This window comes from Catharus ustulatus, chromosome 2 (assembly GCF_009819885.2).
Source record: "Catharus ustulatus isolate bCatUst1 chromosome 2, bCatUst1.pri.v2, whole genome shotgun sequence".
NCBI classification, from domain to species: domain Eukaryota; kingdom Metazoa; phylum Chordata; class Aves; order Passeriformes; family Turdidae; genus Catharus; species Catharus ustulatus.
In genome coordinates, this window is record NC_046222.1 from 65,617,579 (window position 1) to 65,905,936 (window position 288,358).

Sequence of the window (288,358 nt, forward strand, 5' to 3'; positions counted from 1 at the left end):
CATGGAAATGGTGGAGACCTGTTACAGAGCAGAGCTCCCACAAGTCCTCGTGATGAGGAGGTTCCTTCCAAAACTAACTCCTGTTTCTTTCAGCCATGGTCCTTTGTTTTTGTTTTGGGTTTTGCTGTCACTTTTTTTGTTTTGTTTTGTTTTGTTTTTTGTTTGTGAGGGGGCAAGGGAGGGGATGGTTTTTGCATTGCTGGAGCTAAAAAAAATGAAATCCACAGCTCTCCATTAAACATATTTCAGCATTGGCTATTTGAGGAGGCTGAAGAATGATTTAAAAAGGAAAATAACTAAGTGAAGGGAAAGCCAGGAGAAGGTTGTTCAAGGACTGACCAAAAGGAAACCTCTTATATTTTCTGAAGATGTATTTCTAAAATCTATTTCTCTGGTATTTGAGTGTTTTTATTTGTTTTCTCTCAGCAGGGCTAAAGGTTGATAATTTGATGATCTCTACAGAAGCTTTACCTGTCTTCATCTTCCCCTAAATCCAGACTATTGAAATAATATAATCAGATAGTAGTTTCTTCATATAGTGGTTAGTCAATTGTTACTACAGAACAAATAAATGTAATTAAAGTCAAAGTGAAACAAAGGAAAAGTGAAAGTTGAGTGCTGCATTAACGTGCCATGCTAGCCCAGATCCTGAATCCAATCTTAAAATTAAAAAGTATCATTTATCTGGCTGTAATTATATTTGACTAATAGCAGAAATTTATTCTTGGTCTCATTCATTTTGGATTATCCATATTTGTAAAATAAGCAATTGAAAGGACCTTGATCAAGGAGTATTTTTAAATTGTTTGCTTTTTAATGAGAGAAGAGAGATCAAACAGTAAGCTAGCAGTACCTCAGAGAAATGAATCTGTTAAGGGAATGCAATGATTAGGGAGATTTTTATCTGTGCAGAGGAGAGAAATCTGAAACTGCTCATTCAGATTCGAGTCTACTTCACCTGTGCCACTTAGTGAGACAAAAGCTTGACTTTAAATTTGTACACAGGAGAAAATCTGCATTAATATAAGCTGACTAAAAGTCCACACTGGGGGAATTTTCTGTTTTCTTTATTGTTTATTATAAATTTTTGATTGAGTTAGATCTAATAAATTGTGCCTGTGCAAACAACCAACACATAAGTTCAGACAAAAAGAGCAGACTATTCTGTGTTTCACTGACACATGCAGTTAGGTGGCCCATTAGCATTTTTATCATGTGAATGGCTGCCCCATGGGAGCATCAAATGGTGAAATCTGCATTTTGACCTACCATGGCTCTGAGTCATTCACCCAGAGAAAGAGCTCCGAATTCCCCTCAACCACTCTTGCACATATCTTTAATATCAGTCCTCTCCATAGCACACACATACTGTATGTTATATTTTATGAGTAAATCTTCCACCCATGGGGATTCACATTGAGGACATTTCTGGTACTAGCTCTGTCCCTCACTGTCCTACTTTTTTTTAAGCCTCTTAGATGTGAAACTGAAATTTTAGTTAAATGTGGTAAAACAAGGAAAACCTATTTTTATTCTCAAATGATGAAACTTTCTGGTGCATTGGCTGGGACTAAACTTGAGGGTGGTAAATTTTCTGCATAGTATGTAGGGAGTTAGCTACACGAGTCATTAACATTAATTCCCATCTGTAAATAATTTTGAAATACTTTAACCAGCAGGGGAGCTATTTCATCTTTTATACTTAGCTGATTGTAAAAATGTATGCTGAAACCATCTGGCCTTAGTGCTTTGTTGGACTTCAGGCTTTTAATAGCCAGTCTGATTTCCTTCGCTGTATTGGGGTTTTCCAATCCCTGGCTCAATTCTCCTTCCACACTAGGCAATACCGTGTTGCTATTTGTTTGTCAATCAATCGCTATCTCACCAATTGAGATGAATAACAGAGTTGCTATAAAAACTTAGGAAGGCTTTGAGCCTAATTCTCATTCATGCTAAAGTTACTTTACACTACTCCGGTTGCTCATTTACTGGGTGTAAATGCAATTTACTGCCTGAGCAATACAAAGCGACTGTAACATAAATGAAAATCAGGTCCCCTATGTTCAGAGCAGCTAACAAATTCAAATTGCTGAGTACTATTTTCCCACAGGAGCTAGTGTACTAGAATTTCAATGCATATAAAGAATGCAGCAAGCCAATTAAAAATGAAGATATTAAACAAGGAATTGAATGGTTATTTCTAAGGTCTGTTTAGAGACGCTTGATCCAAACAATGAGACCAACTTAGGCTGGCTGTTTCAAATGTGCCAACTTCATCTAAAGTTCAGCCCTGCGTGCTGTTTGGAGATTTGCCACAGTACATGGAGCAAACTATTCTTATAACATAGAGAAAGAGGACTACATTTCAGAGGTGCATGCAAGGCTCCCTGACTTACCTGATAGCATTTCCCTCCGAGGGACTCTTACTGAGATTCAACAGTTGTTAACTAATGATGCACAACAGTGTGTTTTTGTAATGGTTGAATGAGGGGATAATGGCAGAAGTATCCTGAAACTGTAGCTACGACAAATGCCAAAGCAGACGCTGCTACTTCACTGCTTTTCCCATTTCTGAAGTCATGCTTTTTATTGCCTAAAATCTTAAAAAATGTGTTTCCTTATAGTGCTCTGTAATGATGGTGATGATCTGAGCCTATGATGGTCTACAGGAAGGAAGATATTTTATAGCAAGTAGGCTGTGGAGTGGCCTATTCCAGTTTAGACAGAGGTCAGTCATCCCCATGTTCTCCTTATACCTCTTACCCCTTTCTTACACCTGCATATTCATATCAGCATGAATATCCACTTTGATGTGAAGTTCACATTTCTGTCCCTCTCCTCCTTTTCTTTTGGTCGGCTGAAGACACTTCAATAACCCACAAACTAGTAAGGAGTTGTTGAATTGTGGAAATCACAGGCACAAGAAGACTGATTTGTGATTTGCTAATATATGAATAGCATATATGCTGTAATTGTCCTCTTTGTTCTGTTCACTACTTCAGACCTATCAATCTGTGCCTATTCTTCTCCCACCAGCTGCTTATCAACTGATTTCAATCCTATCTTCACCTTGCCGAAGAGCATAGGCAATGTAGTGTATACATCATCTTATACAAAGATTAATAGCCTTCTGTGGCTGCTAAATAACAGCCTGGCTGTCTAACCTGGGGCTGTGTTAAGGTGTGCACACCACAGTCCAGATCCTTCCTTTGCTTCAGCAGCATTCTCAGATACCATGCTGTCTTTGCAGAACTCCTCATGATGAAGAGCTCCTGAGGCTTCATTCTGTGAAGGAAAACCCATGAAGTTCCTCTCCTGAAGTAACTGGTGTGTTCCTGTTGCACAAATAAACACCAACAGGTTTTGTCCATTTAAAAGTGACTTTTGTACTTTTCTAAGGAAGACCTGTGCCTAAAATTACTTTGCTGATTTTTAAATGAAATGTAAAATTCAGCCAATGGTTTCTATAAGTAGACAACAGGCTTTGTGCTTAAGGCTGTTTATAAAGAGAAACCTCCTATTCTTTGACATTGAGCATTGTGATTTACACCATTGTAATTGATAGTGGAATATTTTCCCAGTTCTCAGTTCAGATAAATCAGTGTAAGAAGTAAAATATTTTTGAGATGTTGCTGCTTCTATCGTAACTTTCCATTTTGTTGTGAGAAAAATAATCTATGTAAGTGTTCAAGAGCTAAGTTGATCATCATATATTACTTAGGCCATTATGATTAGTTTGGCAAATATTAAAATGCTATAACATTATTTAATGTTGTCGTGAATGTAGGAATTTGTAGTGCCATGTATTTTTGCAAGATGCAGACTTGCAAAAGTTGATTTGCATATTCTGTGGTAAAGAGCATTAAAAATTCAGCGTTTTACTGAGTTTTATTGCAAAATGAAACAGTTTCTGTAATTGTGTATTTGGAATGTTTGTACTTTGCATTCTTTGAAATTTGTCAGTCTTCACAAAGAATATCTCAGTGTTTTATTTTCATTACTATCTTGCATTTGAAACCAAACTTTATTTCAGGTTTAGACACTGAGTAAAAGCTTGTAGTGATTTATTGTACAATAGGAAAGAAACAAAAATTTTGCTTGTTGGATACAGTTAATTTTGATTAGAAGATTCTTCAAAAGTGCTCAGTAATTCCAGGCTGAGTGTTGTCATTCCTACGCAATGCTGTGATCTGTTCCACTGATTGAGAAACATACGTCCACTCTCAGGCTCTTTCCTTCACATCTTTGTGGTGTTTGAAAAGTGGAGTCCCAGCCTTTACTTACAGCAGAGTGAAGTGAGATATGCAAGATGTCTGTGCCGGATGGGGTAAGGGGCTCCAAACAGACCTCAGAACATCTAAATGTCATGCCTACCTTACACCATTGATGCAAATGTAAACCTCCGATAAGCAAAGCTAAAAGAGCAGATGTAAAGAGACAGGGATTTTCTCACTCTCAGCATGCTTGGGAGCTGCCTTGGGAGTTGCAGAGGTAATTTTTCCTGAGAGAAAGGTGAGAGCTGTTTCCTACCACTGTCAGAAGCCCTGAAGAATAGCTACAGCATATCTAGAGCTCTGACTGCCACAACAGGGGATATTTGTCTTGGTGACATTTGAATGATGATTTCTCAGTGTTATTTTCCTGTATTGCAACTATTTGCTCCATTGCCACACTCCATAGGAAAAATCATTGTCAAAACTGGGCCAGTTTTACTCCAGGAGTGTTAATCTGCCTTGGAAATGCCTCTAAGCCACACACTTCATCTACCTGGCTTTTGGGGGCACTCCTGCTTTTTGGCTGCTGTTACTGTACAGCAAATAGCAAAAAGATTTTATCTGTGGGAAGAAAGCAGTGACTATCGACATCAATAGGTACATTTGTAGGATGCTGACATGATCAGAAAGAATGCAATATAGCTAAACCCTTTTAAAATGAGGTTAAAATTCAGCTATGTTGCCCACAGCTGTCCATTCACTCTAATTCGGTGGTAGTGAATTCCTGCCTGTCACTTCATCGTCCACTGCAATCCCCATATAGGCAGGCATTCCTTTGACTCAACCCAAATCCCCTCAATATGCCCTGATCTTCAGACACATTCACATCATGATTTATGCACCATTGTGTAGCTCAGCATACAGGGACCATGTGGAAAAGCAGAGAAGCAAAGCCTAAATAAAGATTTGTGGATAAAGGAATCACCCAAGAGGGAAGAGAGCACCGACTTCCACACAAGACTTCTCGAACCAGAACACTTTACATTAAACTATATTTGTTTAAAAATACCACCAACCTTCAGAGCAAGGACCAAAGCTTCCTCCCCATGTCGTAGCAGAATGCCCAGAACACTTCCTGTTTTAGCATAAGGAGATTGGACAGTTTTTGTTTTTTTCTTTTTGAATATGTTGTCTTCACAAAAACAGAAATGTAAACTTCGAAAAGTTGTTCTATTCCTTTACTACTGACAAGATCATTTTTAACAGTTAAAAATAATAATGTTAGAAGAAATAGCTATATCACAGAATGATCAAAATAACTATAACTGAAAAATATTCCATTTCTGTATGGCAAAATGGCTTTCTTATAACAAATCAGCATTGTTGTTTTGCTTGGGTGAGTCACTTCACAAGAAAAAATATAACATTTAAATACAGAATGATTTACTTTTAAATTACAAACCGTATGTTTTAGCTTTAAATGAATGTGCAATAATCCTTCATTGCCTCACAAATATATTTTTGTTTTTCCTTTAGTTTGTAACTCACAAACTAGAACATTTTGGAAAAAACACCCGTCTTTTCTCTTACAGGTCTATAATAAGAAGAATAGCAAGACACAATTCCACAGAGATATAGCTTGAGAAGTTAAGCAGTTTGAGACCTTTCAGACTGTTTTATTTTCCTCTGAAATTGACTTTGCAATCAGATATGTCTTTGTTGTAATCTTGTTTATTTTTGAAAAATGTACATGGAATCCTATTTTCCTGAATATGGTAGAAAATAAGAAACAGGAGACACATCTTTCATCTGATAACATTTTACTCTGAATTCTCTTCTTTGGATTGCTCTCTGACTTAATTCTCTTGCTGTTTCCTGTGTTTTCTTTCTGGTATACGCACATGCACACATAGTAGTTTCAACTTTGGTCATCTATTAACACTTAATCTGAATTTAGAACACAAGTCCTATGAGGAGCAGCTGAGGACTTTGGATTTGTCTGGTTTGGAATGAAGGAGGCTGAGAGGTGACCTCATTGCTCTCTGGGGTAGCTTCCTGAGGAGGGGAAGTGGAGATGGATCTTCTGATGGCTTCTCACTCAGACCCAGGGATAGGACAGAAGGGAATAGTTTCAGCCTGCACCATAGGAGGTTCAGACTGGATTAGGAAGCGTTTCATAACTGGGTGGTCAAACACTGGAACAGGCTTCCTAGATAAGTGGTCAATGCCCCAAGCCTGTCAGTTTGGATACCCTTAATAACATGCTTTAACTTTTGATGAATCCTGAACTGGTCAGTCAGCTGGACTGGATGATTGTCTTACAGGTCCCCTCCACTGAACTATCCTACTCCTAAGGTTCCATTGCGCTCTGCCATTAGTAAAACAGTCAGAAATTGCACTTCTTTCTTGTTTGGCTTAGATGAAATATCTGGCCTTGCTAACCACATCAGCTTCCTAAAATCTGTGGTCCTTTATCAGTTAAAGACCTAAAAATTATAAGCCATTCAGCTTCCCACATAACATCTGAGTTGTGACAAAATTAAATTTAAGCTTTTCAGCTGAGATATTTGCCTTCCTTATGTTTTTATGGCACTTGGGACAACTGACAATATCAAGACTTGAGTGTACAATATAGATCAATAACATGTTATGTCATGCCAAGTTTCAGAAAGAGGAGACTCTCACAGGCAAAAATTAGTTATTAAACATGAAATAAAAAGACATGGTAGTACTCTAACCCCAAATTCAGAATTCTTTTGAAGAAGCTCAGCTACAAACTTTAATTCCATTTTTAGCATTATGTTGAAATTTTGGCTTTCGTTTGTAGCAATAGATGAGCCACTGTCACAAATATAGAGCAACTGCTTTAAAAAAAATAAATCTTATAAACAGTCACAGGCAGTTTAAGAAGTATAATTCCCAACTGTTTTGATAAAAAACATCTTAGCAGATTTTCAGTTGCCATTTTTTTTCAATGCCATTCTGAAATTGAGTTGATTCTTCACTCAGGATAAAATTACAAATATATTAAGCACATTTTAGATCTGCTAGCTCAAATAGTCTTCACAAGGGAAGACTCAGGTCAGTGAGGAATCTGAGTTTCATGGATTAGATGTGTTCATAACCTCTACAGGGGCAATCCACTTGACTGAATACTGCAAGATCCATTAGAAACACTTCCATATTTTGGAATGTTTAAAGGTACATAATATAGATGTTGAAGTGTCTAATACCATTTGCAGCATTCCTTGTATTATTTGGATACAGTTTATACTGGTTGCAAAGTTCAACCATACCACCTCTTACATACTGATTTCCAGATTTCAGAGCACTGTCAATATTGTCAATATCGGATGTCTTGAATTGTCAGAACACCAGCTGAAGCCACATATGTAATAATGCTTGATTGGAGGAGATAATGGCAGAGAGCCTGAGCTGGAGAAAGTAACAGGAAGGTACAGAAGATGGCCTTGGCTCTGCTTGGCAAGTATGAGCCCCAGCAGTGTTTATCCAGCAGGGAATTCTGGATAAGACATTAACGTCATTATGGTTATGTATTCGCATCTTGACAAATGCTACTTTGTGCATACATCTTACAGATTGAACATGTAGGAAGAATAGGAATTAGTTTTCAAAAGTTATTCAGGTAATTTGAATTAATCCCCCCCCTCTGTAATTAAAAAAATTAAGAGAGATTAAGAGAATTTAAGAGAAATTAAGAGAGAAATTGAGAAATTAAGAAAACTACTAAGGATAACAGTTGAGAAATTAAAAAATTATAAGGCGTATATACGTGTCTTTTGCTGGAATGTCCAGTTTTACCCACAAAGTGGCAAGTGAAATCTTTCATATGTTTAGCTTGAGAACATGAAATTACATGCACATATTTTTTCTAGAACTATGACTTTTTGAATACTCTCATTTGATACAAATCAAATTAGAGATGCTACAGAGATGATACACTGGTATGGTAGATTAGCTATGGCTACCAATCTCCTACCCAGCAGCTCTCTCCCTGCTCTTCCTCAGTGGGACAGGATAAAAAAATAAGAAAACAACTCATGGGTTAAGATGAGGGCAAGGAGATTGCTCACCAATTACTGTTGTGGGTAAAACAGACTTGACTGGGACAAAATTAATTAATAATAAGAGTTAAAATAGAGTAAGATGATAAGACAAAGAAACAAAGACTGAAGCACTTTCCCACCACCCTCAACCCCCTCTTTTCCCAGAATCCACATCATTCTTTCATTACCAACTCGCTTCTGCCCCAAGCCTGGTGCAGAAATAAAATGAGGATTGCAACCAGTCCATAAGAGCTCCTCTTTCTCACTCCTTCATCCACTTACTTTTCCTCTGCTCCAGCACGTGCCCTTCCACGGACTGCAGTCCTTCAGGATAAATCTGCCTCGGCATGAACTCTTCAGGGGCTGCAGAGTCTAATGGGAATGAGATCTGAGGCTAACACTTCTGCAAGGGTTTGAAGACAAAAACTCTGATACAACTTATGTGAGCAAAGATGCAGATGATGGTGCCATTTTGTGGCCATGTGTGTGGGTCTAGTAGTCAAGAGGGTTGTAAATGAATGGGGGTGGCAGAATTTTAACACATTGACTCACTGGTATAGTTGGCATTCCTTATGGTGCTATGATTTTATTTGCACACATGAAGTTAGTTAGTTAGTTAGTTAGTTAGTTAGTTAGTTAGTTAGTTAGTTAGTTAGTTAGTTAGATTTAAGTAAATGAAGAAAAAAATGGGCAATGAAAGACTGTCTAACTCTAGTCTTGGGTAGACCTATAACAAAGAAGGGTATTATGGAAACCCAGGAGGAAAGACGCTTCAGTCTCTGAGAAAAGAAAAAATGTTGAAAATTGGAAAAGGAGATGCTTATCAGCTGAAGGACTTACAAAAATGCCCATGAGTAAACAATTATTCAGAGTCTCTGATGATGGCCAAAGTCAGAGGTCTGGAAGCACACATTGTTCATTGGAACACGATGTTTCTGCAAGATCAGGAATGGCTATTTGTTCAGTCTGTTGTGATGGTTGTGATTATGCTGCTATTTTGTCTACTGGCTTAGAAAAAGTCAGTTTGGAAAAGTATTTTAACCAGTAATATGGTGCGGCACATAAGTGCCTAACGATCAGAATCAGACTGAGATTTCTTTAGCTACAAGAAGAGATTGTCTTTGTTGCTTGCCCATTCATTTCTCATTAAATTCATGAAATGGATGAAATTCATGCAATGGCCCTTGTGGAATATCAGTGTTATCCTCCCTTTTCTGTTTTCTGTTGCCCTCACTGGGCACATGGAAAAAGGATATCTGCTGTAGTCATATTCTACAAAAGAGAGGATAAGATGATTTTGCAAGCTATCTGCCAGGTTGTAGAATTTAATTTGCAAGACCAAACTTCCACAATATTGTGTTTATATTGCAGTGCCATTTTCTGTTTAATAGAAACATTCAGAATGCTCTAGTTCCATCTGTTATAAATAGTGAAAGCTGATAAACACTCTGCAAACACAAGATGCAGATTTGTGGCAAATTATGTTTAGTACAGCCCACAAACATAAAGCAAGATTTATAATTTTTGCATTGCTCTTTTTTTTTTTTTTTCAATTTACTCTACAGTGATTACTCCAGAGCTTTAAGTAGATACATAAATAACACTCAAAATTTTACATTAAGTTTTGGTGTGAGAAGACAGGGACAAGTATATGCACACACACATACACACATTTAACACCTTCAGTTGTAATGCAATTACAATTCTTGTTATGGCTGCAGAATCTTCGATAAAACTACAGTAATTTCACGATTATAAGCCGCACTGACTGTAAGCCGCACTTCCGGGTGCCAGCAACTTTTAGTTCTTTGTCCATATCTAAGCCGCACCTGATTATAAGCTGCATGTTACAATACAGAGTGTGATAAAAAGGTATCTATTCTATCACCATCTGTTGAGGGTGGGGGCAGTGATCCTTATCTCAACGGGAGATACTCTGCTAATGAGCCATCCATTGAAACCAGGCAGGGCATTGTTCTTTATCTTTTCACAACCCATCCTTCCTCCAGCGAGTCATTTTCTGCTAATGGCCCATTGAGTCCCACTGTGCGACTGATAAAATTACTTCATCCCATTGGAAGTTGCTCCAGCCAAGGGGAAGAGCCCAACATTTCTTACCAAAATAAAAACAGAGGTTTTGGGACACTAAGGGAGCCCCTTTCTCCACTGGACTCCAGAGGAAAACTGGATTTCTCCACATCACCACTGGACCTCCGGAGGGAAACTGCACCTTGTACAGGAGCACTGCTTCAACTGAATCACATCTGTCACTGCAGGAGGATGCAGCCACCATTTAATGGGACTGCTACTAACACCCTGCCTGACGGGGTGTCAGGTTGTACTCTGACTTTGTCAGGGTTTGGAGTTTGTTTCTTTGTAGTACTGTATTTCTATTTTAATTTCCCTAGAAAAGAACTGTTATTCCTAATTCCCATATTTTTGCCTGAAAGCCCCTTGATTTCAAAATTATGATAATTTGGAGGGAGGGGGTTTACATTCTCCATTTCAAAGAGAAGGTCCTGACTTTCTCAGCAGACACCTGTCCTCCAAACTAAAATAGCAACTTTTCATTCTCTGTCTATATATAAGCTGCACCTGATTATAAGCCGCACTTTGGGTTCGGACTAAAATTTTAGTCAAAATGGTGCAGCTTATAATCGTGAAATTACTGTACTTGCAAATACATTTCTTATCATATCAATCGATTTAAAAGGCAAGCCCACATCCTGTTATGCATTGTATGGAAAAAAATCTCAGTTTTCAATTAAGAAAACGGAGATGAACCAGATGAATAAGAATAGAATTGCAAAGGGTTCTGAGACAAACAGCCAAAAATGAAACTTTGACTATGAACTGCTGTTCCCTGCTCTCAGGAAAAAGGAAGAGGTTGTGCAGCAACAGAGTGAGTGAGTCACTGAACTAGACTGTTAGAACATGTGGGTGAGCTGTCATAGCAAAAGAAGGTTCTTGGTAATGCTGTTTAGGTGTGATCACTTTATGACCCTCCAAGAATGAAAACCAAACCATTATACACAGTTAAAAAAAACCTAACTTACAATGTGGAACACCTCACACAGTCTACAAAGACACTTGGAAAGGCAGAGTTTAAGTACAGTAATTTCACAACCATAAGGCGCACCGGACTATAAGGCGCACCCGCCGGGAGTTGGCAAAATTCGCAACTTTGTAGATCAGATAAGGCGCACCGGACTATAGGGCGCACTTTTTTTTTGCAGCGAGGCTCCGCCCCCAGCTCCCTCCGCGCGGTTGCTGGTCGAGGCCCCGCCTCAACCCGGCAGTCATTGGCCCCCGGGCCCGCCTGTACCTGGCAGGGGCGGTGCCGCGGGGCCCCAGGCCCGCCTGCATCCGGCGGGGCCGGGGCATGGCCGCCACCCCTCCGTGCTGCCTGCACGGGGCCGGGCTATGGCCGCCACCCCTCCGTGCTGCCTGCACGGGGCCGGGCTATGGCCGCCGCCCCTCCGCGCTGCCTCTCCGGGGCCGGGCTATGGCCGCCGCCCCTCCGCGCTGCCTCTCCGGGGCCGGGCTATGGCCGCCGCCCCTCCGTGCTGCCTGCACGGGGCCGGTGGGTGCCTGTGGAGGGGCGGCTCCGCCTCCACGGGGCCAGGGGGTGCGTGTGGAGGGGCGGCTCTGCCTGCACGGGGCCGGGGGGTGCCTCTGGACGCGCAGCTTCGCCTGCACGGGGCCCGGGCGTGCCTCTGGAGGGGCCGTCCCGCTTGCACGGGGCTGGAGGTTGCCTCTGGAGGGACGGCTCCGCCTGCACGGGGCCGGGGCGTGCCTGTGTAGGGGCGGCTCCGCCTCCACGGGGCCCGGGTGTGCCTGTGGAGGGGCGGCTCCGCCTCCACGGGGCTGGAGGGTGCCTGTGGAGGGGCGGCTCTGCCTCCACGAGGCCCGGGCGTGCCTCTGTAGGGGCCGTGCCGCCTCCACGGGGCCAGGGGGTGCCTGTGGAGGGGCGGCTCCACCTCCACGGGGCCGGGGGCTGCTTGTGGGGGGCCATCCCGCTTGCACGGGGCCGGGGGGTGCCTCTAGAGGGGCCGTCCCGCTTGCACGGGGCTGGGGGGTGCCTCTGGAGGGACGGCTCCGCCTGCACGGGGCCGGTGGGTGCCTGTGGAGGGGCGGCTCCGCCTCCACGGGGCTGGAGGGTGCCTGTGGAGGGACGGCTCCACCTCCACGGGGCCGGGGGGTGCCTGTGGAGGGGCGGCTCCACCTCCACGGGGCCGGGGGGTGCTTGTGGAGGGGCCGTCCCGCTTGCACGGGGCCGGGGGGTCCCTCTAGAGGGGCCGTCCCGCTTATATGGGGCCGGTGGGTGCCTGTGGAGGGGCGGCTCCACCTCCACGGGGCCGGGGGCTGCTTGTGGGGGGCCATCCCGCTTGCACGGGGCCGGGGGGTGCCTCTAGAGGGGCCGTCCCGCTTGCACGGGGCTGGGGGGTGCCTCTGGAGGGACAGCTCCGCCTCCAGGGGCCGGTGGGTGCCTGTGGAGGGGCGGCTCCGCCTCCACAGGGCTGGAGGGTGCTTGTGGAGGGGCGGCTCCGCCTCCACAGGGCTGGAGGGTGCCTGTGGAGGGGCGGCTCTGCCTCCACGGGGCCGGGGGGTGCCTGTGGAGGGGCGGCTCTGCCTCCACGAGGCCGGTGGGTGCTTCTAGAGGGGCCATCCCGCCTGCACGGGGCCGGGGTGTGCCTGTGTAGGGGCGGCTCCGCCTGCACGGGGCCGGGGCGTGCCTCTGGAGGGGCGGCTCCGCCTCCACAGGGCCGGGGCGTGCCCGCCCCTGCTCCGCCCCACCTCCACCTGGCAGCCATGGCCCTGCCGGCTCCCCCCGTGGCTCGCAGCTCGCACTTCCGGGTAGGCAATTTTTTTGAACTTTGTAGATCAGATAAGGCGCACCGGACTATAAGGCGCACTTCCGGGTTCCAGGGAAAGTTTTAGTCAAAAGGGTGCGCCTTATAGTCATGAAATTACTGTAAGTTTATGTGTTCCTTTGCTCAGGCTGGATTCCAGCAGGTGACTGATGCATCCACTAAAAAGATGGAAGAAAGAATTTTTGCCTGTTTTATATTTTAAAGAAATTAACTGGACAAACCTCACTGCAGCCACTACTAGTCATTAAGACTAGTGAATATTTCATCTGCTACAGAAAATGTTTTCTTTTCCAGTCAAATTGCTCAACTTTGACTTAGCTGCCCTTTCCAGGACATATTCATACCACTTTAAATTTATGTCTGTGTGAGCAGATGATCCTATAGACTGGACTTTTTAACAGCTGAGGTAAAACAGTTTCTTTTGGAAAGAGCAGTAAGAAGTTCTGAGATGAGTTTTTCACATCCATCTCCTCAGTTATAATTTATCTTGGAGTAATTAGAAGGAGACAATTCTTTAAGGCAAAAAGTGTATTTCAGAAAACAACGTTTTCCCAAGGTGTCATGCCTGTGCAAGACATTTCTTCAATATCCACAGTCTTAGCTGTGCAACCCACACTGCACATACACGCAGAGTTTCATATTCTGCCTTCCCTGTTGTTTGAAGTACTGACTTCTCCTGTCAATACAGGGACACAGCTTTGATGTGATCCTCAAACTGGAGAGGAAAACAGCAAAGAAAATGTACATATTTACAACCTACTAGCCAATGTAGCTGTTATTTAAACCATTAACACGTTTATTTCTCATTTTTTGATGCAATAGAGTATGCTTGGTTTCTGCAATAAAAGTTCAGCATTTTAGGAGTCACATGAAAAGGCACGATTTCCTTAACCCTTAGTGTTTGATTTGTCTGTCAGTGATTCAGGAGAGGTGAGGCCCTTGTGCCCAGCCAGTCTGTCAGCATCCTGTTATGGCAACCCTTCACTGAGCAATCCTGCAGGATTGGAGGGTGGTTTGACTGACTTATTCAGGAACACACACAGACACCATAACAGACACTCCTCAGTGAGTCTTTCACTCTATTCCAGTATTTCTCCTCTGCCAGTGATTGCCAGCACCCACAAAGGATCCACGCCAACAGTTCACAGAATAACACTCTTTGTTAATATAAAATCGCGTCAGGTTAAGGTTCAAGGACTGTTAGTGATGGCATTTGACTGCAAAAAGGTATTCAGAGCAATGCACAAACTCTAATCCCCAGTAAAAGTGTTCAGTACGCACATGGTGTGGTTCTTGCCTGTCCCTGTGAGTGTGAGGACATTCAGTCCATTGACTGATCCCAGTAGTTACCATGGAGTCTTCCCTAACTTTTCCCCATTCTCAATGTATTTTTCTAGTATTTCTTTCTGTTTAGGCGGAGCTTGAATAACTCTAGTCATACATTTGTTGCTGATTGGCGCCAAATTCTCTTGCTTCACTCATAAAGGTACAGTCAATAAAATTTAGACACTTGCCCAGTAAGGCATGTTCATACCTCAGGGACAGGTAACTTTGGGATGGAGGTGTGTGTTCTATTATAATTAGGCTGTAACGAACCAACTTCATCCAAGTAGAGTGATTTCACCAGAGTTGCTGGCTTGGCAGCAAGACACCTTCTCCTATCTCCTGCATTTTACCCAATAATTTCCCTACCATTATAACTTCTGTTAGGATGTGCATATAACTTCTCTGTTGCCTCTAATTTTACCCCAGACATCTTTCCACATAAGGCATATCAAATTAGAACATATCATTAGAAAGTGTCCTTAATCTGGAATACAGTAAAGTGTCGAGGAAAAAAGATTTCTTTCGAACAGACAGAAACCTACAAAAAAAGCAGGCCACTTATCCTTCTGGCCACTATTTCTTTGAATTCTGGTTTTAAGTGTGCATTGTTCTTATTCTTTCTTTGTGACCTTTCTCATAAGGACAGGCATTTTCTTATCTTTTCCTTCCTGGAGTTAAGTTAATTTAATTTACTGATTGTATCAAAAGGCCTTATTCTTATGTATGTGTATTTCACTGGATTAGTTTAACAAAGTGTAAAAGAATGTTAAGTAAAGATAATAGGATGATTCTTTTGAACACAACAGGTACAAATTAGGTTGTTAACTATATTATATACCTTATATTGCTTATCATGTCTGATAAGCAAGCTCAATAACATTTAGCTTTGGCACAGCATGTAGCTTCATCAAGAACATAACTCTTTGGACAAATTTTTAGTTTCAATGAAAACAAAAAAGAAGCCTGCCAATTCAGAAATTGGTTTTGCCCATGGTTCTGTTTCCTCTCAATCATTTGCTCTCCACCTGCCTTGGGGGAAAGTCAGCACTTTATGCAGGAGCTACTAGTACATTGCTGGAAATTATGGCATGGTCTAGTATGGGGAATTAAAACTTGTCTATTATGTAGAACTGGAATTTATGCTGGTTTATCATATCAGGTTGTGGTGTTAAGTGATGTAGTTTAGTTCATGCAGGAGAGACAGGGATGGCCAAAACAAGCATGATGGATGGTTGGATGAGGTGAACATTCAGTTGTTGTCTGCTGAACAGCCTTTTGCACCCTGATAAAAATCCTTGTTCCTGTCAAATATCATGTAAGGTCTTGTACAAAAAAAGGTCTGCATTTCAAGCCTAAATTACAGCACAGCTTCAGTTACACCACTGAGTTAGGCCAGTAGACCTAATTAATTAGTCATAGAGTCAGAGTCATGTCAACTGGAAAGAAACTTTCTCTGAAACAGAACTGCTCTGATCCACCCTTCAGAGTAGGTCTGGCAGGTTGATCGGATCACTTGGTTGAGCTTTGAGTATTTTCAAGGGTGGTGGTTCCTAACAGTGAAGATACCTATGGCTGCCTACTCTCAGTAGAAGTTTTTTTTTTTTTTCTCCTCTTAATATTTTACCAGAAATTCCTTTGTAGCAGCTAGCTCTCACTCTGCCCCACACTTTCACTCTGCACCTTTAAGGAGAGTTCTGATTCATCTTCCCTACACTCCCCAATGGGCATTTGTAGACAATGACTTCCCAAGCCTGTTCCAGGCTAAGCAAACTCAGTTATTTTAAGCTTCTCCTCATAAATCATGTACTTCAGGTTTCAACCACTCAGAGTAGATAAATGGTTTATTCAGACTTGTGTGTTGAACATCATATAGAGTTCAGCTCTTAGAATTCAAGTCCTAGACATACAGCAAATTTATCCTTGTGTTCAGGAGACAGGAGCCAAAACAAATTACAAGATTTATGTTAGATGCATGTAAATTGGCAGGATAACCTAATATCTAAAGTGTCTGAATTAATTGCGGTGATCCTTAGATAAATTAACAAAGGCACATTTCTATGCTTATATATGGCATTATTTCAGAGATGAATAGGGAATAAGATTATTTTCTTATGTTTAGTCTTTAAAAATATACATAAAATATTTTTTGTTTCTTCAGAAACTTTTTCAATTTGGTAGGGTTTGGAAATCCATGCCTTAAAGCCAAAAGTTAATGAGTTTCATTTAATAAGTTTAGGCAACAGGAAAGTCAGTGGTTATTTCATTTGTTTGTACACAGGGATGAGACAGATCAGAGAACTGTGGAATCAGTAAGACAACAAAAAATTTCTGTAGTTGGAAGACAAATATATCAATTCAAGCTAATATAATGTGCATCATTTTACCATGATGGCAATTTACAATCAAAACAACTTACCTTGGGAATTCAGGAATTTATCACAATGTGAAGCCTTTAAATTACGACTTTGTGTTCTTCTAAGAGATGTCCTCCAACCCAGTCAGAAATTATGGGTCAAGAATTACCAGGTGAAGTATTGAGACCTCTATTATGCAAAGCTCAGAGTAAACTGTCTGCATAATTATTTCAAGTTTTAAGACTGTGGATCTATAAAATGGAATCAAAGTGATGTGCTACAAGGTCAATCCCCAATGGCATCCTAGACTGGAAGACACACTTTTCTTCTGTGTTAGATACTGCCATCCTCTCAATTTTACAAATTTCTTATCACCTGCATTTATTATTGCAACATCTGTTTCAAAAGATGGATGTCTTCTTTTGGTATTTCAACTCGGCTTGTATCTCCTATTGTAATTAAGTAGATTTATTTTAGGGCAGTTTCTGACCACTATGCCTAATGAAAATGAAACCCATTAAACAATCTAGGTGGATTAGAATCCTTAATAACATTTCACTTTCAGATCCTTTGAACTTACATGTTATTTCTTGAATCTACTGTATATGAAAATCTACAAAAGAAACAAAACCAATCTATATAACTTCATAAGAGCAGCATTCCAAATCTAGGAAATAATTTGTCTCTCTATTTTCTGAGACTTTTGGAAGCAGAAATCACCCATAGAAAGCTCTAAGGGCAATTATGAGCTAAAATTTCTGCACTTCATCTTTCGGTTCCTAGTCAGAAAAACATTAGATTTCAATTTGCCATGGTTTTCTCTAGAACGTCCTCTCTTCTCCAGTGGAACTCCTCCTGTTTTGCAGGACTGGGTTCTTTGTTGCTGGAGCTGTTCCTTCACTGCTGGAGCACTGTACCATGTGCATTCTTCTACCTCCTTACACAACAAGTTGCAGCAAATCTCCAATCTATTATCCTAAACCCTTTTTTAAAATGAAGCATAGAAATAAGCTTTCCTTCAGTAAGTGATCCTTCCTCAGCTTTCCAAAAGCAACAACTTGAGAAACCTAAAACAAATTGTGTGCATGTTCCGTAGAAATGCTCTAAACAAATAAAACTGAGAGACACTTTATAGCAGTAATAATTTCTTACTTGCAAGTGTTTCAGAAGACTCCCACAGCAGCAGGTGTTAAGGAAGTATCCATCTGTTCTTGTTTCTCTGCACAGAAGTACACTGAATAGATAAGAGTTTCTAAATGTTCAGGGTTGTCATTAAAATGGGTTAGCTGTGATCGTCACTTAAGGCATTCCTGATATTGAAATTAAAATGAAGACAATCTCTGGCTCTGTTGCAATTTGAAAATGCGATCAATGGTTCCCTGAAGAAACATCCTGTCAACTGAGTGCTTTTTAAATTATCTTCTGAAAACCACTTCAGTATTCCTGTGACTGAACTGGAAATGCTGTATCAGCAACATTACTGTTCTCTGAAAATACGGATCAAACCCCAGCTGTTGCAGATATGTTAATTGATGAATAAAGTTAAGAGATCTGAAGCCTTTATACTACACTTGAAACTTATGTTTCTATTTAAATATTGAAGGCTTTTCAGCTTTCTCCTCCAAATGCAAAAAATTACTTGAGTCACTTCTAAGGAAGGCTTCAGAATCTCTAAACTTGAATAAAGACCAGAGGACTGGAGCTTCATCAACACAGCAGGGAAATCAGCATGAGAAAGGGGAGATGGCAAACAAGCTGTGAAAAACAACACGTCAGGTTTTTTGGAGATGAGACAGAAAATATACTGGGCACTAGTATGAATGAATCTACAAAACAGTTATAAAACTTCTACATAGTCCAAGGTGTTTTTATACCTCAAGTATTATATAAGCTACTACACTATCCTGTATTCAGATCAGAAAATGGATCTTGGCAAGCAGTGTGAAAGTATTAAGAAGGAAAACTTCCTCTCTGTTATTTTAGCATTGTACCCCACTCAACAGAATGAAACAAACAGAAATTATTGCATTAGCATCTGTAACAATTATAATATCTTCATAATTAAAGCTAAAACAATACCAGCTGAACTATTAAGGTTTTGTATTAGTTTGTGATTTGCAAAGTCTAGGAGCTTCCACCTAAGAAAATGCTAGCAGTACCTTGCTTGCCAAAGTTTGATCTGCCCATTATGTTTTCACTTTCTGTATTTCTCTAATACTTTCTCTCTCAAGAAGCCACATTGCTTCAAGTCATTTTGCTATTTGAATGTGAATTACTTGGTCTGAATACTTGGTAGGCAAATATTCTCATAACTCAATGGAGCAGTTCTGGTAGTATCAACCAAAACTGTTTATAGCTGAATCTGTCTCCAAAGCTACTGGACCTCAGCTTTGAAATAATCAGTTAAAAACAAACAAACAAACAAACAAACAAACAAACAAACAAACAAACAAACAAACAAGCAAACAAACAAACAAACAAATTTAAAAAACAAAAAAAACCCCAAAACCCCCAAAAAACCAAAAACCAAAACCAAAACAAAACAAAAACCAACAACACCCCAGACTTTGCATCTCCCAAAGAATCCCCTCAAACTAGTAATAGCTGGCCAGCCTTCAGCTGGTACGGGATCTTTCCAGATTTTAAGTCCAACCCTAAACATAATTATAAATATAAACTTCACATTGAATTTTTGTGGTTTATGCAATCTGTTTTTATTCATTGGTTGTTATCTTTACTGAGACTGTTGGATCTACAAAACTGTGAGTAGAGGAAACAGAGTGTTTCTTTTAGGAAATAGTTTGCAGTGTTATAGCTGAGATGTGGTAAAATTTTGAGAACAGCATTGTTATCCAGGAAAAAAAAAACAAAACGCAAACAAGAAACAACCCACTCTACCATGATAGGGACAACAGAGCATGTGATATACTAATTTGTTTGATGGAAAAGTATAGATTGCGTGCTAGGATTGCTTTGGCACTCGGCATTTTGCTAAGCCACCTGCCAGGTTAAGCCACTCTAATCATGTAACCATGGCAATGCTGCTGTCGTCAGCATGAAGAACTGATTTGTGCAGCCAGTAAGGACTGGGCACCTTAATGCACTAACTGGTGCTGATAGGAACCGTTTGGAAATAAATATGTAAAACAGGAATAAAAGGTTCTTTTAGATTGTTCAGTGTTTTGCTTCAGGCAGTATTTGTTAACAGCAGGCCACCCTGTTTATCGGGCTAAGAGAACATGGTTGTGAGCACTGAAATAGATAACAAACTGCTGGTAAATAACTGCTGGTTGATTCTCCTATGCTGCTTTGTTTTTTGTGCTTTGATGGGAAACAACTGTTTCATTTTTAGCAGGAAGTGTTAGCCCATGCTTGTGCTCTGCTGAGGTAAACTGGCAACTTACAGCAGTAACTGCAGAAAATCTGAAAATAAGAGAAACCCAACAAAATTTGAAAGTTTTAATTAGGTTCTATAAAGATGGTCAGAGAGTTGGTCGAATTGTTGCTCTTCTTCCTATCTCTCGGTTGTTTTCCAAATGCTTTTCCCACACATGCATTTCCTGTCCCTCTCCCATTGGCCTCTCATGTGCCCCTCAGTTGTGTGTTTTCCTCACACCTTTAATTTGCAACTACACTGCAAAGTACTACTCCACAAGTAATGGGTTTTTTTTTTTCCAGACAAGCAATGATCTGATGATATACTGTCTCCAGTATCAGTGCTGACTTAATTAATTTCTACCCCATGTCAGCAAGGTGCGGGACTCTAATGTGAATCAAACTAGTAAAGGGATCCACTTCAAAGTAAAAACTTTAGCATCCCTTCTCTCCAATTTCCCTTTTTTCAGCCAGGTGCCTGGTTCACACAGCAGCCCCACAAGCATTAGCATCTGTAAACATAATTAAAGAAATGCCTCAGTGAATTTTATAGAGGGTGCAACAGAGTACTGATTATTTCTGATTTTGTGGCCAGATGAGGGAAAAAAGAAAAACTCATAAAATCTGTATTCACTCTCCATGCCAAAAGCCTCATCTGCATTAGAAGAAAAAGGGAGTCCTTAGTGACCTCTTGATAAATTTTGATGCTGTGTCTACTTTGGTTTGCTTACTAGCAGCATTACTCGATGCATTATTTTCAAGATATATTACAGTAATTTCACGACTATAAGGCGCACACTTTTGACTAAAATTTTGGTCCGAACCCGGAAGTGCGCCTTATAGTCCGGTGCACCTTATGTAATGGACAAAGTCGTGAAATTTGCCAACCCAGAAGTGCGAGCCGTGAGTCGAGCTGCGAGGGGGGGTGGAAGCGGGCGGCTGCAGGCAGCCCCCGGCCAGCAGGAGCCGCACGGGGAGGGAGGGAGCGGGCAGCCCCACGCTGCCCTGAGCCGCAGGCAGCCCCGAGCTGCCACAAGCCGTGGGCGGCCCTGAGCCGCCCTGAACCGCAGCAACCCTGAAGTGTGAGCTGTGGCCGCCCCGAGCCGTGGCCGCCCTGAGTCGCCCTGAACTGCGGCAGCCGCGAGCTGCGGCCGCCCCGAGCCCCACCTTGCCAGACGGGGGTGGGTGGGAGTGCCAGGGCCCACACACAGGGAGGGTGCTTGGGGCTGCGTTTAAAGGCTACGCCAATCTGTGAAAAATGTTTACAAATTCAGCACCTGCCAGTAAACTCCACGATGGCAGGATTCCGTTACTAATTCGTTACTTTGTTGCGCGCGGCACAGATCTTTGCTGGAAAAAAAAGTGCACCTTATAGTCCGGTGCACCTTATATAATGTACAAAGTTGCAAAATTTGCCGACTCCCGGAGGTGCGCCTTATAATCTGGTGCACCTTATGGTCGTGAAATTACTGTATTTTCATTCATGGCATCTTATTTTACTGGTCTGAATTGCAGTTGACACAGGTAACCCAAATTGTTGCTCTGTGCTGTGGCTCAGTTGTTGCCATTTTTTCTTCATTCTCTCAATTTTTTATGCTTTTCTCCAACTTTTTCTTCTAATCTCTCATTCCTCCATTTTTTCCTCTTCCAGTAGTTTTTCATGGTGAGTGCCAGTTTTCAGTGGTTTGCTAATTTGCCAAACAGCACTGTGCTTTCTGGAGCATATTTGTGTCTCTCAGACTGGCAACTGTTGGACTCTGTACAGGACAGTTGCTGCATTAACACATATTCACTTTTGTACTAAATTAAGTTTTTTTGTAGGCTGTGAAAACAGTGAAATTATGATTTTGTACTGAAATCAAATGAAAACTTTTAAAACAACTGTGCCAAACAGGAGCTCACTTGATGATGTGGGGCTATTAATCTTTTTTTAGTCCCTGAAGGGCTTCACTTTGCTCTTGTGGCCCTGTTGCTGTATGGACTCCATTTGAAATGTCTTAGCTAGTTAGGATGAATATCCAAGCCATGGAAGTTCCAAATACATCCTTGCGAACAGTGAGAAATTGTTCAGGGCTCCAGCATTTCTTTTTCTTTTCATCCTTCATCTTTGAGAACAGCAAAATTTAATAAAAAAGTTAGTTCAGTTTAAACTGAAACATAGTTGGAAAAAGAATGTTTTGCTTTTAGTAACTTAAAATATGTAAGTTTGCTTTAAGAATGATTCTGTAATTTTGTAATTCCCTTCATAATACTGCAGTTAACTCAGAAAATAGCGCCCAGTTCTCTCTTGAAAGAAGATTAGAAACCTACCATGAAGATCAGATGAGTCACATTCTCTTGGTTTGTTGTGTTTTGCTAATAGGCAGGAAAGAAGGAGCACAAAAGACAGAACAACTAAAATCAACAGAGACAGAAGAGATACATAAATAAAAGCAGAATTAGAAAATAAAGGAACTGAACCACTCATAACTGAAGCATGCCCAGTAATTGCACTTGATTGTTAGAAGCATTGATTTTGCTGCTTCCTGAAAGTTTTTAAGAAATTTAGTTATTTTTCCAAACTGTACTGCTTTGGGCCTGCAGACTACAGGGGAAGAGCAATGGTAGACAAAAGCTGCCACATCTGAATAGGAAAGATGCCTAACACAGTATATTTTCACTGCCAGGAAATAACAAGGAAGCCTGTTTAGTGGGTATTAAATCATGGATAGAAAGTCAACTGCTTATCTGGAGCCTGGCATAGATTTCCAATAACTTGCTTTTCCTCAAGCACAAACATATGACAGCACTTGAGGAAAACCACAGAGTGAATCTTTTATAATCCAAAAGTAATCTTTTTAGATTTCCATGAGAAAACAGCACTTTATTCAGTCTTTTTCTCTCACCTTGCAATTAAGTCAAGTATTGACACAGATTATTCGGTTGTTTATGCCCCAAACTGTTCAACAGAGATAATGTCTTCTAGTATTGTGGATATACAAAATAAAACCTTTATGACTTTTAATAGTAATAATAGAAAACCCAATATACAGAATTCCTACACAGCCACATACACATGGTGTATAGGTAATAAGTAGTGTGTATAATAGGTGGTCACTGTAGACAGTTTTGCTGCCCAGCTGTGCTTTCCAATCTAATCAGTGTTTATAGTTAAGGACATATCCTGTTCATGTACTATGCAGGATGATGGTGTCTGTGCCTGTGTGGCTCTGACAGGCTGATCTACAGGCTTCTGTTACCTTGGTGCTTGGGGTGTTGCTGTCCTACCCTAGAGAATTTGGCTTAGTTTTAACAGGGATGTCCATGTGGCTGGACAGGCAACCCTACAATGTTCCATCTATCCCCACCCTGCAGGTTCTTCACACCCCACTGAAAGCTCCTTGACACTGTGTGAGGTGTCCTCTTGTAGGGCACTTACTCCACAAGGCCTTTAGCCTCCACAGTAAAAGTGCTGCCCGTAACTCTTCTGCTCACATATAGGCCACAATTTCTCAGCATGCAGCCAGCCCCTCACAAGCAGCTCTGCCCAGTAGTGCTCATAAGTATTGACCTTAATTTTACTGAGACAAGTTTCAACTTGAAAGCTGGGGAAGCATGAGGGAACCAGAAGCCTGCAAAGAGGACCAGGCATTCCCTACCTGCTCTCCTATTTGAGGGCACTGTTCTGTCCTGTACACTGAGGAACAGTATGGCCAGCAGCAGGCCCCAGCTGTGTATCCACTGTCACTGAGCTTTGCACTTTTGCATTATGCGTACTGATTTCACACACCAGGTGACAGCCAATGGGCCACTAACAACTTCATGTAACACCATGGCCCTGGGATAGGAGCTCTGAGGAAGCAGCAAGAATGGGCTGCCCCACAAGAGGAGGAAGCCAGGAGCTGAGGGCAATAGCAAGGCAGGTAGGGCAATGATCCCACCCAGGAGGGCACAGTCCCACAGAACCTGAGTAGGTGCCACTCTGGGGTGAAGAGTGAGGCAGTATTCAAGGTTACCAGACATGTCTGCAGTGATGAAGCAGGTGTGAGGTCAAGTCAGCAAATCAAACCAGTAGTTCAGGATCAGCAAGGCACATGGACAGGCACAGGTAGACCTAAGACAAGTCTCAAGGATGGAAGTCTGAGCTTCATTGCAGCTCCCAAGCAAAGGAGGACGATGGAGGTCCCCATGAGGCTCCCCATAGCTCCTCATCACACAGCTCTGTCCCCAGCACCTGATCCAAGGCTACCATATCAGCGCTGCAATGGAGGATGGGCAACCAAGCCCCAAGGAGCAGGGAAGAGGCTGCAGAGCCTCTTGGTGCACTCAAAGCCTTGACAACAACATGCTTACTTCCAGATTTTCATCCAGTCCAGAAGGTATCAGTCTCTTAAAAGTGATCTTGTTAGAGACAAGGCACAGCTGTTCAGGGCTGGGATGTTTACTGCAGCCCAGTAAAGTCTGCAAAGCCATATGCTGTTTGATCCTCTGCTCCCTGGCTATTTACCAAGTTGGTATCCAGAGGGGCAATAGGTTGAGCTGTGCCAGAATGGCTGACAAACACCAGCCCTTCTGCTGGCCCACAAGGGGCCCTGAAAGCATCATAATTATATAGAATTACATTCTGCAGTACTCAGTGATCCATCATCCCCTAGTGATCATTGCAGCAGTTCATCTGCACTTTTAGGTCTGAACTGCTAAGATTTTGATAAGCAGCTATGCACAGAGCTAACAACAGCATCATTGTGCCATATAGAAATGCCCTCATCTAAAAAGCCACAGCGCCTTACTGAATGTGATGTTGTCCTTGACTGACATAATGCCAGTGTGATGCCATGGCCTGACATACACTTAGTGATTTGCAGGAGAAAGTGGGGAGTGTGATTAAACTGAAGGGTTCCAGAAGAGGACAGTCAGGTGACAAAATCAATTAGACCAGCCTGAAAAAAATGTTAGCCTTGGCCTTTAGTGGAAACTGTCTCTCTTTGCAACACCACCTTAACTAGTTTGTGTCTACAGGGGGTAGTATTATGTCCAAGGCTTCAAAATCCTTTACCATTCCCATGTAGAATATGTACTTGCTGTTTGTCTTTCCTTCATCCTGCTCCTTTCCAAGCCTCTTCCCTTCTACTCCACCATGAAGGAAATCTCTACTTCTGTAATTTTCTTTTGTTCTCTTTAGTCTGTGAAAAGGCAATCCCTTCTCCAGTTGCCGTATAAGAATGACAGTGCTGAGTACAGTCCTTCTCTTTCAGATACAACATACACAGTATTTTGGCTGACATGCTACAACACATGTAGAAAAGCTAATCCTCCTGACTGCAGTCAAATCAGTTCAGGACCGAGTCCATCACAGGACATACAGAGATAACTACTTTTGTTGAAACTCCAGCACACTCCTAGAACTATAATGACCAGAAGGAAAGGCCCTTTACATTCGGTGCACAGTAACTTTCAGCGTGGATCCAGGATAAGGACCATCTGCTTTTATGTTCAGTAAGCAGATCTGCTCCCTTCAGAAAACGTAACAAAGAAAGCATATTCTACAGAAGACAACATAAAAACTGAGACCAAAGCAGCATTTCTACTGTCATGGAGACCTCTTATTGGACCTGGTGTTCAGAGTCTTCATCCCACTGTTGCTTTCAGCACATCAGGTTGGGGTGAATGATGCCATAACTCACAATGAGAGTTATAGGTTTCTGCTCTTGCCCGTTTCTGGAAAGCACGGTCAAAATTTTCAGGTCCCCAGCTTTGTGAACCTACTGCTAACCAAGAGGATTGGGCCTGGAAGTGGCAGGAGATGAAGGGAGTATGGACTGATCAATCTAATGAATCAAGAAGCCTGCAGGGCTGCTTCAAAAACTGGCTCTTGCTGTCTTGTGCTGTATACTAGTTCTGTCTGTTAGAGCTCTGTCTCACTAGAGGTGCTTGAGTAGACCAACCCTTTCAGGTATTAACAATTACAGAACATTGTGAAATAACCTCTTTGGCATAGATTAAGTTGTCCCATGGATGCTGCCCATGTCAAACAAAACTACATTTTAGGCAGTTTGGACAGAAGAAATCCATGTGAATTTTGCAGACACTGATGCACTGATTCATCTAGAGCAACAAATATTTTTCACAGAAAGCTCTGAACGCACAGAGCTATTTACAGGCATGCAGGGGTTTAGGTCAGTCCTCTACAGCCCCAGGTACTCCAGTGCACATTACCTTCAGCAGTGTCATTTATTCTAAAGGTGATTGATACAGAGAATATGCTCTAAGGATGTTTTATCACAAACAGTTGGTACAGAAGGTCTTATCTGCAGGTTTCTGACTGCCTGGCAGGCATGCATCACCTTCTGTTTTACAGTGGAACTAATTGTTCACCTCAGTGCAGCCCAGTCAACATCAGCTACAAAATGCAAAGCTCAGGCAGTGCCCTCCATGAGCAGAGAAGCACCCACTAATGGGGACTGCTGTATAGAAGGAGGCACGTGTGAATATATATATATACACACGCATCTCAGCTTGCATATAATGAATTTCTTAGATGCCTGCACACCTTTAAGAAGGACAGCATCTACATTTTCTTTATAGGAGATGGTATTTAGTGCCATGAGGTGAAACAGCTAGCCCTATGCTGGCATAAACTGTTGGTATAATTGCCTGGTGATTTCAACGAAGATTTAAGTAAGCAAAACCCTCCATGTCTTAAACTAACACTAGGCAACGTGTAAGGTCTGTAATTCTCATTATCTTCTCCTAGGTAATATTCCATCCCTTACTAATTGGCTCTACGGGTATCCTATTTTGAGTTACAATGTTTACAAGCTTTTCTTGATAATCTAATGTGCAGACAGGTTAGACTCCAAATGCAAGGTGTTTTTATTCCCATTTCTTTCACATAATAAGTTCTGAACTGGAACCACACTTCTACCTACCTGCTAGTGCTTTTCCATGTCAGTGGCTGCTACTGTCGCAACACGGGTGTGACTCGGCCACTGACAATTCAGTGTGACTGTTCTGCTTTACAGTATCCCTCATCACTAATTCAAAAGTTTCTTTGGTACAGACATACAGTAGGTTTGTTTCAAGGCTCTTGGGTTAGTTAGTTAGTTCTCCTTAACATTATTCCTTTGGCAGATCATGGTCACCTGGAACCTTGGTCATGACATAGGATTGCACAACCTCTGAAAATCCACTTTCCCAATTAAAAATGCTCCCTCTGCTAATATTTTTTGTTGTTGTTTAATGACCACCACAAGGATTATCACTTTCCTATGGCTATATTCATTATTTTGAGATTTTGTTGGCAGAAGTCACAGGTTAGCCTTCCATTTTTAAGCTACCTTTTTTAATACAGGTTTTGTTTCCTTCATCTGTGTCAAGCTTTTAATAATTATCAACTTAGATACTTGTGCCTTCTTAAAAACAGCAGCCACACAGAATACCATACCTACTCGTGACAAAATCTTTGTCGTAGAGTCTATGAACTACAGACAAAAAAGATAATACCATGAATGAGCAGCAGAGTTTTGTGTGCAAAAATCCTTCGTGATTTATACTCGGTATAGCAAAGAGAGGTTTTCAGGTGGAACAAAATAACCAAATCAAACAAAAAACCCAACCCTCCCCCCCCCAACAAAAGCAAAATTGTATGCTTTGAACTGAAGATGCTGCATAAAAACGGTAAGATCTTAAGGATGAAAATGACCCATGAAGAAAAGTCCACCTTTAATAGACAAGCATAGCTGGTAGACAAGTTTCAGAACCTCAGTGCCGAAAAAAACATTTGGCATTGATGGGTTACAGAAGTACCTGGACATGATGCACTAATGCAAATGGTCAGTGTTTTCTGCAGAGTAGCTGACCTCACCTGCAGGCAGAAACTCTGAGTGCCAAGGCCTTGATAAGCATTTTCTTAACTCCCGATCTGCTCATGTTCGTGTTTTTCCCGACATCCCATCTAAACCTCCTGTGGCACAACTTGAGGCGGTTTCCTGGCCATTGGCACTCGTCCTACCATTTATTACTTGGTACAAGAGGCAGACTCCCACCTGGCCACAAGCTCCTTTGAGAGAGCTGTCGAGAACGGGAAGGTCCTTCCCAAGCCTCATCTTCTCCCGGCTGAACAGCCCCAGCTCCCGCAGGTGTTCCAGACCCTTCCAAAAATCCCTCCTCACCCGCAACACGCGTTTTAAGAGCACGGAGGAGAGCCTTTTCCAGCACAACGCTACCGTCAATAACATGATTTATAGGTGAAACACGCCTATAAACAAACCCTGCACTGCAGCCGGTAGGCCCCGAGCAGCAGGACCAGGGCCGGCGCTCCCCCGCTGCGCTGCCCTCACTCCTTCCCTTCCTCGCCATGGCGCCGACAGCTTCCAGGCACCCGCTAGTCGCGGGCTTTGTTCGTATCTGCCTGCGCCGCCTCCGCCCCTTCCTTCCTCCTTCCTTCCCTCCACTCCCTCCCTCCCCCCTTCCCTCCCTCCCCTGGCCGGCCCAAGCGCCCGGAGAGGCCTGCGGGGCGGGGGAACGAGCGGGCCCCGCGTCCCTCCTCCCGCTCCGAGCGAGTGCCGCAGGTCCCCCCAGCGCCCGCCGGCCCCGAGTGCTGCGGGCGAGCGGCGGGGGAGGCGCCATGGCCGAGCGGGCGCGGGCGGCGCTCTCCGAGTCGGGCTGGTAAGTGGGGCCGAGCTCGGCCGCGCCGCCGCCTCCGCCTCCGGGGGTGACTCTGAGCGGCGGGGCGGGGTGGGCAGTGCCCCGTGTTTGAGGCGTGCGGTGCGGGGGGGCGTCCCCGGCCCAGCTCCGCTCGGAGCCCGTCGGTGGCAGGCAGGGGCTTGTGCAGCCCCCGGTGCGCTCGGGGCCTGGCGCTGGCTCGCCCTGGAGAGGAGCTGCGGGCCCGTCCCGCCGGCCCTGCCGGGAGAGCCGGCAGCCCTGTCCTGGAGCCACCCCCGAGGCCCCTCGGGTCGGCGGGGGCCTCCCCGCCTGCCCAGGACAGGCCTCGCCCGGAGGCCTAGAGCCTGCCCATAGTGCTGGGGCTGTTAATGGCACTGTGCACCCCTTCAGTACGGAAGGCAAGGTGAAAAAGTGGGGTTAAGATAGGGTAAATGAGGCACATGTGAGGCTTGAACTCAGGTACTTGTATTTTCTGCTTAGTCCCAGTCGTTGGGCACTCAATATCCATTTTGGAGCAACGTGTTTCAACAAGTTGTGCTTTTCAAATACCTACTGCAAACGCTTATTTGCTAGCCTAGAGGTGAGTTTGCATTGTAGGAAGCTTTTGTTTTGGTTTGGGGCTTGTTTATTTGTTTGTTTGTTTTGTTGAAGTGATTCACTTTTAGTCAACACTGACTATTTTCAATAACTGCTTGGAAAGTCTTTCACGAAACCTTACGTTCAGTGCTAACTGCTGAAGCACAAAGCAACATATGCAAAGTTATTTCCAGTGGCGTTTTGAGGAGATTTCTGTTTTACTGTTTCCATTAGTGGTTGTCCTGGATTGTGGTTTCATGTATGTCTAAGATGGAAAAGGTTAAAATGGGTATCATGTGATTTGGAATAAAACAGAATAATTTACTTGAAATGGACATATGACAGTCATCTAGTCAAGTTCTTTGATGATTTCGGGACTGACCAAATCTTGGTATGTTATTAAGGGTGCTGGCCAAATGCCTCTTAAACATTTGACTGGCTTTGGATATTGACCACTGCCCTAGGGAACCTCTTGCCGTGTTTGACTATACCCTCAGTAAAGAAATGCTTCCTTATGTCCAGTTTGAACCCTCCCTGACACAGCTTTGAACCATCCCTGTTCATCCCAGCGCTGGATCCCGGGTAGAAAGGCTCAGCACCTCCCTCTCCACTTCCCCCACTCTAGAGGCTGTAGAAAGAGAGCAATGAGGTTTGCCCCTCAGCCTCCTGTTCTCTAGTCGAGACGAGCTAAAGTCTTTAGCTGCTCCTCACAGGAAACACTATCAGCTTTGTTGCCCTCCTCCCTATTTTAGGACCTTCCGGTTTTCCAATTGTGTGCACAGTTGTCCAGTAAGGCCACCCCAGTGCTGAATACAGTGGGATAATCACCTGCTTTACCCCCCTGATAATGCTGTGTTTGTTGGGCCAGCTTTTGCAGCACTACTTTGTGATAATAGTAACCACATAGTGTAATTACGTGTCCTTTGGTATGCTTCTTGGATAAGTGTTTCGAGATCCAAAAATACCGTTCTGAGTGGTACTAGAGTGTACAGTCCTATGCTTCGTGGCTATTGCTGAATTGAAATAACCATAACAATTTCTGCCACTTTTTATAATATTAGCATATTTAATGGGACTTTTGGACTGTGACTTGAAACTTACCCCTCTCCTCTTGTGTACTTAGAGCTCTCTGAAATTTTTTCATGAAAGTTTTCCATAAAAGTAGTTCTGTTTTCTTAGTTTGCTTTTATTGCTTTCTATTGCCTAGTCAATTTTTTTTTCAGTTTTCAGCTCTTGAGTTGTCTCACTGCCTTTTCAGCTGAATGAGTGCCATTGGTAAATGGCTTTCAGGTTTTGGCAGTACAAATATGAGATGCCTGTGAAACAATCTGTCCCTCTGCAGTGTTTGCTGCCCTCCTTGGGAATGCAGACTCTTGAATGACTGTAAACTTGTCATTCTTGAAGTCCTGTAGGGTGGGAGCCAGAGGCTGAAAGTTGATCGGGCAAGTAATGGGTTGATTATCAGGTCCACTGGAATTATGCCTTGACCTAGTTGCATTTGGAAGGGTAGTATAGAAGAGGGAGGAATTAATGGAAATACTTTTGAGGATTGTGAGGTGAAGTGGAAAAATAAATAATGATTTGGAAATCTTGCTTAGCTGTGTTCATGCGCTTTAAAAAAGTATAGTAACCCAAACATCCATGTTTCTAACCGCTTTGCTATTGCTCTTATGATTTTTCCTCATATTATTAGATCTTAGAGTTATTTAACACATCTGTGAGTGAGCCTTCAGGGGTGTTTAATATGTAGTGTTTTTTGTCTAACTACATATAATTGATTAAATTTTGTTTGGTACCAATTTGGTTGTTACTGTTGCTGTCACCTGATGTCAGAATGATAAATTTTCTAGTACAAAACCAAAACTGAGTTTATATATTAAAATCCATCCCCACTTAAACTGCAGAAGCACGGCATGACACATCAAGTAAAAAAAAAAGTTGTCTTTGCTTAGCTGAAAATCTGCTATCTTGTGAAATACTGCCTGTACTGTTTGGATTTTACAGTAAGTTTCTTGAATCTTGCAAGGTTAGAAGAGTTAAGGTAGACACTTGTTTATGTCAATTTTTGCAGCTAACGTTTACCTTTTACGATTCTGAATTAAAAATAAAGTTATTTTTTCAAGTAAAACAGTAATAAAGTGTAGTTAATACTGAACAGTAATTTTATATCTATTCCCCTCCCCCCAACCAGATATTGTCAGAGTAATCTGTTATAAAATTGCCTGGGAATTTGTAGTGTTTGCTTTCAGTATATCAATTACATTTTTGTCAGCTTCTGAAAGGTAAAGTAGCCCTACCTAGTAAAGATAACAGTGGTATGTAAAGCTGGGAGCTTTTCTTCTTTTGTTGATGATGGTGTTTTATGACAATGAGTAAAAGGCCCCTGTAGTTTGTGCAGGATTGTAGTTTTTCTGAAGACAGAACCCCGCAGCTCTCATTGAAAGCCTGCATTTCTTGGTACTAGTTCTTTTTGTTCCATACTACACTGTTCCTTGGAATGAGATATTGACTCCAGCTAGGGGAGAGATAAGGTGTTTCTATTACATGTCAGTGAAAAAGATATTCTGTCTTGGAAGAGAAGTTCTGTATTAACTTTTATTTAATTATCAAACATGAGGAGGATGGCCAAGTGGCAGAATTACCTTTTTGTATTGTTTTAGTTGCATTAATGAATTTCAGAACCAGTTTTCCAGTGTTCTTATTAAAATATGGACACCTTAATGGAGCATGAATTAATGAATCCAGTTTTATTACTAGAAGTGAAGTCCAGAAGAACTGCAGAATACATCCTCCTATGTAAACAGTGAGTTGCAAAGCACTTCTTACTGGCTTGCAACAGAATTTTTTGTGGTGTGTTTTTTGGTTTTTTTTCTTTTTTTTTAAAATTTCCTGGGTGGCATTTCACAAGAGAATGTGACAAGCTAAGACCTCTACAGTGGTCCTAGATCTTTGTAGAGCTTGGGGATTTATTACATAGAAATGCCAACGTATTGGCAAAAATTAATAATAGACCATGGCCTACAGCAGGTTTAGCCTATGGTTCACAGATCTCAGGTCTGGTGATTGATCTCTGTGGGAAAGCAAGAGGTGCAAACTGGGTAGGTAAAGATTTTCGTAGTACAGCTAAATGTATTTGCAAGTTCTTTGTCAACCAGTACAGTTTTTTTTTTTTTACTGCAGTGTGTATTGCCATAAAAATTAGTAACTTTATGGCAAAAAATAGTATTGTAAAACAAAATATATTTTGAAAATTATGTAAAGAATGTTATGACTATGAAAAGTTACTCCCAGAGATAAAGAGAAAATGGAATTGTACTAGTTGTTTGGAAACAAAAGAATACTGCTTTACAGTCCCTGAGAAAACCTTTATATCAATGTCATCGTGGCTGTATATTCTTTGTAAGTGAAAAATACTGAGTTGATGTACAACAGACTTTTAAATGGAGCTTTTGGTATTTCAGCAAGTGACGTGCTGCATACTGGGTAACTGAGTTTAAGATTGGTTTGTTTGCATGTGTCCTTTTGTAGGACTAATCATCTGATATGATCCAAGCTCTAAAGCAAAAGTAGGTGTATGCCTGGAAACACATGGAAGTTTGCAAAGGGAGGAATCTAACACCACTTTCTAAGAGCACAGCAGGCATTTGGCCAAGTAATCAGTTCCAGAATTCTGCAAGATGATCTGCTTTTTCTCTCTTGTTTTTTTTTTGCTATTCCAATAAAATGTTTTTGGAAATCACAGCTGAAATTGGCTCTTGCATATTGAGCAAGCTCAGGCAGGAGACAAGATTTCCTTAGATGCAAGCATAACACGCATCTCTTTCACAGGAGAGATGCATTTGTTTTGAGATTCTTGAGACTTCTTTTGTGATGTGCAAAATCTTGAGAAGTTTGCTTGGTACAAAATGCTAGTACAAAACAAAATGCCGCAATATTGCATTTTTTATTTGTTTAGATGTATCCATTACTGACTGATCTGATCAGTTTGTATTCCTGCTGGGTCACAAGTAGTGGGTAGTTAGAACCTGAATTCTTCATGCCATTTTCACTCTGGAGGAGTGCAAAAGGTCCAGCATTTTGCTTTCTGTTAAAGGAAGCAACCCCAAGAAACTAATTCAGATGCTGTTTTTTTCTTCTTTTCAAAGAAGATACTAGGTGTTTGAAAAATAACTGTTACTTGCTGGAATTGTTACAACTACAATAAACAAATTTAGGGTTATAATGAAAAGGGGAAAAAAAAAGAAAAAAAGGGTGGGTAAAATAAGGAGATGGAAGGAGGTAGGGGGCTAACATGTTTGAAACACCTCAGTTTGCAGAAGAGAAAACTGAAGGGGTGAACTTGGTGAGGTTTATATAATCTGCAGGCAGGACATAAAATGAAAGTAGATCTCTTACCAAATTCTACACAGTTATTGCTCACTGAATGCTGAAACTCTAGAATTGGAAAGCACTTACAGTGCTTATTGGAAGTCCGTAGCAGATTGGTTTAAAAGTGGGTAAAATGTTTGACTGAGTACCTCAACCAAAGCTTATTTGCCAAAGACCGATGGTAGTCCTGTGAGTAATTATGACTAGTTAAAAGATGAGAAACTAGATAGATAAATGATGGCTTCATGTTGGAACAATGTTAGTAGTAGGTATCTGCTAGGATTAAGGGGTTCATTATATTAAAAAATATTCTTAAGGAGTGACAGTACTACGGTACCATAGCAGCTTGTTGATCTTTGGGTATTGGTAAAATCTGAACTACAGTAATTTAATGATTATAAGCCTCACCATTTTGACTAAAGTTTTGGTCCCTACCCGGAAGTGCGGCTTGTATTCCGGAGCAGTTTATATATGAACGATGTTCAGAAATTTTCAAATCAGGAAGTGAGAGCCTGCAGCAGCCCCGAGCCAAGCCGGAGCCCGCACGGCCCTGGCGACGGGGTGGCGCTGCTGATCTGAGTCTGTGATATTTCTCTGTATTTTTTTCGGTGTTTTCAGTCTTGTGCAGCTGAGCGGCTGCCCTGCTCCCCGCCCACCCAAGCGACTGCGCGGCTGTTCAAAGGCAACGCGGATCCGTTGGAAATGCTTTCAAAATGACCACACTGTTTTTCGTATCTTTTTTCGCTCGTAAATAAAACTTGCAGGGTACGCTGCTGCAGCTATTGTTTGTATCTTTTTTCGCTTGGAAATAATGTTTCCAGGGTCAGCACCTGCCAGGTAAACCTCAGGATCCCGTGATTCTGTTACTAATTGGCAACTTTGTGAAAGTTCGCTGCAAACAAAGTGCGGCTTACAATCAGGTGTGGCTTATAATTGTGAAATTACTGTAATTGGGTACTTGCAGCAAACTCTTCCAAACCCGTTGTCCAGTTCTTTCACATGCAGGTTCAGTTCTGGTGAATTCCAAATAATGCACATAGGGGGAAAATATGCAAACCTATCAACACAGTGATGAGCTGTAAATTTGCTCCTGGTACATACATATGTGAGAAGGGCAGTGGTCAACTGTTGGGAATTGTTCACAAATAATTAAATCATTGTTAGGTAATAATGTTATCAGTGGTGTGCTGAAATCATTAACAGTGTGCGTTAGTGTAATCATCCCAGCACAACCAGGATTTCATAGGCACTGAAAAAGTGGGTGAGAGGTGTAGAAGATCTTTACTCTGAGAAACAGAGCAATAGGGGGAGAGGTGATGGAGATCTATAAAATCCATAGATCATAAAGAAATGATGAACAGAAAGGAAGAGTAGGTGTTTTTTTCTTAGGACAAGAATTGGGCCACATAGTGAATCAAACTTGCTCTCTGATGAAAATTACAGTAGCTTGTCAAGCAATGTGTAATTAAATCGTGGAACTTATTTACCACATGATATTGTGGAGCAGAAAACGTGTGAGTGAGTTAAAATTGTAATTAGGAAAAGCCAGGTAGGGATAGTTGCACTGAATACTGAACTCTACAATGAAGTTGGACTACCAGCTCTAAAATGGCTGATAGCCAGGAATTACTCTGGACCTTTTGCTGTGGTTTGCGTTCTTGACCTGGATCATCTGCCTCTGGCTACTGTTGACAGAAATGGAACTGTTTATGGCTGTGTTAGACAGCCCTTGACTGCATAAGTTAAAACACCATTTATGTTCTTATTTTTACATTGTTAAGTAAGTGTCATCACACCATATTTCTGATAAAAGGATTTTCTCCTCTTTATTGAAGATGAGGAAAGAGGGAGGGAGGATTTGGAGAGAAATGAACCAAATTGTTGAAAACAGAGGGAAAAGGCAAAGCAAGTGTGACAGTCCCCTATGTACTCCATCTCAGCTGTGATTTCCAGTGCCTTACTGCAGCTCACCCTTCTGGTTTTCATCAGTTGCTGGGAAAGACTCTCCCTGCATCTTTTTATGTGAAATCTTGAATTGATTTATGCACAGTCTTGGGGGACACAGACTTTGCCTGCAGGTTTCTCTTTAGCTAGGAAGCTAAAGCACTAATGTAAGATGTCTTTGATTTATAGAATTGTTGCAACTTAAAATGAAGCTGTTGCTGCTGTGAAAAAAAAAAAAAAGAGGAAAGGAAAATGCTTACTCTACTTGCTACGCATCTTAAGTTAAAGACCTTTAAATTGCTGCAGATCTCTTTTTAACACTTACCTTTTCAGTGTGCTGACTTTTCTTGGTATAGTGTGTCTCACATTGATTCTTTCCAATCAGTGAGTTCCCTGGAAATGTGTAGGTTTCCCATAGCTAGTCTCCTTTTCAGAGTCCGTGGAATTTTGAATGTATTGAGTCTTGTTTTAGAAGTTATTTACTTAGCAATGTAATTCTTTGACTTAGCCTTCTTTATGGGATGCAAATACTTAGGACAAGTGTTACTTAATGGGTTTGACTCAGTAACATTGTAATTTCCTTCTTTCTACCTTTTTTTCTAATCTTTGAAGAACTCATATTAAACAATGCACATTATGTCCTGTCTGCTGAGTTTCATAAGACTTTCTATCATTTTTTCTGTTGTTAGACTAATTTGTATCATCACATAAGCAAAGTGATGGGGTGGAGCTTGTTTCAGAATTTAAATTTACTGTACTGGCTTGATTTACCTCTTCCCTCAGAGAAATTTTGTTTCTCAGTGTAATGTAAATGGTATTTTTGTAGGGATTTGAGGAAAGGATAGAATAGCATCATGCTTGATTATTATTTGCCTTTTACAGCAAACCCAAATTAACTTCCCAATGGAAGAGTGAATTAATAAAGCAGCAGTGTGTTTAAGAAGTCTAAAGTTTTCTGAAGGTCAATATCTTACTGTGTGAACAAAAGTAGGTTCTTTTAAACTTACATGTTCCTGGTAATTTAAATTGTTAGTCAGAAAGCCTGTGTCTATTAGAAAGCCCAGAATGTGGAAATTTAAGGCATTTACAGTAGATGTGGCCTATAGATGTACCAAGCCTCAAGAGAAAGACCTTTGCAAAGACTTTGCATTCTGAAATTATGTTATAAGACTCTTGAGACAATTTTTTTCCTCACTTCAATTTTTGTGTGCACACCTTCCCCAGATGCTGAGTACTTTTGCAGTAAGCTGGTGGGTGGATAGCTGGTGATTTTGGAGTAAGGTACTGTTATCTTTTGTACTGATAACCGAGCGATATTCATTAGGATTTTTTATGTGTATGTTTTGTGTGTCACTGCTGGTTAAAATACAGCTTTATGTAAATAATACATGTAGGAGTACATAGGAGCAAGAAGCTGTCCTGAAGTTTTAGTTGAGAGAGAATTACACTTGGAAACATTAGATATTAAATATTCTATAAATTTAAGACTGATTGTTCAAGCTGTGCATATTCTTCATACTTTCAGGGATAGTATATTTTCTACTTCTTTAGAGAAAAAGGAGCATATTTAATTCTAGTAAGAGTAATTCTAATAGACCTGACAGGAAGAAGGAAAGGCTCTCTAGGGGAATAGTATATGCATGTTTCTTACCACTTTTTATGTACTTAATGTAATGCATAGTCATGAGGTGTCAGATTTTAGGAGGACTGGACAGCTCTAGGACTGATGTACACCCTTTGAGCTTCTTTGCACATTTAAGGAAAAAGTGATTTAAATAATCTTTGTACCACTGGTAAGTAATTCAAGCATGATGGGCATTCTTGTATTGGCATCGTTTTGAACCCTTCACTTTGGGAAATGTAGCCTAGGTTTTGGAAATGAGAGTGATGGCATTAACTGACAGCAAGTGAAGACTTACTGGAGAACAGACTGCTGAACTTGCTTCGTTGTGAGGGAGTGCTGTCTGGGGGCAGTGGTCAAGACTGGCTTTTTCTTTCTTGTTGTTTGTCTCCTAGTGCTCCAGGAACAGCTCAGGCTTCTAGTGTTGTGTCATATCTGAAAAAAAGCTGTTGAAGAAAGCCAGAGAAGAAAAAGCCATGTGTGTTAAGACAGCTTCAAGATACTCTCAGTGGCGTGTGTTAAGACAGCTTCAAGATACTCTCAGTGGCGTGTGTTAAGACAGCTTCAAGATACTCTCAGTGGCATGGCAACTGTGTCTTTGGCACGGCCCCAGCCTTATATTTGTGTTCAATTTAATGTGCCAGCATTTTCTTAGGAAAATGTGAATTAGAAAGAGTTAGAAATGCTTGTGTCTGAGAAGAAAAAAAAAATAAAAGAATTTTAAGAATTTTAGAATTTTGTTACATGAACAAAGTAAACCCTCCACTGTTTTGTGACTTTATGTCAAATTGCTGTGGCCTGTTGGCCTGTTATGAATCATAGAGTAGCAAATCTTCTCAAGGAGAAGAAAGCTTGCATGAGCTATTGTCCAGCAGTTTCTGACTGCAGGGGCTGTTTCTAACATCTGCTGTTTTACAGCAGCACTGCTTGCTGGAAGCTTATCTTATCAAAGTTTGGAGTTAGTGGGGTTATCTTGGGCATATCTTTGTGTGTTACCTGGAAAAGTTTGACATTTTTGCATCGCAGCTATTACTGCTAGATAACAGTGTGTCTGTGTTATCACTTAATCTCTTCTATTAAGTAGTTGTTAGAGACTCATGTTCACTTGTTTTTTTTCATTCTGCTGAAGTTTCACTGTGTTATATTCTTCTACTGTTGTAAAATACAATATGTGTGATCTCAGTGTTTAAATACTTACAGATGTAAATCGAGATACAGCATTACATCACAGGCTAGAAGTGTGCATTTTCCAGTACCCTTATGAAAGGCATTAATAATATTATTCTCATATTTAATGAGGGTATGAAATGACTTAGCTCTGATATTGATGACAGTGTACTGAATAGGTAAAATACATCTTTCAACAGCTGGATTATCTTGTTTCGTGGTATTGTTTGTTAGATCGATAGAATGGAAATTGCCATTTATTATGGAATCACATTTCCACTTCTTTTGGTTGATGTTGCCATGATTTCTATTAGGTTCGCTTACAGTGGGAGCATGGGAGAGTTTAAAAGGTCTCAGGACAGTTAAGTTTACTCAGAGTTTCCAAGTACATAGTATTTTTTTTTACTTTTGTAACTGTGATACTGTGTCCAAGACAGTTTAAAATACAAAGCAGAGGTGAACTTTAAACTACTTTTTAGAATTGTAATGCTGATGGACATTACATTTTTCATCTTGGCACATTTCCTGTTATACGGTTGAAAGTATTAGTGAGTGTGAAGTTTTCCATTTAACTGTTATTTGTAGAAGAGCATGAGGGGGGGAAAGCAGTGAAAGAGCTGAAGAGAGGGTGGGTGATTTTCAAGGATCTGATTCTGACTGTGCAGAGTCCTGATTTCTGAATGAGGCACACTTTGTGTTGAAGTAATGAGCTGTTAAAGGAATGCTGAGAGGATCCTTATGTAAAAATATGATCCATCAAGCTGCTTTTCATTGAAAACTGAATGTATAATGAGCACAGTCATGATTCTTGGTTTTAAAAACTTATTTAAAGTTGTGTTTTCAAATTCAGATGTAAGGTATAATACATAGTCATGTGTGTGGTACACAGGTAGGTTTTGATAGATTAGAGAATTGCAGCTCAGCTAGTGTAAGAAACAGCCTGGAATTCTGCCATTTGCCAAATACCTCTGCAACTTTTCACTTGAGTACTATTTTTTACAATTCTTTATACAAAATAGCCTCAGATTTGTCAGAGAAAATCAGAGTAAATGAAGGAAGTGGATCTATCATTGCTTATACTTACTATTTTAAGATAAACAGGTTTGGGTTTGTTTAATAGTTAAATCATTCTCAAATATGTAGTATAAAATTATTTTAATAAATTTTTGTGTCATTAAATAATAAGTAACAGTTTGTGGTAAACTCTTTCTTAATGGCCAAGGAAATCTCCACTCTGAGTTTGGTCTGGAAAAATTTCTGGCATAGGTTTAAGAATTTCATTTTGAAGAATGGTCTAAAATAGAGAGAATTGCTATGGAATAAGCAAATTAGGAAACAAGAACTTGAATGTGTTCTTATGCTTGAGGTGTTAAGTTTTGTAAATCCACTGAGTTTTAGCCTTGATCAAACAACTACTCCAGAAATTTGCGGCTGATGCTCATTTATGATTTTGGACACTTAGGCAAAAAGATTCTCTATTCGTGGTTTTGAGATGGAAAACGTTTCCTTGGAGAATGCTGCTGAGGGTTTACCAGTGTGCAATTTTCCCTGGGTTTGGGCATGGGGAGGAGAAGTTAAGAGAATGTCTTTCTGAACACTACAGTAGTCTCTGTTCTGTTTTCTTAATTTATGTTTTAGTTCCTAACTAAACCATGCCACCATATGAGAATAACATGAGGAAATGGAAAAAACTTAATTTAGTCTAGAAGAGTAATTGCTGTTAGGCTTTAGATGTGTCGTATTTTCCTCATGCTGTTGCACTAGAGATGAACTTAGTACTTTGTAACTGCATAATTCTACTCTTCAATGTCTTCCAGTATTTTTTTCTTTATTCAGAATAATTACTGTGTGTCTATGTTGTTTGATTCTTAAAATAATAACATAATTTTTATCTTTTAATAACGTAATAACTGATTATCCCTCCCCTGTCATATGAAACGTTTCTGTGACTGACTTGGGAAGGGAAGGGAAGGAAGTGAAAGCTTGAATTAAAGGGTCATTCATAAAAGCAGGAGAATAAAGAACATATGTTGTTCTCTGGTTACACATCATCTGGCTGGGAGGTTAGATGAATCTTGAGTGTTAGAGACCTTAATTTAAATCCTCTCTCTTCTTGAGCCTGCAGTGCCAAAATACCAAGTTGAAAGTATTAATTAAAGCAAAGAATATAAAAATAAATATTGATAGTGAGCTGCTTCAGCACCTCATTTTTACCTGTTACTTCAAAGAACATTTAGGTAAACAGTATGAAAAGGAACATAATTTGGTCATGCCATGGCAGATTTTTTTGCACTCTATTTTTAGCAGTAGTAGTGAAGGACAATGCATATTTTCTCTTGTGCAAAGTGGTCTTTAAATTTTTGCTGACTTTGAAAAAATGTTTTCTCTATTACAACTCTGTGGGTATAACTGTAAACATTTTAATGAAAGAGTCCTACCAGTTAGGAAAAGTATGTTCCTGATAGAATGTTTAGACTGCATTTATGGATGCTTAACTTGTTTTGCGGTAGTTTGGATGATCATCTTCACTTTTTTTTACAGATCTGTACTTGGATTTAGGATGAAAATACTATTGATAGCATGCTGATGTTTTAGTTGCTGCCAAGCAGTGTTTGTATTGTGAAGGACTTTTCAGCTTCTCACTGCACCCTACTCACAAGTAGGCTGGTGTTCACAAGGAGTTGAGATGGGACACAGTCAGTGACAACTTACCCCAGTTTTCCCAAGGGATATTCCATATGGCATATATATACATTGACCATCATATGGCAGGATGGCCAGTGTATATACTAGGGGGAAAGCTGATCAGGGTCTGCTGCTTGATAACTGGCTGAGCCTTAGCTTATAAGTGCTGAGCAACTGCATTGTGCATCATTTATTATGATTATAATTTTTATTATTTTATCTTTCTTTTATGTCCTATTAATCTATATTTATTTCAACACACAAATGTTACTGTTTTTTTTACCCCGGCTCTCTTCCCTCTTCCACTGTGGATGAAGGAACGAGCAACTATCTGGGTGGTCTTCAGCTACCTGCTGGTTAAATCACAGCAATCCTTTTTTGGAACCCAGTATGGAACATAAAGATTTGAAACAGTGGAAGATCTGACTGGAGCATGTTGAAACAAATTTGTTGTAATTGTGGAGTTATAGAATGGCTTGGGTTGGAAGGGACCCTAATGATTACCTAGTTCCATCCATCCCCCTTGCCATGGGCAGGGACACATTCCACTAGACTGGATCACCACATCCATCCTGGCCTTGAACACTTCCAAGGATGAAGCCTCCACAGCTTCTCTGTGCAGTCTCTTCCAGTGTCTTACCACAGTAAAATATTTTTTCTAGTATTTCATCTTCATCTACCCTCTTTCAGTTTACAACATAGATTTGTGTGGGCAGAGCTGTGTTGTAGATCGACTTGCTTTAAATGTCTGAATGTGCGTATGTATAAGTGTATATATGTTGTATAACTGGCAATACGTGCTGTGTATATTCCCTGTTGTGCTGTTCATCACCTCCGGGGGCTGGGTTGAGGTTTTCATTGTGTTGAATTTTGTTGCGCTGAGTCCCGGTAAGGCTGTGATTGTGGGACTGCGGTGGTGCTTGTGCTCGCACTGACGCCGTCTCCGAGCTTCGGGAGCCATCTACTGGAACCAGTAATCATTGCACTGTGCCCCTTTCCTCCTCAGACAGTCTTGACTGCAGGGGAGACACTCCTCCATCTTCCTGCTCTCCTCCAGGCCAATTATAGTAGCTCTGGAGGAACTTGTAATATCCTCGGCATGTTCGTACCAGCATGTTCCTATTGCTGTCTCCTGAATGTGTTTCGGGTCTTGTTCAGGATGAAACAACTATTTAATAATATGACACAGGCATTTGCCCTCGGGTCTGGGTAGCAATGAGTGGTGGTAGGGTATGTGGGATGGTACAGCCAAGTGCCTGGTGCAATGGTCACCTCTAAATTTTGCGATTTCATCTCAGACAAGGGCACAGAGTGAGTGTTTGATTTTTTGGTGAGTGTTTATCTACCTGCTGGATGAAGCCACAACATTGATGAACTGCAACTTGGATATAATAATTGGAAGCCCTTTGGAATGCCGCATAGGTGCAGTAGTATTTTTTAGTTTTAGGATTATATGAATCTCTGTTACTTTAGAGTTTTCCAAGTTGATTGTAAACAAGTCTTCGTGTGTGTTCTTTTATGTTGCAAGAGTGCATGCCTTCATGCTGCTTACTTTTGAGTCATATTTTGTAAATGTGCTATAAATCTAGTTTTAATGGTCTGTAGAAATGGTTATTTTAGACAAAGTAGAATAAAAGTAAACAGGACACCTTTGCAGGGTTGAAAATAACTGCTCTGTATCCAGAAAAAATTTCTGTGATGAGTTAAAATTATACAATAATAGTAATAGTGATGTTTGTGTTTTAAGCATTGATGACCACACCTGTAAAAGAAATTCCTTTCTGCCTGGCATTTCAGTTTTAATGTACTTCATTGTTTCAGTAGTGATCCTTATCTTCGATCCTTTTCTTCTGAGCAGATTATAACTTCTTTTTTTTTGTTTGTGCCAGTTTTTATATGTAGGAGGGTTGTGCCTTGGGTGTTTTGGAAAGCTAAGGTTTTTTTAGTTAGAATACTTGAATTGATTCTCTAAGAGCAGTACCCACTATAGCAGCTATTCTTGGCATCTTTGTGTTGGTCATAAAATTTTGTTTTGAATATTTCAAATAAGACTAAAGGTATTTTTTTAGCATCTTGTTTTTCCATGCCAAACAATGGGCATGTTAAGCTTTTATTATTTCTGAAATTAATATGAAATGTCTTGAAGCAGAAGTAGTCCAGGTTTTTGATACTGGTATGGAAGACATGCTTTAATAACAAAATAGCAATTAATAATGTTTCCAAGTTCCATTTTGTAGCTTTATGGTTCAGTGCTGCTTTTGTGTGGTAATAAAGTAAGATTTCACAGCTTGAATTAAGAAATATTAATAACCTCATTCACGAGTCCAATTGATAAGCTAAATAAGGTGATTAAAAATGATCAAATTTATACTTGGTCTACTAAAGATTAAACCTTTTGTTATTGTATGTAAGAATATTATGTTACATATTCCAGTCTCAGTAAGCCAACTTTTAAGTATCCTTGCTGAGAAAAAACATGGAAAAGGTTCCCTTTAGAAATTATTTTTGGGAATTAATTCTTACAAAGATGCCAGGTTTTGCTTTTTTTGCTCAATATATAATTTAAAAAAAGTTTACTTGGCCAGATTCTGAAAAGGCCATCCTAGTCCCAGCCCTTGCTCAGAGCAGGGATAACTCAAGCTGGGTTACCTTGTTCAAGGTCTTGTCTAGTTGAGCTTTGATATCTCTAAGGTAGCCTGCTTCAGTGCTTAGCCACTCTTGGGGAAAATTTTTCTCTCTATGTCCATTTGAGATTTCCTGTGTTTCACCCCATGTTTCTTGTACTTTCTCATTTCACTTCACAGCATTTAGAACTGGCTTTGTCTCCTTAAGCCATGTTCAGATGGTGGGCAGGGCAGCAACTTCCTTCTTTGGTCTGTTCTTTGGGATGAACAATGGTGCTCTCAGTGTCTCCTATGAACGTGGGCTCCAGCCCCCAAAACACCTCAAAGGATTGTCTTGAGTTTGGGGCTGTTCTCTCATAATGCGGATCCCTGATGCTGGACACAATACATTAGACATGGCACTGTGCTATGGGGAGAAAAATAATGAAATTTTTTGATTTGCTGACTAGAGTCTTGCTGTTGCAGCCCAGCATGTCCTTAGGCTTTACCGCTGTACAGGGACACTGGCTTGTGTTCAAATTGTTCTACACCATGAACCCACAGAGCTGCTTTCTGTTCATCTACTTCCTAGTCTCAGTGGTTGGAAGGAGGAGTATGGCTTGACTCTAATTGTTGAGCTCTGTGATGTTCATTTTTGCCAAGGAATTACTATGGTGGTACATCTTGCATTATTTAATTTTTAGTATGTCATCCTCTACATTCTCCCACAATCCAAAAAAAAAGCTGTTACTTTTTTAAAATTAAAAGTTATACATCCATTTTAAATTTTAATGTGGGCATGTTAATAAAATCTTGACATGCTAATGCCAGCAGAAGCTATGCTGAAGTGAAGAAAAAATATATAATGTACTTCTTCATTATAGAACATGTATTACAGGGAAAGTAAGTACTTTATTATAACCATTACTAGAATGACTTTTTTTGGTCTGGCTGCTACCTAAATTTCTGATTTCTCTAATTTCTGAACTGGAGTGTGTGGAGGCCAGCACAAAAGATCTCTTCATTTTAAGTGGAAGTAGTATTTTGAGTTGGCTTTGCTACAGGTCTAAGAAGCTTAAATCATTCTGTTCATGCACATCTTTCCTTGTTTAGCCTCTACGGGGGATGATCTTCGGCTGTCTTTTACTGCGTCAATCAAAGTTTCTGTCCCAGAACTGTCTCTAATCAATAACTTGTGCAATAACTTGTTTGTAGAGAAGCCTGGGAGTGTGACAAATGTGCGGAGATGATGTCTCAGAATGTTTCCCCAGCTTTTAACTATTGGGTTTTTTCCCAGCAATTTCCTCAGCTAGATGTTTTCTTTCTAGTAAACATTTGATGACCTTCTTTTTCATGGATCTGTGCAGTTCTTTCTTAAACCTCTGTTAAATTTTAGCAGCCACAGAATAGTGAATAACACCTTCATATGCTTTCTGAAGCATCCTTTTCCTAATTTTGTCCAATTTCCCACCCGCTATCTTAGGGGTGGTGAGTAGCCAATCCCTTGTTATTTCCTTAATGTCACTTGCAACCATATGGATGTGTTAAATACCCTCTTTGGTGTTTTTCGTGGTGAAGAAATCCGGTCTTTCTAGTTAGTCTTCAAAAGATAGGTGTTCTGTATTTTTGATCTGCTTTGTTACCGTCAAGTAGAGAAGGGCAGACAGGAGGGAGAGTTTAGGAAAAACAAATGAGGAAAAGGAGAAAGAAGATGAAGGGGGATAGATATTAGATCTCTGTCATAGAGAAGAGTACCACTTGACTGAGAAAATGTGTTGTGAGCAGTTGTGGTATTAAACTTCCTGTCCCTCAAAAAAAGTTAATTAAGCTAAATATAGTGCATGGTAAATTACATTAAAGTTTTGAAATTGCAAGTGTGTGGCTTTTGTGTGGTGTCTTTTAGCCTGTCATGTACTTGTGATTTTGGGTAGAGAAGTTGAGTGTAAGAGTGACAACAGTTATTTGCTGTTACAAGAGGTAGGACTCGGCTTGCACAGTTCTGTGAGAATTGGTGACTGGATGTGGGTATGTTCCTATGCAGAATGAAAAAGGTTAGCGTTATCATGCTATCTTTCTGTGAAGATATACCTGTTTTACTATTTGACAGATAGAGGGTGTCACCAGTTCCTACTTCTCAGCTGAAAGGTGGTTATTGCTTGAGATGTCTTATCTGTGCTGGTTCTTGCTTGCCTGCCTGCTCCCATCATATACTGGGAATTTATTTTTCTACGGATGCAGATGTGTATTTCACTGTGTACTTTTCAGCTTAATATTGCTTCCTAAATGTTGTGGCACAGACTTGATTTCATTATTTCTTAAGCAGAATATTAGAGCACAAGCTTTGAAACTCTTATAAAGAAAGTAAATAGTCCAGTTCCGAGTCATAGCATCATATGATTACTTCGCTCCACTGATTAAATGAAAAGCAAGTTGAAAATAAGCTTTTCAGAGCTATGGAAATCTGAGAGTGTGGTTATCTTCAAATTCCTAGTAGTAAACTAATTATTGCAAACTTTCCCCTTTGACTCCTGTGATGGGGCTGCTGCACTGCCCTTGGTACTCCCCAGCACCTGTGTACTATCATGCCTTCATTTCCTTCATGTGGCCTGCCCTACCCCAGAAAACATTTGGCTTCCTCTCACGTCTCTCTGCATTTGGCAAGCACCAGCCTGTGTTATGGCTGGTTTGGAGCTAGGCGAGTGCTTCAATTGACCAGTTGATTGCTCCTGCTGGAGATGGATGACAGCCAAGTTCTGTTTCCTTTTTCCACAATGCAACTGCTAATTTGTATGTCTTGCTCCTAGCAGGCCGCTGATTTCTGGGAAACTTAGGGGAAACTTAGGTGTCTTTGAGACCTCTGTTTCTTTGTCAAATTTGGCTAAAATTGGCTTGCGTGATTAGAATTCATCTGTGTCATGGCTGCTGGACAAACTGCATGATATATAATCATTGTTTTTTTAAGACTAATTTTAACTGCATTTAAAAAAAAAATTGCATTTGGTCACCAAAACAAAAATGAATAAACTAGACTTCATGTGAAATGGTTTATCTATTTAATCTTTGAAGTGTTTGCTTTTTCCAAATACTGAATACAAAAGGAGGGGAGATAAATTTGGCAAAAGTGCCTGTCTCTGCCTTATGCTCGTTACTTTAGCAGCTGGAGTATTTCAGTCTAGGTAAAATGGATACCAGCTTATGCCCTGGGGATTTGAGACGTGTATTCTGCCTCTTGTGCTTTCTGAATCCGTAATATCCACTGTTGTGAATAGTCATTCTTCTTTGATGCCGTTCCCCAATTTATATGTAATCAACTTTCTTTGGAATTGCCTCAGGATCTCAGGCAAATTACCCCTTAGGCTTAGCGAGTCAGACTGTGGGTTTGTTTGATTGTTTGATTTTTTTTTCCCCCCTTTGTGTGTATTTTACCATTTAGAGCAAGTTCAACAGAAGGAAGTGACAAAGGGTCAGATACCTAGCCCTGAAATTGTGGGGAGATGCTATGTTTATGCAGTGCTTTAAGATGAATTCTAATTTTTGTGTACGATGTTATTTGGTGTTACAATTATCCACTTCAGTTATTCTTTGCTAGGACAATGTGCAGCTGCAGTAAAATGTTTTTTAATCCCTTCATGCTTTCAGAAGCAGGAGCTAAGCTCTTCATTCAAGACAGGTTGAAAGTTACCATTTCTTGAAATATTGAGGTAGATAAAATTTCAGCAGGTGCAGGAAGGGTTTTATCAGAATTTGTCTAAAATGAAAATGGCTGATAGGGATGATGTTCTCTTATGATTTATTTTATAGAACATATCTGGTTATTGGCAGATAATTATCCTGCAGAACAGGAGAGAATAATTTTTGATGGGGGCTATCTTCATAGATTCAGCTGAACTTATCTTGATTTATTCAAAATAAGGAAGATGATGGTCCTGAGTCTTATTTTTAAAATTTTACTTCTTCCTAACTCTCATGATGAGGCACCATAACTTGTCCTAACTCCAAGTTAGTTGTATTCTACTCTCCCTGGAAATCAGAATGTAGCAGTTGTGAATTTTACTTCTCTATTTATTCTAAAGCATTATTTTTTCTCTAGCACCTCCCTCAGTGGTCAGAGATCAAGAGCAGATGTATACTAAGGTGTTTAGCTCTTAACACTTCAGATGGAAGTAGACTGGAATTTAACTACCTGTAAAACTTCTAAGGAAAACACAGAACCAGAAGTAGTTGAGCAGGGGTGGGTGTGTATTAATGAAGAATGGAAGAATTGCTAGTAATTAGGACTTTAAGTTAATCAGCAGTACATTGAAGAGATAACAAGAACATGAGTCTTGTCTTACAATGTTTTCACATGTGCTAACATATCATATTATATTAAATTAGAAATAACCCTAAAGCAAAAAGAGAAAAAGGAAAAGCACTTTGAAAAAGCAGCTAGTTATCTGACAAAATGGCTGTCATACTAGTTACCTGTTCATGACAATAAAGACATGCCTCATATTGCCCATTTTTTCTGCATATCCTTTCAGGACTCTGCTGAAAGAACATCAGAGTGCAGAAAATGGTATTAGTTGAAGTAATGTTAAAAAAAAAAAAAAAACAAAATAGAGACAAGTTTACTTATTTTGTCATTTTCTTCTACCTTTGTTCTTCACCCTTATTTCTCCTCTGTCACTATTTTTATCAGTGTCCTTTGCATTTGTGTGTACCAAAGCTTGTAGTTTTCAGTTGTATGAGGAGTTTAAAGAGTTGTTTTTGGTCACAGGAAAGTTGGAATGTGTAAATGCTGATCATGGCTGGAGGTGAACATTTCAAGCCTTAGTGCCTGTAGAACACCACTCTGTATCCCAAGGCTTGCTGACAAATTACCCTATCTCACTCCCCTGATAAAACTGGTGGAGCTATGAATACACTTGTAGTTAGTTATATAAGTTTTGATATATATTATGATATATTGGATGGAACTGGAGTTAATTCAGACGCATTAAAATTTTCAGAATTAGGAGCAGAATGTATGAATTTAATTCACGTCAGGAGTACTTAGATATGTGCTATAGTGCATTTTTGTGAGATGGGACTCTTCACAGTAAATTTTGTGATTGCTGTTGTTAGCACAGAGATCAGGAATAGCATCTACCCATTAACCAAACTTCAGAGGAGATACAGGTGTATGTGGAGATAAGCAAAATGCATAGCAAAGGCTGGTGAAGAACCAGGTGGTGCCTTGTTGAGGAAGAAGCTGTGAGTAAAGAGGGAGTTCTCTGATCAAATTTGTATGGGCAAAGCAACTTTGAGATCAGCACTGTGACTCATGGCTATTTGACCAGTCTGCATGAAAGCCAGATTTTCTGTTGTCAAACCATTAACTTCTCACTAGTAAACAGAGTAATACCTTGCCAAAGTGTAGGCAGTGACTTGATCTTTCAAAGAGTTATGAGTAATATCAAAGAAAAGGGATCAAATCGTGTTTGTGGAGAGGGATGTGAAAATGGTCTCCTGAGAAGCATTTTTTAAATTTTTATTTTTGAGCAGACAATGTCTAGATCCTTAAATCAATAAAGACAAAATAAATAGTGGGCCATAAAGGGTAAGCATAGACTGGGTGTGCAGCAAGACAGAAGCCCTTACTGAGTTGTTTAGTTAGGCATTCGTAGTTTGTCAGTGGAATACAGAGAGGGAGTGGAGTGCCTTCTGTTGAATCTCTTTGTGGATTATATTAAAAGTGTTTTCCTGTGTTCAGTGTGAACTGAAGAGCTGTGGTGTATGAAAAATATTTCTGAGGCTTTAAGGTCACAGACAAAATTTTTAGTATGCATATCCAACTTCATGCCATTAATGAAATAATTGAATAGTTTTGGTCAGAAGGGACGTTTAAAGGATATCTAGTCCAGCCCTCCCCCACTATGGACAGGGACATCTTCAACTAGATCAGGTTGCTCAGAGCCTCATTCATGATGCTGAATGTTTCCAGGGATGGGGCATCTACCAACCTGTGAGCAACCTGTTTCAGTGTTTCCTCATCCTCATTGTAAAAAAACCTGCTTCCTTATATCTAGTTGTAATCCCACCCTCGTTTAGTTTAAAACCATTACCCCTTGTCCTGTCACAATATGGCCTGCTTAAAAGCTTGTCCCCATCCTTTTTATAAACCCTTTCACATATTAAAAGGCTTCAATAAGGTCACCCTGGAACCTTCTCTTCTCCATTCTGAACAACCCCAGGTCTCTCAGCCAGCCTTTCCTCACAGGTGAGATTCCATCCCTCTGATCATTTTTGTCCCTCCTCTGGAATTGCTCCAGCAGGTCCAGATCCTTCCAGTGCTTGGGACCCCATAGCTGGATACCACATTCCAGGTGGGATCTCACCAGAGCAGAAGGACACAGTCACCTACTTCAACCTGCTGGTCCTGCTTCGTTGGTGCAGGCTGGGATACCATTGGCTCTCTGGCTCTGAACACATGTTGCCAACTCATGTCCAACTTTTCATCCACTAGCATCCCCAAGGGCTACTCTCAATCCCTTCATCCCCCTCCGTATATTGTTACTGAGGGTTGCTCCAACCCAGGTGCAGGACCATGCACTAGGCTTTGTTGAACTTCATGAGATTCCCATGGGCTCCTTTCTTGACCTTTTCCCTCTGGATGGCATCCTGTCCCTCAGCTGTGTCGACTGCGCTGCTCAGTTTGGTGTTGCTAAATGAGAAAAACAGTAAGCCAGATGCCAAGGTGCTTTGCCTGAGCACACTCAGTGAAGTGTTCTTCGTTTGCCTCCCTGTACGCAGTTCACTGATGCTCTCCTTATTTTCAGAAAGTGTCTGAGAAAAGACTGTTTTTTGTCAGATAGGGAAGGTTAAGAAGTGAAAGGGTGGGAATTCTGAGCAGGAATTAAAGTAGAGCGATGAAGGAAACTGGAGTCAGGATTTTCAGAAGTGTGGGTTGCACATTCAGTGCTCATCTCTAAATTCTTATCAGAATTATAACTACTCAGGCCAAAAAAATCTGTAGGTGTTTCAAGCAGGGCATTCAAAGTTAAAGCTTGTCCTTTTGATACTTTAAACTAAAATCTAACTGTCCTTAATTTCATTTTGTGAAATGTAATGCCATCTTACCTTATGGAAGCCCTTGAAGGCATGTTTAATTATTTCATATTGTTCAATGGGATCCTGGGATCACAATATCTTCACAAAAAACAGTAGCAAAAAAAAGAGCAAAAGGAAAAAAAATCTTAAGGGTGGCATAATATTGTATTTAGTGTGGACAGCAAATAGTAGCTGTTGAAGATAAGAGTTACAGCATATTATGGTATTACCTATGCCTGAAATGGTGAGAATATATATACATAAAAATACTGTTTATGTAACCTGTCTGACATTTAATATTTGCATTTTCTTTCTCTTCTGATATTGTCTGTGTTTTTAATGTAGTTTTTGTGGAGTAATTCATAGGTTTTGAAAACAACATGTAGTTTTTCAGTCTAAACTATTAGATACATTATTGAGAGCTTTATTTTCTTATTCCTGAACTTTCTATATATATAAGAAACTACTTATAAAATCAACTTCAGAAACTGCTAGAGGCAGTGCAAGATGGAAGAATTTTGGTGTTGCACATAGGGTGAAATAGGTAAGGTTTGTAAGGTAATGCATTTTTCTTACTGTGAACTGTCTGCATACCATTTGTTGCAACAAAACAGAAATTTATGGGTGTGTCTGTTCAATGAGGAAGTTAAAATCAATTTTCTTTTTAAGTAGATACCTGTATTTGCAGACATTAAGAGTTTTACCGTTACACGCGTTATTTGCTTGTCAGGGGTTTCTTTCTTTAATGTTGAGGCAGTCATTTACTTTTTGCTGTAAAAATGTTCTATGCTGGACTGTGCAAGCAGTGCTGTGGTGTTGGCTGTTGTGATTCTGCACATGCTGAGAGACTCTCAGAAGGATATCATTCAGTCATCCTGATGTACACTTTCTCACTTCTGCCTATTTCTGGAATCTATGGCAGCCGTTGGTGCTCTACATGTAAAAGTAATTCAGTGTTGGAGGTAGCTGTTTCCCTGAGCTTATCCAGATCAATTTGTGTCATATCCCTGAGTCAAGAAGTTCAGACAATGGTGAAGGGGGGATAAAATGGTGGGTTAACTTCTTGGGCAAGTCCTCTACAAAACTAACTGCAGTAGTTGTTTCTGTCTTCCTGTTAGAGGAAACAGGAGGAGGCACAAATTTAGTTCCTCCTAAGGACGTTTTCTTTATGAAACTGGGGAATTTCTTAGGATTCTAGGAAGAGTTTGAGTGTGTTCATACATCTTTTTAATCACTGTTTATAAGGACAGAATTTTGTTTTCCTAATGTTATGATTCTGCCTATTTTGCAGAAGCTTTATCTTTTCTGACAATATGAAAACTCTTCTTACAATTGGATTCAAACAGTAGGTAAATATTAGCCTGTGCATTTCAAATTGTAGCTTTTGTGCTCTTGTCTTGATGCCGGTTGTCAGGAATGTGTAGTCTTGGAGTTATGGTCTATCAGTAGACACAAGTTTAATTCTCTGTCCAAATTTAATTGCCTAAAATTTAGATGCCTGTGTTGAGCTGGTTACTCTTATATCTCCATTAAATATACAGAAATAATTACCTCCAAAAGGCCGTTTGTCTCTTTCTAAGCTAGGTGTCCAAGATAAGAAAGATAAATTGCTGTGGTGATTGCAAATGGGGCAGGACTCATTCTGATTCAAATATCCAGCCTACCCTTTGCAGCGAGGGTCACTGAATCTCATCAGAACTGTTCAAATGGTACTGGCTAGTTGCAAAGTGCTTTTTCCTGTTTTTAACTGTGTAGATTTTATTTTTTCTCTGTATGTATTTTGTTTCTATTTTCATATTTATGTATACATGCTGGAGGTGTCCAAACAGGAGGAAAGAAGGACTGGGTGAAGGATCTGGGCTAAAAGTCTTAAGAGTAGCTGAGAGAGCTGGGGTTGCTTACACTGGAGAAGAGGAGACTCAGGGGAGATCTCGTCGCTCTCTAAAACTGCCTGAAAGGAGGTTGTAACAAGGAGGGAGCCAGTCTCTTGCAAGTAATGAGTTGTAGGACAGGAGGAAGGACCACAGTTTTTTCCCAGCGGAAGTTTAGGATATTAGGAAAAATTTCTTCACAGAAAGGGTGATTAAGACTTAGAGTAGGCTGCCAAGGAAGGAGGTTGAGTCTCCATCTGGAGGTTTTTAAAAGATATGTAGATGTGGTACTCAGGGACATGTTTTAGTAGTGGACTTAGCAGTGTTTCATTGATAGTGGGACTTGATGATCTTAAAAGTCTTTTCCAACTGAAACTATTCTAAAAACTTTTATTTGTTTTTGGAGTGTAAGGCCTCTCTTTATGCGTTTTAAGCTCTGGAGTTTTGGATCCTGTAATTTGCTTCTCCTTTTGGTTCTTGAGGCTCAGTTCAGGGGACAGTGGTAGTTCATAAAATGTTCCTTTTCATCTGAGCCATTTTTAAGGTAGTATTTGTTTTCTAGGTTGGTTATCCATAGTTAAAATGGATGTATTATACAGTCCAATGATTTAATTTTTTTAGCCATAGTGGATAACATTAATTGGTTTTGCTTTTTAATTATGTTTTAAATTACAGCATCAAATGCCATATATCACTATACATAAAATAAATGTGCTTTTCTGTGTGACATTTCCTTGGAAGATGTGGAGGAAGATAACAGAGGGAGGACTGTGGTTTTGTGTATGTGATCTTAGCAGTATTTTTGGATGCAAGGTATGATAACTATGTTGCTCCAAATGTTTAGTTGTTGATTAAAGACACTCCAAATTTGCTCATAAAAATCTACTTTTTGTCTCTGAATGCTTCCCACCTCAAATTCAATTTTCCCTGCAGTACTTTTGTGAGGCAGAGATGTTGTTATCGCTCTTTTATGGGTAGCAGCTGTGGCAGAGGCTTTGCTTTTCCATTGTGAGCGGAGTGGGCAGTGTGCCCATGTGAGCCGAGTGCCAGGTCCTGCCGGTGCGAGGGCTGTGCCCTGCTCCCTGGCAGGCAGGTGCCTAATGCTGGATGAGGCAGAGGGCTGCCAGGTGTCACACAGCACCCTGGCCTGCTGTAAACTGGGGCTGTCTCACATGCTTCTGCTAGATACCTCCATAGACAGCTCTTTGACTTGAGCACATGAAAATTTCAAGGTCCTTGTTCCTGGAGTACCTTAATTTTTTGACATGTTTCTGTAATTTCTGAATACTCCAGTTCCCCTGGGAAAGCTAAAATCTTCAGTCTGAACTGCAATTTTTTGCACTACTTATTGATTACTATGAGCTGGGAAATAAATTTATTTTTAAAGTAGAAAACTTTGAAAGCTACAGCTATTTATACAAAGAAAACAACATTTTTTGCAAACATAGGCTCTTTTCATTTGTAAAAAGCATGTTAGCATTCTTTTGTGTTTAGACTTAAAGCATGACAGCTTACTTATTGGGTTTTGTGTGGCAAGGTTTTGATAGCAGGGGGCTACAGGGGTGGCTTCTGTAAGAAGCTGCCAGAAGCTTCCCCCATGTCAGCCAGGACGGACCTGCTGCTGGCCAAGGCTGAGCCCTGCTGTGGCAGTGGCAGCACCAGCATTATCAGAGTTAAGTAGGGAGGAAGATTACTGGACCAGAACGAATACCAGCCAGAGAGAGGAGTGAGAATGTCTGACAGAAACATGTCTCTAAGGTAGATGCACATCAACACAGATGTGATTATTCTCGATCAGTGGCTAAACTTTTAAACTTAAGATCTGTTGGGTGGGAGAGTGAGAGGTATCAGGAAAGGGAATTTAGTATCCAGTAGACAAAGGGAAGAGCTGGAAGCAGAAACACTCTTTCCTTGAAGATTGTGACTGAGATTTTGCAGGTGTATTATTTGATTTATGAAAAAGATTTTTCTTGGTGTCTGGTAATTGTGCTTATTTTTTGTTTGAATTCTTTCTGTGGTGTACTAACTTAGTTTTGTCTAAGTTTTTCTCTATACATTGAACCTCTCAGATGTGACTACTCCTGTGCCTAGTGTTTCTTGACTTTATGGATTGATAAATCTTCATGAATGCTGCATCTTTGGGTAAAATTGGGATATTCTGCTTTGCCATAGCATGATGTTATTTTCTACTTAGCAGAAGGAGATTAATATTAGTACACAACTGCATATCTCCAGCAATGCAAAGCTGTTGAAGTATGCTGAAAATGAATTTGAGTTTAGTTTATACCCTTGCTGGATTAGTAGGATGAGAATTGAAACAGACCTTTGCTCTGACACAGCTTGGACTAACAAGTGAGCGTTTTTCTTTGTGGGTTGCAACAGGGTGGGTTAGAACCAGGATATTTTGTAAATCTTGATTAAAAAGCTGGACAAATGTATTTAAGAAGGTTGTGAAGCCTCTGTACTTCCAGTTAAAAGCAGGTGCCTCCTGGAAGTTTGCAGGGACTAGGACTGGGGAAATGGTGCTGAATTGCCTAACAAGCTTAGTGTTTGTACAAGCTAAAGTATCTTTGTCGCAGAAATATATTACTTTGTTCAATGAAGGAAAGAAATGGATTTACCTTTTGTAGCTAAAGGTAGTTGTAGCTGCTTGAACTACCTGCAAGCTGCTCTTTTGATGGCAAAAGCATGCCATGTCTCTATAGAAAGGATTGTGACTGCCATTGAGAGGTTCCAGATAATCTTTGCCCTGAATTTCACTACTACAGGTAGACAGGTTTTTTTTTTCCCTGGGAAAGAAAGACATATTCATTCTTCTCTATTGTACTGCTACAGTCGCCTGAATTAGTCACAGCAAAATTTTTGCTGTAAGATGCTGCCAGCAGCTACTTGGCTGCCATCCCACAACAAGAACAGACCGCATCCAAGTTCTGATGCCAAATCATGTGTAGGTTAACCTTTGTAACCCATCTCAAATCAACACGTGCTGTCTCTGGGGAATAAATCAGGTCTATTTATAGGAATATTCTGCCTGTATTCGATAGCTTGCATGCAAACTGTGCAATTAAAGCCTCTAGCAGTTGTTGCTGAGAGGCTTCCCCACTGTGAGGCAATGTCTGTGAGAAACTACCCTTGTAGAAAGTAAATCCTTTTTTCACCTTTAGATTCTGCATGATCGAGTAATTGAATATGGAAGTATCAGTAAGGTGTCTGTCGCTGAAGTAGTGTCATGTGCAGGAACAAGTTATGGTTCCTGTCTGTTCACTTTCATTTGGCATGTGATATGAAGGGTAACACCTGAGTGAAAGATGTTGTGACCTGTGGTCTGGGATGGCATGCGAGGAGAGGACTGTGAACACTGGCACTGTAAGCTGACATCAGTGAAACTTGAGATGCCATGCTTGAATGCCAGCACTTCACACAGAGGAAAGCTCCAGCTATTAGCAATTAGCACAGAGGGAAAGTTTAAATGACCGCTGTTCTCCAAAATATTGAACAGTAGGACAAATATTTTGAGGCAAAGCTTGGTGAATATTTTGTATTGTGATTTTGTTTTTTTCCTTCCTGTAAACTTACATTAATTGCAGCAGAGAAATATGCCTTTTTGTTTCCCAAAAGATAATTCTTTATGTCTCCTTATATTAAAGAAACATCACAGGGAACAGGTTAAGACAGGGGTCTTAGTCTATGAAGTACTCTTCCTTTTTCATTTTGTGTCTTTCATCTATTCATCTGCATTCTCTCCATCCAGGATAAGGTTAAAATTATGTGCCTGTAGTTGGGTAACAAGATTACTTCCAAAATGCTTGCTTTTTAATTTATGTAAAATTGAATGATTCACACTTCACACTTCTGTAAATGTGGCAGCAGAACACTGTGAGAAAAGATTAGTGGGCTTCAGCTATTGTTACTGCTCCTTTAGTTTTTTTCATCTAAAAATGGGAATCTTAAAACACGCAGACTAACATGGTGTTCTGTAAACAGTTTAATAATTTTCAGTGTTTTTGTTATAGACAAACATAATAGGATGACAAGCAACCACAAACAGAAGTTTAAGGAGCAAGGCATGACAAGTTTTGACAAGGAAAAAAACAATGCTGTCTTGTTTATTTAATGAAGCTTTGGGGTTTTTTTTTAGGTACTTAAGAGAGAATGTAGTTTGTATACAGGAGACACGATTGTGAGATGGGGGATTACTTACAGTATGAGACAATGTCTAACCTGAAGGGTTGCATGCATTTCAGCAGTCTTTGGAATTTAAAATTAACTTTGAAAAGAGTCTGGTATAGAAGAGAAACAAATGTATTTCAGTAGGCTTAATGCAGATTTTTTTGTGGGTGTAGGTAGGAGTAGTCACCTGCATATCATAAGGGTTCATGAGAAGCAGTTCTGCGGGAAAATAAGCAGCTGTCCTGGTGGTTAATTATGGTGTTTGTAAGATACCTGAGAAGATTCTTTCAACTTGGTCAGTGCTGTAAGACATTTGCTGGAGTTGGTGTCCAGTTTGGGTACAGCGCTGCATGAAAGCTGTGTGGATGGGGAGAAGAGGAGAAAAATAAGTCTAAGTAGAGAACTAGAAAACAACATGACTTTATAGAGAAAGGCTAAAAGATCTGGATGGTTTAGTCAAAAAAGAGAAACCTAAGAAATTCAAGTCTTCAAATATTTAAAAACTATAATCACTTCTCATAGATGTGTGTAATACTTGTAATGCAGTAATACTTGAGGTGTGGCCCAGGAATGTACACCTGATTTCTGCATCATCTTCTACAAAGTACCTTTGTATAAATTTATTTTGCTTGTATGATTAATGTGTCCAATTCTGAAAATAAATATAGCATTGAGTAGATCAATTGCCTTATGACGTAAAGGTTAGAATATAAATTCTGTATCTAAGAGTGTAATAATACTGCAGTGAGATGGAGAATGATCTACTTTCAGGGAAATTTTTTTTATGTTGTGGATCTTCTCTCTGAGAATATTGTGATCTACTCGCTTGAAAGCTGTCATGTCATATCTTGGTCATAAAGCCCTGGTATCTTACATGCCTTCTTGCATATTATTATATAAGCTCGGCTTGTTTTTTTGCTGCAGTGTTGCAGTTTAAGAATAAGAGCTGTGTAGACCCATGGGGAAGAGGAAGATAGAAAAGGGAAAGAAATGGAAATGAAAAACAGTGATTAACTCATGGATGGGTTTATGTTGGAGCTACTTTTCTTTTGTCTGAATTTTGATTTGATTAATGGAATTTGCTTTTTCCTGCCATGCTTTCATATTTCAAAATTTTAAATGTTTCCTTTTGTTTTGGCAGAGAACTAATTGTTGTCTTGTGGTAGACTTTGTTTTTCCATGCAGTGGAATGCCAGAAGCATCACAGCCTCACTTTTTACCTTGTAATAATAATTTAGCATAAACACTATAATTGCTGTATTTACCTTCATTTTATAAGCTGAAAAAATGTAGTTATAAATTACATGAATTTAGAAGGCAGTAACGTCAGCTTGAGTGCAGGAGGAAAAGAAAAACAGTACTAAATTCATTAAAAAATGGAATAACCAAGGTGGTTCTGGAACTATGTATTGGCAAATCTGTGCTTATGAAGATGCAGCCCAGAATCTGACAGTAAGATAATGACTTAACCGTATGGTTTTATGCCCAATCAAGAGGATTTTTTGGTAATTTATATGTCATCAGGCTGGTAATACTTAATTACTCAATAGCCTTACTATCATTTTTCTCTGCATCCTGATTCTAGTCTTGCCTTTTCTTGTGCCTCTTGAGTAAGAGAATGGTGGATGACAGACTTCTATCTGGTCAAGTTTTTCAGTGCTGACATCTAATTAGAGACATCAGAGATGGTGTTGCTCGAAATGTGTGTTTCATCCAACTACAGACTTCTATCATTTGGTTAATTAAGTGGTAGTGGGAATTTAACTTGGGATGACTGATGGTGTTGGTAGATTGCAATGAATTGCTGTGTTCCTGCCAGGGACTGAGCAAAATCACCTTAAAATATTCAACCATCTGAAATCTCCAAATATCAATTGCAAAATTGCATTCAGATTGTATAAAAAGTGGTTTTGATAACACTTAGAACTTGCAAATGGTACTCTTGAGGGAGAAGAGAACAAATCAATATTGGTGACAGAAAGACTCAATTTCCTACATTTATCTATGTGATAGTTTCTTACGGATCTGCTTTAGTGTTGGAGGCATTATGGATTCTCAACGCCTTCCCAATTCATTCATTAGTTGATCAAAATGTGTGCTAAGTTGCTGTACAGTAAATCACCACTTCATTGTTTCTGTTGTGTATGCTGAGAGCTGGTCTTGGTTAATTCTTTTCTGTTTTTTTATAAGAAGCTGAGGACTCTAATCTCTTGTATAATCAGCTTGGTTACAGAGAGGCCACACAGGTATCAGCTGTCTGCTGTATGTCTTATAAAGATTAGTGAGCTGGGACATTGCACTAGAAAAGAATTGTAACATTTGAAAGCATATGCAGTGAACCTATGCTGAAGCAGTAGTGCAAACAACACTACTCCATGCTCTCAGAAGGATTGAAAGCCTACCTCACAGAGTGTTAAATGTATTCTGAACTGGGATTTGGTATCTTTGTCTCTCTTTACCAGTATTAGCAACAAACTTTACGTTTCTCTTGCAATTAAATATAGAATGTATATGTTAATTAGGTTATTTGCTAAAGGATCACCAATTCAATTTAGAGAAGCTGAACAGCTTTTGATCTAGGGCATGAAAAAGCATACAATAGAACACTGACCTGAAGGGCCAACAACGTAATGTATGAAATTGTGCCATAATTCCAGTTGATTTTAAACCAGTGGAAATAAAAATAAATGTATGCATATAAAGCCAGCATGGAAGAATTTTGTTAACCAAGAACATCATAACTTATGGTTTTTTAAAACTAAACCTATGTTTTTACATCTTAAAATGTAATATGTTAATATATAATATGTTCAAGAGTTGCAAATTGCTTTGAGTTCTTGAAATAACAGAAGTTTTGATTCTGAGAAATCTCTGGGAGTTGTCCTAACTAAAGCTTGTGCTCCAAGAAGAACTCTAGATTACATCAGCTGTAACTTTGCTTAGCTGTATTTTGGAAGAAGTCTATGGATGGACGTTCTGCACCTAGTCAGGATAGTCTGTGCTGCACAGTGTGACCTGAGGTGGAAGTCTGTGTTAAAAATTAAGCAACTTGAAATTTTTTAATAGAAAGTTACATGCAGCAACACTGTTCACTATTACTTAGTAATTATTTCATTTGCTTGGTTTTATAATGTTTTGTCTTGTATTATTTTCAAAACAGATCCTAGTATTCTTTGTGATTTGGACTGCTACTGACCCATGACTTACTGTCCAGAATGACTACATGTTTTTCATTAATGATAATTAAATTGGAGCTCAGGACTGTGCACAATGCGTTAAGTTTTTTTCCTTCTCATTGTGCAGTGCTTTGTGTTTGTAAATGCTGAAATTCACCTGATGGCTTGTTTTATGGTCACAGAGAGCGGTAAGCTATAGGTTTTAGGTGTAATCTAGACCTGTATAATCGTCACCAATTACCGCCTTGCTATCCAGTCCTTTGCCATAAAATTTGTGGTATTCTGTGCAAACCAGAGGAATATCTGCTATGTTAACTAATCCTCTAGAAGAGTGACCACTGTGTTCATACCCTTCCTTTCCCATGTTTTTGTAAGTGAAAAAGGTTTCTTCTTTCTTCTCGTGCCTTAATTAATTTTCTTTAAGAAGCTTTGGTGTAGGGTCTTGCCAAAGCTATTTTAACAAGTCTTTCTACCTTCTCCTTGCAGCCTTCTGCTCTCCATTCATTTTCTTCATCTTTCAGAGAAATCTAATAGCTGTGGGTGGCACATCTTCCATCTGCCCGAAATATTGTCTTCCCCTTAAAGTTCACAAGGTTCTTAGGAGGCTACAAATTCTAATCTTTGTTATAGCTTATGTGGGTTTGTTCATGTGGGTCTATATAAATCCTAGGATTTCACGTGATCACCATGTCTGATGTTTCATTGTTTTCTATTCTTCTGGTAGAGGTGTTCATTTAAAAATGTAATCAGTTCTGGATTTTGGCCCTTTCAGAGCTATTGGGTAAATATTTGCTGATCCCAGTAGGGTTTGCTACCACTGCTGTATATATTCTAAGACCTTCTATATTTTAATATCAATTTGAGAAACTTGCTTAGATGTGTATTTGAACCAGAACTTTAGTTTGGAGAACTTACAAATCTCTGTAGAGTTTTACTTTAGAAAGAATGAAAAGAAAAGAAAAACAAAACAACCAAAAACCCAAAGAAAACCAACTTAAACCCAAAGAAAACCAACTTACGTAGTATAACTTTTTTTTCAGTCCTTTTGGCACTCATTCATTTGTCATCCTTGTCACCTGTCAGGTTTCTTCTATCTGCTTTGAAGTGTCATTATTAGCTTTTATCAAATTAATCCTCCAGAATATCTTGTTCAGTCTTTCTTTTGACTTCTTTTTTGTTTGGTTGATATAATTAACCTCACTTTTTCCTTTGAAAAATGTCCTTTAATGTTTTGGTTTTAAACATAAAATTCACTACCTCTCAACTGTTTTGTCTAAGCCATCGGTAATAATGACCTTTAAATAAAGTTCTCTGAGAAGTCACAAAAAACCTGAAACCATGTTTATTTCATTATGAAATAATAATTCCTTACTGTTTAAATATAATTTTTTATTATTATCAAAGTTTCTGATTTGTCTTGGGGTTTTGATGGGTTTTTTTTTTTGACTTGTTTAACCTAATTATTTGCTCAAAAATTCTATATATATGACTGTATGGTGAAGTGAGAACTGTATACCTTTTTAATCTTCACCATAAAAAGAGTGTGTAGCCACCGGAGCAGAATAGCAATCTCAGTTTAACTCAGGCACTCCTTGTCTTACATACATGGTGGTGAAATAAGTAACTCCTGTGCTTGCATTCCGATATGATTGATGATTATGGCTGCATTATGGAACTTGGTTGGTTACTTCCAGCAGAGAAAGTTATGCTCTGTGTCTCTTGTGTTAATGCAGGGCTCAAGAAGTGGAAATAAAGTAATGAGTGAGGTGGGCAGAAGTTCCTTCTGGACTGATGCAAAGCAGCTGGTGATTTCATCTTTTATTTGGGGGAAGATCTGTTTACTTTCTTCCTTTCAATCTCCTTCATTCCCCACTTCCTAACTAGTACTTTGGATTTTGCTATCTTTAGTATGAAAAAAATTGAATTTTATTACCTATCAAAGTATCAGTAGCTTTTTAAAAAAAAGTTGTTTTAAGGTGGAAAATTTATTGGCTCTTTACTTATGTAGTAGTTACTTTTGCATATACTCACAGTGCTGCTTGTGCAGTTTAAAACTATATTTAAATGTCACAAATAAGACCTAAAATTGCAGCAGTACAGTTTTTAAAAACCTATCACATGTAGATTTGAGGTCTTAATTTGTAGCTTTTTTCCTGACCTTCAGTGATTTCTCACCCTGTTTAGGGATGCCACTGAAGAGATGAACATTGCATCACTCAGTGAAGTCCATCTAATTTGAGCCTTTTGAAAGCATAAGGAAGTAAATTCAAAGTCTGTGCAGCCCTTTCAGAGAGCACCCTGCTTAGTAGTTTCTTGTCAGCTTGAGACAGGCTTTTCCATGTGCATTTCTCTCTTACCCTGCTGTCTGCTTGTAGAAAAACTGTAGGTGTCTTGAAACCAACTTCTTGTAGACCTGTGTGATGAGACATTCTCCAGTTTCTAGGATTTCTGACTTTGGGTCAGGGCTTTGAAAGTGATTGTTTTGAATTCTTCTATTGGGAACTGAATTATAAAGGAAGGTTGATTCTGGTTTTTAGTTTTGTGTACATGGCTTAGGTAAAACACTTGGTGAATGAAGTATACTGCATTTGCAGAACAGCAAGCGGAGAGTGTGAGGTTTTTGATGGTGCTGTTATTAGAGATGTGTAATGTGGTTGTAAAGGTAAACAAGCCTCACCTTTTGTTCAAGGAACCAAGCTTTTCCTTTTTTTTGTTGTGAAATACTTGTTAAAGATGTGCTGCCAGTCTCATACTCTAAGTATTCCCAGCAGTAGGAGTTTTATAGAAGAAAATAGACTTAAAAAGAGCACACATCACACTATGGGAGGTGTGACTGTAAAGACTTCACTAATATAGCTGTTAAAATGTCTTAGAATTTGTGTTCTGTGTGCAAGAACTTGATGAAGAATATGTCGAAAATTTGCTTTTGATACTTCATGTTTGCAACAGAGTAATTTCAGAGAGGCTGGTGGGGAACCCCAAAATAATACAAGTTCTAGTAATTGAAAAGAGAAGAGTGATGTGTGGGTCTAGAGAGATGTGAGAATAACTGACAAACCAGTCAGGCTAACCCAATAACAAGACTTGGAATGCATTGCATTGGATTCCATGCATGTCAAACATATTAAAGATTAATTCTAAAACTATCACTGCTTACTCCAGCTTTTGCATGCCAATAGTCCTCGTCCTTTGGAAATGGATAAGAGGTTGGTTTGATACAGGTGACTAAAAAATCATAATAGAAATATGACTTGGAAGCCCTTGAGGGATTGCTGGGGTGCCCTCTGCCTCTGACACCAAGCAGAAACCTCCTTACCACCAAATTCTGTCTCAGGACTTACTGACCCAGGGATAAGGCAGCTCTCCTCTCCAGAGTTACTGTAGGAGACATGGAAGAAGCTCCTTGTTAGGGAGAGCAGTTCCATCTGGGCTCTTCGCCTCTCTAGTGTTGGTAGGAGGGCAAGGAAGTGGCTTCACATCAAGATGGGGTAGGCTGGCTAAGGAGCTGGAGGTTCCTGAAGGAGAAGCACAGTGGGTGTTTGTATTGGACCTCACTGTCAGCTGCTGCACTACGGTTGCTTATGCAGTGAAATAATATTTATAGTGCTTGATATTGCATATGTTTAGAGCTGTAGTGCTCCTAAATTACTGGTCTTTATCCCATTCCTACTGAAAGTTTCAGGTAGGAGTAAGCCAGGAAGAAACTAGTGCATTAGTGTTGTTTAAGTACTGTCCTTTTGTTTTTTCTCATTTTTCTTGGCACTGAGCATTTCCTTAGGTCAGGATTTTACTGTCAAAATAGTTTTTAGTGCTAATTATCTTGGATTTGCTTTCTCACATTAAAAAAAAAAAAGGTGAGGGCAGTAATGATAGTCATTCTGCTTTTATTATGTAATGTAAAAAAACCCCAACTTTTTTTGTTTCTTCTAAAAATACATTAACTTTCTTAGTTCATGTTTTTATTGAAAGTCAAGTGTCATAGACTTCTGAGAGAGGTCTAGACCTTAAGTTTTGTCAGCTAAACATCTGAGAACATGAGCTTGTGAATGTATATTTTATGAATTCCTTTCTGGGGTTTCAGCTTGGCTTGGGTTGGAGACTGCACTTAAGGAAGTAGTGTATTCCCAGGAGTGAAAAATTAGGTAACTGAGATGCAAGTTTAACTGCCTGGGGAACTGAGATGATGTAGTGGCTGTGCGCTAGTTTTAGAAATGTCAGTAATATTTTAAAGACAGACTTAAATACCTTGGTGTCTCTTCATCTAAATGCTTACTGAGTTGCAACCAAAATTCTGTATTTCTGGGTGTGCTTTCTGGATGACTCAAACTGACTTTTGCGTAAGTGTGTGCTTAAAACTTAGTGGATTTTTAATGGTGATACAATACAGTCCATTCTGTTATTTTAACATTATGGGTTTGCATCTTTAAGGATTGAAATAGAGAAACAGTTCAGATTAAGTTCTTATAAGGCAATTATAAAAGTAGACTTCCTAGACTGTGCTAGGAAGAATGGTTACAGATGGTTCACTGTCAAAAACTTGAGGCTACATGAAGACATTTTCTAGGTCATGCTTGTTTTGATACTACCATTAAAAATCTGGGCAAAGTACTAAACTCAAACACGAGATAAAGCTCCTTAAAACTGCAAAGCGGTGAGTGCTCAGATCAGAGTTTATAAATTGAAAAAGTGATAGGAAAACAAAAATATAGTTTATAGCAATAATCATTGGGTATGTGCAAAATACAGAGGAAGATACACCAAATGTACAAGACAGGAACAAGATGGGGGAAGTAAATCTTTAAATGCAATTGCAAAACAAAAAGACATTTCTTTATGTGAGGATATTAACAGTAAAATTGCCAAGAATGCCACTTAATCTAGATTTGTCATTCCTTGCAGATGTTGCCTTGTGGATAAAGGAACTATTGACCCTAATTTTGCCCATTTAGTTCTTTAAACTAAAAGCTCAGAACCTGAAGGGAAGAATAGTGTCAGTTGCTTCCCAGTAATAGTTACACAGGTGAAAGGATATGGAAAAACTTTCTTGAAAAACGGATTTTTGTATTTGGATAATAATGTCTTAAATGTAGTTTATTTTTCTTTTTTAAGCAGCTGTAATGGATGGTCTCTCAGTGAAATTTCTAACATGTTATGTAATTTCTTTACACAACTGAAATTCAGCAAAACATTTTGAAGCCCTATTATGGGAACTCCCGAGTTTTTGAAGTAGTTGGTATGGAGATAGTTTTTCTGTTATGGAACAACACTGACACCTAGTGGTGATGTTGTACTACTGCGGTCTTTTGAGATTCTCCGCTTAATTGCTTCAAGTGTTCTGTCTTCTGTTGAGGTGTTATCAAAGTAAGGAAAATTTGAAAGCTATCTGCGATTTTTTTTCCTTTGAAAACCTTACCGTTTTAAGGCACGGTTATATAAATCTGCTTCTGTAGCAAAGATATGTAAGTGGAAATAGCTATATGAAATTTACTGTAAAACTCAAATTTTGATTTGTGTGGCTGCATTGAATTAGAAGTGGTAGTGCAGTTTGTGTTTGATGCTGATATCACAGTGATTTTTTAAGAGCTGTGAATCTGAAATGGATAAATTTTATAGAACATATTTATTAATATTGATTTTCCTTATTTACAGTAATTTTACGACTATAAGGCGCACCCTTTTGACTAAAATTTTTTCCCGAACCCGGAAGTGTGCCTTATAGTCCGGTGCGCCTTATCTGATGTACAAGGTTGCAACATTTGCCACCCCGGAAGTGTGAGCTGCAAGCAGGGGGCGGTGCTGTGGGGTAACAGCACTGCGGCAGCATGGAGCTGCAGGGGGGAGGCGACCCCGCGGCTGTGCCGAGCCTCGCCTGCCGGCACTGGGGGCAGGAGGGAGTGCCAGGGCCCACTGCATAGGAGGGCGCCTGCGACTGCCTTTGAAAGCCTACGCTGATCTGTGAAAAATGTTTCCGAATTGAGCCCCTGCCAGTAAACTCCACGATCGCGGGTTTCCATTACTAATTCGTTACTTTGTTGTGCGCGGCACGGATCTTTGCGGCAAAAAAAAAGTGCACCTTATAGTCCGGTGCACCTTATATGATCTACAAAGTTGCGAATTTTGCCGAATCCCGGGGGGTGCGCCTTATAGTCCAGTGCGCTTTATGGTCGTGAAATTACTGTACTTCTTTCCTTAAAGAAAGCTTATATTTAATAAGATGTTAATTCTAGAGATGGTAGAAGAAAATTACAGAGGATTTATAGAAAATTATCTGATAGAAAAAGGATGGAAGATGAAAAATTTGTGTGTGAACTGCTAATTACAAAGAAAACATGCTTTTCAGGAAAGCTGCTCATGAAATATAGATATTATTAGGAGAGTTGTTTACCTGGTGGATTTAAAAAAAATTATAGAATAAGACTCTCTCTTTTGCGTGTTTGTCTGCAGATGAAGTGTTTGGTCCAATAGTATAGAGCAGACAAAAAATGCATCTTGCTTTGATACTGCCAATCTCTTCAGTGTTTCAGACATAGGTAATATAGTAGCAGTACAGAAATCTGTCTATTCAGGCCACATCAGGTGTAATTTGTTCTTTATGAAGTAAAGCAGAACATAAAGCGAGAAAAGTAGAGGCATAGGTAAGATTGCTACTATGGTTATATCCCATAGCAGTGGGAAATTTCAAAAAGGAGAATGCACACCTATAATATACAAAAGTAGGTTATTAAATTGATGTTGTATTTGATATGAAGGAGCAGTGGGAAAACAGCTCTGCCTGTCACTGATGTAGTACCTTTTTTGTGTATTGCAAAGGAAGAATTACTGAAATCTGTTTTTCATAGAAGCTTGTTGAGAACATTTTGACAGAAAAATTGCAGATTTGGATTTATATATGAATGATTCATGTAGAAAATGCTGATTCACTACTAATGGTTTTGTTTTAATGTCTCAGTTGAAGGTGGGAATGCGGGTATTTTCTAGGAGATTTTTTTGTGATAAAAGCTGTTGCTAAGAGTATTGTACTGCTTCGTGTCAGATGAATGGAGCTGGAGTGGGGGGAGGAATAGGTGAGCTATCCCTCAGGTTTCAGCAAGCGTAATGCAAAAGAATTGCAGTAGAAACATTTATTTTTCCTTTCTCTTCTGATCTCCTTTCTCTCGAGAATACTTCACAAATAGCTATCTCAACTATTTGTGGAAGCTTTATGACCATTCAGTTGTAAACTGTTGTGTTTTTTTTTTTTTTTAAATTTTCTTCTAATTTGTATCAATGTTCCAAGGCTACTGAATCCCTGTGTGACTCCTGCAGAACTACTTACTAAAACTCCCTTGAAATCAAGGTAGTTGTTTTCAAAACTTCAATATGTAACTTTTAAGGTTATTTTAAAACATGTAAGAAAGAAGTGTAGCGAGTGCTTTATTTCTTGGAAATTAAAGGTACTTTTAGTGTATCTTAGTCTGGTTACCAGTCCTCATAGTGGGAGGTTATGTTGTGGGGTGTGTGTTGTTGGTGTTTTTTTGGTGTCATTGTAAAATGTCAGTGGTCAGTCACTGGCTTACTTTGGACTTCTTGGAGAGCTTTGTAGAGCTTGGCTGCTGCTCACTCTATGCTTCTCATCCATTTATTTTATTTACTTGCTGCTTCGTGTTAAGCAAAAGTGCTTGTTTACAGAAGGAAAAAAGGGAAGTTTGTTGATGGTGGCAGCAGCATTTCTGTGCCAGGTTATTCCCAGTGTCTCCTTGATTTATAAAGGAAGGTTGGGGGAGACAGCTTGGGATGCAGGTGTGGAGAGCAAGAATTGACAGACACTGCTTGTACAACATAGCCAGGTAAATCTTGGGAATTGGGGGACTTATGTGCACGTCCAGCAGTGTGATCTAGTTCATGGGTGGTTTGGGATTGCTTCCTACCACTTGGCAATAGGAAATGTGTTGGATTAATGTAATAGGATCACACTGTAGGTCACCTTTTGTTATCCAAAGTCATGGTATTTTGCAAAATGGGCAGAACAGGTAATGCAGATGATGTGAGACGCTTGAGTGACTATAATAGAGACACAGAGCTGCAGGGCTGTTGTCTGACTCCAGAACAGGTTTTTACTGTCTTTGGTTCTGTTCAGGGTCAGATTTTTTTTGTTCTTCCTTGATCTAATACAGAGAACAAAGAATTGAGTGGCCTTATGCTATAAATGTCCTACGTTCAGCATATCACATGCCCTCATTAAGAACAGATAGAAAAAAAATTCTTCAGAGTCAGGAAGAAGCTCAGGCTTAATAATCCTTATGTTGTGGGGGATAGGATTATGCCATCTGAAGAGGTAGCTTTGTCTATTGTAACTTCCTTTCATACTTGAGCAAGGTAGATGTATTTTTCTGTATAAATGCATTTATTTTAAAATTAATTTAATAAAAATACTTATTTTCATTTTATTACATACTTTGTGGGCCTGTAGCCAGAAATACTCGAAGCTAAAACGTATATAGTTCTTATAGGAGACCATACAAACAGGAGAAAATAAACTTAATTAAAATAAATAGGTTTGTTAAGAAAATTTGTTTGTAAGTTTGATAAGAAAATATAATCATGTTTGAAGTACTCGTTGCTATATGAAGTAGTCTAGATAAGAATGTTATTATGGCAAAATGGAAAAGGATGGCTTGATATACACTGGTTTCAAGCTTCTATTAAAGCAGTAGAAATCTGTACTTTGGCTGAGTCTGATGTAAAATGTCTCCTGGTTGCAATTTGCTTCCTGGCCAAATCTAAATCTATAGCTTTGCATCCTATTGCATAGCAGCACCACCTGACACATTACTGGAAAGCTCTTTTTTCTCTGTTGAAGTTCTTTAGCAAAATTCTGCTGACAGAATTGTTGATTTGATCTTTTTCTTGAAAACACTTTTGATCCTGATCTTTTGCTTTTACCTATTTTATACTGTTATGTAATAAGCATCTATAAAAACCAAAACTAAACAACCCCAAACTATAAAATATCCCTCCTACATTGATATTCACAGATTTTGGTTTTTTGAAAACTCTTAAAATAACCAAGTCAATCAGGTTTTTGCTAAAAAGCTTTGATGTTTGCTTAATTCAACCTGACAGATGTCCCCAGTGGTATTTCATGATTGGGGTCTCTGTGAGGTTGGCAGATATTTTGATCAGATAGACAATGTTTTTGCTAAGTGTGGTTGCTTAAATTAGCACAAGTCAAAAATTAGTGGTCTTCTCCTGTGAGTTTCTCTTTATTCTTCTGCCTCAAAAGCTTTCCTAAATAACGAGACAAACTGAACAGAAAATTTGTATAGAAACTTATATAAAAAAAGTTGTAAACTGAAAATTTTGACTAAACCAGAGTGCTATTTTGACAGCAGTGATTCAGTCTTCACTTTGAGATGTGAAAATAAAATATGACTCAGCAGTGAATTTTGTAATAGCAGAATTAATCTTGTCCTATATAAAGAAAGTTTAATTTTAGGTCAGATTCTTGTTTACTAATTCTTTGAAAACAGTTTTTTTCTTGCTGGAAGATGGTAACGCTTATGTTGAAGTACTCGGCTTAAATACAGTAGTTTCACGAATACAAGCCGCACGGAGTATAAGCCGCACTTCCGGTGCCTCGACAATGTTGCTGTCTTTGTCAATAGATAAGCCGCACCCCGAATATTAGCCACACTTTCGTTCGTAGCGAGAATCCGTGTGCAGCTTTCACAAATTGGCCAATTAGTAACAGGATCGCGGCATAGCGGGGTTTAGTGGCTCGGGGCAGGGCCAGGAAGGCTCGGCCCGCTCATGGTTGCTGACGGGGCCGGCCGGGTGGTGCTGCAGCCGCCGCCGGGCTCACTGGCCCCCCCTCTCCCGTCAGCAACGCCTCGCTGCCGCGTTTGCTCGCCCTGCCAGCGGGCCAGCCGCCGCCGCCGCTGCCAGGCACGCCGGCCGCCCCGCTGCTGCGTTTACTCGCCCTGCCGGCGGGCCAGCCACTGCCGCCGCTGCCAGGCACGCCGGCCGCCCCGCTGCTGCGTTTACTCACCCTGCTGGCGGGCCAGCCGCCGCCGCCAGGCTCGCCGGCCGCCCCCTCCCGTCTGCACCGCCGCCGCGTTTGCTCGCCCTGGCCGGCACTGCAGGCCCCCGCACCGCCGGGCTCCCCCACGCTGCTGGCCCCGATTCTGCTGGGCTTCCCCCGCTGCCAGGCAGCCCCACCCGCCGGGCTTCCTGCTTCTGCCATGCTCCCCTGCACTGCTAGCCCCAGTTCTCCCAGGCTCCCCCGCCCTGCTGGCCCGGGCTCTGCCGCCCCCCCTGCCCCGCCCTGCTGGCCCAGGCTCTGCCGTCCGCCCCCCACACTGCTGGCCCGGCCTCTGCCAGGCTTTCCCACCTCTGCCGGGGCCGGCCGGGCTCCAGCTTGGCTTGGGGCTGCCGCGGGCTCTCACTTCCGTGTTGGCAGCTTTTAGAATATTGTTCATGTATTAGCCGCCCTCGAATATTGGCCGCACTTCCGGGTTTCCACCAAACTTTTGGTCAAATTGGTGCGGCTTGTATTCGTGAAATTACTGTAACTCTGTAAGAAAAATGCAGTCCCTCCAGCTTTAGTAGAGTGAAGAATGACTTCATATGCATTTGGAGCAGAAAAGAAGAATCCTTCCATGACTTAACCAACAGTCAAAAACTCACCTTATGGATTTTGTACTCCCCCAGCCCCTACTGTTCAACTTATGTGCAGTTTTATGCTGGAGATGGCAGAAGGTAAACTTGTAGAGTTTATGATACTGCTCTTTCTAGGAAGTCTTTTGGTGTAATTAAGCTGCAGCTGAAGCCTCGAGAGCGGGATAGTCTGTTGGATGTCTCTGTTTCCCCTGGCACAGAGTGGGAATGATGTTCTGCTTTACCTTCTGACTACAACTAATGAGATTTGCTATTGCACAGGAGTTTCATAAATCTTCTCATATCATAGTACTGAAGCTTAGAATTACTCAGCTGGAAAATCCTGTATTCCCATGCAAGCCAAAACATCTTGCTACCTTATTCTTCTCAAGCATCTGCCTTTTCAAAAAAAAATAGGTTTGTTTCTTCTTATGCTTATATATATCTATATCTGTATATACACACACGTATGTATATATATATATATATACACACGCGCACACACATGTATGTATATATATATATGCATTTTTTTGCCATCTGTATTGTTTCATTATTGGCTTTTCATCTTTTTGGTGATGATGGGCTAGAGACTTGGGATTTGCTAGATCCCCGTGTCTGACGGGAACAGATAAGTCCCATCAGGTGTCTGGGTTAGAATACAGCTGTGACCAGTAATTAGTCTGGGAACACTGGCAGGACTGGAAAGAGCAATGTTAAATTTACCAGGGCTGGAATCAAAAAGGTCTGTCAAGTGTACTTCCCTTCAAGTATTTTGCCTTGTGTTTATATGTTACACTGTACATGTTATTTTCTGCAAAAAGTATTTTTTGAAGCACCCAGGAATATTTTTTATTAGTATTTTTTAGTGTTTATTACTCTTTGTTTCTTAAATCATTCTTTTATTACAGTAGTTTCACGAATACAAGCCGCACGGAGTATAGGCCGCACTTCTGGTGCGTCGACAATGTTGATGTCTTTGTCAATAAATAAGCCGCACCCCGAATATTAGCCGCACTTTCATTCATAGCGAGAATCCGTGTGCAGCTTTCACAAATTTGCCAATTAGTAACAGGATCGCGGCATAGTGGGGTTTACTGGCTCGGGGCGGGGCCAGGCAGGCTCGGCCCGCTCATGGTTGCCGACGGGGCTGGGTGGCCCAGCTCCGCGCTACGGCTTGGCTGGGCCGGCCGGGCGGTGCTGCCGCCGCCAGGCTCGCTGGCCCCCTGCTCCCGTCTGCACCACCGCTGCTGCGTTTGCTGGCCCTGGCCAGCACTGCAGCCCTCGCACCACCGGGCTCCCCCATGCTGCTGGCCCCGGTTCTCCTGGGCTCCAGTGGACTGCTAGCCCCGCTTCTGCTGGGCTTCTCCCCGCCGCTGGGCAGCCCCGCCCGCTGGGCTTCCTGCTTCTGCTATCCTCCCCTACGCAGCCAGGCTCCCGTGCACTGCCAGCCCCGCTTCTGCTGGGCTCCTCCGCCCTGCTGGCCCAGGCTCTGCCGCCCCCCCTGCCCCACCCTGCTGGCCCGGGCTCAGCCGCCCGCCCCCTGCACTGCTGGTCCCGCCTCTGCCAGGCTTTCCCACCTCTGCTGGGGCCGGCCGGGCTCCAACTTGACTTGGGGCTACCGCGGGCTCTCACTTCCGTGTTGGCAGCTTTTAGAATATTGTTCATATATTAGCCGCCCCCGAATATTAGCCGCACTTCCGGGTTTCCACCAAACTTTTGGTCAAATTGGTGCGGCTTGTATTCGTGAAATTACTGTATTTGGGAAATGGTGATTTCTTGGTTAGTACAGTAATTTCACGACTATAAGGCGCACCGGACTATAAGGTGCACCCCCCAGGAGTCGGCAAATTGCGCAACTTTGTAGATAATATAAGGCGCACCGGACTATAAGGCACACCTTTTTTTTTGCTGCGAAGATCTGTGCTGCGTGCAACAACATAACGAATTAATAACGGAATCCCGCGATCGTGGAGTTTACTGGCATGTGCTCAAATTGGAAACATTTTAACAGATTGGTGTAGCCTTTAAACGCAGCCTCAAGCGCCCTCCCCATGCACGAGGCCCAGCACACCCGCCCACTCCTGGCTGGCGAGGCGGGGCTCACGGCTGCCGTGGTTCAGAGCGGCCACGGCTCACACCTCGGGGTTACTGCGGTTCAGGGCAGCTCAGGACCGTCCGCGGCTCAGGGCAGTGTGGCGCTGCCTGCTCCCTCTCTCCCTGTACGGCTGCCACTGACTGGGGGCTGGGCGGTGCCTCTCAGCCCGCGTGGCCGCTGCTGGCCTGGGGCTGGCCACTCCTACCTCCCCTCGCGGCTGGGCTCACTGCTCGTACTTTTTTTTTTACAACGAGAAGCTGAGCCGCGTGCAACAAAGTAATGAATTACTGGCAGTTTGCAAACATTTTTCACAGACTGGCGTAGCCTTTAAACGCTGCCCCAGGTGCCCTCCTCATGCCGCGGACCTCTGCACTCCTGCCCACCCCTGGCACCGGCTGGTGTGGCTCGCAGCTCCTGGCTACCACCGTGCGGCCGCGGGTCCCGGCTTCCCCTGCCCGGCGGCTGCAGCTGCCGCAGGCCCAGGCACTCCCATGCAGCGCTGGCTGGCACAGCTCCTTCTCTGCACCGCCCGCACCGTGTTGACAGCGGTGACTGCCCTCTGCATCCTTCTCCATACTGCTCACACCGTGTCGGTGGCAATGGCTGCTCTCTCCCTCATTCTCCGCACCGCTGGCACTGTGTCAGCGGCGGTGGCTGCTCTCTCCCTCCTTCTCCGCACCGCCTGCGCCGTGTCGGCAGCGGCAGCTACTCCCTTCCTCCTCCTACGCACTACCTGTGCCGTGCTGGCGGCGGCAGCTCTCTCCTTTCCTGCGCAGTGGCCGGGGCTGGCTCCCTCCTTGGCCGCGCGGCTCCTGCCGGCCGCGCCCACCTGCTCCCCTCGCAACTCGGCACTCCCACAGCACCGCCCACCCACTGCGGCTCCTACTTTGGGGTTGGCAAATGTCACAACTTTGTAGATCATATAATGGGCACCGGACTATAAGACGCACTTCCAGGTTCACGCTGAAATTTTAGTCAAAAGAGTGCGCCTTATAGTCATGAAATTACTGTAGTTATTTAAATGTTGAGGAAGAACTGTGTTTTGACTGGACATCTATCAATTATGTAATGGTTGCTGTGATGTATTTGAATAAAATGAAGAGCTGTGCAGACGGAGACAGGTTGCCAGCTACATAAAATTGAAAACTGGAACTGCAAATGGGTTAGAGTAGGCAAAATGAACAACAAACGTCACAATTTCTAATCATTCAAGTTAAAAGTATCCTATTTTAAAGTATTTTTTGAAGGTTAAATAGGTCAGCCCTTTAAAATGGATTCAGGCAATCAATCCACAACTTAATGTTCTGATGAACAAATTTATTGTATACTTAGATTTTTTGCAGAAAGATACTGATCCTCCTGCATTATCACCATCAATGTCACAGATACTTTTTCTAAATGTGATTGTGGAGGAGAAATTTTATTCTTATTTAATACTTTTCACCATATTTGACTATGGCTACACTGTAATGCACTTTCATTTTTATCAGTTTTTTGTAGCCCAGGCAAGCAAAATACATTTTATACGATGGCAGTGTTGTGTGCCCCAGCCCTTGAAGGATTAGGTATACAGCTTTGCTCTTTACAAATATATGTGGTTGTACTTTGAGCAGGATGGGAGTTGGCTGGTTTGGTTTGGTTTGATTTGGTTTTTTTTCTTGCAAATGCACCAGTGAAAATATGCTTCTTCCGTCAAGTAAAAGTCAAAGGGTTGATTTTGAAACCAGGTTCCTGTAATTTGGAGGGGTGGGCATGAGCAGCACAGTGTTACCCTGTTTGTGATGGCTCTGATTACTTTGTAAGTGCAACTTCTTTTTGGGTTTGCATTTTTAAAAATTTCTTCTGTTTAGAAATTATGAAAGAAGAAATACTTTTCTTAACCACATGTCAGTATAAGGAAACTGATTACATTAAGTAATTTTTCAAGTATTTTTGTATCTATGCTTCACTAATACAAAAGATAGGTACAAAAGACAATCTCAGAGACAGAAGAAATGTTTGTCTCATTGATGCATCATGTGATATTTTAATTTATTTTTTTTTCTTTAACAGGTATCTTTCAGATGAAGGAATTGAAGCTTGCTTAAGTTCGTCTGAAAAAGTTAATACAAATGATATTATCCTAGTTGCCCTTAATGTAAGTTATGGTAGTGAAAATATTTTTTCTGACAAATCATGCTAAAAATGATAGATCTAATGGCTCAAGTACAAGTTTGTATATCTAATCAAGTGTAGTATTGTCTGTGTGATTTATGTAAAGGACAGAGTACTTACCTCTCTCTTTGCCTGTATGAATTGTGAGTTTTATTTGGATAAAACATCTATTCCAAACTGCAAAACCCGTAGGAGAAAAAATGAACAGATTTAGCAGTAGGAAAATATTTTTTTGTTTATGAAATGTAAAACTAAAGTCAAACTATGAACAGTAATACAACCAGAAGTGCTTTGTAATGACATGAGTATGAAATTTTGGTACAAGTTTGGTGGGATGATAAAACAGCCTTACTTTGACTTCTGGACATGATGCTTCTTAGAGTGCATTCAGACTACACATCCAGTGTTATCTACATATTTATGTAACTGAAACCTGGTTTTTTTCTTTACTATAGTAGTCATAATTTTGACAAAAAATTAACAAGGAGTGTACAAGGTAGAGCAACATTGTTGAAGCAATAAACCGTAATATTTTTAAGGATATGGAAAAAATTGCATATGAATTCCTGTTTTAGAATTCTAGTATATACATTGTTGTATAAACATTAATAAGTCTGCTGTCTTCTTTAATTCATGTATTTGTTACTTTAACATATGGTATCAAATCCATACCCAGATGTTTTAAATGGTTTAATATAAACTGTACTTCATATGGTTTAACATAAACTGTGATATAAACATGTAGTTTCAAGGGGGAAGACAATGTAGTCAAGTGCTTAAGAGAAAAGTATTCTTCCTTGACAAAATTATAAATAATAAAATAATGAAATTATTTGAGAGTAGTTGGGGATTATTTTGTCCATCCTCAAGATTCAACCACTAGATGGTATTAGATAATGCTCTGTAAGGGTGTCCCCTGTGCTCCTTTCACTTATTTTTTAAAGCATGTATTCAGTCACTCATGAGTGCAGGCACCAGTTCATGTAAGGAATATGAAAAGAGTTAAAGCAAAATTATAATGCAAAGATGCAAAGAATGTAATACAAAACATGCAGGAAGCAAGCATTTGATTTCTGGACCAGAGCAGCATGCCCATGTATTTGAGAACGCATTGCTGCTTCATGCAAAACCCAAATAAAATACTTGTGTGTTGCTGGGTATTACCTTGCATGTAATCATGTGCTGGAACAAGTACTGACGTGGTCATTTGTGCCTGTGTTGTCATTTCAGGTTTGTTTGATAGATAATAAAAATAAACCAGAAATGTTGCACAAGTACTCTAAAGCCAGAATTAATGGCTTATCAGTTTTTATCATAAAGTCAGTTCCTTTTGTGCCCAGAAGATTAATTTGTCTGTTGAATAAGAGGAGAGTAACAGTGTGTCTTTAATGGCAAGGTAACAGTGAATTTATATTCCACTTGTTACAAATTCTTCCTTGACTGCTAAAGGCACATTTCAGAAATCAGGAAGTCAGCTGACCTTTTTTGCCTTATTTGAGTGCGTGTGTGTGTGAATTGCTTAAATAAGTATGAAGTAGACATAAATGTATCTTCAGTCCTTCAAATGTTTTCCTTTTGTCTAAGAAGTTAAAAAGAATTAGTAAAAGTTGTGTCCCCTTCCTACTGCTCTGATTGCAAAGCTGGAGACTTCAGCAAGGGCAAGTTATTCCTGAGCTACCCACTGGCCTTCTGTGATTGGATGACTGCATCAGTGGATAAGGGAAGGGCTTGATGTCATTTATCTGGTCTTCTGTAAAGACTTTGACAGGGTCCTTGAGAATAGTTGTCTTTCTAAACTGGAGAAAGATGGATTTTATAAATGGACTTTTAGAGGCATAAGGAAGTAGTTGGACAGTCCCAGCCAGAGGCTAGTGGTCAATGGCTCGAAGTCCCAATGGACATTAGTAACAATTGGTGTCCCTCAGAGTTCCCTACTGGGACCAGTGTCACTAAATATCTTCATTAATGACACAGATGAAAGGACCAAGTACACTCTCAGCACATCAGCAGATGACACCAAGCTGAGCAGTGCAGTTTACATACCTGAAGCACAGGATGCCATCCAGGGGGAGCTGGACAAGCTCAAGATGTGAGTGCATGGGAATCTCATGGGGTTTAACAAGGCCAAGTGCAAGGTGCTGCACCTGGTCAGGGCAGTCCCTGGCATCAACATAGGCTGAGGGATGAGCAGATCAGAGCAACCCTGCTGGGAACTTGAGGGTACTGCTGGATGAGGGGCTGAATGACCCAACCATGGGTTCTTAGAGCCCAGAAAGCCAGACCTGTCCTTGGCTGCATCCAAAGCAGTGTCGGTGGCAGGGCCAGGGAGAGAATTCTGCCCCTCTGCTCTGGTGAGACCCCACTTGCAGTGCTGCATCCAGACTGGGGTCCCCAGTGCAGGAAGGACATGGACCTGTTGGAGGAAATCCAGAGGAGGGACACTAAGATGATCAGAGAGAACAGCTCTCCTGTGAGAAAGGCTGCGAGAATTGGGAAGATTCAGCCTGGAAAAGAGAAGGTTTAGGGGTGACCTAATTGTGGCTTTCCAGTGCCTGAATGAAGCTTATGAGAAAGAGGGAGAGAGAAACTTTTTACAGGGACATGTGGTAAAAGGACAAGGGAGAATGGCTTCAATCTGAGAGTAGGTCTAGGCTAGATATTAGGAGGAAATTCTTTACTGTGTGGGTGATGAGGCACTGGAACAGATTCCTCAGAGAATTCATGGGTGCCCCATCCCTGGCAGATGAGTTTCCCCAGAAGTGCTCAGGTTGAAAAACTGAATATGCTTCCTTATGATTACCTGACTGTCTTGTGCAACAGAGGGTGAATTGGGCATTTATTCCCTCTATAGATACTCAGTAAATACACTGAAGGTGCATTCTTATGATTATTTGTACCAGTGTTTCTCACTGAAAACCAGGATGAGTCAATTGTTTACAAAATTTTAGATAAAAAAGGTACAGTGCTGCTCAGTTCTAGCTCAGGGTGCCAAAACAGTAGGCCATTGAGATATGTTAATGACAAAATATTGTTGAAGTTCTTGTAGTAACTACATTCAGCACACTTTCTTTTGAAAGAGTTGTTTATGATCATAATAAGTAAGGTTTTGTGCCTGTAAAAAGGCACAAACTAAAAATACTTTAAGTGCCAGATGGAGAGCAAAGAAAGATGTTTTGCCTTTATTGAACCTCACAGTTATGTTTAACCATTAAACATTGCATAGTCATTTGATTTTGTCTATTTAAAAGAATGTTAATCAACATTGGAAAATGTACTAAAATCAAGAATATAATTTAAAAAGCAAAAGGATTTATTTTGTCAGCTCTTGAGTTGTTGAATTTTTTATCACACACAGGAGTGGATTTCTGTAATAAATAGTTGTCATTATGGAAAAAATGCTATTATTTTTCCTATTTTTTTAAGTGCATATTTTAAGTTAATATTTTCATGTCTTCTGTAATCATTTCAGACAGATTTAAGAACGATTGGCAAGAAATTCCTCCCCAGTGACATCAATGGTGGAAAGGTGGAAAAGGTAAACAATATTTTTACTTCACGGTTCTGTATTCTATGATTTCTGTGTGATGACAACTTTCTATGGTATATTAGTCTGGTTTTGTTATTATGTCACATACAAAAGCCCCTAGTATTTGAATATATTACAGTCTAAATATAAGAACATAAGCTCCATGAAAGAGGAGTTTTTGGTTTTTATTTCACAACTTTGAAATGCTTAAATAAAAATCTGAACAACTATGGCAACTTCATTTGTTGCTGAAAAGTAATTTAACTTGTTTGGTCTTGACGTTGCATCAAAATTCCATCTTTTCCCCTCATTATCCTGAGAGGGCAACAACGCAGGTCAGAAATAAATGGAAGTAGCAGTTTGATTCTAATATACAATGATACATGTTACTTGCTGTTTTACTTGACTGCTGACATCCATGGCTATAGTTATGCCCTTTATGTAATATTCCTATGGCTGTGAATCCTACTGGTTACTTGGATAAAACGTGTGAGATGGTGTAACACCTTATGTACTAGAGAAGACTATTATACTTGAAACGTGGGTTTGCTAGGTTTTAATGCATGTTGTGTGTTTAAGTAAAAATGAAGTTTGTACCCTTCTGTATACCCTTCCTGTTTTGTTCCTTTCATGTGGTTCAGAGAGTGGATAAATGAAGGAATTTAATTTTAATTTTAATATTAATTTTATTTAGCAGTTTTTCTCAGTTCAGTTCTTTATCCCTTACTTCAAATATTGACAGTCTAGTACTGATGTGAAAGTTCTAGGGAAACTTATTTCTTCACTGTTGAAATTCAGCTAGTGGTAAGTTAAGGTGGGTTTGTTTTAAGAAAGCAAGATTGTTTGATGAGAGAGTCTGTTAAGACCTACTTGGATTTGTTTATTCTGTTGTCTAAATCCAATGGTCACTGCTGCAAGCACTGACTTCTACAAGAAAAAAAAGTACAAACATTATTGTCGTTTTTGCAAAGCACATTTGAGAGAGAGTGTCCATGGCAAGATCATAGATTTTAGCTAGGCAGCAGTCTATGCATGCAGCATCTTACTTAGTAAACTAATGTTATGGCAAGAGTTTTATTAACTTAATCTATATTCATAGATCTTTAGAAAACTATTCTGAAAAAACCCATACCAGACACTTGCGAGCCATTTCCAGGAGGATGATAATCCTTCAGATTTTGGAAAGAATTACACAGAAAAAAAACCTGCTTGATTTATTTATCATTTTTAGCTCAAGCTATTAGATAGTATACTGAATCCTTGGTTTCTTAATTATAATTTCCTTTTTTTGAGTAACATAAAGCAAATCTGACTCCTTAAACAGCACTGCTGTTTAGCTTCCAATGTTCGCAAATGCATTGTTATAGAGCTATATGTTTACAAAAAAAGAATATTTACTTTATGGGAGAAGAACAACTTCTTTATATAATCTCTCCATAGAAAGTAGTTTGTTTTTCAGAAATGTTCTAGTGAAAAATAGCAATTATGTGCTACTATTGTTCCTCTCAACCAAGACTAATATCAGTATTATTTATCTATATCATGAGAACCTATTATGTATTTCCATCTTCCATAGGAAATAACTTCAGTTATTTAAAAAAAAAGTTTATGTAATTATTTGCCTGTTATAATAGGCAAATAGTTGCATAAAAGCTGTAAGAGTCCTAATATGAAACATGGGTAATTAACCATTATAGATGGTTATCAACTTCAGTCAATAATACACAGAGCTGTTTCACTCATTTAATATCTATATTTTGAATGGGTTTTTTAAATATCAAAATTACCAGCATTAACCACAAGATGGCCACATTTGCATAGGATTTGGAAAAACTGAGTTTTCCCTTTTCCATCTGGAGGACTATATACTATAAAGATAGGTTAAGTATTTTTAAAGGAATTAAAGTGCAAAGAAGACTATAAAGTTAAATATATAATTTAATATCTGTTACATTTAAGTTGTTACTGATTTTCTCTTGAGAACTTGTATCACTGCAATGCAAACATTAACTGCAGAAGAAGCATTCAGAAAGGATTTAACTTGTGATCTCAGAGTTCCTTTCTGGGTACTGGCAAATTCATGGTAAGCAGTTCAAAACATGAGGTGCCAGCAATTTACTTCCTGTTAAAGGTTACTCGTATGCTTCCCAATTTGTGTTTCATTGTTTTTTTGATTGTGGATTTTTCTTCCTTGCAGCCTTTTTAATTTATTTTTTTTCAAAATGATGATCAGATTTGTTGCTCCATTTAAAACTGATCTGCATTTTAAAAAGCCTCTTTCAGTAAAAGTGATTGCTACATCAGATCTTCTACTGCCATCATAGTAAAGTTACTGTACTCCTATCCTCTTATTTATTAATTTCTTCTATTTATATGTACTTTCTTACTGGTTATCTGCTCTTATTTTGTGTTCTTCTGCCTACCTATTCTGTTTCTTCAAGATTAGAAGCTGGTGAACTATGCACTTCTTCATCTTTTCGCTGTCATTTAGGAGCTAGAGATCAGTTGAGCAGCCACAGACAATGTTTTTTCAGGGAAATTAAAATGACTCGGCTATAGCTGAAATGTGATGAATGGTTTAGGTGGTTGGTTTGGGCTTGGATTTTCAGGTGGGTTTATTTAGCTTTATTTTGGTGTTTTTTGGTGCGCTCATTCTAGGGGAGGTTGTGGCTTTTTTGTTATTTTTTGTTTATTTTTTGGTTTTTTGTTTGGTTGGTTTTTAGTTATTATTTTTGGTTTTTGTAACAGAGATTGTGGTGTGTGTAGTAGGGTATCCATTTTTACATAATCAGTTGACAAGTGATGTCCCTTCAGTTTGTTATGCTTTGGTTGGACCATTGTTCAAAGACACCATACTTCTAGTTGGTTGGTACAAAGCAGTTGTACTTGAAATTTCCTCTTGATTGAAACAGATAGTCTTCTAAGGTGGTTTTTTTGTTCTTTAGAAGACTTTGTAAGTGACACCCTGTAGTGAAGTCTTATCTGGACTCCATGCTATTTTCAAAATGACAGTATCTATGTTTTTGATTGTTTGCCTTCTCAGCTGTTTTCATTCACTTTTATTTTATAATTGATACCTCAGAGATGGTGAAGCATCACAACTGTTTCTCTGAAAAGGCCATCTTTATCATGCTTTAGAACACAGAGTACATGAGTGATAGAAATTCAACGTGACTGCCTGATCAAATTACACTTTTCTTTGCCTGGGGGCATCTGTTGGTGTGTCTAGATATTGCAGTGTGTTTGCTTAACTGTGCTAACACTTTTGTCTTTTCTGTTTGACTTATCTAGCTGGAAGGGCCGTGTGTCCTGCAAATACAGAAAATTCGCAATGTTGCTGCACCAAAGGACAATGAAGAATCTCAGGCTGCTCCCAGAATGTTACGTTTACAGATGACTGATGGACACACAAGCTGCACAGCTATAGAATACAGTAGCATGTCAAAAATAAGGTGAACAACTTTCTTTTCCATTTTTTCATTTGATACGTAAATGTCCTTGAAATAGTGGAAGTGTCCTTGATAATTTATGAAAAAAAACTGCTTGACCAAAGAGGCTTCCTTCTTGGATTTGTACATAAAGGAGAAATTTATATTCAGCATGCAAAGGTATATATGAATGTAATTTACAGTTCTGTTTATGCTGAACCACATAATGGAAGAAAGTGGATTTTTGCAGCCATCTCTTATGAGTTGTAGTTTCACAACACACAGCATTCTGGGGATGTGTGTAAACTTGGGACAAATTCCCAGTTTTAAGTAGTAGCAGACCTGCAGTTTATCTGACCTTTGTAGCAGGAATTTCACAGACTTGACACTCCTAAACCAGTGCAACTAATGCTGCTTAACCATGGGCAGGTCTTTAACTTGGATATTTCTTCAGTTAAAAGTGAAGGGTAGGAGAGCTCATTACTGCTGAGCGTGGGGATGTTTTGTGTGTTGGGTTATGAAGGTGCTAAAACCAGTGTCTGGTGTTTAGTTTGCAAAGTCATGGTGTGCTCTGCACTCTTCTAGTTCAGATAACGTTGGTTTAAAAAAAAAAACAACCCTTCTTATTCTGTCTTTCTCTATTAGCTGCAACAGTTGGATATAGATATTTACAGTAATTTCACGACTATAAGGCACACCCTGTTGACTAAAATTTTCCCCCGAACCTGGAAGTGCGCCTTATAGTCTGGTGCGCTTTATATGATGTACAAAGTTGCGAAATTTGCTACCCTGGAAGTGTGAGCCGTGAGCTGTCAGAACATTTAATGATATTTTAATTTTAGCTTGTGCCATCAGAACTTGGACTATCCTATTCCAGTGCGAATATAAGGAGAGCAATAAAGGAAGGCAAACAGACTCCTGTGTGAGATTCTAAATCACACAATGTGTAAAAAGATGAACACCCAGTACAAGACATAATTTGAAAGCTTTTTGATAATATCTCAAAAATGTTAGAGAACTCACCACTCTAGCAATGTTGTGAGCTCTTCTTTTTATGTAACATTTAAAGATTTAATTCATGTTATATGTAATTGTTTCAGGTTTGATGTTGGACTGTTAAACTGCAATTATATATTGTTTCAGTACATAGTGTTACTTTAAATAAATAAGAATCGCAGTTTCCTTTTCATTACTATGTTTCAATTTACCCCTTTCCCCTTGTCTAATTTTAATTTTTTTCCCCTGTATTTCTTTCATGTCTGTTTTTTTATCTCATTTTCTTTACCTTTATCAGAACAATCCAGAAATTTAACATTGCTAAAGTTAAATGCCACTGGTACTGTAATTGTTGACTCCACTATGAATGTTCCTCACCATGTGGTATGGGCCTGTGGTTGCAACAGTAGCTCCAGCATATTTTAAAGAGATTATTGTCTCTCAATTGAAAGGTTTTAACTGGCTGTGTCCTGTTCTCACAAGAAGAAACAGTTTCCAGATGGCACTGCTTGTCATATCTTTCAGTTGCATGTTGGAAATATATGATTCTTTTATGCTTCTGCTGTTGTTTTTCCTAGGGTAGATTCATATGAGAAGAAGATAAAGTGGGTCCATATGCAAGCTGATGGCAGAAAATATTCATATGTTTTTGAATTTTAGAGTAGTGAGAGAAGAAGCATTACAAGATGTGTGGTTTTTATATTTATTCTAGTGCAGTTCTAGCTCTTAGCAATGTGTAGAAAGGTTCCTTTCTAACCACTCTATGTGTCTGCTAAGTTAAATGTATAAAAAAATTAAATGATTAACTATTTGGAAATCCACTCTTAACTGTAAATATGAGGAACCTACCTTAGTCAGTTGTCTGAGAATATCATCTGATAGCCAAAACAAACCCTATCCTTAGTTTGGTATTATGAAATTCGATATTAAGCAAACAGACAATTTGCTGATATTCATCTCTGTTAGAATCTAATTTGCAGTATGGCATTTTTGTATAATGGGTGGGAAATGTTCCAATCAAACTATTGAAAAGTACTGTGCATTTTGATGCTATTTTTTATCATGGCGTATGAAAATGTTGTAATTATAATGAGAGTAGTTTTTTATATGTTTCTTTGTGGCAGAATTTAATAAATGTAATTGAATTTTTAAATTTTGTTTCTTTGTTTGTACCTCTAGCCTGAACACTCCACCTGGAACAAAAATTAAACTTTCAGGAATTGTTGAAGTGAGAAATGGATTCTTGCTGTTGGATGACAGTAACACAGCAGTTCTTGGAGGTGAAGTGGAGCATCTTATAGAAAAGTGGGAATTACAAAGGGTGAGGTAACACCACTGGAAATGGTCGTCTAACAAGTTGCATGTTAGATTTAAAAATGTGAAGCTTATTCTGTTTACTATGAACTTTCGTATAATAAGCTTTTAGAACTGTATTGTCCAGCCAAATGTATGCAAGTAGGTCTTATGTATAATGTTGCAAATTAAAAAATTACAAGTGATCGTTGCATGGGAACTGATTCCTTTCTGCACAGATTGAAAACATTAATCAAACATCTTACATTTATTTTGGTAGGTAATCATGGGTGGTTGCTTTCTTAAACAGTGAGTGTGTTTAGTACCAAAATACTATGGAATTCTGCCTTTTACAGTGATTGTCTACAGACTGTATCTTTTTGGGGGAAAAAATAATAGAATAACTGTACAGAAAGAATTGAAGTTGGTAACCTCTGGTATGAGCCCTGTATTCCATTTGTTATCAGTACTTAAGATAAATTGTGTTTATGAAGTCAAATTGGAGACTTAAATTTCTCCCAACAAGGCATAATGTAACTCCTTTCCTTTGGTTTCCGTCCCAGTAGAACAAAAGTGGCTGCAGGAATATTTTTTCATATATTTTCTCACAAACAGGTAGAAGTTCCTAGGTCAGGAGTTGTGACCCTGCTACCATTAATCCCAGATACTTTCCAGATTAACTATCACTACTACAACTATGCACATCTCTCTGTTTTTGCATCCACATCTCTGAAACTGAGTAGTTACTTAGGAACATGATGGTTAGTTCTGTATGAAGTACTCATTTTATTGTTACTCCTACTAAGTTGGGCTCAGTAATTTTTGTTAGAACTAACCTTCTTTGGTATTTGGTTGCACTTAATAGATTTTGGCAAACTGGGCCAAAATTAATCTGAATTTTAGTGTTATGCATTCTAGCAAATTCTGTTTGGCATCCTTCAGCTTTTGTAGCTGAAAATAAGGGTTTTTTTAAAACACAAAAGCATTCCTGTTTTTAAATGAAGCTTTCAAAATAAAAAAGGTTCTGGGGCCAACAGCAGAAACATCCCATTTTATGATTTTTATTCTTACTTAGTATTAAGTCTTGTGAGTTCTCAGTTAAAAAACACTGACTTTTAAGGTAGTTGGGGCAGAAGTGAGAACATAGAGCTAACATGTTCTTAAGAATGCCGTGCAATTCACAAGACAAGAATAGAACTGATTTGCTTTCTTGGTGATATTTTAGATAGTCTGTTTTCATATTTCTTCTACCTGGACTTCAACAGGTAAGTTTTGCTTTATACTTAATTGGTTTTTGAAATCTGTATCAAGAAATAACTTGGAACAGACTCTATTTACGTAAATAAAAAAAGCAAAGCATTTAATTATCAAGGGAGTGCTGCTGACCACAACTTTCAGCACTTGTTAGCCAGTTCTCTTGGCTGTATGCAATATGTTTAATAGAGTGGTAACCATCACTGATTTGCTCTGTTAAGATACAGAAAGTTAACTTTTGCTGCTATCCCCTCAGCGCTCTGGTTCTCAAACTTTTGGAGTTTGCCAGAGTATTGTTTTCTTTTTCTTATTGACCAGATCACAGCACATGAATGTGGCAATGTCAGAAAAGCTGTGAGTGACAAGGAATCATCTTGGGCAGGTGAACCATGACCACTGGAAATTGTAGTTCCAGTTCTATATCTAGACTGACAGCTAGACAGATAGGGCTCAAATCTGTAGAAGCCAGATACTACATGGTTAGCAGTTTCCCTATGAACTTGATGCTTTTATCCTGTTCAGAAAGGTTTGTAGGAGAGTACAGCTGACAAATAAGCATAATTGCTAAAATATCTGAGAGGTGATAAGGACATTGCCACTCCTTTTCTAATTTGCCACAGAAACGTAAATAAAATGCTGAGTTGTTTTTGCATAAAAAGACATAAAACTTTTATTTGTGTAACTGTTTCAAATTACTTGTTTTAAAGCTAGTTTTTTATTTTTGAAGGCAGTTTTATCTTTTCTCTCCACTAGAAACTCTGAGATGTGTTAATTTGGCTTCATGTGTAGATGATGAAATAAAGGAGTTTTATACTTAGTATGAAGTTGGTGTTAAGCCAAATAGCATTATGAAACTTCAGAATGAAAGTTGTTTATCCTGTCTTAAGGTATTGCCCTTGCACCTACTTGTCAGCTTCTGCTTGTTCAGTTGTATTACTGTTTTGTTCCATTCAGAACAGTGTTTGAAATTGCTTTCAGGAGGAATCAAGTTTTAGTAATAAAAGATTCATACTACAATGCATCATATGTGGAATGAATGCAGTGTTATCACACTGCATGAGGAATAAATGTGCTCTTCCTTGTAGCATTCAATTTTATCGTAAATTGTTGCCTGGATTTTGAACTCTTTTTAAGTGTCCCTATTTAAGTGATAGTAAATAAGTAAGGAAGGAGTAAATGGGACTGTTACTGTGAAATTTTTTTTTCTAGACTATTTGGAAATATAAGGTAAAGTATTGTGGATGTATTTAGGAAAAAAACATGGTTCCAAATAATTATTTCTTTATGTTCCTTATGTTCTCATGGTGACTGATGTTCCAAAAATGAAGGATTAGTATCTGTAAGATATTGCTGCTGCCCTTCCTATAGGGGAACAGTATTTCGTATTACTATTAAACAAAACATCGGACAATATGTAAGTGAAGTTTGAAGCAAATCTGCTGAGGTAATTGGTGAGACCGTTTGGCAGGCACTTAAATTTTTAACACTTAGAATTACAGATCATCTAAAAATAAAGCTTTGTAGTATACTTAAAGATTTTTCTGTTTTGGTGAAGGTGAGGCTAAATATTGAGATTCTCTCATGGGAAAATGTATACTTCAAAATACATATATAAAGAAAGGTGAGGGTACAATAGTACATAATATCTAGCAATCTCATATTGTAAACTTTAGTTTTTTAAGAGATTCTCTAGGAAATATGGTTTTAGTGTCATGATGCAAATAGAGCAAAATGGATAAAAGATGTACACTAAATGCATTTACAACAAAATTTATTGTAAAATATAGATACTGCTGAGTTATGAGGAAATTTAATTGTAAGTTAAAAAAGATTGTGTGTGTTGCCCCTTTGCTTTTTTATTTGGTGCAATGTGAAGCTTGGTTTCTAAAGCAGTTGCTCTCACTTCTCAGCAGAGAGTACCCCTTGAGAAGAAAGTATCAGGTCTCTTATTTACCATTAGATGATTAGAATTCTTTCATTATGGATAACAGTTTTATGCAATAAATGGTTGTGATTCAAAATTCATGTAGGTAAATGTTGGTAAATAGGCAGTCAGTTTTTAAGGGCTTTTTTTGCCATTTGGCTGATGCCTTAGGTTTTGAGACCTCTATTCTGCGTGGGTGGGCTTTTCTGTTGTGCTCAGGATGATGAAGACAAAATAGTCCAATTTCAACCATGGACTTCAAGGACAATTTCTCCACATCTCAGGCCCTAAGCATAAACAATGTGAAGAGAGAAAGGTGGGCCAGCCAGTAAGCCAGGAGGATGAAACTTCACAATTTGATACTATTAATTGGATGGTTGACTCTTGTATGCAAATGGACTAATATCTATAAAGGTGCAAGTTCATGTGACCAACTCCTCTTTGGCTTCCGTCTTGGAGCCATCCAGGCAGAGGCCATGTCTGTGACATTGAGTTCTGTCAGGGTGTGGCCTTGAAGGCTTTTCAATAAATACCCATTTTATTCCCCTTCACTCTGTGTGACTTCTGTTCTAGCTCCTCTAGGCACCATGGCCAATTGCATATTTGGGCAGTAGATTGTTCCAATCTTTTTATTCTGCCTGATTTCTTGATTCTGATTTGGGAAAGAAAGAAGAAAGTGTAAATTCAGCATGCTCTTCCTGATTAGAGGACATGAGGAATTATTCCGATGCTTGGGTTCTTGTCTAGTGTATAATCATATTTTTTAATTATAATTTGATTCAATGTGGGAGTTCATTCCAAATTTGCCTGCATTTCTCTGTGTACAAACAAACAAGCAAACAAACAGAAGTGCCAGAATAAGGGTTTATTGCACCTGGAGTGCCTGCTCTGGGGAAGTGAAGTGGCTTGGCCATGAAATCACTGTTGTACTATGCTGCTTCAGTTAATAGGTACAGGGAGGTGTGAGCGTGCTGCAGTGATCAGCCCTTGGTTAGCTTATATTTCTAAGGCAGTGTTTTAAGTGAACTGATTGAAACTAAAGCAGAAAAATTTTATGATTTCATAGCTTCTAACTACTTTTTTTGAATAATTTATTGAATATTTTATCAGTGTTTTTTGCTCCGAGGCACGAGCAAAAGGATTATTCTTTTTTTTCAACCTTAAAAGGAATTAATAGCTATAAATTATTTAGAAAATGGTCTTTGGCTCCTGAATGAAAGTAGTTAACTTGAAAGAAGTGGACCAAAAGTTTTAATTTGGGTGTGTGTTAGCTAAATTAATCTGTTGCTTAGTTTAAGAAATTCTGTAATAGCGGCTTAAAGCTTATTCATGTTTATACTCCATTTCTCACATGATGGATTTAAATCAATTCTACATCAGGGTAATAAATATATAGGTAAATGTTATATATAGCCTTAAGTAATTAAGGCTGTCTCTGACAACAGAGAGTTTATGAAATCATGCATGAATGTCCATTGAGCAAAAAGGACAGTAAGAAATGAAGACGAGAAAAGAGATACATTATAGGAAATGCAATTTTGGTGCATTTTAACAGCATTAAGGAACTGTTCATTTTTTTTCCTAGTAGCGCAGCATTTTCTTTCCAAAAGTGGCAAAAATGCATTTTTTTTAGGGAGAGATCACAGTCTGTGTGCTTATGCAGCCTTGGCATACAGAGTTGCTGTATTATATCGGGATACAATTTTGATTAATCCTTTTTGTGTTCGCTTATGCATGGAATGATGAATTTCACAGAATGGTTGAGGATGGAGGTCATCTGGCTCAGTCAAGGCCACCTAGAGCCAATTGTCCAGGACAGTGTCCTGGCAGCTTTTGACTATCTCTAAGGATGGGGACTCCCTAGCCTCCCTTTCTCAATCACCCTCACAGTCAAAAAAGTGTTTTGTGGTGGAGGGAATCTCCTATGTTTCAGTTCTGCCCATCTTATTGGGCACCACTGAAAAGAGCCTGTCTCCATTGTGCAGATTGATTGCTAAGGTCCCCCTGAACTTTCCCATGTCTAGGCTGAATTGGTCCAATCCCTTTTTAAAGGTGCTGTGTGCCTTTACAAATCTCTACTGGCAGCAAGTTCATTGGACATTGTACAAAGAAGCATCTGCTATTTTTGTGCTCTTTTGTTCTATTAGTGTAGATTTTGTTATATAACTGAATTTTCTACATTTGCTCTATGTATTGCCTTAGTGATTATGCAAAATTCCATAGTTTTCTTTGTTTCTCTGCCTCTCCTCCAACCCTCTTCTTAATTTAGGTAACCCAAGTTTTAAAAATAACTATCTTGCAAGTTTCATATATGTTCTGAAATAGAGACATATATCATATAATCTGATTTCTGTTTGCAATTTATTACTTATCAATTTTCTTTTACAGAGTTTGGCAAAACACAATAGGAGTAACATTGGAACAGAAGGTGGCCCTCCTCCTTTTGTACCTTTTGGGCAGGTATAGTGTACTTCCCTTTGTCACTTCATAAAAGTACCTGTGTTATAATATCTAGGTAACTTGTTCCAATTAAGTAAAGGCCATCAAAACACCTTAGATCTTGATAACTTGGATATAAAAATTGTGCCTGTTAAAAAATACCCCAAAACTGTGTTAATCCAGTCTCCTTTTTTGGCCAGTTTCCAGTAACATTTCCTCTCAATTTCAAACTTTGTTTAGTATGTGGAGCCCTTGATTTTGCTGATAAGATCACGTAGGCACTAATGCAATTCCTACTTAAATGCCAAAGAATTTGGCAAGGATCAGCAAATTTCTAAGAATCATTGTGATTACATCATGGTGTCTTAGCTACATGATCATATTTTTTATCTGAGGGTCTGCTACTCCTAAGGAATAAAACTTGAGAGGTATTTTTTTCAAATCAGCAGGCAGAAGAATTAAAAATTAAATAAGAGTTAATTAAAATTTTCTTTTGCATTTTCAGAAATGTGCATCTTATGTGCAAGTGGATAGCAGAGACCTTGATCGCAGAAAGACTCTGCAAATGACAAATACTGTGAAAACTGTTGCGGACAATGATGAATTTGAAAAGCAGAGAACGGCTGCTATTGCTGAAGTAGCAAAGAGCAAAGAGGTTAGAATGCATGTGTTGCAGAATTTTATTTACTGTGGTGGATCTTTTCTTGTTAAGTAATTCTCTCGTAAATGACAAATGCTTTCTGATATTTGCTTGCTTATAATTCTACTCCTGTATCTTTAAAAAGATGAATCAGACTTAGAGTCCTTTTGAATTGATGTTCTTATTTTAATAAAGCTAATAAATGTATCATGATGTTTTATTGTAGATATGATTTTGCTACCACTACTAAAAAATGAGGGGTTTACAATTTTGCTAATAAGATTTAAGTAATAAATGCAGGTTATCCATTTTCATCTGCTGTTAAAATTCTCAAAGCCCCATGATTCCCCGAATGCAGGCTGAAAAGATAGCTAGGAAATTTAGTTCTAATGCATCAGATTTTTATGTTCTCCTTTGGTCTTCTTTTTAGTTTATTTCTCAAATTGCTTAGTAAGTTGTAACACCTAGAATTATATACCCTTTTTACAGCCTCATTTGGGCACAGAGGGAAAAGATTCCTAACTAATAAATGAATCTTTTTCTCTGTGTGTGTGTGTGTGTGTGTGTGTGTAAATTAGTGCTTTATTTGTTGACCCACAGCATAATCAAAAAACACCCAAAAATCACTGCAACAAAATTACTGCACTTTTTCTACTAGCTAAATATTGAGGCTTATTTTCATTATTTCTGTTTGCTGAAATGTTATTTTGTGCTTATCTAAAAGACCAAGACATTTGGAGGAGGTGGTGGTAGTAACAGAAGCAATCTCAGTGTGAGTGCTGGAGGGAATCGAAACAGGGAACTGTTCCAGAAAGAGAAGATAGCAAAACCAGAGGGGAAGAATGAAGGTGTCTACCGAGAGCTGGTAAGATGGAAGACTGTAATGGAGTCTTAAATGTGTAATATTAAAACCAAACCCCAAGTATAACAAGAATAAAATCAAAACACCTTGAGGAATGATGACTTTTCTTTCAATTAATTTTGAGGTCTACTTAGAATATTTATGATGCTTTTGTACCTTACTGAGATAGTTATGAGTTTTGCTGTTATTCTGGGCTAAACATTTATTCAGTAAAATTTAAATACGTATCTCAGAGGTTAGATTCTATTAAGCTTGGGGTTTTGTGGGTTTTTTGTGGGGTTTTCATATGGCTATTTTTGAATCTGTAGACAGAATGTTATATTCATGGAGTTTCAGTTAAAAGAGTTTTTGATTGCAGCTGTTGAAGTAGTTGGGTGACTGGTGTGATTTTGGTGCAGGTCCAGTGTTATTTTTTTTGTACTTAATGCTTTGTAATTCCTGTTTTGACTTTTTGTCATCATGGTCTATATAGTTTGCAATAACAGAGCCTGCATTTCTGCAGAAGTAAATTGTTTGCATTTCTTTGCTTTCTTCTGTAAAACCTCTTGCCAATTATATTTTCTCCATATTTTAAGAAATAACTGGGTGTTGCATTGTCTGCAAAAGTTGTGAAAGGGTTCAAACTGGAACAGATGGCTAGTTTTGATACCCATATTATTTTGAGATATTTCATTTAGTTTTCATATAGACTAGAGAATTTGTGCTTGAAAGCCTGTAGTAGTAGAATTGAAAACTAATGAATTAAAAACCATACTACTAATATAAAAATCCCTTGATTAGCTGGTTCTTTTGAGATTTTATGCATAGATTTTATATAAAACTGAAATATTTATCAGCAAAGAATAAATATTGTTTCAATTAAAAATAAAGAAAAATAATGTAAAATCTAGTGGGTTTATAGAGTGTTGTATTTATTACTTTTGTGTATATCTTTTATTTCAGGTTGATGAAAAGGCTCTAAAACACATAACAGAGATGGGTTTTAGCAAAGAAGCAGCAAGACAGGCACTTATGGATAACAGTAACAGCCTAGAGGCAGCATTAAATTTTCTTCTGAACAACAGTAAACAGAAACCCATTCAGGGACCACCACCTAGAGGTAAAGCTTGCAAAGAGATACTTAATAACAGTTTACAAGCCAAAGAACTTGTGTATGGTGGATTACTAATGTAGTTATAGAAGAGCGTATTTGCATGTTTTTTTCCCTGCAATTTAGAATGCATTGCAAACCTAAAAACATATCCCTAAGAAAGGCTTCTGTGTATTATATTCTTATCAAAAATTTTGAATTGGAAGTCAGATATTTAATTAGCCTTAAATGGGAAATGTGTATCCTAGAATCACAGAAGAATGTGGATTGTAAGGGACTTTAAAGATCATCTTGTTCCACCACACCCACCTCCCAGACAGAGAGGCCACGCACTAGACCAGGTTGCTCGGGGCCCCATCCAACCTGGTCTTGAACACTTCCAAGGCATCCACAGCTTCTATGGACAACCTGTTCTGGTGCCTCATCACCCTCATAGTAAAGAATTTCTTTCTCACATCTAATCTAAATCTCTCCAGTTTTTAGTTTAAAATTGTACTCCCTTGTCCTATCAGTGCCTTTCTGTGACAGAATTTTTTAGAGACATAAAAGACGAACATTTTGTAAATCAAATGAAAGCATGTGTGCACTTTTTTATTTTTTATTGTCCATTCACACAAAGCCTTTAATGTTTACAGGTAAGGGGAAGGGCCGAGGGCGAATAAGACCTGAAGATGAAGAGGAACTAGGAAATGCCAGGCCATCTGCACCAAGCACACTGTTTGATTTCTTGGAATCCAAAATGGGTACTCTAACAGTAGAGGGTGAGTTACTGAAATATGTGTATCTGCAAAAAATGCTGGATAGTATAGGTAAAATGCTTTTTCTTAACTCTGTAATCTAAAAGTTCCTAGAACTTCTTCCAGAGTCAGTTATTAAAAAAAAAGGAGTACTTGGAGAATTATTCTTCTCAAGAAAGGTGAAATAAATTGCTCCATGGTGGTTAGTTGTCTAAAAGTCAGCAATTTGAAATAAGATGACATAAATCACAATTTGTTAATCTAATTGTATTCTTCCTGAATCATGAGTCTTCATTTATGATATCACAAGTCTTCACTGTATTTATCAAAAATCTAAATATTCAAAGAAAATATTTTAACTGCACCAGCATTCTGCATTAGCTGATACAATTTTGTAAACTGGTCAGGTAGTGAATATAACCACATTTTCAGAAAGAAGATATAGGGAATGATGTTTGAGATATTTCTTGGCAAATCATTTTACTTACCAAAGATGCATTAGATTTTTTACAGTGAGAGGAAATGAAAACAGTTGATAATGTTTTTGGCTTACACTGCAAACATTGATTTTTCTTTGGATACACTTTGTGCTTATATTGAGGTATTACAGAAGGCTTTTATGTTTGACTGAAAGACATTTAAAGGAATTTAAAAGAAGTAATCCCTGTGGGTTATATATATTTCTTACTGTCAGTGATTTTGCAGTAAGTAGGTACTTGTAGTTTATCAAGACTCATGAAATGAGTGAATTGCTTTTTAAAAATGATACTACTGATTGCTTAGGGGGACTTGTATGATCTTTTGGATTTAGTACATGTATGTAGACAGTAAAGCATAGTGTTATGTGAGTAAAAAGTAGACGTATTTATTATATTTACTTCAGTTTATAACCCTCAATATTGTGTTTTAAAGATAAATACGCATCACTTTTATGAGGTTTTTTTCCCTCTTAAATAGAAATATAAAGATTCCATAAATGCCATAAGAAAAACATAATTCTATCAAAACTTTTTATAGGTTTTATACTCCTTCAGTTACCAAAGGTTCTGACATATTTCCTAGCATGACACACGAGGTTTTTGCTTTTATGCTTTTTATCACTATGTTGTTTTTTCTCGCTTTATCTGAGTAGTCAGTATGTAATCTAGTGTACTATTCCTGAACCATGCTTTCCTGAAAAAAACCCAAACCCAACTTGTTAGCATTTTTTAAGATCTCAGAAAGTTTTCTGATTATTTTGTAAAATTCTGTGCAATCTTTCTGCCTTTTTATTTCTGAAAAAAGTAGATGTTGTACTTTTTAAGGCTTTGAAGAGGTTGCTTAGTTTCATGTTCTTAGCTTTTATTTTCCTTACTGTGTATAGCCCATAGGATTGCATCTCTGTTTCTATGCCAGGTTTTGCTTTTGCTTGCAGAGTCTTTTAAATGGATATTTTAAGAAATGCATAGGCATATTTTTTTTTTACTTTCAAAAATGTTTTTCTTCCTTGCCAAATTTGAAGAAAACTCTGCGTTCTGATTAATTCAAACATATCCTTAAAATCATATATTGGAAGTTTATTTTCTGCCATTTTATTGCCTCTGCCTTTGAAAATAATTTCAGTTAAATTCTTAATTTGTCTTAAATTCCATTCAAGCTGAGGTGACAGGAGTTTTAAAAGTATTTGCTGAGTGATCTATCTGCAGCGATCATACTTAGCACTGTGAACTCTTCAGTCATGGAGTCTGCATCCAAATGTCTGCAGAAAACAGGATATATAGATATTTTACTAGTACCTCTTAAATTTAATTTGATTCTGTCATCTGTGAGCAGTAGAGACACGTAGTTTCAGTTAGAATTAGAAAAGTATTGGTCAGAAATGAAAGACACATTGGACAAACTGATGGAAACAACTCAAATATGTAACATTATAAAGCCAAGAATGTCTCTTTATTGATTTTCCTGCACAGTAATACACTAAGGAGCACCCAGGCTGGCAGGTTTTTCTCCATTAATATTCACCAAACATTGTGCTATACTACATATAAAGGAAAATAGAATGTTCTGCAATATTTCTGGCACCTGCTGTCCTGTATGGTCTCTAAAATCTCATCTTGTTTTTTAGGTATTCAGAAAGAAAGGGGTTTGTGTAGGGACAGTGGTTTTGAATAAATGAGCACACCCCTACTGTTGCCCCTGTTTGTATATGACCAGGAGCTGATCATTATCTGGAATGACCATATTTATCATTATTGCAAGTATTAAAGTCCTTTACACTTCAGACAGAGTGTAATTCCTTCTAAATGACTAAGATTCGACGTAAAATCCTAAAAACATAAGATGAATTTGCTGAACTGAGCTAAATATTTTTTAATCCTGTACTACACCAAATTTTCTTCAAAATCTTATGTGATCTGGAGAGAGAAAGTGAAAAAATAATTGTTTCTCTTTTCAAGTACACAGTGGATTGATTTGCTTTGTGCATCCCTCTTTGTTTTTCTTATCTAATGTTTCTTATTACACCTGAGACCTTAGTGGTGTGGAGAATTTCCTAAATCCACTTCTGGCTCTGCAGTTCTATTGCTGAACAAGAACTGCAGAACTGTTGTGGTTTTCTTTGGATTTGGTACTTTTTCATACTTGTATTTAGACCAAGCAGAAAAGCATTTATGAATTGATATACCTATATTTTTAGGAGGTACTTATATTATTTTTAAAAGTTAAAACAGCACTTAAAGTTTCTTGTTTGCTGTTTGTTTTTTTAAAGAAACACATATTAGTTACACAAAAGCATGTTAGTGTTTTGCCCCGTAAGTGATATCTTGTGATGGGTTTTTTACGTTTTATCTCCTTTTTCCAGCTAAGGAAATATTGTTTTAAGTAATTACAGCTATCAAAAGTATTAAATACCTGACTCCATGATCTACTAGCTCTGTAATTTTAAAACACAGCATACTTAAAACATACTTTATTTAAATGAAATGCAAGGAGTTAAAGCAAACATATCCTTAGCTTTAAGCAGCATGTTTATTTATTTGTTTATTTATTTATTACTATGAATGGTTGGTGGCACCTACAACAGTATTTCTGTGTGACATTAAGTAGTTTGAATTTTGGCAAGAGAAACCTCCTGACTGCAAGAGATAACACAAATAGTAGACAAAATTGCTTTCAATTAGCTGCCTGTGCTTGCACTTGGTTAATTTCTCCTACTGAACACAAAAGATTTTTTCCATTAATCTCCTTATTGTTTTCTTTTGTTATGAGGAGCAGCTCATCTATCTTTGCCAGCTTAAATAAGTAAACACAAGGATTATCAGAAAGAATAAGATGGTACCAAGACCTCTGGCTATAGTATTAAGAAATAATGAACATTATTCTTTATCTAGTCCCAAATAAATTAAGGGTTTGAAATAAATTGGTGATGCAATACAGTGTAATTAACAAATATTTGTTTAATTTTGTGGTCACACAATTTATTTGAGTATCTGTGAGTGAGGGAGTTTGGAGGGGAAAAAAAGAGTCTGACTTCTTGGAGTTAAAAGAAATTTGTACCATTTGAAATCTTCCATGCAGTAGCCATGTTTTCAACAATTACAAAATGCTATTGACAAGAGATCCAAAGTAAATAATATCATATTTGTTATTCAGCCTTCTAGAAATTGAACTTCAGTAAGAGCTAATTGTGACTATCAAGAAAATCACTTCTATTTATCCTATTGGTATGTTAGCATTGTCAATACATGTTACAAGGCTAGAACTTTTATTTTGTCTTTAAATATAAAAGAGAAAATATAGTAAATTTCATACATTTTAAAGAATAATTTAAAAATTATCAGTTTTTGTTCGAGTCCTTTAATCTAGTTAGTTAAAGTTTGTAGTGAATACAACGCAGAATGTTTCAGATTTTTTTGTCCACTTCTTTATCATCACTCTTCTCAGCTTGTATTTGTTTTGTTTCAACAGAAACATGCTCTCAGGTCCCCTTTCCTCACTGTTGCTACATTTTAGAAAGAATTATATTGATATTTATTTAACTTGACAAAGCTATTGAGTATTGGGAATTTTACATCATGACATGAAGTGTGTGCAAATGTATCACTAATTCTCTCCTAATTTTTTAATCTTTTGGCCGGTACAAGATAAAACATGCGCTGGAGGTAACTGTCTCAAAAATATACTTCCATACAGTTACATAAAAGTGTTATTCAGTTTGAGAGGATAAACCAAAACATTGCCACAAATGTGGGAAGAGCCATGGTCATTGAATTTAGCCACATTATTAAAAATTACTAAATCCACAGGAGAGGACCATGGGAAACCGTACTCTTTAAATACCATTGTGCATTGAGCAGTGCTTTATAAATTGTGTTGACTGGGATTTCCAAGTGCAGCAGGTCCTGCTGGTTTCTTGTAATCAGGGGAACGTGATTGGTCCTGTATGGTCCTCTTGCGTCATCACATACAAAAGCCAAAATTGTGAGGTTTCCAGACTGACAAATACTACTTGTCATCTCAAAAGTTCCAAGTAGATGACAAGAACCCTGTTATTAATTTTTAAATTTATTTTCTCATAAAGAAACTTTAGAATCCCTTCAGTTTTTCGGTGATCAGGCCAGACTGCACAAATACATGAAGAACCAGTACTGTTCTCATCTCCTGGCTTTTTTTATTGACTACTGTTGACAAAGTAACATTTACTATTACTTGGCATTTTCCATTTGTGAGTGATTTATACTTGAATGTCAATCAATCAGTTAATGTGTCCTGCTCATTCAAGGCTGCCATGTATGATGCAGTCACAGGAAAGTTTTTAGCGCAAGAACTGCAACTCTGTAGGTAACAGAAGTTTATTGGATTTTGCCTACCTTAAGGTTAGACTAAAAAATGTCAGGTGTTTCGTAACAGCCTTTGTGTGTCACAGTAAAGACACGTAGGAAAAAAACCCTTGTTCCCTGTTTTGAAATTCTCTAGTCACTTTATCTAGTAGTATTATTTTATCTTGCCACTACTATTTAAAAAAAAAACAAAACTGTAATCAAAGAATGCAACACACTTTCAAATCAGCTTGTTGCTTTTATATTATGATCACTTTATGTTGTGTATACAGTAGCTAAAATTACTCATTACATGCTATGAAATTGAATAGAAATTTCAGTAAACCTTTTTGAATTATAGAAGAATATATCTATGTTTTGCTTTTTCCTTGAGGCTTTAACTAAACTGTAGCTATAACTGCTTTGCATGCATTTTGTTATATATAGTCCTTGTACCTTGTATGTACTAAGTACTGTCACTACCCATCTCAGTTCAGGAGATGATTATTCATTTAGAAAAAGGGCAAAGGACAGCCCTTAAGAGGAAATGTTTTGAATCTAGGTCAAACCTAAAATCCTGCCTCCTAAGAAAGTATTGCCATGCCCAATATAGTAATGAACCTGTTCCTGGTTTTTTTTCTGTTGGAACAGTGACTTTAATTTAATGAACTTAATGTTACAGAATATTGAATAAGATGATTTATGGTGAATTAGGTTAGAGTTCTATCTGCATTTTTCTGTAATGGTGTGTACAAGGGAGTAAAGTGTCATTGAACAGTTCATTCTGTGTGTAATTAACATTAGGAATTTACCTAAGAGCCTAGGTTGGGCATAGAAAGAGTGGAAGCCTGAGCATTTTACTACCAGAAGAGAAGAGGTATAAATTAAAAATGTTGTGAACAGAGGCAGTTAATCAATTAGGAAGTTAAATATTTCTAGATGATATGAATTCTGTAAGATTGGTTTTATACAGAAGTGGAGAAGTGTAATGAGGATATTTAGTGAAAAGTTACAGATATAAAGTAAAGAAAAACAGTATTTTCTTGTGTCATTTGTAAAGAAGAAATAAAGAGATACTTCTAACTTTGAAGGTTTTACTCTAACAAAAACCTAATTATACAAGATTTAAAGTAATCTTTGCATTTTTAAAAAGAAAATGCATATTTATGAAACTCTCCTATCTTTCTGAGTAGTATATATTTACATATTAATGCATTAAAAATGTGATGGGTTTCAAGCTAATAAATTATAGAGTAAAATGTATTTTTACCAAGGTCGTGTTCTAGCTAAGCCTTATGTATGCTTATGTCATGTTAAAAAACAAAAACACTAGGTCATTTTAGTAAAACAAATGTGACTTCTAAAAGTTATGCTACATCAAATACCTGTAAAAATTGAGCTAGATTCTTATTGGGCAATTTAGTAAATTCAATTGATAAAAATTGTATAAGCTACTACTAATAATGTGATACTAAAAAAAATAAACCAGGTAAAATTTACATTTTAATTTTAACTTGCCATCTGTCATGTAGTTACGGAATTTGATGCATTTGCTCTCAAGTATCTGCATTCATTATTTTTAGTAGTAACATTCTTTTCCATGGGAGTGTATGAGAGCCTGAGTGGACAGTCCCACCAGGCCCATGCACACACCAGGTTTATGGACACAAGCAAGAGAACAACACCTTTGCAGCTACCCACATCACACAAAATTGCTCATGTGAACATGAATCCCTTTAATGGGTTTGTTTTCCTTTTCCAGCAGGTTTAAAGTCTGCTAGCAGATGTCATACCCAGCCACCAAAATGCACACACCCATGTGAGTCTCTCTTGACCTCTGGTACCCACCTCAAACACCTCTGGTCCAGCTTATTGGCTGGTACAACCTGGAGCTGGTAGGAGAGTTACATGAATATACTTTATATAGATCTGGCCACTATGTGAGCCCAGACCTGGGGTGTCCCTGGCAGATGGCCTTCAAGACCCATATTCACTCCAGTATTCAGCTACCAGGTCTTCCGTGTCCCAGTTACCAGCTTATCCTACCTCAAATTTGCCAGTAGATTTAAAAACATGTCCCCTCACATACACAACAGAGAATTTAGAAAGAGAATTTAATGAGGAGATGGGACAGGTTACAGTGATCATGCGCAGGACTGTATTGACCAGGAACCTACTTGCAGCTCTCCTGTTTAATCTCATTTCTCCTTTATTTTCCCTTGAGTTCATCTTTAATTCTCTCCTCCTTTTGCTCTTCACCTAAATAACCCATTAAAAATTCCATGTTTGCCTAAAAATCTCATAATTCCATTAAAAGTTCCTTTCCTCTGCAGCAGGGCATAGCATGTTTCCTCTTTTTAGTGATATTCATGATAATCTTGTCTTTATTTTCATCAGTTAAGAGTTCTGGTTGAAGCTCTTAAAGGTGATGCTTGAGCACGTCCTATTATGGCTCACTGATCAGAGTCTCCAGAGCCCTGTGCTTTGCTGCTATTCTTTTTATCTACATTTTACCAGCTGTGTTCATTTTATCACTTCTGTTTCTTGCCTTTTCTGTTTTATCTTGAATAGCTCTTAACAAGGTATTTATACAGAAAGTTTCAATTCAGATTAGAAGTATTCCCTTTTCGTCCTCATTTTCCTCCCTCCTCCTTTCTCCATCTTGGAATTCTTTTTTTCTGTCTTAAATGGCTTTTACTCAAGTGAGTTGTTGGTTTCCATAGGGAGGAACGAGTAATCTGAAATTTATGCCTGACTTTTCTCTTGCTCATAGGTGATTTGGTTCTAAGTACAGCCCAGAGTAGTGTATATTTTCCAATAAATAGGAATTGCAGTTCAAATGTGTCTGCTAAATTCTCTGTGTGTACCATTCCATTTCCATGTCAAAGATGCATACATTTCTAAAGAATACTGTTGCTTTATCAGAGTCTGAAACAGTATTTCTAAAATGTATTTGTGTGAAATATGTTAATTGAAATAATTTTTTTTGTTTGTAGAACCAAAATTGCAATTTCAGCCAACACATCAAGTACAGCACAAAGTTATGAATACAGAACAGAATGGCATCAAAGAGAATCATTCAAGACACGTTTCTCGCAATGACATGAGACAACCAAGGAATGAGAAACCCCCTCGTTTTCAAAAGGATTTTCAGAATTCAAGGCAGGCTTTGGAAAGTGGTGGGTTACCAAGAAACAGAGGTCCTGAAAGGCACAGCTCTTTAGAACACTGGACAGATGAAAAACATAAAAGTGACAGACATTATCCTAGAAATGATAGGTCAAAGGATTTGGGTTATCCTATAACCACTCACCAGAGTGATATTGCTTTCAAAAAAAGGGATAACAACATGCAAAACAGAGTAGGAAAGGGAGTGTCTTTTACAGAATTCAAGGAAAATTCTGCTGCTCAAGATGTGACAGACAACAATAACCTGAAACGTGGGAAAAGGGAAAACCAAACACACAATTCTGAAAATTTTTGTGATAGGAAGGCACGAACAATAAGTAGTGAAGCCTTTATGGTAAAAAGTGAGCAACATTTTGGTGTTAATAATGATTACCAAAATCCCAGTAGGACTGATAATTTTAGTGCTGTACCGAATGGAGATACTGAGCATCATCAGAAAGGAAGACGAGTAGGACCTATCAAATCATCAGGACCCACTGCAATCCCATCTTTTGATGATAAAATGATGTATTACAACACCGGTCCCAAACGGAGAACTGGACCCATCAAACCAGAGAAAATATTGGAACCTTCGAGTCACATGGAGTATGGAAAAAGTTGGAGACCAGGGGATGAATGTTTTGCTCTTTATTGGGAAGACAACAAGGTATGCCTTTGCCAAATGAGAAATGTCTCAAATTGTACCTCTAATGTTTTCTTATGCACGTGTGGGAGATATTTAGCACATTACTACAGAGACATGGCCTTTGTTCATAGGTGTGTAGTGGACTTCTTGCCTACTTGTTTTTTATATTTATGGCGTATGCCACTTATAATCACTGCACGAAACTTTTTAAGTGCTCAAATCAAGGCTTTGTTTCTCTCATGTAGGTGCAGTTTAGGATGACTTAAGTTGCTCACTGAAGCATTTGTCTTAAGTGCTGAAAATTTGAAGGGATGAATATGGGATCTAGGTGCCCCTATTCCTTGCTGAGGAACAAAACCAGGATGCTGTAATGGTAGATGTGTAATACCTTTTTCTGGAAAACTCAGCACGCAACCTTTAACAGCACAAAGGAGGAATAAAGTCTGCAGGAATGGGGCTGTATAAAACCTGCCAATTTTCTTTGAATCATTACAGAACAGAAACAGCAAAAGGCTTAATTTTGATTTGCACTATTAGCTAAAGAACTTGTGGACAAATTATGTAATTATGCTGCATGATAGTTTTGTATTGCTGATTTTTTAAAAGTTTAAGTACTTTATTTTCAGCTCTTTTTTTCATTAATAAGATTTCTCCTACAGCAGGATATTTTGCTTTCTTCTCCTTTGCTAAGGAAGTTTTAGACTGCTTTCTTCAATTTGTCATCATCTGCTCAAGAGTCCTCTGCCACTCTTCATGGGTAGTTTCTTTGGGTTTTCTTTTTTGATAATTTGAGAACTACCTAAATATTGTTGTTCTTTAAGTATGTTTTATTCACACCTTTTTGTACTTTTAAAGAATTTTTTGTTATGTTTACTTTGTTATTTATTATAACCATTTCTGTTATATTTTTTGGTCTGCATTAGCTCAGCAGCATAACTTTATTTTTCTCTTTTTTTGCTGGTATAACTAAAACCAGTGATAAATCATACAGGATTTTTGCTAGTGGCAACATACAGTCAGTTGACTGTCTTAAATAGGAATATGTGGCTTGAGTGGATGGATTAGTGTGAAGTATAATGGCATATTACTGAATTGTTTCCTGTTTTGAGAAGCATACTTGCATTACTGTGAAATGAGATCTTGAAAATTTGGAAAGTAAACACCTTGCAAGATAAATACATGTGAGATAATCCCAGACTGTTATGTGTTCAGCAGATAAGGAGGTGTGTTTTGGGCAGTAATTGGTTTCTTGGTAGTTAAAGTAAATGCTGCTACTCACTTCTAGGACAATTTTGAAATGTGATGATAAAATACAGTACTGAGCTTAACCATGTTAGAAGGCAGTAATTTCTTTGTGTTCAGTCAGATAAAAGAGATTGAATACCATCAAGAAAACTATATTTGCATAAATGTAAAAAACCCAATTTTGTGTTTAGAAAAAGGACTTTATGAAGTGGCAGTTTTATCATCTTTTAATCATATTTTGTCATGTTTTAATATGTGATAAGATAGGTATACAAATGCATCCATGCAAACCATATCAGCATTTACAGATATATATTTTAAGTAAACATTTTACAGTAGCATTTCTCTGTATACAGCAGCATTTTTGTCAGTGATGAATTTGTTCTGCTTTGAGAGACATGAAAACAGTCTTTTAAATGCTCAGTCTACTTAAATAAACTGCGTATTTTTTTAATGAGTACTCTAAATACATTTTGCCATGTCCTTGGAGTCTGCTATGTGGAATTTTAAGATATCTACTTTTGTGTCTGAAATTTATATCAAATTTAAACAAAATATAATACTGACTAAGACTAAGTGTATATACACAGACATAGAGACGTATATGAAAAGGAAATTGTTAAGTATTTGTGGTATTTCTGGTTGTATTTTGTGACCTTTGAAAATTTCTCTTTTAAGTTCTACCGGGCAGAAATTGAAGCTCTTCATTCTTCTGGGACAACTGCAGTTGTTAAGTTCAGTGATTATGGAAATTATGAAGAGGTGCTTCTCAGCAACATCAGGCCTGTTCATGCAGACACATGGGTATGTGATAACAAATTGTATTAAAAAATATAAACTATATAATCTGTACAAAATATGTAACTCTGAGGCAATTAATGCCTATTCATGCAAAGAATGTGTAGCAAAATAGTTGCACAAATACACGAACAAAATCTCAGATTTTAGTTGTCTATTTGAAACCTGATAGACATGTATTACAATGTGGTATTCTTCCTGTATAATAAATTTCAATTGTATTGTTTGAAAATGAATAATTGATCTGTCAGCCAAACAATTTTATGCATGTTTTCTCTCTTAAAAGCTGTTACTTACTTTATTCAACCCAATTTTTTGTTTTATTTCATGTACATTGTATGTTGTTCTGTAAGGGTTAGGAAACAGTCATTTAAAGCATATGTTCTGAAGCTTTTCACTACATGTGTATGTATGACTAAAAATAGACATCTGTATCCCTTTATTTTGTATCATGATTTTATTCTTGTTTCAATGATTTCTTCTTTGCCAAATATTGTAGTGGTCATGTATGCATCAAAATCTGTTTTATAAAGTTTAGAATGTATTAGCCTTATGGAAGTTGGAAATTTCAAAAGGCTCTACTAGTGAATATCATGGAAACAGAGATACATTTTGATTAAAAAATGTCAGGATTGCACAATTCTTTGCTGTTTACTCTTAATATAAAAGACTGCAAAAAATATGCATCTGTATATTGATTCCCTAATGATGAGTTGACTGTACTTATTTTAAGTTCTTATTTTGGGTCATAGAACCATATTGCTACTGCTGCAGAGACTGAGCAGTCAACTCCTGTTACTTCCCAGTGGTCTTTTAGCACATATTGTTGCCTGTAGCTCTCAAATGCCCTGAGATGGCCGTTTCAGATACCTGAAACTTCCCAACTGATGCATTGATGTATGAAAGTTTACCTTTTTTTCCCCCTTCTTTTCATCCTACTAGCTGACCTGTAAGGTGCTAGTTACTTACTGTATGATTGTACTATTTTAACCTTTTTTCTGGGTTGATAACCCGACTTTTCTTCATGTGATCACGGTTTTTTTAGGAGTGGCTTTTATTTTACTTTAAGCCGCTGAATGTTAGCTCTCACGGTCTCTAAGAACTAAGTCTCACAACCCTAGTATTAAGACTAAATTGATCCTGGTAGCGTGGTGCCGTTCCTACTTGATCCTAGTAGTGAGGGGCCTTTTTCCCTGCCCCTTCTGCGTATGTGTGACCATGTGTTCTTCCTCACTGCTCTCCTCCCATGTTCGATTGTCAGTCATATAGACACAGGATGAGTTGAATGAAATGGACCACATTTTTGTTTCCCCAGGTTGGCTCATTTTATTTCAGAGTTAGTTTGTTAAAGCTGACACAAGGGTGGGACAATGTATGGAGAGGTAATTCTGACAGCAAGTACCATAGTCCTGACATCATGCTGCATCCTGATCAAGTCATTGAGGCTTCCTCTATTGTTACTGGAGACAAAGAAATCTTTTCAAGGATTTTCAGTCCATTTCAGAGCTTTCTCAAGGTTCTTTTTTCTCTCAAGGTATCCTAGTTGAATTATATGAATTCAAAGAATGAATTTTCAGATCATTACAGTTACACAAAATAAATGCCAATCTTCACTGTAAACATCATTGAATGGGTTGTTTTATGACAAATTACTCTTTTGTTGCTAGAAGGTCCTTGCAGCTATAGGATTTTTGCAGGAGAAATTTGGTTAGGACCTACCTCTTCACTTCTTTGTGTTTGGATGTTCAGCATAATCCTCATTAAGCATTTACAGTTCTTAATCACCCATTGATACTCAGGTTTGTCTTTTAAGCTGAACACTCTTGGTCATTTTTCTTTGTCTCAATGTTCTTATTGATATATTAATCTAGATAGCATGCATAAATGCAAAATGAAGTTATCATGCTGCTTAGTTCTTTTGACTTAAGATTCAAGTAACTTGGTTGTATTTCCTCTTTACAAGAGAGCAAAATGGGTTTTGAACTGACTTCAATGATTACTTTTCTTTCACTGATCAATGCTATTGGCCCCAAGGAGCATCTATTACTGGAAATATGCTGATTTTTATTTCTGTTGTTCCAGATAATTTCCAGATAGCTAAGTGAAGTCCTTTTGCAGGTGCTTGGGTCCATCAGTGCTGGTCACTTTTTAAACATCACCTCCTACAGGAGCAAGCAATTCCCAAAAGTCAGAAGTCAAGCAGGCAAAGCAGAAGGCTGGCTTGGCTGAACAGCAGTCTTCTCTTAAAAATATAGCAAAAAAGGAGGATATATGCCCAGTGGAAGCAAGGTCAGGTGGCATGGGAAGAATACAGAGGTGCTACTTGCCACTGTAGGGAGAAAATTCGAGCAGCTGCAACTCAATTGGAGTTGAAACTGCCAGAAATTAGGGGGGCAGTAAAAAAGAGGGTTTTCCCAAATACATTACAGGACGAGGATGGTCACCTCACAAACAAGGATAGGGACAAGGCACAGGGGTTTAGCACATTCTTTGCCTCCATCTTCAACATGGATGGTGGACAAAGGGAGTCTCGGTGCCCTTACCTAGAGAGCCATGACTGCGAGAACCATCAACTCCCAGCTGACCCTGGAATTGTGTGGAAACTGCTGGTCCAGCTGGATCCATATGTATCTATGGAGCCTGATAGGATTCATCCAAGAATCCTCAAAGAACTGGCTGATGTAATCATAAAACTTCTCTCAATGATTTTTGAGTGGTCTTGGCAATCTGGAAAGGTCTCAACTGTCTGGAAGCTGGCCAACGCTGTCCTGATGTTCAGGGAGGGCAAGGAAGACCCTGGAAACTACAGACCTTTCAGCCTCACTTCAGTGCCTGGTTAAAAGAATGGAAAAATTATTCTAGGAGGTAATGAAAAACACCTGAAGGACAATGCACTCATCAGTCACAGCCAGCTCAGTTTTGAGTGGGGAAAGTCCAGATTGTCGAACCTGATTTCTTTCTTTGACAGGGTAACTCACCTAGGTGACCTAGGAAAGCCGGTTGATGTACAGTAATGTCACAATTATAAGGTGCACCATTTTGACTAAAATTTGGTCCGAACCCAGAAGTGCGGTTTATAATCCAGAGCAGCCAATATATGGATGAATTTTGCCAACCCGTATGTGTGAGCTGGCAGCAGCCCTGAGCCGAGCCAGAGCCCACCTGGCCCAGCAGCAGGGCAGCGGCAGCGCTCGCCGGCCCTGGCGGTGGGGCAGCAGCAGCACTCCCCGGCTCCACAGGGCCCCTCTGAGCGGCTCCGCCGGGCTCCCAGCCCCCAACACCGACGGGCCCAGGCTCCGCACTCCCACCCGCTGCCGTGCAGTGCTCAGGGCAGGGCACCGGCCCGGCCGGTGAGCAGTGGGGCCACCCCGGCACCGGGGCAGGCCGGCGCGGCGCTCAGGGGTGCTCCGCTACTCGCCAGGAAACTTTCCCGCCTGTGGCCCCGCCGCGTCTGACAACCCAGGGCAGCAGGTCCCCAGCCTGCCCAGCCCCGCTGCCCTTGCCCCCCTGGGCCGCGTCCTCCCCTCACCTGGGCAAGAGCGGAGCTGGCAGGTTTAATAAAAGTGAGTGATTTTTCTCTGTATTTTTTTTTGTTTTTAGGCTGCGTTTAGAGGCTACCCCTATCCGTGAAAAATGTTTGCAAATTGAGCACCTGCCAGTAAACCCCACAATCTTGTGATTGTTACTAATTCCTTACTTTGTTGCACACGGGTCCTCGCTGTGAATGAAAGTACAGTTTATAATCCGCTGCGGCTTATATATGGCCAAAGAATGAAAAGTTGCCGACACCCGGAAGTGTGGCTTATAATCGTGAAATTACTGTAATTGTTTTGGATTTCAATAAAACTTTTGATGCTCTGACAGTATCCTCCTGGACAGAATGTCCAGCCCACAGCCGGATAAACAACCTCATGCAGTGGGTGAGCAGCTGTCTCAGATCAGGTACAAAGGGTTGTAGTGAATAGGGTGACATCACTGTTTTGGTGACTGGTCACAGAGTGGGGTTCTGCAGGCTTCTGTGCTCTGTGCTCTTCAACATCTTCATTAACAACTTAGCAATAGGTCTCAAAGGAATAAGTTTGCTAATAACACCAAATTGGGAAGAACTATTGACTCCCTTGAGGGTAGAGATGCTCTTCAGAGGGACCCAGACAAATCAGAGGGCTGGGCACTCACCAGATGTGTGAGGTTTAACAAGGACAAATGCTGGATTTTCCGCTTGGGGTGGGGCAACCCTGATTTTGTGTATATACTAGGTAATGAGAGGCTGGAAGGCAGTGCTGCAAAAAGGGCCCTGGGGTTCCTGGTCAGTGGCAAGTCATACATTGAGTCACACAGCCAAGAGGGCCAACCATGTCCTGGGGGGCATCGGGTACAGCATCATCAACCACTTAAAGGAGGTGATTATCCCCCTCTGCTCTGCACTGGGGTGACTTCACCTCAAGTACTGTGTGCAGTTTAGGACACCACAATATCGGAAAGACATAAAGCTATTAGAGAGCATCCAGAGGAGGGCAGCAAGCATGACAAAGGACCTTGAGGGAAGTGGCTGAGATCACTTGGTTTGTTCAGCTTGGAGGAGACTAAGGGCAAATATCGTTGAGGTCTTCAACATCTTCACAAGCGGAAGAGGAGGGGGAGGTACCTATCTCTTCACTCCTGGGACCAGTGACATGACTTAAGGAAGTGACATGAAATGGCATGAGTCAGGGGAGGATATCAGGAAAACATTTTACACATAGAGAGTAGCACTAGAATGGGTTCCCCAGGGAAGTGGTCACAGCAGCAAGAGTTCAGAAGAGTTCAAGAAGCATTTGCACAGTGCTCTCATCCACATGGTGTGATTCTTGGGATGTCCTGTACAAGGCCAGGAGTTGGATTCAATGATCATTGTTGGTCCCTTCCATTCAGCACATTCTGTTATTTATGATTCTTAATGTTTCTTAGCTGTCTGTACTGAGAACTTGTAGAAATATGCTGTATATGAGTTCTGATGTCCTAATTCAGACTCCTTTTTGAAATAGTTGCTGGTATTGAGTGAAGATTTAGTGAACTCTATTAAGGCATAAATTTAGTCTATTTCTTAGCACTGTTTGTTTAGTACTCATGTTGAATTTAATTATTTGTCCAACAAATATAAATGGGTGAAAGTATACCACTGGGAGGAAGAAAAGAAAGTAAAGCAAAACATTACTTGGTTAGTCACTTGAAAGAGCAGCCAAAGTACCAGAGTGACCTTATTTTGATGACATTGCATATTATTTAAGCACCTCAGCTTCTGGTCTGCTTTTGGAAACCTTTATAAGTGATTTTTGGTTTGTTTGGTTTTTTTGGTGGGTTTTTTTGCTTTGTTTTGTTTTCTCTTGTCTTAACTGTAGATCAACTTGCTCGTATTCTCAAAATACATTGTGCTTACCACCTTAATGAAAAAAGCATAATAATTGATTGTGTATTGTCCATTATCCAGTTTCCCAGAGTTCTTTTAAGTTTTCAGTCTATCTGACACCTTACATGTTTATCCTTCTGATGGCTAGAAGATAAAGCTGAGTTTTACATTACATAAACCAGAAGGATAGTGGGGAATTTTTTTTCAATAATCACATACAATACAATATAAATACATTCAAGAACACTAGAACTGTTTATTGTTTTTCTTAGTGCCTGAAAAATATGTCCTAGGTATGAAATTCATAAATATTTTAATAAAACTGCATTTGGATTCCACTATTCTGGAGTTCTTATAAGTGTCCTGTATGTAACACTACAATACTGTATTCCACTAGTTCCCTCAATGTAGTAGGAGTCACTTAATCAAAGTATTTTAATCCAAATAAAAAAAAAGTCACTGAAATGCCATTGTAGAAGAACTGCTTGTTTTTTCTTGTAAACGATGTAAAATTATGCTAAAAACTGAAAAGCATTGAAAGGATCTTCCTGAATCACTTAATAATTTGTTCTGTGGAAAAAAGAAAAATAAAGTCAAGATAATACTTTAAACTCTTAAGTCTTAATTTTATTCTCTAATTTGTAGGATTTTTTTCCTTAATAAATTATGAAAATGTGTAGTCTAAGTGTTTATCTTGCGACATTTTTCCCTAAATCCAAGTAAGTCTTTGTTTTCCATCTCTATTTTCTTAGTAATGTCATAGGCCTTTTTCCACCCTATTTACACCACAATTATAATTTTTGTTTTCTTCAACTTTATGAAGGAATTAAAGATCTTAGTGCTCCCTATGTATGTAAGTAGTTTCACTTCTATATGTTATGACCTTAACCGATTGTTCTCCAAATAAGCTGAAATTCTTACAGATTCTTTCTTTACAATTATTCTAATTCCTTAGGAATTCTTAGTATGAAGTAAAGCTTATAGTTTAGCTTATTTTCCCCTTCCTGCAGTATCTTGCACTGTATTTCTGCATGAATATATAAGAAGACAAAAATTATTACTAAGGCGTAAATTTTATACATATTTCTGGTTTTTCTAGAGTTTGTTTTGTTCTGTGGAGACTGAAAATCCACTTTGCAGGTTTTCTCAACTCATTCCTCTGGTAAGGAATGAGCTGAGGAAGGAAAATAACAGGATCTTGGATTGCAGTTAATTCTTGCTGGCAGACAGTTCAGAGTTCAAGTTTGATAACATTGTGTTTTGTCACAGAGCTTTAAGAGCTTCTCTGTGTGTTGAATTGCCTTAAACTGCAATTCAGGACTTGATAATACCTGTGCCATTTCAGGTAAGTGAAGAGATAAAACTCCTATTAGTTTTGTGAAGGTGTTTGAACCTCTCCCCAGCAGTATAAAGAGCAGTGCTGAAAACCACTAAATGATAAAGGGCTACAGCTGCTTCTCTAAGCTGGAGAAGACTTTTGCCTACCTGTTCTATGGAGGTGTTAAACCCATTTGAATGTCTTTATGACAGGCTAATAACTACTTGAAGGATTGGGTGCTGTTTCTTTATGACTCTCAGGTCCGGATGCCCTTGGCATCACGCTGTGGTCTTCTTGTGTTGTGTGTCAAGCCGGAAATCTTTCCCCCTGAATAATTAAGTAGGTGCAGTAGATAAATGAGTCCTGGTTGGATCTCTTCTCTAGCTTCTGTCCTTATTAACTACACAAAAAATCAAGACCAGTAAAAGAAATGGTGCATTCTATTTAATCAGTTCTAAGATTCCGGTAGAAAAAATGTCCCTGTGTATTGCATCAGAGAAGACTTTGATGTCTTTAATTCTTTGGCTTCTGTACCATTAGGAAAAATGCTAGAATATTTTTACAGTTCAAAATAATTCAGTGACTCCATTAAATGAAGGCTGAGTGTTTTGGACTACTCATCTTTCTGAGTGGAGATTTGTTGAAATGAATCTAAAACATTACTAGTGTGGATTTAGTTTCCACAAAAGGCCATCTTCTGGCTTTATGAGAGCACTTGAGATGGAGGTAGTACATCTGTTGGGTACAGGTAGTACATTTGTTGGGATGTGCCTTACTTTCCATCTTGTCAAGATGTGGTGATTTCAGTTACCCCTGTCCTCCTAAGCTGAAAAATTGCTTTTCATAGTCTATCTAAAACTATTTTTTTCTTACCTGAGACTTTTTGTACTTGCTGGAATATTGCCTTAAATTCCATTGCATCTTTTACAGTGTGCCATCATACATGCCCTACACACAGTTAACCTTCAGGTTCCCTCAGGGTAATTCTTTATGTAATTATTTATTTCGCCAACTTTCTTTTAAGGAGAATTATTTAGAGACAAACTTTTTGGAAAACACCTTTCCTGTTCAACTGCTAGTAAATGTTTTTATTTAGCATCTATATCCTCTGAGAATCTACATAGTTTTTCAAACTTTAACTTGTATCCATGTTGGAATATAGACAGACTTAGCTATTCCTCTGAAAGTTACTAGCCCTTAGCTGAAATGTGGTAACTGACATTGAAAGGTGGTTAAAGAACTACATTTTACTTTTTAATAAACTAAAAGGAAGCAAATTTCAATTGAAGAGGCAATTTCTACTAAATGGGCATAAACCAGGGACTTTCCATTTTCTACTTGTATTGTTAGGCATTTTAAAATATATTTGATTCTTCACCTTGAGCATTTTGTATTCATCAGACTATGAAATATTGTTACAAATTATTGCCAACTGCACAAATCAGATTAAGGACATATTCTTCTTGGCGTTTGCAATTATTAAAAATAGTTGTGACAGTTAAAGCAGCACACTTGGAACATTACGCTGTTCTTCTCCTTGTTATTAACTGTAATTGCATGTAATGGCAATTAATTATTTGGAGACTGCATATGGGCTCCATCCTTGGACTGTTTATTTTGAGACTGTTCTCACTAAATATCTTCCTTTAAACCGAATTGCAATTTTGTTTTGAGATAGCATAACTATACCTGATTAAAGGATTGGTTTTGATCTTGCTCTGGTGTGATAAAAGTCCTTCAGAATCTCATTTTGAGAATTCTGAAAGATTTTATGCTTGGATTTCTCTGTATTGCCTGTTTTGAGATTGAATATGTTGAGTAAAAGAAGTTAGTTGTGTAAAAGTATCTGGACTGTTCTTGCCATCACTGCTTCTCTCCTGATTTCCCTGTCTTCTTCACTTTCCTGCGTTCTGAGTTTGTCCACATTTCAAAGATTAATTCAAAGGATTTTAATTAGAGAGGAAATTAGAGGAATTGGTGTAATATTCCTGACTGGTTGCTTTCTAAGGAAGGGAGATGTGATACTGTTGGTTTGGTATTGCAGAATAAAAGTGATGATGAATGTAATCTGTGGCGTACATATGGGATATGTGTGTGTGATTCCAGATCTTATTCATTCTTATGTATACAGCACGTTGAATCGATATGTTACTTAATGTACTGAACTGTCTTTATACAGGGATGGTTAGTATTTGAACATTTTTCTTCCTTGTTTGATGACCTACAGGTGTTACCAGTAATGATATCTAAAAAAAGAAGTCTTTTATAATATAAGAACTAAAAAAAAGTTTACTGTGAAGGCAGTTTTTTTAAACAAGGTGATTAATTTTTCTCCATAGATGTTAGAACATAAGAAATTACTCTTTTGGACTGTTTTTTTGCGGGGGTGGGAAGAGGGAAGGATGGGGGAGTTGGGTTGTTGTATGTTTTTTTGTGGGTTATATTCTTTTAGTGTTGAAGAGATCTTTGCCAAAGGGGAACACATGTTTCTCTAATGAGAGTTAGAGTTAGTTAATAAGAAAGCAATAAATATATGATGGCTATACAGAGGGACTTTTTATCCATGTTTTGTACATTTAATGTGTATGTCATGTGTATTGAACATCAAATATGATAGAATTTTCTAACTTTCCAACCTGGAACATTTGGTTATGCAGATGGATATCAGGAACTATCTCATTGCTCAGTTCAGATTCTCCTATTCTTATGAAGTCCATAGGAAGAAAAGTCCAGTCTTTTTGTGGAGTTGTTTTGTTTTTGGTGGTTTGTTTTGGTTCTTTTTCCTTCGGTACCTAATTGGAAGTGCTACTTCTGACTTAGTGAAAATCTTGAGAGCTTATTTCATGCAGGTTCAAGTTGATAAAATCTTTTGCAGGAAAGGTTTGCATAGTTATGAAATAGTTTCCTATTTGAATTGATTCCTTCTCTTCATCTCTTTTCTGATGTGGTCATTTTTGTTCTTCCTCTAGACTATATGTTCTCATATAGGACATCCACTGTGAGTCACAAGGCATAAAGGGGCAAATTAAAGCAGTGGTGTTATTGCCATACTCTTTACTCCTTTCTTGACAGAGCTCCCCCAGTGTCCTGTTCCAATGTAGGACACTGCTGATGAATGTTCTTGAATGTTCTACAGCTGACAGTAAAATACAAGACACTGGATGCAGACCTGTGGGGTTTCTCTTCTTGCTTGCATTCCTTCCTGGCCCATTCCAGTCTAGCTTTTTTTCCTTGTACAGATAATCATCTTTTTGATGATGTCAGACACTAGGTTACAACATCAATCCTCGCAGCTGGGCATTTTGAGGCCCAGATGGTGGAAATCACATCATAAGTCACAGAGTTTCATCAGTGTCTGGGGAGTCCCCACTGAGAGAGCTGAATCTTCCACAAGTCCAGGTCAGTTAAAGGAGGGAGCTACTCAATGAAGGTCCATCACTCAACCTGGATATCGACTTCCTTCCATATCAAAGTGGGGAGGGAAATAGCTGTGAATGTGAGTTAATTGGTGCTGTGAGGTTATTATGCAGTGGTTTTACACATGGAAAATTTTGTAGTTTTTTTTTTTTTTAACTTTGTTCCTAGCTTACTGTGTAGATGTAAAAATTATTGATGATTGAATATCGCAGTTTTAGGGTAATAGAGTTGCTTAGGTTGGAAAAGGCCTGGGAGATCATCGAGTAAAATCATTAGCCTAGCACTGCCAAGTCCACCACTAAACTGTATCCCTAAATTCCACATCTACAGATCTTTTAAATACTTACAGAGATGGTGTTTCAACCACTTCCCTGGACAGCCTACTCCAAGGCTGGACCAAGACTTCTGTGAAGATTTTTTCCTTATATTCAATCTAAACCTCTCTTGGCACAACTTGAGGTGATTTACTCTTGGCTTGTTACTCGTTACTTGGGAGAGGACCCTGACCCCCACCTTGCTACACCCTCCTTCAAAGTAACTGCGGAGAGTGATAACATCTCCCCTCAGCCTCGTTTTTTCCAGGCTAAGCACACCCCCAGCTTCCTCAGCTGCTCCTCATAGGACTTGTGCTCCAGACCTTTCACCAACCCTGTTGCCCTTCCATGCTCCAGCACCTCAATATATTTCTTGGAATGCAGGGCCCAGAACTGGACAAAGCACTCAATGTGTGCCTCACCAGTGCTGAGTACAGGGGGGATGGTCACTGCCCTGGTCCTGCTGGCCACACTATTGCTCATACAGACCAGGATGCCATTGGCCTTCTTGGCCACCTGGGCGCACACTCGATCATGTGCAGCCCCTATCAACCAGCACCCTGAGGCCTTTTCCACTGAGCAGCTTTCCAACCACTCTGCCCCCAGCCTGTGGAGCTGCCCGGGGGCTGTTGTGACCCAAGTGTAGGACCTGGCACCTGGCCTTACTGAACATCATACAATTGGCCTCAGCTCACTGATCCAACCTGTCCAGATCCTTTGTAGAGTTGTTCGGTCCTCCAGCAGATCAACGCTCCCACCCAACTCAATGTCATCTGCAGTCTGACTGAGGGTGCACTTGATCCCCTCATCCAGATCATTGATCAATATATAAAGCAGAACTGCTCCCAGTACTGAGCCCTGGGAACACCATTTGTGACAAACCACTCAACTGTTCTATCCTGTAGCAATATAGAACGTTCCTAATGTTTTTAAGCTATTTTGCCCATCATCTTTTGAACCTGTTGTAGAACTTGCAGGATGAGATGGTCTATTTTTTAAAGTCATGGTTATTAGCTAAAATATAGGTGCAATTCAGCAAATTTTATTTTAAAATATAAAGCATATAAGGTATAAGTAATGTAGAGGTCCTGACTTTCAAGTTAAGATACTCTCTTTTTTTTATGGGGCTGTTCGGTGTTGTCTCATGGACAGATCCTGTTTCAAGACCTGTATGCAGTTTTGTTTTGATTTTTATCTAGGTGTTGGTTTATATATCTTTCTCTATTTTTCTGTATATTTATGGAAATAAATGTTGCCATATTTTACTTTCTAATTTTTTTGTGTGCAGTCATTCACTAGTAAATTAACATAGGTGTTTGTTTACTAAATATACACCTCGGGGTGAGACTTGGGGGATTCATGTGTCATGGGTGAGATTGTGCACACAGCCTTCTTTTCCACATAAAACGTGATTAAAACTCTCTTATTCCCTGTTAAGATTTTGATAGTGATTTTGTGTCCTAAAGGAAAGCATTAGATAATTTCTCATGGCATCAGTAACTGTTTTTTTTTCTGATCTTTATGTTGACAGGATTTTCTGTTAACGTACTAAACAGGTTCAACAATACAGCAAATACTCCCCCCTACCCTCTGTGGACTTGTGTGGTTTCTCTCACAAGTGCACTTTGTGCAGAGAAACTGAGTGCTGATTTTTTCCCGGTCTATGCAAGTATTCTTTTTTTGCTATAGATTAGGACTGTCTGTATTACCAGCCTGGCAGAACCACTTCCATTTTGTGTCTTTTTTCTGGATCAATGAAGAAAACCTGATGTATCCACTGGTTCTGTGTTAATTTATATAGAATATCTCTCTTCAGTGTATCAACTTTTCCTTTAGAAATTGAAAATAAACCTTTAAATATTTATAGTTTGATACTGATACTGCTCTGTAAAGAAGCTTTTCAGTGGTGAAAGGGATATGGTCTGAATGGCTTAAATATGTAAATTTTAAAAATCCATTACTTTTCCTGTATTGAGAACACAATGCAGGAAAGTACATCTATTTCAACACAAACTGCACACTAAGAGTTGCGCGTTTATTTCCATGTGTGCCAGAGGGAATGACTGCAAGTATGAATGAACTGTGCAATACCCTTAAGGTAGCAATATGTCTGTGGGATAATCATGCCCCAGGCTTACATTATTCTAGTTTAATGGAAATGTAATCTAAAAATTATCTATTTAGAAAATGAATGAGTGCTTTGTTTCCACAGTTGAAACAATGAAGTGTAAAGAAATGTCTGATTCCAAGTTAACTTGTGCTGCTTTTAGTTGTCTCAGATTGTGTAATTCTTTTCCTTGCCCATCCATTTATTTTCCATGTCTTGATTTTTTTCCCTGAAAAATCCACTAATTTTCTGCTGCTTTCTTTCTAATGTTTATTGCTTCACTTGAAACTCAATATGTGTATGTTTTTAGCAGAATCATTTGAAAATTAGCTGGTTTTGAAGCTCAGGTTCTTTATATTTTCAGCAGAGGAAAAATTAGATAATTCTAATTAAAATTAATAGTGTATATTAAATTTTTCAGGATTACCAATTAATTTTATTATAAATCTAGTATCTTTAATTGATGTGTAATAAGGCATTAGTTGGAAAATTGCTGGTCCTAAGAGTACGTTATAGAATTTTACAAAAACTGACCAAGAAAATGTAAAATTTTATAAGGTTTGGTTAATGAAAGTCAGCAGCAAATATATATTATCATTAATTTATTTCAGATGCTAAGGAGAAGACTACTCAGGGAAGAGTCATCTTGTAGTTATTATTTGGAACATGGGAAAGCAACAGTTATTATGGGATAGTTCCATGCCACTTAGTTTTACATACCATTATATATTTGCTTGTGGCCTATCTGTGTTCAGTGGAGAAAAAGATATCCTCAATGAGGATCATTTCTTTTTTCTAAGTGTAAATAAGGGAAAAAATAGGTACATGTTTTATTGTTTTTCTATTTTTTTTTAAATGCCATTACAGCAAGTTTGTTGTAACATAGTGGTCAGTAAGCTGTTGAAATTGACTGCTTCAACATTAGGGAAATATTAACTGATTTTCTCTCTCAGAAAAAAGGCTTTTTACAGAGCTTGAAAGTACAATGTAGAGTTTTATTTGTATAGTACATCAAAATCTCATAGAATTTGGGAACAGTGAAGGAGAAAGATATTATTAGTATAGTGGGTTAAAATATTTAGTAAATGGGTACAGATTATTCTGACTGCAAATAGAATGGCAACAAACAGTAATTGGGTAGTTGAAGTTCAAAATCACAGGGATTTTTAGTAAATCACACAGTACCATACAGCTATATCAAATTTATCTCTTTGAGGGCAATTACATTTCCTAACAGTTACCATAATACATTTGACATTTCGTTTCTGTCACCACTGTTTTACGTAATATACTGTTTTACTGGAGTGAAGCCAGGGCTAAAAACTTCGGCAAAACTATTGATGGTTTAGACATAAAAGTAAAACCAGAGTTACCTATGGAGGGCTATACATGCAGCATATGTGGGTTTATACTCATGTCTCTGTACTAATTACCTAAAGCCTGCAAAATCCTATATGCAGCAAGGTACTTATTGGGTCATGAGGTTCAAGAACTTGTATACCCTATAGATCCTTTACAATTGCTTACCCTGTGTGTTCTTTACAGACAGAAGATAAGGCATTAATAGGGCTAAGAGTTTATGTTAATGATCTGTTGTCGGTGAAGGGTCAGCCATATGCAGATCTAGCAGTATAACCTCAAACCCCACTTGCTCCTCTCATAATGATTTAATGCAGGAATTTGAATGCCATAGGCCCCAGTCTAATGCTGTGTGGTGTTGTGCACTGTGGGGAAAAAAGTGAGCCTCTGCAGGCTTACAAAGATTACTCTGGGAGAAGATTACTCTGTGAAAGGAACTGATATTTAGGTAAGAAGACTGTCTTGCAAAGAAAATTGATGAATAACAGATATGTTGAATTATTCTGTAATAAACACTTCAAAAAAAAAGTCGGTACTTGCTTAATACCCTTGAAAAATCTACATTAGTCACACTTCCTCTTTTATTTAAATTTTTTACACCTCATTTGAGAGTAATTCTTGAAATTATGGCCTAAAATCACTCTAAAGTTGTATAACAAACCTATTTTCACCCCCCCCCCCCACCAAATCCTGCTTCATTCTTAGTTATTACAGAGTTAAAGAATCCATTCAAGTATTCAAATAAAGTAGAAGTTCTAGGGAATACTGTAGACACGTCAGCAATTTGGTTTTTTTTCTTGAAAATACAGAATATATAATGCGATACATATAAAATAATTTTAAAATAATTGCATTTAGCTCTTTCTAGAATATTTGTGAATTTCTCAATGTGGCCATAGTATGAATTTTCTCTACTATCTTTTTTTTATTCGTCTGGATAATCTTGCAGTCTGTTTTTTGATTGATCCAAGCACTAGTCAGTAGAAAATGCAAAAACCAAAACAGGTATTCAAGGAGCTCAACGCTGCATAATTAGGCAAAAGAAGCAAAATCTGAGAAAGGAATTTAACTAAGAAAGAAGCAATCAGTTGGTGTTTTAACAGCAGGAGACAGCTGTTGCCTGCAGAGTGGGCAGTGCAAAAAGGCATCAGATCTGGATCAGGAAATTGAATTTGAAATGCACATGAAAGAAAAAGTGATTTTGCAAGGAAGCAAACGCTGTTTGTACTGAACCAGCAAGTTCCCCATGCATTCAGTGTGTGGGTGAAGTTAAAACTGCAGCTTAACAGAAACAGAGGTTTGACACAACCTAAATGGAAAATATCTCTTGCTTTCTTTGCCTTCTGTCTCCTCTTCATCCCATGATCCCTGGCCCCACACTGCTTCTACATGCTGCTTCTTTATGCCTCCCTGCACAGGCTTGGAAGTTCCTCCCTTAATAGCCCACAGAGAGCTGTAATTGAAAAGCTTCAGCAGTGAATGGAGCAGAATTTTCTGTCTGTAAGCAGTAATAGAGGTAACTGCTTTGTACGTGGCAAAAGTGCAGGAACTGATCAGCTGTGACTTGCAACTACTTCCTAAATATATGTGAGCACAGCATTCAGCAAAGCTTTTGTGTCAATGCGTAAATTCTGTCTGTGTCTTTACTGTAATCCATTAATTCTCACAAGGTAGGCAGTAAGTATTCACTTCAAATGACTGTTTTTAAAAAAAAGTCTCTAAACAGTTCTTTTGAATGCAATGAAAGAGGTCTTGCCATTACAATTCAGAGAGAAAGCTTTTAAAGAAGAATAAATTTATTCTGCTCTAATAGTGTTCATTTGAACAATAAATTGGTTGGTGAAGTATTCTAAATGCTGGATTTATAATTGTATTCTGCATGAAATCCATTGAATTTTTTATGTAAAAGCAGACTGGAAGTCACTTGTCTGGACTGAAGTTACTTGCTGATTCACTAAGCTCAGCTAGTCAAATATGGTGGTGGTACAAGCTTTTCAGAGTATATGGGTCCAAAATATAAGCACTGGGTTCCCATTTTACCCTCTTTTAGTTCTTGCTTTTCTTATGAGATGGGAAAAAACCATCCAAAGTAACAGCAGATTTTTACAGCAAAACATTAAATGGAAGATGAATTTTCAAATTACTTATTCTTCCCTGTTTGTCCTTTTTAAAAATGGCTAAAGAATGCTGGCACGTTCCACCCTCTCTCTCTCTTCATTCTAATCTGTTAGTGCAGATGTTTCTGTGTGCATTTCATTGTTTGCATTGTAAACCTTTCCTTGCTTTTTCCTATGGATCTGTCAGTTTTTCCTGTCTTTTGCAGCTGTGCTTAGTGCTATCATTTAATCTCAGTGTCCATAGGTGGGCATTGTGTAAGTACTAATGGAGTCCTGGATCGTGGAATTTTAGATAAATAATGAAAAGTAAGCTGAAATATGGAGATAATAAAATATGTAAGTTTTTAGAGCAGTGTACTAATATAAAGCCTCTGCTGGTGATAGAAGGAGAATGAAGATGCTCTAAGGGTCACATTTGCTTTATAAAATGTAATCTAGATCTTATATAAGAATAACTTATTCTAAGTCACAAGCAACTGATAAACTGAAAGCAAGCAGTGAGAAAGATTGGAAAAGTAGAGTTGATGGCAAGATATGTGACCTAACTGACTGCAGTTATAATGGAAGGAATATAGACTGATAAAGTTTTTTGGTTGAAGAAAAGAATAAACAAGGAAGTGTACATAAGGTACACATAGTTCTGCCTACAAAGAGTGCATGCTGTTCCAGAAAACAGCAGTTTTTAGTCTAGGGCGTAGAAATTTTAAAATAAAGTGAGACTAAAGTCCATAAAATTGAAGGTAGTAAGAAATTGCCTTGAAATACAAATAAGGATAAATAGGCTATGCCTGTTTTGTTTGAACAAGACTGAGAGTGAAATCTTAACAATGTAGGGAGGATGGAGCCAGGCTCTTCTCAGTGGTCCAGCCAATAGAACAAGAGGCAATGGGCAGAAACTCATGCACAGGAAGTTCCACTTGAATGTGAGGAAGAACTTCATTATTGTGCAGGTGACCACACACTGGGATATATTGTCCAGAGAGCTTGTGGTCTCTCCCTCACTGGAGATATTCAAGAACTGTCTGGACGCAACCATGTGCTCTGTGCTCTGGGATGACACTGCCTGAGCAGGAGGCTGGACCAGATGACCTCTAGCAGTCCCTTCCAACCTTTATCTGTTTTGGGATTCTGTGGAAAAAAAATGGCAATAATTTTTTTTAAAAATAAAGGTATTACCTGGAAAAATGTTATTTTGGAGAACATTAGATCCGTTTAGGATCAAGTCTGAATAGGTAAGAGCCAGAAAATGACAATATGTCATCTGACGAGAAGAATGGCAGAGTTCAACAGGACAGTCAGTAACTGTGTGTGGAGCCACTGTGCATAGAAAGGAATGAGGAGGGGACACCTGAAAGGTGTTCTGTTACTCATTTGTTATTACCATTTGCCGCATTTCTCACATCCACATTATTCAGAGCATCAAGAAAGTAAATGTGATTTCACGTTGCACTCTTGCCTATCGCAGTAAAATTGCTTAATTTGGATTGCATGCATGTGAAGCTTTGCATTCCCTGTGTAAAGACAATTACACTAAAATAGAGGTGTGCGAGACAAATACTGGTTTTAATTTGGCTTTACTGAGTTCAAAGGATCAACAGCATTAAATTTGAGATTTGATGAAGATTTGCTACTGTAAAAATTTGATGTAGAAATTTACTCCTCAGAAAGAGGTTGACTGTTACAGCTGAGATGTTTTACACTGAACTATTTAATTTCTGTGCTATATTCACCTATTCATGTTTCTTAGAGTATACTGAAAGAACTAAAGATATTTAGACGACTTCAGGCATTGGGATTACTTTTTAACATTTTCTGTGGGTGCAGCTTGCACTGTCAGTGATGGGAGATGATCTCATATACGAAGTTGAGTGTTTGTACTAGGGCTAGCAATATTGGACTGTGTGGACTTTTGTGTTAGACATCTAATGCTCTTGATTTTTTTTGGATAATCAGTGTCTCTGAACCTCTTTATATGATGGAACTTACTGTACTTGAGGTGGTAAAATAAGTACACTGAGAAAAGTTTTATAGCAGAACTCTGTTTCTCAGCCTTCAGCTACAGTGAAGCTAAGATATAAATCAATTATGCTGTATTCAGTGCTGAAAATATGTTTTCTTCCACAGTTGTTTCAAGCTCTCTGTAATGCTTAATCTGGAAATATAGCTGTGACCACAGATGTGCCCTGTAAATAGGAGGTCTTACCATGAGGAATGTGGTTGTTTGTAACTGTTACTTTACAAATGCATGTTTATTGATATTCATGCTAATTCAGAAAGAGAGTTTTCTTGAGTAAGATGTCACTTTTCACAGCAGAAAGAAACTTAAGCTGTGGGTTTTCCTTTCTGTTGCTTAAAGTGAAATATTTTACTGCTTTGACTTGCTTAATCTGCTATGTGTATGCTGCACTCTGACAGTTCCTGGGTATTGGAATTGTTGATAAACTTCTAATGAATCATTCAATGCTCTTGCTTTGTGTTGCTTTATGTTCCTGTGTTGTGAATAAAAGGGATTGAGAGTTACATATCCAGTACTTTTTCCCAAAAGCGAATTTCTTCCAGCAAGCTCCCTCTAGACTTGATGTCTGCTACAGTGTAAAGATATTAAAGAAATTAAATCAAACTTGTTTTTCTGAGACAGCATTTGACATTCATATTCATTCTCAGGAGATTTTTTTTTATTTTTCTGCCTATAATTTTTTCTTTGATATAAGCTCTTGCACTCTTATTTTTTTTCTCTCTTCAATGTGTGTCACCTTCAAATATTCCACTAGAAGAATGTTTTTCCATGCAGTATTTCTTGACCAAAACAAACACGCAGTTATTTTAATCTTTTTAAGTCATTCTCCAGTATCTTGATTATTTTAATTTTTTTCTTTTTTCACCTCTGAATTCTATATACTTATGAATATCTTTCTAGTATGGAGATGCATAGGAGTGGCTTAATATTGCAAATACCTTTACCTGCCCTTTCATTATTCAGAGTGTGTACTTATTATTGCTGCAAATAAAAAAGACATCTCTAAATTGTTCACTCTTCTTGTAGGGTTTTTTCATTATTACTGCATCATAGATTTTTATCTAGTGTTTCAGATGTGTGTATTTAGCATGCATATTTCCAGATGCTGTTCCCTGTAATTCTACTTCCTAATTATTTTATTTCATTCCACACACATTTGTAAACTCCTGAAAGCTGATACTTCTCTTGCTCTGGCAGGTCATTGAGGTTACCTTGCTTCTTGAGTTTGTTGACTGTGTGACTCTTGGAAAATAATTTTATTTAATTCTTATGATTTTTTTTCTTCCCTGCAGATATTTAATAGTTTCTGTTGCCACAGGGTTTGAGTTTTGAGATTTTCCAGCTTGACGTTATTAACTTTCCTAGGTTTGAAAAGCCCACTCCCGTACCTCACTTATTTTATTAAGTGATCCTCAGCACAGAAGCAGCAGTTGCTATGTTTGCATGGATTCACCCTTCCATGTTTGTATGTGATGTGTGTATGTATGTGTGCATATACCAACTTACGTACAATGCATTTTCCACCTCTTTCATTTAAAACAATGCTATTTACCTGCAGGACGAGGAAGAAGAAACGTATGAGCAAACTCTAGAATTCCGCAGAGGAGGTGATGGTCAGCCACGACGGTCCACGCGACCCACTCAGCAATTTTATCAGCCCCCCCGAGCTAGAAACTGATTAATACGGAAAGGTAAATATAAGGTATGAGTGCTTTATGTATTGGTTTAGATTTCAAGATAAACAAATCTGGAGTGTTCTGTACTCTTCTTAGGGATATTGGTATATTTATGATAGAAGTTGGATATCTCTGTTTCTCTGAATTTTGTGGCTTAGGAGGACTTTAACATATCTGTGGGAAGAGGAAAAGCAATAAAAACACTTCAACAAATAGCTTTTGACTTTTGCTTTATGTTAAGACTCATTCCATCTCAGCAAGCTTTTTTCTGATGCTTTCTCACCTGAGAGCAGCAGCAAGATTCTCTGATTCACATACATTAGCTTACTTGAAACAAGCGGCTGCACTCCCTGCTGAACTCAGGACTGTGTAGCTCTGTCTAGACAGTCCCCTATTCTACTTTCTATAAATCATTTATGTTAAGAAATATACTTTCTGTTGTTTTACTTGCATGAAAAGGAGAAATATATAATCTGTGAGTTCACCATTAAATAGGGAGGTGCAAATAAAGAAATTAAAGAATATTTATAATACTCAGAATCTTGAGGATATACTTGCGCCTATATTGTATTAGTTACCAGAAATTAAGGAATTATATATCATCCTTAGAGAAGACACTTGCTACATACATTCATAAATTTAAAAAGGCTAGCCAGATAAAACGGTTACAGTAATTTCACTGAACAAATCTGATAAGCTGTGCTGCTTTCATTTCACTGGTTGATCTTCTAAATCCTTAATTTACAAAAGATGGTCAAAAGCCTATCCTGACTAAAGAAATCTTTGGTAAGTCACATAATATTTTATGTATACCCACAGTGTGTCTTTGTCTTGAATGTGATTTATTTTACTAGCCTCTTTATTTTTACCAATCTGGTTTTTGTTCATTACTCCAGTCCTCCACGTTTTGTTGGCTTAACACATGTGGCTGATCTCTTGCCTTTTGATATTTCTGACATGCAATAACACATGATTCTACTTTTTGAAGTATATGTTAAAATGTATTTTCCATTTATGGCAGTACTGGCAGTGTAAGAGAGGTGATAATTGTTCTATTTTTGGCCAATATAATTTGAATTTCTATTTTAAGTACGTGTATCAGTCACGTAAACATGGCCTGAGACAGTTTATGGAGAAATTATTCTGGAATATGCACTGAGCAGAGTTTTAACCAGTACAGTTGGTCCTGAGCAGTGTCATGGTGATCAGTTGGATGAGAGATGTGAAGTGTACACAGTAGTTCAAGCCAGGGCATTTTCTTGTATCTTAGGCAATTTTTTGTTATTTCTCTAATTTTACAGTATAAAACTGGAAAACTCTACTTAGCTTTGGTCAGCTATGAGGCATCAGGGAGAGTGGTAGTAGCTCCTGTATCTCAAGAGCAAGTTACTTGTTCACAGATAAGGAACAGCCTTTCTAAGGCACGGGTGATATTTCCTTGCAGGTGTTCCTATACTTTGTTTTAAAGATTATAATGAGATCCTGATTTAAATGGACAGCAGATCTGGTATCAAAACTTATTTGGGACAGAAAATAAGTCTCCAAATCTTTTCCTTTTTATTGGGCTTTCCCAAAAATAAGTGGTTGGTGTAATGGATTCTTAACTGATTTTAAATGGAGGCATAAAATCAAACACAATCCTTTCCTCAGTTGTCTTCAGCTTGCCTGGACTTTTACAGCAACATAGCTTTAATGTCTTGACATGTAAAAGTTTAGGAATATTAAATGTTGGTTCCTAGAAGTGTATTTCTGTATGAATTTCACTTCCTTTTAATTTCTTAGATCTTTTGAGATCATGGCATACTCTTCTTATTTTGAGTTTTTAATAACCTGCTAAATGAAAACGAGATTTATCGGGGAAGTTTTAAAGGATCCAGTGAGACATAATCTTACCACCACTTTCCACTCTAGGATGGTTTACCTCTTCAACAGATCATTTATTAGTGACACCTTTACTTACTGAAAGGGAGTATCACTCTATTATTTTAAGTAGCTGAATGTCGTTTTCCTGAAGAGATGGAAAGCCATTGATGATGATTATTTTATGTTATAAATTGGTAGATTCCATAGAATTTTAATGTTGTCGTTTGTAATATTTAAAATGCAAGGTATCTTGTTCTCAAAGGCAACTTAAACATTACTAAAACTGGAATTTACTGGCCATATTTGTATTGGGTATGATAGGGATGTATCAAAGATGAAGCATGAGATCAAAGCATCAACTCATACCCAAAACCTTTTAGATCTACCTGTATAATCTTATATCACTTGACAAGGAGGACTTGGTAATGCAGTGGTGCAGCAATACAGAAATGAGTCTGTGCTGCTTCCTGAATTAATGTTCAGCACATGCATTCAGATGTTGAATTTGGTCATATACATCTGAAATTAGTATTATCAAATAATCACTTCAAAATCTCTATCGTACTGCAAGGGGTCTTAAGTGGGAGGAGGTTCAAGATCTTAAAATTCTGAGTTGTTTTTTAAAAGTGGAATTTGGATCAATGGAGCTGTTCAATCTGGGGAAGAAAAGCCTCTAAATTGATATTATTGCAGTATTTCAGTATTTGAAAAGGGTACTTCTAAAAAAGATGGAGAGGGACAAATACTGTGGACTTGAAGGAAGTCTTGACCTGGTAATATTTATGAAGACAAGAGAGATAAAGTAGAAGTATGGGATAGTCAGTATCACTGTGGTTACAGTTGACCTAAAAATTATTATTTATTAATATCCAGCAGTGTGAGGTGGGGAACACTAAGTCAACATTTTTTCATAGGGTATGTTATGTGGGTATGAGTCATGCACTAGGTTTAACAGGTCTGTAAAAATAAGATATTCCTCCTAGTGAGTTGAGATACAAGAATTAGAATCCAACAATAATAAAACTACATCCTGAGATCACATTTTCCGTTTGAATGTCTTAATAGTCTGATATCAAAGAGGAGCAAATAATCAGAAATGAGTGTTTTGGAGGGTCAGACCTTTTGGAGGAGATTGAAAGAACCCACGAGTTGTGAACCTATAAGTGGTTGGTCCTTATGTGCTTTTTGGGTCTTCCTTCACTTCATGACAGAACTAATCTACACCTTGTCACATTTGCTATAAAATCTGTATTGAAGTCCTTAACAATGGAGAATTTGTGGTTTTGTGAGAGAGAAATCTTTACCAGGAAGTGTTCTTTGTCATATGACTTATCATATTTATTGCATTGAAGTGCAGCCTCCTGATTTATTCTTCTTTTAAAGAATTGTGTCTCCGTGAGTACTGAAAAGCAGATATCCACTCTCTTCGAGGAAGAAAATGAAGTGATAGTGAAGCCTATGTTGCACAAAGAACACAGAGATGCAGGGTACTTATGGTTTCTTGAGTGCCAATATTTTTTCCTTACCTGTTGTATTTCAGTTTTTTCATTTAGAAATCTTCTTGGAGTCGGGGGAAATTCACTGGCAGCTCCCAACGTGCTGGACACTTCTAGAAGAAATTCTGGGGTTTTCCAGGCAGCAGGATGGAACAAAGGAAGCTCACGTGTGCAGAAGGAATTTGGACCTGATACCACAAAAGACTTTTTTAAAGTTCTTAGTTAAATGAAGCTGGATACTTTTTACATATGAAAGAGGCAAATTGTCATTGCTGCCATCAATAAAACCACAGTGCACTATTCTATTCTTTGCCTTGTATTCTTTTTACTGAGCCTCCATTGTTAGTTAACATAATAATGTATCATGATTTTTTCTTAATTTTGAGCTGATTTTACTTCTAATATTGCTTCTAGTAAAGTAAAATTAAAACATATTTTCTCAAAAACTGACAGGGTTGGGCATTTAATTTAGATTTTTGGTTAACATTAGTGAAACATGTTAAAAAAGCGAATTGTACAGTAAAATTCTGAATAGGTTTTTCACTGTGTTTTCTGTGTTTGTTTTCCAGAGTTGCTGAGGGACAAATTACAGATTTCCTTACGATGTTTTTTGTGATCTGTGACCAGAGGGTCAGAGGGGAGAAAGAAAGAAAATAATCAGTTTCAATAGACATTTTCTAAATAATTTGAGGCAAATATTTTCTTTATAGGAATATTTATATTAAAGAAATAGAAACATTTATAGAACGTACAGAAAAGTCATTTAAAGAAGAAATACTGAAATATGCACATTGGTATTTTAAGCATAAATATGTGTATACATGCACATGTGTGAGCTGTTGGATAGTAAGTACTTACTTTCTTGTAGTTTTAAACTATGCTTTTATTACTTCATATTACTGGAATTTTTTCAATTGTCATTGGTGTTTGAAAGAATCTTATGTCAAACTACTTTTTATTCTAAGCTGTATCTTTGGATTTTACGTATCTTTGGATTATGACAAATAGTTGAAATTTCACTATTTCTTTAGATGAAAAGCACTCAAAATCTAGATATCATGCAAATCCCTTCTAAGCTTTATGCTGATCATATAAGTCTGAAATAGCGCATGTGTTTTGAGGTAGTTTTGTAAAGATAGAATTATACCTGAGAGAAGTATTGATGGTATAAATTGTACAGTTAATTCTGCTGAATTTCTCTCTGAGTGCTCATACAAAACTGTTTGAATAGAACCTTGTTTATTTGGATGATAAGAAGTTTTATATCGAAGATGTAATTGAATATATCTACAGTACAGAATGTGGATTATTGTCTGAATGCAGTCAAGTCTTACCAATCACATACATTTTTGCAGAACAGTAAGGAACCAAATGGTCCTAAGAAGCTTCTTCATAATTATGATGAACCTTGCTAATAATTCTAAAGAATTTTTGAAGTTTTAGACAGAAGCTGTACAATGTTGAAGTTCTTCACTATCAACTAATACACAACCAATTTTATGAAGTTTGTTAGATTTACATTAGAAACCACTTTCCAAATAGTATGAAACATTCTGGTCAGTTCTGCTAAATTGTACCAGCAAATAAATAAACTGTAGATCTAATACATTGCATGTTGGATGCTTTACTTCCAGAATTATTGCTAGAACCACTAACAGCAGCTATTCAGCTTCATTAAGAAATGCAGCCATAGCATGGTTTTAAAAAGCAGTTTTGACTTTGCAAATAGGATGTGCATTAAAAAAGCCCTACAGTCAGTGTACCAAAGCAACTTTTGAAATTAAAATAACTTTTATGTTCTTTTGAGCTTTCATTCTTGCTGTGAACTAAGTCATAAAATAAAGAAAACTGCAATCTCATTTAGTGAACTTTAAAAAATAATACCTAGTTATGAAATTTTAAGACTCTACAAATACAAAACAGCATTTCTCTGTATTGGCTGGGGCATTCTGAGATTACGGCATGTATGTGCAGCTGTAGGCAAATGAAATACCCTTGAGAATGTTGCTTTTCTTTGTGAAACAGTAAAGACCATTTCCTGGTCTTTTCACTGGGGCCATGGATCTACAAAGCCAGACTAAGCAAACAGCTCCAGAGTCTTCCTGAAAAGTCATGTAGTCTTTTTAGGTTCTATGATTATTTCCTGCTTTGGCTTCAGTTGAAATAATACATGCTAAAAGCTGTGCTTTTCAGGATCTGAAGAACTGTTTGACTAGTTAAAAACTTACTGCATCAACCTGTTCTGAAAAGCAAGAATTCATATATTCATGCTTATTGATTCCTGTATCTGGAAACAACATGGCAATAAACTAGGTAGGTATATAAATTGTATTCTTGATTTGCATAGTCCATCAAAACCAAAAATGCAGTAATTTGCCGGTCATACTATAGTAATGTTTGCATGTACAAGAACAATATTAAGCTATTTAGCTCTTGTGTTCAGAAGAAATTGCTGTGTCGAGATAGGTCTTCAAAACTGATGCGAAAGTTAGCTTCTAGTTTGTCAAAGGCAATAGCAAAAGCAAGCTTCTGAACTTGGTGTGGCCACATCTGTGTGGTTAAAGGGAGAAACATTATAAGGAGCAATGGATCTTGGTCATGCACACAATTTATTTAATAGCTTGATTTGTGGCTCTGTATTGGAGTGTTCTTGGCTATCTGTTGTTAAGACAAACCTGTCACAGAGGAAGTCTGCCCTTTGCAAGGTGGGCATGAGCCAACCTATGCTTCTTGACCTATGAACCAGTAGGTCCCTGGTTCATGGTTTTCCTTTGCTAGGACTATAGATATAGCTTTTGATAATTTCTGTGTTGAAATTAGGAGTGCAATTTGAATGAGGTGGGTTTTTTTACCTTGGACTTGTGTATAAACATTTTTATAGAATTAAAAAAAAAAAATCTGAATTTCTTGTTTAAATTATTCTAAAAGTTCTACACCAAGCTGGTAATACTATCATTTACTAGAATTTTTTTCTCCTTTATATTCTTGAGAGATAAAATAATTTTGAAACAAAAAGTGAAATGTTGTTGTTTTATCTTATGGATTTTCAGAGTTTTGTATTAAAATCTGATTGAAAATGTCATGTTTGCATTTAAAATTCTTCCTTGGTTTAACAACTTCTGATCAATACTCACATGTAAATTTTAATACAGCTTTTCTTTTTGTCACAAGCAGGTAGTTTCTTTTTAAGTCTTTAGCAACAAATGTGCAAAGCATTTTTGAGGATTACTTGTCAAGGTCACTCTTCCAAGAAACGCTGCTGGAATTTTCTCTGCAGAAGCTCTTGGCTTGAGCCTTATGCAAATGAAACTTTTTGAGAATATGGCTTTCCGAGGCAGTATTAACAAAATATATTTTATTGGGATGAAAAATGTTGATATCACAGGAAAGGCAGATCTTATCCATAAGATGTACTTGACATTGGATACATGAAGATTAAGCTTGAGGTGAATCTAAAGGAACATTTGCAAGAGAGCTCCCAAACAGCCAAAGTAGCTAATGAACGTTGGTAGCTGAAATAACCTGGTAGTATAGGGTGTACAGTCCCTTTTTAGCGTTATGGTTAGAAGGAACTTCATACAAAAAAACTCCAATGCTTTTATGCAAACACAGGAATATACAATTTGAAGTGGTTCTCTATAGATGCTTTCTTGAAGAACAATTCTGTTTCAGCTGTCTCTTCATCACACGACTTGATCCAACGCTAGTAAAATGCTGTAACTTTCCTGAGAGGAGTATAAGCCTGAAGAATGACCAATTGCATAATTAAGTTCGGTTTAGCTTTCTACTTACTGTACAATTATTAGGGTATTCTCTTGTTTTATTTTTTTTCTTTATGGAATGTTTTTGAGCAACTTACTGTAGGAGAGCAGCTAAAACATCAAAGGTACGCCAAACTTGTAGGCACTGACCTTCTCATAGCATGGTATGCACATGAAAAGCTTTGTGGTGATATCCTTAAAAACAATGGTAAACACTTATAATTACAGTAATTTCACTACTATAAAGCACACTGGATTATAAGGCGCACTTTTGGGTGTCGGCAAATTTCCCAACTTTTGCCAATACATAAGGCACACTGGACTATAAGGTGCACTTTTTTTTGGCAGTGAGGATCCGCCGCCGGCTCCCCCTGTGCGGTTGCTGGCCAAGGCCCCACCTCAACCCAGCAGCCGTGGCTCCGCAGGTCCCCGAGCTCACCTGTACCCGGCAGAAACGGCGCCGTGGGCCCCGCTGTACCCAGCAGCCACAGGCCCCCGGGCCCGCCTGCACCCGGCAGCCAGGGGTCTCCAGGCCTGCCTTCACCTGACAGCTGTGGGTCCCCGGGCTCACCTTCACCCGGTAGCCTCAGCCCCGCAGCCCCACCTCCACCTGGCAGCCGCGGCCCTGCTGGTTCCCCCCGCGGCTCACAGCTCACACTTCCGGGTTGGCAAATATCTGAACTTTGTCCATATATAAGGTGCACCAGACTATAAGGCGCACTTTGGTTCGGGCCAAAATTTTAGTCAAAAGGGTGCGCCTTATAGTTGTGAAATTACTGTACTCTTATTTTCAGTATTTGCTTCATATCCCTTGCTTATGTTGGCCTGTTCTGGCTTTAAATTGCAATTTTGTTCTGAGAATTATTCAAAATAATGTAAAGGGATAGAAATGATATCAATACCTTTTTTTCCTCACAAGATTGAGAGGCCATAAAAAGTCAGTTTCCATGCAAGCACATGGACTGTTGATGGACATAATTATATCCTGGAAATTGTGATGTTATGAGTGAAACCAAAATCTAGTATATATTGAAAAAAATCTTGCATGTATTCAAATAAGCAGGAACTGTGGGGAGGAAATGATTAGGTGTATAAGACCAACAAAGAATGATAGATTTTCTAAAAAAAATTGGCAGCTACTTCTATGGAAAACTTTTATATTAATTTCATAGTGCCTTGCAATTTTTCATGTAACTGGACTATTTCTATCATAAAATGAGTGCACAGTTAAGTTTTGTGCAGAAGATATAAATGTAATATTCAGTTTAGTCTGTCATGGGATCTTGCATGCTTTGTATTTATACCATGTTTTTCTAAACTGCAGAGGTTAAAGAAAATAAATAATATTTTATTATATTTGTTTTATAGTCAAAATAATCCCAGGCATATTTTGTTAGTCATTTGATGAATGGCTGTGCCTCTGCTAAAACAGCTATAATTTAAATTGACTGTGCACACATTTAAGTCTCAATCTAGCTGTATTTGGGCTGAATATTTTTCTGTAGCTATTTAACAAAGGAACTTGTTCACAGTAATAATAAAGTGAAAACCAGAATAAAGAGGGAATGCTTATCATTTTGATAAACCATGAAGGAAGGCATGGGTTTTTTTCCACTGAGGGACTAAACAGCATGTGCAAAGTCCGTGTTCCATGTGCTATTTGAATGTAAAATAGCTTTTTCAAAATTGATATTTTAATTTTTTTTCTCCAGTCTGCTAATTAAAAAATATTTTAGCCCAGTGTAATATATGGGATAAGACACAAGATCTACTCTGACATTTCACAGCTCTTGCCATATCACTCTTGTAATCAGATGCTCCCAATAATAGATATTCTTGATGGCAAGGTACTAAGTGTGGCTTTTATGCCAATTTATTGCATTAAAATGTTTATCAAAACTAGAATTAACTTTTTACATGGCAAAATTGCGACATGTTATACTGACTTGTATCACAAGTAGAAGCCACAACTCAGTTCCAGTATACTCCAGCTGCAGAAATGACAGTCGAATTCAGTTGTGCTGCTCCATTTTGCTTAGTTGCTTTAACTTTGATCTCTCATTTTCAAAAAGAAAATAAATTCTTACAGCTGTACATAAACCACTGAAAATGGACTGAGTTTAAAACAAGAAACTGATGTCTATTACATCTTTAGAACGAAACAGAAAATTGCAAGAGCTGTGAAATGTGAAAATTTGCAACGGATATCAGCCAAGAGCCTTTATGCTCTGCGTATGTGGAATTGGGCATTTTTTTTCCAAAATAATGACGATCTGAACAATTCCTATGTAGAATAATTTTATTTGAAAACAATTTATTCCTGTGTTACATTCAGTCAGTACCATGGGAGCAACCTGGCTTTAATAGCCTCTGGCACTGTAGCTTTCTCACAGCACTTTGTAAGAAGCTAGACAATGACTGGGAGTATCAAATGAATATTGACCAAGAAGTTAAGATACTGATGTTGGTGCATGAGTTCTTCCAAATATAATGTGAGAAGCTGTGCTCCGGAAGATGTTGCAAAGCTGTGACACTGTGGTTAAATAGCTGTAGAAGGTGAATGCTGTATCATTAATGCATCATTAATGTGTTTCAAAGTGCAGTTGTGCGTTTTGCACATGAACAGTAACAGTGAACAAGGACAAGACAGGTGGAAAAATACCTTTAAATTGTTGGGCTTTCCTGAGATATATTTTCTCTCTTATTTTATATTTGCATATATCTATTTACACAAACAATGGGACGGGAATGCTGGAGGAGCTGTCTCAAAGCTTTATTGCATCACAATCATCAGTCACATTTTACAGAACCAAGCAAGGGAGATCGAACAGCTTAGGCTGCTAGCACAGCCGATGAAGTTCTCTTTGTTACAAAGTCTTTTAACAACTTTCTAGCCAGTAGCATAATATTAAATGCTGACAAATGTTTATTCAGGCCAATTAATAAAGTTGCACGTACATCTTGCTTTTAACAATGCTTGCTTGTAATAACTTAAAATAATGGATAAACCTTCGTTATTAAGCTTATATATTTCTACTATCTTGCTTAACATATTTTCCCGATGCCTATCTACACAGCTCACCGCCCTATTGTTTCTTGTCCTTGCATCTGCAGCATTCTTACATTTCTCCATCCTGAGATTTGCTTTCACACAGCTTTCTGAGAGTTTATACCTTTTCTATTTCCCACATTAAATGATGATACGGCAACAATTTTTTCCAAATAGAGTTTGCCATCTGAAAAGTACTTAGCATTTTGAAATGCAGATACTAATGGGGAGAAGGTACAGTATTTATAGAAAGAATCTCAGATTAAAGATGCTTTGAATTTGTCATCCATATCAGCACCATTTTTTTCACTTCCTTGTTTTACAGTAAGGTGATTCTTTTGAGGCAGGTGTTAAGAAGGTCTTTAACACTGTTTGCCTGAGGTGTAGGTGAGATGCTGTTGCTTTCTAGTAGACCAATAAAAGCAGTCTGCCACTAGATTATGTGTTTTCTCTTTTCATTTGTGGTTAGAGATAGCAGTAGCTATATATTATTCCCTTGATACAATTGGAGGCCACTCTGTTATTAAAGGCAGACCATGTAGTGTCTTTTGGAGGAAGTGGAAGTCTTATGCTGAAGGCCAGACAATCTGTGTAACTGAATTTATGTGCCCATGTGACCAAACCCTTGAAATCGTCTGTAATTTTTGTACTTCCTGCAGTGGAGAAAACATTAATGAATGATGAGTCACCCTGTTTCTTTGTTATGTGCAATTATGGTCTGTTTAGGCAACAAGTTCTCATGCAGTCCATGTATCTCTCAAGAAAATATGTGTTTGAAGTGTTTGGGCCAGAATGTTCACTTGGGCCATTTCTGCTCTGCAATCTGTAAGCTGTTAACCACTGCATTTAGTATTTTGTTTTCTTTTCCTTTAGTAATATAACGCCTACAACTTTAGTCCAATGTAGTACAGAATACTAATGATATTTAGTTTAGATTTTGTATGTTGGTTTTTTTCTTGACAAAACATCTACTGTTTCACAGGGAAAATATTTTGGTTTAGGATGGACTGGGAAGGAGTAATACTACTGTGTATTTTTGTCTCAGATCCTTTCATCAAAGGCTGGTTATCACTGCTACTCTGCATTTTAATTTTGTATTTTTAAAGGCAATTTGACTTTGATCACATAGGATGTAGACTTTTATCCAGATATTTTTTCAGCATAGCAAATAGCACTCTCCTGAGTCCTCGGCATATGAGGTCTTGGTTGACTTTTTTATGGACATTGATTAACTTATCCCTTTGATAAAGTTCCTTAGCTCCTGAAAGCACTTAGCTCTAATTCCCTATTACTTCCATTACCAGATTGTTCCAGAATTTAATTCCCCAGAAGGCTAAAAATCTTCTAATTACTGCCAAAAAATATTCAATTATACACACTTGTGCTTGTGTCAGTGTTGACCTTCACATGATGAGAGCTCTCATTTGACCCTGGAGATATTTTTCTGAATGACAGTGTGGAAGAACAGTGAATCATGCTCAATAGCCATTTGCAGTGTGGTAGCACACTGTGGTGGGAGGTTCTGTGATTCACGTCCTTCATGCTTATAATGTGTGCAACAATTTCTATTCTCTTGTATATATCTTCACTGAATTGTTTAATTCTTTAAACTTAATGTCTTGAGTGCCCTTCTTCTAGTGGGCAGGGAAAAATACTCTGTGGTGTTACAGCAGATTAGATGGGACCTCAAGAAGTGCATGTCTAGGTCAACCTCCTACTCAAAACCATGTCAGCTATAAGATCAAATAGGGCTCACTGCTCATTGCTCAGGGCTTCATCCAGCCAGGCATGTGGAGGAAACATTCAGGTGTGTGGAGGCACTGCTTTCTGTGGAACCTGCTCCAATGTTTCACTTGCTGTCCTCAGGGGAAAGAGTCTTTCCTTTACATACACGAGTCTGTTCTACTTCAGTAGGTGCTGATTGTCTTTTGTCCTCCTGTTGTGCCTGCTGTGGAGATCCTGGCTCTGTCTTGATTAATCTGCCTGTAGGAATAGGTCCCCCAACAGCTGTCTTCTTTAAGCTGAACAGACCCCTGCTCTGACCACTGCTGTAGCCCTCCATTAAACTCTTTCCAAATGATTGATGTCTTCCTTGTATTTCCAAACCCAAAGTTCTGTGTAATATTCTAGTGGGGTCTAATGAGACCTGAGTAAAGGAGGATGATTTCCCTTGATCTAGTGTCTGCTCCTCTTGATACAGCTCAGAATACTGTTAGCTTCCCTTGCTGCCAGAGATACCATTGGCTCATGTTCAACTTATTGTCTACTGATATCCACAGGTCTTTTTCTCACAGAGTCCTCCCCCAGTCTTGTACAATTGAAATTGATTCCTCCTTCCAGGTATTGGATCTCTTATTTGTCCTTCGTTTAGTGAGATTCCTGTCAGCCCATTCCTCCAGCCTGTCTCAGTCCATCCAAATGGTAACCCTGTCTTTGGGCATATTATTTTGTTCTCTCAGCCTTCCTCCAGTTTGGTATTTTGCAAACTTTAACAGCTACCACTTCACTGCCTTTTTCAGGTCACTGATAAAGATGTTGAACAGGGCAGATTCCAGGGCAGTCCCCTGTGGTACTGCTCTTGTTAGTGGCATCCAGGCCAGTAGGTTTGTTGTCCTTCTGCAGACACACAGCATATCAGCTCTCGGTGACCAGAGATCACAAAGCAGCATTGTTAGGACAAAGATTAGCTGATGTACTAACAAGAGATAATCAAGTAGTTGAGGACTTAGTCTGTAATAATCTGCGCTACAGAAGGCAAGTGAAACATTTGCTCAATATGACAGATCTGCAGTAAGACTCTGTGGCAGGCACTACCTGTTACTACAACATACCCTGTGCTATTTTCTATTTTAATTACAGTTTCTATGAGGTTTTTTCCCTATTTTAAAATGTCTTGTCTTCTTGTGAAATATTAGGAGTATCTAAACCCAGGCTATTTAAAAAATTATTCAAAGTAAGAAAAGATAAGGTTGTAATCATTATGGAAAGAATTACTTGGATTGTTCAGTCTCTAAGCCTGACTGATCTTGCTGCTACTGTGAATTTGCTCTGACATGTTTCTAAAAGTATTTTGACTCATACTGCGTGTATTCCAGGTGTCTGTCACTTAACAGAACAAAACCACGCTCTGTTGGAAAATATTCTGTGCCAATCTGCTGCTGTTTCTTGATGAGGTGTTGACCTGAGTGGTGGTTAAACTCCACCTTGAAAGAGTGAGCACTCCTGATGCACAAACTCAGATAGTAGCAACTGAGCCTAGGGTAGAAGAGTTTACTTATTCTGTTGTTGCTGTTGTCCGTACGAGGCAACTTTTTAAATGCTAAATACACTCTTTGGAATGGTTTGAAGTTGGGCAGGGAAGACATCCACTGGTGGGAATATGTAATGTGATATAGTAGGACCCAGAAGCAAAGTGCTGTCAGAATGAAATCTCTCAGCTGGCTACTTGTGTTTCCAATGTGGAATAGAAATGAGTGTCTTGGACAATGTCAGGACCAGGGCTAGCCTTGGGCACAAGTTTAACAAAATCTGATGAGCACTGACTTGGCAGCAGAGAAGCTGGGCTAATGTGTCTATTCCCAGCAGTGGGACCTGAGGAACAGGGAGCTTCAAACTGCCTCCAAAGAAAGTTGAAACTGTACAAATCATGAGGGTAGGCATATCCTGAAGTACACATTTAATGAAAAATAAATGCTTGCTTCTTCCAGGATTTGCTTTCAATGGGTATGTTTTATTGCCGGCAGTTACCAGCAGGCACTGTAACATATATATCTGTTTATCCCGTAAAACTTGGAGTAGACTGTACTGGTCACAGGATAATCTCAAAGATTGGAATATATAATTTTTATTAGTTTACCACATCACTTTAAGTACATCTCTTACTCTACATTTGCCTGTGGCCTGCAGAATTAAAGCATTACCTGAGGATTTATGCGAGAATAAATTTTTAAGAGCCTACATTTATTAAGCGTTTTTTTAGTCCAGCTCCTCCAGCTGCTTATTTGAGTGCTGCAAATGTGAAAGTTGTTAGCATATGTAAAATTTTACTTTGCATGGAGGTTTATACTGTGTGTTCATTTATTGTGAGTTATGATATGCTGTGAAGATAAATAACCCAAAATACTATCTGAAAGTCAACTTCTATATGTGTTTAATTGAAGGAATTATGAAGGAGAGACCTCAGCTGTGCTTGGCAAGTTCAAAAATTACTTCCAGTTTATCTAATGCCACGTAATATGAAATGAACAAGATCAAATTATAATGCTATGGTTCATTGGGTGCATTTGATTAAGATCATTGTTCATTCACCTAAGAGCTGTCATTTAATACTTATATTGTTGGAGAAATGTACAACTTGGAGCCTAGTGCTTACCTTTTCAAAGAAGAGCTATTTCTAGAACATAGTTCTTTATGAATATCTTAGTACAGGTAAACATGAGCTCAGACTACATTGAAATATGTTCTCTGCCTAATAACCTTTTCCTTCCTGAGTAGTTATATTGGTAGAAGTCCTCTTCCTTCAAAGTCTTATCATATTTTCAAGAGTCATTCCCTTTCCCTTATGGAAACAGATTACAGTAATATAAACACTATGACTCTACCAGTGTAGCCAAAGCAGAGTGATTTTTGTTTGTGTCCTTGTGACATGTGTCCATGTCCTCTGTCATATGAGCATCTTGGTCTGCTCTTGAGAGTGTATTGGGTGATGTTTGAAACAGGCTGGCTCACCAGCTTCAGGGAACATTAGAAGATACCCAGTCTCAGGTGGTGGGTGCCTCTGTCCTGTGGGAGGACAAGGCTTTGTGCTACTCTGCCACACAGACAATTCCTTTTGAATACCTGTAACTCTTAAAATACTTTTTTTCATAGTGCAGGAAGCCGCTGTATTAGGCTCTATGGTGTGATAGAAAAAACATACCAATAAAAGAATGTCACAAGTGCAAATAAACATCTGTCTCAAAGATGGTTTATTAACTCTGCAAATATGTTATTGAAATCATCACTTCTTACATGGCAATAAAACTTTTGCTTTCAGAAATAACTTTTACTTAGGATCTTGGGTTTTAGCATCAGTTTTAACACTGGTTATGCTCTGGTTTCATACCTTTGGTTTTGAAGTGTGGCTTCTCTGATACTCTGTTATGGTAATTCTGATGTTCACTATGATTTATAGGATAATTTTCTTCTTCTTAGGGTATAAGATTTCCCTTCCTGCTGATATCCCTAAATTTCAGGCTTAGATCTGTTAAAGGTAGCTGAAATTTAGTTTGTCAAGGATATACAGAAATATGGATTAGAAAGTTTCTAATCTCTAGAGTAAAAAATTCTGAAAGGAGATCTGAATGATACTCCTCAACTTGAGAGGTCAGCTTGAATGACAGGAAGCTCATTGAATTTATATATTGATCTTGACTAGTGCAAAGCTTACCTTTCTATGGTGCAAGATAGATAAGTAGATAAAAGATAGGTAACTTTTTTCTTAAAGCAAGCAAAGAGACAAATTAACCCCTAAAAACCCAAAAGGAAACCACACCAATTTCCTGCAATGTCTTTTTGTGGCTTCTCCTTGCTTTTTTGATTTTAAAATATATGTTCTAATAAAACATTTGAAATTACCTTTCTATTTGTGCTGTGCTCAAAACATAGTAAAAAGGTGTCACTGATTATGAATGTTGATAGATTCACTATATAAGCTTATAAAACCAGAAATATTTTAGATGTGATCTTTTGCTTACGAAACAACTGCTCATATGAGAAGCACTGTATGAGAATTTATTTTTAAATGTTTAATTAGGACGTGCTTAATCTAAAATGATAAAATTCCTTTATTTTTCCCTCAAGATACAGGGAAAATTGACAAAATTTTCCTCATTCTAGTCCATGTTTTGAGGGGCAGAAGAAAGGGGTCATATTCATGTGGATAGAAAGCACTTAAAGCACTTATAGTCAGGCACATATATAGGTTTTGCCTCAAACTTCTCAACACAGTGTGCTTCACTTTTCCATCTTTGAGGAAAAGGGGAATTAATAGACTTTCTGAAGTCAGTAAAAAATGGATCCTAATTCTTCATTGGTATTTGTGTTAAGAATATCTAAGTTGCTGTCTCTGATGTGCGTTCTTCAAAGTGCTTATGTTGATTACTTGGATTTTCAGCACCTCTTCACAGTTTTGTTATCCTCTGGTAATTACTTTGAGAAACACCCAGGCAATCTTTCAAACTGAATCCCTCCAGTTCTAAATGAAAAATGCCTAAATCGAAGTTTCTCAGACTGTGCAGAAATTTAAGAATACAGCTTTTTCATTAGGGATAATTTCAAGCAGATGCTACTTACAGTGATGGAGAGGAATATGTCTGGCAACTGCAATTTCGATTTTGCCTCAGATGATTTGTTTCTGTAATGGCTTTGTAAAGGCATCTCACTTCTAGAAAAAAATTCTTTGAAATAGAAGGTACAAAACCATGAAAAAAAATCAATTGGATTTATTTCCAATTTCAGTTATATTTGCCTTTTTAATGAAATGCAATACATTATGCCTCTGTCCATACTGGCTAAAATTGCATTACATTATGTTTCAACCAGGGGTGCCCATGATTCAATCTGTAGCCTTGGTGTGTTTGTGTCTGTTGCTGTATTAGAAAGCTCCTCCCAAATTCTTGTGTATTCTATGGTTTATGGCTCATCTAAAAATAGTCATTGTTGTCATTGCATAAGTTAAAATACAGTAGTTGCCTTTTTTAATTGGCTTGTATTTCAAGGACATTTTGTGTCCTTTGCTGTCATTAATAAGCAGATTGTTGTTGATTAACAGACCTGGATTTAGGTAGCAAATTTAACAGTTTCTTTGGAAATGTGAGTTGGAAGATCCACAGAGCACAGCAGCAACACTACCTTGAGTGCCATTCCTTCTTCCTCCCTGCCTCCTCTCCCAGGGATAGAAAATTAATAGTGCAAGTCAGAATTTTGGACATTCTGACAACAAAGAAACAATCCTCAAAACATCCATGTGGAGCTTATTTGTTGTAGGGTGTGCAGTGCTGGGGGGAAGACCTTGACTTTTCACAGGGAAGTTTTAGCATAAGTTGGTACTGACTGAGTGAAGCGCTTGAACTTTACTAGAAGAGAGTTCTGTGAATTTCCAGGTGGAAACAACTCTGGCAATGTGGTTGTCATTGGCTGCCCAGCCAGGGACTGTATAAGTGCATGGTGATTTGTGACTCCTGCTGTTAGTACAGCCGTTACCATGGAAATTCAACAGTGGGTTGTGTTTGGAGGCTGCACATTCCCTGGCTGCTCCTGTTGTGGGGCAGGAGGCCCTGGTGGATTGCCACAAGGCAGTTCTTATAAGAGATCTCTGAATTTTCTGCTTTGCACTCTCCATGTTTGTGTCACTGGAGTTCTTGTTAGCCTGAAAGCTCAGAGGAAGCAGTGAAAGTTGACTGGCTTTGCAGAGTGGTTTACCCTCCTAAAGTCATGTGCCTTACTGTGAAAGGCAAGACTGTAGCAGGGGGCAGTGATGGACAAAATGGCATTGCATGAAAAAATACATGTGCTAGAATGTCTTTATGTCCAGCTGACATGTATACTAATGCATTGGGATGTCAGTTTGAGTGGTCAGTATTTTCACAGAACGTTTTATTTTCCTTGCTGTTTGTTGGTTTTTTTTGAACACTGATTCTATTTGTGAAGTGATTTAAGGAAAGTTTAATTGAACGTAATTGCTAATTGCTTTTTCAATCTTGTATTTAGGATTGTTGTATTTTCTAGTAATAGAGCAGTAAGTCTTACTTTGAGTGTGTTTCTTTTGCTTTGATATTATTATTTCCAGGAAACAGATACAGTTTTGATAACTTGCAGGTTTTCTGTTACACAGAATTTTGCCTTTCTCTATATTCCTTCTCTTTCTGTTCTTAGAGAGAAGGTACTTCTTGCAGAACACTGCAAAAGTTTCTGGTTAAATGGATTGCAAGGATGAAATATATTTGTCCTATTTCCATTTATATTGCACTAGGAATCTATTAATCTGTATTTTTATTGGTTTATGAAATAGAGTGAAATTCAACTACAAAGTACTGCTTTTCCCATTGTCTCTCTTGTTTTCATCTAAAAATTGTTTCTTTGTTCCAATTTTCTTTTATATTGCAGGGAAAACCTTACCTTTTGTTTAATATGTCTTTTCTTGTCTGCATTTGAAGGGAGATAATTTAATAAATTTTAGAGTTAGAATCAAGTCACACAAAAGGAATTGAGTAAGAGAAGAGAAGATTTGCTAAGTTGATTGTATTAATGTGACTATCCAAGTTGCTATCAGTTTCCAGACATTTAGTTAGTACCTCTGGCAGCATACTCTTTTCAGCTTTAGGTATCATTTTCTGCTTTTCAAAATATCCATAGTGACTTCAATGGTTAAGAGGTGAATCTCAACTCCAGCTCTTCTCTTTCTCACCAGGGTTCTGCCTTTGCAGATAAATTGATTTCTTTTTGGAAACACAACTTTTTGGGGAGCAGGGCAAACCAGCAGGTATATAAATCTGCACATGGCAATGCTTGTTAGTCTGGGGAACACAGCATACAGTGTTCTGTGGTTAGAACAGAAAATTGAGGTGTACAGTTTCATTTGGATCACCCTGCTGCCAAATGTACCATTGTGTTTCCTCCATGCAGCAATGCTGATTGGAAGCTACCTGGATTCATCCTGTGCTGGTTGCTTCAAGAGTACGTTGTTGTAGGGCTTTTGTGTGTAAGGGTCAAGTGTACACAGTGATAATGAAAAAAAGACACTGATTGTGGAACTTTGATTGAATGGTACATAAATATTGATATCTGTGAGGTTTAGGGTGGCAGGTCAAGATCCAATTCCTAATGTGATACACACAGAGATCACATTAATAATAAATTTGGAGTTTGACACAAAATAAAATACAGTTACATGAATGTAGAAAGAATTTGATCAGATAGGAGTAATATTCTTTGTGAACAAAAATTCCTATGGACAAAACATCCCCTAGAACTGGGAGGTAATACCATTACAATTTAAAGAGCCTTATAGGAGTGATGACTACTAAAGGTCGAAGTTTCTAAGAGCATTAGGAGAAAAACAGGGTGAAATATGTGTCTGAGAGGTAGGATCACTTTCTCATATGAATAAAGTGAGGATTACACATATCCTTAATGTCTGTGAGTGGAATCAAGGTCCCTGGTGCTGGACTTGGACTGGTTGGCTTTCTGTCCTTTCTTCTTTTCTTCTGCTTCTCCCTCTCCTGACCCTGACTTCGTATTTATGTGAAAACTCCCTGATTCTTATGGAGTCTTGTCAGATTTACCCATGCTAAAAAAGGACTCTTAATTTTCAAGCTGTGTTTGGGGCAGTACCAGAAGAGTATAAAAGACAATCCTAGGTTGAATCAGGAGAGTGGCGTATGGCTTCTTCCCTAGTGGGGCAAGGGGAGCGGGAAGGGGAGGTTTTCCCATTATCTGGGAAATGTTCTTCAGAGCTGGATCATCAAGATCTGTTAGCTCTTGCATCTCCGTATACTGGCAGTTGTCCACAGACTGAGACTATAGTATCATGCCTGAAGGGAGAATTGCATGATCCCATTCCATGTCCATCACTGGTATTTCCATTCCTGAGCTAACACAGACAGCACCCAATTGATACAGAAGCTGATGAGATTGACCTCTGATCAAGTCCATGTACTCTTGATTGCTAACAGCTGCTGGCTGAGCATGCCCTTAGGCATGGCTGGGCAGAACCTCAGTGTGTAACCCGTGGATCTGACCTTCAGTTTCAGCCCATGTGGCTGTGAGTAAACTGGGTGCAAGTCAGGAGCTCTGTGTTGTTGCCGGTTGTTTGGGGATTTTTGTTTGGTTTGTTTGTTTGTTTTCTTCCTTTGGATGTACGGGACCTAGTTCTCTTGGAGCAGGACTTAGTTGTCTTCCGGCTATAATTTTCCAGTTTGCCAAGTTTTCCAATTCTAATGGAGAAATGAAAACAGATTGAATGTAATTATGGTAAATAATAATGAAAGGAAATAATATTGAAAAGGAAAGTGCATTCTTGTTAAATCACTCAGAATTTTATTAAGAATAATAAATATATAATAAATAATAATAATAAGGGGAGGAAATTGTTATAGTCTGTTGCTCACAGGGATGACAGAAGGGAATTAGGGTTATGGAAAAGAGTGTACGAATCCATTGTGTGAGTCTCAGAAAGGGGAATGGCTTTGTTGACTGACAAATAGGTACAGCTGATGGCAGTCAGCCCAGAAGAAGTAATTTTCAGTTTAGAAGTTTCAGACTTCTCCACGTTAGGTGATTAAAGCTTTGGATAAAATAAATCCTTGACTCAAGATAAGTTATTAGTCAAGAAAGGGGATCTGCAGGACATTTTATAATTTGAAGAAGAACACTGTGCCCTTGTTGCAGATGCAGCTGGTGGTATCCTGGGCTGCCAGCAGGTCAAGGAAGGTGATCCTGGCCCTGTGCTCAGCACAGATGAGGCCACACCTGGAGTGCTCCATTCTCCTGTGGGCTTCCAAGTACAAGACCTATGTGGATGTACTGGGGAGAGAGGGCAGGCAAGGACAAAGAATCTGATAAAGGAACTGGGATAACTCACATATGAGGAAAGGCTGAGAGAGCTGTGACTGCTGAGCCTGGAATAGAGAAGGCTCAGGAGGATCTTGCCACTGTGTACAAAACACCTGCAGGGAGAATGCAAACAGGATGAAAAGGCCAGGCTCTTTTCAGTGGTGCCCAGTGATAGATCCAGAGGCAATGAAAGCAAACTGAAGCACAGGAGGCTCCCTCTGAATGTCTGGAAATACGAGGGTGACTCATCACTAGCACAGACTGTCCAGGGAAGTTGTGGAGTCTCCATCCTTAGAGATATTCAAAAGCCTCCTGGACCATGTCCTGGGCAGACAGCTCTAGGTGGCCCCGATTGAATAGGGATGTTGGGCCAGATGTCTTCCAGAGGTCCCTTTCAGCCTCAACTACTCTGCAGTTCTGTGATTTTGTGAAAAGAGAGTGATTTTCTTCGAAGATGTAATTGGTAAAAATGCCTTTTTTTTTTCCTTCTTCTTCCCCCCCCCCTTTATTAGAGTGGGAAAAAAAATCCTTGAAACTTTTCTTCTCTAGTGGTTAATATGAAATAGAACCAGTTTACACAGACTAAAATGCAATCAAAGTGGGCAGAGTAATGAATAATGAGTGTGTGATGACAGGAATAGTAGCAGCTCTTGACCTATGTAACAATTATAGCAGCAGTTCTTGTTCTGCCCAACAGCTCCTGGGAAAGGAAGACCTTAAGTGGGTGCAAGGACACAGTAATCTGCAATATATGGGAGAGTGTTCACAGCAGTGGATAAATTAAAATCTTACTGCTGTGATATCTACAACTAGCCCTGAAATAGATTACCCATTTAGGAATACATCATTAACTAATGAGAAGCATGAGATTCCTAAGACTATATAACTATTCTAGTATGGTTTAAATTAAGATAAGAAGCATTTGTGAAAGGTGGAGATGATTAAGCAGAAGGTAACTATGTCTTGGATTTTAGCCCTGCAGGAGTGACTAAGGAGTTACTAAAGAGAGCTCCTGAACCCTGTGTCTGAAGATAGAGGTGAATTTTCTCTGAAAGAGACACAGCAAATGACCTTAGAACAACTGACCTTAGAAAATCCCTCTGGGTGTTCCCAAAGGGAGTCTGGAAATGAGATTGTTACAGTTGGATGCTGGGCCTAAGGATGGCAGCAGTAGTGGTAGAAATTCAGCTGAAATTGTACCTACACAACAGACAACCAGAAGGCTCCAGACTCTAAGGCATTTGACTTGTAGAAAGGGAAATTTTTACACATTTGAGACAGAATCATAGAGATCCTTTAAACATCGAGGAAAATGTCCGGAATTACTGAATAATAAAAATAGGCTTAACTGAAAATAGATTGAGAGTACAGACATCTAAATACTTAGTTGACAAATTTCAATCATCTATTTAGGAAAAAAAAAAAGTTTTCAAGAAGGAATCAGTCTCATGTACAGACTCAAATTCAGCCTCTCATATTTGGGTAAAAACTACATTTATCTTCCAGCTGTTCTGGTCTTTATTTTGTATCCCATTTCTCAGAGAGGTTTTCATTCTCTATGAACGATCCCTGAAGCTGTTCTTGCTTGTGGGTACTCAGCCCTACATTTTTTATTTCATGTGTTGGAATTTAAAAGAACTGAAGAACTGCTTTTTGTGGGTTTGTTTATTTTTAAGAAAGCTCCACTTACCTGAATGATGCCAAAGGAGTTATCTTCTGGGCTAGTAGAAATAGACAGTTGCTGAATCTGGGCTCTCTTTCCTCTTTCTGTTGATATGAAAGTGAAGGGTAATTCATTACTCTTTGCCTGTCTCTGCAGAGTCACGTGTTTTCATCTTCTGTGTTTGTTACCTATGGAATGAAGACAACCAGAGAAGGCAAAGCAGAAGCTGTGCTGCTGGCTGTGGGCTGCTGCCCGCAGCCCTTGGCAGCGACCAGTGAGCTGTTCCCTTGTGCAGAGCCCTTTGGCTCAGCTGCAAAATAACCTTCCCAGGCTGTAAGTAAGGCCCATGCAGACTCTTCATTGGATTTGAAGAGTTCAACAAGGTTTGTGTGAGAAGCTGATTTTAATTGCATAATAATTTGAACACGGACCTAGTGATTTCTGTGTCATCAGATCATTAACTGAATGCAACAACAAATTAATATAAATTGGTTATGAATACATGTAGGCGGAAAATTAGGAGTTACCTAAATTATCTTTGAAACAGCCCAGCAAAATACTTTCTCAAGTTTGTTCTGAACCCTGCAGAATTTACCAAGGACTACCACAGATCCCAAATGTCTTGAAGGCTATGGATACATTTAATCTTGATTCTACAATTTAACACTAGAGTCTATTGGGCCTTTCGTATCTCAGGAGTCTTCTAGCCACTCTTCCTGGCAGTGGCTTTCAGCTTCAAGGTCTGGACAATTCAGTATAACCCCTGCTAGCTATTCTGTCTCCGTCCTTTGTCTTGTTTCAGCTGAACTCCTGGATGTCAGATGAAGACATAGTAACTGTAGCCTTTTTTCTGCCAGGACCTTCTTTCATCCTAGGTCTTGGAGGACCTAAAGTTTTTGTACTCCCCAGGTGTTCAATTCCTAACCCAAATTTTATTTAATTCTAGGTAGACTACTGGTTAGATCACCTTTCCTATTACACAGACCCCTGACTCCTCCCTGGCTCAGATTAACAATGTATGACTTTGTTGCTCCAAACACAAATCCTAGTCACAACTCTGACCATAATCTGAAAATCCTGATTTCATACGTCAGTTTCCTTGAGTACAGTTACTATGACTGAAGAGACTGATCCTGCCCAGAGTTACTTGTCCCTGCTGGTGCTGTGAGTCATCTTAGCTCTTTGTGCTGTGGATGATTGACTAGGAAATGGATTTCCGTCATTCCAGCCTTATAAAAAACAATCTAATCTCTCAGACAATCTTATGTTTTCTTGGTGAGGATCAGGGTAAAACCTGTTCTTTTCAAAAATCAGGTATTCTCTATTCTCTCTGATGTGTATGTCTTACAAATCCATAACAGATCTCCAGTTCCTCATATCTCAAGCCATTAGGGTTTCTGCATAAGGCTAGAGTTAGAATTATGAAGTAGTTATAACGACGAAGGTTATAAGCATCATACAATGGTTTGGGCTAGAAAGGACCTTAAAGATTCTCTAGATCCAACCCCCCTGCCTTGTATGGCGACACCTTCCACTAGACCAGGTTGCTCAAAGCCCTATCCAGCTTGGCCTTGAACACTTCCAGCAATGGGTCAGGGAGAAGGAAAATGTACATGGGCTCCCTCTGGCTACGCTGAAGGTGTGAGTCTATGGACTTAAGAGTTTCAGATCACTCCCCAGACCTTGTTTCTTCACAGCAATATAGCTTCACTTTTGTGTATACGTTCAGATGTGCACACAGCTTCCAGCTCCTTTAGAATATAGATGTATGTGTACACTTCCTTTTTTAAAATTTTTTTTTATTTTGTAAACAGGGAAAGGTGTGAATCTTCTCTGTAGGGTGAAGGAAGGAGGAAACACACCTATTGCATGAAGAGTTGGAAAGGACCTATCCAACTGAGGCGCTCACTCTCACTTGGGATCATGGTGGGCTGGATCTTCTCAGAGTGCCAGAACAGGGGCAAACAACCTTGTCTTGTTATACCTGGGATGGACAACAAGAGTGTAATTGTTTAACAGTCAGGGTTGGGATTAAGTTTAGGGATACCAAGATCTGAAGTGATTGGTTTATTGGTGGATTTTGAGAGTTTTGCAGGGGTAAGGTGGAATTGTGTTCCAGAGGCAGAGTTAACAGTGGGATATTGTTATAAGATGAGGGTTATGTTTGGGTTGGGAACAACATGGCATAAAACCTCATGTCTGCTGAAATACTGAAGTATCCTGAGGGAGAGGGGGGCCTTAAAGAGAGGTGAGCTGAAATCAGATAGGAAACGGAAATTAAATTACAGTAATTTCACGATTATAAGCAGCACCATTTTTACTAAAATTTTGGTCCGAACCCAAAGTGTGGCTTATAATCAGGTGCAGCTTATAGACAGACAAAGAACGAAAAGTTGCTGTTTTAGTTTGGAGGACAGGTGTCTCCTGCGAAAGGCAGGAGCTTCTCTTTGAAATGGAGAATGTAAACCCTCTCCCTCCAAATTATTATAATTTTGAAATCAAGGGGCTTTCAGGTAAAAATATGGGAATTAGGAATAACAGTTCTTTTCTAGGGAAATCAAAATAGAAATACAGTACTACAAAGAAACAAACTCCAAACACTGACAAAGTCAGAGAACAACCTGACACCCCGTCAGGCAGGGTGTTGGTAGCAGTCCCATTAAATGGTGGCTGCATCCTCCTGCAGTGACAGATGTGATTCAGTTGGAGCAGTGCTCCTGTAGAAGGTTTCCCTCCAGAGGTCCAGTGGTGATGTGGGGAAATCCAGTTTTCCTCTGGAGTCCAGTGGAGAAAGGGGCTATCTTAGTGTCCCAAAACCTCTGTTTTTATCTTGGTAAGAAATGTTGGGCTCTTCCCCCTGACTGGAGCAACTTCCAATGGGATGAAGTAATTTTATCAGTCACACAGTGGGACTCAACAGGCCATTAGCAGAAAATGACTGGCTGGAGGAAGGATGGGTTGTGAAAAGATAAAGAACAATGCCCCGCCTGGTTTCAATGGATGGCCCGTTAGCAGAATATCTGCCATTGAGATAAGGATCACTGCCCCCACTGTCAACAGATGGTGATAGAATAGATACCTTTTATCACACTCTGTATTGTAACATGCAGCTTATAATCAGGTGCGGTTTATGTATGGACAAAGAATGAAAAGTTGCTGGCACCCGGAAGTGCAGCTTATACTCAGTGCGGCTTATAATCGTGAAATTACTGTATTTTAGATTTGCATGTGTCACTTCAGTTCAATTTAGATATTTCCTTAAAACTGAATTAGCACTGTAAGTTAAGGGTATTTTCCAATTAACAGCCCTTGTGCACTTTGCCAATCATCTGTAAATGGACACAGAGGTCATATGCAAGCCACACAAAACACACAGAATCTCTCCACTTTTGTTGTGGCAGAAGCTTTAGAATAATGCTTGTTTTGAAAAAAAGCCATAATTTGAGATTTTCTTGCATCCTTTATGCAAGAGAAAAACAAAGACAAGTTTGAAAGAATGAAATAGAAGGCTTAATAAAATCCATGTGGAGACTGAGAAAAAGCTCAGGTAGCTTGCTCCAGGGATGGATTTTGCCTGCTCTGCGATGAACGATATTTTTTCTACCTCTGCTTTGCTTCCTCTGAGATAAAGAACTGTGCAATTTTTTTTTCTTCCCATGCTGTGTAGTGTATGTAGTACAATTACATTTCATCATACAATGAGATTCCACATTGTTATAATTTCACTCTGACATAGTTTGTTTTTTAATCACATCCCTTTACCCTTTCTAAATCAATATCCAACCACTTGCTTCAGGGGAAAAATTAGCAATTCATTAAGACTTGCCTGAAAGAAGAGTATGATCTTTAGTAATGTGCATGACAAAGTTTAATGAATGATTTAAGTATTTTTCATTATTTTCCACTTATTATGTAATGGAAATATCATTTTGGAGTTGACAGAGAGCAAGGTAGCAGGACTAAACCAGAAAACCCATTTATACAACATTTTTTACAGGGCATCCTATCTCAACAGATCATTTTCTCTTTCTTGACAAGGTCAGTCTTACTGATGTTAATTCAGCAATTGCCAACACACGTTTCTTTTTGTGGGTTGAACCAGTCTTTATCAATTCTTGTGTAAAAGAATCTGCTGAACTATTGCAACTGTTGAAACAGTGGTGTTTGCCTTTATCCCCCTCTGTTTTCTGTGCATAAATGGATGTTTTCAGCTATCCAATAAGAGACGGGTTTTCTACTTCTATAGTCAAGGTGGAGCCAGTGTCCTTCAAGCAGTAAACAGGTAAGGGATGGGGGGCAATGGACACAAGCTGCATCAAGGAAAATTTAAATGGCTTTAGGGAAAAAATCATAGGCAATCAGATATTGGAAGATGTTGCCTCAAGAAGGTGTGGAAGATGTTTGAAAGCACTCTGAACTCAATTGGATAAGGCCCTGAGCTACTTTATCGAATGGCAAAGATCCCTTGTTGCATGGTCAGACCAGATGACCTCCTTAGGACCCTTTCAATTTAAATTAGTCTACAATGCTCACCAAAAAGTAATCAAGATGCCTGTGCTGACCAAGAACTGACCTTATCAGGCAGTACTGTCCCTATTTCAGTCAGCAAATTACTTTACCTGATAAAATGTGCAGCATTTCCTAAGTCTAGAGCTCTTACCTGTAGCACATTAAGGCTGTCAAGGTTGATGTAAGTGATCTGCATCTCCTTAGTCATTGCCATTAATGTGCAAACTAGTGTCTTTATCCTACCACATCTGTTTTTTGCAACTTGATGGGGAGGGAACTGATAAGGATGGTAATTTTTTTCAGCTGGATGAATCCAGGTTGTACTGTCACATATTTGTAGGAATAAATAGAGGAGATACAGCCTGAGACTAGTGAAAATCTCAGTCCTTCAGTTTATGAAAATACCAAAGAATTCAGTAAAGCCTCCTCACCATAGTTTGCCTCTGCTTTTGAAATTGCCTTTTTCACATGGCAAATTTTGATCTAGCAGTGGAACCCAGGTTAGCAACAGGGATTATTTATGTCTTTTGGGCATTTTCAGCAAGGTTTAGTTCAATCTTCCAAAAGTCAGGAAAATAAGGAGACTGGACACTTTGACTGTGGCAGTTGAGGCCAATCCACATACATGTTTGCAGAAAAAAAATTATGAGGCTTCAGGGATCAGTCTAACAAAATATAAAATTATGTGCATTGGCCTTAATTTCCATTTAAAACTAGGAATGATTGAAAAAATGAAACTGGGCAGAAATAACATAGTAATGAGTTTATCACTCCACACTGTAAATTCTTGAAGCATAGCCTAATGTGTAAGCAGCCATAACCTTTGGGGAAAAGAAATAGGGCACCCAAGGCTTTCTTGCCCTTGTCTCAGTTTCGTGGCTTGGCAGTGGGAAGAAGCTGTAGGAAGAAAATCTAGTAAGCTGAGTCTACGCATTTATTTTTAGTTTTATATGAGGCATTTACTAATGGCAAAATGTCCTTGAGGTTAGGAAGAGGGGTTTTTTTCCTTGGCACAGACAAGTTTCTGCATTCCAATTGTGTTGTGATATGCTTTTTGCAATTAATAATAAAGCATTTTGAGAGGAAACAAGGGAAAGCAATGAGACTGGGGAGGCCAAGTTATTAACCCAGTGTTATTTCCCCCTTATAAACAACAAATATAGTCTAGAGCACACAGGTACCATTAAGTTTATCCCTTAGACCACAGCCAATTCCTTTCTACTACAGATTTACTCTCATATAAATTCTGTGAGTTCAAATTATTTCAAAATGCAAAAACTTGCAGGAAAGTGGTGCTAGGATGACTGGGGAATGGACAATCACTCTTTCAGAACAAGTTAAAAGAAACAGGCTTGTTCAGGCAGCAAGAGAAGGTCTGATTGCATAGTAAAAATATATCTGGGGTAAAAGCTAGGAATCAAGAGTTAGAAAAGAATGGTAAAAGGTGAGTCAGAGGTATTGATTTTTCCATGGGTAAAGCTAGATTGGACTCGAGAATAAGGTTCCTGACTTTCAGAAGGGCATAGGCTTGGGATGAATTTGCTGAAGGTGAAATAGCTTGGTTGACTCCATTAGAAGACGCTTGATTCAAGAGGTCCCGCTAATCTGTATCCAGGGGAATTACGGAAGGGTATGGAGCAGAGTGTGACTTTTCTTATATCTCTCCAGAATATTCTGCAGTTTAAAGAAGTTTCAGTCACTATGAGAGATTTTTCTTGCCTTTGATACATGGATTTGTTCTGCGGAGAATGTGATTTAAGCAGTAAAATGCCATTCATGGGTGATACAAAATGCAAAATTGTATTTTGTTGTGACAGAAGGCTTTTTGTTTTGACAGAAGACAGGAGGTTCATTTGACTAAATCAGTCATTATTTCTAGACCCAAGATAATTTCCTGTTTTTTTTCCTGAAAATTCCAAATTGCTTTTAAGGTATTTTAACAATACCAATAGAATTCTATGTGTCAGTCTCACTGACACTGAGCTTGTGTAAGCTTCTGAGCTTGTAATTTTTATTATCCTCTTTTCCTTCTTGCCTCCTGGCCTTTCAATAGCAAAATGTTTCCATGGATGTCCTATTAGAATGACTTTTTCTACTTTTGAGCTGGTTTTGAATTGCTGAATGTGGTCATATCACTGCTTATCTTGCAGTAGCTTTTCCCAGACTGTAGCTTGCTACCTTTTGATTAATTTATCTCCTGGGATGCAAATATTCATTTGTGATCTTTGTGTTGAAAACCTGCCATGAACTTGATCTTTCTTCTGCTTTCTAATCCTTAATTAAGTGTATTGATATATTGTTAGTAGGGATGATAGCCTCCTGTGGAATAACCAGCAACAGCACTGATTTTGCTGTTATATTTATTTATGAGACATCATAGTACATGGAATCATCACTTTGTTCACTGAAATCTTTGTAAATTAAGAAGAATTGATCTCTTTCCATGCAGAGAAATTCCCATTTTGATTCAGAGAGAACCTGGCTCAGAAATAGGTAGGAGTGACCTCAAAAGTTTGGAGAAAATTAGTAGGTGAACTTGGTATGTTTTTGAAAGGATTTCAAGAGTAAATGAAACGCACCAGGGCAGATTCTTAGCTGGTGTAAATTACTATCACTCCACTGAAATGGGCATAGCAAAAGGAGTTTAACCAACTGACAGTCCCCCAGGTGTGCATTTCTTTCTTGTTTTGCTGCTGATTTTGAAATGAGAGAACTCCAAGTGAACCTCTGGACCAAATTATTCTGTTGGGGTTGGAACAGGTCACAGATAAAATAAGAGTACAGATGAAATCCAAACTTTTTCCACATGAGTTAAACCCTAATCATGACTTCATGCACTCTCAGAATTTGATTCCCTGCAGCCTTCCTCATGCTTCTGCCTGACCCTGATCTGGAATTAAATTGTTATCAGAATCACTGTAGCATATGTTGTATTACTGTGTATATCAAATAAAAGTTGGAAACTTGGCATATTCAGGACTGGGAATAATCTTGTCTACCACAGAGCACTTTCTGAGAGCAAACAGTTCAGCCAGTAAGAGCACCAGCATCTCCCAAATGCTCCTAAAAACAGGACCTCATCTTAATATTAATAAAGCAGCGAAATATTAAGGCAACATATGCTGCAACTGTGCAGTCTGCAAGTGAGTTAACTCTTTCTAAGAGTCCTTATCAGATTTCCTGATGAGGAAGCAATGCTGTGCTTTGTCAGATGACTGCCTCCTCATTATTCAACCTGGCATTGTGGGGTTTGTGGCACAGTTTGTTATGTTTGAAATATAAAGATGGGTTGGTTTTTTTTCTTAAAAGAGAAACCAACAAAACCAATCAAAATTATTTTTGTCTTTGCTGGAAAACATTTAAAAAATTATGCTGCAAACCATTCAAATTTAAGTCTTAATTATATGAATTCTGGCAAAACTGTTCTATTTGCCAAAAAAAAAGATGACTTATGGATAAATTAAATTAGCTTCTAGAAACATTTTTTTTAAAAGAAAGTTCATTGCTTTTTTCATGTAAACATTTTTTAAAACTTAAATACATACCTGACTTAGTACCCTGTTTCTCCACTTAGTGTGAGAAATGTTTCAGTGAGCATAATTCTGTTTGCAGAAGGGCAGCCTGAGCCCCAAGTGTGTGGTGCTAATTGCATTTTGTAGGGGCAGGGCAGCTTTGTGTACAGACCCCACAACAGGTAACAGCTGATAGGTAAAGCCAAAATATCATTCAGGAGCATATGATGACATGATTTCTCCAGGTCCTACTGAATTTTGGGAGGAAAGATGTTCAAACTCCGAGTTGGTCCTTAAAGGCCCAAACCCCTCAATGCCCCATCTCCCTTCCTTGAGCACATGCACACAACAGGTGTGTTCAGTAGCGTAATGAAGTTAAATGTTTTCAAGTCTTAGTCACAGTTCAGTGATGGGTTTGGCCCCAGGAATACAGAGTCATGTCTGTACCTGCTCATTTTCTGTTGGGTCTGATAGCAGATCAGGGCTTAGTTCCCCTCTCCCTCAAGCAGAGAAGCTACTCTGTAAAATGAATCAGAAAGTTTTTATTGTGAGATTAATGTAAGAATCAACTATTCAGTGTGATCTCCTTTTTAGAAAATGCATATATTTACCTTGATTTCTGTTTTAAATACTCTTCTATTAGAATACAATAATTTATTAGAAGTGCTTATTCTCTAAAGTATTCTTCTATTACAGTGGGTAATGCCTTAAGTTTTAGCTTTCATATTTTTCAAATTCTGTTAGCATGTAACTCTGAACGTATAAAGTTAGCAAGTTCTCTTCACAATTTAGTTGGACAAAACAATCCTTTTCCAGCCTAAGAACTAAGGACACTGTAGCAGCTTCAGGCCCAAAAGTAAAATCAGTGGCAAAGCAATCTTGGAGAGTGGACTTTATAACCTGAAACTGTAATTGGACAATTAACCCAAATATGCAAATGGACCAAAACTTCTTAAAGTGTGAAAACTTGTGACCATCTTGTGTCCATCTTGGGCAGAGCCACAACCAGGCTCTTGTAGTGCCCAAGGTGCATCCTTTGAAGGCCTTTTTATAAATACCTACTTTATTCCTTTAACACTGTCTAGCCTCTGTTCCAGGTAGCCTCTGACAGGCATCATGGGAAGCTATGCAGCATAGCCATCCAATAATAGCTATTAACTATTCTGTAAATTAAAGCTGTGGGTAGGAATGTTGCTGCAGGCACGGGGTGTGAATATGATAAGAAATAGAAACTTCATGTTGCACAGTGAAGTAAGGCTCTTTATTTTCCTCTATTATCTATTTTTAAAAATTTCCTTGGGGTTTGGTTTAGTTTGGAAGATATAATTATATAAATATTATTTTGAATTTATTTATTATATTATATTCAATAATAAATGTTATTATAATTATATAATAAATGTATTATATTATAATTATATTATGAATATATTATATTAAATTTATTTATTAATAAATTGTTATAATACTGCTGTAACCATTCATTTTACACAAGTTAATTTTATTGACATCAGTAAAAGAAAAGCTTCTGTATTCTTTCTCTGTAATTATAGTGATCACACTATTTCATTTTTCCTGTATTGTGAGTGTTTAAGCACCAAACAGCTTGTTTCAACCTTTGAAAATTCAAGCCTTAATGAAATATTTAAGTACAATCAGTTCTAGTTCTTGCTGAAAGGAGAATAATGAAAATGCAGAACAAAACCCTATTTTTCCTCTGACTTCCTAGTGATTAGTCTTTGCCTTCTTTTTGAAACACCAATGTTCTTCCTCTTTGCTCTTAGAATTTAACAACATTTTCAGTATTTTACAAAAAATTGCTACTTGACACAGGTCTAATTTCAGCAGAGTATTTGCATTTTAGAAATACAGCATTAAGGAATAATTTAACATGCTTTTCTACTTTGTAAACCATGGAATTTAAACTACAACAGAGGTTTTCTTCTGTTACCTCTTGAATATACTTTTACTTTATGTTGAAGTCAAGAGGATGTCTGCATGAGGGCTGAGCACTAAAAGTTTTGTAATATATGCTGGTGGAAAGATTTATATTCTCAAGTGAATAAAGAACCTGGAGATCAAACTGAAATCTGTGGAATTATAGGAGAAATTTTTAGGAAAACTGGATGTCGCCAAACACTTGAAAAGCAAACAATCTCAGATTGTTTCTTTGACCTAGTTTGTCCTTGGATATTTAGACACAAATGCCCTTCCCAAAGTCTGCATGAGGCAAAATCAAATTGAGTGGGGACAGATTGAGCAGCCAGAAGTATGAAATTTGCTCTGAGATAAAGTACCCTCATGGGAGCGCTCCTCCCTTGGACTCTGGACACTCTAAGTTTACCTGGTAATGCCAGCTGACTGAAACAGTCCCTGGGTATTTCTTGTAGAGGCTTCCCTTGTTGCTGGAGATCTCTCTTGTGGCTTAGGATCTCAATTTAGGCTTCATTAAGTGCCCTGACAGAAGAAGGATGAGAGCTGATCCATGCTTTGATCAATGCTGATCAATGTTGGCATTAATCCACAGGCACTTCTAACAAAAAAGTTCTATTTTCTCTGACGCTGTTCTGACTCATTACAGTTAATGGCCTTTCCTGAGAAATGCAGCAGTGGTTATTAAGAAATGAGGCGAGGACTCAGGAATGAACCAGAGGGGAGCTGGCTGACTGTGCTTTGAAACTTCTCTAGTATTTACGTAGTTACACATCTATGCAACCCGTCTTCTGCTCTGAGTGAATTTATTTTTAAAAACTCTCCTGACTCAGCTGCTTCTCTGTCCTTCAGCACAGAGCTGAAGGGATGTTCTGGCCTCACTCTGCAGCAGATCACATAGTGATTGGATTAGCCCCATGGCAGACCAAGGGCTTGAACTTGTACTCTTACAGCCTGGAAAAGAGGAGATTGAGAGGAGACCTCATTACTGTCTGCAACCCCCTTGTGAGGAGAAGAGAAGGGGCAGGCACTGATCTCTGCTCTGTGAGAAGAGCAAATAGTCACTGGACTCAAGGGAATGGTGGCCTGAAGCTGTGTCAGGGGAGGTTTGGGTTAGATATTAGTAGAAGGTTCTTCACCGAGATGGTGTTTGGGCACTGGAACATGAAGTGGTCACAGCACCAAGCCTTGACAGAGACAAGCAGCACTTGGTCATTGCTCTCAGGTGCATGGTGTGACACTTGGGGACAGTGCTGTGCAGGGCAGGGAGCTGGACTCGATGATCCTTGTGAGTCCCTTCCAGCTCAACACTTTCTGGGATTCTGTGATCTGTACTTGTACTTTCCTCAAAGTTGGAGCCAGAGGCACTGGAGAAACTGAGAAATCGCTATGATAACTATGTCCCACTGGAGGGCTCCCCAACACTTACAGTAATCCTCTTCAGTGGTTATCTCAGTTCTAGGGCCGTCTCTTCCCTGCAGTGCAGTGCAGTGCATTGCAGAGCTGCTCCCCTGGAGCAGAAGAAATGGGTTTAGAGATGGGTGGAGGTGTGTGTGTGTGTGCACAAGACTCACTCCTGCACTCCTCTGTGGGTATTTTTAATCACTGACCTCAGTATTGCTATCAAGAAACTGATGTGCTAAATCACTCAGAATTTATTATTACTCATATTTTGAATTTTGTGTTGATTCCTCAGTGAGGTTGACTAAATATCTTCACTGCCTCTGAACTGATAGCAACTTGAGAATGATAATGGCAATTATTCTGGAATTATTCCCTTTACTGTACTTCAGTTTTCAATAGAAGCCTTCAGTACAATCTAACAACTTAGAAGTACTCTAAAGGGAAAGTGGTTACACTTGAAGTTGACTGCTTTGCTCTTTCTCAATTGTATTGCTTTTAATTTCATTTAAAGCTAAAATAAAATCATTGTTCAATTTAATTAATGAACAGTTTTTAATTTTCTGTTGAGATTTCATGTGGTTGTTGAGTCTTGAGGAGTCAAGTGCTTTAGAAGGATACTCTTAACTAGAAAGCTTAAGTGATCTCACAGGAAAGTGTATGAAAGGTGAGTTAGTGTCTGTTTTGTGTGTAGCAATGCAATAGCTTTCTACAGTTCTCCATTTCATCTGAAATGAGTAGATGAGGCAGGAAGTTTTGGGAAAAAATCAATAATTATAAATGAACTTTTGTGACTATTTAACAGCTGCTGTTAAAAGTGTTAATTATAGGAAATTTAATTTCTTTACAAATACATTATTTTCAGACTGGATTTAATACTGCCTTACCTCAAAATTTAGCTAGTGTGCCCAGTTGCTTTTGAATTAATTATTTTCCTTTTTCCTGCATCAGTTGCCCAGTGTTTCAAAAGTCTCAAATTTTAAGTTGGTTATAAATATTCACTTCTTCAAGAAGGTCCCTAGGTCATCTTCAATCTTGTCTTTTAGAGATCACCCGAACCTTTTCTTACTGACTGTTAGATGATGGACAAGGACTTCTGGGGCTGTTGACTCTAAATCATGATTCTTTCCTGTAGAAGTTCCCTACTATGGTTTGCCTGTATGTATCCAGAATAAAGCTTTCTAATGCATCTTTCTAATCACAGTGACAATTTCTTCTAAGCCATCTTGCTGGTACATCTTGCTTCTTCCTCCATAAAACAACTTTGTGTAGTCTTTTCCTTTCCCCAGCCCTGCAAACGTTGAGGTTTATTCTGGGATTTAAAAAGAATTACTCTTTTTAAGATATATGTGTATTATTTGAGAGGGTTTTCAAATCATAATTAAAAACATCTCCATTTACACGAAGAATTGTTCATCTGTGAGTAAAATTATTATTGGTGAAACTCCCCTATTCAACCAAGTTCTTAACCAAGGGATATTGTGCTAGTTCATGTGTATGAATTTTTCTTCATCTTTCTTAATGATCTACTGATATTATTTACTTCCAATTTGTTCTGATGAAGGAAAATATGCACAGCAAAGTACAGTAAAGTTGGAGCACTTTTTTGATTTAGATATCCTATGTGATTTGTAATTTCTGTTTTATCTTAGTAGTCCACTTGAATGCAACAGCTCATGTTGACTGTTTACAGTTGGAGAAAAATACCTGGGTTGTGTGGGAACTCTGTTAATATTTTTACGTTGCAATAAATGTACCAAGATTCTTTTCCATTAGAGACACTGTGGTGTCAGTGAAGTGCAACATACAAAACAATATTAAATAGACTGTGCAGTTTACAGTTTCTAAACTGCACAAAATGTTAGGTCCATAAATATATTTCAAAAGGCACACCAGAAAATATTTTAAAATAACTGCAAATTCTTCAGTGATGTACACACATAAATGAAGGAATTTTTCTAAGGCAATTATAGTGTTTCCTGCTGCTCTGCCAAAAGTATTAGCATCATACATGAGACCTCCCAGTGTTTGCAGATCTCTGCAGTAACTGGAGATTTAAGGTTTAGAACTTGGTGTGGGGAAAAGACGTTGTAAATAATGGCCCAGGTTTCAAATCTAACAGGATGAGTGTGGTGCTCTAATACTGCTGCCCTTGTTCCAGGATCATTTGCCACTCTCTATCAAAACTTTGAAATGGCTTGTCTTTATGAGTACTGCAGAAATGTACTGTAATCAAAATATTCAGGTGAATGCTTCTTAATGTGCTTGCTGACTAAAGACATGTACTTTTCAGAGCTTAAACTATTCTATGTATCCCCCCAAGAGCTGATGGTGTCACTTAATTTACAGAGCAAAGTGGGGGATGTCTTTCAATGTTAGAAACTACCCTGGCATCATCTTTTTGTTTTCTCTAAAAGGATGGATTTGTTGCCTGTTCTCTCTGAACATCTCATGATACCATTCTTTAGAGGGACAGTAGGGCATCTTTGGGATCACGCAGCCAGTGACCACACAGCTGGAAACTGGCATTCCTTACTCCCAGCCCTATGTTACATTATTTTTCATCCTGGCAGGCATACCATGTATATACACAACTAAAGAAATCCTGGTAAGGTATTTAAATCCAAATATCTGTGACTTTTATATACAACATACATTTCTCTGAAATTAAGAAGGTATTCAGAAATGTGCATTATTTTATAAAGCTGTTTGTTCTTCATATGTCTAAATTTCTCATTTTTTATTTTTGGATAAAATTGATTCAAATGTTGATTATGTCAAGAAACATTTCTTCATTTTCTAGTTAAGATTCAGATGATGAGAAAATTGGAAGAGTTTCTCTGCAAAAGTGAAAATATGAATTTTCTTTGAAATTTTCTTCAATCGTTATTAAAAATTAAGCAAAACATACATCTGTGTTTATCCGTAGTTTATTAGTCATCTTTAAATGAGAGAGTTAATTAAAAAACATTAGAGAATTATTATCTTAAGATCTACCTAGAGAGAATGCTTGAATCACGCCTCTTTTGTATGGAGTTGCTTCATGGGTTCTTCTGGTTTCATTCATAATGAGTTATGACATGTGAAACAAAGTGTGACCCTATCTGAAGCTTGTGGGTATTTGGATCTCTTTTTACATCTTGGTTCTGTTGATTTTACCTGAAGAAGGTTTTTGCTTCTTCAGAGGACACAGAAACAGATACTTAGATGAGTTCAAAGTGTACTGAATTCAGCCTATGTGTGCAGACAGAATCTGACCATGTGGATACAGATGTCAAAGTACTCTTGCTCCTACCCTGTAATTCTGAGCTGAGGATGAAGGAAAATTACTGTGATGGATGAATGATCATGTTTCTCTGACTAGATTTTGTCTTGCTCACCAACATTTTAGCTCTTAATAGGTTCTGATATTGTAAAAAAAAAAATAATCTTTTTCCTATCAGTTTCATTTTATAGGAAAATGTGGTTACATCTCCATTTATTTTTTGGTGTTGTTAAAACAGAGAGTTGGTCCAACTGTGACTCTATCAGCTGTAAACAATTCTCTTTGCCTTTGGCCAAATTTTAGTCTACTAATGTTTTCACTTTGCCTGGAGTGAGTCACAGTGACAAATAAATCCCTGAAAATAAGAACATATAATGGAAAACTGACAAGACCCTTAACAATAGCAGAGCCATGGGCTTTGGTATAAACAACATAATAACAGAGTGGATTTGATTGTCATCCTGAAATTTCATTCTTTTGTTGCATTTCTTGTCCAATTGCCTGCATGACTATTTCACAGCAATACTTCCTGGCATATTCCAAAAGATATGGTTATTCATTGGCAGGCTCCTGCCATAGCCCAGCAATAAAATGTACATTGGAATGGTAACTGCTCTTTCCTTTAAAACAGAGTAAATATAGAAAACCAAAGCTGGCTATGGGATAAAGTAGTAGTTAAATCAAGCCTAAACAACTAATTCTCTGTGATATGCTGGGATTTTGAGGCTTGTCAGCATGAGGGCTGTGAGAATGCCTAACTGTGTGCTAATGAGTCACAGTGTGAAGCTTAAAGAAAAACACAAACCCCTTTCTCCTCTTCAGCTCAATGTCTCATTTGAAAGGAAAAGATGCTGGAAGAGATGTGTGTGGTACAACTCAAAGACAGTCCCCAAACAGGCATCTGAGATTCTCTCTTATGGCAGGTTGACCTTGACTGGACACCAGGCACTCACCAACTCATTCTGTCATTCCTCTCCTCAGCCGGACAGGAGCAGAAAATAAAATTTAAACAAACCTTGGTTAAGACAAAGGCAGTTTACTAAAACGAAATCAAAGGTCTTGCCCATGCAAGCAAACAAAAAACCCAAAGATTTTATTCTCTACTTCCAGTTGGCAGGTGATGTCTGGCCACTTCCCAGGAAGCAGGTCTTTGGCATGTGTAGTGGTTTTGCCAGAGGGAAAATATAATAAGTGATAAATGAATAACAAATAATGAATGGCCCCTGCTTCCTCCTCTTTTCTCTTAGCTTTTAAGGCTGAGCAGACACCATGTTTTACGGAATATCGTTTATTCAGTTTGGGTCAGCTGCCTTGTGTTGCCTCCCAGGATCTTGCCCACCCTTAGCCTGCTGATGAGTGGAATGTTAGGAGAGTGGAATGTTAGGGAGATATCACTGATTTTGTGCCCACCCTGCTCAGCAGCAACCAAAGCACTTATGTGTGTTATCAACACCTTTTCAGCTACCAATGCAGAGCACAACCCTGTGAGGGTTGCTGTGGGGAAAATGAACTTGTCTCAACCAGACCAAACACACTCTTCAACACTCCTAAGAAGGTTTACAGAAAAAACCAAAGATGTAGAAGAGAGAGAAGTTGTTATTCATTAAGCTGATGACTTCTGGTCTATGAAAAACCTTTATTTTTCTACTTCTTTCTCTCCAGACTAAGTGCTTTGACTCTGGCTTTTCTTTTTAAATGTTTTTAGTAATTCCATGTCTATTGCCTTTCTCCTAGTTGAAATGTGTTAATTAAAGCACTCAGGAAAAGTCCATTGCTATGTAATTAGCTCATGACTATTAAGTTCGGTGTGCCTATGGAACAGCATGGACGTTCCTATTGCCCTTCAAAAGAAAGTAGATCTCTGTTTTGCCCCAGCCCTAAATAAGGATAGCAATGCTGAATAAAGATACAAGGTTTTACTCATGGGCCCCACTTTAGGTATTATACCCAACCAAGCATCCAGGAGTAATTCAGAAAAAATTTGACTGACAAGCTTGTAGGGTAAACTTCAGGTAAACTTCTTCTGGTGCTTTGTGCTACTACTGCAATACAGCCACAAAAGGCAGTTTGAAACCTATAGTGATAACATAATCCCCAACTTTTGTTTATATGCCATAGGCTAAATGATTACATTTTGTTACTAATAATTAATGAATTTTTGAGTCCTTTTTGTGATGTGCGGAGGGAAAACCTCAGTTCCCTGCAGATAGGGATGGGAGAAAATTCCTAGACTGGATTATTTCCATTAATTCTTTCCTTTATTCATGTTCTCAAAGTTACTGTGCTAATAAATTGGAAAGATTAAGATTTCAGACTTGAGGAGATTCAGTAGAGAATATATAACTAGAGAGAAATACACAAAATGTAGATTTATTAATACAATTTCCTGTTTTCGATAACATGCTCTCATACTTCATCTGTCCTTGACTGAGTAAGATACAAAAAAAGCCCCATCTGCAGTTGTTGTGAGGTTACAATTCAATAGATAATCCAATTATATGCCTTTCTGAAGCTAGGTCAGGATCACACACAGAACTGTATTGATTAATTTTAATGCTAGCACTGTCATGCCAGCAGAAGGGCAAAATACCAGTCGGCTACCACAGAGCAGGTGGGTTGCCATGTGATGTATTGCAGTGCTGTGAAGAAACCTCAGGCAGCTTCAGTGGTTGCTGAGTTATGTAGCAACTTAATCACCACTTTAACTTGTTGACACTGTGGTTACCTTTTCTCTGTACTGGTGCCTTGCATTGCTGTGCCTTTTATTGAAGAGTTCTGATGAATATCATGATTTGCTCGTGTTGGGAGAGTCTCAAAGGTTCAGAAGCAGTGAAAAACCTCAATCCTTTATGCTAAAGATGGAGTGAAATTTCAGCCTTGAGGTGCAAGCTTGTAATCCACTAATCTTCTGCCTGATATGAAAGGGTGCGGGTTATTTGACCAGTGCCTAAATTTCAAAAATGCCCTGAAATGTCTTATTCTTAGTTTTCATGATGGTGCCTGCCACTTGCCAAAGAGGAGTAGATTCCAGACACTTAACTTTCTTCTTATGTTTCCCTTTTTAAAAAGTTGCAGAACAGAAGCTGGAGGTGTTAATGATGTGAGAGCATTCACAGTTAACCTGCAAATCCCTCCTGCATTTGATAGGAATCATATCTGCATCTCCCACAAACTGCCTTAGCTATTAGGCAGTAGTCCATCGGAACAGACAGTATTTCCTCTCCTACTGTTGAAGGCTTGCTGATGTGTAGGAAAAAACATCAGGGCTCTTCTAATCTATCTGTCTGTTCCTCTCACTTCAACCTCCCACCTCAAATCACATCTCCTCTTTTTCCTTCTAATGCTTTTTGTCACTCGGTTTTGTGCTCTACCCTCCAAATGACACCGTGCACTTCAGAACATTATGTGAACAGAGTGCCAAGGAAAGAACCATGGTTGGAAGCAGTGATTCTGAAGCTGTAATTCTGGGAGTATCAAAGGTCTCTAAAGGCTTTTCTGAACTGATGTGAACAAGATGTCTTAAGAATTGGAAAAGAATAAAAAGTAGTGACTGAGGATGCGAGGAAGGAACTGTGATTTTCTCTGATTAAGATGTCTGTAGAATGAAATGTTGGCAGATTTGCTGTGCTGAAATAAAAGATTTGTTCCCTTATGCCTTCTCTTCTGGAGTTACAGGGTCATGGTGTACATTGCTAGAAGCTATCATCTGTGGTCTAACAAAGAACGCAGCTCCTCCATGGTTGATATCATCTACCCACAGTATCTGGAAAAGAATATTAAAACAATGAATGTTCCAGATAAGTGTTGTTAGCTGCCTATGGAAATGGCAGTGCTATGTACTGATATATTGCAGATCCATAGAAAACTACAGTATATTAACACTCTTTGTGGCAATGAAAGTGATTTAGCAGTTTTTTTCTGGGAAACAATTAGGGTTTTATTGTTTTAATAGTTAAGGACTCACTTTTAACTTTGAGAAGTTTGCTCGTAACTGAGCTTCATGGAATTCCTGATAGATTCTTTCAATAAGGGAAGATGAAATTACAGATTATATGAACCACGGAGAACCTTGTGTGCATACACACACAGAAATTTGTACGTGTGCGTATATGTGTGTGTATATATCTATATACACCCAGAGAAGTGTGTATTTTATAAATATCTCTCTATGTATCTGTATTTATACATATATTCATACACACACGCTCTTACATATACAAATGTGTGTTTTCCTCTTTCATATTATGGTCAGAGTTGTGCTGAAAGAATATTTTGCAAATATTTCAATGAGATAAATTTAAATTCGTTGACATTGAAGCTGAAAGAATTTAAAACAAAAATGAGAACATATTTACTATCTGAGAAGCGACGTTGCTTTGATAATGTTAGAGACTTGACTTTTTCACATCAAAATAAAGAGATATTTTAACATTTACTGTACATATAAGCAATACAGTATTTGATAGGTTATGTCTGCGGACTGTATGTGAAGTGTTTTGATTTAATCTTTAAATTCTGTTATGAAATAGTTTTCCTTAATGTTGAATTTTAGTAATTAAAATTCTTATTCCCTCTTACTACTTTTTCTACCTATAGTAGATTGTGAAAGATCTTTTGGAATTGTAAGCTATTCAGGATTGAGAACCTAGTATATATTTGATGAATTTCATGTGATGGACCTGAAGAATGAGTTCCTAGGAGAACTCAGATGATGGAATAAAGAACCTTTAATACTCTCTTTAATATTATGCATTATGACCTGTGCTCAGGAAAGTAATTTTTTAGGAAAAGGAAAAAAAAAAGAAAAAAGAAAACTAGAGATTGAGCACTAATTTCTGCTCATTATGCATCTCTTGCTTTCCATTCAAAACCAAATGGCCTCATTTTCTAGAGTGTCCAGCATGAATGGTTCATCAGGCTGTGGCTGTGAAATTCCACTCTGCCTGGTTGTTTTGCAGCATGAAGTTGGGTTATTACCTGTCTAATGTATTCAATCTCATGGGTTAAGGAAAGAGAAAGACGAGGGCTATAAGTTAATCACTGCAATCTCCTCTAGAGAAATAACCTGAGAAGTGTTGGGCTCTGCTACATGTCTGAAAACAGAAACAAATCTATGTGCGGAGATTAAAGGTGAGCGGGTTCAAAAACCCGCAGCTGTTTGCCAGAGAAAGTCCTGATTACAGCAAAGGGGATCCAGGTAAAGACCTTTTGTTACCCTCTGCTGTGGCTGTCAACTGTCTATCGTATCATAACTTGAAGGTAATCACTTAGAGTCTCAAAGATTAAAGTAAAAATCTTACATCAAAATCCAGCAGCTTTACTGAGAAATCAGAACTCTTAGGCACTGAATTCACTCGAACCAGACTGCAGTAGTCTTTATTGTCTGCCTGCAGGTTCAGACTAGCCTTGTTTTTTAAGGCAAATAAAGTTCTATTTGGGAAGACCTCTTTCTGGCAGAAAATCTTGTTCTTGTCCATTCCACCATTTGGATGTAAAGAAGTAGCTCCAGGTAAAACAATCAATTACTCATCTGCTTCAGTTTGGTTTTACTAAACTGTTTAGTTCAGTTTAGTTTAGTTTTTAGCTTAGTTTAGATTATTTTACATAATGTTCATAAGAGAAGGCATAATGATTATTCCAGATTCTCAAGATAAAATATACAAAATGGTAGGAAGAATATGATCTACTACAGACAGTTTATCTGCCAATTTTTCTCTGGCTAATGCAAATCTTTAAACCTCATGGTTGTGTGGCAAAACATCTGAACGTAGCCCTCAGTGGGTAAATTGTTTACCACTTTACATTAGATATTTTAATACATGTATTGGAGCCACTGTCTCATGTATCTCAGAAGGACCAGTAACATTCATTTAATTATTTATGTGTAGACATATCAAAGCTTTTTTAACTTGCTGATACTGGTTACTATGTTATGTTAGGCTTCAGTTTGTTGATTTTTGTTTTTGTTTTTGGGTTCTTTTGGGTTTTTTTTGGGTTGGGGTTTTTTAAATAATTGAATGTATGTCACCTGCACAATGGGAATTTATTTAAGAATTAGGAAATATTGTCCTTTAGAATTTTGTGCAACAGGGCTAATAGGACTCATAATGGAATGCAGATGGAAGAGCATTTTGGTATTTATGTAAAACTTATTATGGATATTTTAAGGGAATTGTTGCAATGTGTGAGGCTTACATATGGATTGGGGAGGACTGCTGTGGGGAAAAGAGAAGAAGGGTTTAAAGGACCCCATTGAGTGTATTCAATTTGCTTGTCAATGGAGCTGTCTGACAGAACCTTGTGCTTAATTAACACAGCTTTCCATATCATGGTTATATGATATATATGATACATAACCTATATCATAGGTTATGTAACCTGTTTTTACTGTCTGTGTGAATGATCTCTCCATCCTAAGTGTGCATGTGTGTGAACATGAATGAATCTAAAACTGGACTAGCCAGTGAGTAGGAAAAGAGATCTCAGTGCCACCAGCTGAAGTGAAACCATGAACCTCCAAGGGCCCACAGGTTTGTGCGTCCACAGCTGGGGAGACCAGAGGATTAGGGACTAGATACTGGATAGATTGAGTTTCTAGGCCAGCTACTGGAGGGATCAATATTGCACATGCACATATAACAGATGTGTTTAAGCGCATGTATGGTCACCCGGGGTCTTCTAGCCTTCATCCTTGATCAGCTGGAGAGGAGGAACAGGGTTCAGGCTGCCTGTTTGCGTTAGTGTCATGTGTTCCCTGCCTGCGCTGATCTGTGTGGTGTGTGAGAGTAAGGATTTATCTCTATCTGTTTGCTGCATAAGATGCTTTTATGCTTACTGGGAATGACTGCTGAACTTCGCTGCTGGCTGGAGATGGGCACATAGAGTGCAGCAAGTTTGCAGCTATCAGGCTGTGGGGTTTGGCAGTTTCTAAGAGAGAACTCCAGTCTGAGCTAGCAAAACCCTTTTTTAATTAAAAAAAAAAAAAAAAGCTTATGTGCTAGGATCTATTACTGCCAAACAGGATTAAACCTCCTGCTTGTAGATGGTGGTTTGTTCATATATCCACTAACATTTCTCTCTAATCCTTAGAGACTTTACTTAAGACTGCCTCACAAGCTATTTTCATAGAATAAGCAGACTTTGAAAAGAGCTGACAAGCAGAAGAATCACAAGTCGTAAACCATAAAGAATAGGAGGACTTATTTTAAGCTACCTTTTTTTTTTAAACAGTAGAAAAAGCAATACTTCTGCTTCTTTATGTTTGATATTATAGCAGTGATCACTTTGCTCTTAAAAATTATTACTGCAGCTGAGGAAATGACTAGCACAGGTTCATTTTTTTGGGAGGGTTTTGGAGGTGGGATGGGAGTCTGCATGCTAAACTCTAGGACCTAATTTACGTGTTTCCTAGGGCTAGAGACAGTTCATGTTCCCATGAAACTGAAAAAAGTTAAATTGCTTTTTGTTTTGAAGTACAGTTGTACTTCTCTTGCTCTACCTTCACCCAGACATTGACATTACTGGGCCCAGAGAGATGGCACATGTTCCAAGGACTGCTGAAGACAACGCCTCTTCTCAACTTAGTAGCAGATTAGTCTGGCTCCTGTAGAGAGGTAAAAGAACCTTGCTGTGTTCACAATGCAGAGGATTCTACTAGCTGTGCCTTTTTGTTTAATGTGGTGCTGTAGAAATTCACTGTAGATTATATGAACTTGTATAATTTTAAAGCTCTTCTAAATCTTACCTACAGTGCTTCAACTCACAGTATGTGTGTACTCATTCGATGTGGTGCTCTCTGGGTTATCTAACCAATGGATCTAGTTTATTAAGCAAAAAAGAAAATGAACCAGGAAAAATATGGTGTTAAAGAAAGCTTTGCTAGATGATACAGAGCAAAAGGAGAACAGCCTTAGCATGGCCTGGAGCCCCTGGTCCTGCTCTCTTCTCAGCACTTCTGTGCCCAGCCCTTTCAAATGCCTTGCCTTGGTCCCCTACAGAATGCCATTGTTGTGTGCCTTGGTTTTTCCTTTTGGCTGATTCTTTGGGACCTACCCAGAGGAACATGCCTTTTCCCTTTTGCACAATCACAGGTCTGAAGGCAACATGCTTTCCAAATGAAATCTCTCTTTGTAGGACTAATTACCTTGCATGAGAAGTCAAAAACATAGTTTCTCAATTTCTCATTCCTGCAGCATACTGGTTCCCACCACTTCAAAGAATAGAAATGTTTATAATGGTTCATGTAAATGTGACAGGTCCTGGGCCAACACAGCCCACCACTTGCTGAAAGTTGGTTAGGCTGTCAAGTGTGATACCATGCTCTGAGCTTCCCAGTCTGTGTACTTTAACTCTGCTGAGTGTTTCCTCTTCCTTCAACCTTGCATTTGTCTAGTCACAGTTTTCTTGCCTAACATCTTCCTGCCCATAAAATTATTAACTAAGAAGTCATGATCTTCTTTTCATTAATCTCCCAGTTTCTCTTCTATCAGGCTCACAATAATATTTTTTTTCTTTTTAATTTTTTGGCACTGATCTAATTCTTTCCCCTCCACTGCCTCCTATAGTTTTCTTAATTTTGTAGTCAAATCAGATGGTTTCCTAGATCATTGAACTTTTCTGCTTTGAGGAGAAACTGGTTGCCTCTGATACTAGAGGTAGACCAGACTCTTTGGTCTTATTTTTTTCTCACCCAGGTAATTCCATAAAGCATCCCTTCAGCAGCTTCCAAGCTGAAAGGGTCAAGGTTTCCATGTGGATGGATAATGTAAGGTCTGTTTGGTCTTAGAAACTCTCTTAAAGTTTTCTCAGTGCTTATAGAGTATTTCATTATTTTAAACATTGAAATTGAAATCACAGCACATAGAAAATTTTAACTGGAATTGTTCTATTTGTTGAAGTAGTAAGTAGCTAAATCCCACATTTTTGTAATAGAAAATGTTGCAAAACTGAATCTTCTGATCTCTTACAGTCTTGCAGGAGCTGTAATTCCATATTTGTTTAATTCTCAGCTGGATTCAAAATTCTAGACTGAAGTAAGTTCTCTGAGGGGCAGGTAACTATTACTCAGCTAAAGTGTCAAGGGAAGACAGGTTGTAACAAACAGGAAAAAAATAAAAACTGAAAAAAATCCAAATCACTGACAGTTGCTGCAAAGGACATCTGTCTTTGAATGGGGGAAAAAGTTGCTAATTTGAGACACAAGCTTACTGTGATCATTTAGGTAATTACATTAAATTACAGTTAATGTAAGTAATTATAGTTATTTAGTTATGACATAATTCAGCACAGTTAGACACAGCCATGAGACGTGTTTGCTGTCTTGCCCACAGAGAGGGAATACACTCACACAAAGTGTTGTCTGCATCTTGTGTGAGCCACTGCATCCAAATCTGGCGCAGTGCTATTCACACAGCTAGGAAGCTCATGGAATGACAAGTGATAGAAATACGAAAAGGAAGTTATGTGCCTTGCCTTCTAGCCAATGAAGGTCTGTCCTGGAAATACTTTCTCTCACATTATATCTGATGGTATTTAAAATTCCTATGTGCTACTCTGCTTTTTCTTCTTTCCTCCAAACTATTATGCCACAGCATAATATTTCCCCTTATCAGGATATTTTTTCTAATACTCATTCAATGTTTTAATTTTCAATAACATAATTATATGGCTTTTTTTTCCTAATTATAGCTGCTGTTTTTCTTATCTGACTAAACCAGAGAGGATTATTTTCTTCTTATTTCTGTGATGTGATGCCTCAGTCAGAATTGCATTGCCTTTTTTGTTTCCCTGCCATATTATATAGTAATCTAATTTATTCCCAATTAAAAGATTCGTGACTCTTTTGGGATCAGTGCCTTTCAGGTGCTTGTCACCCAGAGGCTAATAGTTGAATTATTTTTCCCACATGTATTAAAATCTAACCCTGTAGAGAGACTTTCATAACTGCTTGTTTTTATTCTTTGTGAGTATTCTTATTGGAGCAGATAGGCCTACTCAGAGTGCATAAGAACATACTTGTGATATCAGACTTTTATTAAAATTAATCTTGATTAAAAGTAAAAATGGTGTCATAATATCAGTTTCTTAGTATCTTAATGCTTTGATGAACAGGTGTTCATATTTCGTCTTAGTTAAATATGTTATATCAAGAATTTCTGAATAACACCAAAATGAATTGTTTATTATGTATTGCTTTAGCCTAAGAATGTTTTATGTCTCTCAAGGCATTTTTATTTTCTTGAAATGAGAATGTAAATTTAGAGTTCTAACTAAAATTCTGCTTGTGTTTTTTAAGGAAGTTAAAATAATTTTTTTCCTCTTCATGCATTATTTAAAGCAGCCAGATGCTTTGAGTATTCTGGTTGCCTTTGGAAGGAAACTAACATTTCTAATTTAGGTTTATAATTTAAAATGAAATATCTAGGTCTTTCATAGTTAGTGTACTTTATTGCTTTCTGTCTGATTAAACACATTAGACTGAATTATCATTATAACTCCCCAGTTTGGGTCTCTCTAATGTTCTAGACTACTTTGTTGAGATATATTGTCTTCATTGTCTCTAAGAACTGTCATTTCTCAGCAGCTTGGGAAAGTTTAGTATTTTGGCCCCATTTCTTTTTAAATTCTTTTCTTGCTAAAACCTTTTGGTATGCACTGGCTCTTTCACAGTTATTGGATTCAATATCTGTGGCCCATGTTACACAACAGAATTGAATCTGTTCTAGCAATGGTGACCCTCTTCTCTAAATCTCAGAGTTTATGTAAAATTGGTTTATAAAGAAGTGTGTCTGCTCAAATCCTGATTCACCCATTCATCCTTGCTTTGCAAATCTCTAAAATGTATGTATAGTAGAATGTTTGCTGAATAGACAAAGAAGAAAGGATTTACTTATGTTTTGTTGTGCTGCTTTATAAGAAAATCTAGAATAGCTGAAGGTTAACAAATAAGGGAATCTTGGGAATTTTGCTAGTTCTTTGGAGTGTCTCAGCTTTTACTTCTTGAAACACTTTGGATGACAAGGTGAAGAATATGACAACAGGAAATTGAACAAGTTAGGTAGCAGTGTAAGAGATACAGATTTAATCTCTTTCTTCTGACCTGTTTGCTGGATTTTTCATTCTACCAACTCTGCCTATGGAAGGAAACACATTTTTCATCTTCTGTTCTCTTTGGAATACCTCAATCAAGTGAGATTTCTCTTTCAAACATTCTTGTTTTTCTACCCATGCCTATGTGGGTTCACTCTAGGGAGACTCAGCATTTGGTATTTTCCAGAATATTCTTTCAACTTCCAAATGTCCATGTCAGATGGAGTCACGGATGTCTCTGCATTTAATAGCTCTTGGTGATTTTTTTCCCATTATGTCGTCTTGTTAGTTTTCAGCCTACCTAGATTTTTGGCATTGGTGACCCTAAGTAGCAGCAAAGTCTTCACCATGGGGTAAAACAGAGAAGATAAAGGAAGGTCGTTTATTTCTTCTAACACCTCCAGTTTAAGCAAGCTCTTCTCTTTCTTGAAAAAACTCTTAGTTTCCTCTCTAGGGTGCTAGTACCTCATCTTTTGGTACAATATTAACATTCAGTTCTATTGCCATAGTCTTTACTAGAAACACACCCACACTGTCACACATCACTTCCTCAAGAACTACTCACACAGAACTTGCCATGCTTTGGTGCCCAGAATTCAAATTCAATCAGATCTGTCTGTCCAAATTTTTTCATATCAGATTGAAAACCTTGGTCTATCAGCTGCTGGATGAATTCTCCTGAATTCAGGGCAGCTGAAGGAGAAATGAGAAAGCTGCTGGCCCTCTTAGAGACCAGATTATGTCACTATAAATTCAAATACCATCACTTCCTTCCCAGTTCATAACTGTCTCAGTGAACAGGCAAACTGAAAGTGGAATTTGCTTTTTATTATTCCAAAAATAGCTATATATGGATGTTTTAGGTCCTGCTCGCTTGGGCAGAGCTGCCCAATTTTAGGCACTTAGCCTAGAACTGTTGTCACTGGCCTCTCCTTGGTGTTTCAAGCAGAGTTAGTTAATCTGCTCAAAGAACCTCTTCTATTTAGACTTCTCTTTCAAATTATTCTGTAGAAGCTTGCCTTTTCCTACTGACTTTAAAGAGAGAGTGAGGAAACTGAAAAACTAACTTGAACATTAAAATCTGTTCAGTAAAATCAGGCATAAATAAGTGTAGGCAAAGGAGGACATGAGATGTTGAGCATGGCAGAGTATGGGGAGCTTTCAAATGCATTATTTATCTGATCTAGGTTGCTAGTTATGGGGTGTAAGTCTAGTTGTAAAGTAATGACTAAAGCTGGCTCTGAGATTTTTGTGTCTTAGCTCATGACATGATGTCTGAAGTCCTTCATCTTTTCTGCTGTGCAGTCCAGAAGGGATCTATCTTCTTAGCATACATTTGAAATATTTTAATCATGTATAACTTTGTTCTCTGCTCCCAGCAAAACATCATGTGCTCTTCTTTACTGCACTTGTAGATAAAAACTTCTTTGAAAGCAGAGCCCTCCTTGTTTGCTGCTGTCATACTTTGATATTCTAATCTCAATTCTTCCTCCTTTAGCCTTTTAATAATTCATTATAATGTAATTTATAGGTGGTAGCAAAAAAGTGAGATCATAGCACAATGACAATTTAGAAAGTTAATTACTATTCATTCACTGTACATTAAGTCTACTGAAAGAGCAGTATACTGGATTGATTGTTCTCTCTTAATCTGCATAGGAGAAAAAGTTTAAGCAAGTACATTTGAGCCTTGTTCTGACTTTCAGCATCATAGCATAAATTAACTGTACCACGTGATGCTGTAGATGGTATATGTACTATTTTTATTGACACAGTTTTTTGCTCTTTAGCATTAGTTTTCTTATTGCCCTTTAAAATCACTGGGCAATTGGTATGAAAAAAGTAAAACACTCAAGCACACAGAGAGACATTTTTAATGGGATGTGTTTTTTTCCAAGGACAAGCTGATCAAAGCCACTGAGAAAGAAAACTTTGAAATTAGGTGCATACCTCAAACCAAGAAGGCAATAATTCTGCAGTTGCCTGGTGATGTTGGCAGGAGAAGGCATGGAGCTTATTTCTTTCTTAATTATATCTTTTCTCTAAATAGCTAAAAACTTGATATTGTTCATCTGTGAGTGTCTCAATGAAAAAGCTCTCCTGTCAAGGGAGAGGATAGCTGGTAAATAGAGAAGAACTGCAGTGTAATTTTGTGATATAAGAAAATGTAGTACCTAAAAAATATGACTCAAAAGCTAACAGCAGAAAGATAAGCATTATTTCAGTTTTTTTTATAAAGTTATGCAAACCATTATTTTTGTGTTTATAAGGCCTCTGCACCTTTTACTTTTTGCTGTACTATTGCTATTTGGTGCTTCTGGTCACTGCTATAGCCAGCTGAAAAGCTGCCTGATGGAAAAGACCTGGGGGTGCTGGTTCACAGCCAGGTGAACATGAGCCAGCATGTGACAGGAAAGCCAGCGGCATCTTGGCCTGTATTAGCAATAGTGTGGCCAGCAGGATCAGGGCAGTGATTGCCCCTCTCTGCTGGTCACTGGTGATGCTGCTCTTGAGTCCTGTGTCTAGATCAGCCCACTGCAGGGACACTGAGGTGTTGGAGGGAGTCCTGAGAAGGGCAATGAAACTGATGAAGGGTTTGGAGCACAAGTCTTATCAGGAGTGACTGAGGGAGCTGGGGATGGTTAGCCTGGAGAAAAGGAGCTCAGGGGAGATCACATTTGTTTTGGGCAGAAAATGTGGCATGCTTGTTTTGTGTAAAGGTACACAGAAAGAGAGTGTCCACTCCTTCAAGGATCTAGTTAAGGACTTTTTCAGTGAATAAAAAGGGATAGAAAGAAAAAGAGAAAGTTAGCTACTGGGACCAGTGGGGTCTCATCATTAGGTACTGTAATGAACGTGGGACTTCGAATTCTCCCCACTGGGATGGGAATGGTGTGTGTGTCCTGAGAACCAGATATAGGGATACAGGCATGAGAGAGGTGAGTGGGGGACTCAGTGCCAGCAGCTGGATCAGGACTGCAGGCTACAGCCTTTGTGCTGAGTGTCATCTCCTGGCGCTGTCTGTACCTGCCCCAAACAGTGTGTCTGGGATGTGTGTGTGCATTTCCCCATAAAACCCATGGAGCAGCTGGAAAGCAGAGGGGCCTTGGGTCTGGGCAGAGGTATCAGCTAAATGGAGGGTCTCTGCTGGTATCTGGGAGGTCCTGCCATTGTCAGGGGCCCAGGGGACAAGTGTGTGAGTTCTGTGTGTGTGCCGTGAGCCCCCAGTGACACCAGCCCCTGAGCCAGGGACCCACGGGATGGGTAAGGAGGGCCAGGATCTCGACAGGGCTGTTGGCCAGGCAGAGGGGCCATGCTGGTGCTCAGGCATCTGGCAGTGTGTCTGTGCTTGTGAACTGGGCAGTGTGGGGTGTGTGCTGCACTTGTGACCTTCTGCCTCTGCCTGCTCAGCAGAGGAGGGGACGTGTCCCTGTGTGCCCGTGTCTGGTGTGAGTCCTGAGTGTGGGGGCTGTGCCTCGTCTGTGGCTCTGTGTGTGCCCATCTCTGTTTGTGTCCTCTGTCTTGATTTTATGTGCTCAGCTTCACTCGTGGCTGAACCTACAAAGGGGGACTGCAGAAGACACAATTTTTAGCTTGGCAAGATCCCAAGTCTCTGGGATGCTGGGCTGGGCTCCAGCAGCCAGACAGGAGGGGTCTTGAGCCAGGGTGGCTGGAGGAGGTGACCACTCTTAACTTCCCTTAACACTACAAGGCTTGTGTTTGTACAGGCTAAGCCAAATCTATTGAGCGCAGATCAGCAGAACCTGTATGGAGACACTTGTATTTCCTCCCCCTCTTACTTCAAGTTTTGAGCAGGAGGAAAACTAAGGTGGTCTTTCTCAGGCAGATCTCCACTTCTGGGTTGAGCAGCAACAAAGATAGGAGCTGAGGTTTGGGCCAAGTTTGTTTCTGTCTGAACACTATGATCTTCTGCTTTACATAGGGCCCTCCAGACAACCTCCAGAAGGAAGAGTGCTCTTGTTTTCCAATAGAGATTACTTAAAAACTGTCTGGAATTACTATTCATGAGCTTCATCTCTGGGGTGGTCAGCTGATAGTGTGATCTGATTTGTTGGCCAGCAGCATTGACAGTAAACATCTGGGAAAATGCTTTGTGGGCTGGTCTTGGTCTGCTATCCACACTTCTGTCACCCCTGCTCTGCTACCTTAGGATTAGGAGCTCATATTCAGTAGAGTAACTCAACTCATATATAGTTGAGTATGTCTCAAGTGAGACTATCATGAGGAATGGAACTGTCAAAACATTTTCTTTAAAAATTAAGTTTCTTTTTCATCTTTGAACATCCAATTGCTGCTAGAAAGACATTTCTGCTCTCTTGCCTTATGTACATGTAGTAGTTTTGGCACAGCAAACTTTAGAACACCATATATTTTTCCAAGAAGCTGCATGAAGAACTAAGTTTTCTTTTTTAATTTTTTTTTTTCATAAAATTAATTACCATCTCCTTAAACTGCTTTTTATCCAGCACCTGAGTGAGAACATGCTGCAGCTGGAAATCTGAAAAAGGTCATTTAGCTGAAACATTTGTTGATAGTTGTTTGGGGATATTTTTGTGATACTTAATACTCAATATCTAACAAATAAGATGCAACCTTATCATATGAATCTGCCAGAAGTGAAAGTCCATAGAGAAATAAGAAACAGAGTTGTAGTAAGTGAATCATCTCTTTGTCAGACAGTAAATTAATTGTTAAAATCTTTTACAGACTGCTGGAGGTGTCTAGCACCTGTATCCTTCAGGATGTTTCAAGGAAACTCATTTCTTCAAAACAGCCCTTATAATTGCCCCTTAACTCAAAGATACTTAGAGCATGCTAAATTGTTCTAAAAAGAAAAAAAGAACAGGAGGTAAAGGAAAAAAGAAAGGAAAGAAAAAAGGAGAAATATTATAGGAGAGCAAGCAACTTTGAAGTCTTTGGCTTTCTTTCAAGAAGAGATTAAACTTTCATCAAAGAATTAACACATTGATGGGGCACTCTGTACAGCTGAAGCATAAAGAATATATTAATAGTACAACAATTTGTGATCTGCACAAATAAGGCAACAACATTTTTGCATTTTCTCCTGTGTTGGCAGAGAATGTTGCATGAATTGCTTCATTAGTATGCATTGTTGAGTGAACTGATTCCCTTGTGTAGCTGTAGACTGTCACTGGCAGCCACAGGAGGTCTAGAAAATTATACAAGTATGGGTCACAAAATGATTTTTAATTAAATGTGGCAAAACCCAAGAAATCTAAGTTTTTTAGGTAAGTAATATCATTCTATTGATAATGCAATGGCGCTTCAAATTTCAAAATATTTTGCCTAGAAATTAATGTTTTCAATCTGCTGAAATATCTATTAAAGCAATGTAGATATATTTAGTTCTTTCTGAACTTTCATATTTAGAGGTTCCTTTTCTTGCAAACAAAAAAGCCTTTGATTTCACAATATTTGTGATACTTCTCTATGAACTTTCTTGAGAACTGCATGTCCTGTGCCTGCCCATGTCTATTTATTCTGCTTCTAAAGTTGTCCTTCCTGAGTTAGTCTTTTGATGCATTCCTGTGGCAGTTGCTTTTGAGAATTTGTTAACAAATATAAATATGAGTCATCTAGAAAAGAACAAGAATCCATATGGCATATAAAATTTTGAGTAACAATTCTTCCAGGCATATTTTAGCACTTTATGCTGATATGATGTGCTGACTGTTACTTCTAATCAGTATTTCAGAACTTTTCTAACCTAAGCCAGGGTGAAGTTCATGTTTAAACCCCTGCCCTTAGGACTTTTGTTCAGGTATGTATATATAATTATATGTGTGTGTGTGTGTATATATATATATATGTATATACCTACATGTAAGTATGTGCATATATATATATATTATATATATATACACACACACACATATATATGTGTATCTGTGTATCTTTAGTGAAGGGAAAGATTTTTAAAGGACTGCCTTATTCCTATTCAAATTCACTATGAACTTTTCTTTTGTCATTATATTTCAGCAGGAGAAGGCATAAGGTCTCAGGCTGACTTTGCAATTTAAAATTAATCACGTACTTTTAAGAGCTGAGGTATAATCATACATCTGATTTTTCTTCTTTCATCACATTGATTTTCCAGATAGAAATTGATTATGTAAATCAAGTACTTCAGCTTATTGGTTCATATCAGTATTTTTATTTAATTTCTCCTTGCAGCATTTAAAGGAACATTTTATGAATCTGCAGTGAAAACTGTACCTTCATCACCCTTAATTTTCCACACAATCAGCGTTGCTGAAATACAGTAATGCACCACTTCCTATGACTAATTTTTGCATGGAAATGTGTCCTACTGTGGTCATGCATCTACACTCTTAGACAGATACAACCAATGTCAAGAATTCCACTAGACCGTGCTCTGTCAATTGGTATCTGTCAATCTGTCAGCTGAAGCTTGAAACATGACTGAATGTGCTCTGTGATGTGGATCTGTAAAACACATTAGCAATAGTTTACATTCAGTATTTGCAGCATTCTCAGTCATTACAGTGTGTGTTGTTGAACGCATATTAAGAATAATGTGTTATGCTCAGCTAACTTTTAACATACTGGTTGACATTCCCTCCACTCCAAAAAACTTTCTAAAAGCTGCTGCCTTTTCTTTCTTTGACACGATATAAAATACAAAATGCCACAACCTATCTTCACAAAATGTTACAGGTTTGATTTAGGGTCTCAAAAGCTACACACACTCTGTGTTTCTCAGGAGGTTTGTAAAGAGTACCCAGCCTTTAGGAGGAGGTTGTCACTTTAATTTATTGCTATCTAAAGACTGACTGCATGGTAGTTTATGCAAATTGTGTCGGCTTCAGTCCTGCTCCCAGGGGACAGATACCTGCATCATAAAACTGCCTCAGCAGTAGTTACTGTGCATGTTTGATGAACTTCTTGCATGTACAGAGTGTAGAAAAGCAATATTCTGTGAGCAGTTCTAAAAGCGAGGCTTCAACACCCTCCTGGAAGTGGTTCCCTCAAAATGGATTTGAGACACATTTAAGAAAAAACATGGGAAGCGTTCATTTCCCTGTACTTGTCTGACACCTTTCAGGGGTGGGTAGTCATTTTGTTTTCTGCAGCTGACAATCCACACTTTTAAGTACATCTATTTTGATATGGAATAAGAAGACACTGACAAGGTGCTTGAGTGCTTGGATGCTCATTGTCCATGCTTCCCAACCCCTCACCCTTCAGTGACTCCCTTGGCCACCTTTGTCTGGGTCGAATCTGCTTTTGGGAAGGTGGGGACCTGGGCTAGCCCTGAGCAGAAGGCATATGATCTCTCTGTTACAAACATCTGTGTGACCAGAAATCAAGCTGTAGTGATTAAAAACAAAGAGCCACTGGCACTTCAATGACACTCCTCTAAATGCACCTTTCCTATTTCTCTGTAATCTTTTGCAGAGGCTGCAGCTGCTTTTTGCATGGGTACCGTATTCTAAGCTCCCCAGAGGTTCTAAGATCCCTCAGTCCTCTTAGTGCCAATAAATATGATCATCAACCAGTCTCATAGGATGAAAATATAACAGCAGCTGCCTAATGCTTTGGAGATTTCTTCCCCTTCTCTGCCACCATGCACTTTAGGTCACTAGAGAGCTGGGAGTAAGCTTGACTTCTCTATCCAGTGCTCACAGATTTTGATGTGTTGCTTTAACTCTGAAATTTTCACTGTTCTGCTCGTCTAATTTTAATTTTTCAATTTCCAGCCTCCTGTCATTTGTTTATTTCTGGGCTCTGTTAGTCTAGTTTTCATTCCACCATGGAATTCCACCCCACTGTACGGTTTTTCTGGTGGGCTTAAACATGTCTTGTAGCAGCTTTTTGTCTACATTAAGTCCTCATAATTTCTAGGCAGGTTACAGTTGTTATTAATAAGGGATTTTTTCTGTTGTACCATTTTGATCATCAAATAATCACAGAATTACCGCATCATTGAGAGTTTGGGGTTGAAACATGTTGTAACCCAATACCCTACTGCTTTAAGAATGGTACATCCCTTAACCCTGTAACCCCTGCAAGACCAATGGATTGACCCCTGCGATGGGATTGGCCTGAAGCCAAGGCTGACCCCTCCCCTTTCCTGACCCATAGAAAAACCTGTGCCCAGGTTTGGAACTTCCTCTTTTTATCCTCCTCTCCCGCTCTACTCACATGGAAGCGTAAGAATAAAACAGGATATCAACCCTGGGAGAAAGAGCCTCTAATATCTCTTCTGTTCTACATGAAACAGCATCCCAGGCCAGCTCTGCAGGATATTTGAGGTACAGGGCCAGGCCCCCAGGGTGCTGTTTCAGTTGACGCCCGGCCCGTGGACCTTTTTTAATTAAAATCCACGTGAGAGGCTGTGACCCTTGAAGGGTTAAGAAGCCGACGGGAAACCCAACTACCCTGTGGGCGAAACTTGCTTTCTAGCAGGTCTAGCTTAAGGGGACGGAATCGGTAAATCATCCAACCCAAGGGTGATCGGTTTCAGGAGCAGATTACAAAGTACAGTTTTTCAGCTCCTTGGTACTTTGCAGAGATTGGTAAGTATAAATTTTTCTCCGTGGGGAGGGGGATTTTGAGGTGCTTTCTCTGTAACATCGAGGTGCGGGGTGCTGGGCTGCACAGCGTCCTCCCTGGGGGTTTGGAGCTGTATGCAGGCAGAGACGCTGGTGGGGGTAGCAAGGCCGCCTTGAAACAGTTTCTGCCGTGTGTACAGTATCACGCCTGACAGCTGATTTCAAAGAGAGGCGCCGTTTTTGCTGCAGCCTGTGATTCTCTGTGGGGGGAGGTGCCAGCTTTGCCGGCAGCTAGCAGCCTTCTCTTACTGTGTTTTAACTGTGCTTTGTAGTGAGATATTAGAGTAAATTGCTGTGAAAAATATGGGTACACAGCAATCCACTTTGCAACAGAGCGTGGCTTCACAAATTAGAGAACTTTTAAAGATTGCAAATGTGATTGTTACTAACAGAGAACTAGATAGGTTTGCTAGGTGGCTGTCTGTAGAAAGATCTGATCTTAATTTGGCAGATATGAATTCGGTTTTATTTTGGAATGAAATTGGAGATTTATTAACTTTAAAAGTCGAAAATGGGGATAAAAAAGCCTTAATGTTCATCCCAATATTTTTGCAAATTAGAAAACTGTAACTTCAAACAGAAAATAACAGCCAGCCACAGCAAACTGCTTCAGAGGCAACCAGTTCTTGTATCTGTCCCTCTGCATGTGTTATTCCCTCTTCACCTAAGAAATCTGACTCCTCTGTCTCTCTAACTCATGCTGACAGCCACGTGTCTTTTACTACTGAGGCTGAAAGCAGACCCCAACATGGCTCCAGCCACATGGCATTAAACTCTTCTTCCTCCCATAATACTCCTTCTCCCCTGCTGACACCCTCAAACCCCTCCCCAAACTCATCCTCGCCTCTGGGTATTCAGGACTGTTCTTTATCTGACCGAGTTTCGAAATCCCCTCCCCCAAGCTATCAGGCTAGCACAGAGGGGGGTGGGGGTGGGGGTACTGGTTCTACAGGTTTTACACAACCTCCCTCTGAGATAAGGGCCTCGGCACCGCCCATCGCTCAGGACACTGTCTCTGTGGAGGCACATAATCAACAGATAACACAGCCCAGAGCAGAGGGAGGAATAGAGCCCATCCCTAAAACCCTGGATCTGGAAACCCAGATACCGTCTGTGGCTCCTGTCATTTATATGGGTAGGAAAAATGGCAGGAGGACATATCAGCCACTGACATACCAAGATAAAAAGGAAATTTGTAAGGTTCAAAGAGAATTTGGCAGACACAGTGAAATGTTTAAAGGATTTTTAAGAGCAACATTTAGTTCTAATGAGATGGTACCCAATGATATTAAGGATTTATTCAGATGTTTACTTTCAGCTTCGGAATTCGAATTGTGGGAAAGCATTTGGAAAAGATCTTTAAGAGTACTTTAGCAGGAACTACAACAAAGCCCAGAAAGTGCAAAAGATGAGGATGATAATGATATTACACAGGAACTTCTCTCAGGTGATGGGGAGTACCAAAGCCCTGATAAACAAGCACGTTTATTAACTAAATTTGTTTTGGATAAGATCTCTCTAGCAGCAGAAAAAGCTTTCCATCAATTACCTACTGCTGAAGTTACAGGTAGTTATGTTAATATTAAACAGTTTCCTTCAGAAAGTTTCTTGCAGTTTCTGGATCGCCTCCGTGCACAGGTGGAGAGACAAGTCTCGGACCCAAAGGTGCAGGCAGAGCTACTAAAGGAGATGGCTCAGAAAAACGCTAATGAAGCATGTCGCAGGGTCATACTTAGTCTTCCCCTCGACCCACCACCTAGCTTAGCACAGATGATAGAAGCCTGCACCAGAAAAGCAGAACTGTTCAGTGCACCAGAGAGGAATCCAGGACCAGCACAATCAAGATCTGCAGCAGCTATGACACCAGGACCAAGGAAGCAACCGGTACCACCACAGCAGCTGCAGCACATCACCTGCTTCCAGTACAAGAAAACAGGACACTATGCAAGGGATTGCCCACACAGCCAGAAACAGAAGAAGACCAACAAACGAAAAAACTAGGTGTACAGCGCGTACCCGCCATAAATACCATAACGCGCAAAGATATAAATACTGCGGGTTCCACACGGGAAAAAAACCTCTCTCTTTAAAACTAAGGGGGAGGACGGGACAAATGGTGTGGGGATTAATGATAGCATAAATGTTAAATATTCAATTGGCAAGGGTTGGACGCCTTTTGGTCGTCTCAATCTTAAGACCACTAAAGGTGTTTGTTTTATGTCAACAGAGTGGACAGCGATTACAGTGGATCTGTCTAGCACTTCACTGGACCTGACGCTGTTGCATTTGGAACTGCGCTGTGAGTATTTAGTTATGGGGGACACAGCACACACACCCTTGGAGATGGAATTACTTCCATTATCCAAGAAGGAAAATGTCTCAGGTTTCGTTCTCTTAGCATGCTGCTCACAACCACCTTATTACCTGAATGAGGGGCAAATCCTGGCCCAGGCCATCCCTATTCCAAAGGAAATCACAGCAGAAGGAAAATCACCTGAAGTCTATTGGGCAGAGATGGTGGGTGAGGAAAAACCCTCTGTGGCATGCAATCTGACCCATGGTTCAGACCATCTCCATGTGGAGGGGGTGCTGGACACAGGGGCAGATGTGACGATCATACCCGAAAGTATGTGGCCGTCACAATGGGAATTACAACCCGTGGCAGGCAAAATCCAAGGTATAGGAGGAATCAAATTGGCAAAAATATCAAAAAGCATCGTGCAAATTGAGGGGCCGGATGGAAAAATAGCTAGTGTCCGTCCCTTTGTTACAGACTGTAAGTGCCCCCTGTGGGGAAGAGATACCATGTCTCAGTGGGGAATGAAAATGGTAATCCCCAAAAATTCTCAGGATTTTTTAAAGGTGACCACTGAGGAGCGCCCTGCCCACAAATTGACATGGTTAGATGATTCTCCAATCTGGACAGCTCAGTGGTCGATGAGTAAAGAAAAACTCAAGGTGCTGGAGGAGCTTGTAGCAGAACAATTGGCAAGAGGACACATAGAAAAAACTACAAGTCCTTGGAATTCCCCGGTATTTGTAATTAAGAAACCAGGGAAGGACAAATGGAGATTGTTACATGATCTCCAGGAAATAAACAAAATTTTAGCAGACATGGGGTCACTTCAACCAGGGATGCCCTCTCCAACGATGCTCCCTCAAAATTGGAAATTGGCAGTTTTAGATATTAAGGACTGTTTCTTTCAAATCCCTTTACACCCAGCAGATGCTCCACGGTTTGCCTTCTCTGTTCCTACCATCAACAGAGAAGCCCCAGTGAAGCGCTACCACTGGAAAGTGCTCCCTCAAGGGATGAAGTGTAGTCCTTTCATATGCCAGTGGTATGTGGCCTCATTGCTGTCTCCAGTGCGTGGTCAGAGAAAGGAAGCTATCATCCTACATTATGTAGATGACTTGCTTGTGTGTGCCCCCGATGACTTTATACTCCAACACACGCTTGACCTAGTGGTTAAGGTTTTAACCTCTGCTGGATTTCAATTGCAGGAGGATAAAGTCCAAAGGATGCCACCTTGGAAGTACCTGGGCCTGGAAATCACTGCAAGGACCATTGTTCCTCAGAAATTGGACATTAATTGTAATCCAAAGACCTTAGCAGATCTCCATTCCTTGTGTGGGTCTTTGAATTGGGTTAGACCCTGGCTAGGCCTCACTAATGAGGACCTAGAGCCCCTTTTCAATTTATTGAAGGGGGAGAGAGAGCTGATTTCTCCCAGGGAACTGACCCCAGAGGCAAAAACTGCAATCGAAAAGGTACAGAAAGCTCTAGCAGAAAGGCAGGCTCATCGCTACAAGCCTGAACTGCCTTTCAAATTCATAATTCTGGGAAAACTACCACACTTACACGGTTTGATATTCCAGTGGATCGAGGGGCAGAGAGATTCGCTCTTAATCATAGAGTGGGTCTTCCTCTCCCACCAAAGATCCAAAACCATCACTAAGCCACAAGAACTCATAGCTCAGCTGATTCGTAAGGCAAGGATGAGACTGTATGAGCTGGCAGGTTGTGACTTCACATGCATTCACCTTCCAGTCAAACTCTCTGAGGAAGGAAGGAACTCTCCTGAGAGGCTGACAAAGGAGATGTTCGAGCACTTGCTCCAGAGCAATGCCAGTCTCCAGTTGTCTCTGGACAGCTACAGTGGACAAATATCAGTCCATGCCCCATCTCACAAGCTGTTCAATGAGGAATTCCACCTCATTCCTCGTGAGAAGAGGAGTCGGAGACCACTCAAAGCTCTCACAGTGTTCACAGACGCTTCTGGGGCTTCCCACAAGTCGGTGATGACTTGGAGAAATCCTCAGACTCAGCATTGGGAAGCTGATGTTGAGTTTGTGGAGGGTTCGCCTCAGGTAGCTGAACTGGCTGCAGTGGTAAGAGCTTTTGAGAAGTTCTCAGAGCCAATCAACTTGGTAACAGACTCAGCTTACATAGCAGGGGTAGTGTCCAGGGCGGAGCAGGCAGTAATCAAAGAGGTTGACAATGAGCAACTTTTCAGGTTGCTGTCAAAATTAATCTACCTAATTTCTCATAGAGAACATCCGTTTTATGTGATGCATGTGAGGTCACACACCGATTTGCCAGGTGAGATCGCAGAAGGGAATCGTCAGGCAGACTCCCTTGCCACCCCAGCAGAACAAGCACGCCTCCCAGACATTTTCCAACAGGCAAAGCTGAGCCACCAGCAGTACCATCAGAATGTGCCAGGTCTGATCCGTCAGTTCAAGCTAGCACGGAGTCAGGCTCGAGCCATTGTGGCCACCTGTCCCAGCTGCCAGCTCCAGGCCATGCCATCGCTAGGTGCAGGGGTTAACCCCCGAGGCCTTGGCAGCTGTGAGGTGTGGCAGACAGACATCACACACATTCCCAGTTTTGGTCGCCTCAAATATGTTCATGTAAGCATAGACACATATTCAGGTGCTGTTTATGCCTCTGCCCATGCAGGAGAAAGAGCTGTGCATGCCAAACAACACCTAGTGCAAGCTTTCTCAGTATTGGGGATCCCTAAGGAAATCAAAACAGATAATGGCCCAGCGTATGTGTCCAAGGAATTCCTGGAATTTGTCCAGCAGTGGGGAGTGGAACATAAGACAGGCATCCCCCACTCCCCCACAGACCAAGCTGTGATTGAGCGTGCACATCAGACACTCAAGCATGTTCTGGCTAGACAGAGTAGTTCAACTGTGTGGATGTCTCCACAGCAGAAGCTGTGTAAAGCCCTGTTCACTATCAATTTCTTGAACTGTTCATTTGAAAACATGAATCCTCCTGTGGTTCGTCATTTTAACAGTGGCAAACAGTTCAAGCTGTCTGAGCATCCACCAGTTTTGATTAGGGATCCAGAAACCTGGGAAACCAAAGGTCCCTATGAGCTTGTTACCTGGGGACGTGGTTATGCGTGCGTATCCACTCCCTCAGGCCCTCGGTGGATTCCCCAGAAATGGGTGAAGCCTTATGTCCCTAAACAGCCAGCTCCAGCTGAAGAGGAAGAGAAACAAGTCGCAGTTGCTTCGAAAAGAAGACGCCGCCGGAGAGGAGAGAGAACTGACACAGAAGACGACCTCCCGGCAGACTCAGAGACTTTTAACATGTTTTAAAATGTTTGTTTTCTTTTTAGAGAATACCTCCCTTCCACTCAACTCGTGATGAACCCCATCCAAGTTGTCATCCTGTTAACACTGAACAATCAGGCAGCTGCATGGATCGTCCCTCAGCTGCGTCAAAACGTCTGGGTGACCCTGGCAAAGACACTCCAAGAGGAAAACATATGCCTGTCCTCGGCAGCAGCAGAAAATCCTATGTCCACCTGCCTGGTGGGAGTTCCCTTGAAAGCTGGAGAATATTCATCCAGCTTTGCAATGGAGATGCACAATGAAATTCCCGGGATACACACAATTTCAGTATACAAAACTAATAGGCAGCAAACAGAAGAGAACCCTATGGAGGAACTGCTGCCCAATTTGCCAAAAGCAGCTCAGGAGCCTCAGGAATTAGAGCTGTTAGGTTCCTATCCGGCACAATACTGCATTCAGCTTGTAATTTATCCAAAACCTTCTGACACCAAAGAATTCTACAATGTAATACAATATAGAGAGGAATTCACAGCCAAAAAGTGGTGCGGGGTTTTGAGTCACCTTGCAGCAAACTCCCCATCTCTCACAAGTCCCAAAAGCCTCCCTAAGGGGTTGTTCTTGATTTGTGGAGATCGGGCATGGGCAGGAATTCCCTCTAAGCTTTTAGGAGGACCATGTACCTTTGGGCGGTTGTCCCTGTTGGTACCCAATGAAACCTTAATTAAAGGTTGGACTCATAAAAACAAATCAGTAAATAAAATCCAAAAGAGAAGTGCGGACAATGTGGACAAAGATTGTGACTCTGAAATTTTCCATTGGGCCAAATCCAAAAGAGTTACTGTATCGCTATTTCTTCCATGGGCAGCAGCAGCCAAGGCTCTGGGTGAATTGGGCCACCTAGAGTGTTGGGTAGTCAAACAGGCAAATTTGACATCCACTGCCATCAGCTCCCTCCTAGAAGACGAACAAATTACCAGGCAGGCCACACTCCAAAATTGTGCTGCCATAGATTTTCTCCTGCTGCTACATGGACATGAGTGCCAGGAATTTGAAGGACTTTACTGTATGAACCTGACCTCGAAAGCTCCTAACGTCCATGCTGCCCTCCGAGACATGAAAACCTTGATCGGACAAGTGAAGCAAGAATCTGAAGACTGGTTCAACGAACTGTTCAAGGGCTGGGGATTCATGGGGTGGTGGACTTCAATAGTCAAAACTATTTTTTTACTCTTTGTTATTCTTTTCCTTGTAATACTGGCATTTGGAATCCTTCGTCACTTGGTTCTCAAGGCCATTAGTGGTCTCATGCCTTCTGTTGCCATGGTAAATCACATAGAGATGAAAACCCTGAAACAATCTAAAGCCCCTACTAACCCCAAGTGGTGGGAAAGATCTTAAGTTGTCTCCAGAATAACCTTCTCTCTTCTTTTAAACAAAAAAAGGGTGAGATGTTGTAACCCAATACCCTACTGCTTTAAGAATGGTACATCCCTTAACCTGTAACCCCTGCAAGACCAATGGATTGACCCCTGCGATGGGATTGGCCTGAAGCCAAGGCTGACCCCGCCCCTTTCCTGATCCCTAGAAAAACCTGAGCCCACGTGTGGACTTCCTCTTTTTATCCTCCTCTCCCGCTCTCCTCACATGGAAGCCTAAGAATAAAACAGGATATCAACCCTGGGATAAAGAACCTCTAATATCTCGACCGTTCTACATGAAACAGCATCCCAGGCCAGCTCTGCAGGGTATTTGGGAGCAGGCGAGGCACAGGGTGCTGTTTCAGAAACAAACCTTAAAAACACATCTAGTTCCAGTCCCCAGCCATGGAGCAGGTCTCCTCCCACTAGACCAGGTTGCTCGAAGTCCATCCAACATTACTTTGAATATTTCCAGGAATGAGGAATCCACAACTTCCCTGGGCAACCTATTCCAGTGTTTCACTACCCTCACAGTAAAGGATTTCTTTCTACTGTTTAATATAAATCTATCCCCTTTCAGTTTAAATCCTTTCCTCCTTTCATTAAATGTATTTGTAGAAATATCCTGCTCCCTTGTAGCTCCTTGAGGTAGTGGAAGGAGCTGTATGGTTTTCTCAGGGTCTTCTCACTTCCAAGCTGAGTAACCCCAGCTCTTTCAGCCTGTCTTCATAGGAGACATGTTCCAGTCCTCTGGTTATCTTTGCAGCCCTCCTCTTGGACCCAACGAGTTCATGTCCTTCTTTTGTTGGTGGCTCCAGAGTCCAGATTTCTTGCATCATCATGGTCTATTTGTAACTTTTTGTTGTATAGCTCTACCTTAGATCCAGAAATTAGACATTCCTGTTATGTCTCCAAAAGGGACAGACCTACTTAGGTCTTGAGGACACTTAACACGATTTCTTTTCCTTGATAGGACTTGGAGGTTCTATCTTATTTTGGAAAGCAAAAAAATGTAATCAATCTATCCTATTACAGTCTAGTGATTTCCTCACTCATCCCAGAAATGAGAGAGCTGACTTTTGTTGCTGTGGCTGTCTGAAGAGCCCCCTCACTGGAATAGTTCCTTTCTGCAGGTTTTATGCTCAGTTGCAAGGGGACTTTTCCCCACTTTGTGCTTGATTGGTCTAATTAGGCAAAATAGCGTCCTTGCTTAAGGATTTCCCTGACCTGCAGGACTCCATCTTAATGCTCTGGTTTATATAAAGGTCATTGTGTACTACTTGCTAAATTGTAGTTTAAAATCCAGTGTTCTTTGAAGCACGTTAACTAAACAATCGGAAGACTCCAGTTCGTGGTGACATAGGTGATTGGTTTCGTGTTACGAATCTTCTCCAATTAAATCAACCATGACCAAAGATTGACTACCAAAGTGTGAGTTTTTAGTTTGGTAAATTATCCTCTGAATGAGAAATAGGGATTAATATTGAGTAGCAATGTCCAAAAAGCTGTAGCAGTTGATTATTTTGAAATACATGGTGAATAACCATAACCAGTGAAAGTGTGTGTAGTATTTGTGAACTGTCTTTGACTACTATTTAGTTCAGGGTTATAGCACTGATTTTAAAAAAAGACCATACTCTTATTTTGAACCAACTTAATTTCTACCCTCCAGTCCTAAGGAAAGCAACAATTAATAGCATACATAATTAAAGAAAAATAGCGTTTGGAGTGGTAAGCAGATGGTGGTTGTGGTAACTCTGGTTCTGGATATAATTTATAACACTTCTCTGGCCTCAAGATGAGAAGTGTCCTGTGAAGTCTCTATGGAAATGAGTTGATTACTCTCTTCCTAATTTATTAACTGCAAGAAAAAGATGTTGGAATCTTTGGGGGATCAGTTTGAGATTCAGTAATTAAAGAAATACTTATGTATGCTGTATAGAATTTCACTAGGGCATTGAATCAAGTTAGATCCTGCAGAAAAAAATGTCTGTAAACATATAAAGTGGAGTTTCTTCCTGTGACACTGGAACTGTGTTGTTTCCACTTCTCTTAGTCTTCTAACAGTGATGAGCCATCATCTGTCATGCTGTTCTTGATGTCTACCCAGTGCTCCTCAGTTTTCAATAAAAATGAATGTACAGCTAACCTGAGAGGTGCCTATCAGACTCTAATACTTTTTTTTTTGTTTTGTTTACATGAATTTATTGATATTGGCCTTGGGTCTTTTTCCTGCCTCAGCAGATAGATTGACCATTTGAACACATTCACTCCAAAAATGACCTAATCACCTGGAAAATCTTGAGGCGCAATCACTGCTGTAAGTGGCGTGGGGGGGACAATGGAAAGAGCTCTGCAAGTCCCATGAAAAATGGCAACAAGCCTTGAGAAATACAATATTTTAAAGAAGTTAGAAGTAATGCATTGTCAACAACACAGCTTTATGTAGGAGACTTTCTAAATTTAGCAGGGTAGAGGTGAAATAAGCATGCTCAGGCTTGCAGGAACTTTTGTGTTTATCACTTTGCTACAAGAAAGCATCACATACTTTCTTAAACTTTTTTTTTGTTGTGGGGGGTAACTATATCCCCTCATTTAATGGAGTCACAGAATGACTGAGGTCAGAAGGGGCTTCTGTAAGTCATCTGATTCAACCCATCTGCTCAAGCAGGGCTGCCTAGCACCAGCAGCCCAGGACCATGTCCTCTCTAATGATGGAGACTCCCCGACCTCTGTGGGCAATCTGTTGGAGTGCCTGCCTGTTGCCTTCTCTGAGTTTACTATCTGTAATAACACAACCTGCCTTTCTTTTCCTGCTTGCTGCACTGCACTCTCATTAAGCTATTTCTACTGGAATTTTTAAAAAACTGTCCAAAATCAGACAGTAGTTGGGAGATATCTATGAATATGTGACTTGTAATGACACAGGGAAACTACAGCAGTGAGAGATGATGCATATGAGGACAGATAAAAGTTGAATGTACAGTGTTTACATTTTTGTGGTACTTCTGAGAAATGTCATACCTGACTCTTATTTGGCAATTTCTAAACCACTAGCTCCTTTCTTTGTCTAGTTAGGAGCATATCCTTTCAGTTAACTTCCTTTTTTTTTTTTTTCTCCCACCATTTCTATTCATTATGGTCCACTGCAGTTTGCAGTTTTTAGGAAAGTTCTGTTATTTCTCCCACTGTGGTATTATCAGAGGTTTATTTGTAAAGTCTCTTGCCACATTTTCAATTAAGTAACACCACTTCAGAGTTATCTTAACACTGAGTGCTGGTGGAATTCGATGCACGTACCTTTATGTCCTTAGCTTTTAATTAACAGCCCATTTCAAATTGTTTTGCCTTTCTTACAGGTGAATTGTATTATGGCTTGTTGAGTCAATTATTAAGAGGTTCTGGATTATTAAACTCTTCTTGTTTCTCACTTTATGAGATGTTGGATTTTGTGGCTGGGAGGGCAAATGACTGATGATTTTAACTCAGTATAAATCATAACATCATATAAGTTACTACATATATCCAATATGTTATCTTTTCTGGTTATGTCATTTCCCTGTAAAACATTTTCGTTATCTCATAAGTGTTCAATTTTTTTTTTTCTGACATTGTAAGTTAGCTACCTTTAAGAGCTATATTGATCCATTATGCTAACTAGTTTGAACAAGTCACACTAACCTTAACTATATTGTAATTTTCTTGTGCAGGGTTGATCCATTAGCAGTCTTAGGAGCTCTGTAAACCCTATCCTTAACCTAGATCCATGAAGTGACTTTTTTATGTTTTGAGCAATAGAAAATAATCCCTCCTACAAAACATATGTAAGGAAAAGAAAAAGGTAATCAATTTGTTTTTATACATGCCTCCTAAATGAAGTCAGGTTCTATCTACCTTCTTTATGTCAGTGGATCTCTGCACGTACCATTGTCAGCACTGTGGCACTGTGTTATCAATAGTTATGATTCCCTGTCATAATTAACATTGTTGTAACAACACAGTAACTTCTTCTACACAAAATTTGATAGATTACTAAGAAAAGATATTTTTTCTTCAGACAACTTGCTTTGCCAAAAGAGATTAGTTGGCTTATAAACCTTGTTGAAGCTATAAATATAATATTACTGTATGACTCTGAACTGCATGTTTTCTTAATGAGCAACCAATGTTATTCTTTCACCAAATGCCTCTCTGGAAGTCGCTGTCATCGCTCTTTCCTGTGGCTAGTCTATTGAACTGGAAAAAAGAGAAAGAAAAATGTTAAAAAGATGAAGAGTCTGAAGAATTTTTTATTTTGTAGAATGTTCACAGATGTTATTCCTTTCCTTTCATATAACTGTCTGTAGGCACTGGAGATACGATGCATTCATCCAAACAATAATTGCACTTGGTAGTGCCAAAATTTAAATGGTACCAAATGTATACATGTGAAGAGTGAGAAATGTGAGTTTGTGAGCTATATAGTAGGGTGATAAGGTTTGAATTTGTAACAAGATGCTAGAAAAGCAGAAATCTCCTTCCTGACTCAGTCTGATATGTAGTCAGAGGGGCACTAGCAGGGGTAGGAGCTGCAATGTTACTGAGTAGTAAAAAGATGAAAGAGGAAGGAGGAGCTATGCCTAGGAAAAATCTTACATGAAGATTTTTATTTCAATTATTTAAGTTAGCCATAAGACAAAACACAGGAATTCTGTGAAGTTTTGGTTAGTTTCTATATCAAAACCAGGGTTAAAGTAACATCTGCTTAGACATACACAGTAAGTGTGTAGCTTAGCAGGAAAGTAGTTTATATTTTTGGCCTAAAGCATGTAAAAACAATCAAACACATCAACATGGAATTCAGGAGTGCCTATGGACTAATAATTGAAGATCCACTTGCACAGGAATTTGCAGAATGCATTCATAGTCCAATGGGCAGATGAGCAATAAACAGCCCAGCACCTCACTGCACCCTTCAGGATATTAAGTTTATTTTTAAAACTTCCATTCAGTACACGAGCAAATTCTTCATACTATTCTCTTAGTCATTAAAAAAAAAAAAAAGTTACTGAAACTTATCTGACCTTAATAAATGCATGGATGCATTACATACATGGACCATTTCTTTTTGCCATCTTTCTCATCAACTCACAGAGAAACAAAACTCTGTATGGTGAGTACAGTACTAAAACATGGGCATCTAATGATAATATTGGGGCAATTCTGTTGAATAAACAAATGGGGTCATCTCCATGCTAGAAGGGTAGCACTTACCCACTAATTAAGAGTTTCCATACAGAGGTACCTGCAGAAATATCAGAGGCTTTTGGCTAAAACTGGGAGAAAATCTATGGAAAATGTTAACTTAATCTGGAAACAAATTGCCAGATTTACGTTGGAAGTTTCTGCTTTGAGTAGGATTATCTATGTACTCAACTATCCATGTCCCAGAGGATTTCTCAGAATTTTCCAGCTGTCTGTAGCTTGCATAACTGCCAGCTGCTGCAGAGATCAAAGGTTGGAAAGGAAGGACAAAAAGTAGATGTGTCGTGCTAGACTTTGTGGTTCTCAAATGCACAGCGATGCATCAGTAGATGTTTATAATTTCTTGGAGATGCACCAACTAATTAATGTCTGAGCACCTACATTTTAGAATAAATAAGTACTTCCTAAAACTAATATAATTTATATATGAATTCATATATCACAGAATAGATTATATAAAGTTTTTTTTTTTTAAATCTTAAAAATGGAAACTCTCAGAAACTTTAGATATTTTTTACAATATTGCAAATGCCTAAATTATGTTTTTTTTTCACACAATACAACCTAGGTAATTTATGAAGGTGAAAGATCTGTATAAACCATATCTTTTAAAGTGTAGAAAAATTATTTGTCCTGCTTAACCTGGTGTTCCCATAGACAATGGGGAAGAAATCTGCAGCAATGAAAGACTTCATAGTGCAGTGGGTTTTTCAAAGAGTAAAGCTGATGTTAATGTAAGTACTTACGAGGTTCATGAAATGCATTTTGAGACTCTCTTGCTCTATTGTAACTTGATCTTCTGGCACATCTGCTGCAGACCTGATGTATCCAAATGTAATTGAGTCAAGGTCTGACAAAAATGGATATTGAAGGAGTCAAAAAAATTGCTACAAGTAGTTCTTTATAACTAGTCTACCAGAAACAAATGGATGTACCTGATTCTATGGCTTTGTGGTGAAGTATTTTGGAAAGGCACAATTTAAATGCAAAAGGATTATGTAATAGTAAGGTATGTGCACTTTGAAGGGGGAGGTTTGCAGAGGTATTATTAAAATGCAGACCACACAAACAAGGTTTTTTGAGATGTTTTTGCATGAAGTTGAGTGTTTGCATGGTCAAGTAATGTTTTTTAAAATCAATTGGTGCACCTCAAGGTAGAGATGCTTTTGTGCAGAAGTTCTTCACCCAATGACCTATTTTTTCCATTCTGAATAAAACATGTTGCCTCGCTGTATGAATCTTACCCAGTTCATTACAGCTAGAACAGCTTTAAGCCAAGGAAATATCCATAAAGAGCTGCATTAGCAATACATCTTATAAGTGTTGACTTTCCTTTTTGCTTCCAAGAGATACATGCTGAGAAGAGTATCAGGTTAAACTAGATCTTTGAGTATATTCACAAATTCAGGGGTCTGATATTTGAAACAATTTTTATTGTTTGCGTACTCATCTGTGTTTCTGACCATCATTTAATAAAAATCAAAACCCAAACAACTGAAAAAGAGGTGCCGTCAAGTTTTTTGCTGTGTTTGCTACCAATTGTATGTGTGGAGTTTTTCTCATGTTATGATCACATTTCCTTCAGGAAAACAAGTACCGGTCACTATCCTTCACTGGTGAAGGATGTGACTGATTCTATTATTTCGTTCTACCTGGATAGCTGAGGGGAAGGTTTTGATTGAATATAAATTAGTCACTGGGTTTGTTACAATCACTCTGCTAATTTCTGTCTTACCAGGAAAAAAACCTCTGATGTATTTAGATATCAAAGGGCAGGGACAGAAAAGATTATAATACTGACTTTAAGGGATGGGTAATAATCAGTTTCAATCTAATATATGATGGACAGCTCTGTTACTACAAATACAGTGTCCCCCTTTGCTACCAGTTAGTCTGCTGGCTATTTTAAGCTTGAACATTGCAAACCATTGCTTTTGTTGTAGGGGCTGTTTCACCAAACACGTCTCAATATTGTAGATGTATGGAACTGTTATTCTGCTACTTTTACACTGAAGACTTTTGAGGGAGGAAGAGGAGGTGAGGAAGGAATCAGATTTTTCAGGAAATACAGGTGAGTGTTCTGTAAAATAAGTTACTACTGAAATACCCTCTAAACAAAAAAAATCACTCTTTCCTCTTGAGCAAATTTCACAGAAGAAAAGAAAATCACTTGAAATGGCACATTTAAATTCTGTAATCAAATGGGAAACAATCTGATCAGATGCTTTCTTGAAAGTGTGTTGTAACCCACTGTTTACATAAAAACTGGGGATGGAGCAACCCTGCTTGTTAGGTCATGTCACATTGTTCTAAAAAGACTTTATGAAACCATAGCTCTCAAAAGAAATTTGTTTTGAAGCATACATATTTTGGCATCACAGTTGATCGGATTTTTCATCATGTTTGGAGATTGTTATCTTGCTTTTTAAAATCGTGTACTGTACTAATGTTCCCTCTATTTTTTTCTCTACAAAATCTTTGTCTCATCCCTCAGTGCATTTTTAACTGTTAACAGGACAATAAGCTCCTTATGTTCTCAGACAGATAATCAGGAACCACAGAGTTATGCATCAATCAAATATGCCAATTATACATGCATTTTCCTGGTGACATTTCATCCTTGCTTATAGTTGGGAATAAAAGGAAGAGGATAAGTATAGTTCATTTTGTCCTTAGTCTTTCTCCAACAGAAATGGGTCTGAAAAGCTTTTGTTGACAACTACTGCCAGCTGCTCAGTGAGGAAAATAATAGGAATTTTGAAATATTTAATTATCAAAGGCTTTTGTTGACTAGATTCAACACCTGGTTTATAGAGATTTTCCAAGACAACATCTCTGAGAAGAGCTCTTTGGCTCTGGCTTTCTCACTTCAACCTGAACAATTCTGCCTCCAGAGCCTCGTGTGTCCTTCCTTCTGTTTCTGGAATGTGTATATCACTTGCCTCCTTGTAACTGCAATTCAGCTGCTGTTGTAGGTCTGTATTGCCCTACATCACTTTGCTATCTCCTTTATGCCAGTGATCACAGTCAACAGAGTCCTCTGCTTTATTACAGTGATTCAGAAGTTTCATACTTGTATGGCTTTCCTGAATTAGATGCCCTGTGGGACAAAGTTCCTGATCTGAAGAGTTTAGATATGAAGATGGTGGATGTGTTATGAAATACCTGAGCTAGAGAGCAGGAAAGATCTCAACTGGGTAGATACAATGCAAACAAAAGATAAAGGGAGGGAAGCTGCAGTGGAAGAATGTACAACCAGGGTACACTCTCATCTGCCAAGCCTTTTCTTTTCCAGTTGTACATTTGCAACATATCTGTAGGCTTTTTTATTCAAGTCAACCTCAAGCCCACACCTGCACTTTTTGTATTTAGGCAGTATGTTGATAAAATAAGATATTATGCACTACTATTCAGTAATTTATTTATAGCTCATCTGATCAGAGGGCTATTAGGCTTTTGTTATTTCAAAGTTATAAAAAATAATTCATGAAAAAAGTCTAAAATAAGATTTTAGGCCAATTTAGGTGAAAAAGTTTGAGTGCTTTTGGTACAAATTGGTTTTGTGTAAAAATATCAAATTTTAACTCAGAGATTGATTTTTTTCCCCTCTAAAGAGCTAAAAACATTAAAATCTATTACTTACGTGCACTGACATTCAGTATTAATTTTATGTATTAATTTTATATTGCTTTCTTCATGGAAAAACTAACATCCATTTGTTGATCAAAGATGCACAGTCAGCACAAGGTGCATGGCTGCTGATTAAATAACTGCTGGGTGCTGACAGTAGCTACTGCTACCTGACAGTCACTTAAGGGCAGTTTGCTTGCTGCACTGGTAGACCAGCATTGCTTAGTGTAATGACACTTGCTTTCAGCCCAGAAATTTTTGAAAATTATGAAGAATCACCCTCTTCCTCCATGACTTTCCCCCAGATTTGATATTAAAATCTAAGTTGCACATTTATTCCAGCACACCTAGGCATCTTTGTTAGATAGGCTGAGGAGGAGGAAGGGAGGAAGTGATTCAGAGGTAGAGCTTCAGAAGGCATTCAAGTCTTATGTGTGAGTTGTTTCCTTCAGATGCTTTCTGTCCTCCATGGATCAAAGAGGTTGTGTCCATGTTATCTGGAATGGTTACAGCTCATACTTCATGTGCTTCATGAAGTGAAGTGGGGATAAAGGTTGTTTTTGAGCCTGTGAACCAGAAGGCTCAGGACACAGGTGTTGTGGCAGCATGTCTGCACTGTGTCTTTCTGTGCAACACCTGCATGGCCAAGGCAGCTCCAAGCGCAGGTTAAGACAACTCGCTTTCCAGCTAGGCTGCTGGTTCAGCCACAGCCCTGCACTGCTCTGTTTTCCCATTTTCCACTTCTTGGAGAGCTTTCCTAGGAGCCTGGTACTCCTGTTGGCACATAGTCCATGCTGCCGTAGTGACCTTACAGAGGATTTCTCTCTCACCACCAGAAAGTCAGCTGTGAAAGGTAACTCCTTTTTCTCCTTGACTAAATCCATCTGTACTCAAACACTTTATGGCAGTTTACATTGCTTGTCTCAGTGGCAGCTTGACCTCTCCATGACAACATCCATTTGGCTTAATGCTCTCTTGTGATACGGAGCCTTGATAAAAAACTTCAAAACACTCATTGCATGCTTAGCCAAAAAGCATCCTCACTCACAAAGATGTTTTTCAATGTTTTTGTTTGGTTTTTATTCTTTATGTAGTGGTCATAAGCAGAGAACAGAATGGTTAGTACAAATTAAAAAATCTACAGAAATTCTGGGTAACTGGTTTGCTCAAATCCTTGTTTTAATTGAGCTTGTAAATGTTCAAATGCAGTTTTAAGCCTTTGGAGATAAGGCTGTACCTGATGCAAGCAAATGATTCTTCTGAGGTTTAGGAAGAGAATAGCTCTAGGATACTTCTATTAATGTCACTCCGAAGGGCCATTTTATACCAGAGATTGATGTTTGGTCCAACTTTATACAAGTTAGGTGAAGTACCATATATTCAGGTTTCCATGGCAGATCTGGACTCTCTTTTGGTACCTCAAAAGACCTCTTTAGATGAGGTTTCCTCTCCCAATTTGAAAGACACAATTTTCTTAAAATGGACTCACTTCAGTGAATGGATTTACTTCTGATACTTCATTTTTTAAATGGAGATGACTTCTTTTTTTCAGGAGACATATTTATGCCCTCAAAGAGTACTATTTCAATGTTTGCACGTATCTTTTGTATATTTCATTGCTTCTGTTGGTCAAGAGGAATGATAAACTCTGCATCTCTCATAATATGTATTGATCTTCCAGGAGATGATTTAAACACCTATCGATACTCTTCTGGACTCCATATAAGAAAAAATGCTGTATTTTTCCTCCATTTACAAGTCTTATTGTGGCATAAAATGCTATCACAATTATTTTCATTCTATTTAACAACATTTCAAAAAATCTATTTAAACAGCTAATTCTAATCTAATTAGTTAATCTAATATTAATTTCTAATTAATAGAAAATTACTGCACTGGATTTAGGTTATTTTAGTTGTGGTGTTAACTTCCTTGTTAATGTCCAAGTTCTCTTTTGTTTTGTGCACTTTCCCTATAGCTTATGGGCTTTCCAACAGTAGAACTCAATCCGTCTCTCTGGTACTGATGGTCCAATGAAGAGACCACAATAAATTGTTGATAAAATTTTCTTTTCTGTGACTGGAGTGTCAATTATGATTGACTATGATCTAAATTTTCAATGTAATGATGATCCCTTTTACTGTTTTAAACACCTAACCTTTAATTAGCTCCCAGTTTTCTTTGCTATTTATTCAAAAATCGTGCCTGGATCACTGCATTCATAACTGCATTATGTAAATAGTGTAAACAGCCAAAACAGCTAAGGACTCCTGACCTTCAGCTCTACTCCAGCAGCTCCACGGATACTTAGTTTCCTTCATTGTTCTCTTCAGGATATTGTTCACTTGGATAGGTTTTCACTGTTTTGGAATCTTTTTTAACATAATTGATTAAAGTGCCTCTAGAAATTGAATTTCCCATGTGGACTTTTTAAAGCCTTTGGAACTTGATAAGCTTTTGTAACAAAAGAAGAAATGTTTCATATGGCTTGAAATCCTCCTTGCATAAAGGAGTATTTCATCAGCCACAGTCTGCTCTGCTGAGCTCTGCTGGCACACTGACACCTGAATCCCATAGTCTAACTAGCTTTTTTTTGTCCTTGCCTCAGGGCAAGAGATTCAAGAAAGTTGTTTTGTTGTTCAGCAAGGAAGATACTGCTGAGCCAATGAAGCAAAATAGCATAAAAGTCCCTCTCTTCTTGGAGAGAACTTTGCATAAACGCTAAAGGGTTTGCCACTCTTTGTTTGTGGGGCTCTTTGGAAATAGTTGTTTAAAAAAACTTAAAATAATTAGGAAATCTTTAAGAATCTAAGTTGGTATGAAAAAGTGGGGGGAGACAAAGGAGTGTTAAACACATCTCAAGTTTATTTGAAAGTAAAATTCAGGAAAAAAATAAACTTAAACTTCAAGCTCCAGGGCAAAAAAAGCTGCAGTCTTCTGGGGTTTTGTGTTTCCAGAAACAGTGACAAGCAACAGGTAACGATGAAAGCAAAAGTGTATGGAATGAGAGCATTTTCCACTTTGAAATGTGCCCATTTCTGTGTCTGATCTGCAACCATGAAGTGGAAGGTGTGCATATTTTAAGGCAGCAGGAAGGAATTGTAATTATGTCCTTGCAAGGTCTGTGAACATTATGTTTTCTCTCTCCCCTGGAGTTAGATTTTCTTAAACACTCTCAACTGCTATAGCAAAACTCAATCAAAGAAAAGTCTCCCCTCTCCTTTCTTTAAGACCTGAGACAAGAGAGGAAAAGAAATTGAAAAGTCACTGGTGCAGGTTTATCTCATGTTTCTTTTATTTCAGTAACGTAAGACACACTTGATGATTCTCTAAAATCAGGCTTACCATCCAAAGACTGAGAAGCAATGACAGAGCTGTGTGATGTACAAGTATCACTGATGGATTAACTGGGATCCAAACATATTTTGACCAGTATAAGAAGAGAAACCATAACTTAGGACAGAATGATAAGTTTGAGACTTTTGAAAATTTTCTTAATGTACTTCCACATCTTATACACTACATAGACTTGAATAAGCTCAATACACGATAGGCAGTCACATGGCTGCATGTAGGTTATCACCGCTTGCCAAGAAACACAGCTCTGTCGGTATTAGCCAGTGTGACAGCTGGCTTAGAACACATTTCAGTGCTTGGAGTGTCATGAATAGAGCCATCCATCCATGGAGGACCTGGGAGTGCTGATTGACAGCCAGGTGAACATGAGCCAGCTGTGCCCAGGTGGCCAAGAGGGTCAGTGGCATCCTGCCATATGTCAGCGGTACTGCAGCCAGCAGCACCAGGGCAGTGATCTTCTCATCCCTCTGTACTCTGAAACATTCCCCCACCCTATGTGGCACTGGAGAACCTGCACCTCAAGTCCTCTGTCCAGTTTTTGGCCCTTCACTACCAGAAATGCATCAAGGTGCTGGAGTGTGTTCAGAGAAGGGCAACAGAGGTGGTGAAGGGTCTGGAGCACAAATCCCATGAGGAGCTGCTAAGGGAGCTGAGGGTGTTTAGCCCAAAGGAAAGGAAGCTCACGGGAGATCATGTCATTCTATGGAAGGAAGTAGGTCTCTTTTTCCAACAAGTGACAGGATGATTCTTTACTGTGAGGAGCATGAGACACTGAAGCAGGTTGCCTGAGAAGTTGTGGACCCCTGGAAGTGTCCAAGGCCAGATTGGGTGGGGCTTTGAACAAGGGGAAGATGTCCCTGCATAGGACAGGGGAGTTAGAATTAGATGATCTTTAATGTTCTTTCCAGTCCAAGTCATTCTATGTGTATATGATTATACAACAAGAGGAAATGTCCTCAGGTTGTGCCAGAGGAGATTTAGATCAGATATTAGAAAAAAATTTCTTTGCCAAAAGTGCTATCAAATATTTGAACAGGCTGCCCAGTGAAGTGGTTGAGTCACCGTCTCTGGTGGTATTAAAAGTTGTGTAGACATGGCACTCAGGGTCATGGTTTAGTGATGAACTTGGCAATGGTAGGTTTACATTTGAGCTCAATGATTTTAAGAATCTTTTCTATATAAATGATTGTATGGTTCTTTATGTATGATCATGGATTTATTCACATTTATTGCATACCTGAGATATCAGGAAAAGTTGGAGTGAGTTTTTGTTGCTGATATTTTTCCACCTGCAATAATGAATAGAACTTGGGTTTATTGTCAAGAAGAAAGGGAGCAATATTCCAGTGGTGTACTGAGGAAAAGGACAACAAAACATGCAGGTGCTCCTCTGTTCAATTCATTGAAAGATTGTCAAAGGCTTGGGAAAGGCACTTATTTAAGCTGTCAGCAGAGAGTTTTAGAAGGTTTTCCTGCTTTAGAAGGATGCCTGCATGCCCACACATGAGGGAGAGGGAAAGATCCAGACTAAATATTCACACAGGTATTTGTCTCACCCATTTTGAGATAGAGCTCTTCAAGCTGGTGGCTAAATTGATTCAAATGCTTCATGATGTCAACTTGAGTCTTCATACAGCTGAGTAGTCTTTGCTGTAAGGATTGTAGTGTTGAGAAGTAGACAAGCATGTTTCCTTTGGGCAACTGGCTTCAAATTTTTGTTTTCTAATAATTCAAATCCATTTGTATATTTTATAAAAAAACAAACATAAAACAAAAACAAACAAACAAAACCCCAAACAAAAAACCAAAACCAAATCCAACAAAAATCCCCCAAAAAACTTCAGGGCATAAGCTCAATTTGTTTTAGACAACCCATCCTTGCCTGACCCTGAAATCTACACAAAGCATAACCCAAAACAAAAGCAAGTAGGGTAAATGTTGAAGGCAGGGAGTGCCTTTTTCAGGACAGATGGTATTCAGAGGCATCGTGTTAAGAAGCTCAGGAGAGGATTCAGAGGATAATTTCTCACTAGGCAGCAGGCACACTCAAAGCACAGCAGCCCTATACTTTTCCTATGTTTTAACACAGAGAACAAAAGTAGTTCTTCAGCTCATAGGTCTCACCTTATTGACAATCATTTTAACTGAAACAGACAAAAATGCCTGTTCTGAGAACCAGAGTGGATGCTTCAGGATACTCTAGTTTCTGTTGCTATGATTTAAATGCATGCTTCATGCCATGATTCCACTTCTTTTCACTTGCTATTGTTTTTACCCACTCTGTACAAATTCTTGCGCAGAAAGAGCAGTCAATTATATCCTTGCTCATGAAGCTTCAAAAAGTAAAATCTGTTTTTTCTAGAGCTCATAGTATAGGGAGATGAGAAAAAATAAAAATCATGCACAATATTTTTGTACACAGAATAAATATAAACTGAGAGAAAAATGCACATAAGCCAAAAGAAAAGCATCAACTGTGTTCAGGGAGTGTCTAAATACAGTGCAGAAGAATATTTTCTGCCTGGTCATGCAAGCAGTATGACACTGTATGATGAAGTTCATTCTCCTGGTCTTTCCACCATTCAGCAGCAGTGTATTGTTTCGATGCTTCAGTCAGTGCATTACTCAGCTTTCTTGCAAGAAATGGATTTCATATTTTGTGCATGTTTTGTATATTGCCTTATATAGCCTTCAGTTTGCTTTTGTAAAACTAAATTGTCTCGCCTTTAAGTTCATGTGCCTATTCTATTCTGATAGCAGTGAGTTGCCACCTTACCAGATTTTGTCTCAGGGCATGACTTAACTTTCACCAAACCTTACTTTCATGAACTTTCCCCTGGTGAGAGACATCCCAAGGTGTAAATCAGGACAGTGCTCGCATATCACCAGCCAACTTTAAAAACTACTATCTGGTTTTTTTTTGTTTTTTTTTTTTTCCACAGAGTGAAAGAATAATCCTGTGTAAGCCTGGCAGCTTGAAGCCTGAGGGGAATTGTTGATTTTTTCCTGATCTCCAGCTAGAAGTCTGTGGGAGCTTTCAAGTTCTGCTAGGAAGACAGGCCAAAATGGTCCTATGGGCACTCTGAAAAAAGTTTGATTTATGAGCCTTGAAACATCTGGGGGTGTTTATCTTAAAGTCAATTAGTTTAAAAGTTGGAGAAATTGTGAAATTTATTATTATGCTGGAGAAACCAACCAATTGCTAGCCAGGTATAGTGATAGAAAACAGATACCTTAACTTGATGGCACAGCTTTTGGTTCATAGGTCAGAAATTTTAGGCGAGGAAAGCTTCATAAATTTTTTTCTGAAAGGAAAGGAAAAATTTGCTTGTGACCTCCCTTTACTCCCTTCCTGCTGTTAAGATATAAAAAATTATGAAGGTGGGCAACTAGTTTGATTCATATCCACTGCTGGTGGGGAGACTGGTCATGAGAAGGAGGAGCACAGGAAACATTTGGTTTCAGTGCTGGCAACCAGCCTGGGCAGGGATGTGCTAATCACACATACAGGTGATGTATGACACCCCGGTCCGTGGGCAGTGGCAGGTAACCCAACATGTGATTGAATTGAGCAGACCTGAGCAGGACCTTTTAACCTGATAACGTGAGCCCCAAATATATTGTTTTTCATGTCATTAACACAGTGTCATTTCGGCTTATGAGAGCTGGAGATTCAGCAGAGGTTCATGGTTCGTTGCTAGATCAGTTACAGCCAAAGGAAAAGTGCTTATTTGGGAGTATTCCCCTGTATTCTGGAAGGTAATTTACTTTTCAGATAATATTCATATTGTTCCAACGGTAACATTATCATACTTTCTCTTTTCCTCCTCCTCAAGAAAATCTATTTATTTAAATATTTTGTTAGTTTGTTTTAGATTATATTTTTGCTAAGTACAAAATGCTGTTTAATGGGTGGTCAGACAATGTAGTTGCTGTCTTTGGCTTCTTGTGCAGGGATTAGAGCACTAGTTCTAGAAAACCAGGAAAACTATTCTGTCTGTAAGTGCATGGCAGAAAAGTTGTACTTCTAAGATATATTTACTTTGTGAAAGAATAAAAAAAAAAAAAATAAACCACAAACCCCAAAACAAACAAAAAAACCACCAAAATAAAAGGCATAGTACAGTAATTTCACGACCATAAGGCGCACCAGACTTTAAGGCGCACCCCCCGGGAGTCGGCAAATTTTGCAACTTTGTAGATCATATAAGGCGCACCGGACTATAAGGTGCATTTTTTTTTGCAGCGAGGAGCTGCGCGGCGCGCAACAAAGTAACGAATTAGTAACAGAATCGCGCCATCACGGGTTTACTGGCATGTGCTCAAATTGGAAACATTTTAACAGATTGGTGTGGCCTTTAAATGCAGCCCCAGGTTCCCTCCCCATGCGCAGGCGGGCCCCGGCGTTCCTGCATGCTGCTGACACCGGCTGGTGCGGCTTGGGACTGCCCACGGTTTGGGACAGCTGGGGACTGCCCACGGCCGCCGGATGGGAGCTGGGAGAGAGCCGGGAGAGAGCCGACAGAGAGTGGGGACACAGCTGGGACAGAGTGGGGAGAAAGCGGAGGCAGACAGCCGGCAGAGAACGGGGACACAGCTGGGACCAGCTGGGAGCTGCAGCCGCGGGGAGGGACCCGGACTGCCTGTGGGGAGGGACTGCTCGCTGGCAGCTGGGTGCAGGCCATGTCGAACTCACTCTTGCCATTAACAACCACCCTCAGTAACGCCTTCACCCACGGGTAGGCAAGAAGCTTTTCTCTGGTTTGTTGTGGTCAGAAACGTGGGTCCCAGCTTCCCCCTGGGATTGTTTGGGCATGGAGATTTAGACAAATCCCGCATTTTTGACCACGATAAACCAATCCGAGAAAAGCTTCTTGCCTACACGGGGGCTGAATGCGGTACTGAGGGTGAGTGTTAATGGTGAGCATGAGTTCAGCATGGCTCCACAGAGGAGACTAGCTTACGAGACAGATTTTAAATTAAAAGCAATCAACCATGCAAAACAACATGGAAATAGAGATATGGAGACAGCAAGAGGATGACCTACGTCTTGCAAAGAAGATGAAGAAAAGTTTTCGTGGGCATAAAGCAAGATGACCACAACTAGAAGACAGACTGGAGCGATGGATTTCCGAACAAAGAGCAGCTGGCAGAAGCTTCTCAACTGTCGCCATTTGGATACAAGCAAAAGCCATTGCGAATGAAATGGGTATGCAGGACTTTAAAGTAGGGCCATCTTGGTGCTTTCGTTTCATTAAAAGATGGCAACTTTCCATCCGTACCAGAACAACTGTTTGTCAGAGGCTGCCAGCGGATTACAAGGAAAAGGTAGCCATGTTCTGGAGTTATTGCAAAAGCAAGATCGCTGAAAACAATACACAAGCCAAACACATCATCAATATGGACAAAGTCCCCCTCACTTTTGATATGCCGCTGACCCAAACTGTCGAGAGAACCGGAACACCCACAGTACCAGTTCACACCACAGGGAACGAAAAGTCATAGTTTACTGTAGTTCTCGGTGTTTCGTTGGATGGGCAGAAATTATCCCCAATGGTAATTTTTAAAAGAAAAACGTTCCCTAAAGACAAATTTCCAGATGAAATAGTTGTTGCCATGAATCCAAAAGGGTGGATGGATGAACAGGTGATGAAGACTTGGCTAACGAAAGTTTATACTCGTAGACCGGAGAGGTTCTTTAGTCTCAAATTGCCAGGATTGCTGATTTTCAATTCCATGTGTGCCCACAAAACTGATAGCGTGAAAGCCCTAGTGAAACAGATGAACTCGGAGCTGGATGTAATACTGGGTGGTTTAACCAAAGAAGTGCAACCACTGGACATAAGCGTTATTCGTTCTTTTAAGGCTAAACTGCGACTTCTGTGGGAACACTGGATGGTAGAAAGCGAGCATTCCTACACAACCACCGTCAGGCTGCGCCTGGCAAGTTATGCCACTGTGTACCAGTGGATACTGGATGCCTGGAGTAAAGTAACACCCGCTACTATCATCCGAGGATTCGCAAGGGCTGACATCATTCCAGGATTTAATACCAGCGACGACATGAAGAGTGCTGAAGCTGACGACTCTGAGGATGAAGATACTGGCGATATGGGTTCGGGTTTGCTGGATGCCACCACCGCCCAATTGATGATTTCTGATATGGAGGACAAAGACTTCGAAGTTTCGAAGGTTTCACTGAAGATGAATAGAGGCAACTAAAAAGTGACCCTGTTTAAAGATTAATTTGTTTAAAAATAAAGCTTTTTGAAAGTTTCATAGAAGTGAGTGATTTTTCTCTGTATTTTGTTAGTGTTTTGATTCTTTTAGGCTGCGTTTAAAGGCTACTCCGATATGTTGCAAAGGTTCGCAAATTCCACACCTTTCCTGTAAACCCGCGTGTTGGGGGTTGGGGGAGGTTTTTTTTCTCTTTCCCTTGGTGTAGAAATTTTTTCACATTACCCTGGATGGACAACTCCATTACCCTTTTAATTGCTCAAGATAAAAGGAAGGGGTGGATGGTGGATGGTTGTGGGTTGTTTTGTCATTCTGGGGGACTCTTTCACCAACTCAAATGCAGAGGAGAGAGGTTTCTTCTCTGCGGAGGGATCTGCCCTGCACTGCAACACTCGTGAAGCATCCTAAGTTCTGAGATCAGCACTGACACCCGGGGATGCAAGTGCTGAGGGGAGTTTTTTTGGGAAGTTTTTTTCCCTTCACTCTTCTCTAACCTGGGACGACAGCCCTGGTGGTGCCATCTCACTTCACTGCTCCAGTGACTGCAACATCTGAGGGGACAACCGGGTCCCTTCGTGTAATGAAATGCCCTTTGTTATGTAATCCTGGTAATTAGGTGCTTACAGATGCGTGCAATACTCGTTAGCACGTCCTCCTGTTGAGTAAATGAAGAGCAGTTCCCAGGAGACTACAGAGACAGAACAATACCAGAGGACATGCTGAGAAGGGCGACCACACCAGATCCCAGTCGCGGGCGAGCAGCCCCGAACCATGGCAATCCCAAACCATGGGCAGTCCAGGTCCCTCCCCACGACTGCAGCTCCTGGCTGTGTCCTAGCTGTGTCCCGACTGTGTCCTGGCTCTCTGCCGGCTGTGTCTCCCGACTCCGTCCTGGCACGTCCCAGCTCTCTCCCTGCCCGGCGGCCGCAGCTCCCAGCACATCCCAGCTCTCTCCCCATGGCCGTGGCTTCTGCGAGTCCCGACTCTCTCCCTGCGGCCGCAGCTCCCACGGGTCCCAGCTCAGCTCGCAGCTCGCACTTCCGGGGTGGCAAATGTCGCAACTTTGTACATCATATAAGGTGCACCAGACTATAAGGCGCACTTCTGGGTTCAGGGAGAAATTTTAGTCAAAAGGGTGCACCTTATAGTCATGAAATTACTATAATATGGGGTTCATCTAATCTTGAGTGTTACCTATTTTTTGTAATTAAAATAAGCGATAGATTCTAGCCAGTAGGTGAAAAATTCAGTTATTGCAGGTAAGAAGCTGATGACATGCACATTTCAATTCAATTAAATTCAGTTCTATTTTAGTATTTTTATGAGAAAGTTGTACTTCATTAGGAGGAGGTAAAAAATATGCTGCATTACAAGATTTTTTCCTTGCGAATCTCTTAGAGATGTGTTCGTGTATCCAGAGGAGTTTTTAGCTGATATGTTCAAAACTGCTGATACAAAATATAATCAACATTTCTAGGAAAAGAAGAATGAAATAGAAGTTTTACTGCCTTCTTTTCCAATAGAAAGAATCTGTCATACATATATTATCTTTTTGTTTAGCTGATGGCTTTTAAGATCTGTTTTCTAAACAAGCAAGTATTGTATGTGCTGATTTACTTTATAGTTTTGTAGTCATTCCTGTTTTAGAAATGTGTGGTTTTTTCCCCCTTTCCCCAATGAATCTTCACATCTTTTAAAATGTCACTCACGATCAAAATCAATTCACATGTCTCCACCATTCTCCCCTCTGTATTGTATACCACCAATCTAATTACCAACAATGTGTTACATGAAGATCTTATGATATTTTCCCTGGAAGGTGCTATTTTCAGTTTCCATTATTTTATTACTAAACTTTCTAAGAAATAAGGTTCACTCTTGGGGGTAGGCATGCATGTTAATTGTATAAATATGATGGCTGATTAATTTTTTTTTTAAATAGTATATATATTTTTTATTTTAATTCTGAAATATTTGATACTATCGATATTTTCTGAAGTCATAAGTAGAAACCAGGGTTCATTATTTTAGTTCTCATAGAATTACTTATTTTAAAGCTACTCTGAATTTAACTTTATTTTCAAGGTTGGTCCTCCAGAATCTATGTAACAACTTTCAAATAGTTAAAATTTTGAACTATTTTCTAAGACTGTTCCACATTTTAAAAGTTGGGACATAGCATGACATAGCATTTCAGAGAAATGAGCAAACTTTTCACTTCTGTTCCACTTCACTGTATTTCTGTGGAAACCTGCATTTAATGTGCAACTGCCTGCCTTCAGGGGGACTCTAAGTTAAGCAGGATGCTGGTTTAGGATTTAGATAATTCAATGTTGTGATGGTGAGAATAATGGAGGTGAATAACTTCAGTAGCCGCCAATCTTTCTCTAGAATTTTGGGCTGAAGACTAGAGCACTTAGATAAGGTTGTTAAGCATTTTCCTTAAAATCCCATGGAAGATACTGCAGTAGGTACAGTTAGCAAGAACTGAACTATAGATAGTAACATCTGTGGAAGAAAGAGTTTCATTATCTTAAATAATGGAGTTCAGAGGAAGAAAAATAAAGGCATTCCCCCTTGTTATTTTAAATCCTCTAAGCGTCAGGATCAAAAATAGGAGATACATGTCTCTGTGGTATGAACGAAAAAAAAAAAATTACAAATATGAGATTTTTTTAATACACACAAGGTTCTTGACATTAATTTGTCACTGCAAAAATTTTTCAGCTACAGTACTTGTCTTCTGTAACTGGAAGGCTTGACTGACTTGTTCACGAATGTGAAGGATTTGAGAAAAAAAACCCTAAGTAGAAACAAAGGTGAAGCTTTTTTTTTTTTTCTTTAAGTCAAAAAGGATATGACAGACAGGTAGAAAGTGATTTATAGCAGCTGACACATGGAATTGTTAGTCCTGCTTTTATTCTGTAGGTCTTTTTGCCTCTAGTGTTAACCCTATGTCTATCAGTAGTTTTAATCTGTTGTCCCAACATAAAAGCGAGAATCCAAAGTAACATCAAAAATTGATGTGATTTATCATAGCACAGAGATCTCTACAGGGATGACTGGTGAAAGGCTGTCATTCTGTGACACTCTCAGAAAGATTCTTTTCAAAGTCAGAGGAATTGCAAGGGTCACTTCTGCAAAATCAGTGTTACTCAGTAAAAACTGTAGAAGCTTCTCTCACTTGCTGAAGGTTTTCACTTGCATGGTGACAAAATTCCAGGTGGAAACTGACATTGTCAGACATAAGCTATTAAGAAGCACTGAAGTGCACATTTGTATAAAGATCTAGACAGACAATTTTGTGAATTTGGCCTTAAAGAAATAACACTGAAAGAGTCCACCATTATTTAAAGACAAATTTTTCAAAAATGCTTAAAAGTGAGTCCTAAACAGGTCTGTCTCCTTTGTATAATGAGACTTTGTTGTAGGCAGATGTACCTGTACCTATGATTCCTATTCAACTATATTTAGTGGAAAGAATGCTTAGTTCTCACTCCCACACAAAATCTAAAATAGTTCCTTTTAAAATCAGGTAGCAACCATCAGCAAATTTTGGTATGAGTGGGTCATTTTTCAAATATTTTAAATTCTAAATGAATTTAATTATTTGAAAAGTTTAAGAAGATTGTCAGCGAGAAAATATTGTCTCTGCACCTCTACAGCAATATTGGGGGTTTTGGAGGGCTTGTTATTTGTTTTTTGCCCTCAGAAATTGTTCTTTTGTAGGAATGTAAAATGTACTTGGTGAGTATACTCTGTAGACATAGGTGGAAATGTTACAGCCATGATATGATCGCTGAGGTTTCAAGTTTTTTGTAAATCATGAATTAATCTAGATAAGGCTTTTTCTCTAGCACATGGGCAGAGGATATGTCTGTTCTGCTTGTCTTTAAGATGAATCATAATATGAATATACCTGTCTGTTCCCTATTGCTTAAACGATCTCTTATAACAGATTATACTGTTTAGATAGCAAAGGTTAGCTGAGATAAATCTCTCTGCAAACGGTTGGAGAGAATAGTCAGCAGATAATGAATTCTTCCCTAGTGTAACATTTGTAAAATTAAAGACTTATAGCCTATAGTTTTTAAGAAAAAGTGGAAAAATATGATAAAAAGCAATGATACTGGTCTTGAGGTTTTTTTGTTGGTAACCTAGAGAAATTTTATTAAAGGAAATTAGTGAGGGAAATTAATGATGTTCCTGTGTTGCTTAAGGCCTGCTTTAGTTGCCATGGGGTGCTGCCCTCAGAAATACATGGATAAAAGGACTTTTTTTGATGTAGTGTCCTTTTTATAGGGATATTGTCTCAGTGTCTAGGCAGTCCAATCACTGTTGTCCATTTACTATACACTCTGCCTCAAAGAATTTGAACATCAGTGAGGTACAAAAGCCTTCTTTAAGTGGCTCTTAGGTGACCACGAGGCATTATGACTGTGCTGATTTTCATACAGAAGTTCCATGGGTGAAGTAAGTTCCAAGAATATAGTATGAATTAACAATAAGTTGTGTTGGTCTTGCTAGAAAAGGAAGTAGGTGACATTATGGCATGTATCTTTGTCGTTCACTGAAGAAAGGACTCAGATTCTGTCATTCTGACATTCCTATCATCAGTATTTCAAAATGGCCTTGCAGTCTCTCATATCTGGGGATTCTCTGTCCATGGGAGGTGGCAGACTGTGGGCTTTCAAGATCATCTCCAAAGCTTCACCCAATCATAGGGGTCCTGATTCAGTAGCAGTAATAGAGCAGCAATAGCAAATTGCACCCTAAATCATATTGTCACAGTAACTTCTAGGTTGGAAAGAAACTTTAAGATCATCATGTCCAGCTGTTAATCTTAGTCTTCCACTAAATTGTATCCCTAAGTATCACATGTACACATCTTTTCAATGTCTCCATGGATGGTGACCATCGACGTCAGTCTGTCACAATGCTTGACAACTCTTTTAGAGGAGAAATTTTTCCCAACATCCAATCTAACCCCACCTTGATGCAACTGGAGGCCCTTTCCTTTCCTTTCCTTTCCTTTCCTTTCCTTTCCTTTCCTTTCCTTTCCTTTCCTTTCCTTTCCTTTCCTTTCCTTTCCTTTCCTTTCCTTTCCTTTCCTTTCCTTTCCTTTCCTTTCCTTTCCTTTCCTTTCCTTTCCTTTCCTTTCCTTTCCTTTCCTTTCCTTTCCTTTCCTTTCCTTTCCTTTCCTTTCCTTTCCTTTCCTTTCCTTTCCTTTCCTTTCCTTTCCTTTCCTTTCCTTTCCTTTCCTTTCCTTTCCTTTCCTTTCCTTTCCTTTCCTTTCCTTTCCTTTCCTTTCCTTTCCTTTCCTTTCCTTTCCTTTCCTTTCCTTTCCTTTCCTTTCCTTTCCTTTCCTTTCCTTTCCTTTCCTTTCCTTCCCTTCCCTTCCCTTCCCTTCCCTTCCCTTCCCTTCCCTTCCCTTCCCTTCCCTTCCCTTCCCTTCCCTTCCCTTCCCTTCCCTTCCCTTCCCTTCCCTTCCCTTCCCTTCCCTTCCCTTCCCTTCCCTTCCCTTCCCTTCCCTTCCCTTCCCTTCCCTTCCCTTCCCTTCCCTTCCCTTCCCTTCCCTTCCCTTCCCTTCCCTTCCCTTCCCTTCCCTTCCCTTCCCTTCCCTTCCCTTCCCTTCCCTTCCCTTCCCTTCCCTTCCCTTCCCTTCCCTTCCCTTCCCTTCCCTTCCCTCCCCTCTCCTCCCCTCCCCTCCCCTCCCCTCCCCTCCCCTTCCCCTTCCCCTTCCCCTTCCCCTTCCCCTTCCCCTTCCCCTTCCCCTGTCTGAGGTTACAATACAGAGTCTGATAAAAGGTATTTATTCTATCACCATCCGTTGAGGGTGGTAGCAGTGATGCTTATCTCAAAGATATTCTGCTAATGGGCCATCCATTGAAACCAGGCAGGGCATTGTTCTTTATCTTTTCACAACCCATCCTTCCTCCAGCCAGTCATTTTCTGCTAATGGCCCACTGAGTCCCACTGTGGGACTGAAAATTACTGCATCCCATTGGAAGTTGCTCCAGCCAGGGGGAAGAGCCCAACATTTCTTACCAAAATAAAAACAGAGGTTTTGGGACACTAAGGGAGCCCCTTCTCCACTGGACTCCAGAGGGAAGCTGGATTTCTCCACATCACTGCTGGACCTCCAGAAGGAAACTGCACCTTCTGCAGGAGCTCTGCTTCAACTGAGCCACATCTGTCACTACAAAAGGACTACAGCCACCATTTAATGGGACTGCTACCAACACCCTGCCTGACGGGGTATCAGGTTGTACTCTGACTTTGTCAGGGCTTGGGGTTTGTTTCTTTGTAGTCCTGTATTTCTATTTTAATTTCCCTAGTAAAGAACTGTTATTCCTAATTCCCATATCTTTGCCTGAGAGCCGCTTGATTTAAAAATTATAGTAATTTGAAGGGAGGGGATTTACATTCTCCATTTTCAAACAGAGGCTCCTGTCTTTCTTAGCAGACACCTGTCCTCCAAACTAGGACACTTTGCCTTTCCTTATTGCTTGTTTATTGGGAGAAGAGACTACCCCTCACATTGGTACATCCTCCTTTCAGGTAACTGTAGAGAATGATAATGTCATCCCTGAACCTCCTTTTCTCCAGGTTGAACAACCCCAGCTCCCCCAGCTGTTCCTCACAGGACTCACTCTCTAGATCTTTCAAAGCTTTGTTGCCCTTGCTGGGCTTCCTCCAGAACCTCAATATCCTTGTAGTGAGGAGCCCAGAACTGGACACAGGATTCAAGTGTGATCTCATCAGTGCCCAGTATAGAGGGAAAATTACTGCCTTTGTCCTGCTGGCCACACTATTTCTGATACAGGTCAGGACACCTCCATTTTTTTGTTAATATATTTATAGATATATATAGAAACAATTTTTATTGTCAGTAGCCAGATTAAGTTCTAACCGGTCTTTGTCGTCTAGCTTTCTCCCTGCATAAATTCACATCTCTCTGGTCCTCCATGGTTTCCCTTTCTTACTGAGGTGATAGACTCTAATTTTTTCCCTGAGTTCCAGCCAAAGGTCTCTGTTCACCCAGGCCAGTCTTCCCCTCTGGCTCATCATTCAGGGGGACCACCTGCTCCCGTGTCTTTAAGATTTCCCTCTTGAAAACTATCCAGCCTTCTTCAGCCCCTTTGATCTTCAGGACCTCATCCCAAGGGATTCTCTGTCAGGCTCCTAAACAGGCCAAAGTCTCCTCTGCATGTTCAAGGTGGTAGTTTTGATATGCTTCCTCTTCTCCAAGAACTGAGAACTCCATCTGTTTAATGATCATTCTCTCCAAAATGGCCTGCAATGATTGCATCATCCACCTGCCCTTCTCCTTACAAAGAGCAGGAAACACGTCTCAAATCCTCTGAATGCCCATCAAGTAGTTTTTTCACTGAGAACACAAAGATTCTCCAACTATGACTTAACCAAGATCTTGTCATTTTGACTGTAATTTTAAGGATTTGAACATGGATAATTTGGTGTTTTTGTAACAGGGTGATTTTTTACCATAGTATTGAAATTTCCTAGCCAACACATTTGGTTGCATTCTGAAAAAACTTCTGTCTTTGTTAGAATTAGGAACACAAATTAAAAAGCCCTTACTAGTGAGTGTGCAAGATAAAAGAATTGTCCAAGCCAGTGTAGCAAACAATCAAACCTCTGAGATAAACTCTGGCAAAAAACCAAAACCAGGCAGTTTTGTATAAGGCATTTGAACAGCAAATGCTCTGATCTGTGGTGGGTTTTTTTTTTTTAAATTTTTTTTGTGTTCTGTTTTTTGTTCATTTTTTTTTTCTTTTTGTCTCTTTAAAAAAGAAAAGTTTAAAAAATAATAGTTTTTCAGGACAATTGGGTTACCAACCTGTAATAATAATTTATTTTTTTTCAAAGCATTAAGGCCAAGCTATTTGCATTCATTTATGATGAAGAGAAAATAGGATTTGTCAACAAGTCATAAAAGCAACAACAAATTAGTCTGTCATCACATAATACACAAAATTAAGCCCTGCTGTAACAACTTATGCTTAGATAATACAGAGAAAACAATGCATGAGAAGAACTAAATTGTATGGAATGCTAGCAATAAGAATTTTGATATTAGAATGAGAGTAAACTATTAAAAGGCATATAAAAGAGAGTTTTGAATGTACTAAGTGACATTATGTCAAAAGAACGATCTGTAAGACAAAACTGAATGAAAGAGCTGAGATGTTTACTAAGTATCAACAAAAATGAAAAGCATCCTAAAGAAAGAAGCAATGCAATTTGAGAAGGCAGCTGTGATTAAATGAAAATAAACAAGCTGGAACAAGGAGGAAAGGTCTTTCTATAAATTGCTTTACTTTGGGAATATGTCCTGATCAAATGAGATGGTTACATAAGACAGTCAAAAGGCACCATTACCCGCAGACTGCTCAGCTACCATATAATCAAAGTGAGTTAAAGGAATCTTTTTGATAACACTGGCATTAAAAGATATAATCAGATTCAGCTTTTAATGTCTTTAATAGAACCACAAATAATATGAGGTGAAATGTACTCAGTAAGATAATCATGTTGCTCATCATGTCTGAGGCTTGTTCTGTCGTATTGCTTTTAAACAACCTGTTTATTTCATTTAATATTTATAAAGAAATATCATTCAATGAGAATATTCTGATTTATCCTTCATGCAGCTGATAGAAAAGAGGGTATTAAGTCAGTCTTTCATCTCACAGTTCTATTTTCATCTTTTTTTTTTGCTAACATGTCAGTGAACAAACTAATAAACAAACCAAAATTCAAATGCAGCTCAAATCCATCATAACATGCCTTAGCAAGCTGTCATTTGCTTCCGCTAAGCATACAAAGCACTGCATCGGACTAGTCTGTGCTTACAGTCTCTAGAAGAAAATGAAAGTTAAAAAAAAAAACCCCTCATTGCAAGGTTTCATCTTTCTTTTGAGTCAATTCTGAGAGATGCATCTATAGCAATTAGCAATGAAGCATAAAATAATTGCAAGAATTTCACTGAAATTACCTTTGCAAATAGATTCAAAGTTGAAGATCTTGAAACTGAAACATAACAGTCTTTTGAGTGAATTGGTGCAAATAATGTGTTAATGGGAGGTCTTAGGAGATAAATGACTATCAAGAAAAGTGTTTGATAAGTAATTTATTTTCAAAGAAATTCTTTGCAATCAAAGAATTAGTCTGATTGGAATCAAACAAAGATTCTTCCCTTTTTTTTTACTAAAATGTAAAGGTTAATAGATTTCAGGTAGAATGCATATATTTTTTTAAATTCTTATGTTGTTATATTCTGGATGTATTTTAAAACAATGTAAAGTAAGCGTTGTCTACTTTAATTAGCTCATTACCAAACTACAGGTTCATTTTCTGTATTGGCTATGATTTCCTTTGACATAAATGGGAACCCAATTCCTAGCTTATATGTTGGTATATGTGTTTAGACAGTGAAATGTAGGTGAACTGTATCCTGTCTTTCCATCATACACAGTTAAGTCTACTAGTATGAACAGCATCCCTTTCCTACTTATGGGTGGAATTAATTACTCTGTGGAGGTTTCTCTATTTACTTCTATGGCAAGATGTTAAATGAGATCTCTCAAAAAGTGACTATCAGACTAGAAATTCCCCCGTCAGGATGATATTGGCTCCTGGCTACATGTAATTACCATTGACACAATTTCATGCCACACATGGGAGGAAGTGAACACAGGCCTTTGCAGAATATTCCAAAAAGCAAGAATAAAAGCTTTTATCTGAACAGTGGGCCCAGGCATCAAGAAGCAAGGAAAGATCTTGAACTTAGGTCTTGCATATACTGGATGAATACTTTAGTTCTTGGGTAACTGTGTAAAAAACTGGGATAACCTTGCCAGTATCTTTTAATATATAAACTAGGGACTTTTTTCAGTGAAACCAACTTCCCTCCCCAAAAATTTCTTTATGATCAAGCAGAATGTTTTTGATTTAAACAAATTTAATTATTTTAAAAAATTGTATTTGTTAAAAATATTGCAATACTAAATGAGAATAAACTCCCTATTGGCTCATTTTTCCTTTATGTGATCAAAATTTTGCAGAAGGTAACCTGCCACTCAAATCTTCTGTATTTTAGTAATTTTGAAAAGGATTCCACTATGCATCAGCAAAATATTTAATGAATTCAGCTCACCAAAAAGCATTGCCATTAAATTTTTGCATGATTTTTATTAATCTGATCCTACTGCACATGAACAGATTGATCAGAACTGATGTGAAATGATGTCTGCTTGAAAAGTTGTGAAAATTTGCATAGGCAGAAAATAATTAGCAAAGCTGGTGCTAAAATGAACCTCTTACTTTGAATAAATTCTCAAAAACCAATTTTTGCCTCATATACTGATGACAATTTGCAAGCAGTCACCCCTTTTATTACACTCAGTTGCTTGCTCAAAGAAAATACCATGGTATGAATTGCTAACATCACTTCCCACAGCAGCTATGATCTCCTTGGGGTTCTTTTGGCCAAGTACCAAAGTAGGTCTGCCTGTGACATTTTGTTTGATAACATCATAAAGTGGTAAGGCCATGGAATGTATACATAGCAGTATACACTAATAAAGTGTTTATCCTTTAATGTCTCCCAGATGCTTGCCTATAGCTTTTTCCAGAAGTAAAGAGATTGTGTTGGTTGGATGTGATCTTGTGTTTATATTGTCTGCTGGGTCTACATGATAAGTCACATTCTTTCCTCCTTTGTTTTTGTAGAATCAGTAAAGCAAGCACTGCCTTAAAGGTCTATTCCTCTATGTGTAACAAATGCCAGGTCCATTAAATATCTAGGATCAAATGGTAATAAAACCAGAGTAGAGAAGAACCTCATTGAGGGAAAAGCAGTCAATAATTTCTGTGTTACATGAAATTGCAGAATTGTGTGAGACTCATAATGTTTAACTCCAGGGAGTTTTGGAGTTATTAGAATGAACAGAAAAGTTCCCAAGTTTAGGAGAACATTCAAGATACAATACGTTTATTCTGTCATTTAGTCAGAAAGGGCACGACGCTTGGGATTCTTTATTACTTACCTTTTGACACTGCTGTTTATGGTAATTGAGACAGATGCAGACGGCAAGTGTTGTGACATCCTTTGTACTTACAGTTTGTACAGCTGTAAATCACCAGCAGAATCTGCGAGTGCTGCAGGGTGGTAGAAAAATGAAACCCTGGCTTTTAACCAATTAGGAGTATCTGTTCATGTAAGGCTGAAAATCAATTAAAAAAAAAAAAATAAAGAAAAGAAGCAATTGAAATACTCTTAGTAAAGTCAGTAAAATTAAAATATAGTGTTAAAATTTTCCACTGTTTACTCTCCTGGCTTTGGTTGGCATAGAGTTAAGTGCCTTGAGAGTAGTTGGTATGGAGATATGTTATGGATCTGTGACCAAAACAGTGTCAGTATCACAGGGATGTTTCAGTTACTGCTGAGCAGCCTCCAGGCCTTTTCTCTTTCTCACCCCACCTCAGCAGTGAGGAGGCTGGGTGTGCACAAGAAGATGGGAGACGACACAGCCAGGACAGGTGACTCCCTAGTGACCAAAGGGAAATTCCAGACCATATGACATCATGTTCAGCATATAGAGCTGGGGGTAGAAGAAGGGAGGTGGAGACATTTGGAGTGATGGCATTTGTCTTCCCAAATCACCGTTACACAATGGAGCCCTGCTTTCCTGGGGATGGATGAACACCTGTCTGCTCATGCAGAGTAGTGAATTAATTCCTTGTTTAGTTCGTGCAAAAAACAGAAGCTTTGCTTTACCTATTGAACTGTCTTTATCTTAAACCAATGAGTTCTTTTGCTTTTCTCATTTTCTCTCTCATTTTAATGCACGAGGAGTAGGTGAACAGTTGTGGGGTGCTTAGTTGCCAGTTGGAGTTAAACCAAAACACTTTGTCATGAGATACCAGGTAATATTTTTTGAAAATATTTAAATGCTTTTCAAGCCCAAGTACTCTTTCAACTGCAATACAGACATTTAGACCCAGACTATTTACGCTTGTCAAAGCACTTCACAGTGTATGCAATTTATTCTGTGTCTGTTATAGCAGCATCTGCCAGCACAGTGATCATCATCAAGGATGTGATCTTTGGTTGACAGCAAAAATTTCCATTGTACAAACAGTCGTACCATCAAAACTGAACTTTTGCTGAATTAGCTAATTTCACTTGAAAAGACTGGAAGACAAAATGTTAGTGTAGGCACTGATTTATCAGGATGCCAGCAAATACCTTCAGATCTGAATTTTTCCTAGTCCAAAAATAGTTTTAAATGTGTGTGTCCCTATTTTACAGAAGAGCAAAACTGCAAAGGCTCACTATGCAAGACCCAGGACAGGGTTGTGGGTCTTCAAGTTTACCTGTGGAATGCCTAAGTGCTAGGGACATGATCCTCCAGGGTCCCACATCCCATATTAACACACCTCCCTGTGGACACTCTCTGAAACCCTTCGGAAGAGTCACTAAACACCAAGTACAGGGACAATCCCCAAATGCCGTCTGCTGCATATCCAAATAACAATGCAAGAACATAATTTTGGCTACTGAAGAGCCACAGGTAAACGAGGATGATGCAAAGCTCATAATTTGTATTTAAAACTCCACCTTTTTGGAGCAGCAGAAGCAGTAGCATTCTGATTCACTAACAAACACATATAATGATAACAAATATCAGTTTCATTTGTCTGTAGTACCTGAGGGGGTCACATCAGCTGTTTCTACCTGTCACATGGGAGGCAATAGATACTTTCCACCTGTTGCCCTATAGCTGTGCAAAACATCATGACCCTGTGTTGAAGAATATAGCAACAATCCAATGGTCAGGATTGCCAGCTACAGGCCAGAAAGAAGCATCATGAGTTATATTTTCAGTGCCTCAGATTAAGACTTTTCAAGAAGATATGCCATAGTCATATGCAAACCTTTTGTTCAGTTTTGAAAAGAAGAAGATCAAATATAATCACCATTAATATGCAGACAGTCAGTTTAAATGACCTAACAGGTCCCTTTTGGCCTTTATTTCTGTGGTTCTATATGCCAAAGCATTAATATTAACTGGAAATTATCAAGCAGAGTGAATGAGTTCTGTACGATTTACTTTACATTGGCCTAGATAAAATTAAATAGAGGTGAAACAGATTTAAATATATGAAGAACTAAAAACAGTAAACAATCTAATATTTGCATTATTACTGTGTTCTCCTCAAAACACTTGGTGTCAACTTATTTTAAAAGATATTTAATATTTTAGGAGAACACTGCCTTAACAGTAATAAAAAAAGAGAATATTTTCTGTACAATTATGATTGACTGAGTTTTTTAGAGTCCTGTACAATCATAGAATGGTTTGGGTTAGAAGGGACCTAAAAGGTCATCTAGTTCCAGGCCCCCTGCCATGGTGAGGGTGCATCTTCCACTAGTTCAGGTTGTTCAAAGCCCAATCCAACCTGGCCTTGAACACTTGCAGGGATGGGGCATCCATGAGTTCTCTGGATGGCTCCCATGGCTCACCACCCTCACAGTAAAAAATTTTCTCCTAATATCTAATCTCAACCTACTCTCTTTCAGTTCCTCCTTATCCTGTCGCTACATTCCCTTGTCCAGATTCCCTCTCCAGCTCTCTTGAAAGCCTGTTTTAGGTACTGGAAGTCTACTCTAAGCTCTCACCAGAGTGAGTTCTCTTCTCCACGCTGGTCAAACCCACTTTCTCAGCCTGTCTTCAGAGGAGACCTGCTCCACACCCCTGATCATCTTGGTGCCCCTCCTCTGGTCTCATTCCAAAAGGTCAATGTCCTTCCTTTTCTGAGGACCCTGGAGCTGAATGCAGCATTGAAGGTGGGAGCCTCCTGAGAGCAAGTACAGTAATTTCACAAATACAAGTCGCACCAATTTGACTAAGATTTTGCTCCTAAACCGGAAATGCGACTAATACTCAGGAGCGGCTAATATGTGAATAATTTTCTGACATTTACAACCTCAAAAGTGCCAGCCAGAGTGCTGAGCCGAGCTGCTGCAAAGTCGGCATTTTGCGATTGTTACAAATTGCTACTCTGTTGCACCGTGGGTGGAGCCTGGCTGCCTGCAGGCAGCACGGGGGGCGGGGAGAGAGGAGGGAGAGCTCTTTTCTTCCCTCCTCTGCCGCAGCCCGGAGAAAAGCTGGGGGGGCCCGCGCTACCATTGCGGCGGCCCGGGGAGGCGGCGGGGGCCCCGCGCCGCCATTGCCGCGGCCCGGGGAGGAGGGGGGGGACCTGGACCACCACTGCCGTGGCTCTGGGAGGCGGCAGGGGGCTCCGTCCCCGCCCGCCGCCACCGCCGCAGGAGTGGGGGGGGCTCTGTCCCTGCCTGCCACCACAGGGCAGCGCCAGGCCGTGGTGACCGAGCCCAGTGGCAGCGGTGGCCGGCCCCCAGTGGTCCCGCTGAGCGGCAGCGCCGGGCTGGGCTACCTGGCCCCGTCGGCAGCCCCTAGCGGCCGAGCCTGCACAACCCGAGCCGAGCCAGTAAACCCTGCCCTGCCGCCGTTCTGTTACTATTTGGCAACTTCGTTGCACGCGGATCCTCGCTGCGAACGACAGAGCGGCTTATACTCGGGTGCGGCTTTTTTATGGACAAAGAACGAAATATTTGCCAACACCCAGAGATGCGGCTTATACTCAGTGCGGCTTGTATTCGTGAATTTACTGTAATATCTTTTATGCCTAATCTGGAGAGGGGAGACACATGAATCAAGTGATTAACTTTTTGATGTGTATGCTGAGTCCAATAGAAGAGATGTGTTTTAATAATGCTTGTTTGCGGGATATGGGCAGTCCTTTAAATGGATCAGGATTGGTAACCACAGATAATATATTGGTTTAAAAAAATTACATACATGCAGCTTTTTTTTGTCATTATTATTCAAGACTGTGCTTAAACCAATGACCTTGTGTTCAAAAGTCACTACTATTAAGATCTCCCAAATGGTCACTAGCAATGAGATGGTTGACTTCTTGTATTAAAACTAGTAAGATCTTCTCAGCCTGGGTAGGAATGGGATTTCAGTAGGTGGATATAACACTGTCAAGTTGGTTTACTTCTTGTTTTCCTTCAAAGACACAGCTCTGCCAATAATCTCCACAGCACACAAGTTAATTCAGTCATGAATTCCAGGCAGCAAACCGAGCAGTAGAAATCTGGATATGGAAGAAAGGGTAGTTTGTTGTGGGGGATTGCATTATACAAAGAGCCTTGATATGAGCCAGTTCCCAAACTTGTCCTAGTAACCAAGATTCTATCTGTGCCATCAGTAACAAGGTCAGTATAGATGGACTTCAGGCAGCTAAAAATTCACTCAAAGGGGAATATGTTAACTATATTTAGGCACTGTAGCTGTAATCAGATCTATGATGAAACTGAGTGTAAGACAGAACAATCACATTCATTTAATTTATAAAAATAAAAAATGGCCTTGAACTTCAAATATTTTAAGGTCAGAAGTCACTTTTTGATATCCTGGTTATTATAGGTCGTAGGACTTTCATGAATTAATTAGCATTGACTTCTATGAGACTAAGACCTTTACTGTTTTTGTTTTCCCTGTTACATATAACTGCTGAAATCACCAGATCAGAAAGAAATTTAAGATATTTTTCAGTTCATTCACTTCGAACTTTTCAATGTTATTTGCAGTCCACTGCATCAATGTCATATGCTCCTATACAGGGAGCTCATATGCCCTTTCTCATCTGGGCTCTTGCAAGAGCATAATTCTTATTAGCTCCAGGTAACTATGTGAAAATAAAAATGATAGCAAACTGGTATTTCACAGAGAAAGGGAGGGGGATGAAGAAGAATGAGATAGATCTGGAATGGCATAAGCGTGTTTTCTCTTATCTCTGGATCAGTTTGCAGACAAATGGGATAAGCAGGTGAGAAAGAAAACATCCTTATCTGTTTTAAAATGTCATTGCAATGGACATTTCTGGATTGCTTTAAAAAATTATTCTTTTTTCACATTTTTAAAGGAAACTGAAATCATCAGTATGTGAAAGTGGAAGGAATCTTTTATCCAAATAATTCAAGAGCAGAAACCTTTGTGACAATATATAAATATAGAGATCTATGTGGTAGTTCTTCCCATGCATATTCCCTTTGCCTATGCAGACCTGTAAATATAGGGAAATCTGTATCTGAACAAGTTACAGTTGCATTTACTGACTACTACTGAATTTGTGGTTTTGTTTTGTTTTGGTTTGGTTTTTTTGGGTTTGTTTGTTTGTTTGTTTGTTTGTTTTGTAAACAGATGTAAAGTTTGGAATCCACAGCAACTTTTGTCAAGTGATTTAATATTTTAAATATATACTGTATGAAAGCATTAATCTTTTATTTATTTTGAATTATCTTCTTGATCATTAAACATGATGATCTAGTTCTTATACTGGACCTTTTTTTAATTGGATATGACTGAGCTAGTGATAATTTTTCTCCACAGTAGCATGTATGTTGCTGTGAATTCATAATCTAAACAGAGTTGATAACACAGTGATGATTTAGCTACTGCTGACCAGTTCTTGCAGGGTCAAGGTCTTTTCTGCCTCTCACCCCATCCCAGCAGTGAGGAGGCTGGGTGTGCACAAGAAAATGTGAAAGGACACAGCTGGGACAGCTGATCCCAGCTGACCAAAGGGATATTCCATACATATGGCATCATGCTCAGTGATAAATGCTCAGTGACAAAAGCTTGGGAAAGAATGAGTTCATGGCTATGGAGTTTGTTTTCTCAAGTAACTGTTAAGTGTGCAGAGATTCTGCTTTCCTGAAGATGGCTGAACACCTGTTTGTAGGTGAATTCTTATTTTGTGTGTGCAGCTTTGCTTCACTCATTAAACTATCTTTATCTTGGTCCAGGCTATCTCAGCTTTTGCTGCTCAGATTTTCTTCCTCATCCCACTGGAGGTAGTGGTGCGTGAGTGACCCAGTGGATGCTCAGCTGCTGACAGGGGCAACCTTCCACAACTCTGACAAAATTTTCAACTTTCTTCATGAATTTTCTAGAGTTACTATATTCCTTTCTGAGATGTTGAAATAACTTTTTTGTAATGTGTTATCTCTTCCTTTCCTTATAGTTTTTGTAATTTTGCTTTCCTGTGTGGTAGCTATAGCTAATCTAATTTTCTTAGATTATCCATTGTGGTGCAGAGATAGTTTTTTTCTCCTCTGTGGTAACTAACTAGTTCAGAACTCATTGCGCTTCGTGCAGTTTAAGATTGATTTTCCCCCATGGGCATGATTTTGCATTTATTAAGACAGAATTTCATCTGCTAATTGCAGTATACTTTTAAACCCCCTGTAAAGAGCCAGTGGGCCAAATAGCACCTACAGGGTACTCTTGAGAGATACTGTTCTATACCAATCAAGATGATAAAAAGAAAAAAGAGAAAAAAAAGCTCCAGGAATTTGAACTAGATTTTCCAGAAAGCTATGGCAAGGATCTTTTTGTGCATAATTTTTCTCTTGGAAAAAAATATGTTACAGTGATTTATACTGACAAAAGAGAGTGATCCACTTTATCTTCAAATTATGGGAATATTATCTCAAGTTATTAAAAAAGAAGGTTGGTATTAGACAATCCTTTTTCTACTTTAGTAGTCTAAAAATGAGCAGATAATCTTCTCACATTAATGAGCAATATTACATGTCTTTCACTTGAGACATATGGTCACTTTGAGCTATACTTTTCTGACTGCCGTAGGAGCGGGGGAAGCTTCGTCCCTGCCTGCCACCGCGGGGCAGCGCCAACCCGGGGTGACCGAGCCCAGTGGCAGCGATGGCCGACCCCGAGCGGTAGCACCGGGCTGGGCCACCTGGCCCCGTCAGCGGCCCCTAGCGGGTCGAGCCTGCACAACCTTAGCTCAGCCAGTAAACCTCACCCTCCCGCTGTTCTGTTACTAATTGCACGCGGGTCCTCGCTGCAAACGACAGAGCGGCTTATATTCGTGTGCGGCTTATTTATGGACAAAAACCGAAATATTTGCCAACACCCAGAGATGCGGCTTATGCTCAGTGCGGCTTGTATTCGTGAATTTACTGTAAATATAATGGTATTTGCTGAGGAGACTGCATATTGTTCCTAGGACAATGGCCTAGGAATCTTTCAGATTTAATTTCCTGCTTTTGTTCAAAAGCAAAAGGTCAAAGCAGTTGCACTAGAAGAGGATAAAATGTGCATGGAGTAAGTTTTTAGAGTAGAATATCAGGGGTAGTTATTTTTCCTGTTTCTTTATCAAATGTTTTATTTTTTACTAATCTGTGCCTACTGACACCATTTCAGGTCCCAGAAGTGTTGCTGTTTTGTCAAACAACAAGAAACTCAACAGCCGAAGGGGAGGCGTAAGATGTGGGCTCAAAAATAGCGCTTATTCACAGATCTTCACATTCTCTTCCCAAATGCATATCTTTAGCCCAAATTTTTTTCCTGCTTCTCACAATGCATTAAGTGTTTAAAAACATTGTATTGGATAGGCTCACCCTGTAAAAAGAATCAAAGACATAAAAAGACAAAGACATCAAAGACATGAACGTGGCAAAATACAATTTGATCACATGTGTAGTGGGAGTGCACTTATCTTTGTGCACTTTCTAAGTAAAAAGCATTAAATGTGCATTTGGTGCCATGACTGTCTGCCATGCATGATGAATTGTGGTGGCTTTTCTGTCATGTTTCCTCCATTTAGCTTCCCTACCAAAATCCTGTCTGCAACCAGACACTGCTGGATTAGCCTGAAGTACTCAATACAAGGTGAACATCAAAGATGGAGAAAAAGAAGCAGTTATACTGCATAGGCTGGCAATACTCAGCTGGTGGCAACCTGCTGGGATAGTTTTAAACTTGTTGCCAAAATTGCTTCCAGGCTTTGCTGTCATCCACATTTGTGACTTGGCCCAGGAACAGAGTCAGGATGCTGTGAAGTTTGTCTTTGATGCCCGTTATCAACAGTGCCCACTGCAATGCAGACACAGCTGAAAGTGGGGTCCGGCAGCTTTTGCACATCTAGGCAAATCCCTGATCAGCTTTCCGGATTATATCTTTCTGGCCTCTCCCTGATGGAACTATGCCTGCCTGACACTTGCCTTTCTCTCTACACTGCAGCTTTCAAGGAGACCTTTTCCTCTGTGATTAACCAAAACAAAACAGCTATGGGATTTGGAACGAATTATGTTTTCAGTTGGTGCATTTCCCCCCCACCAGGAGTGGCACATGCAGTTACATGATGCTCAGAGCTGATGACAGACAAGGTGACAGCTCTCACAAAGGTCACTTTTGAGAAAACTTCTGTTAGCCTCCTCAGCAACTCCAAGCTGCTGAGTTGCCTTCATTAAGATCTGTTGACTGTGAGTTTGCTGTGCCCTCTTTCTAGTGTTGTTTTTTTTTGTTTTTTTTTTTTTTAATGGGGGAGAGTATTACCCTTTCCTAGTTAGATTTATGCTCCAAAACTTGAAAATTAAGGGCTTTAGCTTCAAATTGCTTGGCTACTGAACTACAGTGAAAGCTCTTATCAAGGACACAAAACATGTCTAACCATATCTCATTCAATTCTTCATAATACTGCTTCACTTGGTTTATACTTAAGTTCTAGTAGGAAAATCCAGACTTGATGCCACTTTTTCTCCTAAATTAAATCCTCAGGAAGCTGCAGGTTAGCTATGTTCAGCTATGAACCAGACAATGACACCACAATTAGCTCTTTTGCAGGCTGTAAATTGAAGACATACGTTCATTATGTGACCTTGCTCTCATTGCTTCATTTCTTATCAGAGAACAGAGGAATTTTTTACAAGTGTGTCTGTGCCATTTGGTATTTGTGATTGGCAGGCTATAGGTGGTCAGGTTTGAGCTATTTATCCTAAACTCTCATAAACAATGTAAAGAAATAAATACAATTATTCTCATGCTAGAATGTCTCTCAAAAACAGATCAAGGGAATTGTGCTATAAAGAATACTAAGAGAGCCTACAGTGAATCTCTCATCTGTTGACATCTAAGCAGCATAAACTTAAAATTGAAGTGATTGCAACTCTGATCTATTGCTTAAATGTTGACTAGATTCCATATGGTAATATTTTTATGTAGGAGAGAGCCAACAAATTGGAGTTTGGTTCTTGTTAGAAAAAATTAATGAGAGAAGAAAAAATTAGGGTTCAGTTCTAGGTTCAGACTCCGGTCTATAAGGTCTCTGCAGTGAGCTACATATTTTACAGTTAAGGGGGATCGAATTAATAAAGGTAGTGCAGCTGAAGCAGCTTTTCATCTGGGCAGATGATCAGGTTTAGGCTGATCTCTGAGAGTGCTCTTTTCACTGGCCATAATGAAAGCTTGGGCACCACAGAAATAAATAACAGTGATATTTCATCCAGTGATTCAATCTTAGAGGGTGGATGAATGACTGTGCCTTCCACATTTTTACTCATGGTCAGGCTTAGAATTGAGAACACGGGCATGTGCTTTTATCTGTTGTTGGCTTAGTAAATAATGTCACACTCATGCTGGGTCAAATGTGTTATAACCAATTTAGCATTTGAATGCTTGGGAGGTATAAGGACTACACCATATGTTTTTTCTTTGTGTGATATATATATATCACTCTAGGAACAGTTATTCTTTGACATAGGAATTTATATGATTTTCTTTGACTCTTTGGAATGGTCAACTATGATGCAGTTTAGGCAAAATTGCTGTGTGAGAGTTAAAAATATTGGATAATGTAGATATATTATGGGGAATTGATGGATGTAAGGGAAACAATATTAGTTCCCAGCTGGAGACCTTCAAAATTTTTTTCAATAAATGCACATCAGTGAGAAAGGAAAAAACTTGTGCTGGGAGAACATTTATTGTTATTTCCACTATACTGTTGGTTCAGGAATTGCAATAGCTCATACTAACTCTCCATAGAAGAGCTACATGGTTCATAAGTGCACAACCTTTGTGAATTTATAACTCAGTCAAGATCTAGTGATCTTTACAGTTTCAGGGCTGGCTGGCCTTAGAAATATATCAAAGCTTACATCTTATGGAGTTCAGAATAGCGTCTGAAATGTGCATTTGGATTCTAAAATTTCTAAGCTTGAATTTGTATTTTTTCACATATTCACCTGCATATGGAACCTGGGACCTGATTGAGGCCTGGAAAAGCTTGAGAAGTCTTGCAGTTGGATCAGTCAAACACTGGTATCAGTACAGGTTGAGGGATGAATGGACTGAGAGAAGCTCTGCTGAGGACTTGGTGGTACCAGTGGATGAAAGAGGGCATGAACTGGCAATGTGTTTTTGCAACCCAAAAAGCCAATAGGAAGAAGTGTGGCCAGTAGGTCAACAGAGCTGATTCTGGCCATCTACAGTGCTCTGTTGAGACCCAACCTGGAATTCTGCACCCAACTCGGATCCCTGGCACAGAAAGGACATCAACTTTTTGGAGTGAGTCCAAAGGAGGGCCACAAAAATTGTCAGAAGGATGGATTATATGGTCCTCTGCTATGAGACCAGGCTAAGACAGTTGGGATTGTTCAGCCTGGAGAAGAGAAGGCTTTGAGAAGACCTTTTTGTGGCTTTTCAGTACTTGGAGAGTGCTTATGAGAAAGATGGGGACAAGTCTTTTATTGGGGACTCTAGTAATATGACAAATGATAATGGTTTTAAATTAATAGAGAGTAGATTTGGACTAGCTGTAAGGAATCATTTTTTTAGGGTGAGGGTGATGAGACACTGGAACAAGTTGCTCAGAGATGTGATAAATGTCCCATCCCTGGAAATATTCAAGGTCAGATTGGATGGAGCTCTCAGTAACCTGATCCAGTTGTCCCTGCTTATTGCAGGTTGTTAGTCTAGATGATCTTTAAATGTCCTTTCCAACCAAAACTATTCTATGTTTCTATAGCTGCATATTGCACCTGAACTATTTTCCACGTCTCTCTATGCTTCTTAAAATTGTGTATCTCCTTACATGAAGTTTGTCTGCTTAACCATTTTCTTCCAAAGCCCATGATCTAGGTCATGCTAATGGGTACATAGCACAAAGTCATCAATATCCGTGGATATATTCATACCTGGGGATAAAATCATGCCTGTGCCATGGAGGGTCTATTGATTCAAACTCATACTTACTGGTCCATATTTCTACAACCAGATTGGAAAGCTAGTGTTACTGTGTTATTTAGATGCCACTTCCAGTTTAAGGATTTGCGAGAAATTACACCTGAATCTTGAGTCTTGTGAGAAGTGCAAAGGAGAGATAACTCAGAGAGGCCTGAGAGTTTTGGTCATGTGTAAGGTGAGGTAATATACTTTGGGTCTTTTCCTCTAACTGTTTTTTTGTTTTGTTTTGGTTTTTTTTTGTTTTTGTTTTTTTTTTGTGTGTTTTTTTTTCCTCCCTTAAGATCTTGTTTTGGAGGCAGCTAAATTCTTCTTGGATTTTATTTATACAGATATGAAAGTCTGGCAATGATGGCAGTGTACAGTAAATTAATGTTCTCATTTATCAATTTTGATGTTTAATTTCTAACTATGGTACTAAAATTAAGCTGAATTATCCCCTTAAACTTGCTTAAAACCCCATTGCTTTTTAAATAGCACTGAAATTGTACTTCAGAAAGATCTGTTTTCAGATTATGAGCTCTACACCAGACAATGTTGTTTTCAGTTCAAAGCTCTATGTCTAGAAATACCCAGCTCTTTGGTGAGTTTGGGTGGTAATTTGTTTTCTAAGGCAAGTGCAAATCTGCACCTGAGGAGGAGGGGAATAGAATTGTTTTGTAGAAAAAAATCTGAGGGTCCCAATGGGGAGAAAGTTCAAGATAAATCAGTGCTGTGCATTTGCAGCAAAGAGGGACAACCTCATACCGGGCAACAAGAGTGTAGGCAGCAGGTCAAGGCAAGTGATTATTGCCGTGTATTCAACACTTGCAAAACTGCATTTCATTCCAGTTTTGAGCTTTCCAATACAAAAAAAACCCATTGGCATATTGAGATCACCAAGCCAGAGAGGGGACCTGAGCACCTGGATCATAAGGAGGGACTGTGAGGGCTGAGTGTATTCAGCCTTGAGAAGGGCAAGTCATGAGGAGACCTTACTGTTGCCTGTAACTTCCTCATAGCAGGGAGCAGAGTATAGGGCAAGCTCTTCTCAGAGATGTTCAGTAGGGTCACTGGACACCAGCTGGAATACTGAAAAATATTATTAGAGAGAAGGAAAATTTATTATTGTGGGAAATGTGAAATACTGGAGCAGGCTGTGCAGAGGGGTTGTGGATTCTCCATCTATGGAGATACTCAAATCCTCACTGAATATGGCCATTTGCCACCTGCTTAATTTGCCTTGCTTTGAGCAGGAGTGGGATGGCCCCCAGAAATCCCTTCCCTAAAGCATACTTTATGGTTTTGTAATTCAATCAGGTGGGAATATAAAAATGCAGAGGAAGTACAGTAATTTCACGAATACAAACCGCAGCAATTTGACCAAAATTTTGGTGGAAACCCGGAAGTGCGGCTTATACTCGGGGGCGGCTAATATGTGAATAATTTTCTGACATTTACAACCCCAGACGTGCCAGCCAGGGCACTGAGCCAAGCAGCTGCCAGTAAAAGCCGGCATTTCGCGATTGTTACAAAGTGTTACTCTGTTGCCCTGGCTCCCTGCAGGCAGCACGGGGGGCGGGGAGAGAGGCAGGAGAGCTCTCTTCTTCCCTCCTCTGCCGCAGCCCAGGGGAGAGACAGGGGGACCCCGCGCCGCCATTGCCGCGGCTCGGGGAGGAGGGGGGGGAGCCTGCACCGCCATTGCCGCGGCTCGGAGAGGAGGGGGGGGGCTCTGCCCACCGCCCTCCACCGCCGTGGCGGGAGCAGGGGGTGCTCCGTGCCCGGCCGGAGCCGCGGCGGGACCGGGGCTGGGGCGAGCGAACCCAGAGGCGGTGGCCCGCCCCGAGTGGCAGGGCCAGGCTGGGCCACCTGGCCCTGTCAGCAGCCCCTAGCGGGCCGAGCCTGCACAGCCTTAGTTGAGCCAGTAAACCCCCCGCCATGCCACGGTTCTGTTAGTATTTGGCAACTTTGTTGCACACAAGTCCTCGCTGCGAACGACAGAGTGGCTTATATTCAGGTGCGGCTTATTTATGGACAAAGAACGAAATATTTGCCAACACCCAGAGATGCGGCTTATACTCAGTGCGGCTTGTATTCGTGAATTTACTGTATATTCTAAAACTTGTGCTGAACTGAGGAAAACAAATGTTTTATTTGAATGAATTCTATGTTTGTTCCTTGGTTATATAAACCATTTAACCTGTACACAGTGGAGAAATTGGTAGGTGTTATCTTAGCCATGTTAACTTATTGAATTGATTACCCAGTGGGTATGGCCACACAGTTCATGCTGTGTGGTGCAGGGTCATGGGTTGCATGAAGGGGTATCCAAAGCATCCGAAAGGTCAGACCTACATGCAAGATACAGGACAGCTAATCAGCAATTACAAGTTGCTGCAGGTCAACATCTTGTATGTCTGTGTGTTCAGCCTATAGTGAGTACACCAGCGAATGAATGAATGGACTAAAAGTACCCACTATTTGTGGGAGATGTGTTTCTACAGACAGTGGCAGTAAATTAGCTTCTGACTAGCTGAAATGGCAAATCATCACCTTCATATCCCCACCTAGTCTCTTTTTCCTCATTTTCTTCCTGTTTTGTTTTTGTTGCCCCTACGGTTCTCTAGTATTTTTCTGCTATAGTTATTTTTTGTTTATTTGTTTATTTGTCTGTTTGTTTTGTGAGCTTTTTTATTTGCTTCCAGTTCTCTATTAAATCTCAAAATTCTTTCAGGTGTTTGTCTTTATTTTCCAGTGGTTCTTCAGATAATCTGCTACCTAAATTATCACTCTTTATTTGGTTTTTCTCTTGCTTAATCTGATTCTGTGTTCTTTAGGGTAGATATTGGATGAAATATGTTGAATATTATTGAATTTATTAAAAGAAAAAACCTTGTTCAAGGTATTTAAGCATGCGTTTATCAAGTACCATGCAAATGCATAACAATAGCTGTGATTAATAATAATAATATTACTGTTGTCATGGTTAATAATAAGTGTGATCAATACCAATATAAATATAATTTGTCATTAGTGCAGTTGTTCAATGAAGATGGTTTTGATAATAATAAACACTGTCACCAAATATTCTTCTTGATTATAGAGAAGACATCCTAGTAATTTGCCTTGTTCATAATTTACCTGATGTAGGTAAAATATTAGATGGTTCAGTAATTATTAATGTACTTCAAGCTACTCTGTTATTGAGAGGAATAATTACTGCTTGCTTCCATTTGTCACTCATTTTTTAGTGCAGCATGGACATGAACGTATAAGAATGTACATATTGAAGAGGGAATCACTGAACCCTTGAGATTTTATTTTCTAGCGTTTTAATGGCTTAGCTCTGTAAGGTATATTTTTTAAAATTATGCAATTTTTTCTTTAAGAAATCCACAGTCACAAAAGTGAAGGCCCTGACTATGATCTAAAAGGCGGTAAATGACTACATTAATTTTTTAATGTTGAAAATAGTTGGAGCGGGAAATGTGTTAAAGAAAAGCCTTACACACTGTTCGTGTTACTTTCCTCAGAGTATCAGTTCATGCCTAGCATGGCAAGCAGGCTTCTGTGCTAGATAGACTTTTGATCTGACTATGGAGCAGCTTGTATGAGCATGGGGAGCATGAGATCCCTTTGGGTGGACACCCCAGAAATCAGCCAACAGCTGTACATGAGTGGGACATAATGGGAGGGACGGTGGAAAATACCCTAATTCAGAATAGCTCTTGGGCTCATTGTTGAGTTTTCCTTCTGGTGGAATGGAGCAATGATTATGAACATTTTAAAGAAGAAGTAGATTAAGCCTCTACCTCCTTCAGCTGAAGTGTGTATTCTTGGCACTGTTTTTAAAATGAGGTGGTGACCCACAATGTTTTCAGTTTGGCGCTAATTGCAAATCTGTGTAGGGCATTTCTTATCTGCCTGACTAGGTTGGAGGAAAATGAAATCTTTGAATCCTCCTAAAGTACAGGCCTCCAAACACTGTTCAGCAGCTCAGTTGAACCCAGACATTTATAACAAATAAAACTTTGCACACCTGGGAAGCATTAATATCAACCAGCCAAGATCTAGCCAGGAATAGAACCTTGAATTCTACTTTTGTCTCATGAGTCTCTTTTTCACCACTTGTCTCAAGAGTTGTGGCTCAACCACTGACGTTATTAATTACAGGGAGTTACTTAATTAATAAAACCAGACTAGATATATTTTATAACGTATTAAACCAAAATTGCTTTCACATTCTCCCTTATAAAATATTTGATAATAATTAAAATAAACCCCAGCAAATTAAAAAATCAATGAAATTTAATGTATTTTTTCAAGAATTCTACCAAGTTTTTCAAGTTACTGTTTCATAATGTTTGGTTTGTTTTGAAGCCCTAGCTTCATATTTAATGCATATTACAGTGTAAAGTTGTTTCAATTAGAGTAAACAAATACATCACTTTCTTTTTTTTAATAGAAAAGGTTAAAATTTATTTTGAAATTCTTAGCGAAGGACCTAAATGATCCTGTGGGAGAGGAATTCAAAAATTTGAAAGCAGAGCTCCACTCCAAAGACAAGTTGAAGCCAAATATCTGGGACATCACTGAATTGTGGATTAGCAGAACAAAGAAGGTTTTTCTTTTTCTCTGAGATTGCCTTCCTTTGTGTTCTTCAAAAAACAAACCAAAAAACCCCTCCAAAAATCCCAAATCCTTTTGTAAGTCTTTGGAACTTTTATGTTCGGACAAGAAAAAAGGAGGCGTATGCATCCAGAGACTTGACAATGATGGACAGTAACTGGTAGTTGCAATCAAACATTAATTAGATAATCACTCTGCTTTATTTTGAATGTTTGTGCCATCCCAGAAATCTCAATGTGCTATGGTAATTAGATAGACTTCCTGCATAAATTAGGCTATGTTAAGACAGTTTGTGTGGATAACAATTTCTTCATAGACTTGATTCATGATCACTTCCATTTCAATTAATTTATTTTTATATAAGTGATAGGAAAGTCATTCAACTGCACCCCCATATTGTGGACCTGGGGGCCTTATGTTAAAGTGTTTTTCAATAACAGAGGTAAGTTAATACTGGGCAGACTGAATTTACATAATAAGTGGCATTTTTATGTACATGTGCAAAAAGGATTCATTTTTTATTGTAATATGACTCACAAACGTTCCCAAAGGGAAGAAATCTGTTATTGCCTTGTATGCTCATTCTTATACATGGTAATCATTGCATGAACAAACATATGCACCAAAAAAATCCTGTCTCTTGGATTATAAACAGTAATTATCTCTGCTTAATATATCTGTCACACTGTTGGTAACCATCCGATGGGGAATGCTTGTGCTACTTTGCATTCATTCAGGCTTTCAGTAATTTTTGAATACTTAAGAAAATTCAGTAAAGCTCAGCTGTGCCTGAAATATTAGAGAGTACTACAAAATCTGCTTGAATATATCAATCAATACCGTGTCAGAGATTTGCAATTTATGCACTGCAAATGGATAGATCAAGTGCACCTCCAAACCCAAACAGGTCATAACTTGTACTCTGCTCTACCAGAAATTGTTTGGCATTTACCTGTTTGTTTTCCCACTGTAATAAATATCATACAATAAGGATAATTATTTTTAATTCTAGGATGACTTATCATGAACTTGTTACTGCAAACTTGAAGAGAGGTACAAGACAGAGCATCTCTGGTGGTTTGCGAAGCTGTTTAGGGACAAGTTCCACTGACATCCAGAGAATCTCCAAAATGACGTGTCAGGAAGTGGGCAGCAGCAGGCATTAAGGTTAAGATTCCCAGAGGAATTTTTAGCAAAGCCTAGCTTTTAGGTATATTGCATCTCTGCCTGAGGAGTTCTCAGGAATTAGATACATGAGTATGGGAGCCTTATTTTTACCAATGAGACACTTACAGATTAACTACAGGAAAGCAGAGAAGAAATGCTGGTGGTAGAAATAATTGTTCTTATTTCCAAGTAACTAAAAACCTTTTCTGAGACTGAGGTGCCCATCTTCAACTGGGACTTCAATCTCTTTTAGTGGGGCTAGAGACTTGTACCAAGATATGATCATAAAATTTCCCTGGGATGAGTATCTCTCCTTTTTTTTTCATGAGTTCTGTGGTTACAGTGCACACTAGGCAGGGCAAGAATTTGTTGGATACCTGTCACTATATAAGTAGTTCTCAGAGTGTTTCAGATGAAGACTTTGATCATCTGATGAATAGCATTGTCAAAAGCCTTCAGCACAGCTTGTTAACTGGTCCAGGACCTTGAAGATCTACCAATTCTTTGAGAATGCAAATACCTCTGGGGACGTGAGAAAGGACTACTGTGCCTGTGCCAGAATGGGAAAAATATCGGGCACATTAGCCATAGAAAGACTTCTATAGATGGAAAATGTAGACAGTTCACAAATCTGTGGGCATTTGGGGGTTTTTGTTACTGCTCCTTTTAGCCTATCTATTTTTTCTGACATGCTGAGCTCAGTAAGACTATAGAAGTCTATAGGAAGGGAGACAAAGTTATTAATCTTTAGATAGTCCTTATGTTCAGAACGCATTTGGGAGGAAAAAAAGGCAAGAAAAATTCATAAAAATATTCTGCTCAGATTTACTAATTCCATATGTCTGAAAGTGTCTGGTTCACAATGTGCACACCTAGGAACTGTGATGTACTGAACCTTAGAGTGCAGTCTCACTACATCAGAAAAAAACTTAAAGCCAACTTCTCAGTTTCAATTACTGATTTTCACTGTCTTTAAAAAAATCAGAGATTCTCTATATTTAAGTGCAAAACTGGGAATCTTTCTTATAAGTCGTTCCATTTCTTGCAAACTTTTGAAAAGGTTGAAACTGGTGGGTTTCTGTGCTGTGTATGTGAAATAGACATCTTGGCAAATATGAGTTCACTGCTTTCCACAGTGTGAAAAGTGCATGCTAAAGCTCCTAGCCTCAGAATTTTTATTCTTAATGATGTTATATACTACCATCAATAGAAAGAGGGAAAAACTTCAAATGCTTGTACTGTACCGGTTTCCAGTATTCAAAAAGACTAGAGGCATTTGAAATAGTTGTTTATTGAGTTGTTTATCTTATTTTGTTGTTTATCTTATTCTCAAGGGTTTAGACATTCAATATATGATGTGGGTAGCTCTATATGAGTTACTTGGGTGTCAGAGAATAGTCCTGGACCTTTACCTCCATAGGCAAAAGCCTCAGGGAACAAAGTTGCTTAATATTCAGAGGTTTAACAGAGAAATCTGGGAGAAGAGACAATGCACTGGATCTCTTTTCCATTTGCCCAGCTGTTAGGGAGTCTCCCTGTTCAGTAAGAGATCCACTAGCTGTCATGTCAGTTCACACTTTGTTCCCTTACAGCTTAATTATTCTTGCTATATTGTATGTAAAACAGTTGGATTAGAGAAAATTCCCGTGGCGAAGAGCTGAGTTGAAGCTGCAGGTTAACAAAAGCCTTTTCTTCTTACATTATCTTTTAATCTGTTGTATAAATGTCACAAGCAGGATCCCCTTTAATTAACAGGAAGACAGGTGATGTGATACACTATTGTTCAGCTAGCAGCAGGAGTAGCAGATATTGATTGATTAGAGTATAACTCTCATCATGGAGGCCCAGCATGAGATCTATAACAGAAGGACAGGGGAGCAAAGACATTGGGTCCTTTGATGAGATGTGACAAAAATGCCAATAGTGAAAGAAGCCAAAACTGGTATTCTTGCCTATTGCTGCGACTTCTGTAATATTTCACTAAACACAATAATTAATTATGAGTTTAAATGTTTTTGCTTTTGACAGAAGCAAGTACTCTAAATGTTTCTTGGCTTTATTCAGAGTGAAACTGACTGACAAAGTCAGAAACTGCTTCTGCATGAGCATTGATTTTACACTCAGAAGACTCATCAGCAACACTCCAACACTGTACAGGCAGGTTAGTCTCTGTCTCAAATATCCTACTTGTAGGTTCCACTGCAGCTGCTTTTGCTTTCATGATAATATAAACAGCAAATTTTACTGTCTTGCTATATTTAAAACCAGATGGTTGGCCCACTTAACCCCAGGCAAACATAGCAATTCCTCCTTTTTCAGATTTTAGTATTCGTTTGCTGACTGAAGCACCAGGGTTTAGAATCATTGCTGCTACACAGCACCACATTTCCTGTACAAGCTCTTTTATGTCTTGTGCACTTATATATTATATCATAGAAGCATATCCTTTCCAATGCTAACCAGAAAATATTAATTGTAACCTAAAATACATGCATGAAACATTTTAAAAGAAAAAAAGCTCTGTGGCAGAAAAAATAATTCCATGTTTGCAAGTGTTATTTGGAATTATCAGCAGAAGCAGACTGAAAAAATAATGACATTACCTTTTGAATCAGAAATTACCAATTATGATCAGTTCTGTTGTGTTTAGTAGTGGAACAATTCCAGACTGTTTGTTTATAAGATGGTAAGTATTTGCAGCTCTTTTTTCATCCTCATTGACCTCGTCTCTTATTTTTTCTGCCAAGGGAGTTACAGTATTCAGTATGACATAGAAATTATATATGATGCTCACTTTGAGGCTAATGCTAGCTCACAGTGAAATATCTGCTGGTCAGAACTTTTCATAGAGAACTATTCATATCCAAGTTCTGTTATGAGATCCCTATCTTTCATTGCAGTCTTCTGATAATCTCTGTAGTACAAAATCCATCTGGTTTCTGTGTAAATATCAAAAAGCAATTGCGTGGACTTCAACTTCTATTCCATATGATATAATAGTTTTAATTAAAATTGTCTCTCATTCTGAGGCTTTGAAAATGTTTATTTTTCCTGACCAGTGAGTTCTCTATTCTTTCCGTGGTACTTACAAGTTCCCGTTTTTGTCTGTTTTTACTTTTTCATTGAGGATCCTATGAGATCTTTCAGTGCCACCCACCTTTCTAGCCAAAGGCAACAATCAGCAGCTCAGAGCTGCTTCATAGTAATTGACAGTAGAGTTTTCAAAACTAGAGGACTATTACTGCTAATAGAGAAAGTCAGCAAAACCCAAACTCTGTAAAATATAGAGTGGAATACTGTTTCAAGTCTAGTAAAAAAAGCCAAGAACACCCCAAAAAGACAAAAACCCTCAACAAACCAACATACCAACATACCAACCAACCAACCAAAAAAACTTCCCACAAAAAATACTAAGTAGTGGCTTCTGCACAGGAAACATAAACCTAATGAAATATGGTCCAGTTACTGCTGTAACCTGAGAATTACCACGATTGCTCCCAGTTGTGAATAAGGGTAGCAAACTTCATAAAAACTCTTTGTCAGCTAGTCACATTGTATTAGGGCTGGAACAGCCTATCTGACTGGATTGACCTTCAACAAACTAAAACATAAGCCTTTAAAAAAATTCAATCACTCCATAGAAGTGAAGAAGTGATAAGTACAGTCCCTAACAAACTGAGCTCTCTTAGTGAATATGTGCTCAGTCACTGACTACACTCCATATACACTACATTTACACTTTGAAAATACTCAAAATCCTGTTATAGGAAAAGAAAAACACCTTATATTTAAACTAATTTATCATTAGCATCCAAACAGTTTCATCAGCGAATTATTATTAGTCCAGCTATTAAAAATAAAAAAAGGAGAAAGGTGTTAAAAATTGTGCACACACTTCCCCTTTTCATAGAAACATAGATTCACACATGATTATAGAATCACAGCATGGCTGAGTTAGTAAAGCACCCCTGAAGAGCACGTAGTCTAATTGCCTTGCTCAAAGCAGACTGAGATAGGATGGTCAGAGCCAGGTCCCACTGGGTTTTGGGTTTTCTCCAAGGATGGAGACAGCAACCTCCCTGTGTGTCCCTTATGGTGAAGAATTTTTTCTTATGTTTAATTGCAATTTTCTGTATTTCAATTCATGCCTGTTGTCTTTTATCTTTTCCATGAGCACCGGTGAGAAGGTTTTGTCTCTGTCTTCTTTACTGCCTTTAAGAGGTATTTGTACACATGAATGGGATTCTCCTGAGTCTTTGCCAGGCTGAACAGTCCCAGGTTTCTCTGCCTTTCCTGGCAGAACAAATGCTCCAGGAGCTCCATCATCTTCATGCTCCCTTGACAAACTCAGTCCTGTCTCCTGGTCCATGTGTCTCTTATACTGAGGAGCCCAGAATTGGACCCAGCAGTTCAAATATGGTTCCAGTAGGAAGTATTTTGTTGTTCTTTGCTTATTGGATTTTATGCTGGTGGTGTGGTTACTCTTCCAACATTCTTCTAGATTCTAAGCTGAATGATTAACAGTAATTTCACGAATACAAGCCGCACCAATTTGACTAAGATTTTGCTCCTAAACCGGAAATGCGGCTAATAATCAGGAGCGGCTAATATGTGAATAATTTTCTGACATTTACAACCTCAGAAGTGCCTGCCAGAGTGCCGAGCCGAGCAGCTGCAAAGCCGGCATTTTGCGATTGTTACAAATTGTTACTCTGTTGCACCGCGGGTGGAGCCTGGCTGCCTGCAGGCAGCACGGGGGGTGGGGAGAGAGGAGGGAGAGGTCTTTCCTTCCCTCCTCTGCCGCAGCCCGGGGAAGAGACGGGGGGGCCCCGCGCCGCCATTACCACGGCCCGGGGAGGAGGGGAGGGACCCGGGCTGCCACTGCCGCGGCTCTGGGAGGCGGCGGGGGGCTCTGTCCCTGCCTGCCACCACAGGGCAGCGCCAGGCCGTGGTGACCGATCCCAGTGGCCCCGCCGAGCGGCAGCGCCGGGCTGGGCTACCTGGCCCCGTCAGCAGCCCCTAGCGGGCCAAGCCTGCACAGCCTTAGCCGAGCCAGTAAACCCCGCCCTGCCGCTGTTCTGTTACTATTTGGCAACTTTGTTGCACGTGGGTCCTCGCTGCGAACGACAGAGCGGCTTATACTCGGGTGCGGCTTATTTATGGACAAAAAACGAAATATTTGCCAACACCCAGAGATGCGGCTTATACTCAGTGCGGCTTGTATTCGTGGATTTAGTGTAATTCTGTATGTGTATGGAGTGTACGGTCTGCTGTCAAAATTCTGAACCCATTGTTGGGAGAAGTATTGTAATGATAGTTTTTTTCTTCTGTACTCTAGGAACCATTTGGAATCTTATTTATTTACTTGCTAATGAGTGCTACACCTTGCTTTTTTGTCTCTTTTCTGCAAAGTCCAATTATATCTGAACTTATTTTGCATGGAGTTTTTATCTATGCTGTTTTTTTTCTTATTTTTTACCCCTAAAACTGCTTTTACTAAGCTTCGTGTCTGCAAGCTGATTTTAACCTTCCAGTTTCTAGACTTCCAGTGCCTGCCTGTGTCCATTTTCTTGTCATCCTGGTCTCATAATGCCTTTAGAAGGGTGCTCCTATCTCAAGGTCTTTGCTGCATACCAGGCCCATATTCTACTACACTCCCTCATTATCTCAGTGACATGAATGTTTCACTTTGCAGGAACAACTACCTGTTAATTACCTGTCTTTATAAAATTATTCTTACACCATACAGAGATCAGTAAAAGGAAAATTAATTAGGTTTATCTGCTTGTTCATTAGGAAAAGAAAAGCTACATTTCAATAAACTAGAGCAAAGCAACAGACTAGTCAAAATTATTTCAAGCAAGGCAAGCTAGACAAATTCAGTCCTAAGGAGCAGCAAACCCACTTTAAAGCCTGTCTTTTTAATGCTGCTAGCAGTACCAATACTATAGAAGGATACAGAGGGTATTTCTGGATCTTGGGGAAAGTTATAAAGGATGAAAAAAGAATCTGAAAGGTTGGGAAAGGTATATAAGTTCATGATTTTTCTCCAGTCTCGAACCAAAGTTTTCTGTGTGTTCTGAAGTGTTGTCTTGCTGAGAGTGTGAAGAAATTGTTGCTGTGACATTTAGCGAGCAAGCATCCATAGCTGAAAGCTCAAACTTAATTTCTTTTCTTTTCAGTCAGAACTTGAAGGACTGAAAAATCAACAAGACTCGATTAATCAAATTGGCAATGTCAGAAAAGACTTAGGCATTGTATTTGATGTATGTATGAGTCATGAGCAGCAAAATGTACATACAGTTGCAGAAAATGTACAAAAGCTGATGTTTTGAAAGTAATACAGCCTAAAGGAGCTATCTCAACAGGGCCTTTGTCAAATAACTGTTTTCTTCAGTGAATTAATTACTCAGCTAAGTATGCCAACATACTTATGGGAGAAGTCCTTTGTGCATCTGTTCAGCACACTCAGTGGAAAACTTAATAGAAACATCTCCAGAAGCAATTCAAGATTCATATATATGCTTCAACAGTGCTAGAGGAAGATAAAAGTATCTTGGCCATGCAGGTAAAGGAAATTAAACCTAACAACTCTTGGCTCCACTCTCTTGCAATCCACAAAATTCTTGCCATTAAGTTCATACTTGGAAACCAGAAGTAAGGATGGATAAAAGGTGTGGGCTTCCACAAGGCCATCAGAGATTTTTTTACTTACTGGCATTTCTTCATGGTTAGGCTATGATTTCTTCTTTTGTGAGCAACTTTTCTTTGCAATCAGCTGATAAGCCTGTCAGCAGAGGAGGCCTAACGAGGTTCTTTGAACTAGGCTGTAGGCTTCTCTAATGACTACCATTTGTTCTTAGCTAGTGATCCTTTCAAAAATTCATTTTCTGTGCTGCACCTAATCTACCTTCTTGACAGCTCCAAGCACCTAAATGAGCAGAATTTTCTCTCCTGAGGCTGAAACAGAACCTTTGTTAACATGTAACCTGATAAAAGCATTCATCAGAAAACTTAAAGGGGATTACTTCCTAGGCATATAGAAAAAGTAGTAATCTTGTATAAAATCTTATTGACAAAACCCAAAAACAGGGCCTGAAAATGTTATGGATCTGATATTCAGTAGCAGATTTTTTTTTCCTGATGGAATGGGAAAGAATTTATTATCTGTTGATTTACCTGTGCTTCTGTTGGCTGCAGTATTTTCATGGGTCATTTCAAAGTGAATAGCAAATTTCTCCTAAGACTGTGGTTTCTGGGTTGTTTTTTATTTCCCAGAAGCTCAGAAATCTTCCCTCTCTCTGAAAAAGAAGTCAAATTTATCTATAAAAGCTTTGGCAATTCTTATATTACCTTTTTCTGAATCAGGCTTCTTTTACATCACAGAGCTGAAGAAATGAACTTGTCAATATTTTTGGTTGGAAGTGACTATAGATTAAGTAATAGTGAAGATTCATCTCTGTGTAGAATATATTTTACTGTCTGGCAAGATTTAACCATCACCATATTCTTACCATATTTTGAAGTGTTTTTCCATCAAATTTTATTTCGACTCCCAAAAGGCTATATTACATTTTATTGTTATTTCCAGTATTGTAAGAATACCAAGAGAATTTCAACAAACGTTCTCTTCTCTGCAAATAGAAACTTCAATTAAAAAAACCTTGAGAACTCTTGTTCTACTATGGTTACAGCCAGCCTTGTCTTCTGCTAGGTTAATCTAGCATTTAGAGTGCAACCTCTCAGTCTGTACAAGTGCCCAGAAAGAAAATCTGACAAGGAATGAAACTTCAGACTCTGGCACAGTTGTACTGAGTACCTCTTCTATTCTGCCAGACCAGTTTAGCTATCTTGCTTTTTCTTCTGTGCACTCTGAGAAGCCTAAATCTAATTAAACAACAGACAAAAATTAGACATGCAATTGATCTGTGAGAGGAGAAAGGGGAATAAATTAGCATTGAAAACTTTAAACTAAAAGCAACTTCAATGTATTTGTCAGATTGGCATTTGAGGAAATCTGTTTGTTTTTTGGAAGCTATTTTTACATTTTGCCAAGAGAAAATCCACCATTTTCCCCCACCACACCTTTTCCTTTCAAAAGCAGAACTCAAATGATCTTGACATTGAGAGCTCCTGAATGCTTCAGCATTTATTCTACAGAAGAACAAAAGCATTCCTAACATCCCATTTTCTTGTTCCTAGTCTTGTACCTAATATTCTTCCACAAGAAACATATCCTTGTCAAGACCTTTTTTATTCAGCTACATTTTATGCAGTTTCTCTTCATGAAGTACCACCTGGCCTCTTAAAATTGACTTTGGCAGAGCACTTTAAATATTCTGATAAGGTGTATCTAACCCATTAAAAGGCCAAGTCTGCATTTAATGATTCTTACTGAGAAAGGGAGAATGAGATTAGAAGGAGCTTGAACTACCTTTCATATTATCACATTGTCATATTCAAAATATATTTATTATCAATCTTATTATGAGTGTAGTCTGCAGCATTATCTTTACAGATTGTGCAAACAGGCATAGAGTGCATTTCATGGTCTATTTTTAAAGGGGTTTTTATTTCTTATCTGCTTACTGAGTATTTGCTCTGACTCAAAGCACATTAACATGCAAATAAGGATATAAATCTTGAGGAGAAGGAAACGCAACAGAACCTTGGCTGTAAATGAACAAAGTTCAATAATTAATCAAAAATATAATATTACTCAATATTTGGTGCATCACATCTGCTTCTAATCTCTTTAATCTCAGCACGTCCAGTGTCTCCAGAGCTTTTATTTGACTCGCTGATGACGTCATCAGAGGTGTCATGGGATGCAGCTAGGCAGTACAAATGAACACTGGGTAGGGATGCTGTTAGGGCTGTGGTAAATCACACTTTTCAAAATGTTTGATAATATGCCCTTGTAGTGTCATAATCTCAGTGTCAAACATTCTCAATTTTTCAAAGCTATGGGGAATGATAGATTGCCTCTGCCTTTCTTGTATCTTTTAGAATAGGATCTCTTTAGACCTTGCAGGCTTTCTTCAGATTCTTATGAACAGCAGGATCTTTTAATTCCCCCAGTAAGTTACATGGTCACTAGTCTAACATAACTTTTAAAATTTCACATTTATTTTTCAGGAATTCCAGGGATTCCTAATTCATTTAGAGGTAGATGCAGAGCACAAATAAATTACCATTTATATGTAGGTAACATATAAAAGAATATTTTCTGTCTTTGAAAGAAAAAAAAGTTATATTCTGAGATAGGTTATGCAAAAATTGGCTGGAAAATGAGGTAAAAGGCCATTATTCTGTCTCTCTAAGGAAAGGAAAATGCAAGGCATCTGCTGCAACCATAAGAATGTCATATTAACGAGGCTGAATTATATATACAGTTGGTGAATCATGTTGGAAAATGGTGCAGTCTGTTATTGAGGATCATGGGGGCACTGGCCTTTGGAACCAAAGGGAAAAGCAGTTCTGAGGATACTGAGCTATAGTGCACAGACTATTTTGATTTGGGGAATTTCCCTTAACACCTCTATTCACTTCATCTTCTGAAGAATCTCCTGTAAAATTTTTCCTGAGAATTTTTATAATGTCTCACTGTAGGCCATATTTTAGAGTATATGATTTTACTTTGAATCCATCTCTCTCGTTTTTTTTTTCTTCTGATGAAGTTGCAAAACCAGAAACTAAAGTTGATACAGAGACAAAATGGTAAGTGTTAGCAGATTGAGACTCTAAATGTCTCCATTTAGAAGAAGGAAAATGCTATTTTTTCTGGTGGTAATCTATACTTTAACATGCTACAGGAAGATGAAAAGACTCTAATTAGATACCCTTGTGAGTACAGAAAGAGAGTGAGTTGTTACTAAGGAGGCTGTCAAGATGTAGAATACTTGCAGTGATGTCCATGGTGGGATGAAATATCAAAATATATAGATAGGTGCATAGAGAAGAGTAGGAGACCCTTGTGGTCCTATAGTTAAGGTTTCCACTGTAAACATTAAATTATTTCTGCAAATTTTCTCTACTGTTAATCAGAGAATAGAAGTATATGCTCTAATTATCCAACATGATCTACAGATTTTGATTAGGTTCATGAAATATGCATGAAATTTCATGAAATAAATTTTGAAGAGAATGGGATAGCATTCTTCAGACTGTATGTCACACTTCAAAAACACTTTTGATGGCTGAGTATTTGCTATTCATTTTTGGTATGGATAAGCTCTCGATCTGCTCACCAGGCTTTTGAATTCTCTGTACGTGTGTCCCACTATACTTTCCATAGTTTCCAGCCTAACTGGCTTGTGTCTTCTGCAGGATATTTCTGTGGTGTAGTCTCTCTATCTGCTGTTTCTTCATAGAAATGAGAACTGAAGATCTATCTGTCTTAGACTCTACAGATTTTCTAACAAAGAACAGACTTGTCTTCTGGGTTTAAAGGCACTGACACTATTGGGGTTATATGGGTTTCTGGAAGAATAGAGATTTGCATTAGTAGTTTAGAGAATAAAGTAATGGCATAAAACTGTGTCAGGAGAGGTTTATGTTGGCTATCAGGAGAAGGTTCTTCACCCAGAGGATGGTTAGGCACTGGAACAGGCTCCCCAGGGAAGTGGTCACAGTACCAATCTGAGTTCAAGGAGTGCTTGGAAAACGCTCTCAGGCACATGGTGTGACACTTGGGGCTGTCCTGTAAGGGGTCTGGAGTTGGACTTCAATGGGCCTTTCCAACTCAGAACAATAACTCTTCCATAGAAAATTTTAAAATAGCAAAATATCTCTAATCTTCAAAATAAAGTGGATGATTTATCTTGAAGTAATAATTTTATTTATATCTTCAAAGGATCACACAATTTTTGGGTTTGGAAGTGATCTCTGGAGATCATCCAAGGCAGGGTCACTTAGAGCAGGTTACACAGGAGCATATACAGGTGGATTTCGAATAGCTCCAGAGAGGAAGACTCTGTGACCTCCTTGGGCAGCCTGTTCCAGTGCTCTGCCACCCTCAGTGTAAAGAAGTACTTCCTCATTTTGAGGTGGAACTTCCTGTGGTTTAGTTTATGGCATTTGCTCCTCATTATGTTGCAACAGCCTTTGAGATATTAATGTACTGATGAGATCCTTTCTCAGTCTTCTCTAGATTAAACAGGCCTAACTCTCACAGTCTCTTCTCATAAAAGATTCTCCAGGCCCCTTATCATCTTTTTGGTGTCTGCTGGACCCTCTGCAGTAGCTCCTTGCCTTTCATGTGCTGAGCAGCCCAGAACTGGACACAGCACTCTGGATGTGGTCTCACTAGAGCCAAGCAGAGGGGGGCTATCAGCTCCCTCTACCTGCTGGCCACAGTCCCCTCGAGGCACCCCAGGATGCCACAGCCCTCCTGCCACAGCAGCTCTGCCAGCTCATGGTCAACTTGCCATCCCCCAACGCTCCCCGGTCCTTCCCAGCAGAGCTGCCCTTCTCTAGGTCAGCCCCCAGCCTGTGCTGTTATTCCTCCCAGGTGCAGGACCCTACCCTTGCCCTTCCCGAACCTCACTGGATTTCTCTCTGCCCAACTCTCCAGCCTGTCAAGGTCCCACTGAATGCCAGCACAGCCTTCAGCTGTGTCAGTCACTCCCCCAGTTTCACATCATCAACAAACTTGCTGAGAGCACATTCTAGCCATTCATCCAGAGCATTGATCAAGTTGAAAGAGGCTGGACTCAGTACTGATCCCTGGGGAATGCCACTGACTCCAGGCCTCCAACTGGATTCTACTCTGCTGATCACGACCCTCTGAGCTCTGCCACTCAGCCAGTTCTGGATCCTACTCAGTGTCCATTTACGTAATCCACATTTCCTGAGCTTACCTAAGAGGATATTATGGGAAACCTTGCTTCAGCCTTGCTGAAGTCGAGGTAGACAAGGTCCACTGCTCTCCTCTCATTGCCCTGTCCTGCCATGTCATCATAGAAGGTTATTAGATGGGTCAAACAGGATTTTGCCTTGGTGAATCCATGCTGCCTATTTCTTATGACCTTTACTTCTGTCTTAGCTAGTGTCAGTGTGGGAATTCAAGATGAGCCTCTACAATTAAGCACCAGAAACTCAGACAGAAATTACTACAAGGACATAATTTTCAAGAATGTTAAATTTAGCTGCAATTGGAGATTGTGATGATGGAAAGTTCAATTTGCAGTACAGCTAAATCCACATTGAAAATTAAGAAAGTAGTATGAAAACCAAAGCAAAAAATGAATTATTTTGGTATTGGTTTCCCCTCCTCTGTGCGGTGTTTTATATTTTGTTTTTTTAAATTTCTAGGTGTCCTTTCTTGCTTCCCTACGCACTGAATAAGTAGTGATGACTTGTATTATCTGGCTCATCACACAGAATGAAAAAAAACCCCAACAAAATAAAAAACATGGCTGAAGTACTATTTTGGTCTTTACTGCTTGTGACATAATGAGTAACTTGGTTGAAATGAAATGCTTTCATTAGAATGCTTTACAGTCCTAGGATCTTCCACTTCATTATCTTATGTAAGACACACTGAGACCAAATAAGTGTTATGAGACCAAATAAATGTGATGTGATGTGTGCACTACTTTATTCTGAAACGAAGACTTAACATCCTCTTATTATTGTTGCTAGTACTACTTATTGAGTGATTTTATCAGGAAAAGAATTTTTTAAAGAGAGGAATTTAGCTTCCTTTATTTCCTGTTGGCCTGTAAGAGAGGGTCACCTTTCCTTAGGACAGTATGCTAAAATGGATCAGGAGTTTTGTGAACAACCAAATAGCTCTTGAAGGCATCAAGTCAAATGGGAAGCTCAGTCTAACAGATCAGGTTCTGAACAGTCATGATTTTAAGAGTGTGGATCTAATGAGGAGTACAACAATAACATCCCTTAATTAAATGGACTGTTTCTGAAAATTAGAGGTCAGACATTAAAAGTAAATGGCTTCCAGTTATGCATGTGTAATTTGCATACCTATTTCTTTTACCCAGTACAATTTTATGTCCTCCCTAGTGGAGGAATCATTAAACACTTCTTTTTGTTTTGATTTGGGTTTTTTTTTGTTTTTAAATTTAAAAATATTTTCTCTCTGTGTATATTGATATATTTAGAGTTTATTTTTCATTAATTTTAGAAAATCTGAAGTAAATCAGGGTGTCATTTTCATATGGATTAGAAAATAATAATGCAGTCATAGAATGGTATTTTCTCTTCATGGAGATATTAGAGGAAAAGAATTAGAAAGAAGATTCTTTCATTAAGGCAATTGTAGCATTTCTAATGCAAACCCACTTATCTTCCCTGCCCTTGCCATCGTTGACATAACCTCTGTGTTGAATGGAGGCATATGTGGTTGCAGGAGTATGGTGCAGTTCAGGAAGCTAGTTGAAAAATAAGTGTAAACAGAGAAAAATAATACATGCAGGCAACACTTCCATTAGTATATAATATCATCTTTTGAGATGTTTTCAGCCTTTGCCCTGTGCTTAATTTGTCTTGGCAAAGGTAATAAGCTTTAATAAAGCTGATGTAGCTTGAATTGCTGACAGGCTTTCAGCATGCAAATTTTTAGGATTTGAAGAATAGCTTATGTGTCTGTTTTCTCTGACTGTGTCAATTGGTCTAATTAAAGAAGTTCTTCCTTCTTATAAACCTGGTTGTATGTTTATCCTTAAAGACAATTGCCATAACATTACTAGATTGTTTCTCTAGAATGATAAAAAATTCCTTCAAATATTCCAGGTTTTGATGGGTATTGTGCTGATCTTCCAAGAGATGTTGTGTCTTCAAACTGTAGATTCAGTTTGGTAAGCCCAAGGTGTCCCACTATTGCCTACAACTATTGAATAGGAATATGGATTGCAATCCATTTTCAGTTTCTCTTTTATAGATATCAAATATCTTGTACTTAAGCGATTGAACATCCAAATTTTTTGGGCCATAATATTTCACAATGACACTGTGAAATTGTTTCTCTGACTGTTACCAAGTTCTTATACACATATGAATAAATTTATTGTACAAAATAATTTTTAAAAATCTTATCATTTTATTCAATTTTTGAAAGGAAGCATATTGTACAAAGAGAGAGTATATGGCCTTGGCAAATAATACCAACCTGGGAATAAATGGGTTTGAAGAAATAAAACAGAAAGAGGGATCATTAGGAAACCAGCAAGCTGTTAAAAGAACAGTCAGCCAGACACTGTCATAAAGATTTGAAATGCTGCAGCATCTTCTTTTATGGCAGTTCTCATTCAGAAAGGTCATGATGGTATGGAGAATGAAGGGTTGTCTTTTTTGATCTCTAGCTATTTAAAATAGTGTAAACAAATAAATCCAAGGAATTGGAAAATATTTATCAGCGTTCAGACACTTTGCAAGACTTTAGTTGAGATACTGAAGTGCTATGTGTATCATAGGAAGTGATGATGTCAGTAGCTATTAACCATATCCTCTGGATTTTAACACCTCAGAGAACTGTTAGCAAAAATTCCACGCAGTAACTTCCCAAGAAAAATCCTAAGGTCCTGAGTTCTCTAAATATAACAATGATTGATCATGCATTTAACAGTACTGATTTGTCTAAGTATCTCATCTGTTGAGAATTCTGCCATCTGCCTGTAAAGACGTGGTAGCCAAAACTTTTGCAAAACTACCTGCAGAGAGGAAATTTTTTAAGGCTCTCTTCCTTCTCCCTCATTTACCTCTGATGCCAGCCATCCTTTATCTGGGCAAATTTCAAAATGATTCAGAGTGTGGAATTACTATATTCTTTTTAATTTATAAGGATGATGCTATCCTCCACAATTACGTTCTTGAAACATTTTGAACTAGGGAATATCTAAACTTCTATGAAGCTCAAGCAACCATGTTAAGCTTAACAAGTATATGTTGCTACAGTGAGTATAACAGGAAAAAAATAGTCTGAGCTACGTATTTCATAACTAGGTTCAAGCATTTATTATAAATCAGGTTTGAAAAGATGGCAGAATGTAGAGGTGTTTGTCTGCATTTTGTTGTAAGAGATGGTTATTATCAACAAGGTATGTATGATAAAAAAGATCAGCTAAAAGTATTATCTTGAAGAAGTAGAAATCACGCCTATAAGTCTGTATCCAAAATACACACTACATTGTTCAGATTTAATGCATTTTTTTAAAAGAAGAAAAATGCCAAATAGATTTTTAATAGTGAGGTTTTAAATTTAATTTCTATTGATACCAAAATTGCTGTGGCGACCTGACCATAGGTGGCCACCAGCTGCCCACCAAGCCACTCTACCACTCTCCCTCCATCAACAAAATGAAGGAGAAAATACAGCAAAAGATTGTGGATTGAAATAAGGGAGTTTGTTCAGTTATTAATCTCACTGACACATCTAGGGGAAATTATATTTCTCCAGCATTGATCCTTCCCATGGACTACAGTTCTTCACAAACTGCCCCAGTGCAGATCTCTTCCATGGGGTGCATTCCTTCAGGAACGAGCTGCTCCAGCATGATCCCCCCACAGTTCCTCAGGTCCTACCAGTAAATCTTCTCCAGCATGGGCTCCTCTCTCCATGGATCCATAGTCCTGCCAGGAGCCTGCTCCAGTGTGGGCCCTCCATAGTGTGCACCTGCTCTGGTGGGGTCTCCTCCACAGGCTGCAGGAAGATCTCTGATCCCCTATGGACCTCCATGGGCTGAAGGGGAATCTCTAGTCTGGTGCCTGGAGCACCTCCTGCCCCTCCTTCTCCACTGAGCTGGGTGTCTGCTGGGCTGTTTCCATCACATATTCTCATCCTTTCTGTCTCGTATTTGCTCTTGCTTAGGATTCCCCCTGTTTATCAACTCTGTTATCCCAGTGATGCTACTGCTGTGGCTCATGGACTTGGTCTACCTTGGACCCAGCTGGCATTGACTCTGTTGGACATCTGGAATTCTGAGAGCTTCTCAGAGAAACCACACCTGCAGCACCTCCCTCCCCACCTTGTCTGCCATTTTTCAGAGTTTATCTATGCTTAAAGTCTATTCTTTCATAAAATAGAGTGAACTAACATTTGTGATATAACTCCTCATTTCAGTAGACAGGATTATGCTGTTATACATAGAAGACGGTTTAAAATTAGAAACAAGCACATAAACTCACATAAACAGAACTCCTTTTTTTTTTTCTTCATGCAAATGCCTCTAATAACAAGAGAAGTCAGAAAAAGAAAATTTCAGAGAGCCTGTGACATATAGGTTATTTTTTTAGAAGAAAATAATTTTGAAGTAACATCCAGCTGCTAGGAAAAATAGTTAAAATTTTCAAAAAAACATTTTATATTAGCAAAATATTAATACCATGTAATGATGATTTTATTTAGTGAATTTTGCAATATCCAAAGAAGAAGAACCCAGTTAAATATAGATTTTGGTGTTCTCATTACCTGGGAATTTGAGAGGGCTTATTAACAAAACAAAGCAGTAAGAGGGAAGCATAAGAAATAGCTTGTTACTGGATAGGATTGGGAGAGAGTGGTGTGTTATAACAAATCTGGTCCATATTTAGTTCAGCAATGACAGTCTCTCTTTGAGATGACCTCACCTCCCTTCCACTGAATGTCTTAGCAGTCTTTTCACTTATACTCATCTGTACTATCCTGAATACAAAAACACTATAATTTTTTTTTGAGGAGTACTGCTTGTATTTTCTTATATTGTTAGCTTAGTGTCATCATACAATCATGATGACAGGGGAACTATGTTCTGAAGAACTTAGAAATTGAGTGTTTGTATTTATATTGAATTTTATCAAGCAGAGGGTTTTTTTATATGGCCAAGGTATGTGATAATAACCTGTTCTGACTAGTGTTTTATGCTCCCTCAGGAAGACTATTATTTATCCACCATTTACCTCCTGTTTCTTTTCCTGTAGAGTATAATGCTGCTGAATGCAAGATTTCAATGGAAATTGGTGGAGATGTGGGCTAGTATTTTTCTTTCTCATGTGCTCTTGGAGATGACTGAACAGAAATCCACTAAGAATCACTACCTATGCACTTGCATGGTTTTAACTTGGTCAAAATTTGGCACAATGTTTTTGCTTATTCCACACCACTTCCTTCTTGTTTTCTTACTGTATGTCACTATAATGTATTTCTGTGACTTGCATTCATGTATCAGAAATCTACTCTATTTCACTGAAATCAATAGCAACTCTCCTAAAAATGTAAAACTGAGATGGCAATGAGTCTACTAAAAAAGAAAAAGGTTATTTCTCATGACTGTGCAGCTGTGTTCAGCCACTCTTGTAGGCCAGCCCAGTGAGGATGAGCCCACCCACCTGCTTCCTTCATGCCTACCCTGCTGTACTGGATTTGTGTGGACAGGTTTTGGTAGTGAGGGTCAGGATGCTACAGAGGTAGAGTCTTTGAGAAGCTGCCAGAAACTAACCACAGAAAATGCCAGCCAGGTCCAAGATGAACCCACCACTTGATGAGCCAAACAGAGATGATGGTGATGTCTCTGTGATGACATGTTTAGGAAGGAAAAAATGTATTGCACAGAGGTAATTGCACTCAGAGAAGAGTGGAGTGAGAAAATGTGAAAGGAGCAACTCTGTAGACACCCAGGTCAGTGGAGAAGCAGGGGAGGAGGTGCTCCAGGCACGGGAGCTGAAATTCCCCTGTAGCCTGTAGTGAAGGCTCTGCCCCTGGAGCTCATGGAGGTCAATGAGGGTGCAGGGACGTGTAGATATAAGGAGAGAGGAGTTCATGCTAGAACAGGTTTCCTGGTAGGACTTGGGACCTTGTGGGGGCCCATGCTGGAACAGGTTGTTCTTGATGGACTGTACCCTGTGGAAAGGCACCCATGCTGAAGCAGCTTGGGAAGCATTGTAGCCTGTGGGGAGGACTCACACCGGAAAATTTAATGGAGAATTGTCTCCCGTGAGACGGACCCTGTGTTGAATCAGTGGAAGGACTTCTCTCCTTGAGCAGTGGCAAACCCAAGGTACAGTGAACTGACCATAAAGCCCATTGCCAAAGAGGAGGAAGAAGGTAGAGACCAGGAAGGAGCAAGGGGTGGGGGGGTAGGTGTTTTTAATATTTGTTTTACTTCTCATTATCCTGCTGTGATTTTCATTGGTAATAAGTTCCATTAATATTGGTAATATCCATTAATATCAATGTTTTGATGGTAATTGGTTTGTGATCTCTCCCTGTCCTTGGCTTGTGACCCTTTGTTACGTTTTCTCTCCCCTGACCGCTTGTAGGGAGGAGTGGTAGAGCACAAATAGAGGGGATTTGGTGGGTACCTGGCACCTGCAATACTCCTGTGTTGCTCACAGGCATGGAGTAATCTTGGACATAAGACATGGGCTATGGAACCTGTAACATCTTGCAGCAAAAAGCCTTTCAGGAGCAGTGCCACTGTATCTGTTTTCCTCAGGGCTGTTGCAGGACTTATATTCTTAGCCACCTTCATTAAAAGAGGTCAGTGATTTACACTTATCATGCTTCAAAGCCTCACTGATGACTGTGGCTGATTTATGCAGTAATTGTGAACACCAGTGTTACATGATGGTTAAATGTTTTGGAACTTCAGCCTCTGTCTCCAGGGCAAGATTATAGTGTGTTCACAGCAAACAGTGCTGACATTCATTGAGTAGGATACCTGTACCATCCTATCAGCTAACTATCCCAGTTGTCTGGATGATCAGAATATTGATATGAAGCTCAACTACTCTTTCTTACAAGTTTTAAATGTATTTTCGGCTAATTCAATAGCTGTTAGTTCTGCCTATAAGATAAAGGTGTCATTAAGTCTCCATAACATGGAGGACACTTTTAAAATCTGTTCAGAGACACACTACAATTTCCAGCCCTGTGAGGCTGGATGTAGTTCAAATATAAGGAAAGCTGTCAACATGTACATCTAGTGGGTCATCTGGTGCTGTCCGCCAGAGATTCTCTAAAGATTTGCACTTCCTCCTGAATTTGTGAGAACTGTCCAGGGATTTTTCTCCTGCATGTATGTACAAAGCTGCCACAACAGAGTGAGAATGCAGCCCATGTGAGTATGCAATTAGTGCCTGTTATAGAAATGAAAGCACAGTAAGAGTCTCACTGTATTTGTTACCAGGTTTGGAGAGAAAAAGAATTCTCAATGCTAAAATTTATGTGTTTGCATATAAGAATTCTGGTGGTTTTTTTGTTGGGGTTTTTTTGTTTGTTTGTTTGTTTTTTGGGTTTTTTTTTCCCCCACAATAACTTGCATAGAAAAATCAGATGGACAGCTAAGATTAAAACTTGCAAGTAATGAAATCTGAAGAATTCTTAACGTGATTCATCAAGAATTATATTTATGGTTTGTAGGCACTTTTAAATAACTCATTCTCTGCACCTCATGTATTTGTTCTACAGGCAACTAAGGAAAGCTGCATTAAAAAGACTTAATGATGATTTTTGCTTTAATGTGTTTCTCCTTGTAGACACAAATTAGTCTAAATTCTGTAAATAAGCAATCCAATAAGCTTTGGGAAGATTCCAAGTACTAACACAGTTGAGAAATTTTATTGAAAAATAAGAATTCAAAATTACTATAAAATAATGCCTTTTTTATTATTTTGGGGATGAAGAAACTGATACAGAAAAAAAGGAAAACTTTTCTGTTCTGTTTTGAAGTGCTCTGCTAGGCTCAAAACACATGTTTGGAGATTTTGAAATGTCCAGATCTGGTCCTTCAGCTTCTATTCTTCCTGGTGCAGAGATGAGAGAAATCTAACTCTTCCATTTCTTTTGGTAAGAGCTTGCCTGAAACAATTCTGAAGTAGAAACAACTTCAGAATCAGATGCTGGGATGGGAAACAGAGATGAGAAAGAGGGAGAATTTGGATAAAGTGCTAGGAGTAAATAGGCAGGCAGAGGGGAGAATGGAAACAATCAAGCTGTATCAGCTGAATCTCCCTGAAGGCAGACAACCCCTGATGGGCCAATTACTCCATCACAGCAGCAGGAGACAGACATTTTCTGTGGATCCTAGGCTAGTAATACTTTAATGTTGCTGAAACTTGTTGTCAGGTGGCTGCACATAGCACAGCTGTGTTCAGAGATACAATTTCTGTCTAACAGTGATTGAAAACCACTCATCCATGGAAGATGTGGTACAGAAGCAGACCAGGCAAGACTTCTTTGACAAGCAAAGTAGTCTGCAACAGATGAGCAAATTCTGATTCCTATATTTGCTGAGAGGCTGAGGGGAGAGAGGAATGCTATGCATGTAGGAGTAAATGAATGAGCTCAGGGCCCCTGCATCTAGTTATGAGACCAAATGCATTTAAAAGGCACGACACATTGTCATAACCACACAGCCAATGTCACACCAAAGTGGGGTGGCTGCACCTAAACCAAACTAAAACGGAGTAGTCCTTGTCTTCAGCTGTCCTTGAGTTGTGTCTGACACCATCTGGGAAAGGGGTAGGTGCTGTGGCCAGGACCCACCCTCTTGAGAGCAGAGGAGCAACAAGCTAGGCAATACAGATGGCTTCGGTGTATGCTCAGTCTGTCTGTGCCTGAGCTATTTCTTGATACACTCACACAGAGATTAGCAGTGAGTTTCACGACTGCTGGGATCTTTTCTCCTCAGTGATGGTATCAGATGTGTATTGTCTGTGCCTTGATTATATGCCCTGAACTATAGAATTGCCATCCAAAGCGTATTTAAGTTAAATGCAGGGAGTACTCTCCCGTTCATGATCAAACATGCACAACAGAAAACTTATCATGCTACACAACCTGTTATACTTATGTTACTTGCAACCTTTATTAAAAGTGAAAAAAACACTTATATACAGGATGCACATAAATATCAGCATATTTATTTATAGCTATTTTGTTTAGTGAAGGGAGCATTTTGTCTAACTGAAATGGAACTCCCATGCAATCTTAGACAAAGACGTGGAGCTTTTGAAACGAATATGTCTCCTGGCCCATATATCTACATTGTTGATTCATAGACCCAGTTGCAATGTCTAGAATGCAGTTCAGAAACCTCTGGTTAGTTGAAGAAGTTCATGTATTTATTTTACAAAGTAGTAGAACTGAATATTTGTAAATGTTTAAATATTTGGTGTGCAATACTTGATGGTAACTTTTCAGTGTGCTATGATAAAGCACTTGTTAATTGCTGCCTTTCAAACTATTTAGTTAGAAAGCAAATTTTCATGAGCAATGGAGGCTCAATGGCCAGACAATGACATTATTTCAACAGGATCTCAGAAATGAGTAACATATATCACAGAATTTTCTAAAACACAGAACACAATGAAGAGAAACTTCCTTCTTCTTGTCCCTTTTTGTGTGCCCTTCTTTGTTCACAAAGAAAGCTTCTCTTTTGACCTGATGTGGAAAGTTCTAGGAACATTCTTTTGAAAAAGTAGTTTTTTTACAGATAATTTAGAGTGGTTTTGGAGAATCCATGGAAATAATTTTTGTTGGAAAATAGTTTGTTTAAAATATTTTAGTTGCTTCATAAATATTTAGCAATAGAAGAGCTTCTAGGGTATGTTTATTTGTAATTGTAGTTTAACAGGCCACTTTTGTAAATAGTTGGATGGTTAATTTATAAATAGTCACCTGATAATAGTTTTCGTTTCTAAAATAAGAAATCTTGGTTGAGACTGTTTATTTAAATTTTGGTATAACTAATTGTACAGTAACATAAAACAGTTTAGCTGAAAAAAAGAATTGCTACTTCTCCAAAAATGGTTGAGAAGAGGAATTTGTCCTTTGTATGTTAAATGTAAACTTTTTCAACAGTAAAAAGGGAGCACATTTGCAACTATGAAACTGAACTATAATTACATACCCAAGGCTTTTCTCAGGAATGAATAGAACAAAACAAATTGCAATTCTGAACAGTAAATACCATGTGACAAGTCACAGCTTGTATATAAATTGTATATTAAGAACCAGAAGGTGGTATTAGCTCTAATCCATCAAGATCAGAGCCACCTGCACCTCCCTCTTGACTCCTTCCTTGCTTCATTAGCTACACAGCAGCCCAGTTTTGAAGGCACAGCACCATCTCTCCCCTTTAGTCTGTGGTTATGGCTATCCTCTTCCCACAAGGAAGTTGGTCTTACAGTACTTGTGCCGATAACCCTAGCTAGTGAGTAAAATGTAGATGATGGTGATTTTACTAATCACTTGTTTTCAAACAGTGTCTATGCTCAGAATAGTGCATCCATCTTTTTGGTTCCTTATATATTTTATTTTGTTCCTATTCATACCCAACATGTTTTATTCACAGAAGAACAGAGGTAACCGCCTAGAGAGATCTGGTTTACCTCTTGAAGGACTCAGCTTCCTGCACAGGATAACCTACTTATTTGGTCTGAGCTGTCTTTCCCAGGTTTCAAAGGCTGTGTCTAAATGATGTGGCAGAAGAGTTCTCCCTGACTGTCATGTCAAGCTGCATAACACAGTCGTGCCACAAGTCTTGTGGGACAAGACTTGGTTATATTCCCTTTTAGTCAACTCATTGAAGAAAATCAGGCACATAGACAAGGCAGGAGCAGTGGTAAGCTCTGTTATGTCCTGATAACTGCACTCCTCCATCTCCTTAGGTGTAATCAATGTCACTACTTTCTAGGAACCTTAGAATGCTAATCTCAGAAGTGGAAGCTCCAGAACTAGTTAAATATCTTCTGTGTCACAGAATTTAGGGTATCTTCAAACTATTAAACTTCAATTTCATGATTTTCATTGCCTTTTCTCTGTTACCAGTAATTTGTTTTGCACGAGTCTATATACTGGATGTGGCCCTTGCATAGCAATCCAAATGTATTAAGGGACAGCAAGACAGTACAAACTGGTACTTATGTTAATATCATGCACTCTGGTACAGTTTATACTGAGTATTTTTAGGGAAAAACCACCAACCATTTGGCAAAACTAAAATAACTGCACTGTCAATGGATATGGTGAATACCTCAGAGATATCCAGCAGTGCCTCCTCTGCCATGCAATCAAAGTGCTCCGCAGGCAAAGCGTGGTTCTCTGAGGTGATCCCTCTATGTCAGTTTTGTGGGCAGTCTGTCAGCAAGGAAGCACAGTGTTGCTAATCAAAACCAGACTTGGCATTCAATACAAGGTTCACCATTTCCACAGCAGCCAAAACATTTTTTTCTTTCTTTTTTTTTTTTTTTTCTTTCATAGCACTGAACCAAGCTCTTGATTGGATCAGTGTAGCATGATTTAACTATAAGCCACCTAATCTTTTTTTCCCTCCCTTTTAGTGGGCTTGAGATATAACAGTGCCATTAACTGGAAACAGTAAAGGAGAGAAAACCTTTTAGGGCACAAATGAAAAGTGATGCAGTGCAATAATAAACCTGTCTTTTCATGTCTGTATCCAGAAGCACAATACTTTGCTAGGATTTAATTTTTGTTTCATTGCTTAAATATGCATTGTCAGTGCTTACATAATGTTTTTAACTTTTTATTTTCACAACGGGGATTTCATGCTCTCTGTATAATTGAAATGTATAAAATTACTATGAAATCTTACTGAAGCATATGCTGAATTTAATATGCATAATATTTTAATTTTTCTACTGAGAAAGAAAAACACATAGTAGTGTTACTATGAAACTTAGATTTCATACAACCCTGCATAATTTATGCTATCTATCCCTGATTTGTGGAAGATTCTCAATATTCTTATTTATTATATGAACTATGAAAAACTTTGCAGTAAATCTTGGCATTCATCTTAGGTGTTATCATGGTTTGCCTTACTTGCAAATAGGAAGCACCATTTTTGACTTTCAGACCCAGCATCCCTGATTTGTGAGTGAACATGCTCTTGTTCTTGCATACCCAATGCTATAGCCCAGATCATGTATTTCCTGGGTAGAAATCTCAATGTCTGTTCACATATGGGTGTAACTCACTCCATAACTTGGTTATGACTATGCTCAGATGCTGTCAGCTCCTTTTTTTTGTGCATGGCTGCTGCGTCTGCAGTCCTTTCAGGATGCTGCATCTTCTGTTCATTGTGTTCCAGGAAGGACAGCAGATTTCAGAGGGGAGATGAGGACAGTGATAGATAGCATCAGGAGGATTAGCTGCAAGGTATGGCACGTCTAAACAGTTTGAAATACAAGCAGCAGGAAAGTGCTGGGAAGAAAATGATGGGGATAACAATGAATGGAAGAAAACATCAATTTTATTATTTGTGGAAGAGGTTGATGTCATGGTTTAGGAATGGTCTTCCTCAATTTAGCAATTCCACTAAAAAGAAAACCACAAACTGTTCCCCTCCCTGCTCTGGTGGGAGACACAAAAGCCAGAGATTATGATTTAATGGAAAAACCATTGAGATAAGAAGCTGAACAGTAGCAGTAACAATACTGGTAACAACAGCATAGAAAAGAGAGAATAATTTCCATGCAGAACCAAGCTGAGGTAATGGACAATGGCAGATGGACCCTACATGCCTGTGCTTTCCCCCCTGACTGCAAGCCATGGTAATCTCCTTCTCAGACAGAGAAATCCCTTACTTCCTCACCCTAGAGATGTCATGAGGTGAATAACAACCTGGACATGCCCACATGGCTGCAAACCCACCCCTTGTGGCTACTGTGAAAAAGTTATCTCTGTCCTGCCTAAAACAAGGACAGTTGGGAAGCATTAGAAGGTAACATGGAAAACTAGCTGAAGGAAAATATTAAGAAATTATGTGTGAAAATGAGAAACTGTATATCTCATGAATCACTGAGGTTCTGCTGCAAGACATTTTGAAGTTAATGAATGTGATTTAACTGGGTCTGTAATGACAAAATCCACAATACAAATAAGTATTTTGTTGGACCTTTATACTTGGTTCTAGATGGATGGAAAATAAGAAACCATGTATACTAAAATTTGATAGAATTTCTGGTAAGTCTTGAGATATGAGAAGAAAATACGAAGGTTTTTAGGAAGTGCATTTGTTTTGTGATGAATTTCAATCAATGAAAATGAATGGTAAAATAAGTTTTACTTAGAAGAGAAATCAGAAATATGAAGTAATTTTAGATACAAAAGGCCAGAGGGTGAAGTTTTATCTAATTACCTTTGATTTAAGGGCAGGAAAATTTACCCGAATAAACAAAAATTCTTTTTTATAGTTCTGATTCTGGTTTTATATAATTTATGTTTCAGTTGTGCACATTGTTTCCAAATAAATTAGGCTATTTAACTTGGAGATTGCAGACATTTAAGTCATGATTTATTTAGATTGTCCTATGCATACATAATAAATTTTACATCTTTATTGTGCTAAGATGAGAGCTAGGCTGTGCACTGTGGGCTTTATTTTAATGAAGTTCAATGGCAGAGTTTGGAAAGCATTCAGATCACTGGGGAAAAAGAAGTCATAAAGTAAAAGCAAGCAAGCTCTCACAGAAGTTTCATTTATAAATAGATATGTATGACTGATTCCTCTTAAGTTTATCTATTTTTGCTAACTTCGCATTATGCGGCCCTTTGGTAAGATCAGTAAGAAAATAAGAATAAGAAGTAATACTTTATCTATAGATAGATAGATAGATAGATAGATAGATTTTTTTTTTTTAAATCAGGAGGGCAACATCTAGTTTTGTAGTGACAACTGATAGGACTATATGTATGTCATTTTCAATGCACTTTTTGAACTGTTGCTATATAATTGTCAGAAGTATGACATTTATCCCTAGATGATTGAGAACAACAAATATATAGGATCACCATTGTCCCTGTAGCTTTAACTTTTTTTTTTTTAAGCAAAGTCGTAATAGACACATTTATTGCTTTGTCTCAATGTACTCACATCAAGTCTTACATATTTTTATTGATTAAGAGTTTTAAATCTAATCCCCAGGTCCCCCCCAAAGAGGTCTTGCAGGACAGATTGAATGACCATATGCTTTTCCTGCAGACAAAAACAATTCTTCCACCTTTGAGTAGGCACCAGGCAGTATTGGAATTGTATAATGAAAAAAATGATTGAAAATATTTAAAGAAACACTCTTTTTACTGGAAGCCAAACCTTCATTGGAAATGGATCTTTTATTTGGCACATGTCCATTTCAAGAAAGGAAGAGGTTGAAGAAACAGTTTTAACTTTTTGTTCTTGTTTTGCTAACATGGAGTGTTTTGTTTTGGAATCTATGCTTTTCATTTATTTAATTTTGGTTAGTGTATCACACGATGTATGTTTTTTCATATCCATTTTTGCACTAAAAATGGAAATTTTCAATGAGTTTTTCTAGAATTTTTTTACAAAGACTCCTTTGTTTTCTAATTTCCCAACAGTTTGCAAATACTTTCTTTTCTTTAATACATTAGAATTTTTTCCTTCAGATAATTTAAAGAAATTCTCAGCACACAGAATTTTTCTGCCTTAACTACCAGGCTGTATACAATTTTAATGAAGATGAATTTTTTTATGGCACTTGTACCTTGGAATCTTGGCTTGTTTGCTATTTATTGTCAGTGTACCTGGATAATTGACTTTTTTTCCCATACTAGACAGTAGCAGTACAGGCAGACTACTTGCATACATATATATATATATATATATATATATATATATGTATGTATATATGCACATCTATGCATACTCACTACTCTGACAGTCTTATATCTGTGTGTATTTGTTTTTGTGTTTATTTTCACAGGTTTTTTTTTGCAGCCAAATACCATAATCTGGTCTTGGGTTAAATTAAATACATATTGACTACTTCTTTATGTTATTCTCTTTCTAACAAGAATTCAATGACAAGGCTTCAGTTATGGTATTATGACAATATATTTTTTGTTTTGTTAAGGTAAGAGTTTAGTATAAACAGAAGATCAGACATCATAAAGTTGATAAAAATCAGATAATAATTTGGTACAAAGATCAGTGGTTCAGCGTCTTCTTTTGAAATGTTTTTTGCATTTCTGCAAAACATATTTACTTTTGTCTAGGTCTCTGGCATGTATTCATAATTGTGAGATACTGTCCTGATTTCAACTGGGATGGAGTTAATTTTTTTCCTAGTAGCTGATGCAGTGCTGTGTTTTGGGTTAAGTATGAGGGTATTGTTGATAATGAACAGGCCCAGCTCTCTCAACCTTTCCTCATAAGAGAGATGCTCCACCGAAGGTGTGCCATCCTTCAGGGATTGAATGTGGTGGACAGAGCATAGGTGAGAACAGAAGGATGCTTTGACAGCCATTGGGATGACCAGTAGTGCACCAACTCTGGAATGCATCCAGGGGCTCCAGTCTGAAGTTAAAGGAGGGTGGTCAAGAGACAAAGCTGTGGTGTAGATCAGGGCCAGAGGCAGTGCTGGAAAGCAGAGCTGTTGGGGGGCTTCTGGAGCACAAACTAACAGCACTGGAAGTGGCTGGGAGGGGATGATAAGTCTGTGAATGACCCCAGGATCCTAACACTGTTATGGATAGATCCTGAGTTCTTGTTCCAAGGACAGTGTGCTCTGGAGCTATATCTCAAGCTCAGTGTGTGAGGCTCAGCTTCCATAACTGGAATCTGCATGTAAAATAAAGGACTAGATTTGCAGGTAGAAAGATGAGATATGATCTGTTATCAGATAATGAAATCTAAAGCTATCTTAACATTTGCATTTATAAGATTTCACACCAGGTATTCCATAGTCTCCTGTGGGACAAAAAACTATTGAATCCTGGCAAAGGGTGCTACCATTGATTTTATTAAGATTAATCTGAAACTTAAAACTTCTCTGTCTCATAACTTTCTTATAGAAAGTTGAAGCTATTAATTTTGTTCTTAATCTTTAGCATCTATCTTCAGCTGTCTATTTTCAGATAATTGTAGGTATCCAGGTAGCTATCTAACAGAATTTTTTGGTTTCAAATATATGTATTTAAACTGCTTTCCTCTGTATGGATTTATACATCTGACATTCTTGTATCCATTCCTAATGGATATATTTTTCTATAGTGTACCCTTTCAATTTATTTTTTGTTTACTTCTTTGGAAAAAAAATGTAATTCTATGCATTCTTGTCTGAGGCATGTGAGAATAGTTCCTATGCTACAAATATAACTGAGGCTTTAGCTGAATTCTCTTGAATCTTTTTTAATTCTTCTCCTAAATAAATTTTCCACCAGGATAATCTACAAAATTGCAGAAGAACACTCTCAAATCAAAACAGACAAGGCAAATGGAAAAATGATTTTCAGTAACAGTAGCTGAACATATGTTATATTATGAAATATGATGAAATGGTGTGCATTTTTAAAGAAAGCTGCATTACATTCTTTTATATTCTTCCACTGCACTTTATCACTGTCACTTTTAAAGTAGGAATCACTCTCTGGTGGTTCTGATCCAAGTATCGTGATTTGTTTGTGTTTGCTATAAGCTAGCCCTCAGCTATCAAACTAATGGGCCTAAGTGTATATTTGAGTACCTAAATCATCACGCCTAAATGCAGATTTCTTCCTTTAAGCACACTATATGAGAAATGGTTTCCTTAAAATATATTTATGAAATCCAGACTCTGGGATTATAATATGTTTCAGTTTTACTGAAACTTTTTTTAATGCTGTCTTTTGGGTGTACATCTCTCACATACACTTTGTTGTGCGTGAATATGATTTGAAAGTTGTGCATAATGATGCTCTTGAGAGGCCAGAATGTTTATTATTCATGGCTATTACAACTGGTTCATGTATAACAAAGTTTTGCACTTGCTTGATAGCTAAGGGTTGTAGCTTTTGCATTTAATGAGAGCTGAGTACAGTGGTTTTTCAGTCTGTTGTTCTATACAAAAAAGTATTCATAAGTCAATGCTAAAGAGATGAGATACTTTCTTTTTCACTTTTTCTTTTGTTTTGAACATCATAGTACTGGGTACACACAATTGGAAATGTATTTTGCCTGGGTTGTCAGTAGTTATACAATAAAGAACAGTCTGGAGAGCTGGCTTCTCCTGCTTTTACAGTTTAATGATGCCACATCAGATCTGCAAAATGCTCTCTGTTTTTCATAAGGCAGAGACAGATGTCCAAGTTAGGATCCCTTGCAGTCTGGACAGTCTTCCGTTGTTAGAGAAGTCTAACAATTCTCTAGACTTGTTAGAATCTAACATAGAGAAGGAACATGTGCAGAGTCCTGAATTTCTACTAGGTGGTAGAACATTTTGACTCTTACATTGTGTTAATCCTAGGATGAGCAAACTCTAGCAATGTGAGACAAGAATAGAAAGCAAGTTGCGTGTTGTTACAGAATAGATTTTGAAGGGGGTCTCTTTGGGACTTTGGTTTGATACACTTGACCGAGTGGCACAAACACTGACCAAAGACATTCCTGTGTTTGTTCTCAGTCTGTCTCAGTGTTTCATTGGGGCATTCCACCCTTAAGGGGAAGGGAGCACATGAGATTTATAGGTGCTCGTGATGGAATGATGAAAGTCATAGGGTCCACAAAAATTTACAAAGTTTTATTAGAAAATAGCATACTTTACACAGAAATTGGTATGTTTGTCCCTGATCTCTTCATATAAGCAAGAGGCAGGGGATTTGAACAGAGAGGTAGGGTGAAAAAGAAGAGAGAGGGAGATGGATTGAAAAGGGAGAAAGAAAGGAAGAGTGAAAAAGAGAGCAACAATCCTGGCTCCAGTATCAATCCAGCTGAGACTTTAAGGGTCTTGTGGGTGCCAGTTGGGCTCTGCGAGGGTACCTTTTTATAGATAAGTTTTCTGCACCCTGGAGATATATTTCTCACTTTCCATGCAAATTAGTTGTCATGCATAGTCTGTTCTTTTAGACCTTTATTAAAATGGGTCAGAGGGTTTTGTGGATGTTTGGTGGTCTTGGTCATCCCTTGTAGTCCATGCCCACTTCCTGACCTGTGCTTGCACTGTACTGTGCTTATCTCCAGGAGCCAGAACAAAGTCATCTGTCCCAAGAAAGTGCTGCCCCCCTTCCTCAGTTACATATTGTTCTTTCTCACATCACACTATTATCAACAACCCTTGGCTGGCTCTGCAACTATAGGTGTTTGAGGCATTCAAAATAGCCCCTTATCTTCTAGGCTGCTACAACCTCCAGCACCTTTCCTAGGTAGGAATCCTTCCCTTTCACAGAGTACTTAACTGCTAGACTGATTGCAAGCCATTTACAACACTTTGCTTGTTGACCAGCAAGGGAGTTCTGAGCCTCTCACTACCCTTCACATTTATCAGTGGGGCAGTTAATTACTGAGTACCTACTTTTCAACCACTTGCTGAAGCAATAGTAGCCGTGTGACTTTCATAGGTGGTAGAGTTATATTTTTACTAATAAGCAGTAGATAGGATAGAGTCAGGGAAAAAAGAAATAATGCATGTACTTTGCAGTGTGCCACTTTTGTTTTTTTCTCCCAGGAAATCAGGGTTTTTTGTTTTCAGACAGTTTTTCCTTTGTCACTCATGCTAAAAAATGCTCATGTTAAGCAAGAAAGAAAGGGAGGCCTTGCACAGATTAAGGCACGTCATTCACTTTAGCAATTCTGCTTTTGTTTTGCAGCACAGGAGATTACTTTATCTTGGAAAATCAAAATGAAAGTTCAGCATAGACAGTGAGGAATACAATAGGAATACTGTAAAGGCTGGAGAGATTGTTTAGTTTGATTAACTTTGAGAAATATCCCAGTCTTTAATAAATGTGGCTTAAATGTGGGAATCATTATTAATGGTGAACAGCAATGTGAAGTTATGGCTTCAATGCATCTCTAAACATGCACAGAAAAGAAGGATCTATTGGTAGCTGCAGACCATGGTTGAGTGAGTTATATACATGGACCATATTACAACATCTTTGAAATCCTGTCTTTTCTGCCCAAGACTGACTATTAACTACACACCAAGAGACTTAGAATCATGTTAATTTTTTTTTAATGAAGAATAAATATTCATGTTCTAACATATTATAAAGAAAATAAATTGAGAAAAGGATATTGGCAACGATAGAAACACAACAGTTAATATTTTTGTAATTTTGCTTTATTAAATAATTTTATCTTTTTAAAATTATGGTGCTCAGAAAATCCAAGATCTGCATAATTATCTCATCAACAAGATCTAATATTTAGCTCCCTTTGTCCTTGTGTGAACACAAATGGTGATTTTAGGATTCTGTATGAAGTTTTTAAAAAGTCATTCAACTGTATTCTTCTATGTTAAGTGATTATATTCACTCACTATAACTACAGAAAAAAATCTTATTACAGTTACAGAGATGTGTTGGCTTCTGTGTTACTAATCTAATTTGCTTATTCAGTCCTTTATTGGTTAAGATAAGAAACCTTGTAATGGCAGAGTAATTTAAGTGGTTCCATTAGTCTCTTTTGAAGGAACCATTGATTTTTAATGCTCTTACTTCCTAAGCTCATTGTGCCAAGGTTTTATTTACCGTTAGCTTCCAATCCTTGCATGTTAATGTATTCATTAACCTCTGGAATCCCGTAAGAGTCTGTTTTAACAAAAGGGATGAACAAAACAAACTGTTTGGCTTGGATTTTACATGCTCCATGCAAAGCTGAATTCAGAAACATTTGTATTTCTGAAATTAAAGAGCCTCTGTGTTTCAGGAACATTGATACAAGGAGAAAGATGAATTTTGCCATCTATTTTCCAGCCCTTCCCATTTCTTTGGCCTGGTTATCCACCAGAGCTGTTCAGAGATATTCTTTTTTTTTAACCTCAGTGCATTAATAATAACAATTCATAGTCTGGCATGCATCCAGACAGAGGGTTCAAAGAAGATTGGTTAAGAAGTAAATGTAGCCCTCCTTCAATCATTGCATTATTTTCAAGACTGTACAATTGCCATGTAAGAGGGAAAGGTATGGAATTAATAACTGCTTTAGACAGCTGCATTCCTTGCTCAAATCCTGCCACATAGAAGACATTTGTTTCATTCTGCACACCGACAGAGAAACTGCTTTCTGTTCAAATGGCAATGGATGAGGATGATTTGAGAACTGTGGAAGAAAATACAGATTCCCTCCACAGGTCTCTCAGTCCTTGTGCTCTGGAAGTGAATTATATATATTCTGATGTAGAAAAGGAGTAATTTTTGCCAAGCCCCGAACACGAAGGAAGAGATAACATAGCTCTGACCAGACAACCTGAAAGGGGGCAGAATGTATATGTCTGCAATCTTCATGTTCTTTGAAAATTAAAGTCTTTTCTGCAATGGTGATATAAATGTCCATCTGATATTAGGGCTAATCACATGTCTATTTTTTATAAGTATTTGTCATCCTTTTGACTGTAATAAATTAGTTAAATTTCCTTCTTTGAAATTCTAATTTGAAAATACTCAGCCTTAAACTGTAAACAATATGTTTGTCTGGGAAGTAAGAGAATGGAACATCATCACTGCATCAGCTTTTGCATGTCCTGGCATAAAATGTCTCTGGCTTAAAATGGACCAATGACCTTTAGAAGTGAAGATCAAAAGTTTGCTGTCATGGAGCATGATGAAAGTATGCAAACATGGCCTTTCTTGAGTCTGTATCTGGTATTATAAACTTTTTGTTGTTGGCTGGTCTCTGGCTGCATTTCAGTGGAAGGCATTGACAGAATTGGGCCTTGATCTTTATTTAAAAGTTTTTGGTGGCCTGGGTAAGTGCGGCTTATAATCAGGTGTGGTTTATGTATGGACAAAGAACAAAAAGTTGCTGTTTTAGTTTGGAGGACAGGTGTCTGCTGAGAAAGGCAGGAGCTTCTCTTTGAAATGGAGAATGTAAACCCCCTCCCTCCAAATTATTAAAATTTTGAAATCAAGGGGCTTTCAGGCAAAGATATGGGAATTAGGAATAACAGTTCTTTTCTAGGGAAATTAAAATAGAAATACAGTACTGCAAAGAAACAAACTCCAAACCCTGACAAAGTCAGAGTACAACCTGACACCCCGTCAGGCAGGGTGTTGGTAGCAGTCCCATTAAATGGTGGCTGCATCCTCCTACAGTGACAGATGTGATTCAGTTGGAGCAGTGCTCCTGTACAAGGTGCAGTTTCCCTCTGGAGGTCCACTGGTGATGTGGAGAAATCCAGTTTTCCTCTGGAGTCCAGTGGAGAAAGGGGCTCCCTTAGTGTCCCAAAACCTCTGTTTTATCTTGGTAAGAAATGTTGGGCTCTTCCCCCTGGCTGGAGCAACTTCCAATGGGATGCAGTAATTTTATCAGTCACACAGTGGGACTCAATGGGCCATCAGCAGAAAATGACTCGTTGGAGGAAGGATGGGTTGTGGAAAGATAAAGAACAATGCCCTGCCTGGTTTCAATAGATGGCCCATTAGCAGAATATATCCCACGGAGATAAGGATCACTGCTGCCACCCTCAACAGATGGTGATAGAACAGATACCTTTTATCACACTCTGTATTGTAACCTGCGGCTTAATATCAGGTGCGGCTTATAATCGTAAAATTACTGTAATTGTATTGTAACTATTTTAGATAAAGCTATAGAATCTAGTTCTCAGCTGCCATCATTTGTCTGTCATAAAAGTTAGGAACTGGAATTGCTTGCTTCACACTTTAGAATGAAAATGGAACAAATTAACATACTGAATTCATGATATACATACATGAAATACATGATGAATTTAGTGACATGTTATGTTTTGGTAGATGTGGGTGCACTCAGCAGATTAGTCTCTTCAGGTGGTGTCTGAACCTCAAATTTGCATGTTTGTAAGACAGTTACTGTGGTGGTCATCTTATCCAAGATGGGAGCTCCTAGTACATGTATAAAGCTTTCAATGCTTAAACAATCATACAAGCAAGAATCCTAGGTGATACAGAATCTTATCCCAATACTGCATTATGTTAGATAAGCCATAGCCTGAGTGACTGTTTCTCTTCATTCCCTGGAAAGAGAAGAAAGAGATTTAGACAGACATACCTTTCTGAAAGGCAGGATACATCCCATTCCAGGTATCCAGAAACTGTGTTTCTGGATCTTGCTCCTGATCATGTCAATTTACAGTCCTGGTGCTGAAAGATATTTAAATTGTAATAAGTGCCAACTGGAGGCAGAAATTTGGAACTAGGTACTACAGTCATGTTGTCCAAATGACATTTGTTGGATTTATTGGAGACATTCTTCATCCTCACAGAGCAGCTGGGCAAAATGGAAAGAATTCATTTACTCAATACATAGACAAAACATGACCAAACAACTCAACATCTGGAATCAAAAAAGGTGTGTGCGCAGTCAGGGTGTAATGTAGTTTTTGTATGAATGACAGAATTGTCAAAATCTAATTTAAGTAGCATAAAATGTGAGTGCACTAAATCAGCTTACAGTAGTTTCACGAATACAAGCCGCACGGATTATAAGCCGCACCCCCGGTGCCTCGACAATGTTGCTGTCTTTGTCAATAGATAAGCCGCACCCCGAATATTAGCCGCACTTTCGTTCGTCGCGAGAATCCGTGCGCAGCTTTCACAAATTGCCCAATTAGTAACAGGATCGCGGCATAGCGGGCTTTACTGGCTCGGGGCGGGGCCAGGCAGGCTCGGCCCGCTCATGGTTGCTGACGGGGCCGGCTGGGTGGTGCTGCAGCCGCCGCCAGGCACTGCCGCCGCTGGCAGGCACGCCGGCCGCGTCGCCGCTGCGTTAACGTAGTCGCCCTGCCGCCGGGCCAGGCACTGCCGCCGCTGGCAGGCACGCCGGCCGCGTCGCCGCTGCGTTAACGTAGTCGCCCTGCCGGCGGGCCAGGCACTGCCGCCGCTGCCAGGCTCGCCGGCCGCCCCCTCCCATCTGCACCGCCGCCGCGTTTCCTCGCCCTGGCCGGCACTGCAGGCCCCCGCACCGCCGGGCTCCCCCACGCTGCTGGCCCCGATTCTGCTGGGCTTCCCCCGCTGCCAGGCAGCCCCACCCGCCGGCCTTCCTGCTTCTGCCAGGCTCCCCTGCACTGCTAGCCCCAGTTCTCCCGGGCTCCCCCGCCCTGCTGGCCCGGGCTCTGCCACCCCCCCTGCCCCGCCCTGCTGGCTCAGGCTCTGCCGCCCGCCCCCCACACTGCTGGCCCCGCCTCTGCCAGGCTTTCCCACCTCTGCCGGGGCCGGCCGGGCTCCAGCTTGGCTTGGGGCTGCCGCGGGCTCTCACTTCCGTGTTGGCAGCTTTTAGAATTTTGTTAATAGATTAGCCGCCCCGGAATATTAGCCGCACTTCCGAGTTTCCACCAAAAATTTGGTCAAATTGGTGCGGCTTGTATTCGTGAAATTACTGTAATTTAAAATGAGTCTTGCGAAAAAATGAATCCTTTAGTTTGAGTGATATCTTTTTTTCTTTAAATGAATTAATGGACATGAGTATACCACTGGCTGATAGCTACAAGCTTCTATTTACTGATCTGTGGTGCATGCCTGTTTCTCCTTAAATTAAGTGATCATTATTACGTTGCTCTTCAGGAAGCTTTAAATCATGCTCACAAATTGCCCATCATTCAGTGCTGCCTGATTCTTATTGCAATCTCTGGATTACTACAAAAACCCTTCACCAAGAGCAAAGAGAATTAGAAAAGGGTTAAGTTCTAAATGATCTAAAGGAAATCAGTGCCTGTTAGCCATGGCCTCTTCTTTCTCAGCAATAAAATCCTAGCTTCTGACTCTGCAGATGGTACTGACTGGCTTAACAGTCTCTTAACTAATTTGTGTTGAATAGGTGTCTGGGTGGACCAAATTGATATTAACTCCTTTCTTTCCCTTCAATGAAAGAATAACTTTTGCAATTCAATCTTTCATGACTGTTCACAAAGTATGTAGAATTTCAACTATTTTCGATTGAATCATTTATTGCTGTTCAAAAGGCTCTATCATGGTGTAAATTGTCATGTTTCTGCTGTTTTGTTTTTATCATGTTCTGAGGATTTATTTGACAGCTTTAAAATCTAGTGCCAAATTAAGGTGATTTATTTCAATACACACATGAGCTTCACAGTTCATGAACTTGTGATTATTCTTTCCAACTTTTCAAAATTACCATTCCTTGAAAATTACTAAACTGCATAATATCTAATAAAATTTATGTAACAACAGAAAACATAATCATCTGGATTCATGATGTCTTGCTGTTTGTGCCAAATTTGCTCACTGCAGGAAGTCACAAAGCCATGAGGTGAAAAATACTTTGAAATACTCTAAAACTCTGAGGGGTATTTTCAGAAAGCTCAGATTAAACAGAAAATGTGGTATGATTTCTTGGTGTAATGACAGATAGATTTTCAAGGGTTTTTTTTGTTTGTTTGTTTTTTTGGTTTTTTAATTAGATTTGCTATAGTATTAGGCACCAGTGCTCTGAGGTATGGGTATGGGGAATGATCTTGTCAGAAGATGATCCTCGGGACTATTGGATCAGCCATAATCATTACTGGAAACTCTGTATTATGCTTTAAGAAAGGCACTCCAGTGTGTTCTGAACTAGCACAAGATTGGATAATAGTAACTGACTTCAGACTGCTCAGTATTTTTGCATCAAACCAATGATGATGTGGAGATAAAATGAGCTAAACCTCTTTTTATTTCTTTTTTAATTGTAATTAGCATTTCTATATCTGAAAAACATTATTCTAGGAAGTTAAATGAATTTGATAATAAGAGTATGAAAACCAAATCTTAGATTTTGGATACACATTCCACAACGTTCTTCTTATATTTAGCATTACAGGAATTTTACTTACAGTAATTTCACGAATACAAGCCGCACCAATTTGACTAAGATTTTGCTCCTAAACCGGAAATGCGGCTAATAATCAGGAGCGGCTAATACAACCTCAGAAGTGCCTGCCAGAGTGCTGAGCCGAGCAGCTGCAAAGTCGGCATTTTGCGATTGTTACAAATCGCTACTTTGTTGCACCGCGGGTGGAGCCTGGCTCCCTGTAGGCAGCACGGGGGGCGGGGAGAGAGGCGGGAGAGCTCTCTTTCCTCCTCTGCCACAGCCCAGGGGAGAGACGGGGGGGGCCCGGCGCTGCCATTGCTGCGGCCCGGGGAGGAGAGGGGGGACCCGGGCCGCCCCTACCGCGGCCCGGGGAGGAGAGGGGGGACCCGGGCCGCCCCTACCGCGGCCCGGGGAGGAGAGGGGGGACCCGGGCCGCCCCTACCGCGGCCCGGGGACGGGGGGGGAAGCCCGCGCCGCCATTGCTGCGGCCCGGGGAGGGGGGGGGAAGCTGGCGCCGCCATTGCTGCGGCCCGGGGAGGGGGGGGGAAGCCGGTGCCGCCATTGCTGCGGCCCAGGGAGGGGGGGGAAGTGCCCGCCGCCATTGCTGCGGCCCGGGGAGCCGACGGGAGCCCCGCGCAGCCATTGCCGTGGCCCGGGGAGGGGGGGGAAGCACGCGCAGCCATTGCTGCGGCTCGGGGAGCCGACAGGAGCCCCGCGCAAGCCATTGCTGCGGCCCGGGGAGCCGACAGGAGCCCCGCGCAGCCATTGCCGCGGCTCGGGGAGCCGACGGGGTGCTTTGTCCCCGCCCGCCGCCGCCCCGGCAGGAGCGGGGAAACTCCGTCCCTGCCCGCCGCCGGCACCACGGGCGCGGGAAAGCTCCCTCCCCGCCCGCCGCCGCTGCCGTAGGAGCAGGGGAAGCTCCGTCCCTGCCTGCCACCGCAGGGCAGCACCGACCCGGGGTGACCGAGCCCAGTGGCAGTGGCGGCCGGCCCCGAGCGGCAGCACCGTGCTGGACCACCTGGCCCCGTCAGCGGCCCCTAGCGGGCCGAGCCTGCACAGCCTTAGCTCAGCCAGTAAACCCCGCCCTGCCGCGGTTCTGTTACTAATTGCACGCGGGTCCTCGCTGCGAACGACAGAGCGGCTTATATTCGTGTGCGGCTTATCTATGGACAAAAACCAAAATATTTGCCAACACCCAGAGATGCGGCTTATAGTCAGTGCGGCTTGTATTCGTGAATTTACTGTACATTTTTCATTGTTCATTGCTTAGAGGTAAGCAGATATTTGGCTTTCAGAAGTACAAAGTTACTCAACTGATGAACATCATCATGCAGTAGAATTAATTAGGAAACAAGCTGGAAATATTTTTAATTCTGGTTCTGTAGTAAACATTGGGAACAAGAAGAGGAATTATACAGATTAAAAAATTCAAACCAGCAAACCCACTGTTTCTTTATCTTTCACTGGAAAACATCAAGATAAAAAATGTAGTAGTATATGTTTCATTTTATTTTTAAAATATAGATATTTATAAGTAAATTAGACCCAATGCTTAATCTTCAATACACATTTTAGTGTTGAAAAGCAGGCACCACAGCTCCTATTTTAAATATTTAAGTAAAAATACTATGGCAAAAGGTATGCAAGGAAATTCTGCCAGCAGGTCTTTCATGTCTTGGTAGCCGCATCCAAGTCAGTAACAACAGAACAAGAACACTTCATCTTCTCATTTCTGTGAACTCAGTTACAGAGGAGCAAATATGTCACAGGTCACTGCATGGTCATGGCACTTGTCCAAAGTACAGGTCTAAAAGTCATAACCCCAATTTATCAACAGCATGATCTCTGGCTGATATGTCACAAAGTCAGTATGATGACAAGAAAATCAATAAAATTCTAGAGGGAAGTTGTAGTGCTGCACCATGTGATGATCAAGCTCTGCTATTTGTTGAAATGACTCTTCAGGGCAGTAGAACTCAGGCAGAGCAAGAAACTTTCCAGCACAGACACTTTGCTAGAGGAAATCAGACCTATTTACTCAAGGCTATAGTAAATTAACAATATGGCTAGAAATGTGGAGTTTTTTTGTATGTCTATGTGCATGAAAACATTATATTCAATACCTCTCGAGCAAATTTATGACATTATACTAGGCAAGAAATGTATGATACCTTGTAACATATCTGCCTCATTCCACTTTATCTACTGCATTTTTTCCAGCCTGGATAAACATAATTGCATCCTCCCAAGGAGTCTGTGGGCTAGAATGGTATTATGCTGACATGTTGGAAATGATTAATGACTATGAGGATGGAGAAACAGTGCTAAAATGGATACAGACTCAGTCCAATTAGGAAAAATATAAATAAATAAAATTTGGTATATCAGGGTGCATCTAATTTTCCACCTAGTTATTATGAGTGACCATCAAAAATTCACACAAAATATGTGTACAACAATTCTTAGAGTTTCTATGTCTTTCTTTTTTGTGCCTTACAAAACAAATGAGTTTATTTATAAACTCATATAATTTTCACCAAGATAATAGAAGGTACATCAAGACACCCAGCCTTGCCCATCTTTGAGAAGGTATGTCAGTCATAGAACCACAGAATACACTGAGTTGGAAGGGACCCATAAGGATCATTGAGTACAACTCTTGGCCATTCACAGGAACATCCCAAGAATCACACCCTGTGCCCAAGAGCATTGTTCAAACACCTCTTAAGCTCTGTCAGACTTAGTGCTGTGACCACTTTACTGAGGAGCTTGATCCAGTGTCCAAACACCCTCTGGATGAAGAATCTTTTTCTAATATCCAACCTAAACTTCCCCCGACTCAGCTTCAGGCCATTCCCTGGGGTACTGTCACTGTTCACAAGAGCAAAGAGATCAGTACCTGCCCCTCCTCTTCCCCTCACAAAGAAGCTGCAGACTGCAGTGAGGGTTCCCTTCATTCTCCTCTTCTTCAAGGTATACATACCAAGACACTTAAGCTGTTTCTCATGTGTCTTCCAGACCCTTCACTATCATTCAGGCTGAGCTTTCATGGAGATAAAAGGCGAAGAACTGCACAACTTTTAATTTTCAAAATTGTTTCTTCTAGAAAAAGATGTTTTCTGGGTTTCCCAGGCACACAGATGCACTCCATTGTATTGACAATATTAATCTAAGCTTCAGTTTACAGTTCAGTTGTACATGTGAGGTGGAGTGACTATTTCTTCTGCTACTTCAGTTACTTATGTAAGTCTGTACATTTTAGAAAACCAAATATATTTTCACAAATATTTTGCAAAAAACAAAGTGATTTAAAAATTGTGATTTATACCACAATAGGTATAATAAGCGATAAGATAGTGATTGCAAAGTAAAACTTTCCTTTCTTAGGCTCATATCATGAACAGGAGGCAAAGAGCTTTGTTCAGCCTTGCGTCAGATTAAAGTTTCTGTCATTCATGAACAAGTGGCATTTAAAATCCTTTGGCATCTAAATCACAGTGTGCTAATGTTATTTTTTCTCAGGGCATTAGTACTTTGTTCTCAATATCCTGGATCAAAAGCCCAACTAAGGTTGTGTGAAGTCTCTTATAGGTCTTCAGATCCACATGCCTGAAATTTGCAAATATCCTTAGTTAAGGGCAGCAAGAACTGTGATCAAAGCTGAAAACTTCTTTGTGCTCTACATGATGGCAAGGCATAGTTATATGGTAATTAGAATTGTTGTAGACATGTTTTACAGTGCTTCCAGACGTCGTCTGATATTTAACTCACAATATATGTCCTTGTAAGTCTTAATTAAATGCCTTCCAGTTTCTAAATTTAAACAGTCACCTATCATGTCTCAGTAGCTGTCTCTCTGTGCATGAAAACCCCCCGCCTTCGTGTTAACATGGAACACGTACTACCAATGAATTTAATACAAAGCTCACCTTCACAGGAATTGGCAATACTGGAAAACTGGAGTTATTCTGTCAGCATATTATTCTCTGTAAGGAAAGGCTGGTGATTGCCTCCCTTCTCTCCCCTGCATACTGCCCAGAATTTTTATGCTCCTACCAATTATCTTGAACATTCTTGACGCTTTGAACAATTAATACCAGGCACAATTTCAGATAGTAGATGTTGGCCAAGATAGTGCAGTCATGATATTTAGGACCTGTAGTTGCCTGAATATATCAGTATAAAAGGCAATTAAAACATAAATCATGAAATGCACTCATTGTTAAAAGTTTAATTCTCCATAAAATGTATTTATCAGCATTTTTTTATAGTGAGTACATCACAAATTGGGCATGGAGATAGGAAAAATGAACTTGACAAGGTGAGGATTTTGAAAAAATGTGAAGAAGGTAATAAGCAGAAAGGTTGGGAGTGAAAAATTATTAATTTAAATCACAGAATCATAGAATATGCTGAGCTGGAAAGGACCCTACCAGGGTAATTGAAGTCCAAATCCTGGCCCTGCAAATGACCACCTCAAGAATCACACCATGCTCCTGAGGGCATTGTTCAAACGTTTCTTAAACTCTGGCAGACTCAGTGTCATGACTGCTTCCTTGGGGAGCCTGTTTCAGTGCTCAGCCAACCTCTGGGTGAAGAACTTTTTTCTTATATCCAACCTAAATCTCCCCTGACACAGCTTCATACAAATTTGGAGAGTAAAGTATCTGAAAGCTTCTATTTTTATCACTGTATCTACAACAATTAAAAAACAGATGTCATGTAAAAAGGTAACAAATATTAGTCTTGAATGTAAATTCTTAACATGTGTAAGCAGCAGCCCACTGTCTTCAGTCATGTCACAGCTATAATAATTACATATTATTATCATCTTTCTCCAGAAAACATTTTATGATTTCAGTGGAAGTGACTCCAAACTGTAGTTTGCTCTTCTGCATGTTACTTAATGATTTATTCTCATAGGTGGTGATAAGGAGCATCTGATTGAGTTCTGTTTCCACCCACTTTTACAAATGCTGGTATAATCTTAATTGGGTGTGGTTTAATTTTCAGTGAGCCTAATTAATTTCTTTTTAAACAATCAGTGTGCACATCATGCAATTGTTAGAGCAAGATAATGTGTAACCTGAACTCTTCAATATCAAATTTATTTTGCAGTGTTAGAATTGACTAATGTTTGCACAGATTCTCTGCTACCATGCCCAAGCTTGGCAGTCCTCCAGCCATCACTTGCTTATATTGTGCATGAGTCAATGGCAGATTTCTGTGTGACTTCTTTATTTTTCAGGTTTATATGGACTGTGTACAAGTTGCATATTTCAATACTATATGACAGCCAGATTTGGACCATATGTTTTTATGCTTCTTTTATCATTGGCATTGATCCGCACCCTTACATTGTTAAAATATACTACCATTTCTTGTGCCTCCGCCTAACCTTCTTAGAGACGGTTTTTTAGTCGACTGGATGTCTTTGCTTATCAAATTAAAACATGTTTATTATCAATGGAATTAGGATCATAATAATTCATAAAAATAGGGGAGATATCTGGAAGATCTGGCAGTGGGAAAAAATCTGGTATGATATACAAACTTAATCTATTTATACTGTCTGCTCATGTTAAGGAAAACTGACATTAGTTTCTTTCCTTGACAGAAGTCTTGAGTTGTGGATCAAAATATCTTTTTTTTTTTTTTTTTTTTTTTAAATGGGGAGAGCAATGAGAGAACAAACACCTTAGCCCTACCTAGGACTCTCAGTAAGTAAGTAAGAGAAAACAGTTGTAGGGCACCCATGTTAGTACTGGCATACAGTGGTCTGTGCAGTGACTATACATGTTCTGTGAGAAAATTTCAATGCAGGCAACGCAGTGCCCTGGCAGAAGGTGACAGGAAGGTTCTGGGAGGGAGCAGTGGCCAAGGAACATTCCCAACTTGTTGGTTTAAGATGCAGATGTGTAGTTAGGTGAGGCAAAATGTTTTAGCTGAATGAACACATGACACGCTGGGATAGTTGACATTAAGAGCAGTTTCTGCTTTGTTGTATTTGCTGATAGAGGCACAGCAATTTGGTTCATTCTCCTACCTCAAGACAAATTTGTGACAAGGAGGATATTGTATTAGTGATGTGCACTATCTGGCAAAAGTTTGAAGCAACTGAGAAGATGGTGATATGGGCATCAGGTATCTTTTTGTGAAATATTATGATGAATTTCAAAGACATTCAGAAATATTATTCAGAAGATGGTTGGGTATCATTGTTTTACGCAGCAGCAGGAGCAGACTCAAGTTTTTTCCTTCAAATTCTATACTTGAAACATGGACAGGACCAAAGGGATTAGTTCCAAAGCATATTACCTTTGGGAATTTTATGTTATCTGCCTGGAACTACATTTAACTTCTTCCAAAACATTTATTTATCTTTATAATTTTTATACTGTCCCCTTTTTACTATTGTTTGAAACCTTCTCCCTTATCATATGTAATAGCAACTTACTATAAACATAATTAAATTTGTTACTGTAAAAAGAAAACACAATCCAAATTTTCTTCAAAAATCATCATAATTGATGCTATGGATAAAATTATAGAAAATTACAGAATTTTTGACACACATTTCACAGGTATTTATACAATATCCTACCATAACATTTAATCACGACATTGTGTCTGGAATTTTTTTCTGGTACAAGTACAGCTAGTATTGCAGCTGCAGATCAACTCTTTTGGAGGAACATTTCACAACTTATAATTGCAAATAGATGAAGAGATACCAAGGCATAGATGAAGATTTACAGAGATACTAAAATACAGAGGAGCAACTAATAGAGAATATTTAAAACCCCTAGAGCACTAATTGAGAAAAAAATCTATTAATTTTACCTTGAGGATTTCATAAGATTTAAAATGACCCCTAAGCACAGCTAATCTCAGTTCTGGTTACAATTTTTTTCTAGGTTTTTTTAACTTGAGCTTAAATATTCAGCTATAGTTTCTAATATTCTGAGTGTGTTCTCTGTGAGGGGAGACTAAAAAAATGTCTTGTTGAGTCCAGAAAAAAAAAAGTCTCAGCGTGACCTAATAACTTTTCCCCAATCAACCAACCATTTCCCATGAACCAGCTGAGTGTGTACTTCCAAGCACTTCCTAAAAGCAGTGCACAGAACTTGTATGCATATTTTGAACAATTTCAAATGGTACATAAAAGGCTCATGGCAGCATAGTTCCAGCATGTGATATAAGTAAATAAATATCTTACTCTTTCTACACTATTTTAATACTGGGAAGGAAGAAAAGCTGAATATGTTACACCAAAACTTAGGGTGACATTTACCATCTTTGATGCAAAATGTGTAGGGCATAATAACTTCTTGTTACTTTTTCATCACCACAGGTCTGAAATCGTAACTGGTCTTGAACTCCGAGATAAGTGTGCTATTCCTTTTCCAACCGCTGTGACTAGGTAGCTAGGGGAAGCAAACACAATTGGTTTTTTTAACTCCTAGGAGTTTCAAAGGACATGAGTAAGGTGTCTCTGGAATGGAGTTTCTGTGGGCTTAGAAGAGCAAGAATAAAGAGCTGATTCAGCAGAGCTGAAGACATTATAAAAGTGCCAAGGACAAATGACATGTGTTGAAGATTGCTTTATATGAAAACAGTTGTAGCTGTCTCCTTTCTGTCTACCTCTGAAAGGTAACTCAGGCAGCCTATCACTCTGGGTAAATATTACACATTGTATCTCATATTCACCTCAAATCTGACAGTGTGAAAATTGCTTCACAACCAAGAGCTACATTTTTCTAAGGTGCATCATACCACAAGTTACTATAAAGCGTCCATATAGAAAACCTGAAATACATGTAGTAGTGATTTATGTGGCATGTAGTTATAACAAAACTAGTAATAGGTGTGGAAAATTAAATGCACAAAAGAGACATTCTTCCACTCTCCCTAGGAAATTCTATATCTGGATGCAAGTTGAATTTCCAGATGTGTATATACACCTTCTGACAGTGTGTCTGGTTATGACAGTGATGAATTTACACTGTCTATTTTTTGTATTTAAAATACCATCTAAAATACCCGAGAAGATTAAAATGTTTGTCAATTTCAGATTTGTTTTCAGAAATAGATACCATATTAAAAACAAACAAACAAATAAACAAACAAACAAACAAACAACAACACAACCCAAAACCAAAACAACCCAGAAAAACGCTTGCTTAGAAAATACTCAATAAGTATTTAACATAAATATTTTGGAAATATCATAGTTTTTATAAGAAACTTTGTTAGTATTTTGGAAAGACTCATTAAATTGTTGATGATATATTTTTTCTTCAAGCATAAGGGTGTTCAGGAAATGTCATAGCAATGCTCATAAGATATTTCCTGAAACACTCATGAGAAATCTCTCTGGAATTGTTATGTAATATTTATGATATTTTCATGAAGTATTTAGCAATGTATAAAGAAAAAAGCACACTGAGCTTCAACTACAGTGGAATACCACATGATATAAAACATCCATTAATGGAAAATTCCAGAAGATTCATTCATGAGCTCATAGAGTAACTGAGATTGGAAGGGACCTCTGGAGGTCATCTAGAGCAACACTTCTGCTCAAACAGTGGACAGAACCAAGTTCATATGATTTTGGAATATTACCAAGGTTGGAGACTCAGCAACCTTCCCAGGCATTATGTGCCAGAAATCATCACCCTCAGAGAGAAGAAGTGTTTCTTGATGTTCAGAGTGAGCTTTCTGTGACCATTGCCTCTGGTCCTGTCACAGGACACTGCTGAGAAGAGTCTATTCCATCCTTCTCACACTGTCCTTGTGGTTATTTATGTGAACTGAGATCTTCCCAATGAGCCTTCCCTCCTCTAGGCTAAACATTCCCATCCCTCTGTCTTTCCTCATAGAAGAAATGCTCTGGACCCTTGATCTTTTTTTGTTGCTCTTCACTGGACTGTCTCCAGTATGTCCATGTGCCTCTTTTTCTGGGAAACCCATAAGAGGACACTCTATTTCAGGTGTGGCCTCATCAGTGCTGAATAAAGGGGAAGAATCACCTCCCTCCACCTGCTGTCAATACTCTACCTAAGGCAGCTCAAGACAACCTGTGCTGCAAGGGCATGATTCTGGCTCTGTCCAAATTACTGTCCACCAGTAACTCCGGGTTATTCAACTTCAACTTCCTGGCCCATCCTTCCTAACAATCTCGTATCCTTCCATTACAGCACTCTGGTCATGCAAACCAGCACAGATCTTAAAGATGGAAGCAGTTTGTTGACAACTATTTGTGAAATTTCTTACAAATATCTATATTAATGAATATCTATATCTATAATATAATATACCTATAATATAATATACCTATAATATATGAAATATATTTTAAAATATAATGCAAGGGAAAGTCATAGTCAATGAATAATGTTCAAGTTTAAAATTGTTCAAATACCCCTAGCACTCAGAATACTGGGCACCTCTGAGTCAGTGCCTTTGGCATCTGTCTTTTGAAGAAAGAGAAGGTTTTTTCACTCCTTACTTCAACTTTAGAACCTCCCCTACTCTGCATCCCAGCAGGGTTCATAGGGAAACTTTTTTTTTGCTTTGGGTATTCTGGGTTATTTGGTGTACAGTCATGGCACAAAGCCAATAACATTCAGCAAGAGGCAGTGGCAGATCCCCCTTAGTCTCCCAAATGCACCCTTTACAATGATGCCAGTTAAGGCAAGAGATAACCAGTTTCTGTAATCCAGGAGGAAATCCATGAAGTTTAACCAGAATTAGCACCGTAGAGGGCAATTCATCCCACTTGGTATCTATTTTAGTCTGGGATGTTATTCCTTATAGAGGGAAGATAAGTGGTAAGTGCTCTATGGAGCTAAAGACAGAGTAAATGAATCGTAACTAATGACTAACTAATGTCTAATTAAAGACTTTGCAGGTCTAGTAAGAAGATCTGGATTATCCAGAATTACAAGGGCATTTCAACAGCACTAAAATCCATAATGTCTGCAAACAAATATACTTCTAAAATTAAATAGAAATTGTGTCAGTTGGCATCTTGAATTCTTTCACAATAAACTTTAAAAGACAGTGATGATATTGCCTGTGCAGACAACCAACTTTTGAATGAGGAGGGGCAGTAGAAATAAGGACGTGGGTTCTGTCTCTTGTCCTGTTCAATGTGGGACTAAAAAATCACAGCCTCTGAGAATTTTTAAACTTCAAAAACTATGCAGACAATCAGAATTGCAGAAGGTATTAGTTACTGCTGAGGAGTTTTGGCGGTTTATATCTGAAGTTTACAATGATGTTCATAGTGGTGAGTGATGGCCACAGTTTATAAATAGAGATTTTATGCTGACCTGCAGTTCTGAAATGACATCTGCACAGAGCGCCAGAAAAATGTTATTTTTTTCCCTTGATATTCTCATACATTGCCACAGAACAACCATTTCCTCCTAGAAATGAGCCCATTAAAAGTTTTGAACTGAAGCAATAGTTATGTGTTCAAATTATTAGAAAAAGAGTTGATATCACATCAGTACTTTTGGGGTGGAATATTTTATCCAGCACCAGGAGTGCTAAAGCTTCATTTACTTCTGGGGTTGAATCACAGCCTTATGCATAGATCCAACTTCAAAAGCTGTTGATCTATATATCACTTCACATTTTCTTGTGTGCTGTTACCAGACAACTGCTTGTCCAAAGTGACACTAACTCACCTTAAGAGAGGAAATACTTCTTCACTAGTCTCAATTTCCTTACTGGAAGATAGAAATAAGGATCTATATCAGAAAGTACTGAAAAGGATGTACAGTGGAGCAGAAAGGATAGAATACTTAAAATTTAACACTTGAAAATTTAAGCATTCAGTTTGCCACTAGACGACTGTGGTCCATTAAATACACATAGTGAAAGGTAGAATTCCTCTGAGAAATATGTACATTGCCAGTGCAAATATCAATATCAAAACAGTTTATTTTTGTTAGTTCCACAGGAAACTACTCAGGATCACTGATTCACCTCATTTTAACTTAGACAGGATTAAAAGTATCATAAGGATTGTGTACTAAAAGAGCCCATTCAATTTCATTGTCCAGGAAGAAACAAGTCGGGTGTTTACCTTAGATGCAGACATCCAGATAACTGATATCTGAACCTCAGTATAATGTCCCCAAAACACCTGTATAGAATATTGTGGAAAGGTCTATACAGTGCTAAACCTGCACTGAGCAATCTAGCAGTAGCCATGACTGTGGAACACTTGTTCCATTATGACTAGGGTACCACAACTTAGCACAAAATGTTCTCTATGTGTTGACAAATTGGAGAATGAATCAAAAGGATAGACCCTATTGAGACTGTCAGCCCATACAGTGAATTTCCTGCACAGATTTTCATCTACTTTAAGAATAACATTTGTCCTTGTAACTCTTGTGAGAGATGGAGAAGAATTATTCCTACTTGCAAAAATGGAGATTAAAGACAATTAGAATTCAGAAGTCTAAAGTTTTGTCTTAAATGACTAGATTGCCTTTTTACTTCTGATATATGGGAAAATACGCTGGAAAAAAAATCTGAGAGGTTACAGTTCTGTATTTGCACTAAACATGGACCATCAGTTCTCCTCAGTGGTACAGAACATTTTAAATCTTAGGGACAGGGCTATAACAAAACAATACAAACAAAGCGGGTGTTAAGATAGCAGCATTCATAACTTTACTCTGTGGAGCTATTAAACAGAGGCAGACTGGCAATCAAGATCTTGATTCAGCTTTATGTCTATGAAAGGTTGGCTTAATGCTGTAATAAAAGGGTCTTAAGTTGCTTTTGAAACGGTTGATAGCTGCTGTCACGAGAATATGGCACAGCTGGGAGTAGAACATGCAGTGTTAACCAGAGGTCTTCCCTCTTGTGAGGATCCTTTTATGATAAAAGCATTGGACTGAAAAATCAAAGATTTATTTCTTGTTTCTATACCTGTTATGACCTCTGGAGGCCACTTATTCTGTCTGCACCTTATCCTTTTTTTTTTCCTGGAATTCTGCACAACAGTATATAGTTTCTTATACTGCATTCACATCCAAGTGCCTCTCAGTGCCAGGTTAAACAATGTGATAATGCTAGTCTTGTGTTTATTCTTGCCTATCCTAATAAGGAAGAAATATGCGTAATACAGTATTTCAACCTGTAGATGCAAAACTGATCTTGAGGTCATTACTTAGAAGAGCTCCAATTATCCTGAGATATAATTAGGGCCAGAAACAAATCCATGATCATAAGGTCAGGGAGCATCAGCTGGGTTATGTTTACACTTCATAATAATGCAGCATATTTGCCTTTTAGACAATTAGAAGGTTTCATTCCCTAACACTGACTTCGTTGGATTGCCCTTGCCCGGAAATTTAATACATAGGAGATGAGCACAACGCCAGGGAATGACTTTGGAAAAGGTTAGATAGTGGTTCTATCTACTGCTCAAATTCATCCACTAGCCTTCTTTCATTAAGACAGAGCTCAAATATTTGTGCTCACAGTTATAGAGTACTTTCATGATAAAGAAGAATGATGGAGATAGAATCACTGTAGGAAGCTATGTCAAAAGATCCTGCATTGTCTATCTAATATTAAACAAATGTGGATGTCCAGAAATTAGTATAGGAATAGAAAAAAAATGTGTCTTTTCCTGAGAAAACTTTCTCAGCATAGTCTTACAGTCTTTAGAAACTTGAAGCAGAAGAAATTTCTGAACAATAAAAGCTGGTATATTTGAAGAATATAACTACTTATGAAAATTTTTCCCATGAACTTGTACAGTCCCCACTTTAACTTAAAAATCCATTTACATTGTCTTGTGGTAGGAAGTTCTACAGATTACTTACACTGTATGTAAAGATCCATATTATTTTGAAGGTCACACCTAGTTTTTTTGTAGCCTGTGGTGCTTTCATTAAAAGAATAACGAGTAGTCAATCCCTACTTAGCTGTTTGCCCCACTCATGGCTTTATTGACTCCAATTATAACCATTATAATTATAATAATTTCTTCCTCACAATTTTTTAAATGCTGAAACTCCCAGTGTGTGTTCACAAAGCATTTAGAAGCACTGAACTTGTTTATTAATGCAATGAGGATGCAGTGGTAACTTCAGGGCAGATCTGATGGACTGAAGCACCTATGTCTGTTGAGAATACCAAGCCACAGAGAGTGTCATTCTTTCAGAAATGTCCTTGGCACTGCCTGTCTGAGCAGTGATAAATAAATGAATCCAGATAATTTTCCATCAAGATAGGTCATAGCCTTGTATCATGTAACAGAAGAGATACCGCCAAGTTGAATATAGACTGTAGAAATATAGCTGAGCTGGTTGGGTTCAGCTCAAGGTACAGCTGAATCTTATCCAACAGCTCCATTCTAGAGGCAACTCTCTCCCAGCACTCTAATATTGCAATTATAATAATCAGATGTACTGAAGATTAAGTTTCACTGTGCATCTTCTGCATATAATTGGCACTTTACTTTGTATCAGTGGTTGAAATTGGACTGTGCTGCACTTACGTTTCACTAAATGCTTGTTCATCTAGATCAGAAAAACAGATAAGAGAGCACTGTGATCTTCTGCATAGCCATGCACATGTTTCCATCCAGCAGAAACCATAACAGGGTAAGAGATATAGCCAGGCTGCAAATTTGCAGTGTGGGGAATCCTGCAGTGTTGGGGCAGCCATAATTACCTGTCTGTAGGCTGGGAAGGAATGGGAAGATATTTATATATCCATATAAAAATCTATCTGCTTCTATATCTATATTTAAGAATTAATAAAACAATTGAACTGAGGTTATGTTTCTAAAATATGCTCATGTTGTCTAGCAATTGCATAATGGAGACAGGTCCATGATGTATTTTAAAAATTTCACTTAGAATTCAAGCCTCTAGAGTAAAGACTAAAATTCATTGTCTCCTGAGATCATACTGTTCCTCTGCATTGAAGGGGCTACAATAGTTATATACTTGATAATGAAACCAAAGGACCTAAAAGAACTTGGAAATCATATTTCTAGTCAGTCCAAGAGAATGTCTATCAGACTGGCGAGGAAATATGATTGCAGCTTTCTTCTTGCTGCATGTTTCTTAATATGGATACATGTTCAGTCACAAGGGCTGATAAATTTGAGGTTTTTCATTTTAAGGGAGGAAATATGGCAGAAAGTGCAGCTTCAATCTTTTCAGTTGTTTTCTTAGTCAGTGTTGTTAAACCAATTAATTTTTTTGCACACGTGTAATAGTTAACGAATCCGTGTGAGTAAGTCTGTCCTAACAGACAATATGGTTCAAAAGTGTTTCAGGGAATTGCAGAGTTTTTAAAAAGAGAACTCTCTGAGTATTTGAGAGACAATTTTGGATAGCTGAGAACTTTTATGACGGTTGCTCTCACCCATGGATTTAGGAAAATGTGTAATGTAGTATAATGCTAGCAAGAGCTATTATTTCATCAATACCTTTTACAGTTTTTATATGTGGATTTGCTGAAGAAACTTCTGTGTAATTCATAGGAATAAACTGCAAATGGCCTGAGATTGCCTGGAAAAAGACATGAGAGTATCTATAATTGTAAAGTCTCTGTGGTAGCTTTGCCTTCACTGAAAAGTAATTAAAAGTTCTTAAAGGATGAAAATAAGTTGAGAAAAGCTGTGTGCATCTCAGGCTGCAATTTCAGAATCTTGAGAGGGTGCTATTAAAGTCTCTATCATGAGAAATTCAGTAATAGCTGTAGACTGTGATATAACTTTAATTCTCAGAAATAAAAAAAATGGCGAATTTAAGATGGTTTTATCTTGGTACAGTCTGCATTGTAGTTTTCAAGCTTTGCATTATAATCTGCAGCATTGTCAAATTCAGTAAGTAATGTTATTATGATGATGGTGAGGTTTATATACTAACATTAAATCAAACATTAAAAAACAATGAAGCTGTAATATTTGGAATAATGAATGCATAACCAAGAACAGAATGAGTCTGCCTTTTAGACAGTCTTTTTTTCCTTTAAACATCACTTACATGTGCAAAATTCTTTTTCCAAAACTCTGTTGGATAACATATTTGACATATTATCAGGTTTCTTGAGATAGAAAATTCAACACAATACTACAATTTTCATTTCTTCAGGAGGTGTAGTGCATTAATTGGTTTTGTCCAGAAGAAAATAAATTAAAGGTTGTATCTTTTATTGTTTCAATAAACAACAAATCATATACAATGTCTCAAGAGTGAAACAAAAAGGGGAATATTTCCCAAAAGATATTATATGATCAAAAGTAATTAACAATATACTTGTCAATATGCTTGAACCTGGGTCTTTTTTTTGGAGTATAACAATCTTTTATTTACTGAAGACATTACAGTAAATTCACGAATACAAGCCGCATGGAGTATAAGCCGCATATCTGTTGTGTTGGCAACATTGATGTCTTTGTCAATAGAAAAGCCACACCCAGAATATTAGCCGCACTTTAGTTCGCCGCGAACTTTCACAAAGTTGTCATTTAGTAACACAATCGCGGGATCGCCGGGGCTTACTGGCTTACTGCCGACCTCGGAAACATTGTTTCCAAGTGAAAAAAGACACACCCTTTATTTACAAGCCGAAAAAGAAAGGAACAATAGTGTGGTCATTTTGCGAGCATTCCCAATGGATCCGCGTTGCCTTTAAACAGCCGCTCAGCCACGCGGGCAGGCAGCTGAGTTCCGAGCGGAGCCACATCTCCGTGCTGGCACAGGAGTGGCCGCTGTAGCCCTCACAGCCCCGCAGGGCGAGCGGCCACTGTGGCCCTCGCAGCCCCGGGGGCGAGTGGCCGCTGTAGCCATCTCCCTGTGGGCTGAGCGGCTCCCCCAGCCCTCTCCCTGCGAACCGATCACCCGCTTCATCCCTCTCCCTGCGGGGCGAGAGGCTCCCCCAGCCCTCTCCCTGCGAACCCAGCCAGCCCCGCAGCTGCACAAGACTGAAAACACTTTAAAAAGTACAGAGAAATATCACACACTTTTATCGAACTGCCGAGGTAACTTGCCGAGGTAACTCACCCCGATAACAACCCCCGCCCCTCAGTAACGCCGCCATCCACAGGTAGGCAATAAGCTGTTCTCATGGATTTCAAACTGTTTCGGCTCGGGACTGGACTGGTATGATACTAGGTAAGGGCAGATATCACATTTTTGTTCATAAATTAGCCGCACCCAAATATTAGCCGCACTTCCGGGTTTCCACCAAAATTTTTGTCTAATTGCTGCGGCTTGTATTCGTGAAATTACTGTATATAAAGATTTGAATTTCTGTTTACATTTTCATGTTGCTTAAAAAAGGAATCCAGATGCTGCTCACTGTAGAACACAATCTTTTGGTGCTATCTTTCACCTTAAAATCTATTGAAGCACCAGAGTTACATCCTGAGGACAGTCTTCCAAACTTTAGTGAATCTCAGTCAGGAAAGGCTTTAAGTGAATGCCTAAAGAGTTTCCTGAAAAGTTATTTTTTCCTCAGTTGAGACAAAACTATTTTGCAATCACTTTCTGGACAATCTTTATGATATTTTGATGCAGTGAGTAATAGTTAATGAAACTGTGTCAGACTTCATGTGAGTTAAAGCCAGATTTTCAAATTGCACTATTTCTATTAAGTGCTTAACATAAATTACTAGCTTTTCAAAATATCTCGTTTTTTGAGATCACTTGTTCATACAATGAGAGTAAAGGGCAACACTGAAGAAGTGGTCCCAAATCATCAGACTCTGGTGCTAAAAGTTAGTTGATTTATACCATATTCAATGAGGAACATTGCTGGGAAAAGACAGTTTAGAAGAAACTAAGACCTTTTCCTCCTGGATAGTGTAGGAAGTGTAAGTGACCCACTCCAAGTAAGCAAGTAAGTGTGGATGAGATTGTCCAAGGTTTTTGCATCCTCTACCCTTCAGTAGTATCCCAGAATGCTTCGAACCTTCAGCTGTCATTACCTGTCCTACTGATAATGTGCTATTTGTGCAACAAAGTCACATCTTCCTGTTTTCAGAAAAAAACCCTTTGTTGGCTGCAGCACAACCCTCAAACTGTTTAAAACACTTGAACTGAGAAAAACACCCAGTCTCCCTCTTCCTCGTAGAGTTTTGTCCTGTGGTAGCCAGAGTGCAGTACAGAGCAAGGAGACCCCAAACTGAAACCTATGAGGTCTTGACACAGCCAATCTGATGGGGCAAGCCATGAGGGGAGTGGACACAAGCCTGTGTAGCCCCTCTTGACCAGGGACCCCATATGGGACATATTAATCAGCCTATCTGTAGCTTTTATAAATGTTTGTGTTGAAGGTGATGCAATACAATTTCTTTCTGGTTCAGGACAAAATCAGATATATATTACATTTGAGTATTGTATGTAATGCTGAAATTTTTGTGGAATTAAAGGAATTATTGTGAAATTTTGAATATCTTTCTACTGGACTTGATAAACTATTTTGGTAATAATAATCCTTTTCTTTGCAATCAATATATTTGGATATATTTTTAGGGGGAACTTAGTTTGTTGGGAAGTTGTTCTCATAGGAACACAAGTCTGCCAGATACTCCTCTCTCTGCTACCACTGCAACAGCTGAAGGTCCTTTCTTACCTAGAAAAGTCACCAAAACACAGCCAATCCTAACATGGCTTTTCTGTGAACTTCTATTCCCCGATAACAAACTAATCTGTTACTGTAAATTACCAAAGACTAAATTAAAAATAATGATGGAAGAAAACTCATTAATGATAATATTTTAATGATCCAGTACCTTTTATAGTAATAAAATCATTAAACATTTTATCTCCTATAATAGTGCTTTACACATGGAATACCTATAAGCTAGTATAGTTTTTGAAAAATTTGGGAGAAGTAGTTAAAGAAATATAATATACTGCTAAAGTATTTTTTTTAATAAAATGGAAACATTTTATTCAG

The 288,358-nt window shown here is 39.0% G+C and overlaps 2 protein-coding genes across 10 annotated transcripts; one reads left to right on the forward strand and one right to left on the reverse strand.

Annotated features, from left to right (window-relative positions):
• Positions 1-4,026: 4,026 nt before the first annotated feature.
• On the reverse strand, positions 4,027-28,823 carry LOC116992027. 7 transcript variants are annotated; one of them, XM_033051130.1, is made up of 4 exons: positions 28,459-28,823; positions 17,988-18,054; positions 8,564-8,653; positions 5,439-7,737 (listed from the first exon to the last, which is right to left on the reverse strand). In XM_033051130.1, exons 1-4 carry the CDS (start codon positions 28,815-28,817, stop codon positions 7,558-7,560), a joined length of 696 nt encoding a protein of 231 aa, XP_032907021.1. In that variant the 5' UTR covers positions 28,818-28,823; the 3' UTR covers positions 5,439-7,557. The 7 variants fall into 7 exon arrangements, 5 of the variants coding, with proteins under 5 accessions (XP_032907020.1, XP_032907021.1, XP_032907024.1 ...); XM_033051133.1 differs by having other exon boundaries at positions 28,054-28,582; XM_033051129.1 differs by lacking the exons at positions 5,439-7,737; positions 17,988-18,054 and adding an exon at positions 4,027-5,349 and having other exon boundaries at positions 28,235-28,823.
• Positions 28,730-128,510, forward strand: TDRD3 (tudor domain containing 3). Of its 3 annotated transcripts, none has more exons than XM_033051126.2 (14): positions 28,730-28,856; positions 74,891-74,975; positions 78,462-78,527; positions 81,810-81,970; positions 84,122-84,263; positions 89,802-89,873; positions 90,358-90,507; positions 91,217-91,357; positions 92,297-92,453; positions 93,080-93,205; positions 100,974-101,812; positions 103,715-103,840; positions 123,428-123,571; positions 126,949-128,510. In XM_033051126.2, the coding sequence occupies exons 1-13, from the start codon at positions 28,816-28,818 to the stop codon at positions 123,545-123,547; spliced, it is 2,226 nt and encodes a 741-aa protein (XP_032907017.1). In that variant the 5' UTR covers positions 28,730-28,815; the 3' UTR covers positions 123,548-123,571; positions 126,949-128,510. The 3 variants fall into 3 exon arrangements, with proteins under 3 accessions (XP_032907017.1, XP_032907018.1, XP_032907019.1); XM_033051127.2 differs by having other exon boundaries at positions 123,428-123,560; XM_033051128.2 differs by having other exon boundaries at positions 28,781-28,856; positions 78,466-78,527.
• The last annotated feature ends 159,848 nt before the right edge of the window (positions 128,511-288,358 follow it).

Coding starts and splice junctions, on each gene's coding strand:
- TDRD3 (XM_033051126.2), top strand. CDS start 28,816: ATGGCCGAGCGGGCGCGGGCGGCGCTCTCCGAGTCGGGCTG. Junction 84,264..89,801: donor AAAAGTGGGAATTACAAAGG/GTGAGGTAACAC, acceptor TTTCTTTTACAG/AGTTTGGCAAAACACAATAG. Junction 103,841..123,427: donor CTGTTCATGCAGACACATGG/GTATGTGATAAC, acceptor ATTTACCTGCAG/GACGAGGAAGAAGAAACGTA.
- LOC116992027 (XM_033051129.1), bottom strand. CDS start 28,817: ATGGCGCCTCCCCCGCCGCTCGCCCGCAGCACTCGGGGCCGGCGGGCG. Junction 8,654..28,234: donor TCAAAGGAGCTTGTGGCCAG/GTGGGAGTCTGC, acceptor CATTCCCATTAG/ACTCTGCAGCCCCTGAAGAG. Junction 5,350..8,563: donor CGTGCTGGAGCAGAGGAAAA/GTAAGTGGATGA, acceptor ATGCTAAAACAG/GAAGTGTTCTGGGCATTCTG.